We start from the raw sequence: 212,669 nt of genomic DNA on the forward strand, positions 1-212,669 counted from the left end.
TCCCACCCCCACCATCTTCAAAGCCAGCGACCTGGCAGTGGTTCTGAAACCCGGGCAGAGCCTCCATGCCATGGCTTGGCATGCAGCTCAAAGGCTCAATTAGCAACATCTGCTTTTGTGGGCTGTAACCCCCTCTCCCTGCTCCCCTCCCTTGCTCTGAGCGCTCACAGCTGGGAGCAGCATGGGGCTGCAGCCAGCCGGGGCCAGGGGAGCTCTGCCGGGCAGCCACAGAGCCTGCCCCTGCCTGGGCAGCTGCTCTGCCAGCGTGGCATGCCGTGCCACCTCTGCCACCGCTCTCCCGACCCCTCGGATCCAAGGGCCTGACTGCAGCGGAGGGTGGGGGGAAGCAGGTGGGGGGCAAGGGGCAGAGGGCCATGGGGGAGCATGCGGAGTATGGGGTGATGCAGCCTGAAACAGGGCAGGAATCGCAGACCTCTCACACCAGGTAGGCATAGGAACTTTGGTGAAGTGTGTGCATCCCAGTCTCTTCCAGGATATGGAAAGAAACATCAGGGAAGGAACGGGAAAGGTATGAGGTGGAAGTCTGCAGGGAGAGCAGAGGGTGCTGCATCCCACCCCAGCCCCATTCCCCTCTGAGATGGGGATCCCTGGCCTGTACCGGGGTGCAGGGCAGGAGGATTCGGTGTGGGATGGACACCGCGATTGGGATTCACACAGGGAGGACCCACAGGAGGTACCTATTCAGAGGGCAAAGAGTTCTGTGCTCTCTGTCCATCCCCACTCCTTCCTCCCGGAGATACCAGTCTGGAGCCAGACCGGCTCCTTCACCCCATGCTGGCCGGGCCGGGAGGCTGGGACAGGCTGGGCAGGGAGGACCGTCCTGTGCAACTGGCAGGGCTGGGTCCCAGGGGCTCCAGGCTGCAGGGCCAAAATGCTCCCAGCAAATCCGTGGGGCAGGCAGAAGGGAGAGGCACTGGGGAGGGTCAGAGTGGCCTTTCTCCTGCAAATACAGGGTGGAAACCAAAATTAAATCCTCCTTCGTCAACAATGCAAGAAAAGGACCCAGTGAGAGGGCAGGGAACAAGGTGGGTAACAGGGAGATGGGGAATTCAGCCATACCCTCCTCTCCAGCCTGCTACAGCACTGCACTTGCATGACACGAGTGTATGAGGTCTCAGGCAGCTGGTGAGTCCCTCTCACCCCTGGCACAGGCTCTTGTTAAGGTGCCACCGCTACAGCCCCTTTCTGGGAGCACTGGTGGTGCTGGGAGCCCAGTCCTGTGGGCTCTCTCATGATCAGCTGCCATTGCTGCTGTAGCTGCGACCCGGACCCAACAGCTCCCCTCTTCCCCGCAAGGAGCGGGATGCCAACATGGCCATTCCCAGGAAGGGGTGCCAGGCAGCTTCCTCCTGGGCTGTGCACCCCAGGTTTCTGGCCAAGGGGCTGTGCCACATGGTTACATGGTGGCACCAGCGGTGGGACCTGATGGGAAAACCAGTCTGTGCCCTGGAGGCTAGCTGAGAGCCCCCACCACCGCCCATTGTTTGGGAGCTGAAGCAATAGGAGCCCTTGCCCAAGGAGCCGGGAGCCTGGCAGGTCTGGCCAGCAACTCAGCTATGTGGTCTGAAGGCTTTCCCAGGAGGGCCGTATAGAAGCAGGGCTGGACGCTGTTGACATCATCCCGGGTATGTCTAGAAACGCGGCCAAGCGGCGCCGCACGAGGGCCACCGAGGTCGGGAGGGCACGGTGCCAGCCCGGGGATGAGGATTTGTGAATGAGAGCAGTACGGGCAGTGCTGGCGGGGTGAGGCTGTGGGGTGTCCCCTGGAGAGGGGCTCGCTGACCCCTCTCCCTGCAGGCAGCCGTCCCCTTGCTGCCTTGGCACCAGGCGAGGGCAAGTGGGTCCCATGGGCAATGTTGGGCAGGGGACTACTGAGGTCTGACACCAAAGTGGCGAGCCCTGGGCACCCAGGCGTGGCATCCCTGCCTTTCCTGGTCTCATTGCAAGAAGGTCCAGGATGTACATCCACTTCTTCCCCACTTTCTAGCTGTTTTATCTGATTGCACTTGATTTACTTGCAGCCAGAGTAAGGGCTGCTGAGGCTGGGGAGCTCTCAGGGCCTCTGTTTGTATGAAGCAACCTCAGCTGCATTCTTGCTGCAGCAAACCATCCCACACCCAGGACATCCCTTAGGAGCTTCCCCCGAGATCCCAGCAATGGGATTCCTCACCTCCATCCTGGCTGGGAGCTGGTGAGCAGCAGGGCTTGCTAGGTCTGTCGCTGCATTGCAAACAAGATGTGTGATCACAAGGCAAGGCTCGTTCCAGCTCAACACTCCTACGATGGGTAAAGCATCTTCTGCTGCCAGTCTCCAGTGGGAGCACAGGGTTTGTGCTGCAAGGTGGGATTTTAACGACTCCGAGCCAGGCGTCAGCCCCTTCTCCAGCTTTGCCACCCTGAAACCTACAGGTTGTAAGGGTCCATGCTGGCACTTGAGTCAGCAAAGAGCCTGAGGTGGCATATCTGTGAGATATAGCCCCCGTTTGTGTCCCTGCGCATCCTGCCAGCATCTGCTCCCTTGCCATGGGCCAGGCATGGGCTACGCCTGCCCTGCTGCCTGCAGCCAGGTAAGGAGTAAAGAGAGTTGGCTGCGGAGCAGCCCTGGGCAGAGAGGGAAAGGGTCCGGGCAGGGGACCTACCCCTGGTCCCCAACATGTATGGATGTGAACACAAGCCCGAGCCCAGCTACCCTACGCTGAGCCCTGGCAGGAGGTGAGGGCAGAGCCCTGCGGTTGGGAGGCTTGGCTGCAGGGTACACCAGGATGGGCATGGCCAGGAGTGATCCTGGATGGAGCCATCGGGCAGGGCTGCTGCCCCCGGGATTCCTCCAGCTGCAGGTCCTCCCTCTGCCCCACAAGGATGGGGGCTGAGGGTGACCTCCCAAGTCCGGACTCTCCTCTGGGGCCGCACTGAACAACGCCTCTCGCAGGAGCTGGGACACATGGGGCTGCGTGCCCTGTGCTGCGCTCTTCCCTCGGCAGCTCATGCCCCAAAGCAGCCAGCCAGGCTGGGTCTCTGCTCCAGCTAATTTTAATTGCAAAAAGCAAAAGTTTTTCTGCACCCTGGATACCCGGTCGGGGCCACGCTGTGGTGGCCCTTCCCAAATGCCGGCTGGGTGCAGAGGTGTTTGCATCGCAGTGCTGCGTGTGCCTGCCCAAAGCCACGGGCTGGCAGGGTGACACTGACGCCTGGTGTAACAGCCCCTCCTGCCACCCCATCGCGTCAGCCCCTGGGCTCTCTTCAAGGTGCTTTTACTGTGCCTGGGGATGCGTGTGCCCTGGTCCCCCTGCCAGCTGCTTGGAGCTTGGGGTCCTCCCCCCCATCCCTCCTCCTGGTGCCTGGGACCCCTCCCCTTGCACGTAACAATTTGCCTTTTCCAGCAAAGCATCGAGATCCCATAAAAGCACATCATGGAGAGCCCTTCGCAAAGACCAGGCCAAGCCTTGTTAGCCGCAGCATGCGGTAAGAGAACGCTGGCCTTATGCTGGTGGCGGCTTCCTTGCTGGCTTATCCCCACCCGAGGGTCTACCTGATTAGTCAGCAAGCTGATTAGCATCAGGTAATGATGGAAACTGTCTCCAAATTGCTGGTGCTCCTCGGGGAAGCCTCCCAAGCACCGGGGCAGAGACTGGCGCGGAGCGGAGAGCCAGCCCATGCATCTTTGCTTGGTGTAAGGAAAACATCAGTAAACCACATTGCCCTTTGAATACCAGCAGCAGCAGTAAACAGAGAGAAACCCAAGGAAGGCAGAGCAAACGAAACCCTTCCCTCACAAAGGGCCACGTGTAAACTGCTGTTTTTGCAATGCAAGAGCAGCGAGTGGGAGGAGCGGTTAATGTTTTCCCAGCAAGGGGAAACTCCTGGGTGGAAATAGCGCTGCACCCTGGAAACGGAGCCCTTCACCAAACAGGGCAGTGTTTGCGCAGCCCTGTCTCAGCTGGGTGATGCTGAGCCGGGTACAGGCTCTGCAGTGGAGAACTGCTCCCGACGGGCACGGCAGCGATGAGCTCCCATCAAAGCTCTGCCGGAGCACACAGGGAAGCTGGGGCTGAGCTCAGCCTCACAGCGTGTGCCCGCGCGGGTGGGCTCCCCAGGAAGCCCTCCCCATGCCCTCCCTGCTGCCCATCCTTCTGGTTGCATTCAACCTACAAACACCCATGAAAGGACCAGGAGTGCAGGGACAGGAAGAAAGCAGAGTCCTCTGGCTGGCAAAAAAAGCTGAAATAGGATGGGAAATGTGGGGGTTTGGGGAGATACGCAGAAACGGGCTTGAAAGACGCTTAAAGAGCAGCTCCCTGATGAAGATGGGAGGAAGAGAAGACCCCCTCTGCTGACACAAATAGTACCTAAAGGCTAGCCAAACCCATCGCTTTAGCCGGGACCACCAAACCCACTGCTGGAAACACGGGACATTGTCTCCCTTCCTGCCCTGAGCCTCCCAACGCTGGCATGCAGGGCACTAGAAGGGAAGGAGCTGCCTCCAGCAGCCAGGGCCAAAGGACAGCAGGGCTCCCCGTTAGATAAATAATGGGGTACGCAAGGGTTCGAGGGGCTCTGTTGTTGCCCGTTAGCTCTTTTTAAGCCCGACAACATGCTATACTGCTGGCCTCCCGCTCTCCCCGAGACGTTTTGGTTTTGCACAGCATAGCGGTACCTCACCATGTGGAGGTGAAAGCCCTTTGGCAACACAGCCTGTCAAGAACTGGAGTCCCGAGGCTGCTGCCTCTTGGCCAGGCAGCACAGCTTAGGGAGCGAGGTCCCTGCCAGCGTGCCCAGAGCCTGGACCGAGTACGCTCAGACTCTGTGGATTTTTCCCCTATGTGCCTGGTGCCTCAGTTTCCCATCAGAAAGCAGGGTGCTCGGCTCTGCCAGGCAGGCTGGGGCTCCATTCCCAGCAGCAAGGAGCTGCTGCGGTCACAGCCTTGTACTTCCCACCCGCCGCTCGCGCCCCGGGGAGCTCTGCCTGCACAGCAAGGGCACCGGAGCTGCGGGACGCACTGCTCCCACACCATGCACAAGGCGGTGAGGCATTTGTGCCTGAGGTATCAGAGCCATTTCATTGCAAATACAGAGGGATCTCAGTTAGTATTTATTTCCAAAATAGTGGTTCCCGTGCCCCAGCCCTTGGTATAATCCTGTGTGCACAAGGCAGGCACCAGCAGTCCCAGGAAAGAAGCCCTACCAGAGAAACCCCGGACCTGCAGGAATAGCTCTCTCAGGTATTCCAGCATCTCCTCCCAGCCAGGCCATGGGCACGCTGCAGGGGCGGGAAGGGATGGGGTGGAAGAGCCAGAGGGAAGCTGCCCCCTGAGCTCTGCCCTGTGCTCCGGGAGCTGCAGGTGCCTGTGCCACGGCTCGGAGGAGTTCAATCTCCAGCCTGCATTGCACTTTTCCTTATATCACTTTCAGTGATGTTCGACATTTGTTCGTTCCGGCTGTAAAACCTCTCCTGGCTCTACACCAGATTTTTCCTCACCTCAGTGCCTCAGCCACAGCAGAGATAACTGTTGGAGTATGTACAGCTCCAACACGTTGGCCTTCATGATTAACGCGCTCTTTATTTCGGGCGTGCTGCTTGGTAGGAGGGGTGGGAGTTCAGCTCCAGCCGTACAGCCCCCCGAGATTCCCCTTGCTGTCACACAGAGAGGTCGGTGGCCCATGCCGTGTTGTGCAGGGCCTGCCTTCAGAGGAGGGTGGCCATAGCAAAGTAAAATCCTGATCTTCTGGCCCAGGCCTGGGCATTTGGGATTCAGGAGGGCAGTGGGCAGGAGGATTTCCACGCATTGTGCTCACATTAGAGCAACGCCCTGAGCACCAGCTGAGATGACAGCCCTCCTGTGCATCCATAAACACCGTGAGCTCCCCTTTCCCGTGGGGCTCGCTATCCTCACGGGTCAGGCTGACAAAAGGGAGGAGGACAAAGCCTCCGGTGACTTTTCCCGTGCCTGCAGGATCCCACACGGGCCAGCCTGAGGCAGCTCAGACAACCAGCTCCAGCACCTCTGTTGCTGAAGGGCTGACAGCACAGCTGAGTGGCATGAAGGAGTTGGTTCACTTTGGGACAGAGCTTGATGAAAACCCCAGAAATAGGAACACTTGAACCAGTTCCCGCAGCCAGGTTAGTGCCCAAGGGTGAGGATGGCTTCATGTATGGAGAAGGAGCCCCAGAGCTTGGATGCCTGCTGCTCTGCTTACAGCAGCATTTCATGTTGCAGAGCTCTGTTTATTTTTCACTCCCAGTAAGCTGACAGTCTCTTGTCTAACTTGCCCGAGAAACCCCTAACCGGGTGCCAACAGGGTTTGGGACACAAAGAAGTGATGTTCCCTGGAAGCCACCTTCCTCTTAGTTTTGGTGCCTGGTCAGAATTCTCTCCCGGTGACCCGGTGACGAACTTGTTGGGGGCTCTTTTCGGGGCAATCGGGGCCGAGTGCGAGCAGGCAGCGAGTGCCCAGGGGACACCCACCCTCCGCCTGCCCCGGGAGAGCTGGGCGACCCCCAGGGCAGCGTTGTTGGCGGACAGCGCCCCCCCCCGCCCCCGCCTCCGCAGCCCTTCTCCGCTCAGGATCCGTCCCTTACGGGCACAAAGGCCAGACGCGCCGCCCGTCGGTAATCCCGCCGGGGCTGCCACCTCTGCCTTCTCCGGGGGACACGGGACGCGGTACCCCACACGCGGGGCTGTCGGGACCCGGGCTGCCGGGGGCGGCTGGGGACACCTGCGCCCCGCTCCCCGATCCCCGGGGCAGGACCCGGTAGCGGCGGGGCGGGCGGAGCTGTCCTTCAGCACCACGGCACCTGCCGCCGCCGGTGCCCGTGGCGGGCGGCGAAGGGGCGGCGGGCGGCGAAGGGGCGGCGGGCGGGTTTCGGGGAGGGTTTCGCGGGGGGTGGGGGGGGAACCGCGCAGGCGCAGGGCGGCGCGGCTCCTCAAGGTGTTGGCGGCGCGGCCGAAGATGGCGACAGACTGAGGGCAATGGGGCCCGGCGGCGGCGGCGGCGGCGGGCGCGGCGGGGCCCGCCAGCTGTCGCATCCGACGGGGAAGCGGAAAGCCGAGTGAGCGGGGCCGGGGCATGCCCCCGAGCGGCGGGCGGCGCGCCGCGGCCGGGGCCGGTGCCGGGGCGGGGAGCGGGGCCGAGCCGGCATCGCGGCGGCCGGCCTGTAGGCGGGGGCGCGGGCATGGCGGCGGCGGCGGCGGCGGCGGCGCGGCGCGGCGGGCGCAGGTGACAGCGGCGGTAGCGCGGCGCGCCCCGCCGCCGCCGCCGCCGCCCCCCCGCGCCGCCCCCGCAGCATGATCCGCGGCGCCTGGATGTACCCCCGCGGGGGTGCCGCCGGCGGGGCGGTCTGCTGCGCGCCGCGCCGCAGCGACAAGCCGGTGGCCGACCCGGAGCGGGCGCAGAAATGGCGCCTCTCGCTGGCCTCGCTCCTTTTCTTCACCGTCCTCCTCTCCGACCATCTGTGGCTCTGCGCCGGGGCCAAGCTGCGGGCGCGGGAGCGGAGCGGCGCCGGGCGGCCGCGGAGCCGCGGGCCGCGGGCCTTGCTGGCGGCCGAGCCGGCGGGCGGCAGCTGCGAGGCCCTGCTCGGTAACCTCAGCCGGGCCCCCGGCCCCTGCCCCGCCGCCCGCGGCGACCTGGACTCGGCCTGCGCCCGGCTGCAGGCCCTGCAGCGGCCGCGGGGCTCCCCGGCCGGCGCGCCCCTCCGCTCGCCCCCCGCCGCCGCCGCCCCCTTCTTCGCCTCTCCCTCCTCCAAGAGGACCTTCCTGCAGGCTTACTTTAGGAACTTCAACCTCTCCTTTTGTGATACTTACACGATCTGGGACCTGCTGCGGGAGATGGCCGGCCCGGACGGCCTGGACTGCAGCGTGGACAACCTGATGGTGGACTTGGTGGCGGCGGCGGCCGGGGCGCTGGGCGGGGAGGCCTGTAGCAGCTGCGTCCAGGCGTACCAGCGGCTGGACCAACACGCTCAGGAAAAATACGAGGAGTTCGACCTCTTGCTGGAGAAGTACTTGCAATCGGAAGAGTACTCGGTCAGATCCTGCCTGACGGACTGCAAGGTAGGAGGGGGTGCTGCGGGGTGTCGTCCCCCCCCCGGCCCCGTGCCGCCGGGCGGGCAGCCTGGGGCGAGCGTGCGCGCACTTGCACATCTCTTCACACCCATCATGCCCATCCCGACACCCCGCTCCCCGTCAGCCTCACCCGCGCCCCTCTGCACGCACAGGCTGAGCTGGGGCAGGCGTGGGGCCCCTCACCGCCGCCTCTGGCCTGCTGCCGAGGGGTGCTGCGCAGGGCTGGGGCAGCCCAGGGCTCTGCCCGGCCGTCGTTAAGCTGAGGTGTGTAGACGAGCGGTGACCTGAGATGAACCACAGCGCCGGAGCCCCTTCCCCGCATGCAGCAGCTGTTTTCCAGCCCTTCCATCCCTTCTCCCCAGGGAGATGGCCGGGATGTGCCTCCCCCTTGGTCTTCCCCCCCAGTGTCACTGATCGCCCCCAGCCCTGGGGCACGGTCCATGTTCCACAAGTGAATAGGTTGTCTTCCCCAGCATCAGTCGGATCGAGCCTCAGCATGGTGACCATCTCCTCTCCAAGATGAGAGCTGTGGTTGCATCTCTGTCCCGAGCCCGGCATCGTTCTGCTGGGCGCTCCCCTGCTTTCTCAGGAGCCCCAGCACCGTAGCTGCTCCAGCCTCCACCTGCTCCGAGCTGCCCAGCTCACCTGTGCGTGCTCCCTCCAGACATCGCCTCCGGGAAGCGTAACAGTCTCGATAATTAAACCTGTTTCCCTTTCTCAGAGCCGTGTCTTGGGGGAGAGGCAGCGGGGCATGTTACAGCATCGTCCCCAGAGGGATGGTGGCAGAGCATCCCCCGGTGACAGGACGCTGCTCTTCTGGGAGAGTTTTGAGGGACGCTTGGAGCTGCGGTGGCGGTGCGGGTGGCTCTCGGCGCAGACCTCATCCCCTGGGAAAGCGCGGGAGCAGCACTGGGGCGCAGCGCTGGGGACACCGAGGTGGTGTCTTTCATCAAGGGCACAACGGCGAGATCCTGGCCGCCGCTCTCAGGCCCACGTTTCTGCATCGCTTTTGTAAGGAGCCGGTTTTGGAAAGGAGCTAGTGCTGGCGTTCTGGGCCGGTGCCAGGCCAGGTAATTACAATCTGCTTGCCCAAATTCCCCCTGCGGTTTCAAAGGTACATAGTATTCAGCCTGCACCGAGTGCTTCGGTCCTCCTGCTCCGCTTCCACGGTGAATGAAGGGGTTTGGCGCTGCTCCCGCTCCCGGGGGCCGAGCAGAAGCGGGGTTCTTCCCGTGCTGTGTCCGGGAGCGCGTACAGGCACCCCCACTTCAGGCTTAGCGTCCGTCTCTGCCCAGTCCAACTGGCTTGTGCTCACTGGTGTAGAGACCCAGAGAGAGAAGCAAAGAAAGATAAGAAAATAATCATTACCTTTGGGTCTTGGGCAAGGAGATGTTCCCATGGACTGTAAAGCATCTAGAAACAGGGCCGTGCTTAGATGAGTCTTCATTAAATGTCCCTGGTCTTAACATCCTTGATGAGAAAGCAGGAAACGAGCTTAGAAGATGCAGGGCTGAAGGCAGCAGCGGCCAGGCGCGGACCTCCTCGCTTGCCTCCGTGTCACGTTGGCGGTTGCATCCTTAGAGCGTCTGTGAGCCCCAGCTTTGCGATTTTGCAGGCGGCATTTGGGAAGCAACAGGAGGCTGGGAGCGGCAGGGCCAACCCGTAGGCGCCCGCCCGGGCCACCCGCGAGGAGGTTTCCAGTGGGCGTCCCCGAGTCCGCATGCACCCACCCGAGCCCTCGCAGCTCCCGCTCGCTTCAGTCTCTCGTGAAAATCAGGCCGTTTATTTAAGGTGCTTCGGTATGTATTTAGGTGCCTTCCTTCAGACTTTCGCAGCGGCGAGTCTCCACCTCACCCTCTTCGTGGCTGTTCCCCATTTGTGAAACCAGGCTAACGCCAAACTCACCCGGTGTGGTGGCGGCGAGCGAGTTTTGGCCTGATTTCGAGTCCCCTGGACTTCAGCAGGGGCTGCAGTTACTCATTTGTCGTGGTTGGCAGTGGGAAAAAATCTGGCTGGCGGGATTTTTTAAAGCAGCCTGAATTTGTAGGAATTTGTAATTCCCTTCCAGATGCTAAATAATACTGCATTTTCTGATGGGACTTGCGGCTGCATGCTGCTCATGTGAATACCCGCTTGTAAGCGACAGCAGCGGGCTACCGCTCGATGGTAACGGCATAGGAGAGCAAATGACAGCGAAGTAGGAGAGGAGCGGAGGAAAATATAATAGACAGCTCAGCCGGCTCCTGCAAAATCCCTGGAGCGGGACTCTGGCCGCAGAGAGCCATGTAGCTGGGTAAACAGGATTTAAATAATATTCCTGGCGCTGGGTGAACATGCGGGGCAAGGGACCGCGCTCGCCGCGGGAGGTTAGCGCTGGGGGAGTTAGTGCTGCCTCCCGTTTCCATCCATCCTGTTCCATAATAGCGTCTGGAAAAACAAGGCAGGCAAACAAAGCAGCTCCGGCTCACCTGCACACAGCCTCCCTCTGCAGAGCCACGTACCGCCCCCCTCTCCCAGCCCCGTAATTTCGTCCCCAAGGAGCAGTGCGGCTCGCTAAACAGCACACACGGAGCTCTTTGGCAGCCGAATCGCCCTGGTGATTTTGGCTCTTTTATCGCATCTGCTTTAAAACGACAACAACAAAAGCCCCACCGGAGCAGCCGGTTCCTTAACAGCAGCAGGTTTGACCCGGAGTTAAAAACTTGGAAACGGCGGAGCGTTGCGGGTCGGTTTCAGGAGACACACGAGTCCCGTCGTTCCCTGTTGATAAAATACCCTGAGGGCTGCCCGCGGCTTCGGGGCACTGGGCTCGGCCGGGGAAAGGTGGGTGCTGCAGGGGGGTGAGCAGCATCCTGAGTATTCAAACCCCGGATCCCTCCGTGCCCCTTGGGTATCCAGATCCGGGATCCCTCCGTGCCCGGAGCTCAGGGGAGCGCTTGGGGAAGGCTGGGCCAAAATCTCCCCGGGAGCTGCAGGAGATGGAAATGCTGTGAAATGGTGGGGTCTCTGTGTAATTCAGCTGCTTAGATTACTCATTGCTGTAATATTCTCCTAGGCCATTTTATTTTCTGCTCGGAAATAATTCCCAGGCAGATCCCACTTTCTGCGTACGTTGTTGTTATTCCCGTGCAGCGCACGTCAGCTTCTGAACCATACTCCGAAAATGTTTTACTTATTACTCCTAACACCAAAAATCCCTGTGGCTGAGAGACAGCGAAACGTGAAAATACGTTTCTCGGGTTTATTGTTTGTTTTCATTTGGCATCTGATGGGGTTTCGTGGGGGCTGGCTCTCGCAGCCCCTCGTGGGCATGTCCCCCTGGTGCCCTGCAGGGGACGGAGGGGACAAAGTGGGTCCACATGGTCCATCCGTCCTCTGAAATACGTTTCGCCTCTTGCAGTGAAGAGGACCTGAGCACCAGCTGCTGGGGGCATGGTGCCAGTTAGTGGTGATGTACATAAAACACGTGGAAAATACTTGGTTTTTAATGCTTGTAAGAGAGGAAATTCATTAAATGAATCGGGAGCAGCTCCTGCCACCTCCATCTCCCCTCTTCCTGTGCAACTTGTACCTTTGTCACTGCGAGACGCGATGAACTTCACGCACTGAGCGGTTGTGGTGACGCCTTGGTAGCATCCTTCAAAAGGGCTGGAGGAGGTCCCGGCCCTGGGGACGCGGATGTTGCCCCTGAACGTCCCTCGGGAAACGCAGGGCAGCATCAGCCTTTGCGGCGCACGAGCCGTCGGCTCAGGCTTTGCAGGACTTAGTGCAGGAAGAAATCCCTGTGCCTCCAAAGTGATGCCTGGTGGGATGCTTATGGCTGGTTCGTGCCTTTTTTCCCCTCTTTCTGAACAGGCAAAAAGCAGCGTTGCTCCAGCTCAGCCACCGCCAGACGAGAGCTTGCTTCTGTAACGGCAGAGCGCTCTGTTTGTGCCGTCTCTCTCACCAACAGCCGCTACGGAGAGCCCTCCTCAAAGTGCACGTTCCCACCAGTGCTAGGGCAAATCAAGATCTATGGGACAAAGCCTGCTGAATTAAGGACTCATTAGGTTGCAAGAAATAAAGCTGCAGAGAGAGAAGGGCTGACAGGCGGGAACTGCAGGGCCGGGGCTGGTAACAGAGCGCTGGTGGGAAGGCGAGGCTGGACAGGACCTGTACCATCTCAAATTTTATTAGATTAACAGGGTTTTTCTGCACGCGTGGGCCAGTGGCTGTTGAATCCCGCTGCCACCCTGGCCAGATCTGTTTCTTCGCCTCTGGTTTTCCCCATTACCTACCGGAGAGCCCGTCTTGGGGAGCCTGGCAGGGCAGGATTTCACTCCCGAGGCTTTCGCGGCGTGCCGGTGTTTCCCTGCTGTGGGTGCGCAGGCAATGCGGTGAGAGCTGGAGGCCGGTCCCTGCTGTAAAGTGCCACAGCATCGTACCTGGGTTAAACGCTGTCCGGGCATCCTGTTTTCTTGCTCTGGTTTAGCCAGAAACAACATCAGCAATCTGCGTCTCTGCTCAGCATCCCTCCTTGCGGAGCATCTTCCTGGAAACCCGAGCACGATGGGGCCAGGAGCTTTGGGAAGGCAACGTCCCGGGGGCACCTCGGGGCTGGGGAGGAACAAAAGTAGCGTTTTACCTTCACAAAAGCAGCTGGAGCTGAGTTTGGGCTGAGCTTATCCGAAATGCTGCTCAACCTGGTGCACTGTGGCTCGGAGCCTGGATGGCTCCTTGCCTGGAGACCTCTGCGTGGAGGGGAGGTCGCTGGAGACCCACAGCAAAAGCGTTTTCACCAGAATCTTGTTGGGTTTTGTTGGGTTTTTTTTTAAAATGTGAAGTCCGGGGTGGGGTTCCCATCTTACAGTTTGCATTAATATTGAGGCTCGCAGCGAATCTGCCGATGGGTGACTGCAGAGCCGCCTCCCCATCGCCCTGGGCTGGGTGCCTGGTCCCCTCTTGCAGCGCTAGTGGCTTCGTGGGTGCTACGGCAGGAGCAGCGCCCGGGAGGGGAGAGGCTGTCCCCAGGCACCCGGGCGGCTCTGCTGTCTGCACCTGGAGCTTTTCCCCAGAAAGAAGCCTGGCCGGTGAGGTGGAGCTTTACTAGCATTTCATGAGGTGAAAAAAAATAAATGAATTGCAGAGTGAATTCCAGAGTAATTCCAGCGGATCAGCGCAGTACGTAATTTGGCAATTTTAAGAAGACCACGTGCAGGAGCTTAGCTGAGCACGCAGCTCCACCTTACACACCGGCTCCATGTGAGCAAAGGTAATTTTTTTTCAGCCCTGCTGAAACCACGCAAAGATGTGATTAAATTGTATGAAGGATTTGAACAAAAGGAATGTGTGGGTTTAGGTGTGCAGTTACTGCGAGCGCAGCCTCTGGCACGGCCTGATTCCTGCACCTTGGGCCGGGTGCCACCTGGGTGCTTGAAAACAGAGATCAAAGATGGAAAAATAGAAGAACTGAAAACTGACTGATGAAAGGAGTTTGCTCTGTAATAAGAAAAAAAAGTGTCAAGGTGTCAGAGATGCTCCAGCGGTGCGTGGGACGCGTGGGAGTGCTGTGATCTGGGAGGGAAGGGGGATGCTGAGCTGGTGCTTGGATAGTCCAGAGCTTTGCCTGGGGTCGAGACATCTCCAGATGCCCGGAGGTGCGCGGTGGGCTGGTGGCCAGACCCACATGGTCGCTATGGGGCAAAGCAGCTTGGGGTGGGGGCAGCAGCCATGGGGTGCTGCCCCCCAGCACTTGGCTGGTGATGTGTGTGCTGGAGTGCAGTGTCCAGTTCTGGGCTCCCCGGTTCAAGAAGGACAGGGAACTGCTGGAGAGGGGACAGCAAAGGGCTACCAAGATGCTGAGGGGACTGGAACACCTCTCTTATGAAGAAAGGCTGAGGGATTTGGGGCTCTTCAGTCTGGAAAAAAGAATACTAAGGGGGTCTTATAAATACTTCAAGGGTGGGTGTCAGGAGGATGGGGCCAGGCTCTTTTCAGTGGTGCCCAGCGACAGGACAAGGGGTAACGGGCACAAACTTGACCATAGGAAGTTCCATCTCAACACAAGGAGGAACTTCTTTCCCCTGAGGGTGGCAGAGCCCTGGCACAGGCTGCCCAGAGAGGTGGTGGAGTCTCCGTCTCTGGAGACATTCCAAACCCCACCTGGAGGCGTTCCTGTGCCACCTGCTCTGGGTGACCCTGCTCTGGCAGGGGGTTGGACTGGGTGATCTCCAGAGGTTCCTTCCAACCCTACAATACTGTGATTCTGTGTGTGAATGGGAGGGGATTTACCACTGCTTTCAGTGGTGTTTGGCTGCCTGCTTTGGGCTGGTTGGGTGTCTGTTAGTCCTCGCCTGTTAATGTCTGTTGGCAGTGCTTAAGGGAAAAAAAAGTCTATAAAGGCAGCAGGTCTCCGTGCGGCAACAGGCAGGACGGCAAATGGTGCAGGAGAGAGCGCGAGGGAGGGTGAGAGATCTGTCTCCATCAAACTGTCACCAAGTAGCTACAAGTGACGCAGGTGCCAGCGCCTGTTCCTGCGCCCGTGTGCTCCTGGCTGTGCCTGCAGCCGCCGGTGCTGGGTGCGATCCCGGGTTCCCCTCCCTGTGTGCCCGTCCCTGGGAGCACGATGCGCACGGGGACTTCAGCGGGGGGGTGGAACGAGCTCCTCGGAGAAGCAGGCTCAGCTCCGGTGGCAGAGGCGTGGTGCGATACTTCAGCAGCTAACGATGCCTTTTGGAAAGCGTCCGGTGTGCCATGGTCCCGTCGGGTGCAGGCAGCCTCTGGGAGTCGGTGAGCTCAGCAGTGCGTGTGACAGCGTCGGCAAAATGCGTGACCTGGTAAAATAACACAATCCCCCCCTGGTCCTGCCTTGCTGTACACATCCATTGCCACGGGCTGCCTGGGGTGGCCCAAATCGGGGACGGCTTGCGATGCTGCTTTTCATAACATGCAGCAATACGTGCTGTCCCCACGGACAAAGGGATCTGCTCGTGTGACGCCGACTGCCAGCCGTGCCAGCATCCTTGCGCTGCCGGGGAAGAGGAGGCAGCACCTTCCCCAAAGCCGGGCACTGAGAGGTGGAAGAGGATGCACACCGTGTCTGTGCGAACCGAGGACATCGCCGGACCTGCCCACGCCAAGGGGTTCAAGTGGTCCTTGTTTGAGGACAGGGATCTTTTCCATCGGGAAAGGAGCCTTTTGTGCACGGCAGGGATCGCGCACAGCCTGGCCTCTCCCCGTGGCAGAGACCCCTGACACCACCCCGGGAGCTCTGAGGGCCGCACGCAGCAGCCCCAGCCCCCCCGCACCCCAGGAGGCAGCGGGGTCTCCTCGAAACATCCCATGGCCCCAGGCCTGGCCCCACAGATGCCCCACGGGGCTTTTCCTCGGCTGCCCGGCTCCAGAGGCAGCCCAGAGGCAGGCAGGCAGCAGAGGCAGGAGCGCAGGATGTACCTGGCTGCCAGGGGCTATTCCCGCTGTCACCGGGATGCCATTAGGATGCGACTCATGCCCGGCTCCGCGCAGAGGAAGCTCGGGCTCCGCTGTCGTTTGAAGGGCAATGACTCAGGGACAGCAAATCTGTGAATGAGACACGGAGGCTGCTTGGGCGAGAAGTAGCCATCTGTCCACGCTGCCTGCAGCCCCAGCTCCTGCGGGCAGAGCCGGCAGCTGCCTGCCTCGGCCAGTTCGGCCTCACTCCTCTTCCCGGCTTGGATTTTCCTCTTGGCTTCTCCCTGGGGCCTCTCTCCCAGCCGTGCTCCTGGGGTGTCCGAGGGAGGAGCGGTGCTGGGTGCACGCAGCCAGCGTGGGCTCCCCCAAACTCCGCTGATGTGGCCATTGTGTTAAAAAAGGCAGCGTGACAGGGCATCACCTGGCAAGTCTTTTGGCTTTCCCAGAGCCCTGCCTGCATGAGCATCCCCCTGCTCTTGGTCCCAGATGGAGAAAGAAACGCTGCCTGCCCTGCTCATCCTCTCGGGAGTAAAAGATACAGGTATTTGGCATCTCGGCCGACATCTTATCTCTGCGCGGCAGCTTCTGCAGTGCTTCTGGTGGATGGAGGGTGCAGAGGGATGGGAGGGCTGGCAGCAGGAGGGCAAGGGGAGGTACCGCGGCAAGGAGAGCTGGAGAATGACCCCATAGCCAAGAAGTAAGCTGTAAAAGGAGGTACGTCCTCCCGGTTGAAGATACAAAGCAACTACCAACAGCCTGAGGTTGGATGGGAGCTCTGCTCTGGAGGGTTTATTCCTCATGATGGGGTCTCCAGCATCTTCCCCAAAGCCCCTGCTTCTGGCTTGTGCTGATTTCCGTGGGGGGAAGGGAAAGCCTCCCCCATCCCACCCTGGATCACTCATGGGGGGGCCTCCACTTGGCTTCACTCGAATTTCCATTCTAGACCAGGGAAGCATCTCTGAGCTACTATCTTCCCATGAGATGCTTCAGTTTCCAAGAACTGGCATTTTCTACACGGGGGAAAAAAGCCTTTAGCCAGAACATTTTCCGGCAGCCGTGTTACCAACTGCCACTGCGGCAGTTCGCCCGCTGCACAGACCTGCTTCTGCAAACCAGGGCAGGAGATGCCTGTGGAGGTAGGGAGAAGTCCTCACCCACCATCACCACCTCCTCCTCCTCCTCCTCCTCCTCCGTGTGTTCCCTGTGCCTGGGGCACTCCCAGCTCCTTGAGCCCTGGCTGGGCAGGAGGTGCAGGCAGGGTCTGGCAGCCCAGGCTGAGCCCGAGGAAAGCAGGGTCAGGTGTTGGTGATGATTATTTCACAAGTGGCAGCTGCTCTCCCTCCCCCTGCCACGTGTGAGCTGCTGCTAACGGGTCTGCAGCCCCCAGCGTGGGGAGAGGGGATATCTGGGTGTGCAGATGGTGGGTCAGTTTGCAGAGCTCTCCGAGGGTATGTTTGAGATGTTCCCTGCGGTCCCATCTCCATCCCAAAGGTCTCTGAGGTGTCTGGGCACTCCTGGCCCTCTGCAATTGCTTGGGTTGCTCAGCAGCAGCAGGCACAGGTAGGTGACAGGAGGGGTGTTGGTGGGGTGGAGAAGCCCCACGTGTTTTGGAGGGTCCCTGCACAGGCTGCCTAGTGCTGTCGGGGCAGGGTTTGCTTCTGGATGCGGTCTCCAGATCCTTATTTAATCCCTGGAGTTCTTCAGGGCATGGCCGCTAGCAGAAATGCCATCTGTAAAAATGCTGTTTGTCGTTCGTGTTTGGGAAAAAGTTGTAACCTGTCCAGCGTGCCCGGCATCCCTGTCAGCCTGGCCGTGCTTCCCGCGGGGCTGGCAGAGGTTGGGAATCTCTGTATCCAGGCAGGGTGTCTATCTGCCTCTTGAGGAGGGGTGCTTGTGCAGGCAGGGCATGTGCAACACCAATGTCCTGTGATTTTTGCCACCTGCTGCTTAGTTTCTAGGTGAATTCCAGGTGTGTGGTTTGGATCTGTAACACCCATAAGTTATTTGGATCTCTGCAGTGGCCCAGCCGTGCCCACAAAGCAAACCTGCTCGCTGTCGTACTTGGGGTTGGAAGCTCTTGGAGCCGATCGGACCGATGCTAAGCTGGTTGGGCCCGTGGAAATTATATCTGAAGAGGTGCTTGCGAAAATCAGGGCATTTGACTCAATGGTGTCTATGAACTTTGGCCGGTGTTCCCCTGTTCCCACTGCGGCGCAGCTGGCGAAACAGCGTCCGCGGAAGACTCTGCATACCTCCGCAAGAGCAGCATTTGTTTGCCATGATGCGTTACTTGTTTGTGATCGTTCATCGCTCTCCTGTTAAAATGAGGTTTGTCAGGGAACAGCAGTAGCTGTCAGGACGGAGGACTGGCTCGTGGCATGGCCATGGGACAGCGATGAGCCCAGGGCGTGGGGCAGCTCTCTGGATGCTCCTTGCTCGCGGAAATGCAGGGAAAGCGCCTCTGCTCTGCGAAGGATAATTAACCTTCATGCCGTGCTTTGGAAGTTCATGTCTGTGTGTGTTAGTGTTACCAAAGGCACTGACCCCGTTGCTCACCCCCTTGTCTGGCGTCTCCCTGCCCGTGACTCGCTGCCTTCCCTCCCGCACCCCTTTGCTCTGTGGCTGACGGGGTGCTGGGCTCACAGCCCCATGGCTCTAGGTGCCGGCTCTTTTTAGGGTCCAGCAGGCAGCAGTGGCCAGGGGAGTCCCCGGGGCTTGCCCGCATCCTGGCCGCCGGCCTGGGGGGCGGAAAGCAGCTACAGGTAGGGTGGCAGCTTTGCAGAGAGGAGAGCCCCAGCCTTGTCGTGGGCCAGCTCCAGGGGAGAGCAGCAGGGATGGGGCTTCCCCACAGGAGTACATCCCTTGAGGCTCGCTGCCTGAGGAGGAGCAATGCCAGCCGGGAGCAGTCTTCCTGTTGCTTCCCATGGAGACTGAGGGTTATCCTGGATCTTTCCCCACCTGCCCGGGTGCATTAAGGCCCCACCTGGAAGGGAGGGGGAGATTTCTGTGAGTGGTGTTCAGCTGGGGAGGAAAAAAAAAAAAAGAGGTTCCAGCTCTCAGGTTTGAAATGAGCCGTGTCCAGTCCCGTTGTCTCCATCAGTAGAAGGTGCCAGGAGCGGTACAAGCTTCTAGGAAATGATCTTATTCTGCTTTTGCCTTTAGTTTTAAGGGACCTCTACTCGCAAGTTAAATGTAACAGGCCCTTGCAGCCGCCCAAACAACCGCAGCATCAGTGTGGGAGACTGTGTACCTGCCTCTGACCACGAAAGGTGCCTGGGAACCGGGCTGCCGAGGTGGGATGCTCCTGTCTCCCTGCTGTTTGCTGCCTGGAGGAGCTGGGACAGGCCAGATCGTGCTGTTCACCCCCCAGTGACATGCACCAAGCATGGCACAAACCTGGCCAGGTTCCTCCCGCTGCGGGATGTGCGTTAGACCCTGTATGTACCAGGTTGTGCTCCTGCCCATACAACATGGGACCTTGCGGGATGCTGTGCACCATTCAAGCACTTGGAGTGAGAACGAGTGGCTGCTGGCAGTGTGCAGGATCGGGCCCTTCCAGGTGCAAAGGCAGCTCTGTCGTGACACCCCAGCGTGGCCCTGTCTGGGCTGGGCACTCGCACCCTCCTGAAAACGATGCTCCAGCCTCGCTGCTTCCTTGGAGGGTAGATGCACCCAATCTGCTGGAGAAACCTCTTCCTCGCCCCCATCAGCTGGTGGGTAATTTATGGCTCGTGGCACTGAAGTGTCTAGCCTTTATTTTTTTTATATCCTATCTAATGTAACAGGATGTTCTCATTATCCGTATGAATGTTTAATCTACTTTTGGATCCTGCTAAGCTCCTGGCTACAGCAGTATCTAATGGGAGTGAATTCCTCAAGTGATGCTAATAGATTGCAGGGACCTGACTTTCCCTCTGTCCCGACTCAATCGTGTTCATCTTCAGCTTCATAGCGGTTTTTTAATTACTTTTTAACTAATTGGGCTGATAGCAGACTAGGCTGCTAACTAACCCGCTGGTTACCTGCAGCATCACCAGGGGACTAGCTGGTGAGTTGATGGGCACGTGTCTTTCCGGAGCGGTGCTGGCTGGTGCGACTACAGCAGAGAAATCACTGCTCCCGAGCAGCCCGTCTGCCTGCCTCGCTGAGGGGCTCTGAAACCCCCAGGAGTTATTTTTAGGATGCTGGTTAATGGTCCTCTGTATTCCCTCTTCCCAACAGGCGCCTGTGGGAAAACAGCATTCGGGATGGGATGCTTCTCCCAGCCGCGTCCATGTTTTCTCCTTGTAGCTGAGCTGTGGTTCGGCTATAGCTGCCTAAAGAAGTGCCGCGCTGGAGCGAAATGCTGCCCTTTCTTGCCTTCTGCTGCTCTTCTTTCTGCTCTCCCCATCTCTTGGCGTTAGTGTTTCCTTTGGCCCCTTCTACGAGGCAGCCAGGAGGGACCGTGTGCTGGGGGGGCTGTTAAGGAGCCGTTATTCGGTTACTCCTGCAGCCAGCGTCTGCAGCAGTGGAGCTGCTCGAGCCTCCCATGCCAAGGTAGTGTCCGGTCTGGTTTGGGCCAGGTGATGTTGGTCTGGTTTGGTGTTTGGCTGGGGCGGTGGTGCCTGTCCTGGTGTGCTGGAACCCTCGTGAACTGGCAGGATCGGGGTTCGGTGCCTGCGTGGCCTGGCCTCCCCCCAGCCCCAGGACACCTTCCCCCTTGGGCCCCGGCCACGCAGTGTCACAGGGGAGATGGAGAAGGACAAAGCCCTCCGGATGCTGAAGAGAAGCTGCCCGCTGTCTGGCCACCAGCGGTTTGTCCCAGTCTCCTGGCCAGCTCTCCTGGTGTCCATCCCCTTCCCACGCATACCTTCACGCTCCCATCCTGGCCTCGCCTGCCCGGCGAGCTGGTCTTCTCCTCTCTCAACCTCAGCCAAAAGCCTTCTTGAAAGGAGAAGCATAAAGCAAGCGGTCTAGATTTACTGTTGCCCCTCTCGCTCGGCGGGTTCAGCATGGGAGCGCCGGTCCTTTCTGCCTTTACTGCGCTCTCGGGCTTGTGTGCATCAGACATTTCTCAGGACAGAGACTGTGGTGTTGTGCTGGTGTTGTGCAGCCTGTAGCACAATGGGGCCCAGTCCTTCCTTCCAAGGCACTTCCAGAAGGAGCAGGCTCCATGTGCATTTTGTTTGGATTCAATACATTTGTTTTACAGCAGCGCCTGCAGGCAGCCCACCAAGACTGGGGCCACATTGTACTAGACACTGTCCAAGCGCGGGTAGTCCCTGCCAGAAGAAATGACAGGGCGACACAGAGGGGACAGACCCAGGGTGCGGGGGGAGGACGTTGAACACGCCGCCGACATCACGTATGCTGAAGCGAGAGCTGGGGTCTGCGCCCTGGGAGCTGGTGGGCAGCAGCGAGCAGAGGGCTTCCACCCCATCCTCATCCTCCCTTGGAGGAAGGACGCGTTCGACTCCAAGGTGGCGTTTTGATAGTTAAACGAAAATGTTATTTCGTGATAATTCTAACGTTTTTGAGCAGTGATACGGTATCAAAAGCCTGCTGCGGTGGGCTGGGGTCTGCAGGAGCAGGGCTGGGTGGCTGCAGGCAGGCGGCTGGACCACGGCGGTCAGCCCTGTCCGGGTCCCGACGGTCATGGGGCCACCGTGGCAGACCTGCACTGGGCAATGTGGGAGTCCTGGTGGGAGGGAAGGGGCGCCAGGCAGCGCTGGGCAGGGAGCGGGCAGCGCTGCTGGCCCCGTGCCCGGGATCCTGCAGCTCTGCCCCTGCATCCCGCATCGCCGTGGCCGCGGCACCGGCTCCTGCGCTGGCTGCTGTGAGCCTGCGCCGCAGCGAGAAGCTGTACAGGGTGCTTTCCTGGAGGGTGCAAGGGGATAGAGGCGACCTGCGACGGGCAGGCACACGGGTACCGGCTGTGGGAAGCGAAGGGGGCTTGACAGTGGTCACCGCCTTTTCCGTTCATCCAGCTGCGATGTTAATTAGCGTGATTATTTTTTTTTTTTTCTTGCTTGGTGTGTAGCAGGTAGACGTAGCCACACAGCCACGCTGGGATGCCGAGGGCTGTGTCTCCTAAGCGCAGTCCCAGCCGCAGCGCCGCGGGTTGTCCGGTGTGCGAAGCGACGCTGCGAGCACCGCTATTCCAGGGGATGCTCCCCATTTCGGTAGAAACCGCAGCGACGGGCTCTTCCTCCTGGGTTTGTTCCAAGGCGCGAGTTGCATCTGCTGGGATGAGACCGAGCTTTTTCCCTGGCCTCTGCCCCAGCGTGGACACGTGGCAGCCCTTCAGCCGCAATGAGCGGATTAGCAAAGAAACGAGCCTCGAAATGTGGCTGGGAGCTGGCACTGGTAACCAGTGCCCAGGGCGTCCCCTGGCCCAGCACTCCCAGGGGTGTTGAAGGTGCGTGTGTTTCTGCCCAGGCAGCTTGAGACGCTTGTTCTCCTCTCCTTTCCCAGTTCCTGCTGTTCCCAAGGCACACATCGAGCTTCCCGATGTAGTGAACTTTAGTGGGCTAGGATTGTTGCCTGGGCTTTGGGTGTATAAAGTGCATCGAGGTGGTGCTTTAAAGCTGTGTCCTCTTAGTGTTGAACGATGAGCTCTTAGGAAGTCACGTGTGTCTCAGACTTGTTTTGAGTAGCTTGGAGGGGGGGTTATTTTGGGGGGCTTTTTTTTCCCCCCCTTGTAAAAGAAGGGGCATTCAGGTAGTTTTTAGCATTTAAGTTTTAATTCCCAGTTCTTGGATTAAAGAAACCATGAGCTTCTTCACGAAGTCACTAAGGTGTTCTGAGTGCATAGCTCTGACTTATGTTGCTCTGGGGTAATTTGGGAGTGACTTCAGCGATGACGTCAAGGGACGTGCGTGGGGAGGACGGGGGGGGTTCCCCTGCCCAGGACCCTCCCTGAGGATGAACCTGGTCAGTGCCGGACCTGGCGCAGCCTCCCCTACACCCGTTGTGTCCCAGCACGCCGCGCGGTCGCAGCGCTAAGGTGATGAGCCGGGATGCAAACTGGTGTCGTGCACGGGATGGCTGGTGGAAAACTCCTGGGAAAATAAGCCCTGGAGAGGAGTGGGCTGCAGGGCAGCCATCCCTGGTGGGCAGCGGGCGGGATGCTGGTCCAACCGCACAGTGTTTCCGACGATGTTTGAGGAACACAGTCTCCGGCGAGCAGCCGGGGTTTGTAGCAGTGCCATTCCCAGAGCATGGCAGCCTGTGTGCGGCCATGCCCATTCCCGCTGAGCGCCTGTCCCCGTCCCACACCGTTCCTGCTGGCAGCCTCCATCGCGGTGGACGGAGCTGCAGACGCCGACTCCCCTCCATGCCCTACGGTGCCGGGGTACAATGGGCAGTGTCGCCCCGGCCCTCGCCCCCCCCCCCCGGTTGTGAAACGGAGGATCCGTGGCTCCAGCGCTGTCATCGCCAGGCCCAAGTCAACATTATATTAAAAAAAAAAAAAAAGAAACAAACTAAAAACAATACAAAAAAACCATAATCGCACACAGTTGTTGGGATTTGGGGTTGGGTAGTTGGTTGTTTGGTTTTTTTTTTTTTTTTTTTTTTTGGTTTGGGTTTTGTTTTTTTTTCTTACCCCCTAAACCAGAGCATGTGAATGTTGCAAGGTGGAGATAACGCAGCTCCAGAACTATCAAAGAACTCACCAAAAAACCAGCTGTTACAGATATGATGTTAGAACAGCCTATAGCAAGGCTAATTTAAAAAAAAAAAAAAAGCTGTTTAAAAAGCTCAACATTGTTAATGTCAGAATTGCAGGCGGCAGTAATTGAATACAATGGTAATTGGACATTGCAGCTTGTGTTTGTGACTCCTCCTGGCCGGCCGTGGATGTTAGCATTCCCTTAATCCTCTGCCATCCAAGGGGGCTCTTCTCTCCCCCCCTGTGCGTCCTGCTTCCCGCGCTGCATCCTGATGTGCCAGAGCTTGGAGAGATGCCTGAGCGGCTCATTAGCAGTACTCATTTCCCTGCGTCCAAGATTAATGAGGCGCAGCCACTCCAGATGCTCCTCTCAGGCCACGATGGAAATGTGAGTCCCAGGAACTGCTCTGGGAGGGGAGGGGGCAGCTCTCGGCCTGAATGGGGGGTCTGGAAGGGATTTCTCCTCTCGGCCCACCTGGAAGATGGGTGTCCTGATGAGCAAGATGTGAGTGAGCTCCCTGCGGGTGGGGGTGAACGGGGTGCTTTGGGGAGGAGGGTTTGGGGCAGGTTCCCTGGCACTGATGGGGTCTGGTCCGAGGGAGCAGCAAGACTTGCAGGATGCTCACGTGCCCCCCCCAGCCCTGCGCCATGGCAGACGGGTCATGAAATCATAGAATGTGTTGGGTTGAAGGGACCTCTAAAGGCCATCTAGTCCAACCCCCCTGCAGGGAGCAGGGACATCTTCAACTAGAGCAGGTTGCTCAGAGCCTCATCCAGCCTGGCCTTGAATGTCTCCAGGGATGGGGCCTCCACCCCCTCTCTGGGCAACCTGGGCCAGTGTCTCACCACCCTCAGTGTAAAGAACTTCTTCCTCATGTCTGATCTAAACCTGCCCTGCTCTGGTTTAAAGCCATTGCCCCTTGTCCTATGGCTACATGCCCTTGCAAACAGCCCCTCCCCAGCTTTCTTGTAGCCCCTTTAGGGACTGGAAGGGGCTCTAGGGTCTCCCTGGAGCCTTCTCTTCTCCAGGCTGAACCCCCCCAACTCTCTCAGCCTGTCCTCACAGCAGAGGGGCTCCAGCCCTCTGAGCATCCTCGTGAGGTCGAGCGCTCATGGCCTTAGAGGTGGAGGAGGAGAGTCGTGAGGGCAGATCCCAGTGGATTCCAGCGTGAACCCCCAGCCTGAGCACGCTCCTGGGTCTCCTTCCAGCACTGACCCCAGCGCTTCCTCGGATTATTCAGCAGAGCCCAATATTATTGCAATTAAATACAGCCCTGGGCAGCTTTGCCAAGCCATAAACTCGCGCTCGGTTTCTCAAAGCATCCAATTTGCTTGCACCTGGTGTAACCGCTTATTACTGCTGGTCGGCAGCTCCGCTCTCCTTGGGCGTCCCCTCGCTGGGAGCGGCGTGGATGGGGGGATCGACCGGTAGCACCCTGCTGGGGGGGTGCCGAGTGCTCGTGGGGCTGGGGGTCCCCCAGGCTTTCTGCTCAGACCCCCCCCCAAGTCATTTATGTGGGGGCAAATCCCCGCCTTGCTCAGGCGTGAGGTTAGCAGAGGGTGAGCACCAAGTCTTGCCTTTTCTGTGCAGAATGAGGTTATTTTGTAAGGGAAGGTTTCCCATTTCCCTCTCTGCCCTCGTTATCCTTCTCCGCCTCTGGTTTGCAAATTCTCCTTCCAGAGAAGCAGCTGCTGCCCCAGCCCCTGCCTCGAATTAAGGAGAAGGGTTTGTTGCAGCTGGACCAAGCCCCCTACATCATTAGCGGGGTTTTCCCCTGGGAAAAATTCCCAAGCATTGATTCTACCAGCAGCTCGTTGGGTTAATTACAGGTGGTGGTCCCGGTGGGCATCCAGACTATCCCAAGCACTGCATCCTCTGCAAAGACGTTGCATCCCAAGGATGGTGTTGCATCCCGAGGATGGTGCTCCATCCCTGTCCCTTCGTTCTCCTGAAGTTTAGCTGGGGTGGTTCAACAGGCAGTGCCGGTTTTTTTACAAAATACCGGAATCAACTCGATCGGCATTGGAAATGGCCAAATTACTTTAGAAAACGAGTATGTTATTTTGTGTAGAAGTCCTAAGAACACAGAAAGACTCTGGGAAAGCCTTCAGATGGGGGATGCTCTACTGGGGCTGACAGGAGGCAGCGGGAACTCAATTTGGCACAGAAGTGCCTGCGAAAAGGCCGTCCCTCTGACTGCTGCTTTCAGATGTCGGTGGAAGTGTGAGCAGACAGGTAGCTTAATTAGGTAGCTATTGGAAATCCAGTTCAATTCCTTTCTTTTCAATGTCTTTTACGATGGGATCTTTCGGCGCACCCGTAAGATTCAGATGCAGATAGATAGATAGCCTGTCCTCCTCCTCGCCTGTAAATTGGGTGTCTGAAGTTGGCCCCTTTCCTAGGCAGCAAAACTCTTTGTGCTTTCTTGGAGTCGTCTAGCCAGTCCTCTGAGCTAAAAATGCAGGAAGAGGGCACCGAAACAGAGCTTTTTTTGGAGTTCAGGTCACTTATATTTACTTGGCCAGGCTGGAGATCCGCCAAAAATACAAACAGAATGGAAGAAATGCTGATTGCAACCAAACTCACTTCCTGAAGAAACCGTAAAGGGCAAGGATGGAAAATGGTGAGCTTTCCCCATTGATTTAAGCAGAGAATAAATTTCTTCCTGTCCTAAATTGTCACACGTCCTTTATAATGGCAAGAGAATGCAGGTTGTGCGGTGTAAGCTCTGAGATATCGAAAGCTGTTGGAAAACCGAAGCCGTGGGGCTGCTGCTTGAGCATCCCAGGGAGTTTGGTCCTCGCCTGTAACACTGATCTGTGCAGACGCATGATGGGAGGACACTGGTGTCTCCTGGAGATCTGCCTGCAGAGATCAGCCTGATCCTGGTGGAGTGGGGCACCAGTGGGTCTTCATTGTCTTTATTTTTGAGCAGACTTGGGGAGGTTCCATCATGCACAGCCATGGGAATGGCTGCTGCAACACCCGGAGGACCCGCAGCCTGGCACGGTGAGGGCTGGCTGGGACCGGGGCAGCCGCACAGCTCCGACGCTTCCCTCTGGGCAGGTGGGTGCCCTGGTGGGGGAAAGGGAAAAGGGAAGGCACCCCAGAAATCCTGGTGACTGGTTGCAGTTTCTGGGTGACAGCACCTCCTCTGTCCTCTCTGGTGGCTGAGGTATCACAGAATGGTTCGGGTTGGAAGGCACCTTAAAGATCACCCAGTGCCACCCCCTGCCCTGGGCAGGGACACCTCCCACCAGCCCAGGTTGCTCCAAGCCCCGTCCAACCTGGCCTTGAACCCCTCCAGGGATGGGGCAGCCACAGCTTCTCTGGGCAACCTGGGCCAGGGGCTCACCCCCCTCACAGCAAAGGATTTCTTCCTAATATCTCATCTAAATCTCCCCTCTTCCAGTTTAAAACCGTTACCCCTTGTCCTATCATTACACTTCCTGAGCCAGAGTCCCTCCCCACCTTTCCTGTAGCCCCCTTTAGAGACTGGCAGGGGCTGGAAGGTCTCCCTGGAGCCTTCTCTTCTCCAGGCTGAACCCCCCCAGCTCTCTCAGCCTGTCCTCACAGCAGAGGGGCTCCAGCTCTCCCAGCATCTCCGGGGCCTCCTCTGGCCCTGTTGCAACACCTCCATGTCCTTCCTGTGCTGAGGGTCCCAGTGCTGGACACAGTACTCCAGGTGGGGTCTCACGAGAGCGGAGCAGAGGGGCAGAATCCCCTCCCTCACCCTGCTGGCCACGCTGCTTGTGATGCAGCCCAGGATACAGTTAGCTTTCTGGGCTGCGAGTACACGTTGCTGGGTCACGTTGAGCATCTCATCCACCAACACCCCCAAGCCCTTCTCCTCAGGGCTGCTTTCAATCCATTCTCAGCCCAGCCTGCATTTGTGCCTGGGATTGCCCCAACCCACAAGCAGGACCTTGCTCTTGGCCTTGTTGAACTTCATGAAGTTCATACGGTCCCACCTCTCAAGCCTGTCCAGGTCTCTCTGGATGGCATCCCTTCCCTCTAGCGTGTCGACCATATCACCAATTCTTTCACTCAGTATTTTCATTAAATCCATGGGAGTGTCCTTGTCTGAAAATCCAACCCTCTGCTAAACTTCCCTGACAGGAGTCAACAGAAACATTTTAGGGGGAAAATGTGCAAATCCATGCAGAGTCTGCTTGGGCAAGCTGTGTTTCCGCAGGATGAGCCCAGGCTCCTTCCTACCAAGCTCTCGGGAGTCTCCTGTGTCGGCTGCCCCTTCTGCCTACAGGGCTGAACCGTGGGTTGCTGCAGCCCAAAGCCGGAGCTGGGACAGCACAGGTGACGGCCGCAGTCCCCTGCCAGGGCACCCGGTGTAGCATCCCTCCTCACCGGGCTGCACGTGTCCCCAGGTGGGAGCAGTGGATGCGACCGGAGCTTGGGAAGCAGCGCGTGGGAGAGTTGGAGATGATTAAAGGTCTGGGAGGGAGATTCACAGGAAATGTGAGAGAGTAAATCAGTCGAGCTCGCCTAAGTTATGACTAAATGGGGAGCGTGATACATCTGCAAATATTAGAAATGTGTAAACACAGAGGAGGGAGAGGGATGGTTTGTGGAATGATTGAAGGGAATGAACTTTTGGATGGAAAAATGTAGGTCAAGTATGAAGGAAAACTTGTAGGCAGTGAGATGAGTGCTTTCAGCGGTAAAACAACCTCCTTGGGAAACGCAAGAAAGTCCCATTGATGGAGATGTCTAATGCTAAGCCCGGAGGGCCTGGAGCACAGGCTGAGCGGGAGGGATGGACTCCGTGTGCCCCATCTGGTCCTTCCACTCGCACCCTCGGGGCCGGGCACACCAGTGGTACCCGTCTGGGGCCATGCAGGAGGTCCCCCGGGGCTGCCGGGTGGGAGGACGGGTGACCTTGTCCTTAGGGAGCAGTTGCCCTGCAGACATCGCTTGTGAAGGTCCACGTGCGGTGCTGCTGTGTCCCCTTGGCACCGCCGAGCAGTTGAGCTCCCAGGGAAGCGTGGAGTGGCAGCCTGGCATCGCTGCTCACCCCGGGGAGGGCAGCACCCACCACTGGCCCTGGGCAGCGTGCTGGCTGTGGATCACCTCGCAGATTTGATCCCTTTCCCAATCATAGAACTGTTTAGGTTGGAAAAGACCTTTAAGATCATGGAGTCCAACCATTAACCCAACACTGCCAAGTCCACCACTGAACCGTGTCCCTCAGCACCACATCTACATATCCTTAGGTACATCTAGGGATGGGGGACTTCACCGCTTCCCCAGGCAGCCTGTTCCAATGCTTGACAACCCTTTTGGTGAAAAAATTTTTCCTAATATCCAATCTAAACCTCCCGTGATGCAACTTGAAGCTGTTTCCTCTTGTCCTATCGCCTGTTCCTGGGGAGAAGAGACCAACCCCCCCCTCACCTTGCTGCAACCTCCTTTCAGGGCGTTGTGGAGAGCGATATTTTGTGGATGGACGCTGGGGTCTGCTGTTGTGTGTGCTGTCACTTCGCATTTGCGGCATTTGCCCAGAGAAGCTGTGGCTGCCCCATCCCTGGAGGGGTTCAAGGCCAGGTTGGACGGGGCTTGGAGCAACCTGGGCTGGTGGGAGGTGTCCCTGCCCAGGGCAGGGGGTGGCACTGGGTGGCCTTTAAGGTCCCTTCCAACCTGAACCATTCTGTGATTCTAATTTTTGTGCGCAAATGTGACACTGCGAGCTGTGTATAAACTGTGCGCTTCACCGACGGAATATTTATTGTTCGTTACCACGGAGCACTGAAAAGCGCGTGCAAGAGAGAGACTTAAGCGTCAGGACGCTGTGGGTGCTGTGTGACCGGCAGGCCTGTCGCGTAGAAGCAGCCCAAATGATGAATCGCAAAAAGCGAGTGGCGAATTATCTTTTCCTGGTATGTATCTTAATTCTGGTTTAAAAATTGGCGGGCTGTTTGTGGTGCAGCTAATGCATCCGGTTTTTAATCCTGAAAGCTTTATGGCTGGGGGGAGAATTCAGCCCACCCAACTTCAGCCGTTTAAAATTCAGGCATTAAAAACTCGAGCTGGCAGAAAATCCGCTACGGTCACCAGGGAAAGAGGGCAGCACCTCCAGCCCCCTCGCTGCTGGGTGCTCTGGTGCTTCAGAGGGATGTGTTGTCCTCGGGATGCTCTCTATTGCCTAGAAAAGCACCCCAAATAACTAACTCCGATAATTACTAATAATTAAAATTATAACGAATTGTTAGAAGGTTGAAATTAAGGAAACTCACCCCGCCTCAAATGCCTTAAATCTCCCAGTAGACCTAAAAACTCTTCAGAAAACATGTTTTATAACGATTTCCTCGGTAGTGCTTGCTGGGGGCAGGTCTGTGTGCCTACCCGCTGCCTGCCTGGCCCGGTGGGATGCCCGTGTCCTCTAACGGGGAGAAGGGGATGGCATCGCCTTCGGCCCGGTGAACCGGAGCCCCTGCCTGCGGGATGCCCCTGCCCCGGCAGCTGCCTGCTCTCTGGGGGCTGCGTGTCTTGGTCACTGTCCTCGGTTTGTCCCTTCCAGAGGCGTCCCCGTGTTTTGGGCTGTCACATAGCGCGTCTTTGCAGGTGCAAGCTTTTCGAGGCAGGGACCTCTATGGTTTGCTCCAGATTACGCGTGCATCTGTAGTTGCGCGTAAATAACAGCGTTGTGCCGAGTCCTCCGACCAAAGTAAGGATGTATCCCATCTGGCTCAGTCCTGGACAGTCAGTGGATGGTTTGAAGCCCCTTTTTATACCTTCTGGTTCTCTGACCCATCTATCATAAGGTGTCAGTGTCCACCGATGTGTCTAACCCTCCTTTATGTCCTGTTGATGTCCATTGGAGAGCAATGATAGATGCTTTCCCAAAGGAGAAAAGTCCGTGGCGCTTGTGAAGTGTCACGATCCCCGCCACCGAGGGGTCCTTCTGCATCCTCCTCACTGTCCCACCGTCCCCTTGCTCCCGACATGCACCCTGAGGGAGCGGAGGCCGGTGGGGAGGACACGTGTCGCGGCTGTGGCATCTCTGGAGCAGGGGCTGTGTTCGCCCTGCCCATCTCCCATCCTCCTCCTCGGCCCCGAGGGAATCATCTCGGGCAGATGCCGAACCAGACCTCGAAGCTCTCCCTCCCACTTGTGTCCTCACAGTCTGATTGCAGAGTCAGTCCCTTCTCTGGAGCTGTTCCACTTTGTCTAAATAATTAACATCCAATGGGCCAGGGAGAAAAAGCAGGACCGCAGCTGAATTTCCCACATCCCAGCTGAAAGCCTTGACCACAGGGCTATTGACTGCTCTGAAAGGCTTGCTCCATATATTCTGTCCTGGTCCTGATTAAACTTTTTTTTTTTTTTTTTGTGATGAAAGTTTCACCAAAACGAACACGCTTCCATGAAAATTCTGGTTTTCATGATTTGTCATTTTCCAGGGAAAAAAAAAAAAAAAAAACCAACAAAAACAAAACCAGCACAAAAACCCCAAAATAACTTGCCAAGAATTTCCCAACCAGCTTTAATCCTGAGACACTACCATGGTCCAAACAAACGGATGATAAGGATCTATGGAAAACATGGGGAAACAAAGAAGTGATGTTTTTAAAGCCTCCAGAAAATAAAAATGCAGCTGGAAGGAGGAGCACGGGGTTTTCTCCAAGCACGCCGAGGAGGGAAATTCAGTCCCTTTGAATCACGGGGAGTCCTTTCTAGTTGGTTTCAAAGGAAATTGGATGTGGTCGTTAACATGACCTTAACTCTGTCACTAGATATATTCATAGATGAGCTGGAAGTGCCGCGGAGGGTGCTGCTCTTCCCAGCGGTGTCGTGGGTTTCTTGCAGCCTGAGGAATGACTGCTGCCCATGAGAAACAAGAGACCTCCCTCCCTTTTACAGCGAGCAAAGGCAAACAGTTTCCACCCGTGCCTGATGCTCGGGAGATAAAGGGGGATGTGCGAGATAATGGTCTTAACCGAAGCCATCTGGGCTCTGCCTGGCCAGCTGCAATGGGCACGGACGCACGGAAGGTGGAAGGGAAGAGCTGGATTTTGCTGAGGAAGGTGCATCTTTCAGCTGCAGATGAAAACCGCTTTCTTAGAATCATAGAATTGTTAGGGTTGGAAGGGACCTTAAAGATCATCCAGTTCCAACCCCCCTGCCCTGGGCAGGGACACCTCCCACTAGATCAGGTTGCCCAGAGCCCCATCCAGCCTGGCCTTGAACCCCTCCAGGGATGGGGCTTCCACCACAGGGCAACCTGTTCCAGTGTCTCACCACCCTCATGGTGAAGAACTTCTTCCTCACTTCCAGTCTGAACCGACCCACCTCTAGTTTTAATCCATTCCTTCTAGTCCTACTATTACCCGACATCCTAAAAAGTCCCTCCCCAGCTTTCTTGTAGCCCCCTTAAGATACTGGTAGGCCACTATAAGGTCTCCTCGGAGCCTTCTTTTCTCCAGACTGAACAACCCCAACTCTCTCAGTCTGTCCTCATAGGAGAGATTCATTCCTCTGCTCATGTGGCAGTGGACCTGAGGGAGGGGGACCGGGGACCAGGCAGGCTGGAGAGGCCAGGGGTTGTGGCACAGCCTGCCCGGTCCCTGTCACAGGTGAGCCCCCAGGGTTGGTTTTGCTCCTGGAAGGGTTGCCAAGCACAGCTCTAACCAGTGGAAAGGTGACGGGAGCACGCAGGGGCGTCTATACCACTGTTCAGTACGTTCCAGTATCAAAATATACCTGTAAAATGAACGTGTTCCCCCGCTTTGAGCCAAAAGAAACGGCACAGGAAAAAGTGCCAGATTTCTATGAAATGGGAATCTTCCTCAGAACCAGGTGGATGTGTGGGGAAGGTGCAGAAGGTGTTATTTGGTGGCAGAGAGGGACAAGCCTGAGGCTGCAGAGGCCGCCCGTGCCACATCCCAGTGGTGCCCATCTGCTTCTGGCCGGCAGCTTTTCCAGCCTTTGGGAATTTCCAGTGAAGATCAGCCCACGGTCTGTTTTGCTGTCCCGTGTTCAGGGCTGATGGGGACCAAAGTGCTTCAGAGGAGGAGTAAATCCCTACCCTGCTCTGGGGGGGTGGTGGTGGCGGGGTGTCTCCAGGAGGAGGAAGATGCTCTGGGATAGGCGATAAGCGGTGCTCGAATTTTTCGCATGATGGCCCAAGCTCTCGGGCCACCGATCTTGGCAGAGTCACCGCAGTCTGTCGCAGCGCCTGTCTGCGGGGGACATTAGTCCATGTGGTTAATTCATTTTATTTTGGGGGCGGATTTAGTTAGTTAGATGAGTTCCCCAGTCCCAACACTTTAGAGGTTTATTTTAATTGATCGGCGAGTTCAGTAAATGACCCCGATGTACTGACGCACATTTCTCACCTGAGCTAAGAGTTCTCCTTCCCCTTTCGCCCCCTGTCGCTGTGATGCATTGGCTACCCTGGCATTTGGGGAGGTGACGTGTCCCTCTCGGTGGCTTCCCCTAGGCTGTCTACAAGGCCTGGCTGTGCTCCGAGTATTTCAACGTGACCCAACAACAGTGCCGACACCGGATCCCATGCAAGCAATACTGCCTGGAGGTGCAGACCAGGTGCCCGTTTGTGTTACCGGACAATGACGAGCTGATCTATGGAGGTTTGCCTGGCTTCATCTGTACGGGTAAGGAGGTCCGGGCAGCGGGGACAGGCTCCTGCACACCCCGGAGGGGTATCGGGGGGGGATGGGGATGGCGGGGGTGGTGGTGCTGATGAGCCCCATCGCACTTTGCAAGCCACGTGCCAGATTTTGAAGGCTTTTTGGGGCAGAGGGGGAGGAGATACATCACGGAAAGACATGAAGGCACTGCCTGGCTGCCGAAACGTGGCCATGGGGGGGTGAGGTGTCAGTGGTTGATGGAGGCATGACAACAGCCCACACCTTAGAGAAGGAAATTAAAGCCCTACCTCTAATTGAAAGCTAAAGCAGGCATTTAAGGGGCTGAAGGTGATGGGATTAAAGCAGGGCCGGTACATTTAAGCGCTACAAGCCGCGGTTGGGGTGTCCTGAACATGTCCCAGGGCTGTGGTCTCTGCCTGCACGCTGGCCCGCGCAGGCTCGCAGCCCCACTGGGGGCCGGTCCCGGGGGGTCTCTGTGCGTCCCGGTTCTCCGTCTCTGCCCGTCCTGCAGCGCGTGGCTGGCAGGCACTGGGGCTCCGTCCCTCTGCAGCCCCATCCGCGATCTCCCCCTGACCCCCTCCTCTCCCTCCGCTTCCTTCCCGCAGGGCTGCTGGAGAACCAGCTGCCCGACGAGGAGGCCAAGTGCTGCGAGGTGCAATGGGACTCCTGCGACCACCCCCCAGACAGCAACGACAACCCATCCCCCAAATCCACAGCGTCCGAGTCACTCCATTTCCACCGCCACGAACCCCACCTCCATCACCAGCGGCAGAACCACTACCACCTCTACCACCACCACCAGTACCACCAGCCCCGCTCCCCATCCTTGCTGCCGGTCTCCGCAGGGTCTCGCCTCAGCAGCAGCAGGATCAGACTCTGCGTGCTGGTCCTGATGCTTCTCCACACCATGGTGTCCTTCTCCAGTGTGCACGGCGGCGGCGGGGCAGCCGGCAGAGGGCTCAGCCTAGAGGCCCTGCCCGCCTTGGAGGAGAGCGTGGCACGGGACGAGTGATGCGGAGGGGAAAGCCGACCTCCAAGAAGAACGCCAGATCTTTTTCCACTAAGGGGGGCACATGCTATTCCTCCAATGGGAGGCACGGGATTGGGGGTGACGCACACACACACACCCCCGCACATACCCCCAAGAGCTGCTCGCCGCGGGGCATCCCCGTGATGAAGAGTCTCTAATGCGCACAGGGCTGCGGGACTCAGCTTTGAGAAGGGTTCGGTCAGTAGCAGCTGGGCAGCGCGGCGTGTCCGGCCTCGCCGAGGCGCCGGCGCAGGAAGGTACGGCATGGGGGGGCAGGGGGAGCAGAGGGGAGGGGGTCCCTTCGGCAAAGGTGTCCCCCTGGGACTGCCGTGCATCTCCCGGCCACCTGCCACAAGTGCCACCTTACCCGCCAGCGACATGCCAAGGGTTTGACAGTCAGCCTAGCCCCATTTCTTTTCCTCCTCGGTCCGTAAATCCCAAAGGACCGGGTGGGCAGGGAGGCAGCAACTCTCCGCACAGCCTTGCCCCGCACCCCCCGTCCTGTCCCAGGGGAAAAACCCACCAAAAATCATGGCAGAACCCTCCTGGTGGGATGCAGCATCCTCAGCGCGGCATTCCCCTCCGCACGGCCCGGGCTCGTCCCTCGCTGGTGGGATTTGGAGGACAGGAGCGGGCCGGTGTTATGCCACACTATGGTACTCTTCGGGGTTTGTCTCGTTACGTCCCTGACCTGCTCCTCCAGCCTTGTCTCTCCTGCTCCTCCATGCAAGGAGGTGGAGAGGGAAGAAGGAGGCACAGAGCAGGAGGGACGTCCCCAGCGTTCCCGCATCCCACTTTGCCAAGCGTCCTGATGATTCGGTTTAACCTTTTGTTGCTTTGTTTCGTGACTGGAGCGGCTGGTCTCCGAGAGGAGTGAGGGAGATGTGGCTCCAGCAGCGCACAGGCTGGGCGAGGGAGCGGGATGGCGCATGGTAACAATTGGGCGTCAGAAGGCATCCTTCCATCCTTCCCAGCTACAAATCATCAACTGGATGGCAGAAGGACTGGGCAAAAGGGCTGGAGAAATCTGGCTTGTAGGGAGAGCCTCCCACACAAAGAAGAGGCGCTAATAAAGCCCAGCTGGGGAAGAGACTTTTTGTGAATGCTTTCTATCCACGGATACCCCCCAGATCAGAATTTTTCCAGGAGCCCAGCTGGGACAGCTGGACTCGGCCGGGCAAGGTGCTGGCTGGTGCAGCTTCGTTTGGCTCACCTGTTTGTGGGGTTTTTTTAACCTGAGCTCAGCGTATCCAGGGATTCAGCCCCAAAACAGACATCAGATCCCCTTTTCCTTAGAAACTCCTGCGTTTTCCACCCACCCACTGGGAACTGTTCCCAACACGAATGCTGTGGGGACGGTGCTGCGCCTTCAGGCCAGGCACCAGAGATGAGAAAGTTCATCATGGGGGTGGGCGAGGGGAAGGAGGCGGCTGTGCTTTAGCGCGAGTCAGCTGCAAAATGTCCTGATGGCGACAGGGATGTGGACTGGCTCGTTGCCGCCGAGGACGTGCGTGGTGGTCCTTTCGAGACTGCTTTTTGGCAGGGAGCCCGCGGCAGAGCCCAGGGTGGGTTGCTGCAGCCCCGCCGGCAGGCAGGGATGGAGCAGGAGGAATGTCCTGCCGCATCTCGAACCGATCCCACATCCCCGTGAGGGTCCGAGAAGTCACAGAGTTGAGGACTGGGAAGAGTTTTGGGGTTTCGGGTCTGTTGAGGTGAAGCAAACCCAAGCAGAGCCCCATGAGCAAAGCTACTTCCTACTCGGCTGGAAGAAGGAAGTACCGGGCATCTCGTGGGAAGGACAGGTTTCCTGACGTTTTCCAGCCCATTTCCAGACCAAAGAGGCTCTGAGAAGCAGCTGAATGTTTGATTTCTGCGTTGACTTGAATCTCAGAGCTTTGGGGTGATGTTTACACGCTATCGGTTACCTGTTACCAAAGCCCCGCAGATACCAAGCCTGCGAACGCGCTGTCCCTTGGTTATGGGGCTAGGAGAGGTGATGGCCGTGGAAGATGCAGAGTCTTTCCCGAGCAGATTTCCTTGCTGTTGCTCCCCAGAAAAGGTAGGACGATTCTCGTTTGACTGTTCCTCACAGCATCCGTATGTTTTCCGTCTAGTTTACACCAATATGAGAACTTGGACGTGCAAATAGGGATCCGACCCCACCCCGCCGCCGTTTGCTCTGCTGCTAAGAAATGAGTTGTGTAGCTGCTTTGATGGGTAAAAAGCAAAGAGCCAGACCGAGGGAGGGAGCAGAGTCCTGCGCCTGCCTCGAGACAGCCGGATCCAGTTCGCTCTTAAGGAAATTAGATTTTTCATGTACTGCCAAGAGTTAAGCTAATTCCAGGCGCCTCTCTCTCCGAGATAGGCTGCATCCAGTCTTTGAGCAACTCATCTAGAGCGAGAAGAATAGCCCAGTGTGGTGCGTAAGCGAGTGGCCCTGAGTCACTGGCCCTATTCATTGTCTGCTGGCGTGACACTGAGCAGCGCCCGAGCCTGCGCGCTCGCCGGCGGCGCGGTGGTGGTACGGGCTGGCTCTTCTGCACCGCCTCTGTGTGCGTGTCCGTGCCTGAATCCAATGCGAATCATACCGTTCTTCGAGGGGCGCGTGCCCTTCTGCCCGCCCCGAGGCTCTCCTGCACCGCCGGCGAGCGGGGCGATGGAGCGGGGTGGTCCGTGTCCATCCAGGCGCGGAGGGTTTCTTTGCGGTGGCGCCGAGGGCGGAGGTTTCGCGATGGGGGGTTTTCGCAGAGCTGCGGGAGCGATGTCAAATCGCCCGAGTTACCTTCAGGCGCTAGGGGAGGCTGGCGGGGGGGGTGTGCTGGAATAACCTGGGGGCTGTGACAAATGTCTTCACCTTCCATACCGTCAGCTGATGAGCTGCATTCTCAGGAGGCAGGGAGCCCGCGTTAAATCCCAGCGGATGGTCCGAAAGCCGAGCCATTTCACAAATGGGGTCTTTAGCGTGATGACTGAGGAGGTGTAGTTGCGTCAGCCTCGTCAGCCGGGCAGCGAGGAGGCTCTGCAGGGCAGCCGTGCTGTCGCCGGAGGAGATCCACACGTTTTCCAAGCCGCGGCTTTCCCGGGAGGTGTTCACGTGAGGATAACGTGCCGGGGCGGCGGGCAGGGGGAGCGCGCGGGGTGCGGAGCTGGGATTTTACCTAGTGTGACTGGAAGGAAAGTGCTGAGTCTTCACAGACCGAGGCTTTTGGAAGGAGTTCTTTTATTTAGCGAGTCTGGGCTGCTGTCAATAAGTTCTGTGGTTTTAGGGCACCATATGCTGTATTCAACACTTTGCCAATCTCGTTAAATGAATCCAGACTAGGCTGTTCACAGAACAGGACGGAGCAGCTGGAAGCGGTGTATGTCGCAGTCCATCATTATAAGGCCGTCGGATAAAAATCTTCTCTTTGGTCTGACATTACAACCTTAATAATCCTCCATCCGTATTAGCTTTCTCTTTGCTATACAAAGAGAAAAGTCCAGAAAGGAGACGTTTACATTGTCTCACTTAATACCACTGACATGATTTTTATTAAAACATGGAGCGAATGTGGCTGGGATAAGGAGAGGAAGGGTTCCATGCCCTTCATGTACGCTTCAACCCGAGCCCCTCCTGTGCCCAGGAGCCCTTTGCAGAGACACGTTCCTGCAGCCACCTGGGACCTTGGAAAACACCAGGTCCGAATGGATTTATCCTACCGGGAATTTAAAACCGAGGTGCTTTCTCCTTTGCGTTCGACGACGTTATTTCTTCTCCCTAAAGAAGGTGCCACGCCTTGGGATTAATAGGTAGAACCCAACCTTTCCGTCAGTGGATGGACTTCTCTCCACTCGGAGAAAAACGCCCTTGGGAAAGCAGTGATTCCTCCCTGGAGAGAGGCTGGCTGTGCCCCATGGCGCCGGGGGACGATGCTGTCCCCACGGGGTCCGGGTGCAGGAGCGGGCAGAGCCGACGGGGCTGCGGGAGGAAAGGTAGCCGGGTCCTGCCCGGCTGGAGCGTTAGTCCTGGGTTTTGCACTTTAATGTAACTGCCAGTTGTACAAATTAATTAAAAATAACTGAAGAAAAATCCCAAAGAAAGGCCCTGCTTCCTCTGGTGAAGATTAATCATTAGTTGAGCCTTTTTCTTATGAAAATACAGATCCATGGTAGCCCCAGGCAAAAGATTCCCAGGGAGAGCCCTCACCATTCGTGCTCTGAGTTAGGGAAATCGCTTTGAAAGCATCTGACAACTAAAGCAGAACATGTTGAGTAACTTGGCAACACTCGGAAAACATCTTGAAATGGTTTTTGTTCAACACATTTTGCTTTGCTTCAATAGGAGATGTCAGGGCAGTTCATTCACTGCCACTCAGGACTGCAGGCGATGCTGGGAGACAGTTCCCTCTGCCCGTGTTTAAAAAAAGAAAAGAAAATCCCTGATATCTGCTGCTCCCGGAGCGGGATCCTCCTCGCCGGTGCCATGGCGTTTCCCATTGCTGTGTTCTGTAAGTGCCTCCCGGCCGACGAGGTCTCCCCGTGCAGGGGAGGTGGGTGATTTCCAGCCCGGAGCGGGGCCGTTTGCGTGGGACAGGGTGTCGTCGTCGTCCCCCCCCCCCCCAGCCTCCTCCTTCAGGGAGGGGGCACCGCCTTCTGCTCAGCCTTGGGATTGAAGGCTTTGCCCTCAAAAAGTCATGCAGCGGCTTGTGATAAATTATAATATGATACCTCGCTACCACCCCAAAAAGGAATGCCTATAGAAATTGGTAGAGACAAAACGGGGACAGAAACATACTTGGATTCTGTGAAAATCCCTATTAAATTCTGGGATGTGACAGACGATGTTGTTTATAGACTTTTTGAGCAGCCCCGTGGATATAAATCTCTCTTAAATTATCCTTCAAAGGTTAGGAAGGGCACTGTCTAATGTTTAGGCAGGACGTTAAGAACCATCTACTTCAGCCCGTCAAACAAAGTCAGCTCTTGGGCATCCCATCGCGAAACCCCGAGATCATCCCTGCTCATCCCAGGATGTTTTAGGGCTCCCGGATCACGGCAGCTCTGTGGGGGCTGCACTGGTCCAAGCATCGATTAGTTTTATTTCAGGAGGGAAGCTTTTCAGCAGCTCTTTTTTGGGTGTTCTTGGTCCATAAGGCTCTTTGGGTGACAGCTTCCAGTCCTGTGCCTCGCGGCGGGGAGGGGGATAGGGAAAACCTGCTCTGCTTGTCCTGACTGCCGAGAGTCCCGGTGTTTTACACCCTTCCTGCAGCCCCAGGCTCCACCTCAAACAACGAGCGGAGAAGAGCATCCTCCCAGAAATGGGGCTCCCAAAAGTGGGGCTGGCTCCAGCACCACCCGCGGCCGGTCCTTGGGGGTCCTTTTCCATCGTGGCCACTGCAGGACGTGCAGGTGCCACCTCCCCGGACCGAAGGCCGGCAGACACTGGTCCCGCTGGGTGGGGAGCGCTGGGCGCAGGGGAAGAGGGGGTTTTACCTCTGCCTCAGGTCGAGCAGAGCTGGGGACCCCGCGGGGGACGTCACCGCCATCAGCAGCCCCGGGGCAATTCCCAAAGGGACCTTCGGCTCTGCCCTTCTGGGATGAAGGGAGCCAAGGAAATGCTGCGGCCATAGGCGAAGGATAAATCATTTTCAAATAAGGTCCGTAAAAATAAAAAAAAAAAAAAAGAATAAAAAATTCCTTTTAAAAGTTGGGATTTTATCAAAGCTGTCAGCCCCTGCTCCCGGGCTGCGGTACTACACACCGTCCCTCCAGCTCCCTTCCATAGGCTGCAGATCCAGTACTTGTGTTCGAAACAAGGTCAGGAATGGTTTCCAGTCTCGTTAGAATTTTATGATGATCTCTTTTTTCAGCCCAGGAAGTCGATGACTTCGCTTGTTGTAAACTGAAACTCCAAAAAAAAAAAAAAATTAGAGTTCGGCTTATGAAATTTGGGTTTGGTTTTACCATTTTTAAACGTATTTATTTGGGAATGGTACGTGCTTGAGTTGCAAAACAAAAAGACATTTCAAGCCAGACAGTGATTTTTTTTTTTTTTTTTTTTATTTTGAAACTTGTCAAAACAAGCCATATTGATAATTATGACCGATTTTTATTTTTCAAATTGAGAAATGTATCAAGGACAGCCCTTTCCCACAAAACCTTTCATTTTCAAAAAATAAAAATGAGGAAAAAAAAAAATAAGAATCAATCACACTTTTTCTGCTCGCACAGTTGGAACCGGTGGCAGCGGATTCGAAGAGAATAGCAATTTGTAAGGAATTCCAACCAGCTCTACTTAAAATAGCATCCAGCCAATTTCTTGGGGGCAGTTCGGCTGAGCGGCTCCCTGGTGAAAGCAAACTGGAAAGCTGACTTTCTTACTGGGGCGGTTTCGATCCGGGATAACGCACCTTGGGAACCGCTTGGGCACGTTCCCCTTGGGAATTGGCCGCTGAGATGCTGCTGCCTGGGAGAGAGCATCGCTTCTTCTCTCGGTCCTTGTCTCGGTGGTGGGTGCCCCCAGCCGTCCCTCTAACCAAGCTCTAGTTTCTTTTCCAAACCAAAAATAATCCGCCTTCTTCTAGCTTTTTCAATACATTCGGACGTGACGGTGGCTGGGATGCCTTCAAAAACCAGAGCTACTTACGTACGGTCGTGGGAGTTTTCAAGTCGGAAGAAATGTCAACGCGCTGGGCCGGCAGGGAGGTCACAAAGGGGGAAGAGCCAACGCCAGGGGTCACCGAGAACCGTGTTAAGGGAGGGTTTTGAAGAGATTTCCCCCCCCCCAAAGAAAGAGCGTCTTTGCCCTCTTGCCCGTCTCCGTTCGGAGCGCGGGCGATGCTGTGGGTGGCAGCGGAGGCGAAGTCTCTCGGATGGGCTCGGGGCGTCCCGGCACGCTGGGGGGACATCGCCGGGGGGACATCACCAGGGACCGGAGCCCCCCCTGCAAGCTGGGATGGCTTTGCCAGTGTGTGGGACCATGCTGCTTGTGACCGAACCCTTCTCAAATGCTTGTGAAATGTCAGTGGTTACAGAGCTCAGACCTACAAAAAAAAAAAAAAAAACAACAACAAAAAAAAGAGATAAAAAAAGGTCCTTTTACAGTACGTGGTGGCGAGGTGAAACAACAAAAAAGAAAACAAAACCAACATACTGCTGAAGTCAAAATATTCTTTCTAATCCCCCTGCCCGGTTTCTCTTTCTTTCCAGCTTTCTTCCTCTGCCTCCCGGACCCTCCCTCTCTGTTCCCACCCCCCTTCTGTTTCTCTTTCTCCCCTCTGTCATAAGAAAGTGACTGTGTCCTCGAGGGGACAGTTTTCTTATGCCATTTTATACACTGTGCTTCATGTTTAGAACTTTTTTGCACTAGTTCCTATTACATTTATTTTCCAAAATGGTTTGACAGAAAACAAACGGAAACAAAAAAAAAAAAAAAAAAAAAAACACCCAACAGAAAACACAAAACCATGCTATAATTCAGTTGTATTAAAAATATTATCCTACTACTCTCTGTGTTCAATAGTCTCTGTACCTGTAATGCTTTCAGTTCTGTTGTATTTTGGGGCAGAGGTTTTCTCCGCTCCTTGTTTAACCCAGTAAAGAAATAAAATGTTAAGAATTGATGATAACTTCCTCCTCCCTGTCTCTGCCGTTTCATTCGGGCCGTGGGGGTCCCGTCGTCCTCCTGCCCCTCCCGGGAGAGGCGACGGGACAGGCTGCCACCCCCCCCGCCCCCCCCACCCCAAACCTGCCCTGAAAACTCGCTCTGCCTTTTTTTCCCCTGCAAAATCCAATCTCAAATGGAGGACAGAAGAGGCAGAACGGAGGGACAATAACCCTGCCTTACTGAATTTGATTTCGTAACCTTTCTTTATATTCTTTTGTTTCTTGCCTTCACATTTCTTGCCATGGGGCTCACCTCAGAACAATAGGGGCAAAGACTGTCACCAAGAGATTCATCAGAGAATAATGACTCAACCAGGGTATCCAAATTTTGCCCAGCTGAAGTCCACACCCACATATAATCTGGAATTAATTCATCTGGACAACAGATCTCGGCATGCAACAGAGCGAGGACACTCCGCTCCAAATTGAATGCTGCATGCCAGGCTGCAAAAGGCCATGTAATAAAACTCTGAAGTTACACTTTGGCCATTCCTACCCCGAGCTGAAAACTCTCCGTTTGGAAAGAAGAGGAGGAAAAGAGAAAGGGGGCGGGGGGGTGAAATTATTGGATGGAGGTGGAAATAATTTTTTTTTTTAAAAAAAGCAGATCGGGAGAGAAGACCCAGGCGATGGGGAGGGCGCTGGGAGGCAGCGGCTCTGCCGTGAAACCAGGGCAGAGAGGAAGAAGTGGTGGGTGCAGGAGGGGAGACGTGGAGACCGCGGCCAGGGAGCGGGGTGTCTGGTCCGTAACCACAGGAGGGGCTGGGTGAGTAAATAATTAGCAGGATATATCACAGCTAGAACAGAAGGCATCATTTTCTGGCCTCCCGAAGGGACACCTTTGGGCCTTCTCTTTGCCCCACGCGGAGCCAATATCCCTATTCAGCCCTTCAGCTGCAAAATCCAAAGTATTCCAGAGCCGCCTGTCCCCCTTTTTACACGTGGACACGGGTACAGACGCATTTCTTCCCTGGCCATTAATGGTGGCAGATGGATCGGTGCCTGAGTTCCGTTTCTGCAGTGCTTTGCTCGGGGTATCCACGAGCTGGGTAGAAGGTGGCATCGCATCTCCTCTCGTAGGGGGACATTTCATTGATGGGACCACCTAGTTGTCCTTTTTGCCCACAAAACCCAGAGGCAGGAGGTCGGGGATACCAGGACAGGCAGATGGGAGGGTCACGGTGCTATTCCCTGTTTGGGCAACTAGAGATCGACGTTATCCCAGCCCATTTTTAGCTGAAACCGAGCTGCTCACTTGTTTCTTAAGTCACATTAAGTCATCTACAACCTCTCACGAGGTCTCCAGCAGCAACAACGGCGTGAATTCACACCATGTTTCCCAAGTAACCTTCACAGCTTTGGTGGGGAAGCGAGGGGACAGTGTGGATGCCGTACAGGAGCCTTGTGGATGGAAGTCAGGGACAGTGGGGTCCTTTGTTCTAAAACCCATTTGTCCTGGTTTGTTCCAGCCTATTGTTTTGATTTTCAGAGGGTACCACATTCCGGTGCTGTCAAAGTGTAAAAATAAGGTAAAGTCAAGGTCACTTCCAGGGCGAAGCGTGAACACAAACTTCTAACATAGAGACGTGATGCCAGCTGACAGAAACCCAGGGGGTCTCCTCTTATTTGCACAGAGGGGCTGACGCTCAGCCCCACAGTCCGACAGCAAAGCCTAACCAGAGGCTACCTCCAGAATAGCACTCAGGTGTCTCAGGTTAGCACATACCCTGCCCTTAAATCCAACCCAGGTATTTCCTAATGCCTTCAGACCGCGCCCCCCCCCCCCCCCCCCCTTGCTTTTAATGTATTTCAACCAGTGGTTCCTCATGGGTGTGCCCTGAACCACCCAATTTGAGCCACTCTGGGCCTCAGCTGGGCTCTAGAAACTACATATAAGACTCCTGGGAAGGGCTTGAGCTGTTAAATAGTCTCAGGATGCAGCATCAGACTTCTCAGAAAAATGCGTTTGGGGTCACTTTTTCCTTAGGGAGCGCTGCTGGCGGGGTGGGTCCCAGCTGGCCACGTGCCATCCGTCGTTCCTACCAACCTCCTGCTGCCACGGTGAGAAAGCCCCTGGTGCTGGGCTCTGGGTAAGGTGGTGGTGATGAGCTACGAAGCCTTTCAAAACGGACCTGAAATAACCTCATGGTGTGGCTCTGCTGGGCTGGGCTCTGGGTACTGCTGCGGCAGAGGCTTAGGGAAGCTGTGCAAGAGCAGGGCAAGCGTACAGCAACGCTGCTCCCGAAATATCCATGCATCGGCATGCAATTAATGGGATTTCTGAGCCAAATACGAGGGATTTATGCCTAGAGAGGTGGTGGAGTCTCCGTCTCTGGAGACATTCCAAACCCGCCTGGAGGCGTTCCTGTGCCACCTGCTCTGGGTGACCCTGCTCTGGCCGGGGGTTGGACTGGTTGATCTCCAGAGGTCCCTTCCAACCCCTCCCATTCTGTGATTTCCTGGTATCTCTTTATGTAACAGCTCTGGATTGATGTTTAACTGCTGAATTTGTGTAGCTGCATTCTTGGACCCAGCTACTCCCCTGCTATCCCTGCTCCTGGTATCCATCGCTCCCGTGGCAGTGACTGCTGGAGTGCCATCTTGCGTACTTCGGAAGTGATTTGTTCTTGGCAGCTCTTTTTGATGCCCCCGTGTCATCTCGTCTGAGACACCCCATCCCTCTCCCATGCTCCCCAGACCTCTTCTGGTTTAACAGACCCCAAACATCTCTGCACTCAGTCGCTGCCTTCCCGGGAAGAGAGCATCCATGAGCGTGCCCTGTCTCCTTGCCTCCAGGATGCCCTGAAAGAGGTGTCTCTTGGGGCTTGGCCATCATATAAAAAGGCCTCAAGATTGATGGGGATGGAGAAGGGGGCAAGAAGGCACATGCCTGCCCAGCCTGGAGGGCAGCGATGCTGTTCCCAAGCTCGTGATGAGCATTGGGGTAACGGTTTTAAACTGGAAGAGGGGAGATTGAGATGAGATCTGAGGAAGAAATCCTTTGCTGTGAGGGTGGTGAACCCCTGGCCCAGGTTGCCCAGAGAAGCTGTGGCTGCCCCATCCCTGGAGGGGTTCAAGGCCAGGTTGGACGGGGCTTGGAGCAACCTGGTCTGGTGGGAGGTGGCCCTGCCCAGGGCAGGGGGGTTAAACTGGATGGTCTTTAAGGTCCCTTCCAACCCAAACCGTTCTATGGTGGCACTGGATGATCGTTAATGTCCCTTCTAACCCGAACCTGCATTGGGCAAAGCTCAGGGAAGAGCCTCAGTGGCCACATGGTGCCCGAACTGATGCAGCAGTCAAAAATCCACCCAGGAACGGGCTGGTTCCTAGGGATTTCATTAGCAGGGAATTGAAGTTGATGCGAGTTAAGTGGATATAAATTTTCGTGCCTATAGGTCCTCAGACACCAAAGCTGGAAGGCGACGTGGAGCGGGAGAGAAGTTTCTCAGCTGTAAATTTGCCTCATGGCACCACAAAAAGCAAAATGGGCAGCGTTAAAGGATTTCTGCTGGAAAAAGCATGGAAAATGCTGCACCCCCGAGAAAACAATAAAAAAGCGCTGCAGACCCGAATCAAGCTCCAGACTTGGGAATGCTTTGAGGTGCGAGATGGGACTGAAATCACGGATGGGGTCCGGATTTCTAGCATCATCTCTTCAGGACGTGAGCTAGGAGTTCCCTCTGGTTTTATATTTATTTATATACTTTAATAGAGGGCGCAAAAGGTTCTGCATTCTGGGATATCAGAAAAGAAAGAAGTATCATTTTTCAAGCATTTGCATCCAGAAATTGTGCTGTAATTGTATTTTTGAACAATTTTAGAGTTCCTGAAGCTTCTCCGTCTTCCCAGGGCAGAGGGGTACTGAGGACTTACGAAAAGCAGGCCACTTGTTGCCACGCATCTAAAAATATGCCCAAAGGCCTTGTTTTTCATACCAACATTTGAACACGTGAGACTAAGAATCTTGAAGACAAACTGTGTTTTATTGTCCTTCGTACTCTTCGCTATAAGAATACAGTTTCAGGCTGTTTTACACCTCCCGGGAAGCTCGAGGATGTTCCTAGGCCTTTCAAAGCCTGTAAGTTCCGGATACATTCCAATCGGAGCACCCCAATGTCGGCGAGGAGTTCTTCATTTATTGTTATGTGATCAAACAGGTATTTTTACATTTATTTTTTTTTTTTGGTGGGTTTATGGATTTTTGTGACTGGAAAGTTAGTGTGATGCCGCCTCAGAAAAAACTGATGAAAATCTTGTAGTTAAGAGTTGGAGAAATTATTAATGATGGTAATTTTCCACATTTTTTGCCTGGAGGACTCCTTTGTTCTCTTCTTTTTGTCTAAAATTTGCGTTAAGTAAGAGCTTGCAATTTATTTTTCATTAGCAACCCCCTTGCCATAGCAGAGCAGGAGTTGCCTGGATGGGCTGTAGAAGGTGGGTTTAGACGGTTTTATGTGTTGAATGCTTTGAGCCGGATGGGTTTTGCGGTGTGACTTCTCTCGCTCTGTTTCTCCTGGTCTCTCCTTTGCCCACTTTAGATCGTGGCCCTGATGCTGCACCGAGGTCTGTGGCATTCCGGTACATCTGTTTTGGTAACTGAGGAAGATCAAGGTCATACTAAAATAGTTCCTCCACTGAAAACATCAGCGTCTTTATAAATTCATCTTAAATCGTACTGAAGTGAAGCCCCTTAATAGGAAAGGACTCGGAAGGGGTGTTTTTTTTTCTGCTTTCACGTGAAAGCAGTAAAAGTTCCTTTCCTTTTTTTCATCTCTATTCACAGAGATGCTTATTTCAAGGAGAGGGGGTTGCTGGTGCCATGTGGGACTTGGATGATCATCCTCTCTCGTGAACTTGCCCTGAGCCAGGAGTTTCCCCAAAACCCCTGTTAATTTAACCACATCGGGTGAAACTGTAGGTCCCAGTATTCTGAAAAGAATAAACGAATAAAAAATTTAAAAGCCTGAGAGTGAAGCAGTGGCAGCAGGGTGGCCTCTGTCATTGTGTTCCTAGAGTCTACAGAAGGGCAGATCCCCAGATGCCAAGAAGATCTGGTGGTGGTCAGCAGGAATGCGCTGGTTCCATCCTGGGGGCTTCTCTTTAGGTAGCGGCAGAGACGAGATGAGGTTGGGCTGGATGTCGCAGGCTGAGTTTGGGAAGGACTGGACACAATCCTCCACCTGTTGTCCCAATAAGCAAATAGGTCTGGAATGTGGGATATGCTTAGTTATGAGTTATCTCCAGTCCAACTGTATTATCTGCTGTTTTTTCTACTTCATGTCAACCCCCTGCTCTTCTTGGGTCCCAAGGAGTCTTCCCCCTTGCAGCCCCATTCCAGCCATGACCCCTGAGATAATGTCCTGTTTCTGTTCTCCTCCACAAACATCTCATCCCTGTCATGAGATCAGCTGTACATTAAGAAAACTCGCTCCTGGTGAGAGCAATCAAGAGCCTTTGTCTGGTGAAGGTGAGGGTTTGCAGAGGGAGATTCTGGAGGTGAATTTGGTGTTGTGTAGGGAAGCAAGACAGATACACCGCATGGCACATCCAGGATACCATGTGTATTCATTCATCAAGTGCTATCCAACAGGGATCCATCCCTCCATGCCCTTTGGGCAGCCTCCTGTAAGGAAAAGTGTGCAGGATCTTGTTTTCCTTTGAAGAGGGAAGTGTTAAGCGCAAGCAAAATCACAGACCTGATAAAGCCAAGGGGATGTCAAATTCCATCAAAATTCCTCATCTTAATGTGGAAACATCAAGACAAGTGCCCTGAACCAAGTAACAGGAATTGCTATGTGCAATGATGCGTTAGGTTGTCTTTGTATGATCCATGGCACGTCACCTCATTTACACTCTGCTTTCCTTTTCCCTACCAGTCCCCTTCATGTTCTTTGCACAAAATGAGTCCTGTGTACGTGATAATCAGGACTATGACCTCTGTCTCTCTCTCCGGCTTCCTAGCTACCCTTCACGTTGGATCTGCCACCCTTTCCAAGGCTTGCTCTAGCAAGTTCTCACACTCCTCTTCCTCCACTCAGCCTCTTCCCACCACCCTCCTCTCTATCACTCAACCTTCTTGCCCATGACTTCATCTTTGCTCCAACTAATTGGGGTTGACCTACAGGTTCTCTACGCAGGGACCGTTCCGTCATTGCTACCCCAGCAAAACCAGTCTTCCCTAAAAATGTTTCTCCCATCGCTTGGTGGGAAGCCCGGGTGAGCACCCAGCCTACCGTAAAGCCCCAGGTAAGCCCGCGACCAGCTCGGAGGAAAGTCTTGCTGCCAGGAGATCCCTTGACATGTTTGTATTCACCAGCTTGTCAGCCTTTGGCTGCTTTTTTCTCCTTGGGAAAATTGCTACTGTTTCTAACACCATTTCAGATCCTGCGAGCCTAGTTGTGAACAAGTCTAGCATCAGTGCTAAAACGCCAGATGCCATGGAGGCCTGTCCTGGGTGAGTCTACACTAGAAACTGTCACTACGTTGGTACTGGGGACGGTGGAGTCGGGAAGCCAAAGAGTGAACCTCTTTTATATAAACTGTAAGTTTTTCATAAAAGCCTTTCTAATTTGTACCAAAGAGACTCTAGCACGCCCTTGGGACTGGTAAAAATAATAATAGCTTAAGTGGTAGAAGACTGTGAATTTGAAACAGAAGGTTATGAGATTTAGAAGTATTACAAAAACGTCAACATTGTATATCAATAAATGTAATTTAGATATACAAAGGAGATAGCAAAGATTTCAACAAAGAACTGTCAAGTGTTACCTCTTCGGATTTCTTTGAAATAAAGCAGATGTCTTCATCCAATTGATCCAGAGAAACCGGCCTTCACGTCCAAAAGTATGTGATTTCAAATCGCAAATGAATTACTCCTTTCAAAAATTACATGGTTTGCTATTTTTCAATCACTTTTTTTTTTTTATTCTGAGATGAAACACACATGTTTATACTGCTGGGTTTGGCCTAGAAACGCAATGTCCCCCGAAGCTAAGAATCCAGAGCTCGCGGAGCCACGAGTGCCGGACCTGTATTGGAAGAGATGAAGGCGGATGGCACCCACTAGAGCTGTGTCTCTTCGCTGTTTGAAAAATGCCTTTGTAATAAGCAATTTTATTTCTACGATTCCATCCCCTATTAAATGGCTACTGCCCCTTCCCAAATCCCCTAACCGGTGCTCAGACGGTGTGCTTTATCGAGCCTTGATCCGACGCAGGCTCCGCAGAGGAAATTGCTGGTTTAAGGCCGTGTTACGATAGGATATTACGTCTGAGCCTTGTGATCTTTCTCCTCGCTTAAATCTCCAACTGCTGGGACGCATCTAAGAACAAACACCCGGGTTTTTCTTCCCCTGGTTATTGCTGTCATGTAATATTAACGGTCTTGAGGTTGCAAATCACTGAAACCACAGCTCACCTGGAAACTAAGCCCCTTTGTGGAGGTCCCGTAGCCAGATCAGGGCCTTGGGTGTGCAGTTTCCGATAACTTAAGAAGCGAGCAGAAAAAGATAGTTCCATATGTCCTCCTTATGACCATTCCTGCTTTGATATAAATTCCTTGGATTTACCCTTTTCAAAGCCAGGGCTTCAGTTCTTTACCCTAGACTCACCTTACTTTACCTGAGACACTTAAAAGTTCAAGTTTAGCCCAAAACTACAAGGGAAGTCTCTGGTCCCTGGCTCCAAATAGCTACTGGACTCTCCTCCCCACCAGTACCTTTGCTGGTGCCGCTTTTGGGGAGCAGAGAGAAACTCTTGACCTTCAGGAGTGCTGTAGCCAGGGGACAGAGGGGGTTTCACACCACCATCTCCCACCCTGCAGCTTTATTTGCTGGGCAGCCTGGGGCTGGGCGAGGGCTGAGCTGGGACCCTCCACCTCCACTTTGCTCTGGCCATCGAGGAAACGCTGCAGGGACGTAGCGTATTCACGCAGAGGACACCTGTGCGCATCAGGCACAAGGACAGGCTGGTCACCGTGCCACCAAAAACCACTGCAATCTGGCTAATTTTTCATTCTTTTTTAATTTTTTATCAGGAATGTTTGGGGGTTTTTGCCTTTTTTTTTTTTTCTTCTGCTTAGCCCAGAAGTGCTGCTGTGAAGCAGCCTAAGTCATCTGTATAGCTGTGACCAGAGAGACGTGGCGTGTTACTGAGCAGAGCTAAAGCTGCCTTAGGAAGGATGGCAGTGCCGAGGCCTCCTCGAGACCCTGGACTTATTGATGCTAATAATGAAGCACCATTAATGGATCAGAGATGCGGAGGTATGCCTGAGGAAGGGCGGGATGAGCACTCCTTGCAGGGACCTGCGGCTGGTGGCACCAGGGGTGGTTCTGGAGGGCAAACGGGCTCGTGTGACGATCCCACCAGGTGACAAAGGAGAGACACCGCAGCCCCCAACGCTTCCCTCGTAACAAGTGACGGTGCTTCACGCACTGACTGCATGCAAGCCCACGAGCATCGGTCCTGCCAGTCCCCGCTCTATGAGGAGGAATCAGCAAGGGGGGGAGATGGGGACATCGGTCAGTCCCTCGGGACACCCCAAAGCCACTGTGCTTCCGGAGCAAAGCTCGGTAAAAGCCGTGCCACAGCTGCTATTCTGATGGACATTTGGGAATACCCTGAAGAGCTGCAGCGGTGCAAGAAAAGTCTGTGGGTTGCCTTCGAGGTGCGGAAAACTTGCAGGTTTAGTCTGGTGAGTACCAAGCCTTTAGGTAAGTTGACCTCTAGGACAGGGCTGAGAGAGACATGAGCACTAGTACTTGAGCTCACATGCTGCGCAGAAATTGAGGTTATGCCATTTAGAATTAACTCCACTGACCCAGTACTGCATTTTGTCCAGGGACTTCCAGTACCTAAAGGGGGCCTATAGGAGACATGGGGAGGGACTCTGGATCAGGGAGGGGAGCCATAGGACGAGGGGGAATGGCTTCAAACTGGAAGAGGGGAGATTTAGACGAGATCTCAGGAAGAAATTCTTTGCTGTGAGGGGGGTGAGCCCCTGGCCCAGGTTGCCCAGAGAAGCTGTGGCTACCCCATCCCTGGAGGGGTTCAAGGCCAGGTTGGACGGGGCTTGGAGCAACCTGGGCTGGTGGGAGGTGTCCCTGCCCAGGGCAGGGGGGTTAAACCGGATGGGCTTTAAGGTCCCTTCTAACCCAAACCATTCTATGACTTATCCCTGCAGAGGAAGTTGTAACCCCAGTTTCATGACCATAATATCTCCTCCAGCCAGAGGAAATCTGACAGGAGATGTCCTGGAATCCCCCCTGCCCTGTGTTTGTGGCGTGTGTGTATATTTCAGCCTCTTTGGCTTCTGCTTCTCTTGCTTTAGAGATTTAAATTCTGTGGCTAATAATTCAATCAGGATTGCTTCTCCAAAGAGGTAATTTGTGCTGCGCATTAACAGAGACAAATATATCAAATGACCGAAATCACTTGCAGATGGAGCAGGGCCACAGTTTGAGCCCCGGCATGGGTGAAGAGCGAGCTGCGAGGCCCATCTGCTGCCGCTTTGAGGGCGGTCACCATGGTTGGTTGGGGTGGGAAGGGCTGTGCTTTGGGGGTCTCCCACCTGGAAGTGAACAGAGGCTCTGTGGGGTGGCTTCTTTCCCCCTAGGGAGAGGGGAACACCTAATCCAGCGCCGTGCTTCCTGGTGGACGGGTCAGGTAAATGCCTGTGCCAGAAATGCTGGAGCCTGGCGAAAGCCCTGCCATCCTCTGGCAATGGGTAGGGGAGAGGAGCACCCTCCTCTTGGTCCTCTAATCGAGCTGAACGGTGGAGCTCCCTTCTCCTCCTCCCTGTTTTCGCATGGGCTGCTGCTGACTGAGTAATATCAATACAAGCAAAGGGTCAAAGCAGGCTCTGGGCTGTCTGAAAGGGTGTCTTTCATATATCACGTATGCTCCTTGAGGCAAAGACCATCTCCTCTTTCATTGGCAACAGCGAATCCTGAAACCGGCGCTCCAGGACAATAACTTGGGAGACTCCTCCGCTGCCCCCTCGCCTGAGCGACCTAGGGTGGGGAGAGCCAAAGGGTCGGGGGCGACAAGGCGGCGAGCACCGGGGAGGTTGTATAACGTGGTGTGGAATATCATTGTTCCAGCCAGGATGAGTAAGAGCACAGCTGAGGCTGGTCACCGACTGCACTTCCATGTGTCTGAGGGAGGGGGAGGCTGAGAGACGGTTGCACAGTTGAAAATAAAGACAATAAGTCTATAAAAGTTTAAGAACTGAATAGATTCCTGACATTTGTTTTTCATTATCGCCAAATAACATATAAATAAACATACAACAGAACCAAGAGCAACATCCTAGTTACCCTCTCTAGAAGAAGCTGTGTTTAGGCTTAACTTAGCCTTCTTTGGCCAAACCTCCTCCTTGGATACTCTAGTGAAATGAAATAGCAGAGCTGGCTAAGCAATTAGGCCTCCATCTTCCTTTAAAACAGAAAGCGAAGCAAAGGCTTGTCTGCACAGGAAAGCTCGATGTCAATGTGCTGCTATTTCTTAGAAGTCACTAGTACAGGGGAAAGAACATGTGAAAATAAGCACGGTAAGAGGCATAAGACCCTTTTTTTTTTTCCCCCCTCTCTGTAAAAAGGACACAAGCATACGTAACTCTTTGCATTTGTTATTGCTTGTTGATAATTATTAGTGCATCTCCAAGAAAAGATGTCTGTCGATGCGTAGCGGTAGGTTTTGCTTTCCCTTTTGTCATGTTTAATGATGTGAAACGGAGCCTCGAGTGACGCTGCGCGCACTGCGCTCTGTAAGCGCTGCCTTATGGGAAAAAATAATTCAGGCGTAAAATGCAGTGGCTCTTTAGCTGACATTGGGATATTGAGTGATTTCTAATCATCGTCTGTCTTGCGTGACTTGTTGAAGCCTGTTACAGTGACTGCCAGTCAAGCAGGGGGAATGGGATGATCCTTTCCCAGGGGACTTTGAGGGGAGGGATGAGCAGCTCGTGACAATTATAAGAATTCATGGAGTAAGACGGGAGGGACAGACAGATGATCAGAGATAGACAGTGATGGCCTGAGCGAGGGAAAATCTCGGAAGAGCCCTAGACAGAGCTAGGGAGGAAGGCATCCCATGAATGCAAGTTCTTAGTGCGCGTTGCTCTTGTAAATGTGAACGTATTGTTCAATCCCCATCCGTATGGAAATTCGGACACAAATAACTTCACTTAATAACTACCTTTACTGCACAGGCAGAGCTCGTAGTTATTGAAAAGATGATCTTAAGGAAAGCAGATTGTATGAAACATCTCGGCTCTCACTGAGGAAAAAGGAGTTGTAATTGCAGTGATGTATGGAAGCTTTATAAAAGTCAGGATCCTTTGTCCTAAGGGCTTATAAACCTATCCGAGGACACACTCTTGGTATGCTATGACTTCAGGTTTCAGGAGACTTTATTGTATTAACGTTGCGGCTAACATCATCGAGAGGAGTAAAAGAGATGGCTTTCCTGCAATTTAGCGGAGCTTTCCTCAAAGGAAAGTCATGAATTCCAAAGCTTTTAGGTCACACATGTTAAAATCCGCTCTATTGCTGCTGCAAATATTGCAGCTGTTGCCAAAATGTAAATGGGAAATGGGCTAAAAATCTTCTTTACAACATCCTTCTAAGAGATTCACTGATCTGACAAGGATGCGTAGCAACTGGCACTTGGACCTGCCATAAAGTGCCCTGTGTGATGCTGAGAGGGTTTGACCCGTGCCAAAAGAGAGGGAGATCTCCTAAACCGACAAGGCTGCTATGGCAGGTTCTCCTCCCACCTTTGGTTCAATCCTGCTGGGATGGAAGGCTCCGTCGCACTGTGATGCTGGGGAAAAAAAAAAAAAACCAACAAGTTTAGGATTTAAGAGAAAAATTCCCCTGGCGTTAGAAACGTTGCCTCTGCGCCGCCTTCTCCTCTTCAGCCCCTGCCCACCCTCCAGAGGACTCTGTCGCACTCCATGGGCTGGAGGGAACAATGCCTTTATTTTTGGAATGTTTCCTTTTTTCCTAGATTTCTCTCCATTGTTCATGGGGAAAAACAAAAGCAGGGGCAGCTGGACCCAATAAAGTCTAGCAGATAGAAAGAGGCAAAAATTGGGTGGGGGGACCTCTTCCTTGTGAAAGAAGTAATGTTATTTTCTGATTAAAAAGAACTGTTCTTTATTTTCCTATTGTGGCCCCTGCCTTTGATCAGCCCATCCAAAGCATTACGAATCCATGTCATTTCTGCAGCCGTTATGAGCTTTTCTGTCCTCTGGCTCCTGCCTCTCCTGGACCAGGGCTCCTTGGAGCAATGAGGCTGGGCTGCAGAAGACAACTTGAACCTTTGAGGTTCTTCATCCATAAAATGAAGATTATCAGGGCTGGCATAGTAAAAGGGGGCGAAACTTGGAAAAGAAAGTTGCATTCATGGAAGAAAGAGGACCCATGGTTCAGAAAGCAAACATCTCTCCAAAGCCTGAAGCACCAATGCTCAGAGCAAGAGAAATTAAAATAAAATACTGGAGAAAGGGTGCAAGGCTTCTGTGGGGCTCGGGTCAAGGGGCGAGGACCTCTCTCATGTCTGGGATGGCACGTATTAATTCTATATTAATTTTATCATCAGACGGGAATTCTTTTCAATTGGTGGGATGCTGCACGATGATCTGCTCTAGGAGGCAGAAGTACCTCAATCTGAGGATTTGGCAAATGCCCCTAATGAGATCCCAGCAGAAATGGTGATGTCCCTACTTATGAGCAGTTAATATTAATAACTGATTGACCCAACCATGCAGCTTGGACTTAAGACATTTGCAACACGGACCTGTCTTAAAGACCCTAAGAACATGCACAGTACAAAGTATTTCTGGGATTTCTGGGCTTAACCGGCCTCTCAAATTCATCAGAAATTACTCTTGAAAATGGAACTAGGCTGTTGCAAGTCTGAGTAGGTCAAAGTATGATTGGTTTTAAATAATTTGGATCCCACTCTTGAAAAACAGCGACAATCTTAAGCCTTCAAATAATTACAAATCGGCCTAAAATTATTACAGATTTTTGCACAGAGGGCTCATTTGCTTCTATTTGCTTTTTGCTCTTGAGTTGTTAGGGTTGGCAGTGGTTAATGCTTCCCATTTTTCCTTCACAAATATTAGGGAAACATTTCTTTCTTAAATGAAAACAGAGACTCTCATATAATTTCATGAGCATTATGCAGAACTTAAAGAAAAAAACCCTACTGCAGAAAAATAAGGCTAGGAAGGACTACAAAGAGGTCACGTAGTTCCTCCTCCTCCCCAAAGGCAGGATAAACAGCAACTATAGTATTCTTTATAGCCGTTATCTATGAAATACTGAGTGATGAAGACCCCACAAATTCCCAGACAATCCCTTCCAGGACTTGGAATGTTTTCTCCTGAAGGCGCCGGCTTCGCATAAAACTCACGCGACCCACGGGATGACAGAGCAGAGGACCACAGACCTGCAGGAGACCACCTAGCTCTCCAAGACCAGCACTGACTGCCCAGCAGAAAGTTCCTCCAGGTGGGCTCACAGGGCACGTCCCTGGGCACTGCGGGGCACGTCTAGCGCAGGGCGCCAAGAGCTCTAACGTCCCAGGGGTGCTTCACCAGCACCGGGCACCCAGAACTCCTGACCCTAGGGGAATTGCTAGGTGGTTCTCCTGTAGTTCTGATGATCGTTACTCCGATGATCGTTACCACATTGCCTCTCGGTGCTTGCTTCCCCAGCACTGGTGGCTCTGCGTTAACTGATCCTCTAAAACCAGCTGGAAGTGCTCCTCAGCAGTGCCACCTAGCCACTCCTGCCTCACCCTCTGCAGCCCCAGTTAAGACCTTTGCACTCTTTTTTTTTCTTTTCCCCCCCTTTTTTTTTTCCTTTTATTCTTTCGAATTGTTTTGTTTTTCAAATTATTTTCTCCAGGCCCCCTCTCCAATTTGTCAAGGTAATTTCTAATGCTTAAGTCAAACTTCCTCGCAGCCTGGGGCAAGCAGGCATCATGCAGAATCTTATTAATCTCACTCTCTGTTTCATTATCAAGTAAAACCAGGGATTGGTAATAGAACCAGCAAAGACTTGGGAGTGTAATGATAGGACAAGGGGTAACGGTTTCAAACTGGAAGAGGGGAGATTCAGATGAGATATTAGGAAGAAACTCTTTGCTGTGAGGGTGGTGAGCCCCTGGCCCAGGTTGCCCAGAGAAGCTGTGGCTGCCCCATCCCTGGAGGGGTTCAAGGCCAGGTTGGACGGGGCTTGGAGCAACCTGGGCTGGTGGGAGGTGTCCCTGCCCAGGGCAGGGGGGTTGGAACTAGATGATCTTTTAGGTCCCTTCTAATCTGAACCATTCTGTGATTTTGTGACTTTTGTAGAGCTCCTTTTGATATGTTGCTTTCTTGGCTGCAAACTAGCGACAAACTGCTCTTTGAGGTGCAAATGGTTGTTTAAGGAGCCTCCCCCCCAGTCAGCCGTGGGTTCCTGCCTTCCTCCTGCAAGCCCCTGGGGCTGGTGGCTTTATGGTGACCCAAAGGAGGGAACCCATCAGCAGCAGGAACATCAAAGCATCGTGGAAATCAAGATAAAGCAGTTGCCAGCTTTGCTGGTCCTCAAGGAGGTCAGATGGGCCTGACAAGGTCACCCTCAACAAATCCCCGTCAGCTGTCCGCCTTTCCATCTCACCCTCCAGGTGATAACAAACATCTTCGTTATTTGCAATGTTTTGGGGGTATTTAGCCAAGTTGTGTGGCCTCTATAATAATTTCCCAACATTTTATTCATTCTCACACAGTCTTTTAAGCTCTCCCTGACCCCACAAATTCCCAACGATAACCCCTAATGATCCACCATCCAGCTATTTGCAAAATTCCTAATGTTTCTAACTCTATTCCACCTTCCCTTCCCTAAGTCTCACCTGCTGCTGGTGTTAGCGGTTGCCTGACTGAAACTTGAATGTTTGGGTGGTTTTTTTAATATAATTTCTCACTAAAATAGTCCCACCCCTTCCGTTCGCTTCCATTTCAGCTGTGCGTGTTCCTCCTTGCTGAGAAGAACCACCTGGTTTTTCTCTCCTTGTTTACGGACGTACGTGTTGATGTTTCCTTATCTCCCACGCCGCCCGCTGCCCGTCCTCGTGCTCCCCTGCGGCCGCAGCCTCGCCCCTTCCAGCTCTGTCCCCCCGGTGCTCACGCTATTCTTTTACACTCCGTATTAGGGACTGCTCTGATTTATACTTTCTGTGCGTGTTCCTTATTGTGTTGGAGATGACCAAGCTGATCTCATGCTATTCTTTCTATCTCGCTTCTGCCTTGGGATGGTCTGCAGATGTGCCGTTACTCTAATTCCAATAAGGAACCGGCAACTCCCTGGATGTCTTCCCCCCGCTCCTTGTTTTCTGAGGGATATATACCCAAATTCGTGGTTTATTCAAACCTGCTTTCTTGAAGCTCACAGTCTTCCCTCTCAAAACCCACGCTTCTTCTTGGTTAACTTGTGCCCAAGCTGCTTTCCATCTTTGATTTTTTTTTTTCTAGCAGCCAGAATCAACCTTCAAAAAGCTGGAGAAGGCATCAATAGTTGCCCCAAAACTTTCAGAAACCTGCTGGGCACCCAGTGCTCAGCTGCATTCACCTCCCCCCCAAGCAGTGCCTACAGAATTAAGGTCCGCCCGCTGAGCCCTGGGCTTTGGGTGTCTTTGCCAGGGGCTCTCAAAAACCCTCCTCTGATTTCTCACCGCAGAGAATCCTACGCACGTGCAGCCACCTGGCAGCAAAACTCATTTTGAGAGGCCGTTTGCCTAATGTGACCACACGCTCAGGTGTTCGCCGTCCCAAGGGGGCTGCAGCAAACTGCTCGCGGTACGAGACGAGCTCTCGGTTTCCACCCTTGTCTAGGTGGCTTCCAACACTAGTGAGATGCAACCTGAGCTGAGCAACTGCCCAGCTGTCCCCGTTACAGCTGGGGGAGACCTGACTTTCTCACTAGCCGCTGGTGTAGTGCTGCGTTTTGGGTTTGGGATGGGAATACTGTTGAGAACGCACTAATGGTTTTGGTTGTTGCTGAGTTCTCAAGGCCTTTGCTGGTCCTCATGCCCCCCCTGCCCCCCACCAGCGAATAGGCCAGGAGAGCAAAAGAAGCTGGGAGGAGACGCAGCTGACCCCAACTGACCAAAGGGCTGTTCCGTGTCATATGGCATCGTGCTCAGCATATAAAGCTGGGGAAGAAGAAGGAAGGACGTTTGAAGTGATAGCGTTTGTCTTCCCAAGTAACCATTACGGGGGATGGAGCCCTGCTCTCCTGGAGATGGCTGAACACCTGCCTGCGATGGGAAGCAGTGAATGAATTCCTTGTTTTGCTTTGCTTGCGTGCACGGCTTTTGCTCTAGAAACAGAATCATAGAATGTGTTGGGTTGGAAGGGACATTTAAAGGCCATCTAACCCAACCCCCCTGCAATGAGCAGGGACATCTTCAACTAGAGCAGGTTGCTCAGAACCCCGTCCAACCTGGCCTTGAACGTTTCCAGGGATGGAGCATCTACCTCTCCCTACCACACCTCTCTACCTATTAAACTGTCTTTATCTTAACCCACGTGGGTTTTTTTCCTCACTTTCACTTTTCAGATTCTCTCCCCCAACCCAGCTGGGGAAGTGGTTGTTTGCGGGGTTTAAACCACGACACCAGCCCATTAATGATCATAGAATCATAGAATGCCAGGTTGGAAGGTACCTCAAAGATCATCTGCTCCAACCTTTCTTGGCAAAAGCACGATCTAGACAAGGTGGCCCTGCACCCTGTCCAGCTGAGTCTTAAATTGTCCAGTGATGGGGAATGCATGACTTCCTCAGGGAGATTATTCCAATGGCCGATTGTTCTCATTGTGAAATTTTTTCCTCTTGTGTCCAACCGGAATCTCCCCTGGAGCCACTTGTACCCGTTACCCCGCGTCTTTTCCACGCGACTCCTTGTAAAAAGGGAGCCTCCCTCTTTGCAGATTTTTGATTTGGAAATCACAGAATGGTTTGGGTTGGAAGGGACCTTAAAGACCATCCAGTTCCACCCCCTGCCCTGGGCAGGGACACCTCCCACCAGCCCAGGTTGCTCCAAGCCCCGTCCAACCTGGCCTTGAACCCCTCCAGGGATGGGGCAGCCACAGCTTCTCTGGGCAACCTGGGCCAGGGGCTCACCACCCTCACAGCAAAGGATTTCTTCCTAATATCCAATCTAAATGTCCCCTCTTTCAGTTTGAAACCGTTACCCCTCGTCCTATCGCTCCACTCCCTGATCCAGAGTCCCTCCCCAGCTTTCCTGGAGCCCCCTTTAGAGACTGGCAGGGGCTCTAAGGTCTCCCCGGAGCCTTCTCTTCTCCAGGCTGAACCCCCCCAGCTCTCTCAGCCTGTCCTCACAGCAGAGGGGCTCCAGCCCTCTGAGCATCTCCGTGGCCTCCTCTGGCCCCGCTCCAACAGGTCCACGTCCTTCCCGTGCTGAGGACTCCAGAGCTGCCCGCAGCGCTCCAAATCTCCACCGTTTCCAGCTCCACCCTGTAACAATTCTCCCAATTTGCCCGCAGAAAAGAACAAAAGACGGGGCCGCACCACCCAGGTGCGCCGGGCCACCCCCAACCGCCCTCCGTGGCCACCACCCCCACCCCATTTCCAACGGGGCCACCTCCCGCGGTGGCCGGGCCAGCGTCTGGGGGGGGGCGTGGCCATCTCGCGGCCGGGGGGCGTGGCCATCTCGCGGCGCGGCCCCGCCCCCTGCGGAGCCCCGCCCCGCTGGCGGGGCGCTGGGGCGGCCCCGGCCGCGCAGCCCCGCGGCGGCACGGCGCGCCCCGGCCGAGCATGGAGCAGTAGCGGCTCGCCGCTCCGTACCGCCGGCCATGGGCGCGGAGCGCAGGGAGGCGGCGGTGGCGGTGCCCCGCGGCGGCTGCGCCTGCGGCGGCGGGAGCTGGCGGCTCTTCCTCGGTTTCTTCGCGCTGTCGCTGGCTCTGCACGTCCTGACGCTGGGCTGTTACCTGGAGCTGCGCTCCGAGCTCCGCCGCGACCGCGGCCCGCAGCCCGCCGCCCCGCCGAGGCGGGACGGGACGGCGGCGGCGGCCCCGGGATCACCGGCAGCCGGCCGGCCGCAGCGGCCCGCCGAGGGCGCGGAGCGGCGGCAGCAGGTGGGTGCCGGGCCGGGGGCGGGGGGGTGGCGGGGATGGGGGGGTCCGGCCGGGAGGCACCGCACTTGTCGCGGAGCCCAGCGTCCCCCCCACGCCCCGGGGACCGCGGCGGTGTTTGGCTCCATCCCTCCGCCCGCGGGTTGGGGCCGTCCCGCTCCCGTAGGCGCTTTTTTAAACAACACCCCCCCCCCCCTCTTCCCCCCCCCGTTTGTGTTTATTTAGGAAAAAAGAGGCGGGAGGGGGGAAGCCTCAAACCACCTGCAGCCCGCCGCTCTCCTGTCGGTCTGTCGTGACAGCCCCGCCGTGTCGCCCGCGCTCCCGACAGCCCGGCCTCGGCCGGGGGGGGGAGCGCGGTGCTTGTGCCATCGGCGGGGGTCCCAGCCCCCCCCCCCCTTCCCCGTGGGGGGGTCCGTGCTGCAGCCGAAGAGCTCAGGACAGCTCAGCTGTGCATCCACCCCTCCTGCCTACCTCGCTTTACGGTGGAAATCCTCACCCCTGCCCGCCCCCCTCCTCGCCTCTCTCCTCCTTGGGGTGGTTTTGATTATTTGAATTTTTTTTCTTTTTTTCAAATTATTTGAATTTTCCTTCCCCCGCCCCCGCCACCTAGATGCATCAGTCAGCCTGTGCGGTGATGGCTCAGCATGTATGTGTCCCCCCCCAGCAGCTTCTAAGTCTGATCCATGCAGGACAGGTTGGCTTCTGCCTCCGGTTTTCCCGGCCAGTGTTCCGAGCCCCGGGGAGTGATGGTGCCCGGGGGTGGGGGGGACTCGCCTGTCCTGAGAGCCTCCAGGAGAGCAGGAGCAGAGCTGGGGCCTCCGCTCCCAAACTTAGCTCATTTTTTCCAGGCACAAAACCCTCGCTGCGAGCAGGATAAGCTGGAGGAAGGAGTTTCCTCCCCTTGGAGCCCGGCGAGCGGATGGCCGGCTCCCCCAAAGCGCCAGGGGGTTCAGGGGGGGCAGAGACGCAAAGCTCAGCCGCAGCGTCCCGGCAGCCCTCGCCTTGCTGGTTATCAATGCATGGGACGGGGGGGGGCAGGAGGACAAAAATAGCTTTGATAAAGCGGCGAGTTTGGAAACTCTTCCTTCTACTTGGCAGCTGTTCGGCTGCGCTGGCCTCGGCTGCTCCCGGGAAAGCCGGGCTCATGCTTGGTGCGTTTGGATCCTGCAGCTTCCCATAATAAAATCTAAGTGAGCCTTGAACCGGAGAGAACCCGTGCTATCTGGACATTGCTTTATTTTTTTAATTCCGCTTCGGTACTTAAGCGATGTTAACGTGAAGTGAGTCGGAGCAGCTTGATGTCGTGTTGGAATTCTTAGGTTGTCTTGTAATAGCATGTGGCTGAAGTTCCTTTCGTGTTATCGTGCTGGATCTGCTTAGTCTTTAGAGCTCTTCTCTCCAGCAAATGTATAATGAAATACCAGGGTAAATAGTTGAGGCATTCATAAATTACAGCGTTAGATAATTTGTCTCTGGATGTGTACAAAGATCCAAGCGTCGCTCGTTACAGCTGACATACTCCAGATAAGGTAATGCTAATTATTTATTTCTTTATTTTTTACATCTGGCCTGTCAGGCGAAAGATGAAAAATTCCTTCGGACATATTGAAGCAGTTGGTTGGGAGAGAAAGTTTCCTCGTGGGCAGGGCATGCGAGACGCTGGGTTTCCCAGGGCAGTGCGCAGCTTGCAGCTGAGCTGCTGGCACTGAAAATGCTCTGTTTGGGAACCGGTGCTGTGACAACGTGTAACTCATGGTATTTGTAGTAGCGCTGCTCTCCTCTTTCTTGCCGCCTTTCCTCCCTTACCGTTTGCTTGAGTCTATGTGCAGCTAAAGCCAGCCACCTTCTGCGTCTTAGGGTGCTCCGAATATATCCCTTCTGTGAGTGAAGCAAGGAAATGAGGTATTTGCAAACAGCTTTATTTAAGAAGTTATCATCAGCAGTGTTAAAACCTTGGGGGTGTGTATGGGGTTCCTCGCTGCTTTCCATCCCGGAGCAGCCCAGCTGCATTGCTGGTAAATCCAAATTACGGTCCCGTGCACGTGTGTCGGGAGACAGATGCTTACAGACATTAAACAGAAATTACTAAGGAATTCTTTCAAGTGATCTGATCAATGGCATCCCTCTCCCAGGGACCTGCGAGGGAACGCTCGGAATGGGAGTGTGCTGGGGGGGGACCCGGCATCCCAATAAAGTGTTGTGAGCCCTCAAACAGGCCTTTGGTTGTGCTTAGTGATGCTGAATATCTTCAGTAAAGAGGACGAGTAATGACCGCATGGACCGCAATTGTACAAGCTGATTTAAAAACCAAAAAATATTCTCCTTCCTGACCCTTTTCTCTTTTTTTTTTTTCTTATTTTATTCCCCCTCCCCCCCCCGCCTTCCTGACCTGAGGCAGAAGGGAGAGGAATTGGGGGAAGGCCGGGGAGCGATGGTCAGCACCGAGATATTTTTTTTTTTGTTTTTGGCAGAAATCGTGCCTGGCCGCGCGCCAGAAATGACCTCATGACAGGAGTGAGATTTGGCAGCTCGATAACGCCCCGCTTCCCTATCTTACAGGGTATTCAAATATGTAACTCATTTAAGATACAAGGGCAATTTTTCATGGCAGAGGTTGAGGCATTGGAGTTCACATCTTTGTCCCAGAAGCTGCGGGGTGTTGCATCACCGGTTTGGCGTTGGGATGAAAAGTTTGTTAGCGCCGCTTTAATTCATCGGCTCTTCGATTGCCGTCCCTCCGAGATGCGATAGCGGAGCCCGGGGAGTGGCGGTACGTTCAGCCCTCTGCTAAAATCTAAATAATCCCTTTGGCCGGATGCGCCAGGATCCCACTTTTCGTGGGATACAAAAGTGATTCTGTCGGTGTGTTCGTTAGCGTTTGGCAGGCGCTTTGCTAATGGCTGCGCTGGCGGAGAGCAGGCAGCGGGGTCCCGCCGACCGCTCATTAAAATATCTTACGCCTAAACTCAATTGTGGTTTGTTGTCAACAAAAATCATCCGTGTAATATTTGAGCCTCCCGGAGCATCATTTCCGTGCCGTTGCTCCGAGCAAGTCCGTGTCGTGCCACATTTCTGCAAAAACTTGTATTTTCGCCGGCGCCGGGCGAAACCCTTGTGAGTGTCCTGGGACAGGCTTCAAAGTTGCCAAAGCCTCTTGGAATAAGATCAAATATCCATCGGATCTGTCAGATCAAACCAATGGTGGAGGCGCTTGTGGATGCCGCGGAGGGGGTTGGGAGGGGTCTGCTGAGTCACCCAAAAAAATGTGCTGAGCAGCAATGGGGTCGCCAGCACTTACCTCCCCCCGTGCCAAAGGTGTCCCTGCTGGCTCCCCGCCTCTCGCCTTTTTAATGAGGGATGTTAAAAGCAGCGCTTACATCGGCATCCCTGGCAATATCGTTGCTTTCCTGACGGTGTTTGTAATTCCGCCAAAGCAACATCTATGAACCTCCGAATTCCTCGTTACCTTGTTTTTCTTCCCTTTCCCACCTGTATCCCTCCATCTCCTGCAGCAGCAGTCAGGGCCCTTCTCTTCCAGCAGTCGTTAAGCGGTACACGGCCTCGTTAATTTATATCTGCCTTCTAAAAGCCTGCTTGCCTGTTTGACAAGGAAATCATAGAAATAAAGCTTTAGAGGCGAAGTAATATTTTGCTTGTAGTCGTGGATAAAGAAACACAGTGAGAGTGTGCAAATTAGTCTATGCACGCTGCTTTTTGTTGTATTTAGTAAAAATGAAGACCTGGCTTTACTTGAGGGGGAGGCAGGGAGAGATTTAGGGGGCAACGTATGTGGTTTTTCTCCATTTCTGGTGAGGATGCTGTGGCAGAGTAACTCTTGGTGAATTATTTGTGTGGTTTCACCTAGAGAAGGGTGGTGGCGTGTTGGCCTCTGGAAATGGCCGTGGGAAAGGGCGAGGACAGAGGGACATCGTGTTGTCCTTCACACTCTGCCACCGAAGGGTCGTAACCAAAAATAGGGGATTTTGGCCAGGTCTGTTCTCAAAATAATTGTACTTTCTCAAAGTGATGTTGTTAGCGTAGTGTACATAGCTCTATACTGACACGGAGTTTTGAAGGTTGGTCAGAACATCGAGGCAAGACTTATCTAGTGTAAAAGCAGAAGGGTGTTAATGCTCAGCCATGCGGGCACCTTGGGGTCTTAATGTAAAAGAAAATACCAATTATTTTGGCCTTTTGTCTCAATTCCAGCTCCAGAGTACAGGACGGCATTCAGGTGTGATTTGCACGTGCTGTCAAGGGGTGTAAGAGGCATTAAAGCTTCTCCAGAGATTTCTCCCTCCCCGAGCATACCTGGAGCTCATCCATGCACGTTCATCCCCGTGTCTGGCTCCCGCATCCCGAGCTGGAGGGGCTGCACCGGCGCGTGATGGATCGGGGAAGAGCTGAGACCTGACAGCGCGCTGAAAGCTTGGAGCAGAGCGTCTTGCTGGAAACGCTTCTCCGGCATTAGCCTCCCCGCGGGGCACAAACCTTTAAATACCTGTGCAGGGCTCGTGCTTGGGGGATTTTGTGGCTTCTGACCTGGGGTGATGGGGATTTTGTGGCTTCTGACCTGGGGTGATGGAAGCCCCGAGTCCATGCAGGTGGGCCGCGGAGCAGAAGGAAGATGGTGTTAAGGGATGCTTTTCGTGGCGGGTTTTCCCTCAAATTACCCTTTTGGCAGTCTTGGTTGTGGCTCAAGGAAGCTCTTGCAGGGCGATAAAGGGAGACCGCAGCGCGGTATAACACATCAGGGCTCTGGTAACCTTCGTTCACCTTTTAATGGTGCCCGTCCCTCGACAGAGAGGATAAAATTCCTGAGGTTTGGGGTCTGTGGTGGGGAGAGGGGGCTGCAGCCGGATTGCCTGGTAGCAAATAGAAAACATATTTCTGCTATTATTCCTACGAATATTCTGTACAAAACCTGGCGCGAGTCCATCAGCTCCTCCTTTTAAAAAGAAAATGGCACAGGAGAGTGGCAGGAGCTGCCGGCTATGCTGCATTAATTGGAAAATTAAGTGCGGCGTGCACTTTGCCCGCAGGGTTTGAGGCGCATCCGTGCGCGTGCCGTAGGTTTAATTCCTGGCCTGCGGAGGAGCCGTCTCCTTTGGACTGCCCAGCTGGTGCCCTGCCACTGAGACACCTTCTGCTCCTTTACAGAGATTTATGATGCTGCCGGCGTGCGTTTGGTTCTGCCTCCTTACCCCGAGCAGGTGAGACGGACACTGTGTCACACGCGGTGGGATGTCACCGCTCCCGAGCTGTTCAGCCGCCAGGGCTGGAGCTTAGGAATTCCCCTTTGGAAAGGGGGAAACAATCAGTGAGAAAAATAAAGAGCTGCGGCTCGGGCGTCCCCAAGCGCAGGTCAACTGTGGGGATGTCTGGCTGGGGAAACCCTCGAAGTGTTGGCGAAAATAGCGAACAGGTAGAAAAAGAAAAATCTCATATCTGGGAGACAAGAAGCAGTTGGAAAACAGGGAATATGATTTGCAACTGCTGTCTCGAAGCTTGTGTTGCCGTCGGGCAGGTTCTCAGCCGGTGGCTGTACCCGGGGAGAGCGCGGGCAGCCCTGCGCAGGGGACGGTGGGTGCTCCCCTGTGTGCTCGGGTGCTCTTGAGTGAAACTGCCAGGGAAAATGACCAATTTTTGGAAAATAACTGTGGGAGTCCAAAAGAAAAGAGTAATTTTTCCAGCCAAGAGCAGAGGGGGTGCAAGTGTGTAATTAATTCGGCGATGCGCGGGAAGGAGAGGAGGACAGGCTTCATCTCACAGAGGAATGTGAGGATGCTGAAGTCTTGTCGGAAGCGGAAAAATGTGAATAACAGAGGAATAACGCATCAGGGCAGGGTCAGCCCCAGCATCCTGCCTGCGCTGGGAGGCGTGGGTGCGGAGGGGAGAGCACAGTGGCGCGCACCAGGTGCGGGTGACATAGAAATAATTAAGCAAACGAGTGTCCAAGCGATCAGCCCTTGCTTCGGCCGCTGTCCCGAGGAGGCTGGGCGGTGGGACGGCGGTGGAGCACGGTGCTTCCTTGCCCACCAGGCTTTTGTGGGCTCTGCCTTGTCTTCCCCTTCCGGACCCGAGCTTGCCAGTATGTTTTCTTTATTTTTATTTTCTGCTCGTTCCATGAAGGGTAAATACTACAACTTTGTGCGAGGACTCAGGACTTTTTTATCGGCGTTTATTGAATTCCATGACGGAGAAGGTTGTTGTTGCCAAAGTATGCGTTTGACCGACACGTGACCAAAGTTGCAGGGTTTTCCACAATTTTTAGATGAGTTAACTGGCAAACGCTCAAACCCGTGTTTTTTAAGAACACTCGGTGGCATTCCAAAGTTATTTTTCATTTAACCTCATAGTACACAGTGCTTTATCAAACCGATATTATTGTAACCTTTTAACATTATTTTTCTTACCACATAATACTATAAATCATCTCTGCTCTTCCATACACATGTAGTGTCTTGTAATGCTAATTAAAGTGCACACTATCCTAATTTTGCTCTCATACTAATCCAATATATTTTTCTTGACGGGAAGCCAAACCCTGAAAGCTTCAGAGCATGCGAAGCTCTCATTCCAGTCTTATTATATGTTAATGACTTTATATTTTAATATCTTTCAACACTTGAAGAGGATGTTATTTTTAGAGGTGTCTGGCTGCGAAAGGTAACCCGTATGTGAGAGGCTGAGGGGGTTTTGTGGGTGGAAAGCGCTGGGTAAACTATGCAGTGAGTAAGTGGTAAGTGTGTCTCTGAAGATGTGTAATCTGTCAGAATTCATTGTGCACAAGTACGAAATTACAGTGAGATTTGGATGCAATTTTAAAATAGTTAACGGCCTTTATAGGAGGGGGAAAATACAACTCTTGCCTAGACTTTTACATGTTGCAGTTGTAAGTGCTCTCTTGTTAAAAACTCTTGGGGAAACGCAGTGTTGTTGTACGCTGCTGGTGCTGATGCCAGTTGGGCCCGAATGCTACTATAACAAAAATAATTACTCACAGATGGGTGGATATTAAAATGAGCTCTTTCCATAAGCCCAAATAAAATTCTGTTGTAAGTGCAAACTACTAAATATGCAAGCCTGTATTGATGAAATGCCAGGGCTATAATGTGTTCCAAATGGCAAGTGCCAGCATCCTCCTGCTGGAGCCGCACCTCGGCTGCGGCTTGTCGTTCCCCGCTCCGTATCTGCACTTCCTTAGGAACGGCTCTCGTGGTGGGAGAAACCCAGCGGCAACTCGAAGTGGTAGGGAAACCTGCCAGCGATCGGGCTGCGTGCGCTGCGGGAGGAGGAACACCGTGCGCAGCCCGGCCCCTGCCGCCTGCGCCTTCTGCTCGCCCGTGTTCGCTCGGGAGACCTCAAAGTGTTGAGAAAAGTGTGGGACGCCAGCGGCGGGCATTGCGTGGCATGGCTTTGCGGCCGTGGGGGTGCGCAGGGTGGTGTTGCATGGCTGTGCAGCAGTGGGTGCTGCCTGGCGTAGCGTTGCATGGCATGGGGTGGCGTTGCATGGCATGGGGTGGCGTTGCATGGATTTGCAGCAGCGGGCATTGCATGGCGTGGGGTGGTCTGGTGTGGCTTTGCAGCAGCGGGCATTGCATGGCGTGGGGTGGCATTGCATGGCGTGGTGTGGTGTTGCATGGCTTTGCAGTAGCGAGCATTGCATGGCGTGGGGTGGTGTTGCATGGCTTTGCAGCAACAGGCGTCGCATGGTGTAGGGTAGCATGGCTTTGCAGCAGCAGGCGTTGCATGCTGTGGGGTGGCATTGTATGGCTTTGCAGCAGCGGGCACAGCATGGTTTTGCAGCAGCAGGAGTTGGATGCCATGGGGTGGCATTGCATGACTTTGCAGCAGCAAGTGTTGCATGGCGTGGGGTGGCATTGCATGGCTTTGCAGTAGTGGACATTGCATGGTGTGGGGTGGCATGGGGTGGCATTGCAGCAACAGATGTGTGGCATGGCATAGGGTAGCATGGCATGGCTTTGCAGCAGTGGGAGTTGCATGGCGTGGGGTGGCGTTGCATGGCTTTCAGTAGCGGACATTGCATGGCGTGGAGTGGCATTGCGTGGCTTTGCAGCAGTGGGCATTATGTGGGGTGGTGTGGCATGGCGTTGCAGCAGTGGGTGTTAATCAGCGTGACGCAGCATGGCTGTGCAGTGGTGGTTGCTGCGTGGCGTGGCTTTGCAGTGGTATGGCGTTGCCATGGTGGCCATCGCTCGACACGGTGTTGCAGCAGGTGAGGCGTCGTGTTGCATGGGGTTGTGGGCGCTGCATGTCACCGCATGGCATGGCTTGGCAGCAGCAGGGCTTTGCCGCAGCGGCTGGCAAAGCAATGGCTGGTAGCTGCTCACCCCTCCTGAACTGTGTCCCAGCCGTGGGCTGAATTTGGGCAGCGCAGGGCTACCAGACAGCCCCAGCAATGTTGGCAGATGGGGTTCTGCAGGGTCAGGCCCTCGTTGTCTCGGCTGCTTTTACCTCCTCACAATAGACACAATGTCCCCCCCCAGCCTGGCAGCCCATCCGTGACACAGCAGGGTTCGGTGTCCCATCCCCGGTGGCAATGCAGCCCTGTCCCGCTGTGCCCAGCCTTTGTCTGGCTGCCCTTAATCCCTCTTTGCAATTCATCTGTGGTGTAAATCTCTCTTGAGGCACACAAGGTGGAAGGGGGAAGACACTGAGAAAGTTTTTTTTTTTTTTTTTTAAGCCAGCACTGGAAGTAAAATCCACCTCAGAGCATGTAACAGCTCTATAATTGTAAATTATATTCGGGTGGAAGAGTTGGGGGGCGGCTGCATGGGGGTTGTGGTCTCCACCGTGGACAAGGCTGAGCCATATTCATGGTGGACCAGCGCTGATGCTCGTGGCCTGGATCCGGGATGTCTTTCCTGTTTCCCCATGATAGTTACCCTGGATGCTGCTGCTCTTGCGCGCTGCTCCCTGGATATAAACCTCCTCGTGCTTCTTCATCAAATTCCTGTTGTCTTGTCCCTTCTTCCTTTTCCATTTCTTATTCTAAAGGGCTGGAACATTGGCATTCCTTCCCCAAGAGTGGTCCCTCGCTCCCTCGCAGCCGCCAGCACTGCAAGAGACCGTCTGTCCCCCGGAATGAGACTTGCATGTCTCAGAGAAATGCTGTCCCCTGGCTCTGGGATTTTCAGTCGTTTTATTCAGTGTTCTCCATCTCCGTTACAGTCAGCATTTCTCAGTAGGTTTGCACGCGTGGTTGGTTGGGTTTTTTTCCTATGTAAATAATATTAAGTGCTTGCAACAGGAGAAAAGATGATACCAGGGCTCCTGATGGCACGTCCCGCGCTGGAGCAAGAAAATGGGTATTTTTGGCTGCATTGGCTGCAGATGCTCAGCTGCTCCCGCTTCCTCTGGGGCAGCCGCGGTGAAGAAGGGGCTTCGTAGGGGGGATAAAACAATGCCACGTTCCCAGATGCACCGCAAATACCTGATTAGCTTTTGGGGCCAGAAGACATAAATGCAGTGTACCTTGTCCAGCAGGAAAAAAAAAAAAAGAGAATCTTTGAGTTTTTCCTTTCATTTTCTCATTTGTGAAGCGGCAGCGGCGTTTCCCGGGTTTCCCAGGGAAGCGTGGGGCAGGCGCTAATGGCCAAACCAGACTCCGCATGGTCCTTCCCATCTTCTCCGTGTGCTGGGCTGGGTGAAATTAATCCAGGAAATCATTTTGGAGCAATTATTTCCTTCAACCTTGCAAATAAGTTGCAGAGCTACTGCTAACCTTAACTAGCACACTTTTTTTTTTTTTTTTTTTTTTTTCCCCATGGGGTAGGAAAAATAGGATAAATGATTTAAAGCTGATAGCTGGAACTGTTGCTGACCTGCTGTGACACTCAGAGGACTAAACAGGTCAGGCTCAAAAATGAGATCTTTCTTCTTTTTGGCCGCAGTGCTGCCTGTCCATGCCTTTCACCCGGAGACTCATCAGGCGTTGGGAAACCTGGATCCGCAGGAGTTAGGAGGGGGGTGGTATTTCTGCCTGGAAAGGTTTAATTCTCGTGCTTTCCTGTAAAACATACCCTATGGCAGAAAAATCAGACGAAATGAGGAGTTGCTGGCCATGCAGCTGATGGGGTGTATCTAGAGAGCAGGATGAAAACCCGTAAAGAAAATAGTTGGGTTTTAACTGCAGCTGTTACTATCTTTTTAGTGATAATGAGCTAAATTAGTACGTTTGCTGCCTTTGAGCTATGGATGGGCTTGTTGGTGCTTGCGGAGGTTGCGGTGGGTGTTAACTCTTGCCGGGGAGCCGAGTGATCCTGTCCAAGGGACAGGGGAAAGTCCAGAATTCCCTCTGTGTCATTGGGGTACATTGAGGGAGATTTTTCCCTTTCCAAGACCAAAAGGAGACCTTTTCTGTGTGTAGGGGGAAGGTGAAGTTTAGAGATGTTAATTGTCATTTTTAAAGGATTATCCTATCTTCTTTTTAGCTGCATCTTTATCGCTGGCTTGGAGTTTTCATCTTCCAGTCCCTAAAGGGGGCCTACAGGAGAGATGGGGAGGGACTTTTATTAGGGAATGGAGCAATAGGATGAGGGGTAACAGTTTTAAACTGGAAGAGGGGAGATTTAGATGAGATCTCCGGAAGAAATTCTTTGCTGTGAGGGCGGTGAGCCCCTGGCCCAGGTTGCGCAGAGAAGCTGTGGCTGCCCCATCCCTGGAGGGGTTCAAGGCCAGGTTGGACGGGGCTTGGAGCAACCTGGGCTGGTGGGAGGTTGGGCAGGGGATTGGAACTAGATGATCTTTAAGGTCCCTTCCAACCCAAACCATTCTGTGATTCTTCTGTTGTTGAAAGGAGTTGTTTCGACTCAGAAGATGGCTTGTGCACAGGTTATTGGACTGCGCAGAGCTCTGTTGGCGTTCAACAGAATAAGCTTATGAGGGAAGTGAAGTTGGTTTAGCGGTGATGCTGTGTTTTAATTCCAGCTCCTCTAGTAGCGCTGCTGGTCCTCTTTGCTGGCTGATGACCCATCTTCATCCCTTCCCAAAGCCACTATGGTTTTGCAGGTTGCAGAACTTAATTTTGAAAGCCCAAACGTACAAGTAAACTGCATGTGTAAGGCTGGAGCTCACTTCTAGGGATCAGTGATTTTTGCAGCATTGCTGCAGTTTTTTGGGCTCTGGTGGTAGCAAAGAGCAGGTAAATGGGGGGGAAAAGGGGTTTTCTGCACCAAGGCTCATGTGCCAGAGCTTCCAAGGCACTTCTGCAGGAAAATGTTTCCGATGTGGCAGGGGTGGGCTTTAAGGTGCAGGATGCTGCTGCGCTGAAATGGGCTGGATGCACAGAATCACCCTGCTGATGTTAAATCCTGCTGCTGCGATAACTGCTAGGAAAAAATTGAGATACCTAAGCTTTAAAGAGAGGGACGGGCATCCCGGGGCATTCCTGGGCAGGGGCTGTTGGTGAACCACCCGCCTGAGGAGAGCGGAGCATCCCGAGGGCTCGCTGTCCCGGGGCTCCTGCCCTTGGCCGCAGGCATGGGGAAGGTGGCTGTGCTTTGTGAGACATGGCTAGAAGCAGGTTTGGAGACTTAAATTAACTATACGTGAGAGCATGGGTAGTCACCAGCAAGCTGCGTATCTGCTGGCTACTGCTTTAGGGTTTTTTTGATTATTTTTTTGTTTTTTGTTTTTTTTTTTTTTGAAGGAGAAGAAAGGCTCAGTAGTTGTGAGACTGAGTAACCCCAAACCACTTAGTTCTGGTGCTGCTTCTGTTGGTGTTGAAGTAATCTTCTGGGGAAAACTTGCATCACCTGAGCGCTGTTCTGAGATTGCTTGGGGTTTAGGAGGGTTTGATGGGTTTTTATTTTGTTTTTTGGTCTTGCTTATCTCTGCTTTGCTGTTAAGTGTGGGAAACCCCAGGAATGCTGCTAGTGAATGAGGTGTTCAGGTAGCAAAGTTCATGGGAGGATGGAGACCTTCCCGTGTCGAAAGAAAACGCACACAAACCCCTTTCCTTCTGCTTGCTTCTCTTCTCGGCTATGTACCTTTTCATGAATGAGTTTTCTCTTGTTTTTCTTTAGCAGAAGATTGAATAAGCCACAGCTGGGCTTTGCAGCAGGTCTGATCTTTTATTGATGCGGTGACGGAATTCAGACTCATTCTTCAGTTGCAGTGATGCTGCTGTCGTGTTCGAAGCAGAAAAAGGGAATGTGTGCAGGAAAAATCCTCTAACTAAAGCCTTTAGCTGAGCCTGTGGAGGCTCAGCACTAATCTTGCTCAGCTGCCCTTGGCCTCTGTGTCTGGCGAAACACCGGATCGATGGGAAACACCAAACGTTTTGCTCGTAGGGTGGATTTTCCTTAGGAGAGGCAGTGAACCTCTACGCTCATCATACGGATGCTGGCGTATTTAATCCCTAGAGACCCCTGTGTCAAATCAAGCACAGCACAGCTCAGGGCTGTGTCCCCCACATTGCCCGTGCGTGCTGGTGGCGGGGAGTGGCTATTTCTCATTTTGGGTGGGGGGAACCCCGTACCACCCTGCTGGGAGCTGGGCTCCGTGGCTGCACCTTGGCATCACCCCTGGCTGCAAATGTCCCAGCCAGCGGCAAAGTCACGTATCGGGGAGCAGCAGCCGGTGCAGAGCTCTGAAGAGGAAAGCAGCACGCCCCTAATAAAAGCAGGATCCGACTTCAAACAAATGTGTACGGCACAGTTGTTGTTAGCACTCTTATGTGCGGCTGCAAGGCTTGGACAATTTATAGGCGCTGCATCAAGCGCCTTAGTCGGTTCCATATGTGCCGTCTTCGTGCGCTGGCTGGTATGAAATGGTAGGATGAGCTCTCGGAAGTTGAGGTCTTCAAGTGTTAAATACAAAGCGTTGCTCCTGCAGGCTCAGCTCTGCCGATCCAGGCGTCTGGCGCACATTTCTAACAACAGGCTGGATTTGCCAAAGAAAATTACGCTAGATACAGCAAATAGCTGTCAACTCTTTCCTCCCTAGTCTGCCACTCTGCTTTTCTCTTGCTTTTTGGAATAACCGGGCTATTTGGGAGTGATATGGAAGTTCGAGTGTCTCGGTGCCTAGTGGTGCTTCCCCTCACTCAGCAAAGCCCCGTCCCCTTCCCTCTGTCCTCACAGTCCCCTCCAGCCGGTGACAACCCACACCAAAGCCATTGGGTCCCTCTGCAAACCCATGGAGGAGGTGAGGGCTGAGGGTCACATCAAGCTGAGAATAACCGGAGGAGTTCTCCTCCAGTACCCAAATATTGGACCAAAGTATTCAAGGGGGGGATTTTGGCTGAAATATTAACTAGATCGCTCCCATTTAATGAAGACTTTTGGGTTTTGAGCCCGGTTGCATGCAGGTGGCTGCAGTTGGGCTCAGAAGAAAACCTCCAGAGACCCTTAGGCTGGTGTCCCCCCACCTGGTGGACCATGAGCTTCTCTGCTGTTGGTCCCTGCTGGCTTAAAACCATTTCTTCTTCCCAAGTCTGAGGATGCCGGAAAACCAATTTTACAAATTATAATTCTGGTAACAATAGTCAATGGGGGTTGTTGGGGAAGTTAAACTTTGGGTCAGGTCCCAGCGAAGCTCCTGTGTGGCTTCAAGCTGCATGTCCGGATCAGGTACTCAAGCAGTTAAATATTCCTGCTGCTGGTGTACAAAAGCAACGCCAGGTATCTTCCAGGGGATCCAAGTTTGCTATCTGAAATCTGGCAAAGAGCGAAAAATTTTTATGTTGTGAACAGAAATCACACCCCAAGGCTACGGCTGACAGGGAAGGTCTCACTGACATATTTACCTAGCAATTTTGTTATCATTAAGTATACTTTCTCAAAAAGCCCAAACCTCGAGAACAATAGCAACAAAAAAACCACTGCAGGTTTTGTGAGCAGATGCAGCTTCAAGATAACAAATTATTTTTTTGCTCTTTGTTTGACTACTTGGCATTTAGTGGTTAATTAGAGTGAGGCCAAGTAGAGTTAGATAGTTCATAAAACAGAGTTTTAAAAACACTGGAGTTGAGAGGTTTTGAATTAATGCTTTTTAACTTCAGTCCACGAGGCTGTTCGAGGCAGGCAAAGTGGGGCTTTAGAAACAACTTAAAGAAAACATTTGTTTTGGACAGCAAAAGATGGAGTTTGAAAAGGGTGGGAGGCTGGAGGGGAGCAGCTCGTGCAGCCCGTCCCGCGGGGACACGTGCTGAGGGTGCTATGGCAGTGTCACCCATAAAGCCAGCTTGCCACCCGCCCCACCTGGCCTTCATGGCATCGCCTTGTGCTGGGACTGGAATTGGCCTTAAATGTTGCTGGGAGGAGGAAATAGGGTCACTCTGGCACGAAAAGTCAATAACAATCGTTCGGGTTATAAAGCAGTAATGTTAGTTCTCATCTAGCTGTTCCCCTTTATTTCCCTATAATTTTATATGATACAGAAAAGCGCTGACAGTGAAGCTGGTCCAGATGACGTCTGGGATGCTCTGTTAACGCTGGCATGTATACTGCCGAGTAATAAACATTGTCTCTGGGCATGGACTTAGAGGGTTATTATACAAAGAAGGGCCTAAGAAACACGACACTCAAATTGTGATTCCTGGCAGAAATGCTTTGCAATGGGGAAACTTCAGTTGGGTTAGGGTTGCTTACATGCCTTTCTTCTAGCTGAAGGGCAAATGACACTGTTAGCGTTAAATGTTAGTAACTGACATCTTAACATGAAATATGCCTTACGTCTCCAAAACTGAGCTGGAGTTATTGCTGTTCCAGAAATTCTTCTTCCCTGGTCTTGCCCCAAAATGGACCCAAATTAAATGTTTGTGTTAGTAAAGAGTTTGGTTGTGGAGGAAAAACACAGATTAATTGTGCTTCGGGGAAAGGTCTGACAACGAGCAAGTGAATGCGAGCAAGCCAACAACATGGGGTGAGCTGGCCGGCCCCGTGGTTCGTTTTGCCGGCTCGCCTGTGGGCTCTTGTGTCGGTACGTGTCAGGCTGATGGGTGCCTGCAATGTAACAACAGTAACAAAACCCAGGGCAATTTCTTGTTTTTTGGGTGGTTGTGGGTTTTTTTCCTGGCTTTTAGTCTTTCTAAGGCCAGTACTCTGGGTTTTAATATCTTAGACTTCTATGGGGGAATTTTATGGTGGTTACCAGCAGTTTAGAGATTGAAGAGATTGTCTGTGTTGTAAGCGATGCCCTGTTGGTATTGTGTCCCAGGCAGCTGCTGTTGCGGTGGCCCTTCACAGAATCATATGGGTTGGAAGGGACCTTTGGACGTCTGGTCCAACCCCCCTGCCAGAGCAGGGTCACCCAGAGCAGGTGGCACAGGATCATCTCCAGAGAAGGAGACTCCACCACCTCTCTGGGCAGCCTGTCCCAGGGCTTTGTTACCCTCAAAGTAAAGATGTTTTTCCTCATGCTGAGATGGAATTTCCTGTGTTCCAGCTTGTGCCCATTGCCCCTTGTCCTCCTAGGTTGGTTGATTTAGCTGGGCTTGGTGGACTAATGGCTTTCACACCTTAAGACGAGTGATTTAGGAAGAGCTGGTGTAGGAAGATGTATTGATGTAGATTGACTGAAAGCTAGTGAAGATGTGTGTGTGAGATGGCTTGAGTTGCAGGATGGATGAACAGTCTTGCGTAGTGCTCTGTTTCAGTGTTAGGTACAATGAATTGTGCCACTCGTTTCAGAGATAACGCCTTGGTGGTTGGTTTGGGCTGAATTTGGGCTCTTCATCTACAAAAGGTTTTTTCCAACGTGATCTGCCAGGTTGGTTGTCCATGGGGAAGAGGCACGTCAGTCCGTTTAGGAGGTGCCGATTGCTACATCTGCAGAAGATCAGCAGAGCCGTGCTTTGCTCGTAAGGAGGCTTCAGAGACACGTTCGACTTCACTGCATCTTCCAGCATCTTGCTGAAGAAGCTCAAGACGCAATGGATTGAGTATTGGGTAGGAATGATGACAGTGTTGCAGGTTGGGTTCTCAGCTCCACCTCCAAGACTGGGGAGAGGTCCAGCAGTGTCATCAGGGCGGGGGATTCACCCTTTGTGGTGGCCTGAGGGCTAATTCTGAGCAGGGCTACAGTAGCCTGTGCTGAGCCTTGATGCACGCTATGGGTTTGAGACCCTTAGGCTGGTGGTGGCTCTTATCTCTTTGAGTGAACTGCTGAACAAATAAGCACTTAAAAAAGCAAAGGAAGGCAAGCTGGCTTCTTGGTGGAGCTTTTAAATCTTGTAGACATTGTCCGCCTTTTCAAGGTTTGGCTGCTTTTGTAGGTACTCTTCTCTTTTTATCAACAGTATGGTACTACCTGCTGCTCTTCTGGCCAGCCTGGATCTGTTTTGCAGCAACTAACTAATATTTTGAAAGTTCTCGAACTTTGGCGTGCTTCAAAACTGTTTTGGTTTTTTTTTTTTTTTGTTCAGTTGGAGACAGCGGAGCATGTAATCTGGCGGGGTGGATATTTTTTCCAGGCAGCTCTATACATTTTCAGTTGATTATATCAGTGAAGTATGTTGACAGCTCTGTGTACCAGTCGGCGTTTGGGGCTCGTGTCTGGACGGCGCGGGCTGTGTCGCGCTGTTGATTCCCTACACAAAATAGCTTTCAGGCCTGTAAAGCTGTCACTCAACCGGTAATGGCTACGCCGAGCGGCGGCTGGGGAGAAACGGCTTTAATTGTTGGATAAAAGCAAGTGAGTGCATGTGCAAATTGTATGTCTGTGGCAGGATTTCCCTTTTGCTATTCTTCTCCCGTTGCCTGCTTTCTCCGAGACCCCGATGAAATGACTTTCAGTGGCAGTCAGGATTTACCACAGTCAGCTTTTGGTTCACCCTCAGGCTACATCCAAACTCTCCCCTCCCCCCCACCCCCGAAAAAGTAGACTCTTCCTGTTAGCGCGGCGGGGCTTTGTAGAAAATTTTCCTTTTGGGGGGAAAAGATCCAAACCTATTTTGCTCTGGAGCAAAGGATCTGTACCTGGGATGAGGTGCAGCCTCGGGAGATGCCATGGTGGGTGCTGCCGAAGGAGAGCAGGCAGCCGAGGTTTGCGTGACCCTCGCTTTAGCTGTTGGAGCCCTCGGTTGTGTTTGTAAATAGCCGCAAGGGGAATAAGACTTTTTCTTTGCAAATTTATTTAGAGGGAGGTTGGGTCATGGGTCTTTGAGAAACGCAGAGGCAAGCCTTGGTTCAGACTCAGGCCTCTCGAGTATTACTTTGATAACACCAAGCCTCACATACTCTTAAAAATTTGCTTTAGGTTAAAATTGGATTAAGCATTAAATTTTCATGCTACCCAGTTGGAAACATGTCACTAGGTATATTTCCCACTTTTAGGATCCTCTTTGGTGAATAAAATTATTTTGCTTTTTCCCAGCCTTCATGCTAAGAATGAAGAAGATTATTCTCAGGTTTCTGCTCTCGTTGTACAATGCCAACACTTTCAGATTGAGAAGGCTTGGGTTATTTCTTACAGGATCCTAGTTTTCTTTTTTTCCCCCTATGATATCTCCATAACATAACTGTTTGCACATAAATTAAGTAGAATTCTTTGGCCAGCTCTTGTGCACACCTGTGCACTCCCACATTCTGCCAATAAATTGCTGCAGTTAAACGTTGCTTCTAAATTATTTGCTGAGGAATGATTTTGGAAATCTAAAAATTATTCTTCTAAGACTTGAACTTCTAATGTGATCACTTGTCAGTCAAGGCTACATGAAAATAGGTTATCGTTTAAGCAAATGAACTGTTCTTAAAAGTAGTCCATTGGGTCTTTTTGAGCAGCAGCCAAGTCCCATTTCTTCAATTCAAGGGTAAACTTGTCCGTGCCCTGGTGTTCTGCGCCCCCCATCTCCCTTCTGCTGCCAGGGTGGGCTCCCTCCTTCTGGAGCTTCAGCCTGCAGGATGGATTCTTCATTCGTTGATGGTGATTAAAACCACCTCAAGGTGGTTGTTGGTGAGCATCTTCTTTTGAAGAGTCCTGCAAAGTCCCACTGGCAGCACCGTAAGGCATCGTGCTGCTTCTGACCCCAGCCAGGGTGGTGCGTGATCAGTATGGGAGCCACCCTGGGTGCTCAGTACAGGTGTCATCCTGGGTGCTTGTGTTCAGGTGACCTGCTCCCCTACAGCACAGGAGAAGACCTGCTGGCAGGTATCTCAGCACGTCATTGCTGGCACCATTACCTGCTTGAGGACCCACCAGCAGACCTGTGGGCAAGGTGTTAACCATCAGGCCTGGAGGGGAAAATATGATAACACAGATGGGGAGAACTGCAGCCGAGTTTGGAGTGCTTGGTAAAGAAGCGTGTAGTCCAAGCTGGGGCTGGAGCGATGGAGATGTGGGGCTCATCCAGGGGTGCAGCTGGTCCGTGCAGTTGGTGTGATGGAGCTGGGACCAGCGAGTCTGGAGAGAGCTGTGAATTATTATTATTATTATCATTATGAAATAATTCAGCTTTTGGTAAACTGCTTCTTTCTGTTCACAGCTTGGATGTCTCTTGGATGTTGAAGAATGAGCGTTTCTATCACTTTCTAATTTTGTGCCATCTTTTGTTACTTTGTGCATGCTTGTTATCCAAACAGCTGAGTATTCCCTGTAATTATTTGAGGCTCTTGACTGTAGTGGTACCCGATAGCAAAGAATTCCCTAGATTCAACTTTTAAAATAAATAAAATCCCAAGATAATTAGTCTTATGGCTAACGATTGTCAGGATGGGGTTTTGGTCTTACGTGAAAGGCTGAATGCGTTTCTGCTGAACGCAGGTTTCCCTGTCGTTCCCTGCTTTTATTTCAAGTTATTTCAGAATTGGCAACTATCTGGAGTGGCTGTAGAGGTTTGAGAACTCTAATTATTGTTCCAGTTACAAGGAATTGCCAAAAGGGTGATTTCTTGCTGGTAAGGTAACTGTACATCTGCTGTTATTAATATCAGCCTGTAAAGTTCCTCAGTGAGCTGGGCATGGGAGAAAGCTGCTTGTCATTACATTAATGAAATATCACAGCACCGAGCTTTTCTTTCAAGTCCCGGGAATACAGCCGTGCACCTTGGAATAAAAGGGGGGGAGTGTTTATGGCGCCATATCCATCCCCTCCAGACCGAGAGCTCTCCCCCACGCCGTTGCCTTTCCCAGGGCTCCCCGTATCGGTGTCTGACCCACACCGGTGCGATAAAGCAGTGAAAAACGCTGGGATTGAAGGATTCTGATGAATACGTATAGGATGATTTGATTTATTTTTTTTAATAGCCGTCTATTTATAATCGGCAGCTAAGGCTTTCCAAGGTGACAGAAGATGCTGAGGATAACGCAGCCAGCCCCTGTGCGCTGCAGAGGTAGGATTTACAGTAGGAGAATGCCCTCCGAAGAGCGTGTGTTTGCGCCCACAGCCATTAAGCTTAATAATCTTGCTGTCTGTATCGACTTACAAATGAAAGCTTGCAGTAATTTGGAGCAGCATTTGAATTGTGAGTGGTAGTGATGATGCTGAGCTTGTCTTTTAATGCTGAGTTTAGAGTCTTTGAGGTTTGGATTAAAAAAAACTTCAATGAAACCACAAAAAAGACATTGGAAGCATAACTGAACAGGTGGAACAAATTTGTTAAATCTGTTATTGGGAAAACAGCAACTTGCTTTTAAGAAATAAATCAATCTGCAGCTCAGTGTTTCATAATGAGGAGTGGGATAGGAAAATCTAAAAATATCTACAAATGAGAGCTAATGCTCTGAAGGAACAGATCCAAACTAGAATATAATATTGCCCATTGTGGTGACAATAAGTATTTTAAAGTTCATTGAGATCCTTGCTGTGATGCAGATGGGACTTTAAGAGCCAGCATATTTCACTTGGCTGAGTCCAGTTTTTATTTGCATAATAACTTATTATATGTATTGCCAGTAGCTCGCGGAGCCCTTGGTCAGGATTGGGAAACCACGATGAGTTCATACTCCTCTGCCTGGTGAGACAATATATTCAGTGAAGAATTGGGAGGGAGGCGTCTCTAGCAACTAATGCGAGTGATTATGTGCTTGAAATGGCAGGAAAAAAACACAGCTTTTAACCCCGGCTTTGGGATGGGGGTGACCTTCGCCCAGCCCATCTCTGCTCTTCTCGCCCAGCGCCGTTTCAAAGGTCTTTGTCCTTCAGCGGAGTTTGTCCCCTGTCCCCCCAGCCCGTGCCACCATCTCTAGGAGCTTATTTTAATAAATAAAAGGAGGTGATGTTGGGGTGATGGAAAATGTGCCCGTCGGCACCTGGGCTGTCAGGAGATGGGGATTGTTGCTGCCGTCTGCGTTCTGCTGCCTGGCTTCATTTCCCCTTCACTGTTTGGGCAGCAGAGCCAACTCTGCTTCCATATTTTCTTGGAAAGCTATTCCATAGCCTCATCCCTCTCAGCGGGGTCTTCCGAGCGTTATTCCAGAGTTTTCCTCGCTCAGCTGAACCCGAGAGCTCTGTCGCACCCGGCCAGGCGAGTCCCGGGCATTGCCATCGCCTTTCGTGATCTGTCATATCTCCCTTTGATATTTGCCGAGGGTTTCTCCGCGCAGGGGGGGTTTCTCGCGAGCGCCGTTTCGGAGTAGCTGCTCCGGAATAACTGAATCCACATGGGCAGCTGTTGCTCAGAGGGGAGTAGGTAAGTGCATCCATAAAGCTTCAGGTTTTCTGCCCGGGGGAGTGCGGGGCGGCCGGTGCAGCTGGTGCACGGCGAGCGCCCGGTGGCGGGGCCCTGTCTGCCGGGAAGCATTGGCACTTAAAAGGAGGGACACTTATGGCACTTAAAATGAGGGGGGGAAAAAACCCCACCCCTCTCCAACTTCCAAATTGTAGTTAGTGGGAAGAATCAGGGGGTTCCGGAGTTGTAAATGAGCCAGGCTGTTTGTCACAGCCGGGTATTGCAGGACGTTGGGACGGCGATGGCCGTTGAGGAATGGAGACCCTTGGAGGTGGCACAACACATTCTGGCATGACCAGGACAGGTGGCAGTGGCAGTTGGGTGGCAAACGCCACAGTCCTCTTCTGCGGCAGGTCGAGATGCCCTCGGGGTGCCGGAGCACGGGGCCGGCGCCTTTGCCGTGATCAACGGCAGTGTTCGGCCTGGTGCAGGCGGACTGGCCGGGGCTGCCATTTTGCTTTGCAGTGGGCCCCGAGGGCTGCCACGGAGGACGAGGGACGCTTCTGCATGGTTGGGATTCCCTAAGCGTATTGCAACACGGCTTTTTGCCCCAAACCTCATCCCAAACTTAAAGGGCTGCTGCTTTTTTTTTTTTTTTTTTTTTTTTTGCTGATGTGTTTTTTTTGGTTGTTTTTTTTTTTTTTTCTGGGCTTTGGAAAGCCAACTCGTAACCGTCATCAACCTGATTATTAATGTGCTCGGGCTCTGGAAGGATCCGTGGTTTTGAGAAACTCCGCCTGTTGCTTTAATGAAGAGTGGGGCTCTGCTTTCGGGGCTCGTGTGGCAATTGTGCTGACTCCTCCTTATGCTGCTGGAAGCCCTGCTCGCCTTCTGTTTCCGTGGTTTGCGAGCGCTTTTATGTGATGCTGGGGCCATGAGAGAGCATCTCCGCTCCAGCCATGAGGAGCCGCACAATGGCGATGGGCTGAGCCCCCGGGGCAGGGGCAGGGGGGGACAACCCGCTGGCCAGGAGCCACCATGGGTCTAGAGCCACCGGTGGTGGCCAAAAGACAGGGACCTGGCACCCATGGGTGCTGGTGGAGGTGCGGGGGCTTTCGGGAGGTACCGAGGAGTCTCTCCGGCCACGCCATTAGCGATTTTTCAAGGCCAAGGGGTTCATGGGGGCTTTGTGTTCCCGCTTTGAAGCTCGGGTCTGAAAGTGTTGTAATGAGATTTTATTATGTATTCTGGCAAGGTCTTGTTATTTTGTGTGTGGATTTATTGTATAATGAATTGAGTGATTTTGAAATGTTTTGTGCAACGATTTTTTGGAAAGGACATTGTATTTTGTTTATGGGATGTGTGAGTTTTTATGAAACTTTATTTAGCTTTTAGCAAGAATAATCTTTATTCAACAAATAGTGCAAATAAATCTTTAATTGAACAAATATGTGCCAACTTTCAAACACAGTAACAAACAATGACATGAAACAAGGAAACTTTGGAACAATATACAACTTTAAACATAGTATAAAAAAAAAGGGGGGGGGGGGGAAAACCCTTAACAAAGCAGAATTTGGGCTGTATAGCAGGGCAGCAGCTCAGTGCACGTATATGTGGGACCTGCCATGCTGGAGGGAGCTTGGTGCCCATCGGCATTCCGGGGGTGCCTGGTGGGTCGGGGGGTGGCAGCGGGTCCCCCCAAGCCAGGGTCTGGAGGGGGGTGGCCGCTGCCAGCTCGCGCCGGGCTGCCAGACGTGACTGGGCTGCGCGAGCGCTCGTAGCTGTGGGGCGATGTGGAAACATGGTCTCCAGCGAAGCCGGCTGGCTCCGCGGCCGCTCCAGGAAACGTTTCATATATGTCCCTGTCCTTTCTCAGCCGCCTTCCCCCAGCGGCCCATGCTCCCCCTCCTTCCCAGGGACATCTCCAGCCTCCTCCCGGCATCTCCAAGGAGGGGTGGCGGGGTGCACCACAGGGTTGAGGGCCGCATCTTCCAGCCCGGCGTTATTTTGGGGGTTTTTGCAGGCAGCCGGGTGCCTTCAGTCCCTCTGACGGGATGATGTGTTGCTGCATCTCACATTCGTGAGCCTTGTGGTAGCTGCAAACTTGTGCAGGTCACTGCTCAACCTGGGAAAGGACGTTGGCATTCCCCTACTCCTCTCTATGTCATCTTTTATCACCCGTGCTGCCATTAAAGTTCATCTTTCACTCCTATCGGAGCTCGCTACCAGGAGCAAAGCTCAGGGAAGGGCCAAGGTAGCAGCATGGGGAGGGCGGGCAGCCGTAGGCACCACATTCCCGTGCCCAGGCTTGGCTGCTGGAAATGGAGCTTTCCGTCCCCATCACCGCTTGGGCTGCAGTGCCCGGAGGCAGCGAGAGCCTTTCCCGGGATGCCTGTGCAGTTGCTGAGATAAGTTGTATTGTGGGTGATGATAAAGAGGACCATGTCGTGTACGTGGTTTTCTTTCCCACATCTGTGGCACAAGGCACTGTGCTGAGGTGGCAGCGGTCCCTCCTGCTCCCTTCTCCCCCTGTCTCAGTGTGTTCCGGCTGCTGAGATCTCCATCCATTGTCCGCCTCCATCTGTCTGTGAAACTACTGCGACCTGAGTTGTGGGGCTGTTCGCTTCTTTGTAAGTAGGAAGATACCTAGATGTTATCAGAGAGTGTAATGATAGGACAAGGGGTAATGGTTTCAAACTGAAAGAGGGGAGATTTAGGTTAGATATTAGGAAGAAATTCTTTGCTGTGAGGGTGGTGAGCCCCTGGCCCAGGTTGCCCAGAGAAGCTGTGGCTGCCCCATCCCTGGAGGGGTTCAAGGACAGGTTGGACGGGGCTTGGAGCAACCTGGGCTGGTGGGAGGTGTCCCTGCCCAGGGCAGGGGGTGGCACTGGGTGATCTTTAAGGTCCCTTCCAACCCAAACCATTCTATGATTCTATACATTGAGACACAGGCAGCTGGTGGGACGCTGCCGTCAGGATGCCATTCCTGCCCTGGGCGGTGGCCCGGAGATCCCTGTGTCACGGGACAGGTTTCTGAGCAGCTCTGCTCCTCTCGGTCCCTTGCTGAGCTCTGCAGCTGCAGACCCAGGGACTGCAGAACCCAAGGCTGCTCCAGCAAGGGCTGGGGAAGGGGCTGTAAGCCCTTTGTGCCTTTCTCCATCCCAGAATGCTGAAGCTGGAGCTGGGATGGCACAGTGACACTGCCAGAGCAGGGCTGGCAGAGCAGCTGCATGAAAGTTTGTACCAACTCAGCTGGAAATTACTGCAAAACTCTGATACCCACCGTGAAAGGGCTTTAAACGAGCATAGGAAGCCAAAGGAAAGTAGTTCATAATACCTAGAAATAGGCTGGCGCGTAGTATTCTGTGTGCGGTTTTCTAGAGCTTTATTAAGCCACATCCTCCAGCTCTTGCTGAATTTTACTCCTCTCTGAAATCTCTTTTCACTTGTTTAAATATCTTTATCGGGAGTAAATATTTGCAATTGATTCTGGATTTCCCAGAGTCTTGCATCAACTCTGTAGAAGGAGATTACAGTGTTAAATTTCTCGTCTGTAAAACATACTCTGGTTTCCATTTTTTTGCAACCTGGTAAGTGACTTTTATTCCTCTTTTTACCTACGGGGCGCTCTCAGCATTTGTTTCACTTCGCTTTTTTGAATGTTACTCTTTAGGAAAGAAGGGCAGAGTCACCTTCCTCTTTGTTTCTATATTAATCTGATTCTACTGGATTTCCTTCTTTGTTCCAACACCTTAGCTGCTTTATGCTTTTCTCTTTACGTGCCAATAATTATCCTAAATTATGGAAGAAATCTATTAATGAAGATGCTCGTATCCCTATATAGCTGCTGCTTTCCCTGGGGTTTGTGGAATTCCTATATTGAAGACAGAATAACTCTGCTGTTTATGGCAGGAGGAGACCGAACTCTGCTTTTAAGTGGCTTCCCTACACTTTCTAACCTCAGAAATATCAGGAATATGAAGCCTGATATTGCTTGTTTCTGTGGGCAGTCTGGTGTAGAGAACCCATTGTTACGGGGAGGAGCATTTTCAGCCCTTCATTGGCCTTTTCAGCCCCTAGAAATTTTAACAAAAGAGCTTTTCTTCTAATAGTGAGCAATGGAATTGGGTGTTAATGAAAACAAATTAATTCTGAATGGAAAATTCCTTCTCGTCTGTGTTGTACCATTCTCTTTTTATAGCGCAAACCTACCAGATCTCTCTCTAACTGCCCATACTTTTCCAGGAAGAAGAAATGAGGCTTGTGTTTCCAGAACTGTGAGCTAGAGGCATCTCGCCTCTCCACACACCCTTGGGTTGAACCGGCCCAACCTTCTTCAGACCTTTTGTATGACCCCAAAAGGGTACAGTGCTTTTATGTGCACCTTGCTTTTAAACATTGATTTTTTTCTTCCGTTTTGGCCTCGTTTTCCCTTTCTCCCCAAGTCTCAGCTCCTTCCTCTTCCTTGCACATGGCGATTGTTTTTATATACCGAGAGAATTTGGTCAAGGCTCTTCCTTTTTAGCTGCAAATATAGGCTTTGCTTTTGGTTTCAAGCCGTGTTTGCAATGTAGGAGGATTTTGTCCTTGCAAGAGCTCTTAGAGCCAGGAGGGTGCTGGTTGGCTTGGGAACAGTGTCACCCATATGGTTCATAAATGGAAGATGTTGGTGCAGAAGAGCCTCCTTGGCCAAAGGTTGCACTGGAGGCTTCTGGCCAAGCCGCTATTTTGAAACCTATGTGACTTTCCTAAAGCTCTCGTTAGCTGTTCTTGCATCTAAAACAGAGACAAAAGGCCAACTGCAGAGAAAAACACCTGCCTGCGTGTTCTATTTTGAAATCCGCATTAACTTATGAGATCAATGAGTTGATGTCATTTGCACCATGCAGAAGGAATCAAGGAAAGCCATTGATGTGCCAGATGTGTGGTTGTAAAATCTGCCTTCTTCGTAGCCGCATGAGAGCAGAGCAGTTGGTGGTTGTTTGCCCAGGATTTCTTGTCTTGGGCGAGGAAAGTAGGTAGGGAGATGGTGACTGAAAAGACTGCAAGTTGTGGTCTCTTCTCTGCGGTAAATCTTCCTTTCAGCTAAAGCTTGGGCCACAGCAGGCAGGAAAACGGAGATTAGGCAGCAGTATTTGCTAGCAAAGCATTGGCATTTCAGCAAAAAGGTACATCTTTCATATCGTTATAGGATTGTTCTGTAAACATCTTTTTCCTTAGGTAGGACATGGCCTGAATCCATAGAACAGCCAGGGATGTTACTGAGGATAGACTTTCTTGATTCGCGATTTATTTTTTTTAACTACTTAATTTCCTGTTCTGTGAGGAGGGTATAATTCCCCTTAGTACCAAGCTAAAAACAGCGAAGCTGTTTGTCCATGCTGAGCTGGTGCTTCAAACACGCAGCCTTTGTACCTCCATCCAGCAGAAAGCGAGATGGTGATCTTGCTGTCCAGCCTGGTGGGAGGCGTCAGTAAGGAGAAGAACCACATCGTCCTCTTCTGGATGAACCACCCTGAGCACGGTGCAGAGAAAAGGGATATTCCTCGGGCTGAGGCTGCAGCATTCCTGGACCCATGAGAGATGCCATGAAGACCATGGGGCCAATCGCATCTGGTGTTGGGACTGGTGTCCTTTCAAAAGGCAGGAGGGAAGGGGCACTGGCAGGGTCTCCGTGCTGCTGCTTGGTCAGCCCTGGCCGGTTTGGAGCCTTAACCAACCATGCAGATTAAGGATGGTGAGGTCCAGAGAACTGACCAGCAAGGTGCTTGAGTTCATATCACTGTCTTCTGTCTTACCTGTGACAAAGAGCTTTTCCTCTTGCTCACCGACCCTATTTAAGTGTGTGCCTTTTCAGGTCTCCCCACGTTTCCGTCCCCGTGCGTAGCTGCAGCAGTTCCTCTGCAGGTTGAGGGCTCAGATCTGCCTCTTGGGATGTGGTGGCCCTGAGTGGGAGGACGTTCATGCATCCCTGTGGGACGCGCGAGCATCTGTGTGTCACAACACGGGGCTGCTGGACGGTTTTTTCCTCGGATAGGCCAGCATCCCATGCAAGCCTTGGCTGGCAGCAGCACTGCTGTATTTCATATCAGCAAATCATAGCAGCCATCACCTGCTCCTTGTTGGAAGTGGTAAGTCTTTTCTGGCTTCGTGTCAACAGTATATCAGGCATGTAAAGCGTTGTTGGCAGGCAACCTTCCTCTTTCTCAGGCTTTTGGATCACGAGGGGAGGATCAACCAGATGTCCTCAAAATCCTGCATATCCTGTAGCTATCCTACAGTCAGCCTGGAGTCCATCGAGGAAAAACTTTGCTGCTCGGCTCCGTGTCTGGGTCTGCCGAATCTCTCCAAGGTCTCGAAAAGACAGAATGCTTTTGGATCTCTGCTTCTGCCCCATGGGTGCCTCAGCCGGGGAACATGGGTGCCCCTGCCCAGGCACTGCGGGCTGGCATCGGGCGCTTGGTGGGGTTTTGGCAAAGCCTTTCCTTCCCAGCCAGGAGCTGGAATTCAGAGCTGTCATGCACAGCCTTGCACCTCTCTCCATCCCTCCTGCCTCTCCTCGGCCAGTGTTTCTCCCTTGGGCTGCAGGTTGGGAGCAGGTTAAGGTGAGATCTTACTGCATCCACGTGGAAGACCGGAAAGCTGCTGAGCCTGACCTGCACATACTGCAAGGGAATGAACATATTTGACACTTCAGCTGGTTTTCCCTACAGGTCTAAGAAAGGGGATTGGAGCTGCATGGCTTTTGGAATGTCAGTTATTCAAATAAAGAAATAATTTATTTGCATTAACCTTGGCATTTAAATGGTCGCAGATAAGAAGAAATAGTGTCGTAGCGCTTCACGGTACCTGGCTAAAATAGCTTCGTCGGCATCCTAAGTCCAGACGTTGAGGTTTTTGGTTTCCATGTCTTTGGTTTCAGACCGTCCGCTTGCTCCAGGATCTTCCTTTGGAAAGAATGCGATGTTCTGCGTCAGCGCTTGCAGCTTGTAGTTGCCGCAAAGATCCTCATCCTGGTTTTAGGATGAAGATTTTGATCTTAACCTGTGAGTCAGAGCACGCACTTCAACAGCATCTTAATGAGCTTATGGTTCAAAGCTATTTATTATCTGTTATAACAGGCCTTTTATTACACTGGAAGACTAATTTGCATTGCTTGTTGTAATTAACACTGTAAAATGTTTAAACAAAAGTACAGATAGAAATTAAATTTACAGGCATTGAATTCAATAGCATTAAAATAAACCTTTGATTTGTTTTTCTCCTTTGGCAAGAAAATGATTAGCTCAAATTAAATTTACGGAAAGCTCTCAACTTGGAACGAGTGATTTAATGAAAAAAAGGCATCCCAAACTGCCAGAGCAGCTTGAGGAAGAGCCCAGCTTTCACTTGCAGAAGGCTGTTGAAGTGAAACTTAACCGTTTCGGGTGCGAGAGGTGCGTGCCCTGAAAATCAGGACGGTAGCTTGGCTTTTCAGAGCCATCAGTTCCGTTTTTCCACCCTCTAGCAACTGTTTTGGAGTATCGGGGGGGTTGTATGCATTGGGATGGAGATATTTATTCCCCCATATGATCTGTGTGCGGTGACACGTGCTACATGGTGTTTCAGAGCAGGATCTTGCCCAGCATGGTGGCTGGATGCCAGCCCCGTGTCGTGCCTTTCCTCCCAGCCTTGGGGTCCCGCGGAGGTGGCATCGAGGTGGGCAGATGGGACGGAGCTGGCACGGAGCACCGCGTGCCGCAGCATTGCCACTCGGGTGGACGCATCGCTGCAGTACTCGAGCGGCACCTCGTCTGGGGTTGTGCCCCATCTTCACTGAACACGGGGAATATTTTGCACCAGTGCCTCAGGTTAAGCATCCAATCAGGTGAAACGGAAAAGGATTGTGCGTTATTTTGGGGTTGTTTGGGGGTTTTTTTGTGTGCCACTTCTCCCTCTCCACCGCTGCCTACCCACTGGCATCTTCCTCCTGCCATGCCTGAGTGTCAGGTATGGACAAGCTATTCGTGGAGACGTGAAATATAGTTTGGAAAATCAGGCTTTTCAATTGCAACTGATCCCTGAGCAAAGGGGATGGGAATTGCGCTGTGTCCCCTCTGTTCCCAGGGCGCTGTTCTCCTGCGAACGCATGCCTGCCGTCGGTAAATCTCCTTCTGGTTTGGACCACGTAAGGTGGTTCTGGAAAAGTCTTTTTTGCACTCGAAAAGGCTTTGACATGTTCGTCCTCAAATGAAGTCATCAAACCCAGGCCGTTTCTGCTCTGATTTACGGAGCAAGCTTCGACCAAAAAATTATATTGCAAGAAAACAGTCTCTTGGTAAGGTTTGGATTCTCTTCTATTGTTTTGAATTTTTTTGTTTTATGGCTGTGATTTGCATAGTTAGAACTAATTTGTACCGTCTGGGACCAAGGCTCTGAGTTGTCCATGTGTTGGTATTGAGCTGCTGCAGAGATTAATGGGTGAGTGCATGTTCCCCGAGGTCAGGGTTGCTGTAATTTACGCCTTGTAGACCTCTCGGGGACTGCTCCAGTCTGGCTGGCAGAAAGTTATGGTAGTCAAAAAACTAAAAAAAAAAAAACCAAACCAAAAGGTAGGGTGTGGCGTGTCTCCGTCTCTCCTCAGGTCTTCTCTGATGCTGCGCTGCCCAGGAGGGTTGGGGTTTGGAGGGTAATTTGCAGCCACAGGGAAATGCTCTGCAAACCTGAGGGTGTTTGTTCAAAACCTCTTTAGTGGGTATTGCTGGAGAGGACGTTCAGCAACAGGTTTGGGTTTGAAGAAACCACAAGTAGTTAAAAACGAGGTCTGTCCCAAAGGTTCATAGGATGAAAATTCGCGTACTGGCAAAGTGGATTGGAAGTTTCAGGTCTTCGCCTGCTCCTGGGCAGTTTGGTAGCCTTGAAATGGCACTTCCTCCTGAAATCCCTCCTCCCTCAGGGTGAAAACCACTGCAAGGACCTGCCCCTATAGAGGACATGAACAACTGGGAGGAACTGAACTAAAAGCGAGTTAAAAAAAAAAATAAATAAAATAGCTAGCATGCACTGATGCCTCGAGGAATGGTGATGGAAATTACATTTTCTTGGGCACGTCATGCACAAACTCGATTATTTTTTTTTTTTAATTTTTTTTAAGTTTCTCTCACTCTGCAGCAGGTAGTTTTCCATGTTGGTTTGTTCTCTCTTTCTAAAGTATTTTTAGATCAGGCTCGTATTGCTCCTCCATCCAACAGTTGCTTCTCGCTATTTTCAAAATAAATCTTTAAAAGTTCAAGTGCGTTATCTGTGTTAATCTGGAAGGATTGTCAGCTGATACGGAATCTCTTTCAAACCCTGCCAGAGTATTTGGTAACCTTTCTTCTTTTCTTTTTTTTTTTTTTTTTTTTCCCCAGGCTCTTTGCTTATGTAGGCACTGTGTTTATGTGCTGTTCTTTCTCCAGATTATATTGTAAAGTCTCTTAGGCAACATATGACTTCAAGCTGGCGAAACGCATTTCAAACCCATGTGCGTCTTTTCGTTACAACTGTTTGAAACGGTTCTTGAAATTGCATTGCTCCCCCGTCTCTGCTGAAAAACGAGCAATAGGCCGGTAAATCTGCCGATGGGTGGGTGTTAGTTAAAATTGTTTAAATGCGATAGTTAATTCCTCCTCACCCCCAAAAATTGCTGTACCGGGTCCTGCAAATAGAGGCTCTGAGAGCAAGGCACTGCGGTGGAGGAACATGCTCCTGTGCCCTAACCGAGGAGGATAATTCCTCAGGACAACTGTTCTGTGCTTACATTTGCATGAGCTTATTTTTTTTCCTCCTAATATTAATTTTTTTGCATTTTTATGCTCATTACCCTCCGCTGTATCTCTGTGTGCCCCAGCCACCCGGTACACTTGAGATGAGCATTGTCCCTCTACCAGAAGACAGACAAAGATGACCTCAAGCTATATAAAAGCTCGTGTTTTGTGTCTTAAGTCGTTTTTTTTTTTTTTGGTTGATTTTCAAGGAGAAAACCAACCCTTCAGAGATTGGGTAATGGAGCTTCTGAGCGTTTGCTCTAAAGAAAATGAGAATTAGTTTTGCACAAGCTGTTTGGCCAGGAGAAGCTGTAAAGAAAGGAGCATCTTGCTAGCTGCCACAGTGTCTGCTAACAGAGCGCTTTTCTCAGATTTAAGAGGGATTTGTCATGCCCAAAGTACCGACTGCAAAGCACAAATAAAGCTTTCTTCCTCTCATTTTCCTTGGTTTTGCTTTTTAATGTAACCCCTTATTCTGGGGTTTGAAATTTAAGTCTCTTAACCAATTGTTAAGAAAAGGAAAGTTGCGAAATTAGTGAAGGTACAGGATGTAGTGCCTAGAGTTTCCTGATTGTGTTTTGGTTTGGGTTTTAGTTGGTTTTGGGTTTTTTTTCAGCTTAAAATTAGAGGATTTTGGTAACGTGACAAGCTGGCGGTATGCACAGGACTTTAATCGGAATTTGCTTTTTGTGATAGTTTGTGGGGTTTTTTTTAAGAGCGAATTCTCTTTATATTTACTGTCAGGCGCTCTGGCTTTCTCAAGCAGTAGGATTGTTTAGAAATGACAAGTTAGGAACAACGTTGTTTGAGTTTGGGGGGACGCAGTTGGGGGTGTTTTTTTTGGCTCAGGCAATGGAGAGTGAGTTTCGGGCTGAGCCTGGCAGCTGATGTGCCCCGTGCTGAACATGACCTAAGATATGGGCAGCCTCGGCTGACGTCTCTGCCCAGCAGCCCGTTGGGAGCAGGTCGTGCAGGAGCGAAATGGGGAGCAAAGCAGCTATGGAGGGTATTATCCCATTATTCATACATAGTCCTCAAATCTCATTGCTTTTATATTGGAGGGTTTCACGTTGATGCCGGTGCATGGTGTCCCTGGCCCCATGACGGAATGGGTCTATGGGGAAGCCTGGGCTTTGGCAGGGAGCCCACGTGCTTGGATCTGTCTCTGCATGATGAGGTGATATGATTATGGAGATCTTCTCCACAGCACTCCTGAGACATCAGTCTGGGCTTCTAGTGCTTGCGACCCGGGGTTTTGTTGGTATGCTTTGCTTTTCCCCGGGGCGGAGGTTTCCTGGTCTGGTTACGGTGAGAGGAGTTGACTGCCCTGATTGTGTTGATGGAAAAGACTCCAGTACCATGTAATGACCCGTCTCAAAATCTGCTTGATAGTAAATAACTGCTCTTCAAAGGTATGGTCTGACACTGGCATCAAGAAGGGTGCTGGAACATGGATGAACCTTGAACTGCAGCATGGCTGAGGCCCAATGAGATATGCTGGAAGGTGACTTGGAGATGCTAAACCAGAAACAAAGTAGAAGAGCAGCTTCCACCATCGCCTGCTCACACCTTCCCTTGCCTTAATTTACCAGCTGCTCTGCACACAGTAAGTGGTGATTGTTTGCTTTTTCACTTGAAGTTAAGCACTTACAAGAAGGTCTTGTTGAAAACTTGTGCATCTCCCCCCTCACCGGGTAGCGCAGGAGCAATGACTGTTTGTTATGGTGCTTTAAACTGTTGCTGACTTTCATTGGGTATTCTGCTTAATGCATGTGTAAGGGAATTATCTTGATAAATACACAGTACAAGTACTGCTCCTGGCTAGAAGGATAATCCACAGAAACATGTGCAGCTCAACCTTTTGTTGCTTTCCATTTTGCATAATTCTGCAGAACGGGATATGTCAACACTCCAGTGTCTGACAAAGAGCCACTTAAGGGGTGTGGGTGAGACGATAAAGCAGGACCGAAGGGGTAGGTGTTGGGACATGCTGCTGGATATCGTGTCTGCACAGAAGCAGCTGTTTTATAAATCCCTCCTCTCTCTTGCTAATGGAAAACTGACAACATCCCAGAAGAAAGCATGCTCAGGAGGTACAGGGTGGTTTTGCACGTTCAGTCTAAGTGTAATTGGTTTCTTAGCAGAGTTAGCTGACTTTTTGGGGGATTTACATTGTGTGCTTCTGGGGTGCTGTACATATTTCATCCCTTTCAGATGCTCGTTCTCCTTTTCTCTTTTTTCCTCGACTCTAAAAGTTGAAAGAGGGTTTGGGATTCTTCTCCTTTTGAATGTTGACCTTGCTGCATAAAGTTGTCTGACTTTCTGCTCTCCCTGCCGAATGATATATGTGAGCATCTGGTAATGAGAGGCGGGGGCTGATCATTAGTTTTTCTGAATTTCTGTAACTAAGATCATGCGTGTACTTCAGCATCTCTTCCCAGTATCCCTGTACTGGTGAAGTGCTCCCATCTCAGACCCAGCCCAGCATGCAGAGCTGCGGTGTGTGGGGCTGGAGGCAGAGCTCCCCTGAGCAAAGCAAAGAGGTCAACGTGCCCTGGTATTCTGGTATTGCTAAATGTATCTGAATTAGTCCGATGTATTCATCCATTATTTGAGTTTACCTCTGATCTGAGGCGATACGATCTCCTTCTGCCTTCCTGGGCACGTCTTGGGCGTTTTGGTAGGCTGCTGTATGTCATCAGTATTGGTCGTGACAGTAGTATTAGCCTTAGGATGTCTTTAGTGTTCCATTTCCGCTGAGCTCGAGGGGTTGCAATGGGAAGGGAGGTGGCAGGTGAAGACTTGAGCCCCCATCCTACCCGGTTCAGGTGTGTACAGCAGCTCTGGCCTCACTGAGGAGCTGCACAGCAAAGCCCCTCCAAAGCTGGAGGACCCCCCCCGGATCACATCTTAAAAACCTGACCTCATCCTCTCTTTGGCAGTGGTTAATGCAGAAGAGAGCATTTCCATTCCTCCTCTTCTTCGGCTGCCTCGAGGCCACCAGCTTCCCTGGCTTTGCCCCGCTTTCCTGCAGTCAGTTGCCCTGCCTGGGCAACCCACGGGTGTCACCCAGTGTCACCCGAGGTGCCATCACACCCAAGCAGTGAGGAGCCCGTCCACCCTCCCAACACCCTGGGGCAGAGGCAGCTGCAGCTCTGGTGCAGTCTGTCCTTCTCCTCTCAGCATCCTGCTCTTCTCTCCATGAGGGGGCGGCTGTAGCTTCTCCACCGGGACATCCAGCCTGGAGACCAGAGGTGAGATCAGCCTGGGTTTGGCACAGCGCAGAGGCAGACCAGCTTTTTATGTCCTTCTCTTCGGATTGCTCCAACACTTGAGCATTGAGACATTGCCTCACATGTTAAAGCCCCCCATCTTAACTCCTCGGTGGGTTTGTTCTTCCATAGGACACTTGGAGGTCACTCCTTCTGAGAGACGGGACTCACATCAAATGTGGGCTGAGCTGGGCAATGGGTTGTTGACATAGCGAGTGTCAACAGAGCGCAATCAGCCGAGTTCATGGTAAGAAGTAGGGTTATGCTTTAAAAAGGTTAACCCCAGTCTAGCTAAATATTTACCTTCCCTGGTGATGATTCTGTGTGTTCAGCAGATGGATTTCATGGATCCTGGGGAGGAAGCTGGGAGCGAGGGACGAGACAGCGCCCAGAGCCTCATCAGTAATGCAGCAGTTTTGAATTTTTAAATTAAAAAAACTCAAGTGCTGCTGAGGGAGCGGGAGCGACCCTCTCGAGGGGCACGAATCCTGTGGACCGCTGCTACCAAAATGCTGTCATCTAAATGGTGGTGTAATTCCAAAATAATCCATTTTGTAAGGCTGTTTTATTGGTAGTTTCTATTCTTTGCTACTTTCTGTTTATGGGGCTTTGCTTTTATTGAGTAAGGACAATACGATCTAGCACAAGAGGCTGGTTCCTCGTGTTGGCTGCGTTCATGCTGCTTTCCATCCCAACCTCGCGCTTAGAATCATAGAATCTTCATGGTTGGAAAGGACCTTTGAGATCATCGAGTCCAACCAAACCCCTACAATCTCTGCCACTAGAGCATGCCCTGAAGTGCCACATCTACACGTTTCTTAAACACCTCTAGGGATGGTGACTCAACCCCCTCCCTGGGCAGGCTGTTCCAGTGCCTGACCACTCTTTCAGTAAAGTCATTCTTCCTAATATCTAACCTAAACCTCCCCTGCAGCAGCTTCAGCCCATTTCCTCTGGTCCTGTCATTATTCACCTGGGAGAAGAGGCCAACACCCACCTCTCCACAACCTCCTTTCAGGGAGCTGTGGAGGGCAATGAGGTCTCCCCTCAGCCTCCTCTTCTCCAAGCTAAACATGCCCAGCTCCCTCAGCCTCTCCTCATATGACCTGGTCTCCAGACCCCTCACCAGCCTGGTCGCTCTCCTCTGGACACGCTCCAGTGCTTCAATGTCCCTCTTGTACAGAGGGGCCCAGAGCTGGACACAGCACTCGAGGTGAGACCTCACCAGTGCCCAGTACAGAGCCACGATCACTTCCCTGCTCCTGCTGGCCGTGCTATTTCTGATACAAGCCAGAATGCTGTTGGCCTTCTTGGCCACCTGGGCACACTGCTGGCTCATGTTAAGCTGGCCGGCCACCAGCACCCCCAGGTCCTTTTCTGCGGGGCAGCTTTCCAGCCACTCTTCCCCAAGCCTGTAGCGTTGCTTGGGGTTGTTGTGACCGAAATGCAGGACCCGGCACTTGGCCTTATTAAACCTCATACAGTTGGCCTTGGCCCATCGATCCAGCCTGCCCAGGTCCCTCTGCAGAGCCTTCCTACCCTCAAGCAGATCAACACTCCCACCTAGTTTGGTGTCATCTGTGAATTTACTGAGGGTGCACTCAATCCCCCCATCCAGATCATTGATAAAGATATTAAACAAAACCGGCCCCAAAACTGAGCCCTGAGGGACACCACTGGTGACTGGCCACCAAGAGGATTTCAACCCCTTAATCACAACTTTCTGGGCACGGCCATCCAGCCAGTTTTTAACCCAGCAGAGAGTACACTTGTCTATGCCATGATTTGCCAGCTTCTCCAGGAGAATGCTGTGGGGGATGGTGTCAAAGGCCTTACCAAAGTCCAGACAGACAACGTCCACAGCCTTCCCCGCGTCCAGAAGGCGGGTCACATGGTCATAGAAAGAGATCAGGTTGGTTAAGCAGGACCTCCCTTTCCTAAACCCATGCTGGCTGGCCCTGATCCCTTGGCTGCCCTGCACTTGCCGTGAGAGCTCGCTCAAGATGATCCTCTCCATGATCTTTCCTGGTACCGAGGTCAGGCTGACAGGCCTGTAGTTCCTCGGATCCTCCTTCCGACCCTTCTTGTAGATGGGCGTCACATTAGCCACCCTCCAGTCATCTGGTACCTCCCCTCTCCCACCAGCTCCCTGAGTACTCTTGGGTGAATTCCATCTGGCCCCACAGACTTAGCCCCATAGCTTCTCCAGTCTGCTAGGAAAAACTCAAATTGTTCTCTCTGCGTGAAAAGCTAAAGAGGACAGAACTGAGTCTGAATGTGATCCAGACCAAGCATCTCCATCTCCTTTCGGCTGCTGGGCATCAGATCTCTGTGGTAATAAAACCACCAAAAGTGTTTCTCACCTTGGATCACCTTAAGAACCTTGTGTCGGGATTTCCAGCGTCCTTCTCTCCGTGTGAGATCCTCTACCGTTTGGGGTTTTTTTTTCTCATTGCAATATTACTAATTTTTGCTCTCCTGGCTTTTATTTGTGGGCTTTTTCAGGGTAAGCAGGTAATGCTTATAAATGGAAGTTTGGCTGCGTGACGTGGTTTCTGGCCGCAGTGAATTCGTTCCCCGCGGGTGTGGGGAGATAATCCTGTGTGTTGTGCTCCACTGCAAAAGATTGTTTAAAACATCCATCTGCTTCATCTGCTCTTGTGTTTACATCTGCCCTTTGTAGTTCCCGGCAGCATCTTGTCTGCTTTGCTTTTTGTTTATTGAAGTTTATGGTAAAATATCCCTTTCCTTTGGGGGCGCGTGGGAGCCTTTCCCAGTTTGGCTCATCCCAGCAGTCAGGGGAATAAAATATCGTGACACCAAAATCATCGCCGGTGTGACCCAGGCAGTGGTGGTTCCAGCTGGTTGTTGATGCTGTTGCTCCTCAGGAATGGGATTTTAGCCGGATCCTGCCCTTGACCTGTGGTGGCCTTTCAGGCGGTGTGGCTGGCTGTGTCGATGACCAGTTCTTAGCAGATTCGGTGTGTCCTACAGGAAAAATAAAGGCTTCAGTACGCTTAATTTGTAGCAAAACCTGGCCAGTGGAATAATTTTTGTTTGGGTATTGAATCAGTGTGATGTCCCTATTTGTTTGTCTGTCTAGGATGATTTAGAAAGCCAGTTTCAGCTTTAGAAAAAAAAAAATAATAATACAACAAACAAAACCAAACCAAACCGACTGAAAAATCCAGTGAGGATATATTTGATACTTTTTCCTGGCAAAAGTTAAACAGTTTCCATCCTTCTTCAGTTTCGGGCCTTCAGAAGGTTTATGGGTCCTTCTTCAGCGCATGGTGTTGCCTGTCCTTGTCCGCGCTCGGGGCTGCTCGGTGCAGGCGTGGGGCTGTTCCCCGCACGCGTGGGGCCGCGCGGGCTTTGGAGTTTTTTTGCTCAGGTTTTGTGTCCCCATCATCAACAAAACATGACCTGGAGTGACATTTGGAGAAGTTGCAAAATTCTGTCTGTAAACAGTAATTTTTTATTACTTTTTTTCCTTACACTGAGCCCCAAGCGATGTAGCTGTTCCTCTCACCCAGAAAAGTAGGAAAATACTCCCTGGCTGCAGGAGTGCCTTGTTTTCACAATTTTCCTCTGCTACGGCACTGTTTCCCAGTACGTGTGCCGCACCATGTTGGAAATCTATGGGACATCGTGGCGAATTCCCCATCCTCTGCTGCTGGACTTGTTGCCTGTTTCCCAGTGCCAAAAGCCAAGCAAAAAACTGCCGGCCAGCTCCGGTTGTCCGAGGAGTTCTGCTGGCATCGACGTGCCCGCGATGGTTTGCAGGGACCGATAAAACCTGCACCTCCGGGGATGTGGTACGGCAAGTTGGCATCGGCCGCGGCGGGTCCCCAGATGTGCTGGAGTAGTTTGTTCACCGGGCGCGCTCCGATGTGGCTGGGGAGCAGACACACACACACACGTGTGTGTTTGTGTGTGAGTGTGTATATATATATGTATAATAGATGTGTGTGTGTGTGTATATGTATGTATATATAAATATCTACCATATATATGTGTATATATCTCTTTACCATATATATCTCTCTCTACCATATCTCTCTCTCTCTCTCCCGTGTATATATCTCTCTCTCTCTCTCTCCCGTGTATATATATCTACCATATATATCTCTCTCTACCATATACATATATCTCTACCATGTGTATCTCTCTCTCTCTACCATGTATATATCTCTCCCTCTACCATGTGTGTATATATATATATCGCTACCATATGTGTGTATATATATTTACCATATATATATCTGTCTTTTATATATATATATGTGTATATATATATATTTACTTTTGAAGCCTCACAGCCAGCAGGACGTGGGTTGGTACAGGAAGGCTTGCCCCTTCCGTATCTGGTACCCAGCATTTTTCTGGGTGAAAAGAGGATAATAGTAAAATCAATGACTGTAAAACAAAAAAGAGAGCGCGGCAAGATTAGATTTGCCTGGGGAAGAGTCGGCAGGGTCCACTTCGGAGGAGCAGGTCAGGAATACCCTCATGCACTATGTGTACGCTTAAAGTTGAATGTTGAGCTGTAAATGATTGGGAGTAAGTGATATTTCAGAAAGACTTGAGAGCCAGCCTGCCAATCTTACAAGGCAGTTTAGTCCTTATTTTAGGATTTGGGCATGGACAGAACTGTGTATGAATTTTTTTTTCCTGACTTTTAACCTTCAGAAAATTACTTAATCTTTCAGCGCCTTGGTTTGCAGTGTCCGTACGATGGCGAAAGCAGCTACTGCAGTGGCACGAGCAGTATGCACCAGCTTAAAATGATACTTAAATACTTTCACTCGTCTCCACAAACTAGTAGGGCTATACAAAAGCGTTTTGTTTCTGCGTCAGAAAGTAAGAACCTGTAAGCGAGCCATAAGCAAGCGCTTCCCCGGCGCTGCTCTCGCACAAGAGCTATCAAAGCCCGACTTGAGGCAGCTGTGCAGCAGCTGGCCTGGCGCGCTGGATGGAAACATCTGGATGGTCCGACACCGTACGGACCCTCGCGGCATGAGGCGCTGTGCTGACTGCTGCTGCGCGCGGCATCTTGCTGTCGCTGCTCTCGCCTGTTTGAAAGACGTGCTCTCCGGTTCGTCACATCAAAGTCTGAAGCAGAAAGGCTTGGCTTGCACAAAACTCAACATCTCTCCTTTCTTGTCTAGTGCTGCTGTGTCTCTTGCCCACAGCCGGAGACCGAGTGGCGTAACTGAGGTTCTTTTGCTGAAAAGATAATGGAATTCCTTTGCTCGGCTTCAAAATGCACTTGCTAGCGCAGTGCCAGCTGCGCCTCCTCCTTGGTAGCCGGCTGCTCAGACGATGGGGTGCTTTGGTGCGGCTTTATTTCAGTTACCAGCAGTCCTTCTGCTTCCATGTGGAGAGTAAACGGAGAATGTTTTTCTGATTATGAATCCGTCTGGTCCTTACACCAGCAAGTGCAGCTGGATTTTTTTGGCAACCCTGAAGCTCAGCCTAGAATATGGCTGGGGATATACAACACCCGCACGGTGCCGGCGTTTGGGACCAAGAGTGTGAGACAGCGTCTTAATGGAAAAATTCAAATTCCTGAATTCCTCCCAGCTCTTCTCCCATAGTTTCCATTTCTACAGCACGTCCTGGGGTTTCTTGTTCAGATCAGCCAGGCACCGTTAGCTCTTTCACAGCTTGGTTCCCTGCTGTTCCACTGTGTGTGAAATGATGGTGGTTTATGACATCCCTGGGTAGACCCACCAATATTCACCGGCTCAGGCTCGGCAGTTCCGGCGCCGTGATCCCTCTGCCCTTGCAGAGCCATCAGAGTTCCCGAAGGGAAGGTGCTCAGCAGCAAAAAGAGTGAACATCCAGCGGATGGTCATATATCCCTCCTGTTGTACTCGGCATTTTCCTGGTGTTCCTACGTGGCACCTCTTGCTCCCTCGGCTGCCCAAATGACACAGAGCAGGTTGGGAAGGGCAGTGAGGTGGTGCACAAGGTCGGGCTGCCATAGGCTTTACCTCTTGAAGCAGCCACACATGAAGTGCTGCAGGTGGTTTTTCTCTCCTCATGATGGTGGTTTCAGTGTGTGCTGGGACTGTGGGAGCATGCTCCGGCTTTCTCCGCTTCCAGAGGAGACAACTGCTGCTGGCTGAGCTACCGCAGCCAGGGGATGCCAAGCCAGGAGGGGACTAAACAGCAGCATAATTTCAGTTTTTGGCAAGGACTATGTTTATCTGGAGGCAACTTGCCTCTCAGGTGCCATGTGCTGAGCAGTGCCTCAGTGTTCCCTGGAACTGGGACTCGAGGGGACATTCCCTCCTCCCCCCCTGTTCCCATGCGGTATCCTGTTTGCTCTGAAGGAGTCCTGGTTTGCATGGTGCCAGCAGGCACTTTCCTTGCAGGATAACCAGAAGGCCCAGAAGATTGGATTGCGGGATTAGCCCAGACAGCCAGTTGCATCCTGGGCTGCATCAGAAGAACCGTGGCCAGCAGATCCAGAGAGGGGATTCTCTCCCTCTACTCAGCTCTCCTGAGACCCCACCTGCAGTGCTGTGTCCAGCTCTGGAGCCCTCAGCACAAGAAGGACACGGACCTGTTGGAGTGGGGCCAGAGGAGGCCACCAAGATGATCCAAGGGCTGGAGCCCCTCTGCTGTGAGGACAGGCTGAGAGAGCTGGGGGGGTTCAGCCTGGAGAAGGCTCCGGGGAGACCTTAAAGCCCCTGCCAGTCCCTAAAGGGGGCTACAAGAAAGCTGGGGAGGGGCTGTTTGCAAGGGCATGTAGCCATAGGACGAGGGACAATGGCTTTAAACCAGAGCAGGGCAGGTTTAGATCAGACATGAGGAAGAAGTTCTTTACACTGAGGGTGGTGAGACACTGGCCCAGGTTGCCCAGAGAGGGGGTGGAGGCCCCATCCCTGGAGACATTCAAGGCCAGGCTGGATGAGGCTCTGAGCAACCTGCTCTAGTTGAAGATGTCCCTGCTCCCTGCAGGGGCGTTGGACTAGATGGCCTTTAGAGGTCCCTTCCAACCCAACACATTCTATGAGTCTATGATACGGTGTTTTGCAATTCCTGCAGGCGGGAGCGTCGCTGGCACCGCACCCCAGCTCTGCCTTGCGGTGACTTGTTTGCATCGCCGTGCCCTGAAACAAAACGAGCACTTTCAGAGCTTTTAATCCTGTTTGTATGAGATCATAGTCGCTTTTGACACTAATTGCAGTGGATCTGATTAATTAGGCCACAAAGCAGAATTTATTTGAGCAGATTTACTTTATAGAATTAAACTGGCAGCCGCCGTCTCCCATTGCAATATCATGCGTTCCTGCAGGTATGGGAATGGGCATTAAAACCTTCACCGTCTTAAGCAGACATCTTTCTAAAAGCAATTCAAGTTCAAGGTTGTGAACTGTCTGATGTGCCGGCCGCGTGCCCGCTCGGCAGGTCCGGGCACACCGCCGTGCCGCTGCCCAACCCCTGCCTAAATTAGGGCTGCTCCGCTCGCATGATGGGAATCAACATCTAAAAAATAGGCAATTAGTCTATTCTTGGTTTCCTGACTTTTTTCATTAAGGGCCCGAGTATGGAAACTGTTCTAAATGCGTGGGTAATAATTTGATTGAGATTATTTGCCACTTGCTGCAGTGGACTTTTTATCCTTGTATTGGATGGATTATTTCATGGATGTTACATTTACAGTGGACTTGTTTTTCTTTTAATGGTAATACTATTTGATTTGGACTACTTGATTCCCTCCTCCTGTTTCCTTCCCTTCCGTTTTTCGCCTTCCAATAAAATGTCATAAAAATTAATCATAGCTGAAGGCCAATTTTAACATCCAGATTTAGAAAATCGGATTTTCAAACCCTTGTGCTGAAAGGAAAAATGCGCTCTTAACAGGAAGTCTTTGTTTTGTTATGGAGCAAGGAAAAATGTTTTTAAAACTTTCTCTATCTGAACTGTTTATAGCAAAAAGATTTGAAAATGATGAAGATTTTTTTGAACATTTTCAAAAAAAAGGGTAGGAGTGGATGTCTGACAGCAGGGGCAGAATTAAGTTCATCAGTTCCAACGTCTGACAGATGTTCTCCCGTAACTTTCTACTGTGGGGATCATCTCAGTGAGTGAATCCCAACCCATTCTTTGCTGCAGCCAGTCCCATCTCAAGCAAAGGCTTTATGTAGAACTTCGAAAGATAAAAAGGCAAATACCAGAGAACTGAAAAATGTCATAAATTCAGGTACTATAGCCATATTCTCAATGGAAAGCTCCAGAGCAGGATCTGGTTGTGTCTCTTTTGCTGGTTGGTCACTTCTTGCAAGAAGAGGTGGCTTTATCACCTTGAGTGTGTGTCTGCTTTGGAGATGGGGTCCAAAAAAGAGATGACTGTTCATTCAAGAAGCTGTTCTCAGCTCTCTCAGGTGTTGGGACTTCAGTGCTCCTGTCTCATAAGAAACATCTGAAAGTGATGCAAGCTGAAGGCTTTGGGTAGACGAGAAGCACGCTGAGTGGAGAGTGGCCCCATCGCGTCTTCTGGGAATGGTCTCTCCATCTCGTTATGGTTCATGTTATATTGACTGTGGAAGCCAGATGAGATTAGTCTTTCTATCATGGTTAACAGAACATGCCAGGTCATCTTAAAAATGTTCTCAAACACGGCGAAAGGAAACTTTCTTCTAAGGAGGAGACCCAAGGGTGGTTGAAGGTGAGCCTTTGCAGGCTGGAGAGAGCCCATTCATTTCACAGTGGCAGTGAAGGTGCTCCAGGTAGAGCAGCAGAGCCCTGAAGCTGTTTGCTGGAGGAGTGCCTGATTTCGGGAGGATTTTTAAGAGGTGTTATGCCTTCAAGGAAGATTGTGCTATTGACCTCATGCTGTCCTGGATGTGTGGGAGAAGATCCATGTCGTGAGAAAGCAAGAGCAAAGGCACAGATGGAGACGCAGGCAAAAGGAGAAAATATGGCTAATATCGAGTCACTTAAGCTTACAGGGTTTCCCCCCAAAGCAAGTGTGCACAGGGCTTTTTAGAAGTGCACAAATGCTTTGATAATGTAAATGCTAAAATGAGAAAAGAATTGCTGTTGGTATGCAGAAGAAACCGTGACCTCCATATGGAGGGGGACATAGCCCAGCTGGCTGAATATGGCACTGAAAAAGACTATGAAGGCTAATTAAAATGTGAAAAACTGAGAATTCATGCTAATAGACAGCAGATCTCTGTCTGGCGCTGGTTCACAGCTAAATTTGATTTCCTTGGGAGACAAAAGGAACTGATTTAAGTTCTTTACCTTGCACTGACATTGATACTTTTCGGCGTTTTAACCAATGTGTTCCCAGCGAAGTGCTCGGCTCCCACAGGTCTGCTGTGCCTGGACGGGGAAGCCTCCAGCAGGAATCTCGTTATTCTTGCCACCCTTAAAAAATTTACTACAGGTGTCTTCATATACGGTGTTAAACTTGGCTTTGACCTTGTTCTACCTCACATCTGGGTTGTGTTTTTAGCTTTCCCTTTCAGTGCCAACAGGTGTAATAAATTGGAAAGCTCAGCCCTTGCTCCGTGCCGTGCTGCTGAGGCCGTGTCTGCCTGCAACGCCGGTGGCATCCCGCCTCCATCCAATGTCCTCATGGGACCCACCACCTCACCTTCAGACCAAGGCAGCTCCAAAGAAGGATGTCTTGAGACGAGCATTTGGGAAAACAACCTTGTAAACCAAATCATGTTCTTCTAGGCTTGAGATGATGCTGGTTTGGTATCAAATTTAGCTATTTAGGTGCTCCTACAAAATCAGTTAAGTTGTGATGTACATGTAGTCCAGGGATTTGGACTGCGTACCTGGTTCCATTTTATGCTAGAAAAAAATTTTATATGGAAATTTATGACAGAAGCTGTGTTTGTCAGGGTTGTATGGGTTATTCTGCCTGTGCTGTGAAGGAAAGCCAGAATCCTTCCTTCTCCAAAGTTGCACTCTTCCATTCTCCCGTGAAGAGCATATCCATCTGTCTGCTGCTCCTGCCATGTTCTTACTTGTCAGGGTTTAAGTGCATTGGCTTCTGGTTCCCTGAGTTGATAGAAAGTAAAAAACAAGTGGTATGTTCAGTTGGATCAGGTTTTCCCTTCACTTACACTCTTATATCCTATTCTTTTTAAAAAAAATGTGCAGAAAACACCAGTCTTTGTAGAGATGTTCATTGCAGCCAGTTCTCCCATGGTTGACTTCTGTTTTAGACATGCCAGGGTGAGGTCCTCAGGTGGTCATCCATGTGTGCAGTGAAGACCTGCACCTGGGATCAGTACTCCCTGCTTCCAGGTGGAAGTAGGGAATGTTGTACGTGGACGTTGGCACCTCTAATTCCCTTGATTCACAGCCCAGATGTGGCTGCGAAGGGAAATTGTGAAAATAATACCCCGAGGAGTTATTCTACAATGTGGCTTGATATCAGTGTTGGCCCAGAACTGCTTTCACCTTGCGTTTAGCCTGCAGCTCTAACATGAGCTTCAAGTTTTGTCTCCTCAGCGGTGTCCATGAAGGTTGTGCTTTAATTACTGTGGCTGAGATTTTTGTATGGGTGAAACTCTCCCTTTAGGCTAAAGTCATGTACCAGCAGCTGAAAATACGGAAGATCAGCCATAGCTTGGATAATAAACGTTGCATACCCCTGGACCAAGACAGGGTGCTCACAGGAGAAGACTTGGATTCCCGAGTCAGCAGAAAGTCCTGCTGCCTGGTAGGACCACTGAAACCGGGGGCTGGAAGAGCAGCACACCTTGTGCCTTGCTGTCCAGTGGCTGCCATTGCTGGTGTTCAACCTGGAGGATTTAAAGCACGTTGCTGTGAGAACTTCTTTTTGTGTGTGTGGTCTATGATTAACGCAAAAATGGATGGAAAGAGTAGAGCTGCTGCTGATCTGATCCTTCACAAGGAACAGTTAACAGCTGGAAAAGTAGAGATGCCCCATCCCTGGAGGTGTTGAAGGCCAGGTTGGACGGGGCTTGGAACGACCTGGTCTGGTGGGAGGTGTCCCTGCCCAGGGCAGGGGGGTTGGAACTAGATGATCTTTTAGGTCCCTTCTAACCCGAACCATTCTATGTTTCTAAATGCATCAGTGGTGGAAATACAAATACTTGGTACGTTGCATGTTGAACTAAGCTAAATTTATGGGATGCGCAGAAGCTGGCTGGATCAGCTGTCCAAAGCCTCTAGACTTGATGTAGTCAGAGAAACCACCATGAGACGGCATTATATTGTGGTAAACAGGTGGTGAGGCACTTCATATTGGGAAGTAATGTCTTATATCATGAGCTGGGCAGTCTTAGTTGTGGTTTAATCAGTGTACGGCTTTATCCTGCCTTCCTGCCCATGTTGCTGGAATTCACTATCTGTGGTAGATGTTAAAAGAGCGACCTGCTCCTGATTTTTGAGCGGCTTTTGGTAGGGGGGAAAAAATTGTTTTTATTTTAAAGATACGCTTGTTTCTGGAAAAAGGTGTGGTATTTGGTGGATTGGTTTGATCTAGCCATTTCGCTACTGAAGTTTCGAATGAACTTTTGAAATACTTAATCTGTGTTCTGGTTTCCTTTCTTTGGGACAGGTTAGCAGCTTTGGCAGGGGAAGCTCAGTAGCTGGAACTGTGGGAGTTTGCAGTATGTGAAAAGGTACTTAAAGTTCTGTAACAGGTAAAAAGGAGGAAGGGAGAGGAAAGTTTTCTGGGAAGGGGTCAGATCTGAAGGAAAGTTTGAGAGTTGCATTATACCCTCCAATAGCAGTTAATTCACTGCGTTCGTCAGTTTGTAACGAGGCTCAAACTGATAACTGGCAATTGGATTTAATGTTCTGTGCTGAAAAATACAGTGGCTTTCCTGGGTAATGAAGTTAAAATACCAATAAAAACTTAGGAAAATATGCTCCCTCCTCTTTTATTGTTCTCTAATGATTTTCTGTTACCACAGTGCCTAGAAGACCCGGGAGCGTGACTCATTGGCCTTCTGAAAACGGGGATTGCGCAGTTCTCTTTGGAAAGGCTTTTCAACCCAAGGACAGAAATTCTCGGCAGATCGAAAGCATCTCAAATCTGCTTCTTAAAAGCCATGGTGGTATGTTAAGGGCCGTAGATTTACCAAGATGGGCATTCCTGCCCGCTGGCAGCAGCCTGTGCAGTGCCACCAGTCCATGGTGTTACCTGGTCCACCTCCATCTATGAAAACAAGGTCATTTCTGTTTCCTAATAGCCAAATGCTTACTTGGCTGCTTGCTCGTCACTTGTTATGAAGCTCCTCATGTCTATTGGGATGGTGGTGGCTCTGCTGTTACAGCTCCTGCCCAGAGGCTTTGCTCAGTCCCTCCTTCCACCCCCCTGGCTTTGGATAAACTCATTAGCATCTCTGGTGCTTTTATTCTCTGGATTATAGAATTGCTTTGCCTCATAGCTTTGGGAGAAAAACGCTTTTAAAGATCACTGTTGAGTCTAAAAAGCTCAGCAAGGACCCTTAGGTGAAGATCAGATTGAGGGGCAATTGTGGTGGGGTTTCCTATCAACTCAAAGCTGATGGGTTGTGCCCCTGGGACCTCGGGCTTCAGGGTGAATAGCTGGCGAGAGCTGGGATGTGGCTGGCGTCGGGAGGGGAGGGAGGATGACGGGGAGCGATGAGAGAGATGAAGCAATAGGGACCAGAAGAGTTATGGGCAGTCTGGAAGGAGAGGACCATACTTGAACTTTCACGCAGAAAAAAAAAAATCCAGTGGAGGAGTTTGCGGAGGACGGTGTGTAACCTACTCCAGACCCCGGGAAAGGATGCGTGCAGCCCAACTAGGCTGAAAACACTGGATTTTGGGGAGGAAAATGGGTTATGAGAATTCCAGCTTAGAGAAAGTATAATCTCCACTCTCTCCATCGCTATCTCTGACCACGTTCTGGCTCATGGTATATGTCACGTTACAAGAGTTTTGCATTCAGGGCTGTGGCTTGTCTTGCAGGCAAGATACCGTGTATAAATTTTTGTCACGTTGAAATGGGAATTGTTTACTCTTTCGCTTCTTGCATTTTTATGCAGAAAAAGTAATGATGACAAAAACAAGGCTTAAAATATGTTGAATGGGTTGCGTTGTTGGTTTTGGTTTTTTTTTTTTCAATAAAGCAAAGCTACTCTCCAGGCTTCTTTCTAGTCTGTTTGAAAATAAATAATCTACTTAATTTTTTTTTTTTTCGTACCACGTGTTACCGGAGGCGAATTTCTGATGGAGGACAATGGGGCTGATATTCAAGTAGCTGCTGCTCTGAACCACAACCTCCGACGGCTGAGCTTCAGAGCGCCAGAAAAACAACAGTACTGCCTGCAAAGAATGCCTCTGCACAGCTTAGGCTTGTTATTAGCCTCCAAAATTGCAAATGATGAGGGAATTTGACTTTAACAATACCATTAAACAATAACGCAAGAGGATGATTTCATACTTTTTTTTTATTTTATTTTTTTTTTCCCTTCTCTGGTGCTTTAAGATATTGTGCTGTAGGAAAGCGTGGGTTTTATGGATTAGGTGTAAAGCCGGCTGGTCGAGCTTTCTCATGATTAATTGGAAGCCGACTTTGTAATACGGCGTGCGGAGAAGTCTTTGGGGGTTTTGTTAGTGATAAACATGCCCTGAAAAACTCCCCAAGAAGGCACTTTTCACTGAAAAGGGCTTGCGCATCTGAACGCTTGCGTGCTTTTCCCTATTCCGCTGTTAATCAGGAAAAACCCGCCAGTTCTTCCTACCAACTTGTCTTTGCCTAAGGAAAAAAACCATGCCTTTTGTGCGTAATTGCATAGGTTGGATTATTTTTTTTTTCCACTTCTCTTATTTTCAAGCTGTTTGACTGTTGGAAATACATTCCCTTGGTGTCCAGTGGATCTTCATTCCTGTAAAGTGTCTCTGAGGGATGTGTGTTATTTAAGGCATTTGGAGAGGGATGGAATTAAATAGGCAAACCTTAACAGTTGTTTCAGCATCCCACCATTGGGTTTTCTTATTGCACGTGGTTTGTATATCCAGCCATAATTCCATGGAATGTTTGGGTTTCATACCTTGAAGAAAGCTTCCTATTTTATGGTACCTTAAAAAAAAAAATATATATGTATATAATACACGTCTCTATTCTTACTTCTGTAGTGTGTGGAACGTCCATCCTCACAAACCAGCAGAGATTCTGAGTGACCGCGGGGTACGTTATTCTGGGGGTTCCCACTGTGGTCCCTTGACATCCCCGAGCGGCTTTGTTCTGTGTTTGCAGAGCACGTTCTGCATGTGGCTGCGGAGAAAATCACTGCTTTTGTATACGCGCCTTTGTTTTTCGCTATTTTGCTGAGAGAAACCAAGGTAGAACAGATTCGTTCTGGCGAGGCATGCCTTTACTATTGTTTCGCAGGTTATTTTGAGGTACGGTTTCCCCTGGGAGTTTTCCTTTCTTGGTTTTTTGACCTTTTCGCATCCTATAGTGGTTTTCTTGATTTAAAAGTATGGACGCGGAATGGGTTTACGTAGTGTTTCTAAAATTAAGGTAATTTGAGAGCTTTAGGTTGTGGGAGGAGGGAAATGGTGATTGTTCCAAACTTTTCTGTCGCTGTTGCGTAACTGCAGAGAAAATACGACTTCTGTTTTGGGAGGAGGTGTGTGCTGCCTGGGCTCCTCAGAAGTACTCTCACTCTGCAAGTGTAGGGCCTGAGAGAATCGATTCTCTGTGACTTTGAGGATGAGGAGTTTCAGTGAAATGACGGACCAGGAGAGTAATATAGAATCATAGAATGGTTCGGGTTAGAAGCGACCTTAAAGCCCATCCAGTGCCACCCCCTGCCCTGGGCAGGGACACCTCCCACCAGACCAGGTTGCTCCAAGCCCCGTCCAACCTGGCCTTGAACCCCTCCAGGGATGGGGCAGCCACAGCTTCTCTGGGCAACCTGGGCCAGGGGCTCACCACCCTCAGAGTGAAAAATTTCTTCCTATTATCTCATCTAAATCTTCCCTCTTTCAGTTTGAAGCCACTACCACTCTTCCTATCACTACATGCCCTTGTAAAAAGTCCCTCTCCAGCCTTCTTGTAGGTCCCCTTCAGATACTGGAAAGCTGCTATGAGGTCTCCCCGGAGCCTTCTCTTCTGCAGGCTGAACCCCCCTAACTCTCTCAGCCTGTCCCCACAGGAGAGGTGCTCGGACCTTCTGATCACCTTTGTGGCCTCCTCTGGACCCGCTCCAACAGGTCCATTTCTTTTAGACCTCTCCAGAAGGGATGGATGCTGCAGCCGGGCTGTTGGCCAGCGCAGACGTGTTTGCACAGCCCTGCACATGATCATCCTCTGGGCTGGGGCCACCCACACTCGGGGTCCTGCTCCATCAGCTCCAGCATCTCACCTCCCAGACCCACCAAAGGTCCAGATCTTGCACCTTCAAATCACAAGCCGCAATTAGTGAGACGAGCGTGGGGTACCTGAGCTTAGCGAGCGAGTGCCCATTCAAGCCTTGCAAGTGTGTTTGTTCCACATTTTCCTAAAAGGATGCAACTTACACTTGCACAAAATGTTTCTGGGTGTTTTTAAAATGCCGTGAAGTGTTCAGCCGTGGGAATGGCCGCAGCGGATCGACCCAGACACCTGCCCAGCCCGCTGCTCTGCCCCCCACACAAGGAGGGAGCCAACAGAAGCCATCCTTGCGGCTTCAGCATGTTTTTCCGACATGTGAAGTGTGTTGCTTTCAGCGACCTCCGTGTCGTAATGCTGCGCTAGTGTCCAGCCAGCAGCATTTCACTGAAGGTTATTTCTGCTTCTGCATCTGTCTGTGTGGCTGCATCATATTTTGCTAGATGGGTGGCAAACATCTGCTCATTCGGCTCTGCAAATCCTCTCCCTTCTTGCAGCCACACCAAATAACAGGGAGTAGATGAGTTTAATTCGAGGCACAGCAACAGACATCCATCCAGACCAAAAACTGCAAAGTCCAAGAGCTGAGAGTGGACATATTAATCATATCTCAGGGGGGGCTAAATGGAAAAAGCCTCGCTAGCTTTTCCAACCGGTGCAGCTGTGCCAGCCACCAGTCCCCAGCTGGCCAGCGCGGCCCTTCTCGGGCTGACCCGGTGGCCGAGCATCCCTGACCTCCCGCAGCTGCGGCCCCTGGAACAATGGACCCCTTGAGTCATTGGAGAGGAAATTCTCCTTCGTCGGCACAGGGAGCTCGCAGCTGAGTGGGGTCAGTGATGTGCTGAGCTTGGCCATCCGTTGCCCTGCCACAGGGCTCCGGAGAGCAGTCCTGAGCAGCTCCCTCCATCCAGAGGTGGACCTCTTTGAACCCCTGTGCGCTGGTCACCATGGATTAAATCTCATTATTTGCGTAATTATGAAGTAGTCCCTAGGACAAACTCCTCTCTCTCTCTTTTTGCTCACACCAGTTGTGTCCATCAGCAGGCTAAACGCAGAGAACTGGCACGTTGCTTCTTCAGGAAAGCTTGTTTTTGTGGGGGTTGGTCTCAAAGCAGCGTGTGCTCATAGCTGGTGTGGTCACAATTGCTGTCATAAGCTATTTTTATTGCCCATTTCTATGGGCAGGGACACCTCCCACCAGCCCAGGTTGCTCCAAGCCCCGTCCAACCTGGCCTTGAACCCCTCCAGGGATGGGGCAGCCACAGCTTCTCTGGGCAACCTGGGCCAGGGGCTCACCACCCTCACAGCAAAGAATTCCTTCCTAATACCTAATCTAAATCTCACCTCTTTCAGTTTGAAATTGTTTTGGGAATTGAAAGGTTATTTTGATTAACTGTCCAGGAAGTTAAACACGTTGTGTCAATCTCTCGTATTTCCCCTTTTGAGACGAAACTTAAATGGTTTTGTTCAGATTGGGAAAAGTTTTCAAGTCTCTTAAGAAATTTTGATTGTTTCACTGAAAACAACAAAACCCCTCAATCAAAAAGAGAAATCAGGGTGTTTCATCCTCTCCAAATCCTTATGATTTTCCAGGTGAAACTTTTCTCTGAACTAGTCCAAGCCCGGTAGTAGCTCTGTTTCGTTACAGCATGGGTGGGAGGGCGGCACACGAGGATCCACCTTATGCTTGGCAGGAAAAAAAAAATCTCACCACCAGCACGTCTTAACGGGCTGGTTCCCCACCACTTCATTTTCAGTGCTTTTATTTAGTCGTGTTTTGTAAAGCTCAAATAAGAGCCAAGTAATAACAGCATTCAAAAGCAGCGCGGATGACTTCATTGAAGTTTTAACCTGAATTATAATGCAATTTGTTCCTTCAATTAGTTCTGCTGTGGTTCAACTTGATTTAAGTGCGTGGTTTAAAAAGAAAAACCTTCGCTTTTTGCTCATCCCTTGCCCTGCTTTGTTGTGGAAGGCGCTGGTGGTGCCGGCGGGAACACCCCGCTCCCGTGCTCCGTGTCGGGGACAGCGGGGTGGGATGTGGGAGATGAGGGAGGACGGGTAGAGGGGAGTGGGGCCCCTTCTTCCCTCCATTCACCAAGACTTGTTGTAAATGAGAATTCCCTTCTTCATCCGATGCTGGGACTGGTCCTTCCCTAGGTAGGTAAGTGCTGGCTTTTCCTTGTCGTTGATTTTTAGGTACTTTGACAAGCGGAAAGAAATAGCAACAGCTTGGGAATTTGGGAAACCCTTTGGTTTGTTGGGTTAGATTTTTTTTGTGAAAAGCCTTTGGTTTCCTAAATCCCATTCATGAGACTGCGCTGGGGCTCGTTGGAGTAAAGCAAATGTAAAATCCAGCGGCTGCTCATTAGGAAGCAGGAATGGGATGCTTTTAGGCTGGAAGAAGAGTGTGGGTGGGGGGAAATAACTCGGGAGTAGGGGTTTGTGTGCGGCGGGGTGCACCCCCCTGCACCCCAGCGGGTGGGAGAGGGGAGGCGAGCGCCCAGGGGCACGTCAAAGGTAAAGAGACCTTTAACGATCATTACTTTTGATAGGGACTTTTATGGCCTTTAGCTTAACGGAGCCGCTCTTTTAACTAGCAATTCACGGAAGGAGTTTATTCTCCTCTGCTATCTCAAAGAGGCTTTTGATGCCACAGGTTTTGTTCTCAGAACAATAGCGCGCTTGATAACCTTTGGTGCTGCTTTTTTGAAGCCTCTTGGTTCTTCTCTTAGGCTGTATTTGGCTGGTGTGTGTATTTATGGCTCAAATAACTGCGATCAGGTTTCTTCAGCGTAAAGAAAACCCCATCCCGGTTGGAGGCGGTTGCGGTAACACGCAGAACAAGGTGTTTGGCTCCGAATTCATCTTTTTGTGAAATTCCTTATTTTAGGAAGTGGAAATAGCTGGGGAAAATGCCGCTGGTGTTGAGCTGTCGCGCCCTGGGGTAGCTGGGAGGACCCGTGAAGTTTCTAAACCAAAATTCCAGTTTCTGGGTAGGGATGTTGATTTAATAACTGTCAAAGAGTTTTTAATGCAGCAGCTATTTTTTTTCACAAATAAGAGGTCGCTACATAAAATTTTTGCCTCTTGGCAAACTTCATGTTATAAAGATGTACTTGCTCTAGGTTTAAAGTGTTAATTTATGTGGTATACTGAATTGGATTTAAAGGTCCCTGAAGACCTTTGAATCTCAGTAGCTAATGAGGCTTGCAGAAGAGAGCTTGAAAGAGGAAAAACTTACTGGCAGTGAGTAATACTGGTGAAAGAGCTCCAGGATTGAGCAAGTTTTGCAGAGAATAATTAGAAATGATCGCATCGGCGTTGGGGGCGTTTGATTGTTTCCAGCTATAGATCTCCCCGCTGCCGCCTGCGTCCCTGTCCCTGCAGCCCCCCGTGCCCCAGGGGGATGCTCCTCCCTGCCCAGACCCTTCAGGTTGAGTTTTCCCAAGTCCTGGACTGCTTCCAAGGGGACACAGCTCCTTGCGGTACCCCTTGGGATGCGCTGGGCATCCGTGGGGTGCCGTCTCTCAGCAGAGCTATGCCTGATGGAAAAGATTCGGCGTTCAGGCTCCGATCTCTCTGGTCGGCTAAGCCTTCCTTGCCAAAAGATGCTTAACCTTGTCCTCCTTTTTTTCAGCTGGCCTTGCTGAACTTCTTTCACCCTGAGGAAAAGCTGCACGTCGGAGAAGAAGGTAGACGCGTCCGTCGAAATAAAAGGAGTAAAGGCAGCGAAGGGCCAGACGGTGAGTCCCACTTGGTTCCTCGCTTGTTGTCTACGCACAGACAAGCGGAAAACTGACTTTTTTTTTTTCCAGATCGTGGTTATATACAGAATTCTGTGTGTGGAAAAAAAAATAAATTGGTATCTGTGGCTTATAATAGCTTCTGTCTGATTTTGATTGCCTTCCAGATGATGAATTCCAGTAGTTCTGAGCTCTGCAACTGTAGTTCTAGAGATTTTGTGCAAATTAATGCTGCTCAGTAATCTTGTCCTTGGCTCTTCTTCTCTCATAGTCAGGCTCTGTGTTATAATTTTTGCTTATATACCTGTATTTGTTGTTCTGTACACTTGTCTTCGCTTAAAATCATCAAGTAGCTATTTGTAGTCTAACAAACAGCTTGCACACAAAATGGTAACTGGGTTCTAACAGGGTTTTGCAGAGCAGCAGAAGGCTTCAGGGGGCATCAAAGCCCACGTGAAGGGAAGAGTTGTACAGAGCTTATATTAAGAGAGTGGAAAGTTTAAAAAAAAAAAAAAAACAAAACATAATTATATATCTGTGATTTGATAAATATGAAAATGAGGATGTGTGATGCAAACCCCAGGGGTGCTGGGACTTCCCTGGTGCTGGGTGGTAGCTGAAGACCTCCCTGGTGTGGCAATGGTGTCTGTTCTCCTGGTCCGCAGGGCAGCAGCTGCTGCTTCCCTTTGCCATCACCATCCCTCGGCGAGAGCATCATCGTCCACGTGTCCTGCTCTGTTATCCTCAGATGCCAAAGCCCTTCTCCTGTGTCTGGTCTCTTTGTTTCAGACCTTCTGGTTGGTTTTGGACTTGGTGTCTGACAATGCACATGCCTTCCGTGGACGGTGCCTTTGGTGGGATGGGACAGGCCATGATGCAGTTGTACAAGTGCTTCATGCGAGTGCTAAATATTACAACATGCTACCGTCTGATAAGGGGTTTTCTTAAAGTGTTTTAGTCTTTAATCTGGGAGATGGAGACCGTTCCTGATGGCTGCAAAGGCATTGAGCTGGTGCAGGTCGCGGTGATGGGAGCAGGAGCTGGGCTACGTGAGTCGGTTATGGCTTTGCAGGGTGAGGGACCACTTGTGGGTAAGGTTTGGGAGATGCGGGGCAGAATTAGAGAAAGCCTTCTGCTTGAAAGACCGGGGAAAGGACAGCCTTGCAACCCTCCCCATGAGATACAGTGGCAGGAAGCTCGGTTTGAAGGTGCTCACACACCTTCAGGTGGCCACGGCCACCAGGAGCGCTGTAGGGAAGGGATGGGGAGGCAGGTGACTAGGAGCACGTCCCTTGAGGCGCTGATGGCGTGTGAGCCCTGGGACGTGGTGGTGATTCCTGGGGGCTCTCCAGGAGCTGTGCTCTGTGTTCCGAATGGCTGGCTCTTCATGCAGCAGGTGTTTTCTAAAGCCCACGGACATCTGAAGGGTGCTTTAAAATGGAAAATGAGCCCTGCCAAAATTATATTTCAAGCTTGAGGTCATGTAACTGTTTTTGTTCTTCTAAGAACAACGCCACAATCCTTAGGTAGCGCATTGATAAGTGTAAGTACTGCGACATCTTTAGTGCACCAAAAACACTCTCAACTCTTGTTGAGAACTTCAGTAACGAATACCAAAATAATTAAAACTAACTTCGCCTTCAGTCATTTTCCCCAGCCTGAATCCTGCCTCATTTCAATGTGAGGAATTTTATTTCCAATGCTGTCTTTTCATGATTGTCTAGCTACCCTGAGATGTGAGGGCTGTCTCTTCCGTGTTGAGCTCCTGGAAGAGCTCCCGCGCTTTCCTACTGCAGAAAAGCACAGCTCCATTTTCATACGGAGAGGAGAAGGGGACTGGATGCCAGGGAAGGCAGGGAAAGAAATAATGCAGTAGTGATCTGGGCATGGCTTGATGCCTGCTAAGCCCAAGTCCTCACAGCGTTACAAAGCTCTCGGCCATCATTAGTTTTCCTCTCTGGCTCCGTGGCTCCATGAGTTTCCCATCTCCCCCGAAGCCTTTGCAGTTTCACAGCGTGGCTCTGCTCCAAGAAAGAGCTTCGTGAAAGTCCCCGGATTCCTCGTCCCCAAAACGCTGACAAGTATGATGCATTTGGTACAGACTCCCTGAGTGATTCCAGCTAAATGTGGTCCATCATCTTTAGAGCCAGTGTCGCTCCGATGCTCAGATGGCTCAGGCAGGATCCAAGTCCTTTTGCACCGATTCCTTGAAATCTATTCCAGTGTCTTCGCAAGTCGCTTGTATAAGTAGCAAGTTTCCACCGTACGCGAGCGGTGTAAGTGGCGTGCTGCAGGCAGATGTTCGGAGGAATTAGCCCAGTCCGTTAGGCTGCCGAAGTGCTGCCTTTCTGTTGCCAGATGTGCAGCGAATCACTGCAATGGGGAGAAAGAGATGCTGCCAGTTGGTGGACTAACGAGGGCTTTTCTCATCATCCTTGGGCCCGCATGAAAACATGTCATAGACTCATAGAATGTGTTGGGTTGGAAGGGACCTTTAAAGGTCATCTAGTCCAAACCCCCCTGCAGTGAGCAGGGACAAATGTCGTAGTTTTATAACTCGCGCTCCTTTCCCAGATCTCCTTGTTGCTCCCTGAATGCATCAGAGTTGAGTCACTCCAGAAACGTAGCACCTTTCCAACAACTATATATGTCTTTTTGTAAATTAGGGGGTTTGACCCCATAGTGTGACAGAGATGGGGATAATTGCCAGAGTGACGGGTCATTTTCCTAGTGGTGTTAGCAAGGCGAGTTATGTTGGCAAGCAGTTACTTCGTGTTGGGCCATCTCAGCTTTATTAGGTAGAGCAGTATTTAACAAGTGTAAGCTGCCAGGGTAGGGACTGACCTTGTAACAACCGTAAAATCTATAAACAAACAGAATAGCTTTCTTGGGTGACTTGTGCTGTTTGTTTTAGACCTACAGGAAGGAATCTTACTTTTTAGAGAAGGGCAATGAATCATTTAATAAATAAATAAAGTCACGTCACAGTACTGAGAACACCGTTTTCTTCATGAGTTTTGCAAAGGGAAAGTTGATCATATCTTTGATCTCCAAAGAGCCTCCAGAAGATAAAAGTGGATGAACTATAAATTCCCAGAAGGAAGGAGATGTGCTTTCCACTTGAGGCCTCACTAATATTTGTCTGGAATTAATTTTATGAACTTTCAAGTCCTTTCACACATGCAGTGAAAAACCAAAGTGATCCAAGTGTGGAAGCGGTGGTTGGAGGGTGGCTGCTCCGTCCCCTTCCACGGCTGTTTGAGTCCTGCTCGTCTTGGTCCCAACAAGGGGATGGCTTTGATGATTCATAAATGACAGAGGTAACAAGGTTCCTTTCCTAAAAGTGGTTTTGTTTGGTTTTTTTCTTTTAGGTAAATTTGCTTTCAAGTCTTTTGTGGTGAAAAGGCTGGTTTTGAGACAGGTCAGAGCTATTCCCATGGGGCATGGGAAGGGTTGATGGCTGTGCCCAGGGCACAGAGCCACAGGGATAGGACATGGAGGCCACGAGCAGCGAAGCTGCTTCTGTGTCTCTTCGTTGCTTGATGAAAAACCCCAAGAAAAATCATGTGCAGTCGTGCAAAGTTATCGGTTGGATCCTGTCACTTCCAGACATGACTCCAGTATTTCCAGGGCTCCTCCTTTGAGGCCTCCAGCTTCGGTCCTCTTGAAGGGCTCCTCCTTTGAGGCCTCCAGCTTCGGTCCTCTTCAAGGGCTCCTCCTTTGAGGCCTCCAGCTTGGGCCCTCCTACCCGCTTTGTCATGTTTTATGGTTGTGTTTGTTTACTTTTTGTTTGTGTCCCTCCACTCATGGCGCCCTGGAGCCGATTAAGCAGCCGAGGTTGTGTCCCGGGCAGAGGTCCCTGCCTGGCTCCCCAGAGGTCCCTGCCTGGCTCCCCAGAGGTCCCTGCCTGGCTCCCCTCTCTGCTCGCCGTCGCTCCAGCCACGGGCAGACGGGGTTAATGGGAGGCTGGTGCCTGTCCCAGTCCTGAGGAGCACAGATCATCTTTCAAGCCAGCTTCCTGGCCGTGCCACCAAAACCAACATTTGCACAGCTTTAAAAATTGCCACTAATTTTTTTTCTCCTTCTCAAGGACCAGGATTATTCCCTTTACAGCTCCATTTTATGGTGTTCTTTCCGTGTTACCGGTTCCACCTGTCACTTAATTTGCTTTAGTTCACTAAAACTTGACCCCCCTCCAACATCTCTTCTTTATTTTTCCCTTTTTCCTCTCCTTCCTTTTTGCCTTGGTGTATTTATGCTGCTGTGGAACCACTGTTGCTCCCAGATTAACAAATCATTCTGGAGCTGGTAATTAGCAACAGTTGTGCTAAAAGGAACCATCAAGAATGTTAAATTAGTCCACTTTTAAATAAACTGTGTATGAAATGTTAGATCTCTATTCCCAGAGCACCAGTAAAAATGCTGCTGGCTCTTTGCTAACAAAGCCAAAATATGGGAGTAGCATGGTTGTAACTACAGAGACAATTCCGTGCTCTTGAGGTTATAAATAATGACAGAGCATTTACAAAGCAGATGTCAATAGGACTCTAAAAAACATTGTTTAAAAAAAAAAAAAAAAAGAAAACTAGTTTCTTTTTCTCCTACTTTCATCTCTGTTCCCAGTTAGATCCCTGCCGTGCTGCTTTCCTGGTTTGTTTGGTTTTTTGCTTTTTGGTTTGGGGTTTGTTGGTTGGTTTTTTTTTTTTTTTTTCCTTCCTAGATTTTTTCATATTGGGCTTGGTGAGAAACATAAGTGATTGTTATCCATTCTTTGATTTGGAGCATGGCAGCTGGGAAGAGGCTGAGCAGATGGCTGTCCTTAAGCTGACAACAATTTGGTTCCTACTACTTTGGCAGTCCTTACTGCCGAGGAAAGTCCTTGATGAGAACTCATGGGTTTCGGCGCTGCAAATGGCTTTTGTTGAAAGGAAAATGAAATTCTGGGAGAGCAGAAGCTCGTCTCCACCCCTGCTTCTACCTGGAGCTTTGGAAGTGATGCACCAGCTATGTGGGGCCCATGTTTCACCAGGTTGTATTCGCATGATGGCTTTAGAATCATAGGATTCCATCATTTAGGATGGTTTGGTGATGGTTTAGCAGGTAGCTGATTCCAGAGCCCGGCCGGGGGTGCCTGGCTCCCTCCGTCCCCCTGGGTAGCCCCCAGACCCACAGGTGCCGTCTCTCAGGCGTCCCCGTACCCCTCTCCCGACCTGGCCATGCTGATGATGCAATAAGGCTTTTTTTTGCCTTTTTTTTTTTTTTTTTAATATCCAGATCACAATAACGACTTTTCCTGCCGGCTTCCTCTCCTTTGGAAAGGGCAGGTTCGTCCCTCAGCCTCCAGAACAATCGGTGCCTTTGTGTCGGCCCCGTGCAATTCCCCAAAGCCCAGACGTTCCCAGAAACGCAGATGTATGAAGGGCGATATAGAGCCTTATTGTGCTCCGAAACCATGGTGATGAGCGCTCAGTAAATACAGAACATTTCCTGGATACTGGAGCGCAGGGGACGGTCCCAAAAGCAAGGCTCACCACAAAGGGCTCGCACTTACTGGCTTCCCCCAGAATTTCTCTGAGATTTCCCCCAAAATGGGAGGAGGGAGGAATTAAGATGATGTTTCAATCTTCCTGGACAATCTCCATCCCTTTCCTGTGACGTTGCTCTCAGTACTTGTTACTACTACGGTAAAATTAAGACTACAGCTCTTTTAGAGATCCCTACCTACATGTTACACCTAGGCTTATGATAATAAGGCAGGTACCTGTATAAAGTCTTACACCTCGGGCACTTTTCAGCCGTGAAGATACAGTGATGAATACATAGGTAACTTATTTCAGACCACGGTCTTGTGTCCGTGCTCATTTCTAACTAATACTTCCACTGAGACAGATCCAGAGAAGCTTAAAAACTGGCTAAAAACCCAGCATGATGTTTTGGTCCTGGTTTCAGCTCTGTTGGAGCAGTGGTAGATTAATACCATGTCACTTCTGGAAACAAGTGAAAGCAAAGGTGAAGACAACATTAAAGGGGGATCTTCTTGGTCTAGGCATAACTTTTAAAAGAATACCTTTTTAGACAGCTGGAACATTTTCAGCTTATCTTTCGTTCAGATTACTCTGAATTCTTTTATTTTTTAATGCTGAAATAAATTCACTGCTGAGTCCGTTAACAATCTCTGCTGAAGCCTGTCTTGGGAAACCAGAGGCAGTTGTTTGTCATCCAGCAGTGTGGTATGGTAGATACCCAAACAAAGACACAATTTGAGGGAAGTTCCACGTAGCCTTGAGCGTGTTGGGAAAGCAGAGGTGTTGTCTCGGCTTGAGCCAATATGCTGTTCCTGCTTAAAGGTTTCGGAGTCGCTTTCTCTAACTGGAAAGCGTGGGATGCTGGAAGCCTGAGTGGTGACGTTCACTCCCGCAGTATGCGTTGAGGGTGATATTTTCCTGAGGATGTGCTGCATCCGCCAGCAAGAAGGAACCAGGGTCTGAAAACTGGTGCAGTCCAGAATTCTTCACTGAACTCTGGTACGTTGCTGTCCTAATTGGATGTTAAATATTAAAAGCAATTAACTTGCTGGGAGAGGTATGAGCCTAGGCGTGTGATGGCCATGATGAGGAATTGTTCCAGGTCACAGGGTTCACAGTATATCGGTCAACGTGTTCTGATCCATACGCAACCTCCATTTGCCTCCTGTCATCTTCACCAGCCCTTCCAGTTGTGATCTGGATTGTTCCAAAAGAAACCCTGCTTTATTATTTTTAATATTTGTAAAGTGTGATTAGGTGCTGTTGATTTGTTCCATCCGTAGAGCTGCTTTGGTGCATGTTTGTCCTTCCCTGGTACCTCCCGTCTGGTTCGGATAAGGTGGTGGGATGACCACTTGGAAGATTCTGAGATGCCGAGGATATGCAGAAGGCTGGAGAAGGAATTCTCTGGTCAGAATCTCACCTCGGTTGCATTTTCAGACTTACGCTGGTTTTGGGTGGGTTTCAGTGTTGTCCTGCCGGATCCTCAGTGCATAGCCTACACTGTGTGCTTCTGCAGGCTTTGCTGAAACTTGAACTACAATTCGGAGCCTTTTTTACAGCTGTATGTTAAGCAGGGACCGACGTTATTAGAAGTGACTGGTGATTCCGTATGAATTCCACTTCTGAAAACTGGGGCTTTTCATAACGCCTCGGGTCAAATCTGAAGTTCAGGAATCTCAAGATAGTTTCTTCTGTAACAAAACACGGCCAGGACTAATGAGAGGAGAACAGATGTTCCAGCCGGGCAGGAATGCGATTGCGTCTGAGCTATGTGTGCATCTGAACTATGGATGCCATGCACCGAGCATTGTAAATGCTGAACTCAACTAGTAGCTGGTGATTTCTTTCCCACAGTGTGAGGGGCTCTATTGTCTGTCGCACTGAAGTGTTTGCAGCTGAGCTTTGATTTCTGTGAATAAACTGGCGCTCTGGCCACATCCACGGAGTATTTTGCAGGCAGGCACAAGTTTGCTTAGCACATGCTCCAAGCCCATCTGGTCACAGATCTGCTCTAGCACAAAAGCTGAGGAACTGGTGCCGAGCTGGAGCACGTTACGCCTTTCCAAATGGCCAGGTACGGCAGTCCAGGCTCGGGGTCCTGCTGCAGCCACTACGGGGTGTCTGCCTTCTGCAGATTTTGGGCTGAATAAGCTTGTTTTTCTGTCTGTGGAGACCAGGGTGGGACTGGATAGCCAAACCCTGCTGTGCTGGTGATGGGGAATGGTGAGGTGGTCTTCAGTTGTGGCCTGTCTTGGGCACTCATTAAAAATCCTCTCGGCTATAGTAGACCAGGTACGTTAGCCATGTGACAAGCCGAAGACCACCACCACCACCAGGAGACAATTTGGGGAAAAAGTTGTGAATGAGGCATGGCAGTTGCGTACTTTCATTAGGGCTCTGTTGGCCACGATGCGTAGCAACACTAGTGGATTCGTAACTGATCTCGTTAATACGAGCAGGATTTGGTGAAGTCCCTTAATTTGTTTGAAATGCTGTGAATGGGTAAACTCAAGAGTTGGCCGAGCCAGGCAAGACTTCGCTGTGCCGTGACTGCTGCAGGGACTTAACTTTGGTGACTTTGGCTTCCCAAAGAGTGGTGGGGTCTCTCTTAGGTTTCCTTCAGACCCCTTTTCTGATTAATAGAAATCTAAGTACACATAGATGCACACGGATATATCTTTGGGTATAGATCCCATGCTATTCCCTGTAATTAAACCGTCAGATTACAGACAGCTGTTGAACCCTGCAGAGATTTTTCAGTCCAATTAGGCAGAATTACGTAGAGGAGGAAGAAAAACATGTAAAGTTCTGCAGAGATGAGATAGTTGAAGAGATTTCCCCCCACCTGCCCTCGATTCCTTATGGATAGCTGTGGCGGGGAAGAGTGCATTTAAAACATCCAGCAAACAATTTAAAAGAGCCTTTCGTACGCTTGGTTAAAACCTTGCTGCAGCACCACTTGGGAATCATTTCTACTGGAATTCATGACATATGTTAGTTGTTTATCTTAGTGGGATATGACTTAAAATGTCAGAATGTTTTGTGTTAAGCAACAACCGAATAAAACAAACAAAATAAAAACACAGCTGTAATACTACGCTTTAAATTGTTGAATTCAAATATGTGGTATTGATAAAGTAAGCAATAGGGCGCAGTGGTGTATAGAAAATAAGCCTTGTGAGTCCAGCCAGCAAGCCAAAAAAAGCCTCGAGATACTTGAATTAGAAATAGTAATGTTGTTTGTCAGCTCTGCTGTAAAGATCCAGCATTTGGAATCAAACCTAAAAGCCTGAAGGAAAACAAAAGGCACATCATATTCTTCTTCCATAGCCAGTGAGAGTGCGGAAAATGAAATATGATGGCCACAGGTTCTGGTGTGAACCCCAGGAACTTGGCTGGGACTGATTATGTGGGAGCGGAGTTAAGAAGGGTGGAGATTTATGTTTGATTGGTTTTTTGTGTTTTTGAGAAGGCAGTGCAATATTATTTTGCCAGCAACAGTGGCTCTGTAGTTAATTGGGAGCAGGATTTTGTCTTTGTTCATGAACACATTTGCGCTGTGGTTTGCTTGCACCTACTCCGTGGAGACTGGAGGGTTTTTTTAAAAGCCCTCATGGTATCACTGGTCTGACCTGGTACATTGCTGCTGAGCCCAAAGTGGATCTGGATGGGATTGAGGACATAAGTCAACTTGGTTGTTCTTTATGTTGTATCAAGTGATGGAAATTCCCGTTGCAGTGGGTAAGGATAGTTCTCCTGTACTCGAGGACGCAAGGAGTACTGATTCTCAGCAGAGCTCTGGCTGTTGGAGAAGGAGAGCTGAGATCATGGGGTAATGTAGGGTGGAGGGGACCTCTGGATCCAGCCCTTTTCCCCCAAAGCAGGACCAATACCATGACAGAGGTGACAACAGCAGAGGTAAGAGACCTCTCGGGGATGGTTGCTGTTCCAGCCTGGTTCTTTTATGACCCTGCACCTATGTTGTTCCTCATGCCAAAAAGCCCTTAAGAGGTACACAGGGCTGGTGAGTCTCCACATGGTCTAGCATGGGGCCCTTCAAACAGCAGCTGATGACCTACAAGTCGCACTTTTTAAGGTGGAAAAACCTCGTAAATGCATGAGAGCAATCACATTCCTCCTCCACCTTCCCCCTCTCCAGCTGAGGCAGAGGGTGGTTGCTCGACAAGGTACCTTTACCAGAACCAATGAAAGAGGTTGTTGACCGATGGTCTCTGAGGTCTGTCTCTTTTGGTCACATTTCAGTTCCAATCATCCTGAACTGTGGTAACTAAAGAGGTTTTTTCTCTTTAATATGATTAAAGATCAGTATGAAGTACATCACAATCTACTGTTAGCCAGTGTCTCTGCGGTTTTACATTTAACTATCCTCCCTTTCTCTATGAGCTTGACCAAGTTATTCCCTGATGTGAAGAGTCCTGTTTTTTAATCGTCAAACCAGGCAAAAATATCTCTGAGTACTGGCAGAAGAAAAGAAACAATGGCAGCAACAAAAAAAACCTGTTACGTGATGAGATCTTACATCGCCTGAAGCTGTCTGAGGAAGAGAGATTGTGGCTCTCTGGCATCTAGTGTCACTTCGGGGACTCGAGAGATGGGGCAGGGGTGAGCTGTGACTTCTCTCCATTTGTTTTTAGACCGATAGGCTTGAACTGGGGTCTGGTGTATGGGATCAGAGGAATAGGGAGGGAGCAGGCTACTGATCCATGGGGCTCCTGGAGCAGCATCTGATCATCTGGATGACACATGGATGTAGGCTTGTCCTTTGACGGATTGCTCAGAGGAGAAGAGCAGTGAGGCAGCAGAAAGCCGCTCTCATACCTAACTCACCACAAGAGAAATGATTCTCAGCCTTTGGTGTTGATTCACAAGCTCTTCTCAGACCCTCTGGCCAAGCAGCATAGCGTCCCAGAAGTGTCGGGGGAGACCTCAGTGCAGGATGCTTCCCCTGGAGACATATGGAGACATGGGAAAAGTCCTTAAAGAAGAAGAAGAATAGCCTCAAAAAGTGCATGTAGCCAAGGGAGTGCCTCAAAAAGAGTACAAGATGAGCTGCAAACTCTTCTTGATCTCCCGGGCTGGAGGAGACTGGCTTTGAGCATTAGGCAGTTGAATTCAGCACAGGGGTGGGGTATCAGAAGAAGTGTCAGCTATAACTTGGCTCTGGGCCAGCCTTGGGGACTTAACAGCCTATAACTCCAGAATATGACAGGGCTACCACTAAGCAAAGATTTCTGAAATTTAGGGCTTTTGTTTCTACTGGGCACAGAGTTTAAGTGCGCCGAAGGTAGAGCAGCGGGCTGGGATGTCCTCCAGGCATGACTCGGTACTGCTGTGGAAGGAAGGCACCGTTAGATGAAGCACAAGGAGGGGACGCTGTTTTATGGGATGCCTTCATGGAGCATCTCAATTTAAGATGTAACCAGTAAAAGACAATTAAGGGTGACTGTGTTCACACATGAATTTTGAAGAGTTTAACACAAAATTGAAACAGAAGCAGAAAGAGAAGCAACAATAGTGCTTGAGGAAAATCTGGATGGCCTTGGGCTCTGCCTTACATACTAATATATTAAGCAGCACTGTTTCATCCTTCCCCACGTTGTGTAATGAGCTCCCCATTCTGTTTTGTAATATATTCACTATATTCTGATTTATTGAAATTAGTACTAGCCTTGTACTGGGCACATTGCATCCCTAACTTGGATTCAGCCATTCTGCCTGTAATTGAAGGCAACATCTTTCCTGCATGCTTAGCAGAAGACCTGCCTTCTTCATCCCACCCCCCAAAAAAGCACCCTGCCAAGGCATGCCAGAACTTTTGAGTAGCGCACAATGTGTTTTACTTCTGGGAAATTTTCCTAGATCTATAATTTATGGTATTTTCTAAATATTATGGAGTAATAATACCAAAGCTGCTCTTCAAGATCCATTGCCTTTTCCTCTGGAATTGGTGAAGAAGCACTTTCTTTTTCAGGGAAGGGAAAAAATTAATCTTGTTTCAGTATTTGTATCACTGACTGATATTTCAGTAGGGTCCAAGAAGCTTTCATCTGGATAGACCAAATTTCCTGAAAATGTTGAAAACATATTGGTTCCAAACCTCCCCCAAAACCACATGTTCTAGATTAAGCATGTGTTTGGGAGCTAACATCCTTCTTTCCCCAACTCCACCATAGTCTGGCATTAATAACGCCGCACTTAAAAATATTTGAAAAGCCTTACATATCTCATACCCATGTGAATGAAGTAAATATCGGTACACCAGTTCTGTAAATGAAACAGCTGAGTTTTGGAAGTTTGACTAAAGTGGAGTATTTTATTATTCATTGAGACAACAACAAAAGAAGGTAGTAGGTTCTTCTTCACTTGAAATCGCAAGTAACACTCGAGCTTTCCTTTCCTCCCCTCCTGCCTTTAGTATTGGTCAAAGAGAGATAGAGGGATTGGTGGGAGGCTTAATGGGTAGATACTTGATGATCATAATGGTTCCTTCTGGTCTTAATGTCTGTGAAAGTTGACGGGACTGATTAATTCCCAGGCCTGGGTCAGGAACGGTAACATTTTGATAGCTGCTTTGCCCCTCTTTTTTAGGAAGCCCCAAGTGGCAGAGAACTTCCTTCCCGGAGAGGGGGAAGCTTTCGCACTGGAGGGCACTTGGTGGTCAGAGCTTTCTATGAGAGATGGAGACAACCTGCATTGCTGGGTTGACTGGTAGCCTGAGGGTTAGCAGGACTTGAGTCCTGGGACACTCATCCGCTGCATGGCAGAGCCTGGTTGTCGTGCTCGCTTCTGTTTCTTCTCTTCTCTTTGTGCATTGTGTTTACTGAGAATCCAGGATCCTTGAGGAAAAACATCCCTGCATGCAAATGGGGAATAACTTCGTTTTGTCCGGCACCCTTGTGTGTTTCAATAACTCCATTAATAATGGTATCCTGACTAATGTCCAGGAACTCATTTAAAAATCTGTTAGCTATCTATTCTGCAGAAGTTACTGGTGGATTTGGGCAGTATTCAGAGCTTTGTCTGAGATTTAGCAAGTGGTCCCTTTGTTAAACCAGATGGTTAGCAGGGTTTGGAAAAATACTGTGCACAAATTTCCATAGCTGTTGAGAACAGTGATCATTAAATCTAATGTTCTTCTTCCATCTACACCCAGAAGCTCATACTTCAAAGAAAAAGATGAAATTTAATATTATTTTTTTTAGTGCACAAAGATGTTGTAGTTTTAAAAACGTGCATATTAGATAAGTCACACAGAGCTCACCACTTCTGTTTTCATCTTCAAAATTAGACATTCATCTTGAAAGTAGCTGTAGACTTAATGATTTCGGGTCGCCTTATGCTTATTTTATGGATGAGCGAGAAGCAATGTGGTGTTTCTGGAGGACACTAACATCTCATTAATCATGAAGGTCTTGCCTCTGATTCTGCTTGTGAGCTGCGATGAGGATAACTTCTCAGTACCTCCATCTTCTCATCTCTTGGGGGCAGAGGGGTGGTGGTAATATGGAGATGGCTCGGTTGTGTTATTTGGTCTTACGTATTCCCCAAACCAGAGCTGTGCTTAGGTAAGAAGATTGATGATACACCATACTAATTTAGTGCTAGGAAAATAGAAAAGGGATGCCTTAATAATCCTAGGAGCAGGCAGCGAATGCTGAAAATGGGTTGGCACAGCCTCTAGAGGACACGGTGCTTGCCGCAGTGTACCTTGGCGAAAATGGTTGAACACCTTGAAGACATCAGTAGACGTCTTTGTTCTGGATTGAATGTGGATGCTGCTAGAATATGGTAGTGGCACTCCTTGACTTTGTTCTGCTCTTGGCAACTGAGAATTTTAGGAAGTACTCGTCCTTTGTTTGACTGGTTTCTAGAATGGTCAGCCTTTTATAGGTTTTGTATAAAATAAGCGTAATTACAAAGATCTGTTCCCGTCAATAAAACCAGTTTGAACTGTTTTGCAGGAATTTAAACTATTTCTTGTTAATCCACACACATAACTAATAAGGGAACGCAGTGTTTTTTTAATATACTATTTATATCAGCATATGTCCTAAAGAAGTTTTTGATATTTTTGTATTTATAGTAAATCATAGCAGTGTGTAGCGTGCAGAAAGAAAAATCGGGGCGGGGCGGAGGGGGGGGTAGAGTAAACTCTATTAATCTTTATAAGAGAAAACATGTCATATGTAATATCCTCAAGTTGCATCACCATCTGGTTTTTTTGTTTGTTTTTTTTTTCTGAAGCCCTTGGAAATGATCCAGCAGATGCTAGGGCTGCAGGAGCTGGGGGCTAGAACCTGCTCCCTGAAGCACGGTTAGATGTCTTCTGCTGCTTGCTGGGCCACAGCTGCGGTTTTACACAAGAAAAAACTCATCTGTTGCAAATGTTTTCTTCAGCTTAAGTGAGAAGCTTGCATCTGAACTGGCTCGTTGCTAAAACCCGTGGCCAGAGTGCTTCTGCTAGAAGAAGTGACTTGGCGCTGCTTGGAGCCTTTCCCTTGCAGATGCCCAGCTGGATGGTTCTGCGGGCAGAAGGTTTCCAGGGTGGCTGTTTTGTTATCATCTAGAGCTGTATTTTCCCACTTGTACCTTTCCCTCAAAGTTTACCAGTCTTGCTGGTTTTATATTCCCTCCTTTTCGGTTATCATTCCCTTTTATTTTCCCAACAGATGTAGAAAATAAGCTTTTGAGGACGTCTAGGTCTTTGAGCGCTGTTCAAACTCAGGGTCTTCAAAAGCCTGGCACGCAGTATTGCGACTCCAACACCTTTGCTGGGGAAATCCCGCCCTGTGATGGAGAGCTCAGCTGGCAGATGATAGAGCTGGCCTGAGTTATTACAGTGGGTGAAAAGCTGGTGGGCTTTTCCTACAGGAAATCCAATGAAAGAGATTATAAATTTTAGAAGTCGATCAGGTAGCTAGCTTAAACGTTTCAGGTCAGGCTAGCGGCCTTGTTTCAGAGCTTAGTAGCTATGGCTTTAGTGGTTAGGCAAAAAATAATCTCACCACTTTCCAAAGGGACTGATGAACTTTTGAGAGACTTTGAAGCAGTGACCCGTGATGCCGGAGGGCTCGCTCTGAGCCAGAAGACTCCCTTCAAACCTGTTCTCCTCCTTCTGGAGGTTAGAAGAAGCCTTCTCATTCCCAGTTTAATGGTCTTTGGGAGCAATTTGCACACATGAGGATGTGCCAGTGCCGTTCTTTAAGTCCTAACAGGTCTTCTCCCTCCATGCCCATCACCGTAGCCTTTCCCAGCGGTGCTCTCATCCCTTTCCCAGCATTGATGGCCGAGCAGGCAAGCTCTGCTTGACCACTTCTTGACCTTCCCAGGAGCCTTTCTGTGAAATTGTTCTCATTAAAATCAATCTTTCTGTATGTAGATGATGAGGATTGACTGCATTACTCCTAGGATTTTCAGCCCCCCCTACTGAGGGGCATCAGTATTGCCCCATATCTGCTGGAGGTATTTCCACTGCTCTGTTTTAGGTTTGTATTTTTGCCTTTCCTGGCTGTGCAACAGCAACTCAGCGCGTGCAGACGTTGTCCTCCGCAGCTCCATCTGAGGAGCTCCCCCATCCAGCAGAACAGTTTATTATTCCCTCTCTATATATAATTTATAGGACTATGCATTTTGTATGACTAAATCTCATTCCATGCTTATTACTGTATCCTTCAAAGCCATCCAGCCTGTCCTCTCCGATATTCTGGTCCTCTTCTGTATTAACACTTCTTGTCAACTTTCCTTCCTCTGCAAAGCAAAGCTAAAATGAGGAGTTGAACAGAGCTGACAGCTCCTTCAAGGATGGATTAGAGCATAAGCATAAATTTAATTTCAGATGAAAGACAGGAAATGTAGAAGGGGATGGACTTCCCTAGGTCTGGGGTCTGGTTTGACCTCAAACACGAGCAGACAGCATGCGGAAAGAGGTGGGGGATAGGTGGGATTAGTAGGAAGAAGTACAAAAGTCGAGGGTGAGCACATATGGAGAAAACCAGCTATTCTTGGGTAGCTGTCGTATTTAATACCAGCAGGCAAGACCACGAGCTTCATCTCTAATAAGTTCGTAACGGATACCTTAAGGAGTTCATGAGGAACAGAGGTAATGCCAGGAAACTGCAGAAAAGCAAACTTGAGGTTATTTTTATAAAGAAGGGAGACGAGGTGCTGGGGAACAGCTGACCAGTCGGGTTAGTCTCAGATCCCACCGGGACTGGAATAAATCCTCAAATGCACCGCAGTGAAGCCCCTGAAAGCAGAGACGAGAGCGGTAGCGGACAGCGTTGATGGGTGGAGAATTCTTCAAGTCAAACCAATTTTCTTCTACAAGAAGATGGCAGGGCTTGTGGACTCCACAGCAGCAGTAGGTATCCTGTCACTTTTTTTTTTTTTTTATAAGGCTTTTAATACTGTAGAGGAACATAATGCGCGTGCTTGTAGTCTGCATCTTGGAGCGAAAAAAAGTATCTTCTCATAGACCTTCCTTGTAATCGAGTCATCTAATGGCCTCCATGAAACTACACTAAATAAACGTGGGTAGTGGGAAAGGCTTTGAAACCGGGCGCGTCTCCACAGGAGGACGGGGATGGCGAGGTGGGATTAACGGTGTAGGAGAAGACTCTATGAAAGACTTACACTTGCCTAACTGGTAGGTATTTAACCTGCTCCATCAACTAACAGATAACCAGCAGGTCATAATGCATTCAACCACTGCAGCCGTCTAACGGACGTTATTGCTTAAATATTGGAGCGTGGCCTCAGAAAAGCATGGTTTGGGTTTCTTCTCCTCTGCACACACGTGTCGGGCCAGTGCATGTCAAGTGAAGCATTCGAACCTCGAGCCTCAGCACCTTTTGTGTTGAAAGGAATGTAGATCTGTTATTTTGATGGAACTCTGCTCCCCAAACTCAGTAGGAGACTTTGTTACCGTTTCAGACTAAATTGAGAAAGATCCGATGAGTTTACCATTTTGAGCAAAAATGAGGAAAATTCTGTCTTCCCGTGTACTGGATGAACCTTATGGCTCCCCGCTACAATTAAATTATCCACCCCCTTCTATTGAGAGGCGAACAGATGCAAGCCCCAGCGACTCAGAAGCTCCCAAGGCTAATAATATTGTGTTTTTTTTCATGTCAGAAGTATTTTTGTGTTTGTCGAAAGATTCACTTGCACAGCCGTAACATCTCTCTCTGCCGTGCCTGGAACAGATGCGTGTGTTGTAATATAGACTGTGAACATTGACATCGCATGTGGTTCTCATTCCTCCCATTCATCTTTGAAGCTAATTGGTTCCATCCATTTCAAATGTGTTTGGCTCGCCGCAGCTATTTGTACTTTCACTCTGGTTATAGCGCTAATGGTGTGATATATATAACATGAAATAAACTCTCGTGACTCCGAGGTCTGGGGAGACACATACGTGGTACTCGCATTTTGCTTGCTGGGTTGGGTTGGTTTCTTCAAATGATGTCCCCCAGACGGTTTTTTTTTCCTCTTCACTGGAAATGTTGTTAACTAGCTGGTGCCTAAGATGGGGGCTGGCGGAAATCGCCGGTGAGGTTGCGGCTCATCCTGCATCACAGGAGCACAGAAAATGCCAAAAAAAAAAGAAGACGACCCTGTGGGTGTTTTGCCAAACGTAAGAGGTTTTGCAGTTCATCTGCTGGTGCTGGACCTGCTGGCTGGCTTCGGTGTTGCTCCCCAGCACGATACTGGGACTGGCCCTGTTAGAAACATCTCACCCTATCTGCATGTTTTAATGCTGCGAATATATGGCTTAGTAAAAAAAACAGTAAATTAGCAGAAATAATAAATGAGATAATACCATAATTTTCCCATGACCCAACAGCATAAAGTAGGCAAATTAATATTGCTGTTGAAAAGGCATCAGTGAGGTTACTGGGTGTTTCTCTGGTCCTCTCATTCTTCCTTTAAGAAGCCATGGGAACGTGGCGCTTCTGTACTAATTGCTAATTTGTCTTTCTCTACCAGTGCTGATTGGAAGCAACCTCATTACCTTCCATTCATTATAAGCGTATCTCAGCTAAAGGTGATTTCAGTCCTCGCTGTGTGTTTAAACCCAGATTCTAGAGGGACTTCGCTGATGAACAGCGAGGGAATATTTGGGGATTTTTACAGTTCATTCCCAACCCTGATTAATTTTTGAGGAAGCAATGGAACATGTTTCACACTTCAGCTTCTGCTCAAAAAGCCATGTAGTTTCTCAGCTTCACTGTAAATATTTTCACTTCTTGCTGGGGAGGCTTGTATTCCCATTGTTTAAATGAGCCAGTTCATGCTAATTCTTTGCTTTTGTGTTTTTGGGGTATTTTTTAGTATTTTAATATTACTTTTAAACAACTTGGCTTGCAACTATTTGGGATACCGCTCTCAGCTGAGAGCCGAGTCACGCTAACTTTCTTGTAACCTGTCCTCATTGGGAAGTAAAACACGTTAGCTTTAAACGTGAAGCTGGGCGATTTCAAGCTAACAGAGAAATTTCACGTACGGCTGCGTAGACCGCAAAAGCATCCGTTGTCCACTTGAAAAATAATCCTCTGTTGTAGGGATCGTATTTTTAAATGGTTTCTGTTGCGTCTCAGGATTTCTGCTGTCTGAAGTTTTGACATGCCATATTTCTATCAGCGGCTTCAGGAGATACGTATGGCAAAACTCAGCGGTGTTCAGCAGAGCTGGGACTAAGCTGGTCCCTGGGGTTAAAGCTCTGGCTCAAGGTTGAAGAACATCCTCCCCTGAGCTTTGCCGTTGGCCAGAAGCAGGTGGTTTAACTCATCTTTGCAATTAGGGGGAGAGCTGCCCACCAAAACTCACTCACTTGTGTTATACCAGCCACAGGTTGGTAGTTTGAGAGAGGGTGAAGCAGATCTGGGTCCCGGTGAAATCGTTATACCTTCACGGCACTTGTTTGTAGAAAACGGAAGGCTCTACATCTTTGGGCCTACCGGTTTTGTTGCCAATTTTGTCCCAGCTCTGGAGAAACACCCTCTGGGTCGGTGGGTGCTGGTGGCTGTGGGGATTTTTCTAAGATGAAATGATCACTGAATTTCACGAGTTTTCTTTTTTTTCTTTTCTTTGTAGGTCCAAGTTCAGTTAAAAACAAGAAAAAGGGTAAGTTTGAGTTTTTCATTTAATTTTCCTTTCTGTGCCTGTGTTACCTGGCTATGAATTGTCTTTAGGAAGGAGAAACCAGCAGCAGGTTCCTTCTCCGGGGAGGGCAGGGATTAACGTGGTGCGTGGTCCCACGCCACAGACCATGGGTTTGCTCTCCTGCTCCCGCGTGGCCATGGCGGGGCTGCACGACCCAGCGGCGGCAGGGGAGCATCGGCACTCCTTAAAGCCTTCCGGAAAAGATAAAGGAAGTTCTGAAGATGCTATAATTAAACAGTTGGGTGGAGTTGAGTCACGTACCAGCTATCGGGGGCCACTTGCTGTTTGCCAGGCCGTCTCTGCCGCAACACCTATAGTTTTCATCCTTATCTTGCCGTGCATCTTGCTGCAGGTTGCGGTCTCCTTCGGACCCACCAAAGTCAATGTAGATAGGCTCAGCATCTCACTTCTGGTTGGGTATTAACCTCAGAAGTATTATTTTATCTGTCCATTCCGAGTGCTGGTCAGCCCACGGGTATTTTGTCTGACTTGCTTATGTTCCTCAAGCTGTTTGCAATGGGTAATTTTTTAAAACGCGTATCGATGAGTTGTTGTGACTTGGGTTATTCGGGAGGCAGCCCCGTGTTTCCCTGGGACGTCTGATGCCGTCCGTGTTTGTGTAGGGCTGCTGGGGAACGCTTACCGCCATACCCGTACTTGCTACTAGGAACTTGAGCGACTCCAAAGATCTGAGCTGCTTTATAAACTTCTCCGCAAAAGTATGCTGCAGTCTTGATTTCAGGGAAACACAGTCAGATTACCCATTTTTGCTCCTTGTAACCATCAAAACACTTCCGTGCACGTTATAAAAACTGCGGTGCACGCTCACAACGGGCTGTAGGTTACGAGAAACGCAGAAACTGTTGTGCGACGTGGGGCTGTGCTGCCGCAGGAGCCTGCGGAGCTCCGTCTGCCGAGGGGCTCCCGCAGTCTGCTTACCACCTGTTGCACTTAATGTATGTTTAATTAAGAGAAAAGTTAGCTGTTCTGCACTTTGCTGTGTCCCTCAGGTGCTGGTACACGGCCCGGGCTCCGACCCACCATCACGACCTGCGGCAGCGAGAGCGGCCGAGCGTTGCGTGTTCTGTGCTACTTTAATAGCACATCAAATTGCTTTTAATCCGCGGGTACAAGCTCAAAATTTACAGCTGAGAGGTTGAGACGGGCCCCAGCTAGAAACTTAGTTTATATTTACTCTCTCAAAAGCAGCATAAAATTTTATGTGCGAGAAGTTTGTCCTAACAAAACTCGGAAACCCTAAACCCGTGTTAAATCAGGCGAACTAATAACAAACGATGACTGTGGTATTCATAGCAATCCTGGAGTAGCAGGGGGATCTCGGAGAGCTATATTATATACAGCTGTAGCGCTATATAAAATAGTTTAATTTTATGGTATTGTCACATTTAATTTTTTTTTTTTTTTCGAGTGAGAGCTTATTGTTTGGCGAACGATGATTAAGGAAAACTTACTGGTTCTGCCTGCTTTGAGTTTCGGAGCCTGTCTGGTGCATGTGGGTAAAGACGGAGACTTGGCACGCTGGGACTTGGGTGCTGGAGACCCTCCCTGAAAAGCTGCTCACGGTGGGGCTGGGGTCCCCTCGGTCAGAAGATGAATCAAGAGCTTTATACTGGCTGAATATCTGGTTTTTCCCCCGTGTGACTTTAATAAGTGAGGCTCCATTAATGCAGAAAAGTAGTTGAAAGTACTTGAAGGAGCGGGAATGCACAGAAAATAAGTGTCCCTGTGCGGCGTCGGAATTATGTGCAATTGTTTTACTGCTAAACTAGCAGCTCATTTAGTAGCAGACCAGATTTCAGAGACAGATTAGTTAAACCAGCTGTAATGTGTATCCCTCTTGGGAAGGAAAACAAGGAGTGACAGCAGCCGGATTCCTGACTTAGTGCATACGATCCTTCATTCGGATGGCCTAGATCGGAGAGGATGTGAATGAGAAGAATTTATGTAGTAAGTGTGCTTTAGGGGAAATAGGTAAGGGGTTTGATGCAAGGCGATACTTTCCAAAGGATGGCATTATCCCGAGGAGGAGGAGAATTGCTGGATTAGAGGAAGGCTGGCTTGTGGCCAGCTCAGATTTGGAGGCATGGCTACTAATCTGGGCAGAAATACTGCTGCGAACGCGATTTGTCCCCTTAGTACCAGTATTACTGTGATCAGCCCTGCTCACTTTAACTGAGTTTTCTGCCCATTGAAACTAAACCGCACAGTTGTCTTCTGCTGATTTCCACGTGCCCTTGTTCATGGCTAGTGGCCATCCAGAGTTTTCCACTTCTGTACTAACTAAAATAGATGGGTTTTTCCTTGTAGTTTTGTTCCATGACAAAGATGGATATTTAGTACAGAAGCAAGTACATAAATGTACTTGGAAACAATTCCAATAACCATTATTTCATAACCTAACTGCTGCTGTCATCTAAAAAAGTGTTTAATTCTGTCCTACAGTGGACTTTGTTTCAGCAATTGAAGCAATTTTGCTAACTTAATAAAGCTCTCTGGCGTAAAAGCTGTCACAAAATTGCATTTTAAAAACTACATGAAAAGAACGTCAATTCTCACAGGGATCTGGAAAATCAGGAGAGCGCAGGTCAGGCTTTCCCTGCAGACCTTATTGCAGTCCAGTATGTATATACCTGCTCAGAGTTTTTGCTTACGTGGTTGTGCTGTTTCTTTTCCTGGGACGGCGCGGTGAGATGTGTTTGTGGCTCATGGCAATTCTTCAGCGCTTTCACCCTCCTGATTGGGTTCGCCGTTCCCTTACCCCTCCATCCAAAGCCCAAAAAAACGCACATTTAAATACTTCGAGGCACTGTAGCATCGAAGTCCTTCGCGCAACTATAGTGCGTCCCCATCGTGCCGCTTGGTGGGGACGCCCCCCGCATGGCCCTGGGCGCTCGGAGCTGGTGGCGAGGAGCTGAAGTTCAGCTCTGAACTGCCCTCTGGAGGCACCTCTCTCCCTCAGACAGGAGATCCAGCCACGGGGATTATATCCTAACGCATACGTATGCAGCAGGTGGAAAAGATTGCAGCCGTTTTCCATCAAAAAATGGGAAAAAACTGAGAAACTGCGGAGAGGTTCATCTCGACTTTAAATACCCCACTTTTCCCTGCGTTGCACTGCAGCACGCGGTTGGTCGGAGGGAGCCATCCTGACATCCCCACCTTGCTGCAGGGGTGCCACCAGCTCCCGGGCACGCTGCCTTTGAGGGCTGTGGGATGTCCCAGCCCCCCACACCTAAAGCAGGGTGGCCAGGGGAGGGCTGCGGCCAGAGCTCTGGGACAGAGACCGTCCAAGCCTCCATCTCTTGGGAGGCCTCAGAGAGTCCACGTGCCTCATTTAAATGTAATTATAAATGCTAAAAGGAGCCTGCAAGGCGGTGACCTGCTTCTGCCCTGCCAGCAGGGTTGTCCTCATGGTGCAGAGCCGTGGGACCTCCACTCAACCCCACCCTTGGGTGCTCCTCCTCATCCCTGCCCTCCAGCCAGCGACGAGCCATCCCCTGTCTTCTGCTTTCCTCGTTCCCAGGGCTTTCCTGTGGGTAAAAGACCATCCCACGCTCAGTGTGTGGAGAAGCTAACGTTTGACCTTCTGTTTTTCAGGTAAGAAGGCTGGTCCTCCGGGTCCCAATGGTCCCCAAGGACCGCCAGGTCCTCCCGGGCCCCAGGGTCCCCCCGGCATTCCCGGCATCCCAGGGATTCCTGGCACAACCGTCATGGGACCGCCCGGCCCCCCTGGCCCACCGGGCCCTCAGGGACCACCTGGACTTCAGGGCCCCTCAGGTAACCAGCTTGTCCCCTTCTCCAGAGCCCCTGCACGCCGGGGGGATGCAGAAGATGCCACAGTGCTGTACAAATAAATGAAAAAGCTCCAGGTTTCCATCTGAGGCCAGCGTAGGGTCTGGACGCCACGGTGCAGCATCTTTGAGTAGGACTCGGGTGTTCCTGGGCTCGTCCTTGCGCCCGCGGGGGGGATGAGAGGAGCAGCAGCAGTTCTGCAGCGTGGTGGGAGCCCCGCGGCGGCGGGTGCGGGGGTGCGATGCCCCGGGACAGGTGGTGCCTGTCGGAGGAGGATGCAGAGAAGGAGCAGCAAAGACCGGCGGAGCCTCGGTTGCTTTTAAGCGTCCTACTGAAGTCTGCCAGTGGGCGATTTCTGTGCGCGCAAACTGGCTGCAAGGTGGCCCTTCCTGGCGGTGACTCAGACTTTGTGTTAATTCCTCTAAAGCCGACGCAAAGCCCAGCTTTGCAGCCGGACCGGGAATGCTGAGACTTAGCACAGCCCAGGAACCGCACCAACTGAGGCAGCTTGCCGCCTCTACCAGACGGAAATATGTTTTTCTCCCGCGGTTCTTGGTTTCATTTCTCTTTGTTTCTTTGTATCTGCACCATACCGTTTATCTCTCACGGAGGCATGTGCCAATTATTTTGTTAAAATCCCTGGATTTAATAACTCTTTAAAATGCAGATTAGTGGAAGTTGACATCAGTGTTGTTTGTTATACATATATATTATATATATATATTTTTTTTATATATATATATATATATGAACAGTCTGGTATTAAAAAAATATATCCTCGGGGAAATCAGGGCTTATTACCCTATAGCTCGCTTGCATGGCTCTCAAAAGAAAACTTGGTTGCCTTCTCAGTTTCTATCTCAGAAATTGCCAAAGCAGAGGCCAGGAGCAGCATGAGGTCCTTAGCACTCCGGAGTGCTGCCCACAAGCATCTCCTCTTTAATAGAGATTTGGCTCTCGGAGAAGCGAGATTTCAGCACGTAGCTTGAATGCAATGAATGACCTGAGTTACTGCGGAGTGAAACTTGTAATCTTTGCAGCCAAGAGGCTTTATTGCCACTACCGATCAGGAAAAGGGTTATGCAATTTTTCCTTCTAGTGGAAACTGGTTGAATAACGTTGGGGCATTTTATTGATGTTAGACAGAAAGTCGGGAATAAAACAGGAAAAAGCAGGATGTCTCTTTTTCTTGTTGACGCGTGTTTTAACATTAAGGTGCACCCCATACCACTGTTACCGCCCTCCTCCTGTTAGAAATGGGATTTTAATGGTTATTATGGGGTAAGAGAAGTTCTATTTATAGGAGTGTTCGCTGCAGCTCTTTCAAGCTTCCTCTTCAACGATGTGAAATTGCATTTTGCAGGTGCCACAGACAAGGCCGGCTCCAGAGACATCCAGGTTAGTTGATATTCTTTTAAGGGAAAAAAATCCAGCTTTGGCTGGATTTTTGTAAACGTGACTGGTTATGTTTGCTAATGTTGTATTCCATGGTATAGCTCTGAAAAAACCCACCGCTTCTTGGATGTGCTAAATCATAGCTATACGGAGTGACTGCCTGAGCTCACCCTTTTTATTGCTCAAAAGAAAGCTGTGTTAATCTGGCTTGGGCTTCTCATCTCTTCTCCAAAACATCTTGTTGTCAGCTGCTGTGATCGTCTTTTTTCGTTTATGAAAAGCATTAATGATTTCAGGGTACTCGTGCCTCTGTACTGGTTACCAGTGCTGTGGAGGTGTGGGCAGTTACTGTAAAATGATGCGGTGTTTCCCATTAATTTTAAATCCCTGTAATCTCGTTTGCAGCCAGCTGTGGTCCACCTTCAAGGCCAAGGCTCCGCAATCCAAGTGAAGAATGGTAAGGATCTCATGATATTGGCAGTTACTGAAATGAGCCCATCCTGCGCCCGTAGCCTCGTGTCTGGGTCCCAGCCCATCCTATACTTTGGGTCCCTGATTATCCCTGCTGTTGGCTTCCCCCCATGACAGTCTGATTCGCCTTGCTCAGACCCCCTTAGCAGAGTCTCCTGTTGAGTCTCCATCCCCGTTTCCCACACACTCCTATTTATCTCCCAGATTATCCTGTATATCCCAGTAGTTCTGTCCCACTGAGTCTCCCTCCTTGGCCTCCAGATATATGATGTGCCTCCTCCAGCCTGCTGTTGTATCATCAGTTTTCCTCAGCCCCTCGACGGCCAGCCTTCTTTCCCACTCTATTTTAAGCCCTCAGTGTATCCTTTTCCTGTCTCAGCCCGTTTAGCCTGTGCTTTTCCTCCAGTTTTCCCTGTAATTTTTGGCAGGGGAAGGCACAGCTGTGGTGTGAGGACACAGAGGTGCGCAGCCACTGGCTCCTCCTGCGTTACGCTGCAATCCTGCACACATGCAGCCTCCCCGGTCCCTTGTGCATCTCTACCCCCACTGACAACCTTTAAGCTCGAGTCCTGCCGAGCCATTTCACGTCCAACAAGGCAGCTCTTTGCTCTCCTTCTTCCTCCACGGCTCCCTATCCGATTTCTGCTCGAGTTCCTGCTCTTCTTGCCAACAGCTGGGTCTCATTCATTAGCTGCTGCCTCCCTGCTCACGATGTCTGGCTGTGCTGGAGAGGAGCTGGCTGTCTTGTCCCCTGCCTAAGCCACCACGTGCAGCTCCCCGGGGAGCACGGGCAGCGGCCCTGGTGCACGTACCCCCACACCCCGGACCCGGAGGGCTGCAGCTCCCAAGGGTTGGAGGCCGCAGGACCCCTGTCCACCAACTTCTCCCCCATGTATGGGATGACGAGGGCTGGCCGCCGCCTCTGTTGAAAGGCAATTTCTCTCTTTCGGCAGACGTGAGCTGTGGGAGCTGAAATTTCTCATGGTTAGGGAAGTAGGCTTACAGCGGGGCGGGGGAAAGCTCCCCAAAACGAAAAGGAAGCTGGCCGCTCCTGAGAACAATACGAGGGAAAAGATGCTGGTTTGCTTATGTGCAAAAAGTAATTATCCCTTTATTAATGGGAAGCCTGTATGTTTACAGAGCGTACGCTACTCTCTAAGAGTGGGAATTGCCCTGTGAGTGTCCTTCCCTGCTGCTCGGGAACAATCCGCTGCTGTGAGCCATTAATGCTGTCCAGCTGACAGCCGGCAGAAAACACAGCCCTGGCCAGTTTGCAACTGGGGGCAGGGAGCTGAGAAGCAGACGGAGACTTAGGAGGAAAAGAGTTGTGTTTGATACAAGGCACCTACAGAGAATGGCTCTGTTCTGGGCTCGTAGCGAAGCGCGTCCTCTGGACCTGCTCGTTGGCCCGTCCAGAGAGCAGAGGTCCACTCACGTCAGTTATTCCACTGGCTCCAGTGCCAGAGGACTGGGTGACGGATCTATAAACCCCTAACCGTGCTGAGGACCCCAGTTAGGGGTTAATGTGGTGTGACGTGCTGCAGTCTCATACTTTGTTTGTTATTTTGGCTTTTAAAAACCTAGGAAATGTAATGACAAAGCATTTGTTAAACTAATGCTAGTTACAAAGTCAAGAATGCTGAAGCTAAGGAATACCAGAATTAAAATCGATTGTCTAAGCCCAAGTTGGCCTCCATGCACAGATGTGTCCTGAGATATGGTGTAGTCCCGTAGTTGCACACGATTTCTTTTATAATCCTGTTGTCTCTTTTGCTGCAAGGGGTAGTTTTCTTCTAGGGATGGTCCCAAGGCTTAAAGGGTGAAGCCTGTATCATGACACTGCTGCTGAGAACATCTTCCTGCCCAGCAGCACTGAGAGGGGGGCAGACAGATTGGCCGTGAGAGATTGGAATCACCCTCCTGATGGGCCTTCCTGTGGTCCTCGAGGACGTACCTGTTGATGTAGTCTTCAGCACACCATCTGCTGAAGCTCTGCTTTGTTTCATGTGGACACTGGGTAGAGAGGTGTGGGGAGGGGAACGAATGAGATGGAAAGTAGAGGAAGGCGTTTAATGGTCCCAAGGCTGGGTGATGTCAGTTGGGGATCTTTCTCGGAGAATTGGATCCTGATCCTACTTCTGCTGCAGAGTTTCTTCCATGATACCAGAAAAATTGCCAGAAACAAAGCTTTTATAAGGGCTGTCAACGGATGCTCTTCAGGAGGCGCCCGGGGTCTGAGTTGTAGAAATGCTTTTAGAAGCACAGCTGTGATGCCATTTGTGATCTATGGCTGAACATACAAAAACAGTGTGAAAAATCAGCCCCTGGCCTCTCAGGTGAATTACGAAAACTTAGCAAATGCTTACAGTACTGGCATTGATTTGCATGTGCCGGAGTGTCTTTGCTCCGGCGAGGGGATGATACTGGGAAGATGTTTTCAGGCCTGTAAAACACTCGTTTGAGTGGGTAATAATCTCAACTTAGTGTCAGGAGGAGACAAGCTAGTCTGTACCCAGCACTGGGAATGAACGTAGTGTAGTCCAAAGGGCCATACGCCTCTTTCAAGGATGAGGAGAAGCACCCTTGATAAGGACGAGTAGAGCTTAAATCAGTCATGCTGTGCACTGAACAAAATGAGTGTCCACCAGCAAGTGATGGTGTAATTGGAGCTACAGAGAGGAGTCCAAACTAACACACCATAGCCTTTAATTCTGGGATTTTCTTACCGAGTTACTTGACTTTTTGACTTGAGTCTGTGCCAGTCGTTGTGTATGAAACCTTGCAATGTCACTGTATTTGTGTGCTCCTGCGCTTTTCATTCTGACGGGTACTGAGTGACTGCCGTTTTCTCATACTGAGATCTTTCAGGTGGAGTCCTCAATGACTGGTCTCGCATCACTATGAACCCCAAGGTGTTTAAGCTGCATGCCCGCAGTGGGGAGCTGGAGGTACTGGTGGACGGCACATACTTCATCTATAGTCAGGTAGAAGTGAGTACGGTCCTAGGCCTAACTCCTATTCTTGTGTTCCAATGGAAGCCTTGCATGAACCACGAGAGGGCTCCAGACAACTAGCAAATGCCAAGAACTTGTATGTACTTTTAACCGCTTCGTGCTCTAGGAGATGTGTGTCGGAGGAAGACGTTAGAGTTTCGAAGTGCAAGGTCACACGTTTCGCCGTGACACCAGCTGCAAGAGATTAGTTACTGTAACACATGCGCAGATGCCCAGCCAGATCCCACATGCCACCAGTGCCTTTTTTTTAAGCCTCCATATTGTCTGTGCAGTCATTCGCCCGCCCATCTAAACCTCCTGGCAGAACAAGGGTCCCGGCAGGATGCTAGGCTCTGTGCTTTAAAACAGACGTAAGACCAAAACCCTGCCAACTCATGGTCATTTCGAAGCCGTGTCACTCTTTGTAAGCGTAGGACTCTCAGCCCCGGGTGGTTTGGCCAAACTCCGGCCCAGGTAACTCCATTTTGCCTCCACCTTCTTCGTGTAGCTTCAGACGGACACAATGCCCACTGTGTAGCGGGATGGCTCATCTGCTGCTTTAGTGGGTACCGATGATGGATGTACGGACCTGCTTCTGTAAAAAGGGCTAAACAAAGTAATAAATTATTGTATTGTGATTTGGTATACAGCTAATTAAGACGTTATTTCCTCTCCCCATTCAAATAAAATGTAGGAAATGGACTGTCATTTAACGCACTGCTCCCGGTGTCTTGCAAACCTCTGAACAGAACTGCTGAGCTTCGTGGAGTATGAGCTGCGAAGCTCTCCCAGAGCGTGCAGGGTGTCCACCCGCCTGCGGACTGAAACACTGTCTGGGTTCTGGGACAGATTTTAGCAAGACAAGAGGGTTTCTTTGTGACAGCCACAATTAAGCAACTTCCACCTTGCTCCAGATTCAAATCCTGCTCAGGATTTGCCTCTATTCACTTGGCAGCCCCACTGGGACTCTACCAAGTTAGATAAAGTGGGCTGTGGGTGCCAAGTTAGGTGCTCTTCCATGGAACTGGTTATGTGTCTGGTTTGGATGGGGACAGGAAAAATAACTCTGCGTGGGCCAGAGTATAATTGTTTCCGAAGTGCTAATTGCTGGCCGCAACGTTGTGCCTCTGAAGGCTTTGTCCTTTCTAGTCCATCAAAGGAAAAAGAAGTCTCAGTCTTGTGTAGCTTCTGTGGTGGCAGGGAGCAGACTAAGAAGAACTAGCAGATGCATCCAAAATGGCTGGTTTTCTTCTGTCAGGAAGAAGCAGCTCCCTGCGACTGACTTCTCTTTGGACAGGTCTTTCTCACGCATCTCTCAGTTCTTCAGAACCAGGGCGTGGGAGATGGTTAAGTAGCAAGTAATGGAGTCATGGGAACTTAGGCGCTAGATCTAAGAGTTAAAGCAGTACAAACACCGTAAGGTCATTTGCTTCCAAGCTGTGGAGGTTGGGAGAGTGTCTTCCCTGTAATAGCTTATGCCTTTGAAAACACCTCAAGTCCAGTTACAAAGAAGGCAACTCCCAGTACATCTTAGGGCATTTTTGATGTCAACACTAAAGGAGGCCCATGGGACCCAGAAAGCAGGACTGGCCAGGTAAGTGAAAGAGGACTTCAGTTAAAAATCTTTCTGTTTGTTTGTTGGATGAAAAGCTGTTTGTAGCAGATAGGGTTGTCTACACGTTTTTGTAACTAGGCCTGTGCAGGTTTGTAATTTTTCTTGTAATAAGCAGGGTCTAAAGCTTAGCCTTAGATACGTGAATTCACAGATGCCTGCATGCTCGTGTTAGCATGAAGTAGCATATGGAGTTTCCTCGTGTTTGGTTGGCCTGGGGTTCTTTCTGCCTCAAAAAAGTCAACCTTCCGTGAGCATAGGTGTCCTGGGGCCAAGGAAGGGATTGTTAGCAGAGGGAACATATATGTATACGCTGAAAGGAATGTGGACTTGTTCCGCGTGCACAAATACCCTCCCTAATACCTTTCTTCTTCCTGCTTCACATCAGGTATACTACATAAACTTCACAGATTTTGCCAGCTATGAGGTGGTGGTGGATGAAAAGCCCTTTCTGCAATGCACTCGGAGTATTGAGACCGGCAAGACCAACTTCAATACCTGCTATACAGCTGGGGTCTGCCTCCTCAAAGCCAGGCAGAAGATCGCTGTGAAAATGGTCCATGCTGACATCTCCATCAACATGAGCAAGCACACAACTTTCTTTGGGGCCATACGCCTAGGAGATGCACCAGCATCCTAGATGAACTTGGCGTGTCCAAGGATACTCACAGAACTGCACAGTGCTGCTGTTCATAAGCGTATCAGTATTTCAGGGGGTTCTGTAATCCGGCCATAAAGAAAACTGATCCAGAGCTATTTATTCCTATATGTGAATGCAGGAAGCACAATTGTCTTCTGTGACTTGCATGGAGACTTGGATCAAAAAGCTAGTCGAAAAAGCGTTGTGAGGAAGAAAGGCTGTTGTGTCTGCCTTGTCTCAGTATTTCAAGTATTACTGCACTGATATTCTGCTCTGTGATCTTCACACGAGGCTTGTTGAGAGTGGTGTGGGTCTCTGCTTTTATGTTGCACTAGCAAGAGCATCCCAGGCGGTAGCAGGAGAAGAAAGACTAACGTCCAAATTGTCCGATCCAGGCACTCCTGCTTCTGCATGCTAATGAAAGCAAGAAAGGGGGGGATTTCTGGTTTTTCTGCCTTCCCAGTTCAAACTGGAACGGCCACAGGGTGCGAAGAGAGGTGAATAAGACGGGGTCAGTGGTGTTTACATTCATCCTCAGGAGTGCGAGCAAAGAAGGCGAAGCGCCTCTACCTAGAGCTTGGAAGCAGGCTGCAAAAGCAGTAAGTGCGAGGGGAAGGGGAATACTTAATAGAGCAGGCTTAGCAGATAAGAAACTGCCTCCACATTCCAGAAATCACAAAGTCCCAAAGAAAATGCCGATTACCGGTTCCAGAGCCTCTGCTACTTTCAGCTCCTGCCATTACCCCAGAGGTATACCTTGCCCTAACGGGGGCTGCCTTAAAGTACTGCTGCTGTTACAGCAATTTGTGTTTTGTCGGGGTTTGTTTTTGGTTTTGTTTTTTTTTTTTGGTCTTTTTAATTAATATTTTGCAAACCAGAACACATTTCTACAGGCTTCACTGAGCCGCGTAGAGCAGACACAAGTACTTGTGAAAACACTCTGAAGAAGTTTGTCATGTTTAAGAATAAAATTATTCAAACAGGAATATTTTTTTTTTTCTGTTTTAATAGCAACTGTCCTGCTTTTAGATGCGGGTTTTATCCTTCCTCCCCCCACCCCTTCCCTTTTCGCACCCTTCTACCTAAAATGCTCTAATGAGTGGTGATAGAGTCTCTAGCAAAAGCAAAAATAATCTGTATTTAAAAAGTCTGGTCCAGCATGAAGTCACCACTTTTTCTTTTCTCTGAGCCCTGCTGAGTCTAGTCATAACTCGATTTCTGGTGACTAATAGAAGAGCTGGGACGCTATTGTTTCTTTTGGCTTCTTGAGCAACTCTCTCCCGTTACCTCCCCTCAGCTGGGGAGACCTAAAGCTATAAGATGTGCTCGAGCTGAGGAAGAGGCTGAAGCGCTAATTGCTCTTTTGTGTCATGCCTTGGCTTGTGCTTGGTTGTGTTGGGTTGGGTTTTTTTTTTTTTTTTAAAACTGGATTTCTTTTCAGAGCCTGGTTGTTGTTGTTGTTGGTTTTGGGGTTTTTTTTTTCTTTAAGAACTAAAAAGGCTAGTGAAGTTTCAGCCTACGTAGCCAATGGGGCAAGTCCTAAACCTGTGTCTCGGTGGCGACCTCCATCTCCAAGCAGAGGTGGCTGGGGGTGGTCACCTGCAGGGAGGTGGGAGCGGACGTGTCTCAGCACCGTGCTGGAGCGACTCATCTGACCGCAGAAGGGTCCACCCTGGCTGAAGCATTCTTGGCTCCGGCACTTTTCCCCATCCGTAGCCAGTGATCTCACTTGCCAAGTATTGCAGTTATTGGGAGATAAATATTTCTTGGGGGCACCCAGCTTTGGCTACAGCCTCGCTATTCACAGGAGGCGTGCAGTTTGTAAAATAACTGCATGAAAAATTGCCTGCTATTTCTTTTTCAATATGTTCTCCTCCTTTCTAGCCTTAACATGTTGGGCTAGCAAGAGCCTTAGGCGCACTTAACTAGTCTTTGTGGTTTATTTCCTTTAAAATGGATTAAGAAGGACATGTTTCTCTGACAAGAATGAATCAGGACAACTGTGTCTAGTGAGAACATTAAGCAAATCATTAACAGAATTGCTTTAGAATACAGCCTGACCAGCGAGACTTAGGGGCAAGCATAAATAACGCAATGACTTGGGAGACCACGATGGCTGGAGTTTGCATTCCTTGTCCCCCGCTGGCAGGATCTGGGATTTGCTCCTGACTGTGGCTGCAGGCAGGAGGAGGCAGAGGGAGAATCCCTTCTCTCCGTAAAAGCCCCCTGCATCGCTGTCAGGTTCCCTCTCTGGCACGTGCCCGGGATGCAGGAGGAGAGCAGAAGGCAGCGGTTCCTGCCTCCCTCATCGCGAGCAGCGGAAGGTGCTTGACGGGCTTTTCCTGATGCTGGCGTTACACCAAAGCATGAGCTCGGTGTAGCCGAGTCGGAGACGCGGAGTTGGGAGTTGGGCGTGGAGTCGGAGAGCAGAGAATACCTGGCTGCAGGTGGCCTTGGTACCGAGAGCTGCGTTTGTTCCTGGGATGAGCAGGTGGATCCTGTGGTCCTGTAGCAGCCGTGGAGAGTCTTTACACTTGAAACCCTTCGGCCTCTCGAGCAACAAGTTGTCATTAATGAAGTATTATAGTGCAGGTTACCTGGGCTGTAGCATAGCTTCTTCTGTGTGATGCTTCTCCAAATGGTGTCCCACCATCTTCAGTGCCTCTTCCGTTTAACTGGAGCCAAAAAGGCCTGGAAGCAGCTCAGAGGAGCGTGAGGAGGATGCGTATGGGAGGTTTTAAGAAACTGCAGCAGGAACAGGGCCTTGCTCCGGTCTTTCCCTCTGATGCCTTTGAATTTTGATGTATCTCAGTTCCTAGTCTGGTCACGAAGGAAGTGCTTCAGTTATAGACAAACATCTGCGTATGCAGGACGGTGGACACGAAAGCAGTCACCGCTGGCTTCCCGGGTGCCAGCCTTCCGCTCCCGTGGTACTCGCTGCCTCTGCTCTTACCTACGTGCCTTAGCTCTGCTGCTCAACTTTCGGCTGGACTCCAGCCGCGGAAATGTAGCAGGCAGCTAATTGGTATATAATACATCACCTGAAACCCTTCTCCCTCCCAAGCGCCTCTCTACGGAGACAATTTATAGGGAAGCCAACTAGGCTCTTGCGTTCAGGGCCCCTTTTGAGGGAAGGATTCCCATCAATAAAAGCTTTAGGTCATGGCTCCCTACCCAAAACTACCTGCCCTTTGCTTCCCTCCAGCGCCTTTCTCACCCAGGTAAGCGGTCGTGGTCTCCCTGCCACCCCCTGTCCCCATCAGGGGACTTAGCATCATCAGAGCAACATCAGGTGCTTAGAAAAGGGCACCCGAGCTGCACTGGGAGGGAGATCCTAGAATCATAGAATCATAGGGTTGGAAGGGACCTCTGGAGATCATTTAGTCCAACCCCCGGCCAGAGCAGGGTCACCCAGGGCAGGTGGCACAGGAACGCCTCCAGGCGGGTTTGGAATGTCTCCAGAGACGGAGACTCCACCACCTCTCTGGGCAGCCTGTGCCAGGGCTCTGCCACCCTCAAAGGAAAGAAGTTCCTCCTCGTGTTGAGATGGAACTTCCTATGGTCAAGTTTGTGCCCGTTACCTCTTGTCCTGTCCCTGGGCACCACTGAAAAGAGCCTGGCCCCATCCTCCTGACACCCACCCTTGAAGTATTTATAAGCATTGATAAGATCCCCCCTCAGTCGTCTTCTTTCTGAAGAGAAGTTGTCTTCTCTTCTTCAGACTGAAGAGACCCAAATCCCTCAGCCTTTCTTCATAAGAGATGAGTAAGTGCATTGTCTCGTCTGTGTTTCTTCCCCTCTTCCCAGTAAGAGGTGGGGTGTGGGGAGTTCTTCCAGCTCACTGCGGGCTGGCGGCACTTGCCCTGGCTCCTGGCGCCAGGCTTTGGGGGAAAGGGGAAGGGACAACTGCAGATGCGCTTCGTGGCTGTGCCCATACAAGCCTGAACCCCCCCACGTCCCCCATGTTCCCCACTCCCAGGCTGGGAGGAAGCCCCTCAGCCTCCCCAACAACAGCCTAACGGGAGAGGAGTTGTGGGAAGAGACACGCCTCCCCCCCGTTACCCGTTAGAGCTGCACGGTGATGTACTGATGCTGTTTTGTGCTTCCACATCTTTATTCAAGACACTATCTGTATATAAAATATACATAATGTATATAAATTAGGATGTAAGTTTATGTAAATTGTCAATATTTTCTTTGCAAATAAAGCTTTTTCCTGATCTCGCTGCTCTGGGTGGGACTTCCTTCCCCAGCCAAACCAGGAGTTTCTGTGGAATGTGGAATGTATGTTGACTGCGCTCGTGTGATGGGACCCGGCTGAAAGGCATCTCCCCATCCTTGGGGGAGTATTTGATAACGCACCTGCTGTGGCCACTGCTGCTGATGCAAGAGGCACCGGGTCCCCTCATCGGGCTCAGAGCTGCTCAGCATTTGTGTTCCACCTCCCCGCTGCTCTCTGCAGTCAAGGGAGAGCACGGAAAACAGCCGTTTTGTCACCATACTTATTAGGAAGGAAATATAGATTTGATGTACGTAGATAACCCGATACTGTTCTGCCTCCTTAACGCCCAGGCTGGGAGCGAGCGTCTGTCACCCCGCGGTACGGCTGTGACATTGGGCAAGTGACTCTATCCCCTTTTCTATCAAGCCTCTGTCCTGTTGCTCATTCCTCCTATCCTTTGGAGACCTTTCCCGTGAAAGCCTCGGGGGGAACAGCGGCGTCTCTCTTTAACTGACCCCTCTGGAGACCTGGGAGCGGCGAGAAGGACGGGATGCCCTGTGATTTGCAGGAGCAAAACCTCTTCCCGTTCCTGCTGTGCGGTTCGCTCTGCCTTCGCCTCCGTCCGTGAAAACCCTCTTGTTATTCGCAGGGCACGTTGGACGGCTCTCGGCCCGCGGGCGGCTCGCTCGGCCGGGCGCTCCTGCAAAGGGAGTTCACAGCCTTGGGATGCAAATGCCCAGGGATTCTCCGCAGAAGTCCCTGAGCAAATTCAGGGACTTTTCAGCTGATTTCATCGGTCGTGCCGGCTGTGAAGACCCGTGCCCAGCAATTCGGGATGCAGGGAGGAGAGGGCCGGGGTTCCCCAGACGAGGCAGCGCCGGGGGCTGGAGCACTCGCATGGCGCGGTTCCTCCCCTGCGCCGCCTTCCGCTTTCGGAGCTCCGCGCTCAGCTGCTGATGGGAGACGAGGGACGCTGGAGGCAAAGGTTCATCCAGAGGTCGGTGTTTCCGTGGCCAGAGCAGCCTGCAGGATCTCACATCTGCACAGATGTGCTATCCTTACCGCACCTCCGAAAACAACGGCGGGCTGTTCCTTCACAGCTGCTGCTGGCCCCGGCTGCTGCGGGAGCCCAGGTCCACCGCGGGGAGGGCATCAGTCTAAAAGACTGGCCCTGGCCTCTGAGCTGGGCCCGGCTGGCTGTCACCGCCGCCGTGTGTGCCCTGGCTGGCTGGTGACACAGGTCTGGCTGAATCACGTCCCAGAGGTGACACGGTGCTCCCCACCGCGCCAGCGGTCAGGAGGGCGAGGGGCAACAGCAGCAGAAGCCAGGCTGCTTCCTCTTCCAGATGTGTACGCGTGTGTGTGTATGTATGTATTTATATATTTTATATATGTATAATTTTTTTCCCTGCCAGACACACCTAGGAGTAGAGCAACAGCTCTACAGCTGAAACTACAGCCCAGCACGTCCTTGGGCAACCATGCAGCAGCCTGGAGGTGGTCCTTCGGATGGCAACAAAATTGGCCGCCGTGAGCCAAAATACCCAAAAGCGTGCGTTTTGCAGAACGCTCCATGAAGCGTGTGAGGAGCGTGTACCCGGGGAGCGTGTCAGCACTGGGTGGCACAGGGACATGGAGGTGTCACCACAAAAAAATCCCTGTGGGTGGGGTGCAGCCTTGGGCACCCTGATACCACCTGGAGCTGCCGCAGGGAAAGTCCCCGTCTGGTTCCTGCCCTGGGTGAGGAGGTGACCCAGCAGGGTCCCCCAGGCCTGGCAGGGACACGGGGACGTGGCAGCGAGGAGCCCAGCACTTGCAGCACAGCGGACTCCTGGGGAGGAAGAGGAGGAGGATGAGAATGAGGGGGATGCGCATCCCGCTGGGAACGGGCGGCAAACCCTGGGGAGCCATTGTTTGCCCGAGGAGGGGCAGGTGCCATGGGAGAGTCCCCTCGGCTGGGCTGCGGCGGCGCGGGGAGGGGAATTTGCTCTGCCTTCCTGCGGCGAGCTCACCTGCGGCCCCGGGAGTCCCGCGGTGATCCCCGGCGGCTGCAGCCAGGAGCTCGGTCCCTGCTCGGGATGGCCCGGGAGCCCTCGCCGGCTGCTCCTGGTGTCCTGGGCACCAGCTGCACGGCAGGAGCTCAGAGCCTGGCCCTGGCACAGGCAGAGGAAGCTGGAGGAAGAGCAGGTCCAAACAGGGGAACTCCCCCCAAAACCACTTGGTTTTCCCAACTACCACCTCTGCCTCCCGGCGTTCGATTTCGGCGGTCGGACCAGCCGATCACCTGAGCGCCGGTGCAGCCCTGCCTCCTCCCCGTCCCGCCGTTTCTCTTTCCCTTCCTTGTGGCTTTCTGCACTGTTTTTCCCCCTCTGCAATCTTATGTCTTTCTTTTCCCACTTCCGTAGCTACGAACACCCACATGCATTATCTCCTTCCCCCGTCCCATCCTGAAGCCTATTTATACAGAGCCTGGCTCCTGCCAAGCTTGCTAGAGAGCGCCGGAGGAGCGGGACGGGGCTGGCAGCGCCCACAGCCCAACATGCTCTTGTTTGAACACCGGCTGGCTGAAAGAGGATGCTTGCTGCTCTGGCTGCTCCCCTCTGTTCTCAGAGCTCAGTCTAACGGGGAGGTGAGGCCCAGATCCACGTCGTGCCAGCAGGTAAGGTGGCTTTCCGAGGAGCCCCTAGACTGGGACGGCTCCAGCAGCATCGCTGGGTCCGAGCGGGGCCGTGAGCATCCCTCTGTGCATCTCCTCCCCGCGGCTCTCGCCTCCCTTCAGCCTCAATCTCTTTAACCTTCCCAGCTTCAGTCTCCTCTCTGCTCTCCTGTCTCCAAGCTGGTCTCCCAGTAGCCAGCCCCCAGTACCCCGCTGCTACCATGTCCCTGCCGCGCTGGTGGCACCCTCCAGTAGTCCCTGCCAGGGAGGAGTCAGCTGAAGATGCTCGTGCAGAGGCAGGATAGAGCGCAGGGTCCCATGGGGCAGTTGGGAGCCAGGACATGGAGCGGCTGGGGTCTCTCCCCCCATATTCGTGGGTTGGGGAGACAGAGACCAGCTGCTCCACATCCAGGCTCCTGACTCCAAACTGGCGGAGGAAACCAGTTTGGAGGGAGAAGGAAGGTGGAGCCCACCAGGACAGTGCTCTTCCTCTGCCCAGACAGGACAGGGATGCTCTGGAGCAGTCCTTGGGCGGTCCCAGTGCCCTCCAGAGGCTGGGTTTGCCCCGCCACCCTGCTGCATCTTCAGTGCTTACACTATTTTTTTGCCCATCTTGCTTGCTGGGATGCACGGGAGGACAGCCTGCGGAGCCAGAGGCTGAGCCTTCTCCTTGCCCCATCAGAAACAGCTCAGTAGGGTCTTGGAAAGCCCACCTTAACCCTGGGGACGAGCTTCTTGTCTCTGAGCAGTGGCTTTAGGTGGTCTGGCCCCTTCCCATCCCGGGCTTGGGAGGCAGGAGCGGTGCTCATTTCCGTCTTGCTCGTGCCCATCTTGGACAGCAAATGGCTTGGCTGGAGCTGTGGTTTGTAGCCGCTCTCATGCTGATGGCTTCTCTTCTCTCTCTGTAGAGCTCCACCAAGGTGTCTTGCAAAGGAGTTGGCCTGCGCAAGTTTCCAAAGGAGCTTGGCCAAGGAATTAAGTACCTTGAGCTCTCCAACAACTTCATCCAAAACCTGTCAGGCAGCTACATGCCAGGGTTTGGGCAGCTTGAGTACCTGGACATGTGCTTCAACCAGCTGGAAACTGTGTCAGCCACAACCCTGGCTCAGCTGCCCTGGCTGCGCTCTCTCCTCCTGGGATCAAACCACCTGGACCGCAATTACCTCACTAACGGGCAAGCCTTTCGTCTGCTCAGGAATATAGAGGTCCTGGACCTGTCGGCAAATAACCTGGAGAGCCACATGGCAGGCTGGTACGTCAGCAACCTCACCAGGCTGAGGATGCTCGATCTCTCCGGGAATAAGATGACCAGGCTGCCGGCGGGGATCTTCCAGAGCACGCCACGGCTGCGCGAGCTCGACCTCAGCAACAACTACATCATGGAAATTGAGGAGGGAGCTTTTGAGGCTCTGGAAGAGCTGGAGGTGGTGAACTTGGCTTTGAATTCCCTCCACTGTATCTCTGGCTTCAGCCTCACGCAGCTGCGAGTTTTAAATCTCAGCCACAACGCCCTGGAGCTCTTCGTCTCGGAGGGGGGAGCAGAGCCCTACCTGCTTCAAGTGCTCGACTTGAGCCATAACAGACTCCTCTATTTTCCAGAGCTCCCCAAAGCCCATTATCTCACACACTTAAACCTCTCCAGCAACCTTATTGCTTCCCTGCTCCCAGGCTCACGCCATCCGGGGGAGTTTGTACTGCGCTACAAGGAGATGGCGAGGTTTAATAGGACCTTGCGTACCGTGGCTGGGCTGACACATGTAGCTGACTTGGATCTCAGCAATAACCGGCTGCAGCTGTTCCCGTTTACCTTCTTCCACAGCCTGGGCTCTCTGCACAGCCTCAGCCTGGCCAAGAACTGTCTCCAGGACGTAGCTGGGGAGTCGCTCGCCAGCAGCACAGAGCCCGGCGACCACTCGTCCCCGCCGCCGGAGCACATCGTCCTCCCCGTGCACTCGTTGGACCTCCACGGCAATGCCATCCGCGTGCTGCCACGCTGGTTTTTCGATTCTCTGCCTCAGCTGGAAAGGGTCGATCTGGGCTCCAACAGGCTCCAGCCTTGCGGGAGCCAGGGGAGCGATCAGGGAGGGAATTCGGGAGGGGGGTCTCGCGTGCCAGCCCCGGGAGGCACCTGCACCCCCTTCTACAGTGTGCCTCGCTTGAAGCACCTGAGTCTTTGCAAGAACAACATTACCAGGCTGCACCCCTACGCCTTCAACCAGACCTCGCTGCTCTCCCTAGACCTGTCGGGGAACAAGGACTTGTTCATGCCCAAGGAAGCCCTGGGGGGGCTGGAGTTCTCCCTGCAGAAACTCTCTCTGAGGGGCAACCAGATGGACAACAGCAAGGCAGAGCTCCCCTGCCTGGACACGCTGAAAGTCTTGGACCTCTCGGGCAATAATTTGAGCCTTTTGCCCACAGGTCTTTTCTGCTCCCCACTGGAAAGCCTGGATGTCCGCAACAACAACCTGCTGACGTTGGAAAAGCCGGCGCTCGCGAGCTGGTCCCGCAGCCTGAAGGCCGTGTCCATCGCTGGAAACCCCTTCAGCTGTTGCTCGCTGGCCTGGCTGGACACGCTGCAGGCGGCCGGCGTGGGCGTGCAGGACCTGGACGAAGCCCTCTGCGCCTACCGGGACAAGAGCAGGAACTTCTCCGCCAAGATAACCAGCAGTCCTCGGTGGCTTTGTCCCCGTCCCAAGGGCACCAGCTCTCTGGCCCTGCTCATGGTCATGATGAGCCTTTTCTTTCTCAGCTCCATGGCTTGCTGCCTTCTGAAGAAAGGGCAGAAGTCGCCGGGGTGCGCGGGACTCCACAGCAACAGGGTGGGAGTCTTCCCCCACCATCCCAAAAGAGAGGAGCCAGCCGAGGAGAGGCCAGCAGAGAGTGTCACCAAAGTGTAGCCTAGCCATGGGGAGCAGGAAATGTAGCAATCGGTCAGAACTCTAATTAATATTAATAATATTAATAATATTATTGTATTTTAAGCCTTTTCCCCTCACCAGTATCCTGTGTGTTTTGCAAACCCAATAAAGGGAGCGTGGTTGGTGCTGAGCTCTGGGCTGGGCAGACGTGGTCTCTGGGCCACCTCTCCTTCTCGAGAAGGAAGGTGTCCCCATCTCCTCTGTTCCCTGCAAGAAATTAAATTCTCTATAAGCAATTGTGGGTGAGTTTTCTGCCCTGCCATCATATGTCCTTGTCACCCAGGACAAGAAACCAAGGCCTAGGCTGGTTGGATTGGTCTGCTCCCCCCAAACCCACCACACTCTGCTCGTGGAAAGGGAATTGTCTCCATTGGTGCCACCTGAGCGTTTCACAGCTTCCCCAGCACTCATTATCTGCCTTTTAAGTAGGTTTAATAGCTCAGTTAAGTACCTGCTCCTGTTCCCAAAGGCATTCCCCAGCCCAGGAGGAGTGGGCAGTGGCAGGGAATGGTGCCTGTTGGTGACTCTGGCAGTGGTGGGTCACAGCACCGAGTGGCGGGGTGGGAGGGGGTTTCTGCGGGATCCTACGTGCCTTTCTTCTGCCTTTTCCTGCCAAACTGTCATCTGAATGATGCTGTGAAGTCGGCAGGGCTTAAAATGACCCCTACAGGTGCAGGAGGGAAATCTGCCCTGTCCTCACCCCTTGAGATGGCGAGAATGAGAGAAAACCAGTCTTGTGCTGTCCCTGGCTGATGCTGGGTCACGGACTCTCTGAGATGGGTGCAGGAACGTTCCCACCCTCAGTGCCTGGACTCCCGAGTCGGCGGCGGCAGAGGCCGCTCGGTCTCCATCACAGGGGTAAGTGCTGGCAGAGCCGTGGTGCATCCAGCACCCTCGGAGCATCTAGTCCACGCGCAGCCGGTGTTTAATACGGGTGGGCTCCCAGCTAGGAAGCAGGCAGGATGTTAAGCGGGATGGTGAGCTGCCGCGGCAATGTGGGATGGCTGTTGTGGCAGTGGGATGCTCCGGGTCTGCACGCAAGAGCCGGCCGTGTGTCCCGGCTGCGACACGTCCAGCTTCCCAGGGCAGAGTGGTGCTGCCCCCCCCGGGAGAGCAGCCAGGTGCCCAACAAGCACCTGAAAGGCTGGAGCCAGCTCTGGGGAAGGATACAAACAACGCTGCGATGAAACTTTTTACATTTCACATCTCTCTAGTTCCACCTTGAAAGTCCCCAGCTGGCCTGGGTCGTCTACTTGTCCACGCACCTGTTGGGCCAGAGGCTGTGAGAGCAGAAGGGCTTGGAAGTCACTTAAAATCCCAATTACTTAACTTTGGTGTTGGTTTGGTGGTGGTTTTTTTTCCGTTCAAGCTTATCGTGGTTTTATTGTGAAGCAAAGCACATTTTTGCTGTAAAACACATGCCTTCCCCATGCTGCCCGCATTGCTGCTGGCTCGGCAGCTTCCTGGCCTTTGATGGCCATCCAGCTCCCAAGGGACCTCCAGCGCCTTTGATGGCCCTGTGTTTCCATCCCCACCTCAGTTTCCCTTTGATCTGACGCTCTGTGCCTCTCCATGGCGAGTGACCGGCCGTGCTGGCGCCCGGGGCATCGCGGGGGAGCCTGGTGCTGCGTGTCACCACCCTGCAGGGACCTTTGGGACGGGCAGGCAGCCCGCGCCGCTGATGGAAACCCAGTCTCCTGCTTGAGAGCGGCTGTTTGCTGGATCTCGTGCTTCCACACGCACCCTTCCCCTTTTCAGTCCTGCTCCCGTGTCCTTCTCCTTCGTCGAAGTCCTGGTGCTTGCCAGCCGCCCTCCCACCACCACTACAAGCCCAGCCCGGCGCTCCCCGGCTCCATCCCTGGATCCCAGATAATGTCACAGTATGCCAGGAGGGGATGTGCCCCCCTTGGTCGCTTCTCAGCAAGGTCCCCTGTCCTCGGTGGCACCCAAGGTCCCTGGGGCTGGGACGCGCTTTCCTGCGTGCCCACGGAGCGCGGTGACAGCAGGTGGGTGAGCTCAGCCTGGCTTCGGCCCGTCCCTAAAGCTGTCCCAGCCTCCTTCCCCAGCCTGGGCGCTTGGTGACATTACAGGGACACTCTTCGGGGCTGCTTGGCCGGAGCCCAAGATGCTGCTGTTGCCTTCGGTGGGTGTTTCTGGTACATTTTCTGTGGCCTCTGTTCCTCATTTAAACCCCCTCCCAGGCTGTACTTTCCGTGCGTGTCGCCATACGATGTCCTGCCCTTTGTGCTGCTGCTTCACCTCCTCCCACCGGTGTCCTCCTCGCGTTAAGGCTTGCGGAGGGCTGGAGCTGTGGGAGCTGGGTGACTGGCGGGGACACCGCGTACCGCCGGGCGCTCAGTCGGGGCCAGGCGCTGCCCTGGGTTCCCCAAGCGCTCCCGAGCCGTGTTTATCCAGCACTGTTGACGCAGGCTGTGTCATGTCCCCGCGGACCAGCAGCAGCAGCTGGTGGTTGACCCGTGCAGGGACGGTGGCACTTGGGGACAGCGGGGTGCTGTGCCCCAAGTTTTCTCCGGGGATTAGAGCATCTGCTGCAGCACATACTAAAAATAGGAGAAGGGATCCTGGTTCTGGCAGGGAAGGCTCCCAAAGACACAGACAGCTTGTGGGAAGACGGGGGGAAGAGAGATACTGGCCTTGCTAAGGGATGGGGAGGCTGCCAGAGCCCCGGGGAGGGGGAGGTAAGATTAATAAAGACGAGAAAGCCTGGAGAACGCCCAAGGCTGAAGAAGAGTTGCGAATGTACAGAAACAGCCAAGGAATTGGCATGTCAGGTTATTATTTTATCGATGTTAATTTTATTTTATTGTCAGGCTATCGTATTATCAACGTGATATTTACGTTATGTCTGCGCGCTTTCCCAATTCAAAGCGAAACAGGATTCCAGGTTGTGGTCTCACAGGGTACCACAAGAAGAACTAAATCCACGTCAGCGCCCAGGGCGATGGCCCCTTCTCCCAGTGACGGGAAAAGCGACATACGTTCAGTTTGGCCGGGAGCAGGGCAAGGGGTGAGCGCACGGGGCTCGTCCTGGCACAGGGGACAACGAGGTGACCGGGCTGGCCGGACCCTGCCCCAGCGCACCAGCAGAAACCAGCACGAGGTAAAGACAAACCCCGCTGCGGTACTGACTGGTGTTCATGGGAGGGGTACGTCCCATGTTCCGCATCGCTCCACAGCCTGAGCTTCCCACGGTTTAGGAACAAAGTTCTCCTTATCCCAAGGATGTCTTGGCATCTCAAGCTTTTTCTTGGTCCAAACTGAGCGTTAGAAGATCTGTAGAATACTGAAGTCAAAACAAATAAAGAGACGATGCCAAAAAATGTTGCGTTTTCATGTCAGGCTGTAAGACGCTAGGAGTATAAATTTTGGTCTGAAAAAGAGTGGCGGTGGTTGAAATATTGTGACCGTTTACAAATTTTTCTAGAGAACTAGTTGAGAAATCCAGCAAAAACTCATTCTTTCCAGTGGAAAGCCTTCGCATTTCACTGGATCTGCATTTTCAAAGAAAAATAGATTTTTATCAAAAATTTCCAACTAGCTGTTCTGCTAACTCATGTGGAAATTACCTTGTCTGCAACTAACTTGAATTAGAGGACTTCTTTTTTTTTGTTTTTTCTTTTTTTTTTTTTTTTTTCTTCCTTTTTCCCTTTCTCTCCATAGAGATGAGAGCTTCCAGAGCTGAAGAATTTCCTGGTGGCTGGCTGGCAGATAGCGTTCCTTGAGCTGCCCCTGCCCGGCAGAGCGGGGAGAGCTCATCCTGCATCTAGACGGAGCGGGGGTTCTAAATCCCCCCAACTCCATTACCAGATGACGCGAGACAACCTGCTTTAGGCTGTTGCGAGGGGTGAAGCCATCGTGGCAGAAAATGCTGTTTTCCTCCCCCTGCCCAGCAGCTCCTGCCCTGGGTTTCACCCCGCAGAAGAGCTCAGGTGAGTCCAGCGCGCAGACAGGCGCAGGCCGACTGCTGAAAACACCATTTCTTTTATTTTTTGCAGCTATTGCTGCAATACGCGTTCCTAAACGAGGTTGATCTCATAAACCCCTGTCCCTTTACCATAGCCTGGCTCCCCATGGCCGGGTGGCTTTTGCGTTCTCCTAGCTCATGTGGCATTTGCTCTGCAGCTTTAGGATGGGGCAGGAGGCTGTTGGCAGTGGCTCATCCCCATGTGTCACCTCCGGACATCAGGCCGCCTGTCCCTCCCGTTGGTAGAGCTGTGCCACCGCTGCTTTCTATTATCACTCACTGCCACAGCATCTTCCGCGTGACTCAACAAAAAACCCCGCCGGCAGCTACTTCTGGCCCAGTTAGTGAGGTCGGGTGTGTTCTTCATGGCAATTTCTTCCTCCCTGAGGGGCTCCGGCCAGGCTGGGACCTGCTGCCGGCCCTCCAGCACGCAGACCTCCAGCCAGAGAGTGGCAGGGAGCGGATGGGGAACGCAGCTCCCAGCATCTCCCCTGCCTTGCAACGGCCCGTACTGCCTTCTGCAGCATCGCTTGCCCGCGCTGGCCCGTGCGGGGCGGGGTGCAGATGGTGACACATGTTCTGCAGCTGGATCCCCCAGCCCAGCTGTGCCCTGGGGACGGGACGCGCTGCAGAGCCTGCTCTGGGCTGCCTCGGTGTGTGCTGCCTGCACTGGGACACCGCCACGGCTGCAGGCAGCCCTGGTCACAGCAGCTCACGGAGTGTCACCAGGTGCTCTGTCTCCTTGAGCCCACAAGCAGGTGCAGACCCACCATCCCTGGTCCCAGCTTTGGGACTTGTCTGGGCAGACACGTGGGAGCAGCCCCGTGGCGAGGAGGGGAAGCCACGGGGCCAGTGAAGCTGGAAGGCAGCACATAAGCGGCTCTGGAGGAGATCGGCCGGCAGGAACAAGTCCTGGCAGGAACAAGTCCCCGTCCCCCCCAGCCTGCTTCTCTGTATCCGTCCTGTGGTGAGGTCACTGACTCCACCACTACATCAGAAAGAGGAAGGAGGAACGTTTCGCTCAAGGAAAGCAGCCCTCCGCTGCAGGACAGTTACCTGGCACCCAGGGTGGCCGTCACCAGCATCCCCAGACTCCGGAAGGGATGGGATGCTCCCAGGCATCCGCCTGCAGCAGGGATCCCGTCCACAACCTCTGGGATGTGGCGGGAGCTGGCTGGAGCATACGACCTGCCTCCTCGCCAAGACGTCAGTGCCACATGACAGCGTGCCACCACCGCCTGCGTCACCACAACCCGGCGCTGTCACGGCCTCCCAGGCAAAAGGATGTGGCTCCTCACGCGGTCGGTCGGTAGGTGAGCGTGGGGTGGGGGAGCACCGAGGTTGCCAGGGGCTTGAGGGGACACGGGGCATGCTGACGGCAGGGGAAGCCCTGGAAGGTCCTCGTATGAAGCTGCCTCTCCTGAGCCTGGAAGCCACAAGTCATTGCAAGCTGGGATGGAACGTGGGGAGGGGTCCCCATGTGCTTACGCAGGTCACAACCCATTCACGGGAGTTTGCTTTGGCCCCTGACCGAGTCCTGATAGTGGGACACACAAACCTTTGGCCATCCAGGATAACTATTTGATGTTCCTCCAGGAATTAGCTTAATCCCAGGAGCAAGCTCTGTGTGTGGGTAAGCCCTGACCCAGCAGCAGGTCTTCTCCTCACCTCCTGTGAGCTCCTCCTTGAGCTTTCCCCTCCTGCCTGAGTCCCCAGGGCAGCCAACATCAGGCAGGCAGTTGCAGGGGTGACACTTTCCAATGTTCCTCCCCGCTCCTCTGGCCTTTCCCTCTGCTCAGTGCCTGCAGACGAAGCCCCAGCCGCGCGGCTGCACTTTCTCCCCACGGTGGCTCTCCGGCTGGGGAAGGGAAGCCTTTCTCCTGGGCTGGGAATCCCCTTCCTCCTTCCCCAAAAGAGAGCCTGACATGGAAGGGGAAGGGATATTTTTAGCACTTACACTATGGTTGTTTCAAGGATTGAGCTAAGAGGAATTGCCATCAAATGAAGGACTGCTTTTGCTTTAAAAGGAAGCTGCTTTCCACCCCCCCCCCCCCCATACTCAGTCATTGCAAAACTTTTCTGTGAAGAGGGATTGGTAAAAATCACCTTTCGTAGGAGAGAGCTGGCTCAAGCAGGAGATTGACGTCAGAAGCAGCTGGACACTGTTCCTATGCTGGCACTGGCTTCTCGTGCCCTTGTCCAGCTCTCGTGGAGACCGCGCATCCCAAAAGAAGGGGATGGGGTGGTACTAAGCCCCTCTGCCCCAGCACTGGTCACGGCTCCCAGCACCTGCGAAGCTCGGAGATGCCTCCACCTGCCAGACAGCCCTCCCATGTGTCCTCCCTGCATTCCTGCTCTCCAGCATCTTTTCCTGACTGTTGCTCATGGCTTTTCCTAAAACCCCGGGGATCCCAGGTGCTCTCGCCTTCCCAGCTGCCATCCCACCCCAAGTATGTACTGGCTGTGGGCAACCCACCTGAGATCCTCCAGCTCCCAGACTAAGACTCCACACCTTGAGGAGTTTGCCTGAAAGCAATATGGTTAATAGGGGGGAAAAAGTGCCTTGCTGCAATGTGGGAGTTGCCAGCACCCCCACGGCAGGCAGGGGCACGGTGAAAGCAGGTTCTCCAGGGACCGGAAGGGGAGATGGTGGCCCTTAAAAGCAAAACCACTGGCCAGAAGGTGGCAATATCCCCTCTCCTTTCTGGGCCTGACACCACACAGAGCAGAGAAGGGGTCAGCCTTGTGTCGGGGGTGGATCCATTTTGGTTTGGAAGCTCTAACCCCACTCAGCCGTTGGATGGAACAGCTCAGGCAATGGCAGGATGGTGCTCCATGTCCCACACAGGTGGTCAGGTGTCCCTGATGTCCATCTCCTGAAACTCAGCCTGCACCAGCCATAGCAGGTGCTGGTGGTGTGAATGCCCCAGCACCGACAGAGCAAGGAGGGGGATGTCAGCACAAGAAGGACATGGACCTGTTGGAGGGGTGCCAGAAGAGGGCCACCAAGATGATCCAAGGGCTGGAGCCCCTCTGCTGTGAGGACAGGCTGAGAGAGCTGGGGGGCTTCAGCCTGGAGAAGGCTCTGGGGAGACCTTAGAGCCCCTGCCAGTCCCTAAAGGGGGCTACAAGAAAGCTGGGGAGGGGCTGTTTGCAAGGGCATGTAGCCACAGGACAAGGGGCAATGGCTTTAAACCAGAGCAGGGCAGGTTTAGATCAGACATGAGGAAGAAGTTCTTTACACTGAGGGTGGTGAGACACTGGCCCAGGTTGCCCAGAGAGGGGGTGGAGGCCCCATCCCTGGAGACATTCAAGGCCAGGCTGGATGAGGCTCTGAGCAACCTGCTCTAGTTGAAGATGTCCCTGCTCCCTGCAGGGGGGTTGGCCTAGATGGCCTTTAGATGTCCCTTCAACCCAACACATTCTATGATTCTGTTCTATGTGTTTAACAGTGGGGAATGCAAAGTCCTGCCCTGGGGGGAACATCCCCAGGCATTAGTATGTGCTGGGGCCACCCAGCTGGAAAGCAGCTTTGCCTAGATAGCCACGCCAGACCTTCCTCCCTCCCCACCTGTGCAGAGGTGGGCTTGCACTTTGCCCACCTTTGTGTCTCGCTCAGGGGAGATTAGGGGACTGCTGACCTTCCCCAACCTCCTGTCTGAAACCCTGAAGCAGGGTCCGGTTGTGCTGATGGTCGCTTCTTCTCGGGCAGCGTGGGGCTGTTCCAGGCAGCTGATAAACGTTAGGAATCACGCCAGAGGGATTAGCATCTCCGGCAGAGCCTGTGTTCCCACTGAAACCTCCTCATCCCCCAGCAGAGATGTGGTACTGGGACACTTCGGAGCAACAACAAGTTCAGCAGCTCTTGCAGGCAGGCTGGATGTGGGACACCTGCTGCAAAGGAGTCCAGGGCAGTGACTGTAACTGGGAGGGACTGAAAGCCACTGGAGCCCCTGCGTCCCTCTGGCCGGAGTGTGAAGAAGGAGGTGTCTGGTCAGACGTGCCCTGCACACGGGATTGCCTTCGCTTGGCAACTCCTGCCTTGCACGTGCTTGGTGAACCACTGCCCTCCCTCTGCCCGCTGAGCACATGATGCCCAGAAAAGCACCCAGGCACCTCCCAACACTGATAAAAGCAGCTGCTTTTCCTGGTTAGAAAATTCCTAATCCCTCCAGAAGCTGTTCGGATTTCTCCGCAATGTCCCCCTCGGCGCCCAAGGCATTTCCCCATTCCCCAAGGCTGAAAAGGGAACTTACAGAGACTATGATTTCATAACATCAACATCCTTGGGGTTAGAGTGAAAGGCGCACTTGGGCTAGCACGAGGGAGAAGTGTGGACTCCATATCTTATTGCAGGTCTAAGTAAAAGCCATGCAAAAACCATGCTTGGGAAGGTGGGATGTCAAAGAAATATCAGGGACTTCCAGAACGCAGTGAGTACCAGCAGGACTGAGCTGAGTCAAGAAAGGTGAAAGCTGAACCATGTCACTGTGGTGAGACCCGTCTGACTTCGGTCTCACCAGGCGTGACAAATAACTTCATGGCAAAGGACCCCAGCTTTGCCCCAGGGAGTCTCACAGCATGAAGCTGTTGGTCACACGGCTGGGCCCCAGGCACCCCAGGGTGCTGTCACTCTGACCCCCACAACACCAGCACCTGGCCCCAACAGCGGGCGCTGCTTCATGGGGCTTTTCTACCTCAGCCCTCAAGGTCCTGTGATGTGAATAAGGAAAATCCATCACGCCAGGGACTTAGCAGGGACTAGCTGTCATTGCAGAGCCCTCGCTAGAAGCGGACCAGGTTCAGAGATCAGGTTCGTCTCTGCCACGTCACCTGGGATTGGAGCGAATGGCCCAGAGAGAGTTTGATCTTACACGGGACACCAGGACCCAGGTACCACTGGAGGAAAACAGCAGCTTCCTTAAATAGCGGGGATGCTGGAGGAGACTTTGGGCTGAGGAGGGAGCAGCTGAGTTGGGTTGAAAATCTGAGGGCTTGCAGAAAACTGAGGAAAAAGTGAATTGCATTGTGGTCAGGTTGCTTGAATTGTGTCTGGGACCATAAGGAAGCCCAGAAAGTAAAAGATGCTCTAGGGACTGCCCAGGTGGAAACAGCACGGCATGTCCCAGTGCTCCTTCATCTCCTCCTGGCAGGCTTTCCCAGACGAGTCAGCTCCCGCAGAACATCCTTCTCGTGGAGGTGGGTGCATTGCCGAGCAGATCGCATCGCCCCTGCGGATGGATGAAGTCTGCCCAGATGCCTCTGCTCCACCTCCCTGCAGGCTGTGAGTCACCCATCCCACAGCTGGGGGTCACAGGCCCCGCTAGCTAGTGTCTGATTGCCCTTACGTCTTCCTCGGTGGGGCAATAATTGGGGCTGGAGAGGGCAGCAGAGGGGCAGGACCTGCCCTGACGTCCCACAGCTGCTGGAGGACTCTGTTGTACCTGATGCTTGGTCTGCAGGGATTGGGAGCAAGATGTGCTACAGGAGAGGGTGCGCTCACTGCTACCGTCGTCTTTCATCTTATCCCATAAAAATAGGCAGATTGTTGTTATTTTCATCAGCTTAGTCCTCATTTTAGAGGCAGAAACCAAAACACGGGGTTTGGTGTTTAGGGAATATAGATTTGGGTTATCCTTTGTCCTCTCCAATAGGGACTCTGCTTTCTGCAGCCGGGAAAGCATTTCCCACCCTGAAATACTCAGGGACAATGTTCTAAGTACTGGTTGCCCTGAGAAAAGGCTCCTCTTGCCCTAAACCAGAGAGTCCCAGCCCAACAGTGCCAATGTTCCCCCAGTGGCAATGCAGCCAGCGGGATGTCCAGAGCAGGGCAGGCTTCCTGCTCAGACCGCCCCGAAGCAGAAATCCATGGATGGCGCCTGCTGGCCTTCGCATGCCCTCTGCAGAGACATCGGAGCTGCGCGCCCCAACGAGCAGCTCAGCAAATTTGCTTTTATCCTGTATCTTTGCTAATCCTGCTGAAAAATCATTCCTCAGCTGCCAAGAGCTTGCTGTAACTTTGGAGGCCTTTGGTGTCAGTTCACAGGCGTCAGGGAGAGGAAGGTTAATGGGATCAGAGCCAGCCAATTCCAGCGACACTGAATACAGCGTCTCTTTTCTCTGTCCTTTAATTAAGCCCCTTGTAACTCCGCTTGGGATTTGGGAGTGACCTCAGTGCTTTCCTAGCAGGTCCCTTCCTCATGGGCCATTGCTCCGGCACAATGTACCTTGGCCTTTTCATCCCAAGGGAGTAGTTCGGGAAGGTCATCAATTCAAGCTGCGTGTCCTAGTTTTAGTGCACATGATAGCAAGTCAAAGGGAGGTCACGGGGGGGATGCCAACTAGCCACCCAGTTACGTCCTGTAAAGGGAAACCACCTTCCAGTGGGAAGGGAAGTTGCACAGTGAGGGAGAAAGCGAAAGCCCAAAGCAGAGGTCTTCAACCTGTGACTCTTTCCAAAAGAAGCGGGTGTCAGCTGGACTTGTCTCTCAAATGTCACCTCCCACTGTGGGAAAACATCAGCCTACCTGGTTCCTGCGGGCCTTCACAGCGGCAAGGTTGCGCTTTTGGTTTTCCGCTTACAGAAGGGAAAGATTCAGAGAAATACGCCTTGTGACAAGCGCGCGCAAGCCGTGGAAATGTCACACCAAACCAGCTCCTCTCCAAGCAGGCACCGTTTCCCCGTCTGCATCGTTTCTGCCAGCTGTAATCCGGTTCCTGCAATGAAACCGGCGCTTCTGCAGCTCATTGATACCCATGCCCGGTGCCCAGCTCACGGACACACCAGTTTGCCCACAGCACCAGGCAAACTCCCTCCCTTCCAGGCTGTCTGTGAGACAGACAGTGGACTTTTAAGCTCATTTTCTTGGCCTGGAGAGGCACGTTGCTGTGAAACCTGGTTATGCTGTTTTCAGGAGCCTGCAATTAGCAGTACACATCAGTCCTGATCCAGAAAGCCCAGCAACAGAGTCAAGGCAAAGTCCTTTAGCCTTCCCTCCTGCACTTTGGGGTGCTGAAGGCAACAGAAAGCCCAATGCCAACTACGGCCTGGGAGTTTCAGCGCTGACAAGCTAAAGACAGCCCCATGCTGAGTCAGATCCTGCTCTGGCCACATGTTTTCGAATGGGCGCAGTCAGTTTTAGGGCTGTTTCTCAAGTTTGCGTGGGCAGGGCTGTAGAGCGGAGCGCGGCGGAGGGAGCCCTTGCGCTGCAGCCCTGCGCCTTCCTGCAGCGGGGAGAGGTTGTTTTAACCCGATTGCTTTGAAATGTGCTTGCGGGCTGCGTGCCAAGAGCCCTTCCACAAGTCCCCTTCTGCTCACCGTCTTTCTCTGCAGTTATGAAGCCCACTAGAAGCTGCTGATGCCCTGAGATGATGGGTCAGTAACGGGGTTTGTCTGTAAGAAAAGGGGCTGGGGCTGAAGCTGTGAAGTCGGTGTCTAGGGGCAGGATTTCCCCACACTCAACCAACATCAGTCCCAGTGCAGCCTTTGGGTCCTCTCCAGGCTGGTGAGACCAGTGTCCGCACCCTGGAGTGACACATACACATCTGGAGCCTCGGTTATTGCAGAGTCCTGGCTGTCCTCGTGGGGCTCCGGAGACAGAGGAGGAGGCAGACGGCTGAGACTTTCACTCTTTCTGGGTCAAAATGTATTTTTTTAAAGTTTCTTGCAAAGAAAAGAAGAAAAAAGTCAGAAATTACGATCAACCCCTTCCGTCCTTTACTAACGTCCTCTCTTTCTGATTCCTGCCAGCCAGTTATGTGGATGAGTTCTCACCTGCTGACAGAGCCAGGTGTCTCTTTTGTGATCCAGTGGCTCTCTGGAAGGTGCCAAAGGTGGAGAACGCCCCAGCTCCGGTGTCGGGGCCCGTTGTGCGCAGCGACAATACGCCTTGCGGGGACACGAAGGGATATGTGGCAGCTGAGCACTTTGTGGGGTGACGTGCCAGACCCGACGCCCCCCAGCTCCCCCATCGCGCAGAGCCGCTCCAGCAGGTCACCTCTAAATGGTGCTGGTTTGGGGATGGTCCCAGGTGCTGTTTCGGGGATGGTCGCAGCTAACAACAGCTGTACCCCGCTCTCCATCCCCCCGCCTCGGCCCTAACCCGCTGTGAATGGCACCGAAACCGCCCCTGTGCCCCTCCCCGGGGTGGGGGGGGAAGGACCGCGCCGCCCGCGGCGATAAAAGGGGGCGGCGGCGCCGAGCGGCCCCGGCCCCATCCCCGGCCATGGGCCGCCCCACCGCCGCCGCCGCCGCGCTGCTCTGCCAGCTGGGGCTCTCCGCGGCCATCCAGTGGCTGTGAGTAGCCATCCCGGGGGACATGTTCCCTCCTTCCCTTGCCACGGTCCCTTTTGGGGCTCCCCCTCTCCGGCTGGGTCCCCGGAGGGGTGCCTGTGGTGTGTCCCCCCTCCCCGCTCCATGGCTGACGCCCATCCTCTCCCTGCAGCGGGCTGACGGAGATCGGCAGCGGGGTGGCCTGGAATGAGAGCCACCACTGCCGGCTGCTCGCCGGGCTGGTGCCGGACCAGATCCAGATGTGCCGCAGGAACCTGGAGGTCATGCACAGCATCGTCCGGGCCGCTCGCCAGACCAAGAGCGTCTGCCAGAAGACCTTCACAGACATGAGGTGGAACTGCTCCTCCATCCAACGTGCCCCCAGCTTCGGCCCTGACCTGCTGAAAGGTAAAGGATGCTTCATCCACTGCGTTTCATCCTCTTTCTGCCCCACATAGCTTTCCAGGAGGGCAACGCTTTAGGCAGAGCTTTAATATACGGATATATAGTATATATGAAGTGTTCAAGACCAGGCTGGATGAGGCTTTGAGCAGCCTGGTCTAGTGGGAGGTGTCCCTGCCCACAGCAGAGCGGGTTGGAACTAGATGATCTTTAAGGTCCCTTCAACCCAAACCATTCTATGATTCTATATTTAATATACTGCTGTTCAGTTGGTGGGTGTCAATTTTGGAGAAACTTGCTGCCGTTACACTGGTGTTAATCCTATGCAACTTAGATCTCCAGGTAACTTCCATTTCAAACAAAACCAGCTGCTAGAGGCTCCAAAAAAAAGGGGGAAGAGGGGGGGACACAGGCTGCCTAGTGACAGCATAATGTAACGGGTGGCACAGGTTAAAAATACAGCACAAGAAAAATGCTGGGCCTTGGGTTTATCCTGTTGCAAGCAAAAAAAGGGCCCTTATTTGTATTGTGAGATGTGTGAGGGGAGTGTTTGGCTGGGCAGGGAGGAAGGACATCTCCCCCTCTTCTTCCCAGGAACTCGGGAATCTGCCTTCGTCTATGCGCTGGCTGCCGCCGCCGTCACGCACTCCATCGCCCAAGCCTGCACCTCGGGAGAGCTCCCTCTCTGCTCCTGTGGCTCCGTCCCCTCGGAGGTTCCCGGGCCGGACTTCAGATGGGGTGGCTGCGGGGACAACCTGCGCTATGGCCTCCAGCTCGGCGCCGCTTTTGCTGACAGTCCCTTAAAATCCAGCAAGCTGGGGACACAAGCGCTCAAGGCCATGAATCTGCATAACAATGCGGTGGGCCGGCAGGTGGGTATGGTGCCCACCACGGATTTCTCCTTACAGCAGCCTGGGGGGCAGAGGTGCCTAATGTAAGGCATTAGACTCGGGGCAGGCTGTTGGGATGCTGTTCTTAAAGTTAGGAGGCAACTAAATGGTTAAAATGGAGTTACCGTGTTTGCAGAGACACCCCCCACTGCTATTCCCCCCCTCCCCAAACATCCCTGCACCCTTTCCACAACTAGGGCGAGATATTTGTCACTTCACACCAGTACTTCCAGTATTTCTTTCCGCCCTTCTCATGGGAGCAGAGGCCCGTCCTGCCCCGCTCCAGCTGGGCTGCCCAGAACTGCCGGGTTTTGTGCTTTCAGACACTCATGTTCCCCAGGTGAGGACGTGGCCGTTCTGTATTGGCCAGGGAAGCCACCAGCCCCACTGCAAGCTCCAGCAGGGAGTTCCCCAAGGGTTAGTCTCTTATCACAAGGGGAACGAAGCAGGGCTGAGGCCTTGATTGCCCTATTATATTCATTTAAAGGTGGCAGTAAGCAGCTGAGCTCTTTCATCTCTTAAGACTTCCCATGGATGCTCTTGCAGATCAATCAGTAGGGTGGGTACCAGGAGAAAGCAGAAGCAAATTCATCCGGTTTCCCATCCTCTGCAGGTGTTGAGTGACTCCCTGGATACCAAGTGTAAATGCCATGGTGTTTCAGGCTCCTGTTCAGTGAAGACCTGTTGGAAGGGACTGCCAAACCTGGATGAAATTGCCTCTGACCTCAAGTCCAAGTACCTGGCAGCCATCAAGGTGACCCACCGGCTTGTAGGGCCCAGGAAGCAGCTGATACCTAAAGAAATGGATGTCAGGCCAGTGAAAGAGACGGATCTGGTTTATCTCATCAACTCTCCTGACTACTGCACACCAAATCTCCACCTGGGGTCTCTGGGGACACAGGATAGGTAAGAAACTGCCACAAATACATTTCCAGCTCAGTCCCCCATTTCATGAGAGTCTGTACCATTGGGTTTGAAAGCGTGCTCTGGGAAGCTGGTGCGGACGGGCAGTCCCCCGTTAGATGGGGATCCCACAGGGACTGCTGCGCAATCTTTGCATCTTAAAGTCCCAAGGGCAGGAAGGCAGATGTCGTTCTTACAGAGCTATGCAGGTGTAAAGGCCAGGGGCAGCCCTCACTGAGAGTCCGTCAGCTCCACTCTCCAGGACAGGATCCATCCAGTGAGGACTCAGAAAGGGAAATGCCACCCCTCCCTGCAAGCCTGTGCGTGCTGCCTGCCAGTAACAGAACAGTTCCGCAGCCCTTGGAGTCTGCGGTGCTTCCCAGATGCCTCCTTTCTGGAGCGATTGCGGGGTGGAAGGGAGTTTTTAGAGGGATGGGGAAGCCTCTTTTGAAGGCTGAGCCAGGGCTGCTTCAGGGCTGTGACTTGCAACCCCTGTTTGATTTAGCAGTAGAAGTTCCTGGTCCTAGCCATCCTCCCGCCCTTCTCCATGGGAAGTTCCTGCCAGCAGCATGATTAGTGTGCCCAACCTCAGCCACTGTCACAGTAACACGAGGTGACATCAACTCCAGTTTGCAAGCAGACGCCTGCACCTTGCTGGCCTCTGCTTATGGGCACGTAAGCTCTGGGAGGAGGCCAGGGCAGATAGCTGTGGTTGACACCACCACCGTGGGGCGGTCAGGTAGGCTCCCTCAGCTCCCACTTGTGCCTCCTCCTCTGCAGGCAGTGCAACAAGACCTCCGTGGGCAGCGACAGTTGCAACCTAATGTGCTGTGGCCGCGGCTACAATGCCTACACGGAGGAGGTGGTGGAGCGGTGTCACTGCAAGTATCACTGGTGCTGCTATGTGGTGTGCAAGAAGTGTCAGCGGAAGGTGGAGAGATACGTCTGTAAATAACGCCAGAGGCGTCACGGCAGGCAGGAGGACTCCTGTGCTGGTACCACCCTCCAGGGCATAGCTGGAGACCGAATGCCAACCACAAGGGATGCTCTCAGCTACGGCAAGAAGGGGGCTATGCGGGAAGCCGGGACTCTCGCATTACCATGGAAGACCTCAAACTGAGAGATGCCGGGAAGCCTAAGACCAGAGGCCAACCTCTGCTCCATCTCTCCAGAGCAAGACAAAGGGCTGCTCTCCTGCAGCTGATCAGGAGTGTCCAGCCCTCTATCTCCAGCTGGGGACAAACCATTTATCACTCTGCATACACAGGCCCTTTTCTCCCGGGGTGAATGGGGACCCTGGGCTGCCATTGTCTCTTCGCAGGAGGTTTCTCACAGTGGCCTGAAAGCCAGGAGTGATGGATGGGGAGGAGGGAGAGAGTTGCCCATTGGGAGAAGGCTGCAGGGCAAGGGGGTCATGGGCACCTCCTCTGGGGACACGTTTCTGCTGGGGGTTCACCCAACACCACTGAATGTTTCTCCTCAGGGGTTCGTCCACTGGTCCAGTGCCTTTTTCAGCATCTGAAATGACGACCAGGCTTGGACACAGGCAGAACTGATTAATCCTCCCCACGAGCTGCATGGAGATTGCCGCTGCTCTCACTGATTGTGGCACACAGACATGGGGACAGGAGTGGTCCCAGAGGCTGCCGAAACAGGGCAGCGTGGCAAAACCTCACCTAGAAGCCTTGTATTAACAGGGCAGCCACGGCAGCACTGTAGCTTCTGCCCTCTGGGCTTGTGTTGGAGGTGGAAGCCCACTCAACGTGTGGCATACCCGTAGCTTGTCCTTCCTGCCCCTTCTTCTAGATCACTAAGGTCTTCAGCCCATTCCTTCCACTCCCTTAATACCAGGTGTGCTGGCACTCTGGCCTGGAGAGATGACATGACTTTAGGGCCCTTGAGAAATAAGAATGAACCTTTAGTCTCTATGCTTAATGTAAGTGGGATTCTGGTGTGCGTTTTTTAAATAAATGTATTATACCGTACCTCTCTGTGACATGTTTCCTAGGACAACCTCCTTCCTCCATCTCCTTCTCAGCTGTCCACATGAGAAAGCAAGGCTGTAAGGAGACCATAAAGCCCCGCGTCTGTACCCTTACACGCAGCAGGAGACCGGTTCAGTTTTAACTCTTTCTGCTGCCTATTGGCCCAGGTTTGCCTTTAATTACAGATATCTGTCAGCCTCAGCTACCGTGCACATATGGAAAATGTATTGGAAGGTTTCCGTTGCCTGCTTCCTTGGGACTCTGACCAGCCAGCAAGGAATCCAGCTTCCTGGGATTCAGCGCTGGTGGCTGGAAACCGAGGCAGTCCGGGATTATTTTCTGATCCTCGTGAACGTTGCCTGGACTAGCCAAGCATGCATGTGCGAACAGCAAGAAGTAAAGAGCCAGGGATGGGGGCTCTGATGGCCTCCATTTTCCCTAGCACGGAAGCTGGCCAAGCGCTTGCATAGGATAAGAGGTTCCTGGTCATGCAGCCTTTGGAGAGAAAGGATGGGTCTAAGTACACAGGTCCTGAGGAGAACCCACAGCACAAGGAGGGCAGGTAGATGTGATGGAAATCCTAGGGCAAATTCCTGCAGCTTACAGCATGACCTAGAGACTCTGGCGGCTTTGCGTGCGCCTTGCTTTGTTTGTGGTTTGCATTGAATGGAGTTGGCCGCATTCAGCCCCGAGTCCAGCTGTACGATTACTCATTTCCATATTCATTCAATCATTTTTAATAGCCTCTGCTGGGTCACGGAATCAATTCATGAGCTTTTATTGTAAACCGTCCCTTCCACTTAATGTGCTCCAGGTTTCTGTATTAACACTGAATAAGAGCCGGGAGTCAAAGGTGGCTTCAGACAAGCCTGGGAGCTGGAAGTTGAAATGCTCAGGGGTGAAGCATACGCTCACATAGTTAACCAAGTGAGTTAACTATCATTATCAGTTGTTAATGTGCCATTGACTTGATCTGGCTGCTGACATCTAGCCTTCCCAGAGTGACAGTAAAGCCACAGCTGCGAGGCTTCCGTCACAGCTGCAGAAGGCCAAAAAGCTATCTTCAGTTTTTCTTTTAAAATGCAATTAAGGGTTAGTCACCGGCATTCCTCAGAAAAGGGAGTCTTCAGCTGCCAGGCTGCAAAATAGCTGCAGTTTCTGTGTCCAGAGCCGGGCTAAGGGAGAGGTGATGCAGGTACTTAATTAGGAGGATTGCTTAAATACCTTCCCTATAGCCACCTCCCTGTTGCATCGCCAGATCAGAGGGAGGTGAAACCGGGAGGGGCTGTGAACTCGGCAGAGCCGTTGCAAAACGAGCTGGTGAGAAAAAAAACAGGGGAAGGATCTTGCGGAGTTGAGAGATTCAGCCAGGAGGGTGGGAAATGTGATTTGCATTTGGTAACTACAAACACACATAGCCTGGGGTAGAGGAGAGGAGCCACAATAGCTAGGAGTGCCCCGGGGAGATGTCGTGATCCCCTCCTAGAGAGGTCCCATTTGAATTTCTGCCTGGGAAAAGGCAGGGTCAAGTGCTGAATATGCAGAGTCCTCTCCTCCTCCTCTCGCTCCTTGCATCTTGACTGCAAGCCCAACAGGGAAGAGCTGGGAAAGGACTGGAGGGGTCAATCAGCAGCGAGGACCTTGGGCTCTGTTTGTGTCCTGCAGGAAATCGGAAAGCACTGTAATTAGTCGAAGGGTGCAAAGGGTCAGGCTGGCAGGAAGGACTATGGCAGGGAGGTGACAGTTAAGTGACAATGCTTTGAGCAGGAGCCGTTGTAATCTGGGCCCACACCTGGGTTTACCAGGCTTGTGACATCTGCTGGGCTGGAAAAGCCTCCTAGGGACCAAGAACCAGAGCAAGACGGTCGGCATCAGATGATGGATCCAGAGGGGAAAAGACTCTGCGCTTGGCCCCAGGGGTTGAGGGGATCCATCTGACTGGATGCATTTTTTCTCTCTAACCCTGCTTGGACAGAAAAGCCAGCAGGAAGGTACCAGGGGAATATGGAGACCCTTCACACAGCCCAGGCTAGCAACGAGCACCCTCTGAGGTAAAAAGATGGGAAAACTTGGACCCTGACGTCACCCTCTGGTGAGTTCCAGCACCAGTCAATGCAACCTTCTGCCAGAGAAATCGGTACAAGAAGGCTTTTCTCTAATCCTCTACACCTTTGCTTCCACCCCAAACATCTCCAGCTCCGGCAGAAAGCCCTCCAGGACCTGAATAAACCTGGGCAAGGACAGTAGCAGTGTCCCTGAAATCGAGAGCATCTCTGTAACAATTGCGGCTTTGCAGCCCTTCAGACACTTCCTCACGCGTGCGTTTTGCCCCGCTTTCACAATCGGTCCTCTCCAGACTGTGGTAGGCTGCTGTCATTACCCTCTGCTTCACAAACCCTCGCAGGGCTCACTGCTAATGTGACAGATCTACCTCTTTGACTTCCCTGTCATTAGCCATTTTTCCCGATGTCTTGTGGCTTTTTGTTTATCTGTCTCTCTGGAAATGAGACTCCCCGGAGCTGAATTCTCCATGGCCATGGCAGAAGTCTTTCACTTTCTGGTGCTGTGAACTGACATGGGAGAGTCGGCTCTGAAAACGGCTTGTGCATAGAAGAAATCCATCCTTCTACATGAAATGTGGTGAGAACCAGGCAAAGGGTTTGCTCTGAAAAGCCTCCTCTCAGTTACTGCTTGATTTTTAATTTGGGCTTGAAAGGAGTAATGCTGGTATGAGTATGATCGTTTCCTGCTGGTTAAACTTGTGCAGACAATGAAGTCTGGAGAAAGGAGAGTGATTTTCATGGATTCTTTTGACTGATTTTTGATTATTTTTTTTCCTTTTATTTCTTTATTCATTGAGGGATGCTGCATAACTTATTCCAGGAGGATAATCTGAGCGAGGGCAACAAACTGTTGGAAATCAGGTAAGCATTTTGGAGGAAGAATGACTCTGTGTTCAAGAACATGTTGGGATATTTTTTCCCTACGGCACTGGATTGCAGCTCTGAGAGGATGGTGGGTCAGGACCTCCACCTGCTTTTTGCCTGTGCTTTTCACAGGGAAAGCTGAGCCAGAACAAGGAGGAGGGACAGGACGGGGCTGCTCTCTGGGGGCTCAGCTGTTGATCAACATCTGTACTGCTGGATATATTTGGGGGATGGTGCTTTGACCTTTGGGATGGTTGGTGCCGTCACACCGCAAGACCCAAACATGAGTAAATGCTTGTATTTAAGGAAAAACCCTTGCATCTCTGTTCTCCTTTATTTCTGGGGTGCTCAGCAACACCATAATGTCCAAAGGATGACAAATAATAACAGGGATTGTCCTTACGGGGATCTTCAGCTGAGGGATAGGGACAAATCAACATAGGTGAGTAACAGCCATAAGACCAGAGGGGAACTAGGTTGCAGGCTGAGGGCCCTTGGGCGTAGCTTGAAGGGCAGCTGCGGCGATGGCTGTGTGAGGTCCAGAGGGGAAGCAGACCTCCATCTGGCATCCCTTCCAGCTCTGAACCCCGTATTTCAGCAAGCTGCTGAATCAGAGTAGAAAAGTCCCAGATATTGCAAGTTTGTGGTATCCCTGTCATGTCCGCAGGGGCCAGGAGGAGCGGGGTGGCTGCATTTCTGAGCACCCCGGTCTCCCGTCACCAGCCTGTATTTCTCCGTCTCGCATGCTTCAATTCATCCACGTTCAGTGTGGGCAGCATCCCGGAGGCTGCTCACGGTGGACTTTTCTATTTGCCTTTCTGCCGGTGCAGAGAAGGGGCCGTCGCCACCTTGTTGAGTCACTAAATAGTAGCATCTTCCCTTTCGGCATCCCTGGGGACACTGCCTCCAAGGTCCATCAGAAAGTGAGCTAAAGCAGGGAGGGAGCTACAGAACAGTCTCCTCTCCAGAGCAGAAGCCGATGTGGGCTTGTGAGCCACCTTAGGGCTGCCATCCAGCAGGGCTTTTCCATGAGCATCCTCCCACCGTGCCGGAACCGGGGCCGTACAGATTTTGAGGACTTTCTCAGTTTGCATATGTGTCAGCCGTGACCACTGTGCATGTGCTGTGTGGTGGAGTAAGGAATTTCCAGGCACGCTTCAGTCTAGCTGAAGCATCAGTCGTGTGCCATAGGATGACATGCAGAAGCTCTAACACCTTCCAGGAAGACTGGATGTACTTGTAATGTGCCGATGCTCCTGGGAAGCACTGGACAGGCACTGGATATGCGCTGCCAGATGTTCTACACATGTGCATTAAATGCAATCCACTGTGGCGGTCGGTTTTACTACCTGTATAATGGAAAGCACGTGGGCACGTTTCATGTCTGGAAGTGGAAATGTAAGAGAAGCTGAGGCTGATCCCTAGACATTGACTTCATGCCGAAAACCTACCGCACCGAGACACCTGGCAGAAGTGGGGAGGGGGACAGACAGATCCACAGCTTGCCAAAGCTCCGGGAACTCCCCCTTTTCACATGCAGCGGGACTAATCACAGCCACTGTTCCTGTAGTTTCCAGATTGAGACTTATTGTGCTGTGAATAGGGGCTTGCCGGCTAATTATGCCTTCCTGAAGAAGCATGTATTTTCTCCTTGTGTTGAGAACATTAGCTATGTAATTAGAAGGGCCAGCTTGAGAATCCACGTCCCATCCCTCCAGGTGGACCTCAGGCAGCAGGAGAACACATGCAGTTTGCTACACTGGAGCTGAAAAGCAGACTGTGGGTGATTCTGGTCACTAATCCTTACTGATTTCATGCTCTCACAATGTAACTGAAACCTATTCTTGACCAGTTGGGACATCAGATAAAAACAGGGGGCTGATTAACTTCTACAAAGGAGATTCAAGAGCTTCCAACCAGCTATCCCCCTCGGCTTTTAGAGGCAAAGCCTTCTCTATCTCAAAGGAAACCGGGCTTCACACGGATTTCCTACTCTCTCTGTCTAGCTTGCCTGGTGAGCCGGGATAATGTGCTGCTCAAGGCCTGTCCCGTGCTGCCCCGGACAATCTGGGTCAAAATTGCCTCTCCCACCCACAAGTTTTAAGCGGAGGGGAGGTGGGTTGAGATCCCATGCTCCACTATCAGCCTTTTCGCAATTACTTGGACAGCAAGCCTATGAACCTGCCTGGCTTGCTCTGAGAGGTGAAGGCCTCCACAGAGAATGCCCTAAGGAAGTGTTTGTTAAAGATTAAACAGAGATATCCTGTAGAAAGGTGATTGTGAACTGCCTGGAGACTCTCTGTGTAACACAAAGGATAATGCAGCAGAGGAGTTCACTCTAGCAGTCTCTTTTGCTCTGATCATTAAAAGTGCTGATGAAATGTTGAATCTTCGTGGTTACAGGGGGTGATCACGCTATAGGTTTACTGTAGCTTTTAACTAACACATATGAAGAGAAAAAAAGATGCTGTAATTGAGGGTGGTGTTGCTCTGATGAAAATGAACTGGTTGCAATTGTTGGGGATGCCAAAGCATCTTCCGCTAGCGAAGAGCAAACGGTGGTGGATTCCAGGCCCTATTCTGCTTCCAGTAATTACACAAATTAATTTTCCCACCAGCGGACACAGCGTTGTTCTTCACCTCCCGCCTGGCGTGCAGGAAGGCCACAGAATGACGCGGTCAGCTCTTGACATACCTCACGCTGCTGGTGCCTGCCTTCGCAGCCTGAGCACGGGGGTGGCGGGGAGGGAGGGTGCCAGGAGGGTGACACCACCGCGGGGTCCTCGGGGCGCAGCCAGCGGGACCCCAGGCCCACAACTCTTCTGGTTTTGATGAGTAACTTTTTATCGAGCTGTCTCACGTCGGTATGAAGAAAACAAACAGAGTAAATTGTAAACTGACTCATTCTTGGAGGCCGAGTGCTTCCAGCCAGCCCTGAGTTATTATACCACCATATACATAGATGTAATAATACACATAGGCCAACCGCCTGCATTTCCAAGGGACCCACGTCTGCTCATAAAAGCTCAGCTTTAACCCTTACCTACCTTATGCCCCTTTAAATTTCAAAGATACTGTAAGAAGGGACTTGGGAGCCAAGTAAAAAATAAATGAGAAAGGCTGCTTCTTACTTTTGTTGTAAAAAGAATAGAGAAGAAATGGAAGGTCCTGTGCTTAAAAAATAAAATGTGGCACTCCGCCACTGAATGTAGCCACCCCTCTCGCTCCCTTTTCTAGAGGGGGAAGGTGTTAGACGGGGGAGGGTGAATTTCTGCCAATTTATCTAATTATCCTCATTTTCCCTTGTTTATGGGAGCACATCACCAGCAGTACACCTCCCTCCTGGCAGGGTCTGGGAAGGCCCGTACGTCAGGCAGTGACAAACTCTGTGAGCACCAGCCGCATGTGACGGCCCACGGCCCCGCCGAGCCCCGTGTGGGCGACACCACCCCCGCCGCGCTGGTCCCGGGTCGCTGCCCGGGGAAAGCCCCGCTGCAGCCTGGCCAGGCACTGCCTCCGGCCGGCCCCTAACAAGATGGCGGCCCCCCTCTGCCCTCACCAAGATGGCGGGCAGGGGCGGGGGCTCTGGCGGTCGCCCCGGAAGCGGTTCGGCGGCGGCGCCTTCCCGGCCCAACATGGCGGAGGGGGCCGGCGCGGGGCCGCGGCTGGCGGAGCTGCTGGCGGCGGGCCGGCGGTTCTGGGAGGAGGTGGAGACCGGCGCCGAGCCCTCTTCGGGGGCTCCGGCCGTGCAGGATAAGGTGCGGCAGGGGCTGGACGCGCTGCGACAGGCGGCCGCCATGGTGGCGCAGCTGGACCTGTTCAGGTGAGCGGAGGGACGGGCCCGGGCCTGGGCTTGGTCCCGGTCCCGGGGGCGGGCAGTGAGGCCGCACAAGGGTCCTTCGTGCCTTCCGCCGCCTCCAGACGGGTCCCCGGGCCCGGGCGGAGCGGGAAGGGGAAGGCTGATCTGGTGTCTTCCCTTGCAGCGAGAACGAGGAGCTGGAGGAGATCGCCTCGGCCGACCTGAAGTACCTGCTGCTGCCCGCCTTGCTGGGGGCCCTGACGTTGAAGCAGGTCGACCTGAGCAAGAGGCTGGAACACCTGGAGAGCGCTCGGGCCCACTTCTGGCGTTTCCTCAAGCTCTGCAGGAGCTACGGGCTGGGCAGCTTCAACCTGCCCCCCGCCAGCCCCCCAGGAGAGGAAGATGCCAGGAGCCCATCCTCGGGGGGTCCCGCTGCCACCCAGCCCAACCTGGTGGCCATGGCGTCGAGTAGGCAAGCCAAGATCGAAAGGTAGGCTCTTGCTTTGTGGTGTTTAAATAGAATAGAATGTGTTGGGTTGAAGGGACCTCTAAAGGCCATCTAGTCCAACCCCCCTGCAGGGAGCAGGGACATCTTCAACTAGAGCAGGTTGCTCAGAGCCTCATCCAGCCTGGCCTTGAATGTCTCCAGGGATGGGGCCTCCACCCCCTCTCTGGGCAACCTGGGCCACTGTCTCACCACCCTCAGTGTAAAGAACTTCTTCCTGATGTCTGATCTAAACCTACCCTGCGCTAGTTTAAAGCCATTGCCCCTCGTCCGGTCGCTACATGCCCTTGCAAACAGCCCCTCCCCAGCTTTCTTGTAGCCCCCTTTAGGTTCTGGCAGGGGCTCTAAGGTCTCCCCGGAGCCTTCTCTTCTCCAGGCTGAAGAACCTTTTTGTTTGGCTTTCGGGAATCAGTTTAAGAGGAGGACAGTGCCTCAGGCAGTGCGAGATTGTGCAGACAAGGACTGTCAGGAAAGAACCAGTTCCCTTGATATTGGAGTACATCAATCATTAAACATTCATTTCAAGATGCGCACCACATAATGGTATTGGACCGTGCACAAGTTGGAGAGATGCATTTATGTCTTTAGTTTCTGGTCTTTGAAGAAGAACTGCACAAAAGCTTTTATGATTAGTTCTTTAATCACTGCTAACTGCGTAAAGCCAGCAACGTTGGGAGTTTCCTACCAATGTGCTTATTAGATCTTTAAAAAAAGAGATGGTTGATACCTCTTTGTCATGTGTTAGTTGGGGATTTTGGCAATCAAGTTGTTGCTTCTTGTGGTAGCACTGGAAGGCCCAAACTGTTTGAATTGTATGAAGATGAAAATAGGAGTTATATTCTAGAGAGCAACCCAACTGAGATGGGTTTGGGATACCAGAACACGTCGGGGCCTTTGGGATCAGCGCAGGAAAGCCTTTCCAGCGTGGGCTGCTTGTCAGCGGTCTCAGAGCTGCGCATTGCCTCCCGAGCGTGAGTGAGTTTTGTCGGTGCTCAGGTAGGGCTTTGGTTACGCATGAACTCCCCTCTCACTGAGGGCTTGCGTCTGTCTGTGCCGTGACTCCTGCTTGAAGACAAACGGGAGGTGCCTGCAGTGTGAGTTCTGTCACAAGCAGGTTAGTACTTGATCAGGGTGAGACATTGCAGTTATATTTGCTTTCAGTAAAACACATAGACTGCATGAACAAAATATTCCAAAGGAGGCCTGTATCACCGCACCAGCTCCAGACCTGTCTCATCCTAGCTGCCTTTAGCCGCGTTCTCTGAATGAGCACATCCTGTGGCGTCCCAGGGAGCAGGTTGGGATTGCAACAGCCAACTGAACAGAATTTATCCCACTGCAGAGTGTAAAGACAAACAGGAATGGAGCAATTTGCTTTGCTTCCTTGCAGGATAAGGGCAGGGCTGGGCAGTCAGGAGCTCAGCCACTTAAGATGTTGTTTTCAGGGTTCCTGTGGAACACTTTTGGGTGGGTTTGCTTTTGAGAACAACTCTTTTATGCTCCGTGTCCTTTCAGCTCCTCTAATCCTTGGTGCTTGCTGTTTGTTCTTCAGGTGGCAGGGACACTGATGGGAGCGGGACACAAGGGTTTAGCCTGGAAGTGTATTATATAGGTAGTTCCCCCCTTTAATATCTAATTCCTGAAAAGGGCAAAAAATCCGGAAAACCAAAATTACATTAAAAAACAACCTGCACACACAAAATCATGTGAGACAGAAATCGGAAAATTGTTTTTATCTGCCTTATAAACAGCTTCTTGATATCTTTGTGTCGTATGGAAGCAACTTAAAATAGCTATTACATTGGTTTTCTCAGTGAAGGAGCCGATGAGTCCTGTTTTCTCCAGTAGATTAATTTGCCAGGCTTGCCCAGTTTTACCTGGGAGGCTTAAATTTCAAGGATTACTCAACTTTTTGGAGAAAAAAAAAATAATTGAGAGAGGCGCCTCTGAATTAAAACTGTCATCTTAAAGCTGCTTTTAACAGACAGGAGATACTTAAATTACAACAGTAAACCATCAGAACCTCTCTTTTTGTGTACAATTTTCTTTTTAAATACATGAAGTCATGTTAAACCACTTACAAAGAGTAGTAAAGATCCTATGTAAAGTCTAAATTTGAGTTGACAGATGGAAATGATGGGGAAGATGGGAGGAAGAGATTTTGGTCCTGCATGTGTGTATACAACCATGCATTTTCAAAGCCTTTTTTAAGCAGATTGGAACTCTCCTGAGTTCTGTAGTTTTCATTTGTCAAAAACCTTCTGTAGTCAGTCAGATGAGGTGGGGAGATGGATCCCCCTGCTTCACATTTTGCCTCTTGCTTACGCATCATGAGAGGTCATCAGTAAATGACAACCAGTATGAACTGGTGCTGCCAGTGCTCCTCCTCTTCTTAGCAGGTACATTCCTGTAAGTCTCTGCTTTGCTTCTACGGGACCCTTCCTCAGCTGTTAAATGGGTGGGTCCTCCTCGCACAAGGAAATTTGTCAAAGACACGAGGAGCTTTATGAATATCTGGGATTTGCTTACCCTAATGAGCACTAGTCAGCAACTGGCACCTCTGTGAAACGCAGCTGAAAAGGGATTGGGGGAGGGCTGTAGCTCTCTAACTACATTTGATTGAATTTCAAGAACTAGGAAATGGTTTACTTTAGAAAACGCTGTGTCTGGGTTTGGCTAGAGAAAGGTTATTTAATGATCTCATTTTGTTCTCTTTGAGACAGATATAAGCAGAAGAAGGAACTGGAGACCAGGTTGGCCTCTATGAAAACCTCTGTGGAGAGTGGGCAAGCAGATGAGGATCAGATACGGGAATTTTACATACTACAAACCCAGAAGTGGATCAACACTAGCCTTGAGGAAATTGAGAGTATTGACCAAGAAATGGTCATCCTGAGGAGCAGAGGTACAGCGAAACAGGTATGAGACCTCTCTTGCACTGCAGGTCCTCTGGACTGTGGATAGCTAGACTTGATGGTAGACACTGTTGCGGGTAAAGGAACTTCAGAAGAATTCAATAGCAGAGTTTCGTAAGTTTCATTCTGTGAATTCTTGATTGAAATTTACCTCAATCACAGCACAGGCAGATAGGGTTTGGTTTGATTCTGAACGGGCAGTGGTCAGATTTTTGGATTAGTCACTGTCCAGTGACTGCCCACATGTTCTAGACAGTCGCATCTTGTGAAATGCTAGACCATTGAGTATCAGAGCCGAACCAGTCTGCATGAAGAGGCTTTTCTCCACTTTGCCAGACCCTTAACTCTAAAGAACTAAGTACATTTGTAAATTAAAGGAAGACCCGTGTGATTTCTTTCAGGCCTGCGCTTCTGGTCTACAAAGCGTGCAGACATTACAGAAAGAAATGCCCATTCTGAATGCTGGAAGCTTCTCATAGACCTGCAGTTCCTGTGTAGAATAGTCTTCCTGGGCTTTATGTTACTCACCTGAAATATCTGTCTAGAAATAAAATCATAATGTGCTGACACAGACCACAGTCCAGCTTTGTTGGCGCAGCTGGTTTGTGCAGTTCATTACTGGCATTGCAGGACTCTGTTCTTCTGTAGTGCCCTGGGTGATACAGGAATGGTGAGCTCTACTTGCTTCAGAATGTGCTGTGTTTGATCCCTGGGAAAAATAAGCTATATTTCATGCTTTGATCTGAGCTGATCTGGTTTAGCTCTGTCAGCTTTTCCGCTTTGATCAGAGCGGGTGTAACAAAGGCACAAAGGGAAGTGATTTATAGAAGCTCACAGATGGAGTTCATGATTTAAACTGGATTAAGGCCTGAATTGTCCATCTTGGGATGTTGCTCTGACAGCAGAGGCATTTCTCTTCTACAAGACTTTTAATAACTTGTTTGGGGTGGGAAGCAGAGAAGGGGATTCTCATCTACACGGTTATCTTGTGACCATTTTTTGTATCTTCAGTCTTCAGCACCACCACACGGTACTTCTCGGCAAGTCAGGACTCCAATGAAGCCTTTCATTCTTACCCGGGATGCTGCTCAGGCTAAGTATGTTGTTTTCTGATCATTTAGACGCAGTATGATGCAGTGCTCTACTCACATCCAGCCTAAGATACCCTTTCAGAAAACCAGTTGTTACCTTCAGGCAGTGTGTCGCATCAAGACGGCATATGGGCAAGGGATGGGAGAACATCTAATGCATTTCTTCCACTTTCTCTAATGTTTTTCCATTGCCAGCATGCCACAGCTTTTTGGCTAACGCTGTTTTCCTCCTATTGGGATGGCAGAAGAGAAGATTGTATTAAGCAAATATTAGTGTGTTAGTTTATAGGCCACATGCTTGTTGTGGAGAGGCAAGGCTCATCTGCCCATCTGACCTCTGTGATTTAACAGGATTGTTCTTCGCTGTGTGTGTGGTCTCTAATGTAAACTCTGGAAGATTTCAGTGAATTCAAATAAGTGATCGTAGGGGCTGGAAAGATGTGACACCTACCAGAGAATCATCAGTGACGATAATACAGGTTTTAACTGTAAGGCTTTCCCTAGGGGAATAAAAATCTTAACTGTGGCACTGTGAGATTCTTGCAAGGAATATGGCAGCAAAGACACAAAATGGGTTAGAAACCAGATTTCTTGTCATGCTTTTGACTTTATTTGCCCTTCCATATATTTATTTAGCCAAGCTGTGCCTAATTTAATTCCCAGGGACCTCCTTGGCAAGCTGTGCTAGCACAGAGTGTTCTCCTTTGGGCTGGAGAAGTCATTCGGGGTCTTTGGACTAGAACAGTCCTCACCTTTCTAAACTGTCAGGATGAACTCTTTAAACGCTGTTAGGGCTGGGTTACTGGCAAGTCTGTTGCTGGTGGCCCAGGCTGTAGAAATACGTTTGTTCTCAAGCCCTCCTTGATAACACATCTTATATTGTTAGTATCAGTTGGAGTACGGAGCAGTTCTGTGCACGGTTGTCTATGTTTCTGCTCATTTGTAGCAACGTAAAGTGCCTTCTTTGACTTGTCTCTCTCTTCCTGCAGAGTGTTTGGTGCTGGATATCCTGGCCTGCCTACTATGACCGTGGACGACTGGTATGAGCAGCGCAGAAGGCAAGGAGTCGTGTCTGGTCAGAGTGCCCCTCAGAGAGCACCAGGTAGGGAGTTGCAAAGCGAAAACTGGAGTAGAGAATTTGTGAAGTCTCTTGAGGAGGGTGAACAGGGATGTGTTCAGGGTGTAAAACACCCACTGACTGAGGAAGACCTGACTTTATTAGGCTGTGAGAATAACTGGATTGATAGACTGCTCTTTGCAAATTCCAGCTTTCTGTCTCAACCATCTCCTGGCAGGGCTTCTGTTTTGAGGACTTGACTAGGGATCTTCCACTGCCCCTCACTCCTGTTCTTGACCTTCAGCAGGTATAACTGATGAAGAGTTGCAGAAGCAGCAGCAGGAGAAAAAAGAGGAGGAAGACGATGAGGAAGCTCTTCAAAAAGCTCGGAACTGGGATGACTGGAAAGATACACACCCAAGAGGCTACGGCAACCGGCAGAATGTGGGCTGATGCTCTCGCTGCAGAGGGAGCAGGGCCTAGAAATCCTGTAAGAATTGCCTGTGTCCTGGAGATATAGGAATAAATACACTGTACATATGCGGAGGTATCCGTGGCTTCTCTGGGAGGCACTGGAGTCAGCAGAGTAAACATGACAGTTTGCTTTGGTTTACGTTAGATGTCAGACTGAGTGCACTGGTCATGTACAGTGATACCACAGAACTCCTGTCAGGCGGAGCTCTTTCCGAGGGGTCAGACTGCCTCTGTTCTCCCAGTCAGAGGAAGTCCTTGAAAGAAAAGTACATGAATTTGGAAACGGCTCTTTGTATTGTGGGTGGATGTATTTATTTTTTTTCCTCTATATTTTAAGCAAAATAAAATCTCTTGTGCTGCCTAGCTCTCGCTGTGAAAATCCCTTGCTCTTTGTCCTAGGCATTCCAGAGCAAGCCTGTAAGGCTGGTTTCCAGCAACCAAGGGACTTGGGGATGGGAAATAGGCAATGTTACATGGCCAAGGCTTCTGAACACACCACCTTGCAGTGCAGCGTTCACCTCGGCAGGGAGGCCTCTATGCAGCCAGCTCTTCGGTGGCCTTGCCGCAGGCTCGTCCCGCTGTTCCTCCGTGAGCGGGCAGACCTGAAATGTTTGGGATTTTTTTTTTGTGTTAAGTAGATCAAGTATTTCGAGGGCAAAGTCGAAGTGCTGATACTACACATAGTACAAATGCCTTTTTGAGGGATGTTTGTCCTTTTGTTTAGTGTAATGTGGGGTCTGCGTGGCTATAGCGTACATAATGTAATGTACAAATGTGTGTACTTGGGACCCTTTTATGGAGACGCACAGGGGCCAGCGCTGGGACAAATGGTGCCGTACTCAAAAGCAAACTAGCGCACTGGTTGTTAGTGTGCTCAGAAATCTATTTACAGAATAACCGTGAAGGGGTGAAAACCTTGTCTGGATTCCTCCAAAGGCAGTTTAAATAGCTGCTGGTGCTAATCCTGCACTGAGTGAAAAGAGAGGATATGACTGGTTTGCCGTAGCTGGTGCTGACCCAGAGCGTGGCCACTGCGTTCCTGGGCAAGAAAGTGAGGAATTACGGCTGGAAGCTCTGGAGGTGCCCAGCGTGTGCTGGCAGCTGCGACTGCGGTTTTTTGTAAACCTGGTACAAATGTCAGAATGAAAAACCAAACAAAGCATCACTGCTGCTTGCCTTTGTGGCAGCGTGTTACCTGGAGCAGGCCACAAGGCATCTACTGTCTTTGATTTGGTGCAGTCAGGTTCATCAGCAGAGCACTCCCTTACCTCTGGGGACAGTGGGATTCTGAAAGAATTTGGGGTTTTTCCTTTCTGTTAGCATGATTCAAGCACACCCGAGGGTCCAAGTAGGCTTCAGGAGAGCTTAAGACATTTTATGCATAGCAATTTGGGCTCTTGTTAACTAATCTCTCCCTGTGAAGTTGTAGCAGTGAATGCTGTTGCACCCTTTTTTCCAGAGACTGAGACTCTACAAAAGCAGATTACAAGTTTTTGTGGGTTCCAGACCTCTCCTGTGAAACGTGTTTTTAACTTTAACAACACATGCAATTCTCTGCATGTATTTATCCCCTTCCTACGTTTGATGTTAGCCAGCTCTTCCTAGCGAGTACTTCTGGAGAGGTAGAGCCTGAGAAGTAGCTCTGGTGAATCAGATGCTATGGATTTTTGCTCTTTCTTTGGCTGTTGGCCTGAAGCTCCGCCTTGGGGCTGCTTCTGCTGCTTTTTTTTTTTTATTTTACTTTTCTTACTTTTTTTCCCCCCGGTTGTCTCCAGGCAGTACTCTGGTCTTCCTGGGCGAGCAGGCAGGGCTAGCAGACCCCAGTGGCCCTCGTAGTGGTGGAAGAGGAGGTGACAGTGCTGGACGGTGGGGCTGAGGGTCAGGGCCTGTCTGGCAGGCTGTGTTCCCATACCGTGGAGCAGGAGTTTGGGGATGACGTTTTTGGGCGGCTCTGGAGGGGAGTCACACTGGCAGAGCATGACAGCAGTTTGTGAAATACCCAAAGCCGGACGGTACCATTCCCCAGGGGAAGGCAGCCACCGCCGAGCCACCATCGGTGCTGCCAGCAGTGCCTTTCAGAGGAGCGGTGGCTGCCCTTCGCGACGGCAGCTCCTCACCGCTCGGCACGACTCCTCATCCTCCCAAGGACCATCAGCTCTTCTCCTTGCTCTGCAAGCCGGGGCCGGAGCGGGTCTGCTCCCCTCCGCAGCGGACAGTTTACCTTGGGTCAGCTGGTTAAAGCAGCTGGATACACAATCAATTGCTCTCTGGTATTTCCAAACTCGCCTCTTAACCTGCTGAACCGGGGTCTGGCGCGCAACTCCTTGCCACCATGAAAACAATTATTGCAGCCTGTTCCCAAAATCTTAGCGGTAAGATATTTCCAAAGCGTGTTTGAATGGTTTCTGATGCTCTGGCGATGCGAGGAGCTGGTCAGGCAATTAGCGTTTGTTGTCACTATTGTCTATTTGCTTTAGTCTGCTTAGGGGAAAGGGAGGTGTTGGGAGCAATTTGGGGTTAGCAGCACCAGAGGAAAACATACGGTTGCTCAACAGGAATGAAATTTCTGACAGTGCATTCAGTAACGTTACTCCTGCAAGATGCTCCAGAGCGATGCAAATTCCCAATTCCCTTTCGTCTTTCCTTGCTGCCCCGGGACGCGGAGTCCACATTTCTGGGTTTGAAGAGGCTCCTGTCGCCGTGGACGGGGCTGGCAGCCGAGCCCCTGGGAATTCTCCATTTTTTATATCTGCGGTCTGGACATTCATGGAGTGCTTGGGGGGGCGGGGAGGGGGAGCTAGAAAAAGGAACTAAAAAAAGCAACTGTTTGGTAGACACGAGTTTGCTAGGCAGAGCTCTGCATCTTCCTTGGAAAAAAAATGGGGCTTTGGGAAGTTGAGAGTGGCAGGGGCTGTGCAGGCGCTGGGCTTCTGGGGACGCCTCGCTGGGCGTGCGGGGACGGGCAGGAGGGATGGCGTAAAGCACCGCACGCTGCTCGGGGGAGGAGAGGGGAAACAATTCTTCAGTGCTGGTGATGGGTCCAGTGTTTAATTAATTTCAGTTGTCCCAGTCACGGTTTGGATTGAGCCGGGAAGAGTTGAACGTGCACCAGCCACCCAAAGTGGGGTTTGGTGGTTCTCCTGTGACCCAGGGGTCCCTCTGGGGACATAAGGGTCCCCAGCCCAGGGAGCCGTGGGGACAGGTCTGCTCCGGTCTCGCCCTGAGCATCTCTCTATGTGGCCAGCATGCTGATTTTGGGTTGTTTTCCCAAGAAAACAAGGATTTTGTAATACAAGAGGTAGCTTGCTGCGGTCAGTGGTGGCCGTGCCAGGTGGTCTCGGCCACTGTGGACCTTTGGCCAGGAGCAGTGCGCTGGTGGGACCGGTGCCTTGGGCCTGTTTCGGGGAGGAGGGATGGGGCCATGCGTGGAGTTTGGATCCTGGCACCCAGCCCGGGGCGGTTAATGGTTCACCAAGGTTGGCTGGGGGGAAGGGGGTGGCGAGGGGAGTGGAGCAGCCGTGGCTGCTGGACTGTCCCTCGTGGGAGGCAAGGCTCAGTGGGGACAGCCAACCTCGGCCACCCTGGCTTGGACCCTGGCCACTGTCCTTGGCGCCTGCTGGGGGGTGTATGCTGCCCCATGCCTCCCTGCTGCGCCAGCTGAGAAATCCCCGAATTCTCTCTGAGCCTGAACACGCCAAGGAGGGCAGGGGTAAGGTCCTGGCCTTCAGGGACCTTGGCATGGTGCAGGACCTGCTGCTGTGCTCAGCTCTGCTGGTGCACCCATGCTCACGGACATGTTTGGGCTAAGGGGTGCCCAGCCTGCCAGATGCCCCCCGCTTGGAGCAGGGCTGTCCCCAGAGCAGCCTCAAGTTGCCCAGGGCCACCTCCTGGCATGGTCCAGAGCTCTCTGGGGATGAGCATCCTTCACCTCATCCCATCCCTCTTTGCCCAACTGCTTCACCCTTCCCATCCTACCTCCTGCCTTCTCCCCGTATCCCAACCTTGGCAGCCAAGGGTACCACTGGACTGGGATCCCCCGGCTAGTTGGGACAGCATTTGTGCAAGCCATGCTGTTTTGGGCCAGCTGCCATGTCCCTCCCTGCAGGTAGCCGCGCCAGCATCCAGACCGCCCTGCGCACCCTGCTCGCAGCACGCTGGCCCTCGCAGCGGGACGTCCGCTCCTGGCTCCAGCTCCTCTCCGTCCTGCAGTGGGTGCTCAGCTTTCTGCTGCTGGGTGAGTAGGGGGCTGTGGGGGGTCCCGGTGGGGTGGGCACACACCCGCTCACACCCCTCCCCGGCTCCCACAGGAACCGTCAGCCTGCTGATCCTCATCTACCTGGTGTTCACCAGCTTCTGGCCCATCTCGGCGCTCTACCTGGCTTGGATCATCTTCGACTGGGACACGCCGGAGAAAGGTGGGGATGGGCAGAGCCCCCCCTTCCTCCAGCTTTGCAGCAGGATGGGATGTCGGGTCTCATTTTCTCTGGGTCCTTCCTGGCACAGTAAATGGGGAGCACCATGTCCCACCTGTTCTTTCTTCCTTTTCCCCCATCATCATCATGGCGGGAAGAGGGATATGGCAGGTCCACGGGGAGTGTTTCCCGCGGGCCCTGCTGCCATGCGTCATCTGTGGTGCCTCCCCATTTTGCAGGTGGCAGGAGGCTGCCGTGCCTGCGGCGATGGCCTGTGTGGAGGCACTTTCGGGATTATTTCCCCGTGAAGGTACAGTGCAGGGAGCGGGGGTGCCAGGACGGGACATTCCCGCAAGCAGTGGTACCACCCAGAAGGACACACCACCGTTATGTCCCCCCGACACTGTTTTGTCCCCGCAGCTGGTGAAGACACACGACCTGTCCCCCAGCCACAACTACATCATCGGCTCCCACCCCCACGGCATCCTCTGCGTCGGCGCCTTCTGCAACTTCATCACGGGCTCCACGGGCTTCGGGGAGATGTTCCCGGGCATCCGGCCCTTCCTCACCACCCTGGCCGGCAACTTCCGCCTGCCCGTCTTCAGGGAGTACCTGATGAGCGGGGGTGAGCGTCCGCGGGCAGGGGGACTGTCACCCTCGTGGGCCGGTCGTGCTGCCTCGCGCTGAGTGGGTGCCCTGGGGATGCACCCCCTGCCTGCCCCGCTCCTGCCCACCTCTGCCTGCTGCCACATGTGGGCCAGAGCACGGAGGGGGCAATGCCCATGGGCAGGGGGGGTTCTGGGGGGGGGTGTGTGTGTGTCCCCAGTCCCATCTGTGGGACCGATAGCCTCTGTGCTCCCCAGAAGGACGCAGGGCAGGGGTGGTGTCCTGCCCGCACCTTGTCCGAACCTCACCGTGCTTGCACCCTGCCCGCACCCTGCCCGCACCCTGCCCGGGGGGGGACCCCTCCCTCCCCCGTGAGCTCTCCCGCAGCAGGGGGAGCCCTTGCGCCGTCCCTCGCATGGTCGCTCGCATGGTGCCTTGCACATCGTCCTTGCGTGGTTCCTCCGGGCACGGTGCCGTGTGAGGTCCCTCGCAGGGTCCCCGTCCCCCGAGTGGTGTCCCATAGCACCGGTGGTGTCCGTTCTGCCGCAGGCCTGTGCCCGGTGACACGTCGTGCCATCGGGTACCTGCTGTCCAAGAATGGCACTGGCAACGCGGTGGCCATCGTCATCGGCGGCGCGGCCGAGTCGCTCTCCTGCCGTCCCGGTGTCACCACGCTCGTCCTGAAGAAACGCAAGGGCTTCGTCCGCATGGCCCTGCAGCACGGGTGGGTCACAAGCACCGCCACCGTGGGGGTCTGGGGGCTCCGGCACCCCATCACCACCCACTATGTCCCCTCCACAGGGCCTACCTCGTCCCCTCCTTCTCCTTTGGGGAGAATGACCTTTTCCGCCAGGTGGTCTTTGAGGAGGGCAGCTGGATGAGGAGCATCCAGCAGCGCTTCCAGAAGATGATGGGCTTCGCTCCCTGCATCTTCTATGGCCGGGGTCTCACCTCCGTCCACTCCTGGGGCTTCCTCCCCTACGCCAGACCCATCACCACTGTGGGTGAGCATCGCCTGTTGGGGCGGAGGGGACCCCCAGAAGGTGGAGGGGCAGAGGAGGACATCCTGTGATGGGTGGCATTGGAAGGCAATACTTAGCTCATGTCCCTGATGAGCCGAGCATGCCCCCATGCCCACCAGCCTGACCTTCCTCCCCTCTTGGCAGTGGGGGAGCCAGTGATGGTGCCCAAGATCGAGGACCCAAGCTCTGAGACAGTGGACATGTACCATGAGATGTACATCCGCTCCCTGCTCAAGCTCTTCAACGAGAACAAGACCAAGTATGGGCTGTCAGAGACGGACGAGCTGCACATCCTCTGAGCACGGCCGGCGCCGGCGGCCAGATCCTGACTCACAAGGGCAGCCGGCTCTTGCGGGTGGGGATTTCAGCCGGCCCGGCATGGGGGAAACACGGGGGACGGTCCCTGCTCCAGCCCTCTGCTCCTCCAGCCGAAAAACCTGAGCGGGAGGTGGGAGGAAAGGAAGAAGCAAGGGGAGAGGGAGATTGGGAAAGGGTGCCCCTTGAAAGGGGTTCGAAGGGGCTGCAGGTGACACAGCTGGCCCCAAGGACACGGGGATGATGTGGGGGGGCCTGGCGTGAGGCTGGGGTCCAGCGATGGGCACGGTCCCCCCAGGATAACCAGGGCACCATGAGCTGAGGGAGGAGGTGTCATGGGGGGAGGGAATGAGATGGACTCTTCGGGCTGGCATCCCAATAGTGAGAAAGACTGGGCTGGGGAGATATCCCTTTCAGGGTGGGGGGGACACTCCTGGACTTGGGGACCCGTGGAAGTGGCCTCAGCTGGGACCATGGAGCCCTGGGCGAGGGGAGGGCGCTGCCCTGGCCCCAGATGAGCCTTTTCCACCGCCTCTGTACCCAATACAGATTTCCAACCCCCCCAACGCTGCCTGTGTGTGCTGGGGCGGGGGCAGGATCAGCGGCACATGGCCATACTCCCGTACTCCCCGTGTAGGTGGACATGCCACCCACCCGTGTCCCCTCCCTGGCAGTCCCATCTCTGGGGACGGGGATGTGCTTGGCGGGGACCCTTGCACCACTCAGGTGCAACCAAGCAGCTCCAGGCCCACCTGGGGCACATTGGCTATAAGGGAAGGGGAGGTCCTACAGCTGCTCTTACTGGGCTGACTGGGCTTAGGAGGGACATCTGCTTCTCTCTCTGCTTTCAGCTCAGCGGTGAGTTGAGGGGGGTCTCCGGGGGTCCAGTGGGATGGGGATGGGGGGATGGGATGTGGCATCCATGGAGCCCTCTCCCTCCCTGGGTGACCTGGGCAGACCCTGGTGGGATGTGGCTGTGTGTGGCCGGTGCCATGGCTGGGGGGTGACACCCCGATGACGCTATGGGCTTTCCTTCTCCAGGCATGTGCTGGGAGGACTCCTGGGGGGTGATGGAGGGGCAGCCCCCCCCAGGGCTCCCCGTGGCGGGGACAGCCCTGTCCCATCCCTGCCTGGGCTGGCGTGGGAGAGTCGACAGCGCTGATAGCCATCTCTGGTCTGCTTCTCTCTGCGCAGGCACTTGGTCAAACACAAGGGCTGAGTAAACATTTGGAAAGCAAACACCTATAAAGGCAGATTTCCGAGGACTTTCCCATCACCATGGGTGTCACCACTCCAGTCCCTCGCTCCGAACCTGCCCCAGCGCTGAGGCAGCGGGTGGCTTTTCTTTGCTCTCAAATGCTTTCTGGGGCAAGGGTGGGCATCTCGTCCCTCTTCCTTCTGCTACGAGGAGGAAGAGGTCTCAGTGTAGAGAAAAGTGAAGGAGCTTTATTGGGGGATGATGGGCATTAAGTGCCCCATGCCACGTCCCTCCCCACCTGTCTCAAGGTCAACAGTGTGACAGGGGCATCTCAGAGAGCCTCTGCCAGGCACACGGGGCATCCAGCGTTGACGCCATCCCCAGGTTCAGTCCGGTCCCTGCACATTGCTGCCAATCAGACCAGAAGGGCTGTGCATCCCAAGGGAGGGACCAGTGTCCCTTCCCTTTATTGACCTGTCAGCCCCCACACGTCCTCGGAAGCATCCCAGGATGGGGCATGTGCCATCCCAAAGTGGCTTTCTCAGCAGCCTTCCCCTTCCCGCAGGAAGGTGTCTGTCCTGCCCTGAGCAGTACTGGCACCCTCCTCCCTTGGCATCTCGGGGCAGTGCTGGGACAAGTCCCATGGCCACCTATCCTCAGCCTTCAGCAGAGGCAGGTTTGGGGACCTGGGGGTGCCCAGGCACCCACACAGAGCCCAGAGGGGCTGTGACTTGTGGCGACCAGGGATGAGGCTACTGTAACCCCCCATTGTCCCCTTGGCACCTGCCTCTGCTCCGTGCTGTCCCTGTCCCTTGGGTGTCATTGTCAGCATGGCTACCACCTGTGAGGTTGTCCATGGAGGGGGACACCAGGGCCAGGTTGCATGTGGGCACAGGCCGGAGCCGCTGGCCTGGACCCCGGCGCAGCCGCCCCCGGTACTTGTCCCCAACCATGAAGTACAAGATGGGGTCAAGGCAGCTATTGATGCTGGCCAGGGGCCGCGTGATCTTGTAGGTGAAGTTGATGATGTTGAGGGTCCGGCAGTCGGCTTGGAAGTAGCGGGAGGTGTAGTAGAGGGTCCGGGTGATGTGGAAGGGCACAAAGCAGATGGCAAAGACAGTAAGCACAATGATGATCATCCTGATGGAGCGCTTCTTGTAGGAGGGCATTCGGGGGCTGGGGCTGGAGAAGTTGGACTTGCCGAGTCTCTTGGCCATCAGGCAGTAGCACAGGACGATCACCAAGAAGGGGACCCCGAAGAGGAGGGCCATGACGGAGGAACTGTAGTGCACGTAATGGTCGAACTCCTCGGGCCTGGTGGTGTCATGGCACAGGGTGCTGTTGCCCCTGGAGCTGGTGGTGACAAAGATGAGGTTGGGGATGAGGCAGATGGTGACGACAAGCCAGGCGCCCACACAAATGATGCGGGCCTGCTTGGTCTTCACCCACTTCAGGGAGCGGATGGGGTGGCAGATGCCCATGTAACGGTGGACACTGATACACGTCAGGAAGAGGATGCTGCTGTAGAGATTAGCGTAGAAGAGGAAGCGGACGATCTTGCAGAGCCCTTTCCCAAAGGGCCAGTTGTTGCGGTCGGCGTAATAGTAGACCAGCGTAGGGAGGGAGAGGACGTAGAGTGTGTCGGAGACGGCCAAGTTGAACATGTAGGTGGTGGTGGCGTTCCAGGGCCTCATCCTGGAGATGAACATCCACAGGGCCCAGGAGTTGAGGGGCAGACCCACCACAAAGACGATGCTGTAGGAGACGGGCAGCAGGATGAACTTGAACTCCTCGTTGAAGACGCACTTTGCCTCCGACACCGCGGTGGTGTTTTCTCCCGGCCAGGGAGCCGGCGTCGGTGTCCACAGGGCAACTGGGAATGTCCTCACTGAAGTGGCCATGTTTTCCAAGCCAGATCTAGGGGAGCAGTTAATAAAAGCACATTAGTCGTTGATCTCGACCATTGTCAGGCACAAAGCGTGGAAGGGAGCCAAAGATGCCAGATTTTCCCCCCCTCCAGGAGCTCCGGCCACTTTGATGGTTCTCTGGTTTTTCTCAGCTCGCGCGTTCGGGCCTCGCGGGGAGCTGAGGGAGGCTTGACAAATCCTCCCCTTCGCAGCCCCCGCAATGACACCCGTTAATCATCCCTTTGAGCAGCGCGCAGTGACACCAGCGCCGCGTGGAGCCAGGAAGCGTGCCTGAGACAGAGGGCCGCGCCGGCCCCGCCGGCCAGCAGCCCCACGGCGCGCCGAACAATGAGACCTTTATGAGCAACAGCAGCCCCCAGCCGGTGCCAGCGCAGCCTCTTGGAAGCCGGCTCAGCCTAATTGGCACCATCCTGACAATGCTGCTCGTCCCAGAGGGCTCCTTGACAGAAGAAAGGCGGGAGGAGAAGAAAGGCTTGTCTGGGGGAATATTGTGGCCCGGAGAAATCCTTGGGGGGCTGTTAAAGAAGCCTTTGGGAGAGAGCGTCCCTGGACGGCGAGGGGCCTCCAGCTGCTGGGTATTCTCCGTAGGAGAGTGATGATCTAAGCCCTGCGGAGAGGAGCTGCGCCAGAGCCAAGTCCCAGCCCAAGACAGTGCAAGTTCACAAGGCAGGCAGGACGCTTCCCCCCGCGCAGCGTTAGGATCAAAAGCTGGGATCCACGTCCTCCTGGCAAATCAGGCCCCGGGGCTGAGGGACGAGGGCAAACTGTCAGAGAGTTGTGTTCGCCCCTCAGAAGTTCAGAGCCCACTCCTCCAGAGGGAAGAAGGAGCTTCTGCCACCATCGTGGTGTCCAGCAAAGGACCGGTGAAGGCTGCCCACGCCTTGGCCCCTCCATGCCTACCACCACCCCTGGTGAAGCGATTTAAGAGTAGCTGCTTCTGCCAGATGAGGATGGGTGCTCGGATGAGTAACCTGGGAGCAGGAGAATCTACCATGCTGCTGGCAGAAACGAGGGTGCAGCCGAAAGCCATATCTGACAGAGGGAGTGCTGGTGTGTCTCCAATTTCTGTCGGCCCAGAGCTCACCCAGGAGGCGATGGGTGCCAGGACAGAGGAGGACTTGGGGCTCGGGGAGATGATGTGTGTTCCTGGGATGCTGGTGGTGGTGGTACGAGGTGGAAGGCAGTGTCCTCTCAGGCTCCTCCATCCCTTGGCTCCCTCATCATCCCCCTCCTGTTAATCCCTTGCCTTTGCCATGGAGATGATCAGCCTGTGGCCTCCTGTGGCAGGCGCCGTTGGCAGGAATATCCTGTAGGGTGTATCCATGGGGTCATCTGAGCTGCAATCCATCCTCTCCCTCCAAAGCCTCGCCTGGAGAGACATCCCAGTGTTTACAGAGATGATCATAAATGAATCAGCAGGCAGATGGGCAAGCGGGTGGCCACGGGACTGGCCCCTCTGTGTCACACGCACCTTGGCACTCTCTGTTTGAGTTGTGGGCTGAGCCGCAGCTTCAGGCTCACATCGAACACCCTGCAGCTTCCTTCCCGCTGCGGCCAGCGCGGGCAGCCGCCTCCTTTATTACAGGGATGAGTTCAGAGAGCAGCAGGCAGGTCCTGATCAAACATTAACAGTGGGAAGAACTTGTCCTGTTTTCCCAGCACCAGGAGGGAAAAACAACTGGTAGGAAACCCCAATCCTCCAGGCACTGGTGCCAGCGGTGGTCCCGTGGGGCTGGCTGTGCCACTGGGAACACTGTGCTGGTCGTGCTGGTCCCAGCCCAGAGGCTGCGTCTCCCAAAGCTGCGACACTGCCAAGGACACAAGGCACCAGGAGATTTATTTTCCTTTTCTAACCCCTGAGTGCAAGTGAGCGTGAAGCCTTGAGCCTGACCGGACTATAGGTGCTGCAGGGTTCAGTGACCAAAGCCGATACCCATGACATAGGTCAGCAAACAACTAAGATATGAAGAAGCCAGCAAATAAAAAAATAATAATCCGGTGTGAGAAAGGCAGAAGGAAAAAACCTGAGCAGCTGCATGGTACCGGGCTGTTCAGAGGAGAGCGCAGGTACAGGGCTTCTGGCACAGTCAGTGCTCAGCAGCGTGATTTAACCGTTCCTAAGCAAGCTTCCTTTGGGGACAACCACCGAAAAATAAAAATGCAAAAGAAGATGACATTTGGCAAGCTTTATCTCAACAGGTTTCCTGCTTCCTCATCTTAGTCACGATCAAAATCAGTGCTTTAAATTACTGATTCACATCAGTCCACCCTGAGGACACGTCACCGCCAGGCCCGTTCCTACTTCTCGCCGACGTCCCCAGCAAGGCCCTCCGTGGCCATGGCTTCTCCAGCACGGACTTTTTCAAGAAGGGACCAACTGTAGCCACAGTGAGGGCTAAGCCAAGCGTTTGGGCTCACTGCTGGAGCGGAAGATGGAAGGCATTGCAGGAAAGGCCATGGAGCTGGGGAGGTGATTCCCGCTCCTGTCCTGCCCGTTCTGTGGATGCACGAGGGCTGCGATGCTGGGGAATCCCTTGCCCATGGCAAGCACATCCGCCTGGGATGGTTCCTGCAGGCTGGTCCTCGCACGTGCCCTGGGAAGCAGCCAGGGGTCCTGCAAAACACCCATGCATCCATCCGCCAGCGGAAAGGGGCAGGGGGTGGCCACGGGGCCGTGCATCGGGAGGCACGTGCTGCCCTTTGCCGCAGGAACGGGAGCTCTGCCCTGGCTCCCAGCCCCACCGCTGTGCCCAGCCTGAACCCGTCCTTCGGCCCCCGGGCAGCACCGGCCACACCGGGAGCTGATGGCCACCCCCAGCCTGGGGTGGCCCAGCAGCTAGCTGAGGCTGCTGGCCCTGGGGCTTTGGAAATGGCCCTGGGGGCGTTGGAACGGCATCGATGGAATGAATGAGCGGGTCAGTGACAAAGGCAGACTCTGCCCCGGAGCTGAAGTCCTGCTCACTTGGAAGGATGGCACTGGGGGTCGGGGACTGCGGTGTAGTGGGCAGGAGCTTCAGAGAGGGGACGCGAGAGCAGATTTTGGAGGGGAGCGAGCAGCCACCGAGGCACAAGGGGTGAGCCTGGGACTGGTTGCTGCTGGAGCACAGGAAAAACAGGGCTTTTCTTCTCGCCTAAGCTCTCAGAAATTGCAAAACAAGGGGAAATTATGCAAAACATCCTGCAGAAGGACCCTTGTCCCTAATCGCCACGTGGTTTTTGCAGCCAAAGCCCCGGCACAAGGGGAGCGTGACCTAATTTCTTTTCCATCCTTCCCTTCAGCTGCAAGAGCAGCCAAAGCACGATCTGCCTGCGCTGCCTGGGTGCCGGTGCCTCCTCCCCAGGGACACCAGCGGGGTCAGGCGCTTCCCTCGCTGCCCACCACGTCCCCTGCTCCGAGGTGAACCCCTTTCTCGGTGGGGTGGGAGGTGAGGGTTTCCTTTTGCCCTTGGGTGGGCTGTCCCTGTGCCTTCGCCTCCCCAGGGAAGGGCAGGAGCCCACAGCGTGGGGCTAAGCCACAGCAGCCCGAGGGCAACTTTGCCCTGTGAGGAGGCAGAGCTTTGGGGGATGGAGAGGAGGTGGTCACACTGGGAAGGATGAAGGCCCTTGGTGATGGAGGAAGGCAGTGGCGTGTTAGGGAGGAGGATGCACAGAGGGATTTGGGGATGGTGGACGTATAGGAAGAAGTGGCTGACCCCCACCCCACAGCCATCCAGCCCTGGGCGTCCCACCTCCATCCCTTGAGGGGCCAAAGCTGCTCCCCACAGGCCCCCCTGGAGCCCAGCTGGGTTTGCACGGCTGTGGCACGGCCATGGCATGGCCACCCTGGCCGCTGCCCTCCACCAGGCACGGGCTGCCCCGGCTCACCTGTGGTCCTGGGCTGGGGCGGCTCTCAGGAGCGGGGCACCCCCGGGGAGCCCCTGTCCTCCATGGGGCTGGGGGCCATGCTGGCGGTGCTGCGGGCTGTCCTTGGTCGTGCTGCGCCGTCTGTGCCCGCTCCCGCTCTCCCAACGCTGGGAGCAAAGTGCCCGGGAGAGGCAGGGCTGGAGGCGGGCAGAGGCGGGGGCAGGAGCCTGCAGTGTCCCTGCCCGTGTCCCTGCCTGCCCCAGGGGCTGCCTGCGGGGCTTAGCCCCGCTGCCTGCCCATCCTGCCCATCGTCCTCACAGGTTTTGGGCCACCTGCAGCCCCCCCAGCAGCCCCCCAGACAAGGGACTTGTGGGCCTCACCCTCGGGTTGCAGCCCTCTCCCCGTGGGGGCCAAGGACCCTTGGCCGTGGGGACCACAGTCCCTCGCTCATAGGGACCATGGTCCCTCACTTATGGGGACCACGGTCCCTCTACCACGGGGGCCAGAGCCCCTCATCCATGGGGACAGCAGCCCCCTGCCCATGGGGACCACTGCCCCTCACCCACCCCAGGGCAGCCTCCCTGCCCCACTGGGACCGTGCGGGTCCCGGCAGTGCCCCCACCCCGGGGTGCTGCCCTGCTGGCACCCCAGCTCTGCGGGGCAATCCTGGGGACAAAGGTGGCCACTGCCACCTTGAGGCCAGCCTGGGCATAGTGTCCCCAAAACGGGGGCCACTGCGTGTGTCGCAGCAGTTAGGGCCCTGCTGAGTGCTGTGTTTGGGGGGGAGTGCGTCCCCCCACCGAATGCAGAGCTGTGCCTGGTCCAGGGGATTTAACTCCTTTGCGAGCGCCCGGGTGGGCGGAGGGTGGGTGCTGTGCAAACATGTCAGCGTTGTGATGATCGGGGAGCGCCGGGGGGCAAACGGGCGCACCTTGAGATGTGGGAGACCGCGGACGAGAGCGGGGGGCAGTACGGTGGCAGCAAGGGGATGTTTGGCTAGAGAGGGACAGCACAGGGGACTGTGGGTGGCAGGGCTGAGCAGGCAGAGCCGGCGTCTTCGGAGGGGACCCGTGCCACCGCAAGCATCTGCCGAGGACAGAGCCAGCCCAGCCCTGTGCGGGAGCCACACGGGACATCGGCAAGGGCAGCCTCGAGGGTCAGGGTTTGCATGTTCCCGATTAAACAGGGGGAAGGCTGGGGGCAATGCTCCTGGAGCAGCCGAGGCACTGGGAACCAGCGCTCTCCCCCCCAAAGCTTGCCTGGCTCGGCTCGGCACGGCTCGGCATGGCATGGCACGGCACGGCACAGCACACTCCCTCCTTGCTCCTGCACAGAGCCAGGCATCGCACACACGCACCCCCAGTGTCCCTGAGACTTTATTCTGGATGGAGACAGCAAGGGGCATCTCGTAAGGGAATGGAGCTTCAGCCTCAGGAGCGGCTGCTGTAGGAGAAGTCCTCTGGGAACTCTGTCTGACCAGGGCAGAGCCCAGCGAGGAGGGAGCAGCTGCCGAGGCCGAAGGTACGAGGATCCACAGGGCTGGGCTGGCCACAGATACCGCTGTGCCCTTGCAGGCTGCAAGTCAGCTGCCTGAAGAGGCTGAGCCTCGAGGTCCAAAGCACCCAGAGGTCCTCACTTTCCAAGTGGCCTGAACATCTCCCGTGTCCCCCATCCCTCCTTGCTGGTGGGGCTCAGCATGGTCCTTCCATGGCTTTGGGGAGGGAGGACGGAGACAGGCAGCGAGACCTGGAAAGCGTCCATCCCGATGGCCACAGGAACTGCCTGAGACTTTCCAACTGCTTGCTGGTGAGGCCAGACAAGTTGGGAACATGGCCAATAGGTCCAGCCCTGGGTGCCTGCCTGCCCCGTCCTCCTCGGCTGCTCTCTGTCTGCCGCAGGAGCTCCACAGAGGAGAGCACACGTGGGTGCTGGGGTGAGGATTGGTGCTCTAGGTGCTGGGTCCGAGGTCGGGTCTCCGTGGCAGGCTCACCGCGGTGGCCTCACCGAGCTTGCCATGGCCAAGCTGGGGAGGGGTTGGGCTGAGCACCCCACAGCCTCCAGCAGGTCCCGCTCTGTGACACCTCTGTGCACGGGGGAGCAAGGGCAAGGGGAGCCACCGAGAGGGAGCAGGGAGCCTGCATGGCCCTGGGGCATCCATGCAGATGTGGGGACTTGGCATCCTCCTGCCCCTGCCCTGCTGCATCCCTACCCCAAGGCTCACCTCTCCTCCCCCCCGGGGTGTGGGGCTCTGCCAGGGACCCCAGGGCCACAGGAGCTGGCTCGCACAGTGCCCCCCTTTCCAATCTCCAGTGCCTGGGGGTACCTGTAGGAGTCCAAGTGGTTCCAGCCATGTTCCTGCAGCCTTTCCTTGTCCTGCTGCAAGCCAAGGTGACCCAGGCACCTGCCAACGCCACCGGACCACTCCTCCCTGTTGCAGGGCCACTGGGGAAAGAACAAGGACACACACCAGCAGCGTCACACCGGGACCACGACGTCCCCGCCTTCACGTCCTCACCCCGCATGAACCAGGCACATTGCTGCTCCTCCCCTTCCCACTGTATCCCACTGCCTGTGCCGTGGTGGCTTCACCAGGCAGAGCACTGCCACGGGGATGGGACCTCACATCTGCTGGTGGCCCCACAGCCAAAAGCAGGTCCCCCATTCCTTGAGCTCCCCAAATCCCTCAGCTGAGCTCCAGATCCCCACGGAGACCACAGCGGTACCTCTCCTAGGTGGCCGTGCTGGCGAGTATCCGGCGTGCACCTCGGCACCTCCCGGCAGGGCCGTGGGGGCGGCTTCAGGGTGCTGTGGGTCTGGCGCAGCAGGGTCTTCTGGCTGTCCCCTCCGTGTTCAGAGGACGCCCAGTCCAGCTGGCTCAGGCAGGTGGCCATGTGCAGCGCTGTCAGCGAGCAGTCGCCCAGCCCTGGTGTGTCCCTCACCAGGACGGCCGATTTGGGTCTCTTCTGCCAGCCCACACCAGGGGGGCTGCGTGGGTGTCCATGGGACAGCCCCCCTGGCACACAGAGATGCCGGCCGCCCCATCGCTCTTCCTCTGATGGCGAAGGGATTCGTGGCCCAGGGGGGCTCTGGCACTGCTGGCCCCTGGCTGGGCTCTCCATCTGCTTGTCGTGGGCTTCGCTGGCACCGGGGGCTGGCACCCACACATTGGGGACCCCCTCGAAGATGAAGTAGGCTGGGTTGGTGTAGCCAGCGGCTGCCTCCGGAAGGCTGCGGGGCCGGCTCCTGCAAAGCAAGGTGGGCGAGGGCTCAGCATCACCCCACGGTCAGGGGTCATGGAGGCGCAGAGCCTGGCTGGGATACCTGAGGCGCTGCAGGGGTGGCTTGGGGCACGTCGGGGCATCTGCTGCCGGCTCGGCGTCGTCCTCTTCAAAGCTGATCCACTCTGTAAAGGCACCGTGGTTCGATCTCTCCCCACTGGGCACAGCCACGCCGTGCCTGAGTGTGGCCCCAGGGCGAGGGGGCTGTCACACAGCCCCATTACCGTAGAGCCTCTCGCGGGTGCTGCGCCTGTCCTTGGGGACCCGGACCTTCATCCAGCCGCGCATGGAGCCCGTCTCCTCGCCGCGGTGGAAGAGAAAGGTCTCAAACTGCTGGGCCATGCTGCCGATCATCGACTTCATGGCGATGCAGCACTCGCCTGCAGGCACAGCGCACACCTGCGTTACCCCCCTACCACCCCATGCAGCTTGGGGGGCAGGCGAGACCCTCGTATGCAGCAGCACCCTGGAGGCGGGTGGGTGCCAGGGTCCCTCCTGCCAAGCTCTAGCTGCAAAACCTTACACCCAGCAGGCTGTTACCTGTGCCCTGCTGGGGATACGCTTGGCATCCCCCCATGCCACCACAGTGGCCCCCAGGCCACCATCCCGCACGCACCGTAGGACTCGCAGCTCTCCACCCCCTTGATGCTGAGGAGCAGGTGCTGGTCCCCCAGGTACTCCAGGTCCGGCAGGATGGGGTGCAGCTGCACATGGAGAGAGGGGTACTCGGGGGGGCTGCTGCAGGGCAGGGTGGCACTGGGGTGGCTCTGTCCTGGGGGGGACGGTGACAGCCCCCTGGCACCCCTTGGGGTTCAGGGTACAGAGCCAGCGGGACGGATGGGGAAGAGGAAGGAGGAGGATGCTCAAGGGCTGGGGGGGCCAGTGTTTGTCCCCCCCCCTACCCAGTGCATACCATAGGCAGACTCTTTGCGGACCAGGCCAACTTGAGGAAGCCGGGGATGTCGCAGCTCTGGGAGGTGTTCTCCCCACTCCGCTGGGCTTCTGACGGGGGGAGAGAAGGGGACACAGCTCCAGCGGGGGCCAGGTCTCCCCCGCGGCACACCCCCGGCACCCAGGGGCCACCTCACCCTCCAGGCAGTACGAGTGAAACTCGATGTAGCACTTGCTGCGGCTGGCGGTTTTCACGATCACCTCGATGCTCTCCCACTCGATGCAGGCCAGGGGCTCGGGGTCGGATCCGGGGGCTGCAGGCAGGTACCGGCAGGTCGGCGTGCGCCGGCCGAGCACCCGCAGCCAGGGCTTACCCCAAACTGGGCACAGGAGGTGACAGACCCCAACCCCTTACCCTTCTTGGGCACAAACTGCGACGTTACTCCCACCTCGAAGGTGGCAAAGACGGGCGAGTGGTCGCTGGTCACGATGTCATCGGTGCAGCCTGGATGGCGGGAGGGGGCAGCTGGGTGACAGGCCCCGAGCCGTGGGGTCCCAGGCAGTGCTGGCCATGCCGGGCTCCCCCCAGCCCTGGGGTCTCACTCACCATAGGATTTACAGACTACATGGGTCTCTGGGTGTGACTTCCACAGGATGCGGTCACACCAGGAGGGGACATTGATCCTCACCTAAAAATGGAGAAAGCATCTGGCTTCAGTGCCCCCTCGGGTCTGGCTCTCCCCCAGCCCAGAAAAGCACCCCAGCACCCCAAAAAGTGAGCTACCTCCTGGCCAGACCCACACTGGGCGGGGGGAACAAGCTGGCAGAGGCATGGAGGCTGAGCACCAGCGCACAGCTTCCCCCGGCACCATCCCAGCCTGGTGTCCCTGTACCCCGGTGATGTCCTGCGGCTCAGCAGGAGGCTCCAGGAACTCACCCCCGTGGGCTTGAACTTCTGCCACATGTAGCTGTCCCGGGAGCCCCGCTCGTACCGGTATGTGGGCGGGAAGGAGATGTCACCCTCACCTGGGAACCAAGACACGGAGATGGCATGGGGTCCAACGTCCCTGCCTGTCCCCCTAGCTGCAACCAGCTGAGGAGAGTCCCCACGGGGTGTCATGGTCCCCATCCAGGACTCACACCCCAGGCAGCCCTGCAGGGACAGGCTGTGACTGTCCCTGTGCTTGCACGCTCTCAGGACACAGAGCCCAGGCATTTTGCGTGGTGCACATCAAGGTCCCCGAGGATTTCAGCATCCTGGGACAGGGCACCGCAGCGTGCCGGAGGTGGCACAGGGAGCGGGACGCAGGGACAAGCGCAGGGGCAGGCATCCGCCCAGCCACCCCCCTTGGTGGGGGAGCCCTTCCCTCTGCCCCGACACTCACTGAATCGCAGGAACACCTTGTTCTTCTCCCGCTCCAGGTTGAGCTGGTCAACAGCCAGGAGGGTTTCAAACTCCTTCTTGGTTACGTGGGCAAGGATGTCCTGCGCCGGGGGAGGATGGTGTGGTGAGCCCTGGCTCTTCTCACCCCTGCGGCTGCACTGGTGCCATCGCCAGCGTGCCACCATCCCCAGCCGTGGTGCCTGCAGGGTCCCACCTGCACATCCATGTCCAGGCGGTAGTTGAGGTCCCCGAACCAGAAGAGGTGGGTGAAGCGCAGGGTGAGGTCGAAGGCGCTGAGCCGCTTGTCACCCAGAACCAGGGAGCGCAGGATGTCACTGTAGTTCTGGTTACGCCTGCAGAGGGGACAGCAGCACCGCATGAACCTCCCCAGGACACCTCAACCTCATCCTGCCCCTGCCAGGTGGGGACAGGAGGGGGACATGGACAACCCCAGAGCCCCTGGGGCTCCTCCAGCCCCTTGAGACACCTGCCTGCCCAGGGGCAGACCCACCCCCCCACATCCCTCCATCACCTGTGGGTCTTCTCACTGCCAGAGGCCAGGTGGCAGTTGATGAAACCAAAGGAGGTCCCATTGAAGAGGAAGGAGACGCCCACAGCTCCCTTGTTCCCTGCAGGGATGTGCTGGGCACTGAGCTCTGGGGTGGGTCTCGGAGGTCCTGAGATGGCCCCCAGGCTGCCCCCTCGCTCTGGGGCATCCCCTCCACCCCGTCCCCATCCCTACCCAGCGTGTTGGCGATCCCGGTTTTCACGCTGGAGGTGTGGACGTGGCTGATGCGCCGTTCGTGCTCGGGCTTCACCAGCACCACGATCTTGATGCTCCAGAGGCATTGCAGGGCGACCTGCCGGGGGGCGGGGGGTGAGCCTGCCTGCTCCCCCCACATCACCCCATGGCTGAGGGCGGTGGGGACAGAGAAGAAGCAAGGTGAGCCAACCCATCCCTCAAAGGTGGCTCCTGGGGAGGGCACTCCCTGCATGGGGTCCACTGGGCATAGGAGGTTCCCTGGGCTGCGTTTGGGGTGGGAGAGGACCCTGCGTTTGGGGGTAAGAGCCCTGGGGCAACGGCTACTGGTAACCAGCTCCTTGAGACTGCCGAGGAATGGCTTTAGCTTGCCTAGCACAGGGTGCCCCCCCAGACACAGCCGGAGGGGTCCAGGCTGCACCCCGCCATTACCACGCGGTAGTCGATGGCCATCAGGGTCTTCAGAGATGCGCGGAGGAACTCGACCCACTCGCGGTCACCCAGGGAGTTCTCCTGGGTGCCGATAACGTAGATGTCGTGGGGGATGCAGGCGGTGGTCTCGTCCTGCGTGCGCCCCAAGCCCCTTGAGGTCAGCCAGGAGGCAAGGGAGCGGGGTGGTGGGGTGCTGCCTGCGGGCAGGGGACAGCAGGTCACCAGAGGGGACAACACAGGGCTGATTCCAGGCTCCTTGAGCCCCTCTCCGCCCTCACACCCTGCGCATCTCCAGGAGCTGCTGGGGATGGGAAGTATCATGGTCTACCCACCCACATCCCAGACTGGGGCTGGGATTTACTGCTACCACCCAAAACCCTCCCAGTACCCCAGCGTCTCTGTTTCCCTGGCAGCCACCAGGTGAGTGGATCCCGATGGGACGGACAAACCCAGAAGTGGCCAGGTCAGAGTCTTCAGCCTCCTGCTCCCACTGAGGACCAGCTTGGACCTCAGCTTTCCTGGGGCAGCTCCTTCGCCTCCCAAAACCCACCTGGGCTCACAACAAGCTGTGACAGCCTCCCAGGACAACATGGTCCCATCCTAGCCCCTTACCCATGTTCCATGTCCCAACATAGACCGAGATGAGGTCAGGCTCATCCAGGTTGGAGTGCTGGATCTTCATCAGCTGCAGCAGCTGGCAAAAGGCCTCTCGCTTCTGCAGGATGATACGGGTGTCTTAGGGTCCCCAAAGGGGAGCTGGGAGCCACAGCATCCCAGAAGGTGCCAGTGGCAGCTGGATCAGGGGGACATCACCTCCACGCATAGGAACCAGCTTGCAGGGCTGGTCTGAACCCCGAGACCATCCATTTGCTTCATCCCTACGTAACGGCTCTGTATTGCCCCCGGACTCCCAGTGCCGCTTACCCGTGCATTGGGGAAGACAAAGTCTCTGCTCAGGCTCCTCTGCGGCTCCCGGTCATACACCAGCCTCACCTTGCTCTGCACGCTCTGGTATTTGATCAGCTGCAGGACTGAATGCCGGGCATGAGGGGGGTAATAGTGGTACCCACCTCCTGCCGTGGGGGCCAGCAGGCAGAGTGGGATGGGGGCTCAGGGTGCAACCGGGTCTGCAGTCCATCACCCTGGCATCAGGCCTGTGCCAGGGAATCCCACAGCCCTGCGGCACCACGTCGGCAGCCGGCGAGGTGGTCAGCAGCCCCTTACTTTTGTCCTGCGGGATGGTCTCCTCCGGGGACCCGCTGCCCTTCTTGGTGATGGCCACCGTGCCCGACTCCACGTCCACCGTCAGGGCCGCCCGCTGCAGCTTGCCCACCTTCACCTGCAGATGGGGACGCGGTTCCCGGGTTGGGCCCGTGCCTGCCCTGCCCGAGCAGTGACACCAGGGACCCTCTGTGCCCCCCGCCCTCACCTCGAAGCTCTGCACGGCCAGGGGCTTGGCGGTCGGCGGGGGGGCCGCTGCCACGCAGGGCAGCGCCAGGTTGTGTCTCGACACCGTCTCCTGCAGCGACTTCAGCACCTGCCAGAGAGACGGGCACTGGTCTGGGGGGACTGGGCTGACTGGGAGCCCTGGGCACCCTGCGCCAGCCCGTCCTGCCCCAGGGGGCATCCCGGGGCTGTGCCACCCCCCGTAGCTTGCTTTGCTGGAGGGTTTAATTTAGGTGAGGGGTTTGCTGGAGCAGAGTGAGGTTCCCCAGCCCAGGGTGCCAGTGGAACCAGGCAGCGGCTGCCATTCACAGTGGCCATGGTCCCCCTGCACCCAGCTGGGCTTCCCCAGCCTGGTGTCACGGGGAGCTGGTGTGGGGGTGTAGGCACCTTCTTCTCCAGCGAAGAGAGGAGATGGTTGACAGTAGATATCTTGTTGAGGAGCAGCTCAAGGTCTGGATCGCTGGTGAGGAGGCCCTGAGGGGAAGGATGGACATTTTTGGGGGTAATGAGTGGATTCCTCCCGGCAGGTCCGAGCTGCGCTCCGAGACAGGGGGATCCCCGGGGTGTGTCAGGGGATGCAGCTTCTCCCCCTACCACGTCCTGGAGTGGGCACAGAAATGAGTCCCTGCTTGTCCCCAGCCCACAGGGAGCCAGGTGCCCCCTGGCAGCTGCAGGAACCCGGCACACACACCACCCGGGGACCACCAGCAGTGCCACGGGGCGTGCGGCACCTTTGGGTGCCAACAGGCACCAAAATCACTCTGACCCCCTCCCCTGCAGACCAGCTGCCCCTGGCCACATGCAATAAGGCACCTGCAGGCAACTGGGGGCTGTGGTGGCCCGAGAGGGGCTCACCTGCTCCCTGGCCGGGCTGCAAGGGGACGCGGGGGGGTCAAACACCCTGGCCAGTGTCTCCAGTCCCGCCAGCGTGAAGTCAATCTCACTGCAGAGGAGAGGAGCAGGTGAGAGCCAGCACAGGCATCTTCCAAGCCTCGGTGGTGATGTTCGGCCACCACGAAGGGGATGGGAACAAGGTGGGTGGCCCCAGGGGGTGGCCCCCCTGGGCCACTCACCTGTGCAGCGCCCGGCAGGCAGTGACGAGCGCGGTGCTGAGATGGCGCAGCTGCGGGTGCCCATGGCGCAGAGCCTCCAGGTCCAGCTGCAGGTGGTGGTTCAGGTACTCGGCCATGAAGCCCATGAAGTCGCTGGCCGGGCTGCGAGGGCAGGTGGGCATCTTTGGAAAGATCTCCTTCCCCTGGGGCAAGCCACCATCTCCAGAGAGGGGTGGCCGTGCCCACCCCATCGCCTCCGTCACCCTGGGGTGGGCAGGGGCGCGTTACCTGCTGTGGACCTGCTCCTGCAGCCTCTGGTGCAGCTGCTGCGAGATGTGGGTCCGGCCGGCGATGGGAGCGCTGAGCCACGCGCCCGTCCCGGCTCCCCAGGTCGGGACCGCGCTCGCCGTGTGCCCACTGCCTCGGCCGTCCTCCCCGTCTGCGGGCAGGGGACAGCCAGCTCAGTGGGACCCCCTTCCCACTCGCAGCCCCACGCGGCCCCGCCGCCCCCTCGCCAGCTCACCTGAGTCCTCGTCGGCCGCCTGCCTGGCCCGGTGCACGGGGTAGAGCAGGGGCGTCACCAGCCCGTTGTTGGGCTGCTGGTAGGCGCCGATCAGGTCGGGGAGGGTGCGGAAACACTTGGCCTGGATGCCCTGGATGGTCTGGGGAGTCAGAGAGGGCGGGAATGCCATCACGTACCTGCCTCCACCGGCTCCACGTGCAGGGGCAGACCCCCACCAGGCTGCGGACCAGCCTGCCGTGTCGGGCAGGACTGTCTCCCAAAATGTGGTCATGGCGAGCTTTAAGTGCCAGCTGGATGCTGAGCTCACCCCAGCCCCTGGCAGAGCAGCAGAGTGAGGAGAGGAGTGCGGAGACATGTGCCTCGAGCATCAGATGGGGATGCTCCCTAGGGACCCTCAGGATGCTTTTTTTAGGGTGTCAGAAGGAGCTGGGTACCAGGAGAAATGTGAAGTGACACCAAAGAGGGGAAGTGAGGCTAAGCCGGTGGCCAGGACAGACAGCACAGGGACAGATGTTGCAGGGATCGGGGCTGCGTGGCCAGGCTGGGGCAGGGGATGGTGGCAGGAAGGGGACAAGCATTTTGCTGTGCCACCCCCGGTGGGCTGGTGGCAGCCATGGGGCTGTCAGGGAGGCAGCCTTCCCAGGCGGCCCCGTGACGAAGGGGTGGCTGCAAAGCGCTCGCATCCTGTCGTGCCGGGCGTTGCAGGCAGCTCATGCAAAAACCAAACCGCACCGCTCGCTCACAGCACCGGCACGCCGGGGAGGGCAGACACCCCAGCCCCTTCGCACCTGCATCCTGCCCACGTCCCAGCTCGTAGCCGGTGACCCCCCTGGCATGGCGCCTGGTGGCATTAGTCCGGGCAGGGAGTGCACCCCAGCAGCATTCAGCCTCTGGGCATCCGCCGCTGCACCCACCTGGACGGAGAGCAGCCCCTCGTCATCAGGGAGGATGCGGTAGGTGTGGACATGCCGCTGGAACCTGGGAGAGAGCAGATGAGGATCCCCCATCGCGCCCCCCACAACACCGTGGGCACGTGGCAGCGTTGGGGAGTACCTGGCACCCAGCCCTGATGCAAACACCCCCATCCCCTGTGCAGAGAGAGGAACTGAGCTCTCATTTCTGGAAATAAAAGCATCACCCTCGGCTCTGGGTCTGTACCCATTTGCAGGGGAGGGTGCGCCACCTTCAAACAGCACCCTGCCTGCAGCAGCCACGGCACGGCCATGTCCCCGTCAGCGTTCGCTGGAGCACCTCATGCAGCAGTGAGGGTTTTCAGCCAGCTGGAGCCGGGCGCTGTGCTCCCCGTGACTGTGACTACTCCCTCCAAGGCCACCACAGCACCCCTGCCCATGCCATCCCATCTGGCATCAGCCTGACCTCCAACTCGGTGCTGGGACGCTGGCAGAGCCGGGGCGGCTGCCGGCTGAGCCCCCGGCATGCCCCACACCCCCCGCGCCCCTCGGCACCATGTGTTTGCAATTTGTCCCGTGCGCTGGGCCAGGCCAGCCCAGGGAAAAGGGGGGTGGCACCCCGCCAAAGCCGCCGAGGCGCCGCCCCACGCGGTCCCCGCTGCAGACGTGTCGCTGGGCTGCAGGACGGGTGCAGGCAGCAAGGCAGGGTGCAGGCAGCTCCCGCAGCAGCGCTCTCAGGGGCTGCGAGCCTGGTCCCAGGCACAGAGATGGCGAGGTGTGGGGGGGATGCGGCCCCCCAAGTCCCGGCATCTGAGATGTTAACAGCAGGCGTCGCAGTCCGGATGCGGCCGTGTTGGGGGTTGGAGGGAGAGGGGATGTTTGTGTTCGCAGAGGGAGTGCGATGCGAGTCAGCCTCTCCCGCTCCCACGCACGGGGCCGGGATGGCGGGCAGCCCGAAATGGCTCAGCGTGCCCTGGATTTCGGGTTCTCCCTTCAGCAACCCCAGTGCCAGGCAGGGCTGCTGGCCCAGGCTGCCTGCTCCCAAGGACACGGGGTTCTCCACTGGTCTGACCCGGGGATCACTCAAAAACCCCTGTGCTAAAGACCTGGCACCCCGCTCACCCCGCCGGCATCCCTGTAGAAGCCTTTTCAACGAGGTTTTGGCAGCACCAGCCTGAGGGGCAGTACCAGGAATTGCTGTGCCTGAAGCCCGGAGTGGGGAGAGGGACAGAGGGACCCCGGCAAGGGACAAGAGCGAGAAGACATGAGCAGAAGCCAGACAGGTGACTCACAGGAGGCAGAGGGCATACGCCCCCGAGACCGACTCGCTGTCCCGCACCAGGAAGCAGCCGTCCCGCCCGGCCTTGGCCAGCAGCTCCTCCGCCACCACCCGGCTGATGTCCCGGTGGTACCAGCTTGCTGCCGCCATCCTCCAAAGCAGTGGGACACCAGCTGCGCTGTGTCCCCGTCCCAGCCCCGCATTGGGGCTCAGCAGCGGATGCTGGCCATCAGCTGGCCCATGGGGTCGGTTGGGGAAGGTGAAGGTGGGGGCGGCGTGGGGGGACCAGCCCCCTGGTACCCGAACAAGCAGGTGGCTGGAGGTCCCAGAGGGTGATGTGCAGCCACCCAGGTGATGCTCATGGGAACGGGGTGTCCCATGGCAAGGCAGCGTAGCAGGAGCAGGATCGGGGGGGCAGCTGGGGGAGGCTGGGGGTCCAGATGCTCCTCATCACGGGGGGTTCCAGCCTGTGGGGTGCACGGGGGCAGAGAGGGGCAGATCAGCAATCGCACCTTTCCTGCAAGGGGGAATCACCCCATGCTCCCGCCCCAGCCCGGAGGCCACCATCCTGCCCCGGTGCGTGGCAAGGACAGGCCATGCTGGCACCCTGGTGGCACACGGAGGCTCAGACCTTGCCGGACACACTCACCGTCCCTTGCAGATGCGCTGTGGGGCTCCTGTGGGCTCTTGCAGGGTGCTGGGAGCAGTGAGCGGAGCTTTCGGAGTGCAGCCAAGCAGGACCGGAGCTGCGATGCTGCACCGTCCGCCCTGTGCTTCCTTCCACGGGGGCCGCCGGCAGCCCTGCCCGGCACACGCTGCCCGTCGGGGCGGCCGTACGGGCTCAGCACCCACCCCGCTGCCCCCGCTCCCCAGCCCCACCGGCCAGGCCCACCCGCTCGGTGCCCCGTGCCGCTCGCTCGGCACCACGGCAGCCGCCGAGCTCTTCCTCCTTCTCAGCGCTCTGCTCGCCCCACGCCAGGACCAGCCTCCTCGCTCCTCCTCCCACTCCAGCCCCGCTACAGGGGGAAGCCTGCGGCCATGCGGGGCTGAGCACGGCAGGGTGAAGGACAGGGAACTGCTGGAGAGGGGACAGCAAAGGGCTACCAAGATGATGAGGGGACTGGAACATCTCTCTTATGAAGAAAGGCTGAGGGATTTGGGTCCCTTCAGTCTGGAAAAAAGACGGCTGAGGGGGGATCTTATCAACGCTTATAAATACTTCAAGGGTGGGTGTCAGGAGGATGGGGCCAGGCTCTTTTCAGTGGTGCCCAGGGACAGGACAAGAGGTAACGGGCACAAACTTGACCATAGGAAGTTCCATCTCAACACAAGGAGGAACTTCTTTCCCCTGAGGGTGGCAGAGCCCTGGCACAGGCTGCCCAGAGAGGTGGTGGAGTCTCCGTCTCTGGAGACATTCCAAACCCGCCTGGAGGCGTTCCTGTGCCACCTGCTCTGGGTGACCCTGCTCTGGCAGGGGGTTGGACTGGGTGATCTCCAGAGGCCCCTTCCAACCCCTGCCATTCTCTGATTCTGTGATTCTGTGGGTGCAGGCAGCAGCAGTCCTGGAGCTGGGGCTCTGCTTCCCCCCCGCTCCCCGCTGCTCATCTTCCCCGGGGGCGAGGGGCAATGGAGAGGAGAAAGCCCCATCCCTCGGACAGGACCCTGGGAGAGGGGACTGCCAGAAGTGTAGCACACATGTGAAATGTGTTCGGGGTGGCAGGCAGCCTCTGGGCAGTGACTGAGCTGCCCACTCCTGGGGACCTCACTGCCCGCGCCGGGGCTGAGCTCTGCTGTTTGCTGCCGGCCACATGGAGATGGAGACGCTGCGGGCATCAGGCAGCCAAGCGAGCTCAGCACCCACGATGCCACTCATGTCACCCCATCTGTGGGTGCCCTGCCTCTGGGCAGAAGGGAAGCAGGGTTCAGGGGATCCCGGGAAAGGGTCAGGAAGGCAGAAGGCTTTTCACAGCAGGATGGGGCTGCAAACAGCACCAGGGTTCCTGCAGCTCCCAGGCACAAACCCAGAGGTTTTGCTCCTCGTGGCTAGCAGCGAGTGGGCCGTGCACGTGCCAGCGGTCGCCTGGGCAAGTGGCTGGCTTGAGCTGCACTAGGGTGATTAGCACCAATTAACTACAGATGAGCAGCAGCCACCATCTGCTGCCAGAGTGCTTGGGAGCACCAGGGCTGCTCTGGGGGAAGGTGGGACAGCAGGTTCCTGACAGAGGAGGAGGAGGATGATGAGGATGAGGATGAGGATGGAGTTCCGTGCTGAGCCATGCTCTTGGCTGTCTGCCACTCTTGGCATCACGAGCTGACACCTGCAGCCATGAACCCAATGCAAAGGGACTAACCCCACCACCATCTGCCCAAGCCCACTGGTGTGGATGTGCGAAAAGCCCCTGCCAAGGGTTCCTCCTGGGCTCCCGGCCTCGAGAGGAACCTGTGGCCAAGACCACCAAGAAGTTGTGCAGCCCGGTCGATTTTGGGCTGTCAGCTGTGGGCCACATGGCAGTGGTTGCATTTCTCACCAGCGCCCAACATGGGGAAACACAGTGATGGCGGGTCTGTGCAGGGACAGCAGCTGGAGACCCCCGTTCTGCTGGAGACCCACCAGTGCGGCTCCATCCTGTTACTTAACAGCACAGCAATAATTCCCCATGGCTGCGGAGGCGCCTGGCTTCGGATTAATGCCATCCACGCCACTTAATCCAGATCAGAGGAGGAAGACTGGGAGCTCTGAGGGGCTTTGAGAAATCAGCAGTGCTGGCTGCGGGCTTTTACGTAAGGCTGCTGCGATGCACGGTGCCGGAGGCTGAGCCGGGACATTGCCAGGTGCACTGGCACCAGCACGCAGGGAGCTCTGCCAGCACCTGGGGACAGCTGTATTTTGGAAGGCAACATGGACTTCACCAGTGCCAGCTTGCTGCGTGGCTCCAACCCCACCAGGGCTCCCTTCGGAGGGCGGACCCTGCGAGTGAGGGCACCAAAGTGGGAGATGCGGGAAGCCCCACGGCCATTCCTCAAGGAGGCAGGACACTGCAGGGCACTCTCCATCGGGAGCCAGGGATGAAGCCGGGGTCCCACGCACTCCACCAGCCCCATGTCCACCGGCGTCCTGCCCCTGCTGGAAGTGGCTGGTTGAGCTGTGCTTCACACAGTGCATGGACCCGGAGGGACATGTGGGATGAGGCAGATGAGAGGAGCCTTTGGCCATTTATTAAACAGGAAAAAGGAAGAAGCCCTATCTCATTTCCCTATTATTTTTAACACCATGCTGCATCCCCCAGCTTCCTTTCCCGGTGCTTGGTTCAGAGCATAGCATGAGCGCAGGAAGGGATGTGGTCTGTCCGTCTCACCACAGTTTTCGGGGTCGGGGGGGGCAGGGGAATATCTGCCACCCCACCTGGGCAAGGTACCCCTGGCTGAATCCATGCAGTCAAGATTAACCCAAGCTGAAGCTGCCCAAAATGAAATTTGCTCACCATCCTCACCATGCTCCGCAGAGCCTCTGGCCCTTGTGAACAGCACTGGTCTCAGGGGCCTTATTAAGAGCCTAACGAAGAGCCACAAACAGAGCTCAGGATTAGATGCTGGGGGCGGCCACTCCGCCATTCCCTGCCCCCCGAGCCAGGCAGTGGGCATCCAGGTGGGGCTGCCTCCTCCTCCTCCTCTTCCACCCACCAGCAGGAAGGTCACAGTTCACGTGTCCCCCCGACCTTGGCAGAAATAGCACCCACTAATCTGCAAACTAAGCAGCTCTCGTGTGTGCAATTAAAGAAATCACAAGTCCCGGCCCCAGGCAACGTGTGCTGACAGCTAAAGCCCTGGGCAGTGGGGCTGGCACGCTGTGGTGGCTTGTGGTGTCTCCCAGTGGCTCCTGGTGGCCCACAGGGCCAGAGGCACAGGTGGGCTGCATTTGGGAGGGGTTGGTACCCAGGTGATGAAGGTCATTGAGCTGATCCGGAGTGCAGGGAGGAGGCTGTTGGCAGCTCTGGGATGCACCGATGAGCAGAGACATCCTGACCTCGGTGCTCTGCTCTGGGGGCTGAGCCAAAACCAAGCATGTGCTCAAAGCAAAGGGTCTGGCCAAGGAAACAAGGGCTTGAGAGATGCTGGAGGTAAGGAAGATGAGTGGGGCCTTTCTGGAGCAACTTGCAGGCTGCCCTGGGCTATTCTTGCGATCTGCGCCCTGTCCCCAGGGCCAACACAGGGGTAGCATCCCCACGAGCATCCCACAGCCACCCCTGCGGGAGGGGGATCCTGTGCACCAGCTGCAGCTGAGGAAGGAGGGTAGTGTGGAGTGCTTCTCTCCCGGGCGGCCGTAAGGCAAATCCACTCTGCGCTTTCAACAGTTTTCTATTTGCAGCAGCAAGCCTTGAATTAATGATGTGCTAATTGGGTCAGGCGAGGTCAGCCCGCCGCGTTATGAAATGATGCGGGGCTGAGCAGATTGCCCAGGCGGTGCTGGGGGATGGTGGCAGGTCCACGTCGCACCACCAAGGGGTGGCTGGCCCTTCCCTGCTGCTTCAGGAGGAGTGAAGCCTGGCATTGGAGTCGCCAGTGCAGCCTCAAGCCTTGCATGTGCTATTGCCCCATCGTCTTGTACATGAGTGTCCCCATGGCAAGGGTGGCCCATGTGCCCTGGGCCACAGCAGGTCACCTCTAGGTGACGAGCCAGATGATAGACACATTGGCTAGACAAGAAGCTGCCTGTGCACCTTCTGTCCATCTGTTAGCCATCCAGCAAAGCGCGTAAGGGAGGGATAAAACCTGGCAGGCTCCTCTTTGCCCTCTACCATCTCCCTCCAACCTTCATGCCCAGGGCTGGTCCAGCTCCACTTGCCATGGGAGCAGTTGTAGAGAGCCCCCATGAGAATCTGTGCCCCTGCCTTCACCCCTGCCCACCGGGAGCAGAGCTTCCACCTCAATTACCATCACCTTCCTCCTAAGCCCACTTTGCCAATCTCCATAAGCTGCTTTCTCAGGGCTCCGGCAGCAGCCGTATTTATAGCCCACTCTTACTCACGAAGCGTCTCCCCAGTTAATAAACTAATAGGATTCTTCACAAAAGCACCTCTCCCACAGTACGGACACACACACACCCCCCGCAGCTCCAGCCAAAGCCAAGTGGGTGAGATCAGACGCCAGGGGAGGGACTGCCAGCGGGGTATAAGAAGCTGCAGGTCTAGGAACAGCCCGTAGCGACTGGGTAGCAGTGGGACGTGCTGGGAGAGGAAGAGGAGAGCATCTGTCTGTCCATCTACCCCCCAGGTAAGTGCTGCCTGGGCCCTGCCAGTGTTTTGGGGCATGGATTCTGCTGTTTTCTAAAACCCTTGGGGGCAGGGACTTTGGTGCCTGACCATGGCTGGAAGGAGGGTGGTTTAGGGCTAGAAGGGAACATATGTGGCCACCAGGATTTCAGTGTGGCCGAGCCAGAGGGCATGGGTGGAGGGGTTGGGTAGCAGCATGGGAGAGTTTAGCTGAGCCAGGAGGGGTCCGGGTCCCCTCTCTGGGCTTGGGAGATCATAGAATCATAGAATGCGTTGGGTTGGAAGGGACCTTTAAAGGCCATCTAGTCCAACCCCCCTGCAGTAAGTAGTTCAGGTCTTCTCTCCTCCACTTTTCATTGCCTCATCCCCAGTTCCCAGGCTCTGGAGAGGGCTGAGGCCATGGCACCCTTTTGCTCCTGCTCCCTTTGCACCTTCTCTTGCTGCTGCCCAAAAAACCCTGCAGGCAAGGATGCCCAAGCTTCACATCCCCCAGCACCTGGGGGCATCAAAGATCCTGAGTTTGGGACTAATCCCTTGTTTTCCCGTGGGGAAGAGGATCATCTCCTCCTCCCATATCAATTTCTTCTTTCTCTCCAGCATCCCTGTGGTTGCGTAAAGAGGCAACACTGCCCACGTGCCCCTGGGGCTTAAAATCCTGCCTGGACTTAAGCTCTGCTAATGTCAGAGCTGCCTAACTTTAAGAAGCTGAGCTCATCCTATCTAATCTCCCAGCGAATCAGCTGGTGATCAGTGCAGTATTTACAGTTTAATTCTGGATGCCAGGCTTGAGCAAGCAAAACTCAGGCAGCACAGTCGGGCAGGGCTGGGCACTGCCCTCCCAGAGCCAGCTCTGGCGCTCCTGGCCGGCGATGGGGACAAAGGGGCCATGGGTTGGGGACATGCGCCCCAAGACCCCCCTGCCCACGGGGCGGTTAAGCTGCGCTCGACCTTTCTGTCTGTGGTTTCCTCACTTTTCTGTGAGTGACGGGACAGAACAAGCCTGTTCCTGCCGCTAAGCCATGACAGTCAATTTCCTGCAGACAAGAAAAATTCATAAAGTTGAGACTCCGTAAGCCCTTTTGTTCATTTTCTTGCCTTTCCCAGCCTTGAACTCACTCTCTTGGGAGTCACCCCTGT

At 53.1% G+C, this 212,669-nt stretch overlaps 8 protein-coding genes across 18 annotated transcripts; 6 read left to right on the top strand and 2 right to left on the bottom strand.

Annotated features, from left to right (window-relative positions):
• Positions 1–7,304: 7,304 nt before the first annotated feature.
• NALF2 (NALCN channel auxiliary factor 2) lies at positions 7,305–34,068 on the top strand. Its single transcript, XM_054214796.1, has 3 exons — positions 7,305–8,069; positions 32,619–32,790; positions 33,393–34,068. The coding sequence occupies exons 1-3, from the start codon at positions 7,305–7,307 to the stop codon at positions 33,797–33,799; spliced, it is 1,344 nt and encodes a 447-aa protein (XP_054070771.1). The 3' UTR covers positions 33,800–34,068.
• Positions 34,069–59,252: 25,184 nt separating this feature from the next.
• EDA (ectodysplasin A) lies at positions 59,253–146,470 on the top strand. 6 transcript variants are annotated; one of them, XM_054215282.1, is made up of 8 exons: positions 59,253–59,608; positions 112,239–112,344; positions 130,989–131,018; positions 134,676–134,855; positions 136,234–136,268; positions 136,671–136,722; positions 139,596–139,726; positions 141,730–146,470. In XM_054215282.1, the coding sequence occupies exons 1-8, from the start codon at positions 59,327–59,329 to the stop codon at positions 141,979–141,981; spliced, it is 1,068 nt and encodes a 355-aa protein (XP_054071257.1). In that variant the 5' UTR covers positions 59,253–59,326; the 3' UTR covers positions 141,982–146,470. The 6 variants fall into 6 exon arrangements, with proteins under 6 accessions (XP_054071257.1, XP_054071258.1, XP_054071261.1 ...); XM_054215283.1 differs by having other exon boundaries at positions 139,596–139,720; XM_054215286.1 differs by having other exon boundaries at positions 139,596–139,684.
• Positions 146,471–148,637: 2,167 nt separating this feature from the next.
• On the top strand, positions 148,638–152,013 carry LOC128915291 (transforming growth factor beta activator LRRC32-like). The gene is made up of 2 exons (XM_054215451.1): positions 148,638–148,862; positions 149,768–152,013. The coding sequence occupies exons 1-2, from the start codon at positions 148,743–148,745 to the stop codon at positions 151,754–151,756; spliced, it is 2,109 nt and encodes a 702-aa protein (XP_054071426.1). The 5' UTR covers positions 148,638–148,742; the 3' UTR covers positions 151,757–152,013.
• A 4,342-nt stretch (positions 152,014–156,355) lies between these two features.
• LOC128915135 (protein Wnt-11b-like) lies at positions 156,356–168,193 on the top strand. 3 transcript variants are annotated; one of them, XM_054215042.1, is made up of 5 exons: positions 156,356–157,071; positions 164,207–164,442; positions 165,031–165,308; positions 165,940–166,232; positions 167,010–168,193. In XM_054215042.1, exons 1-5 carry the CDS (start codon positions 156,866–156,868, stop codon positions 167,182–167,184), a joined length of 1,188 nt encoding a protein of 395 aa, XP_054071017.1. In that variant the 5' UTR covers positions 156,356–156,865; the 3' UTR covers positions 167,185–168,193. The 3 variants fall into 3 exon arrangements, with proteins under 3 accessions (XP_054071017.1, XP_054071019.1, XP_054071018.1); XM_054215044.1 differs by lacking the exon at positions 156,356–157,071 and adding an exon at positions 158,966–161,046; XM_054215043.1 differs by lacking the exon at positions 156,356–157,071 and adding an exon at positions 163,961–164,058.
• Positions 168,194–174,745: 6,552 nt separating this feature from the next.
• IGBP1 (immunoglobulin binding protein 1) lies at positions 174,746–181,345 on the top strand. Of its 2 annotated transcripts, none has more exons than XM_054215032.1 (6): positions 174,746–174,964; positions 175,125–175,430; positions 178,169–178,364; positions 179,372–179,457; positions 180,441–180,553; positions 180,816–181,345. In XM_054215032.1, exons 1-6 carry the CDS (start codon positions 174,777–174,779, stop codon positions 180,959–180,961), a joined length of 1,035 nt encoding a protein of 344 aa, XP_054071007.1. In that variant the 5' UTR covers positions 174,746–174,776; the 3' UTR covers positions 180,962–181,345. The 2 variants fall into 2 exon arrangements, with proteins under 2 accessions (XP_054071007.1, XP_054071006.1); XM_054215031.1 differs by having other exon boundaries at positions 174,747–174,964; positions 180,813–181,345.
• A 1,675-nt stretch (positions 181,346–183,020) lies between these two features.
• Positions 183,021–188,097, top strand: LOC128915212 (diacylglycerol O-acyltransferase 2-like). Its single transcript, XM_054215291.1, has 8 exons — positions 183,021–183,354; positions 185,088–185,216; positions 185,290–185,397; positions 185,634–185,704; positions 185,815–186,019; positions 186,550–186,724; positions 186,802–187,004; positions 187,167–188,097. The coding sequence occupies exons 1-8, from the start codon at positions 183,315–183,317 to the stop codon at positions 187,319–187,321; spliced, it is 1,086 nt and encodes a 361-aa protein (XP_054071266.1). The 5' UTR covers positions 183,021–183,314; the 3' UTR covers positions 187,322–188,097.
• Positions 187,887–194,485, bottom strand: P2RY4 (pyrimidinergic receptor P2Y4). 2 transcript variants are annotated; one of them, XM_054215289.1, is made up of 2 exons: positions 194,328–194,485; positions 187,887–190,452 (listed from the first exon to the last, which is right to left on the bottom strand). In XM_054215289.1, the coding sequence occupies exon 2, from the start codon at positions 190,434–190,436 to the stop codon at positions 189,288–189,290; it is 1,149 nt and encodes a 382-aa protein (XP_054071264.1). In that variant the 5' UTR covers positions 190,437–190,452; positions 194,328–194,485; the 3' UTR covers positions 187,887–189,287. The 2 variants fall into 2 exon arrangements, with proteins under 2 accessions (XP_054071264.1, XP_054071263.1); XM_054215288.1 differs by having other exon boundaries at positions 187,887–193,077.
• Positions 194,486–195,794: 1,309 nt separating this feature from the next.
• LOC128915185 (phosphatidylinositol 3,4,5-trisphosphate 5-phosphatase 2-like) lies at positions 195,795–207,121 on the bottom strand. 2 transcript variants are annotated; one of them, XM_054215223.1, is made up of 28 exons: positions 206,912–207,121; positions 206,276–206,729; positions 204,987–205,050; positions 204,073–204,211; positions 203,838–203,988; positions 203,571–203,711; positions 203,353–203,440; positions 202,885–202,971; positions 202,481–202,588; positions 202,276–202,390; positions 201,976–202,082; positions 201,664–201,766; positions 201,052–201,248; positions 200,602–200,719; positions 200,392–200,488; positions 200,074–200,212; positions 199,861–199,960; positions 199,413–199,501; positions 199,083–199,164; positions 198,891–198,980; positions 198,673–198,789; positions 198,498–198,586; positions 198,201–198,288; positions 197,809–197,964; positions 197,628–197,709; positions 197,030–197,549; positions 196,528–196,748; positions 195,795–196,329 (listed from the first exon to the last, which is right to left on the bottom strand). In XM_054215223.1, exons 2-28 carry the CDS (start codon positions 206,410–206,412, stop codon positions 196,293–196,295), a joined length of 3,462 nt encoding a protein of 1,153 aa, XP_054071198.1. In that variant the 5' UTR covers positions 206,413–206,729; positions 206,912–207,121; the 3' UTR covers positions 195,795–196,292. The 2 variants fall into 2 exon arrangements, with proteins under 2 accessions (XP_054071198.1, XP_054071196.1); XM_054215221.1 differs by having other exon boundaries at positions 203,311–203,440.
• Between the last annotated feature and the right edge of the window lie 5,548 nt (positions 207,122–212,669).

The sequence above is a fragment of the Rissa tridactyla genome, chromosome 9, assembly GCF_028500815.1.
Source record: "Rissa tridactyla isolate bRisTri1 chromosome 9, bRisTri1.patW.cur.20221130, whole genome shotgun sequence".
Classification (NCBI taxonomy): Eukaryota; Metazoa; Chordata; class Aves; order Charadriiformes; family Laridae; genus Rissa; species Rissa tridactyla.

Coding starts and splice junctions, on each gene's coding strand:
- NALF2 (XM_054214796.1), top strand. CDS start 7,305: ATGATCCGCGGCGCCTGGATGTACCCCCGCGGGGGTGCCGCCGGCGGG. Junction 8,070..32,618: donor CCTGCCTGACGGACTGCAAG/GTAGGAGGGGGT, acceptor GGCTTCCCCTAG/GCTGTCTACAAGGCCTGGCT. Junction 32,791..33,392: donor GCCTGGCTTCATCTGTACGG/GTAAGGAGGTCC, acceptor TCCTTCCCGCAG/GGCTGCTGGAGAACCAGCTG.
- EDA (XM_054215282.1), top strand. CDS start 59,327: ATGGGCGCGGAGCGCAGGGAGGCGGCGGTGGCGGTGCCCCGCGGCGGC. Junction 134,856..136,233: donor TGGACTTCAGGGCCCCTCAG/GTAACCAGCTTG, acceptor TGCATTTTGCAG/GTGCCACAGACAAGGCCGGC. Junction 139,727..141,729: donor TCATCTATAGTCAGGTAGAA/GTGAGTACGGTC, acceptor GCTTCACATCAG/GTATACTACATAAACTTCAC.
- LOC128915291 (XM_054215451.1), top strand. CDS start 148,743: ATGCTCTTGTTTGAACACCGGCTGGCTGAAAGAGGATGCTTGCTGCTC. Junction 148,863..149,767: donor GATCCACGTCGTGCCAGCAG/GTAAGGTGGCTT, acceptor CTCTCTCTGTAG/AGCTCCACCAAGGTGTCTTG.
- LOC128915135 (XM_054215042.1), top strand. CDS start 156,866: ATGGGATGCTCCCAGGCATCCGCCTGCAGCAGGGATCCCGTCCACAAC. Junction 165,309..165,939: donor ACAATGCGGTGGGCCGGCAG/GTGGGTATGGTG, acceptor CATCCTCTGCAG/GTGTTGAGTGACTCCCTGGA. Junction 166,233..167,009: donor TCTCTGGGGACACAGGATAG/GTAAGAAACTGC, acceptor CCTCCTCTGCAG/GCAGTGCAACAAGACCTCCG.
- IGBP1 (XM_054215031.1), top strand. CDS start 174,777: ATGGCGGAGGGGGCCGGCGCGGGGCCGCGGCTGGCGGAGCTGCTGGCG. Junction 175,431..178,168: donor AGGCAAGCCAAGATCGAAAG/GTAGGCTCTTGC, acceptor TCTTTGAGACAG/ATATAAGCAGAAGAAGGAAC. Junction 179,458..180,440: donor CGGGATGCTGCTCAGGCTAA/GTATGTTGTTTT, acceptor CTCTTCCTGCAG/AGTGTTTGGTGCTGGATATC.
- LOC128915212 (XM_054215291.1), top strand. CDS start 183,315: ATGAAAACAATTATTGCAGCCTGTTCCCAAAATCTTAGCG. Junction 185,217..185,289: donor GCTCAGCTTTCTGCTGCTGG/GTGAGTAGGGGG, acceptor CGGCTCCCACAG/GAACCGTCAGCCTGCTGATC. Junction 185,398..185,633: donor CTGGGACACGCCGGAGAAAG/GTGGGGATGGGC, acceptor CCCATTTTGCAG/GTGGCAGGAGGCTGCCGTGC.
- P2RY4 (XM_054215289.1), bottom strand. CDS start 190,436: ATGGCCACTTCAGTGAGGACATTCCCAGTTGCCCTGTGGACACCGACG.
- LOC128915185 (XM_054215221.1), bottom strand. CDS start 206,412: ATGGCGGCAGCAAGCTGGTACCACCGGGACATCAGCCGGGTGGTGGCG. Junction 203,441..203,570: donor GCCTGCCGGGCGCTGCACAG/GTGAGTGGCCCA, acceptor TCTCCTCTGCAG/TGAGATTGACTTCACGCTGG. Junction 196,749..197,029: donor AGCACGGCCACCTAGGAGAG/GTACCGCTGTGG, acceptor TTCTTTCCCCAG/TGGCCCTGCAACAGGGAGGA.